This window comes from Silene latifolia, chromosome 6, assembly GCF_048544455.1.
Source record: "Silene latifolia isolate original U9 population chromosome 6, ASM4854445v1, whole genome shotgun sequence".
In the NCBI taxonomy this organism is placed as follows: domain Eukaryota; kingdom Viridiplantae; phylum Streptophyta; class Magnoliopsida; order Caryophyllales; family Caryophyllaceae; genus Silene; species Silene latifolia.
In genome coordinates, this window is record NC_133531.1 from 135,475,841 (window position 1) to 135,764,198 (window position 288,358).

Here is a 288,358-nt window from a genome sequence, read left to right on the forward strand (position 1 = left end):
ATGTGTTCGATGCTATTATTTCCATCATGTGAAGCCATTTGTGTGTTTATTCCGTATTTATGATTCAGTAAGATATACTCCGTATATGATGAGTTCACACCGTACAATTCATAAGACAATACGAGCGAAGTTTTAAGCATTTGCTCTATATGTTTATTGATTTTATTCTGTGAGATCTCCCTGTGTGTGATGTCAAAGAACTGAAAGGCCTCTATATATCTTCAGAAGGCTCCTCTAAAAAAAAAATATAAATTGATTAATGATCGTATTATTGTAGCCTTGATTTTTTATCTTCAATAGGCTCTATAGTTTCTTTTGCCATCTTGCCAATAAACATGCTTTTCCTTTCTGAAAATTTTTAGGGAGGCTTTCAGGTGTCATGGATGATAGAGGGAAATACATATACATCTCACTTGAAGAAATGCAAGCTGTTGCTGACTATATTAAGCGTGAAGGAAGGGTCAGCATCTCGCATTTGGCTAGTAAATCCAACCAGTTTATCGACTTAGAGCCCAAAGCTCAGTTTGAAGAGCTTGCTAGTATAGATGAAATAGTTGCTGCCTGAAATTAATTGCCCTTGTGCGAAACTATTTCTGATTAGTGGCATTATACAAAAGTTGACAACAAAGTTGCAGTGCGGAGAATGCTGAACAAGCGGAAGCTTTGGCAATTAGGGAAGCCTTAATGTGGGCGCTCTCGCGCAACATCCTCCATATTAACAGTTTCTCTGATTGTCTACAGGTTCTTGCCCAAGTCCTACGGTTCTCTCATCTCAAACATTGGACAAGGAACACTATTGACGATATAACCGATCTAGCGGCAAACTTTCATTGTATTTCTTTTGCTTATGTTCCTAGAGTTTGTAATAAAGCCGCTCATAGGATAGCTAAGTGTGCTATTAATATGTAGGTCTCGCTAACCCGATTGTCAAAAAAAAACAAAGTTGCAGTGCTTAGCTTACTTCATAAGCAGAGACGGCAAGAAAAAGAAATGAAAACTGGTAGCTAACTCTCTATATTGATTTTGGAGGTATGACTCATATGTTTGTTTACTTCTGTGGTTCTGCCTATACTTATATGGCCGTATTTGATATACTTAATACAACCACCATCATTTATTTGCGCATCTTCTGGTTCTGATGGCGTTACCCCTAACATAGCATCCTTAAGGCTAACTTGTACGAGATTCAGGTGAAGTCCTTTACTGTCTCGTCTCGGTGGCAGTCTTGAGATTTGTGTACCCACCAATGGTGGTAGTCGGAGACTCGTCCCACCAACTAAACCCGCACGATAAGCTGACTCAAGCAATTCTCTCTGCCGGAAGTTGGAACTCAAGAAGCGCCGTCCATGACTTGATGCTCCCTTGTTCAGTAAGCTGCATTTGGGCTTTAAAGGGCCATAAGCCCATAATTGGATGTTCAAATTCTTAGACACTGAGGGTACCTTTTTTCGGGGTCCTGCTATACGTCGTCGACAAATTACTAAATATCGTCGACAATTAATGTAAATTTCCAAGTTTGCCCTCCATAACATAACTACATATCCGTCTCACTGAAATGCAATTTCCGTCTCCGTCTCACTAAAATGCAATTTCCGTCTCACTAAAACACAAGTCACCGTCTCACTAAAATATTTCAAACAAACAAAGAAGTCGGGTTTTGTAATTAACAACATGAACGGGAACGATTTTAACAACGATTCCAACAATGAAGCTAGTAACGAGGTTAGTTTACGATTTAGTTTTGTTAAAAATTTATGTTTTATTATCGATTGAATCCGGAATTAGGATAGATGCCATGAATGTAGACGAAATTATGATAAAATTTGTGACGGATTTATTTGAAAATGCAATTGAAAAAAAAAAAAAAACACGAAATGGGCCTGGACGAAGAGATTTTTCGTCCAGACTAGGTATAGGACGAAAAATTCTTTCGTCGATATAAGGCCTTGGACGAAAGAATTTTTCGTCAATACTGCGCCTGGACGAAAAATCCTTTCGTCCAAGGCCCATATTGGACGAAAGAATTTTTCGTCCAGGCCTGGTTTTGGACGAAAAATCCTTTCGTCCAAGGCCCATATTCGTGTATTTTTTTTTTTTTTGTTTCCGACTCGTTTTGTATAAATCATTTAAAATAATTAATTTCCGTCTTTGTATTATATTTTTTTTTATTTTATATTTTTTTCGACAATTCAAATAATTAATTATATTATATTTTTATCTTTAATATTTCCGACTCGTTTTGTATAAAACAACTAAAATAATTAATTACCGTCTTTGTATTAATTTTATTTTATTTTTTATGTATTCCGACTCGTTCCGTAGCAAATAATTAATTAATAACTAATTTATCGAAATGCGTGCGCAGGTGATTAACGATGGAAATGGTATTGATTACTCAGATTATTTTACGACTACCTTGTTCTTTGCATCAAGTATTGAAGCGTTTAATTGGGCATATGAGATCGGACTCCGACTCGGGTTTGGTATAAAAAGAGCAAGCAACAAGAGAGTTGGTCGTAACACGAATTTGAGACAAGATTATTTTGTTTGTCGGATGGGTGGAAAAGGTCCCGTAAATAAGGATGCCGATTCTTTAATGAGGGGTAATACGGCTACCGCGTGGTGCAAATGCAAATTTTCAATGAAAGTTGTTGAATTAGAATAGAATAAGTGGCAGCTTGTGATGAGATCCGGGTTTCATAATCATGCTTTAACGTTGTATTGTAATTGACGATGAGATACTTTGCAAAGTTTGATGACGAGGAGTTGGCTTATATCGATGCCCAAGTTAGAGCTCACGTTAGGCCTAAGCAATTATTAGTGCGGGTTTGCATCGCGGAATCCGGAAAAGTCAAGACCTAATCGGCGACAAATCTACAATCGTTCTCGAAAGTAAGGGCCGAGGAAAGAGATGGGAGAAACCCGGCAAGACAATGAGATGTTAGCACTTGCGGTTCAAAGATAAGTACGTTCATTATTGGGTCAGCGATCGGAGACCGATGAGCTAACCCACGTGTTCATGGCTCATCCGAAGCCGTTAAGATGTTTCGATCATACTATTATGTGGTATTGATCGATTCCACGTACAAGACAAATTTATACCGTCTTCCGCTTGTTGAGATGGTTGGAGTCACACCCGTCGGGAAGAGCTTTGTCATCGCGTATGCTCTTGTGACGCATGAGTCCGAGGATGGATATTTGTGGGTCTTACTAAAACCGAAGGCCCTTCTCAATGATGCCGTTCAACCTAATGCTATTGTTCGATTGCGAGGCGGGTTTGTTGAACGCGATTCCCATTGTTTTTCGGATTCGTCTCACTTGCTATGTCTTTGACATATATATTCTAACGTGGAGACGAAAGCACTTGATATCACGAAACAGGATAGTTGGGCTAAGCACATAACTTGTAACTTGTTTGAAGCGGTTGTCGAGGCGGAGACCGAAGATAAGTTTAATGTTGCGTGGGGCAATTTGGCAAGGCAATGGGCGGGAGTGGCGGCTTATATTGAGAGGCAATGGTTCCCGCACTTGGAAAAATGGGCCAAGTATAGAACGAACAAGATAACTCATTTTGGGAATACTTCTACATCCCGGGTTGAGTCGGCTCATGCGAATTTGAAGAGATGGTTGAATAGCGCGAAACTGGCCGTTGATAGCATTTGGATTCGGTTTCATTCTTTGATGGAAACGCAACATGTTGAGATCCGACACTCGTTGGAGTTATCTAGATCGAAGCGGTTGACGGGGATTCAGCGATTATTTTCCAGACTTTCTTTAAAAATATCAAAGAATGCCATCAGTGAATTGCGTGAAGAATTCGAAAGAGGTGCCAAGATGACGGAAGATGCCTTGATTATCAATTGCGGTTGTGTAAAGGCTACTACACTTGGTTTGTTATGTGCTTGTTCACTTCATCGCATTGCTAGAAACGGATCTCGGGTCCCTGTTGATGTGTTACATGCATTTTGGAGGAAGTTGGAGTACGATGGTTTGGAGGCAATGCCGACTTGTGACGATGATCGATTGGAGGAGTTATTCGATGAAATTCGGAATGCAGATCCGAGTATGAGATCATCCATGTTCGATGCTCTTTACTCTCAAATACATCCGCAAGAGGAGGATGTTAACGAGCCTCGGGTGAACGAGAACCCTAGAGGACGTCCGAGTAGGGGAACTCGTAGAGATCCGTCCGCCGTTGAGCATGCACGGGTTCGGGTTCGAGTAGGCAGTGCTACGCCCCAAAGAAACGCGTCTTCCCAACGTACTCCGTCTAGTACCCCCCGTTCTACTCCGACGGTTCCTGTTACTCCGTCGTCTACTCCCCGTTCTACTCCGACGGTTCGTTTTACTCCGTATAGTACCCCCGATCCACTCAAACGGGCCCCGGTACACCGTCTACCACTGCTACCACGAGTACGGGGAGTTTCGGCACATCGTATTGCGCACCTCTTGAGGTAGACTACACCATTGGTCATTCGAGGTACTTTCCTTATCTTCACTTTTTGCCTTCCTGGTTTCACGAGCATTTAGAAGCGTGGTTTAATCCTTCTGGAGACGGTCATTGTGGTTTTCGAGTTATCTCACATGCTGTTCGGGGTGACCAATCTCATTTCACGATGGCTAGAACAGATTTACTTAGGGAAATCCGTAGTCCCCTTTACCGTGATCATATTTATGGCCCAGGGAGATTTGATGCGGAGGTAGCTAGAATTACATTTATGGATCAGATACCGTGTGGCTCGGGTCATTGGATGGAGAGTTTCGATCTATATGGTTATGCTACGATGTACAATTGAGTGATATGTTGTATTTCTGCATTTGACGATCAAGAAGGTCACCGACATTGGAATGGTAGTTATACTTATTTGCCTTTACGAGCCCCCCCCCGAGATCGTACCCCATATGGTGTCTTATGGGTATTACATGCGGGAAACCACTATTTGTGGCTCCGGGTACGCCCCTTGTCACCTATGCCTCCAATAGCCCCTTGTTGGGTACATGATGAAAGCGTAGCTCATTATGATGGCATGTATCGACATCAGCTATCTGTATGGCGCAGTTTCGCGAGTTGATCTGAGCTTTCATTTGTTCGATTATTGTACCTTTTATTTTATATATCCGAATATTGTACCTTATATTTTATTTATCCGATTATTGTAGTTTATTATCTTCTGCATCCGATTAAATGACTTAAAACGTAATTTAATTAAAACATTCCTTAAAACACAATTTGACATAATTAAAACATAAACCACTTAAAACATAAACCACTTAAAACATACCATACCCCAAACCCCAAACCCCAAACCCTAAACACCAAACCCTAAACCCTTAACACCAAACCCTAAACCCTAAACCCTAAACCCTAAACCCCAAACCCCAAACCCCAAACCCCAAACCCTAAACCCTAAACCTCAAACCTATACCATAAACGATTATTACTTAAAACATAACATAATTAAATAACTACCGAACTTAATATCTTCCGATGATGAAGATGACGATTCCTTATCTTCTTCATGACCTTGAATCTCAATTTCTTCAGGTTAGGTGGACATATATTGAGTCAACAAATCATTGATGTAAAGATAAAGAATTCCTTGGTTGGGCACTCTACCGGCACATAAGTCTGATAGTCTTGGGTAATCGATCACGGTGAGAATGCGCTCAAAATATGTAAAGATATCACTTTTTAACCTGCGAAACTCCCACATCTTCTCGTTTAGTACTTCATCAGAAACAACCTCATCTCTAACTGCTGGAGTTAGAACATGATCTGGGTTTCCGGCTAAAATTATACAAAGGCTACCAATTGGAGGCTCTTTAAGCATGTGCCATACAGTGTCACTGGGAACCACTGATTCAAGACGCTCAATTAGAATTGGTAAATTTTGAACAATTAGATCGATTCTTATTTGATAAACTCTGATTTTTTGAGCATTTGTGAGAACCATTTTAGGATTGGATGTTGTGAGTGAATAATTAGTATTGTAGTGAGTGAATAGGATTGGATGTTGTGATTGAAATTGACATAGAATACCCTATTTATAAGCTATTAATTGTAACGGCTATTTTTTAATTGTAACGGCTATTTTGAATTATAACGGCTATTTTTGAATTATAACGGTTACTTTGAATTATAACGGTTATTTTGAATTATAACGGCTATTTTTGAATTATAACGGTGATTTTGAATTATAACGGCTATTTTGAATTATAACGGCTATTTTTGAATTATAACGGTTATTTTGAATTATAACGGCTATTTTTGAATTGTAACGGTTATTTTGAATTATAACGGTTATTTTTGAATTGTAACGGTTATTTTGAATTACAACGGTAACATTTTCCCATATAAACATCTACATATTGAGGTATTTCTGAACTCATCTTCAACTTTTTCTATTTTCCAATCATTTTCATCTTCTTCCATTGTCTTCTTCAACTCTCTACTTATGTCAACATCATCCTCAATGTGGGGAAACCACCCAATTGAAGGCCTTGATTTTAAGAATCAAATTTGCAATCGTTGTCAAAGAAACGCTATCATCAAGATTTTCGGGTCAGTTACTAATCCGAAGAAAGCGTATTTTAAGTGTGTACCTTGCGATCATTTTGTGTCGTGGTTGACTGAAGATCATTTGACAATAACAAAAAAGTTGAATATAGCATGTGAAGATGAAGGTGATGATGCATCAAGTGGAAATGTCATGAAAGAGCAAGTGATAGGTATAAAAAAGGAGATTTCGGAAATGGCAAGGATGATGAAGTTTATTTCAAGTGTATCTTGTATTTGTTTGTTTTCATTATGTTGGCCATTGTCATAAAGTAGTGAGTATTTCCAGAAATGTATGAATTTGCAGCAGTTGCTATGTATTCAAGAAATTTCAGAAATTTCAGAATTTAAAACCGTCATGTTTTTTGAATTAAACAAGGTTCAAATAGTTAACTGACATAATCATCCAACATAAAAAATGTCTTCAAAAACGTACAACATAAATGAAATAAAAAAAAACTAGTCTCCCGACTACTGATCATCCTCTTCCTCGCTATCAGTGTACACACCATCTGATCTACGCTGAACACGATCACCGGGTGTTTGACGAGGTCCTCTATTACGTATAATCTCCCTAGCCCTCTGAACAAATGGATCTAAGTTCTTTATCATATTGCGGAAATAGGCAAGATGTTTCTTGTCATCGCCAATCTTTCCGGCTTCGGCCAACTGAAACATTACAGCACGTGCAGTCTGCAAATTGACAAAAACAACTAAAACATTATAAACATTATCGACGAACAGTAAGAAAGTTAAACAATTATTACAACAACTGTAAGTAAAATTATTACCTCAGCAGGAATATCAAAATCATCCTGTGGCGCGGGGGCATCATGGTGGTCGGGATCAATGATGAACGGGTGAGAATTCCCATTATACCAAGCCTCATAATCTCTTTCCGTCTCACCCGGGAAAGTAACTGGTCTCGATCTACGAGAAATGTGAACCACGTGATCCTGCCAGCAATCCCAAAGATGATCAGTCTCCGCAACCCCAACCCTAACCTCGTACCCTATCCCCGAAGCAGGACGATGCGCTACCAATCTCATAATGGGATTGGGTATGATCTGCACATACCCAAACTGTCGTAAACACCGATCAGGCTGGTACGGCTCGGCTATGTCCATGAAACGAACACAACCGGCAAATAGAGTACGAGGATGATACTCCTCCTGACGCGGCCCGTACGGATCCCACCTAATGGAAGCATAAGTAAGCCCATCTAACAACCTCCGATACTCCAACAATTTCTCCGCATTTTGAGCGAAGGGACCAACGGATCTCCAAGAACACGACCGAGGCTGAGTAGGGTCAATTACCAAAGGTGGACCGGGTCTGAACATAGGAAAATACTCATAGATCCACGATTGCAACAAAGTCAAGCAACCACCAATAGTCTTCACACCAGCACGTGAAGCCACACCCAACTGTCGGTACATGAAGGCTAGTACACCGGCTCCCCAAGCGTAGTCGTGTACACCATCAGTATCATACACTAAAGGAAACAACTGAGGACGTAACCTATCACCTGATTTGTCGACAAAAAGTGTCGACCCCAACACCGCAGCCAAAAACCCCTGAGCAAAAACAACATCACAACTAGCTCTCGCCATGTCACAAACTGCATCTACCAATATACCCCCACTCTTGTAAATAGGGACCTTCTTACTAGAGTTTAACGGCAACCTCAACTCGTCTGATGAAATCCCAAAGAAGCCACAAACAAACATAAGGGGATCCGCCAACGTCCCGTCATTACTCTCCACCTTACAACAGTTACCATCAACCCGAACACCTAAGATCTGCGCAACATCGTGAAGGAGTATGGACATCTCCCCAAAAGGCATGTGAAAACTGTTGGTGTCGGGTTGCCATCTCTCAATGAAAGCAGAAATAAGGGGCATATTATAATGCTCGGCCATGGAATCTAATAGGTGAGAAAGACCACTACCGTCATAAATAGTCTGAACGGCCGGAGGTAGTTCCCAACAACTTAACAACCTCGTCTTACCAAACCGGTGGTAACCCGTCAAAACTGGTCGACCGACCTCATTAGGAGTCGGCCATAAGGTGTTGGCAATGTGGCCCCAAAGCTTGGAATCACGTGGGAAAACATCGGACCACCCGGAACACGATGATCGATCAACCAAGAGACATCCTTACCCGACTTCTTCTTCTTCGGAGCCACCACACTACTAGAACTACCATCTGACATCCGCTAAAAACGCCCCTCCTCATTCCGTCTACGTGGCACCCTACGCACTCGCTCATAACCCGCCTCCTCCTTACCTATCACATCACCTGACCGAACCAGCTCCTCCTCCAACCGCTCCTCAGTCCACGACTCGGTACTACCATCTCCAACCTCAGACTCAAACTGGAGCCCCTTTCGAGCTCGAACGTGACGATCATTTCCTCCACCGGCCATCTATTCAAAAAATAATAAAAACGCATTGATTACTTAAATTAATAAAACAAAGAATTTATAAATATAAGTTTAAGTAAATTAAAAAATTAAAAAAAAAAACAAAATAACCCCGAACGGGGTTTATTAGTAATAATTAATAATTAATATTTTACGTAAACAAAACGAGACGGAAAAAAAAAAAAAAATTTACAAAGACTTCGCCACGGACGAGAATTATTATTAATAATTTATTAGTTTTTAACACTAACAAAAAAGATGGAAAAATAAGTTTTTAAAAATTTAAAAAATAAAATAAATTATTTTACAACGAGTTCAGTACGGACGAGGTTTATTATTAGTTTATAACGATAACAAAACAAGACGGAAAAATTAAATTTAAAAAAAAAAAGAAAAAAGAAACGAGAATTTCAAAAACGAAAAGAAAAAAAAAAAAAATCTTTCGACGAAGAACATTTTCGTCAGTCGAGCCCAGGCGAAAATGTTTTTCGTCTAAGACCCATATTGGACGAAGAACATTTTTAAATGCGGGCCTGGACCTGGACGAAAATGTTCTTCGTCCAGCCCAATATCTCGTTTTTTTTTTTTTTTTTCGTGTTTTCTTCTTCAAATTGTTCGATTGATTTTCAACAAAACGCAAATTAATCCGATTGAAATCAAAGCATCTATCCTAATTCCGTCTACAATAAAGGCATCTATCCTAATTCCGTCACAAATTTACAAACTAAGCAAAATACTACAACAAAATTTTAAACACATACCTTGTTGAATGTTTGATGAATTCGTGAGGGAATTGATGCGGTCGATACATTTTTTTGTTGTTATTTGAGTCGGTTTTCTTTTTTTTTTCAAAATTTGGAGTGTGGAAGGTAGTTTTTGAATAAAATGGAAAATATAAGGGGGAGTGTGAGGGAGGGGCAATTTTAGATGTTCATTAAAATTGTCGACGATATTTAGTAATTTGTCGACGACCTTTAGCAGCTAGGTTTTTTCGCGGAGGATGAAGTTTGAAACATACATCCTATCGTGCATTGGGCCGCCTTTGGGATTGTTGGAGGCTGGTACTAGTTCCTCAGCAGTTCCATTTATCATTCACCACTAGGGATGACAATGGACCCGATTTGGGTTGGGTCCGATAGGATCCAGATCCATCTACGCCACACCAACGTTAGATCCATATCCGACCCATATCCGGCGGATCCAAATTTTCCAGATCCATTTTCAAATAAGTGGATCCATATTCAACCCATATCCACGGGGTCCGAAAAATTAGGATCCACATCTTACCCATCAGGGTCCGGATCCGCGTATCTGGATAGGGTCCAGGATCCATTGCCATCTCTAACTTACAACTTGTGTACTGTGTTTGTGTAGTGTTAGTAGGGATGACAATGGACCGAATCTGGGTAGGGTCCGATAGGATCCAGATCCATATCCGTCACACCAACGTTAGATCCATATCCGACCCATATCCGGCGGATCCAAATTTTCCAGATCCATATCCAGATCCATCCCCCTTATACTAAAAGAATAAGAGAGCTCCAAAATTTTCCCGCCTAAATAAAAAATTACTCTATACTTGGGCTTCATCACGTCATATCTACAATTGGACCATACCTTTTAATTTCATGTAATAAATATACAGTATAATTCTATGTCATTTAAAGAGAGAATATTTTTTCAATTTGCTTATATAAATGAAATTGTACTAATTATAAGTATGATGTGAAATAAATATTTTACTATTATTATTTTTAAAACTAAACATGAAGGCCAAAAACACTTTAGTATAATTTTACAATTAAATTTCAACCGGAGACTAGAGTTAAATACTATTAGTATAATTATTAGTTTTTCTAATATATCTACCTACAAAACCGCGCTTTCGCGCGGGAATTATACTAGTTTTCAAATAAGTGGATCCATATCCAACCCATATCCACGGGGTCCAAAAAATTAGGATCCATATCCTACCCATCAGGGTCCGGATCCGCGGATCTGAATAGGGTTCAGGATCCATTGCCATCTCTATTCACCACCAACATAATATAGCTAGCAATGACATCATTGATGGTATTTTTTAGTTAATAGAATACGCGAGGAGAGCAAAATTATTATAGATGAAATCTTTTTTGTAAAATACGGATCACCCAGTTTACTAAGAAACTGAAAGAAACCTTAGAAATGAAAGGAAGTGAGGACGAAACAGTAGAAGAAATTTTTTTTTTAAAAAAAAAAAAAAGTCGGACACCCCAAACAGGAAGAAGGATTCATCAAAGAAGATCGTCCTCTTTTTCGGAAGAAAAAAAGGATCTTGACATAATTGATTTAACGGAAAAGATCCGAGCGAGTCATGAAACAAAAAGCAAGTTTCAATTGAATCATGACAAGCAGCATAGCGAAAACCCAAAAATAAAGACAATGGAAATAACAACCTATAGTAGAGAAATAAATATTGGGTGTTTATTTTCGCAGTACAAATTTTACTCACATAGTACATCCTAGACGATTTTACCCCTCATTTCCTCTCACCAAAATAATCAACGGTGTACTACCTCAAAAAAAAGAAAAACAGGAAACTAAACCCACTTCAACCTCACCAACCGCAACCACCCACCCGCCTCCTCTGACCACCGGGAACAACCTCCTCTCTGCGTTCACCCCATCCAGTCATCCACCACGCCGTCCCTCTCTCATGCCACCGTCGATGCCAGCCCCATACGCACCCCCTATATCTCCCCACACACGCACCCCTGCCCCTTTCCTCAGCCAAACTCGTCATTCTCGCCTAAAATTGCTTCTCTCTCTAACTTCTCTCTTCTCTTACTCTTTTTTCCATTGTTAACAAGTTACACTACGCATATCTCGTTAATACGTCGTTGATCTGAGAGATACGGTGAGGGAAATAACTTTTGTTATCAACCTTCCCAGATAAGTTTGTCTCTCTCTCTCTCTCAATTATTTACTATTTTAATAACTTAATTCAATTGATTTAACCCTAATTTAAACCTCGGCAATTCAATCCCCCAATTTGATTGCACTGCTTAATCTAGATTCGTTTTAGAATCAATATATTTTATTTGTTAATCTCAGAAATCAGATCAATTATAAATTTATAATACCGTATTTAATTTATCAATTCGTCATTATTGGAAATCAATTGTATTAAACCTAGAATTAATGTTGCCTTCTTCTCCAGGTATGATTTCAATCTAAATCTCATTCATTATTGTTGATCTGTGCAATTAATTTTTGCTTCTTGAATTATTATTCTGGATTAATTTATCGGAATTGGAGCTAATATATTAATTTTCGCTTTTTCAAAATAAGTCGACAATTAAAAGAGAACCATCAGCAAGATGCACAAGAATTGAGAAGGCCGCGTAGATTCTTGTATTGCAACTACCTTAGATGAGTACCTAATTGTGTCACTTGGTAATTCATTAGTAAGTGCTTCTAATAATACCTTTCTTTTCAAACAATGAACTTCGTGGTTTCCGCTGCATTATAAGCAAATATTTGTGAGTGAGGCGCGTAAGTTGTCATAAAGCTGTTATATAGTACAGTGTATGTCACATACACTGGGTTTAAGTTTTTTTCGGATCAAGGAACGTGACATACCTATTGAAGTTTTGGAACTTGAAAATAAAAGTGATAATTTATTCCAGGTAAAACATATTTGATGCTTCGTTGTTCTTTCTTTGAAGTAAATGGTCTTATCCCAGGTAGTTATGACTCAGTCAAATAGGACCACAGTCCACTGTCACATAGGTGAACTCTAATTTTCTATTCCGAAGATGACCTTATGTTGTTGTCATTGTTAACATAATTCCTTGTGTTGGAAGCACTTTTAGAATCATTGTTAGCTGTAATTATCGAAGAAATGCTTCCTAGTAGACTATAATATCGAAGTTAAATAAATCTCATTTTGGCTAGTCTTATATAGACCTAGCCAATGACTCCTTCATCATATTTTGACTCACTACTACAAATTTAGGCAACTACAACGCCCCTTTAACAACGATTATTCACGAAAATCACAATAGACGTTGTAGAATGTATGGCGCGAATTTTACTAAAATCAATTACAACGGGTATGGTTATAAAAACCGTTGTTATTATTTTTAACAACGGGTCACACATGCGGAACCGTTGTTAATAATTTGGCGCAAAATTGGCGCAAAGTTAGTGAAAAGTAATCACAACGGTTACTTTTGAAACCCGTTGTTAAAACATATTTGACAACGGGTGTTTTTTACAACCGTTGTTAAAACATATTTCACAACGGTTGTTGTTTAATAACCGTTGTCAATACCTTCCATACTATAAACCACACAAACAGAAGTCTGCTGCAGCCACAAAACACAACCCTTAATACACAAACACAAACACAGCAGACAAACAAACACAAAACACATACACACTCTCTTTCTCTCTTTCTCATCGTCGCTTTATCTTCTCGCCGTCACTGTGATTTCATCGTCTATTACGTTCTGTATTTATCAAGTAAATCTCGCCGTCACTGTTAGTTTCATCGTCATTATTTTCTTTTTCTATTTATTTCTTTTGCATATATGTGTTTTTATCGACCATTATGTTATTTGTTTAAGTATTGTTCGCATAATTAGTTACTAAAACAATGAAGAAGCAAGATGAAGAAGTAAGATAAACATAATTAATATATATATATATATATTTATAAATACATAAATTAAAAAAAAAAATTACATATGTAAAAATGCAATTCTTATATTTTCATGGAGGATCTTATTGTGCTCTATCGTATCCATCCTCTCCTCCTTGGCTATTTGGAGGTTCCGTTCAGCAGTTGCTATATCGTCATATAGCCGCAATCGCTTCTTCTTTGCTCCGTCAAGCCATCTTCTTTGGCGTGCTTGGTGCGGATCGAGCTTCCGCAAGGTAGCTCTGAAACTTTCCTCAATATGGAGGAACCAGGCGGATGAAGTTGTTGTTGTTCTCGATCATGGTAAGAGTCTTTAGGATGAAATCATTCATTTTGTTAGAGTTTTTTGAGTTTGATTTGAAAGATTAAGTAGAGTTTGTTTTATGAGGTTAGAGTTTGGAGATGAATATATGAGATAATGGAAATGTTAGTTGAGATATGCAATGTATTTATACTAAGCAATGTGTGGGTTGAGTTAATTGCTTTTTAATTAATATATATGTTAGGAAGTTGTGCCATAATCATCATCATATCTCTCAATAATGCTGCTTCAAATCCTATTACTAACCCTTCTCATTCCATATTATCCGTTCATATGTACAGTGATGGATGTCGGTAATAATGCATGCATCGGAATTCTAACAGCCGTAATTATGCATGCATCTAGTAATATTTAATTTAATTTTTTTTTATTTTTTAAGAACAAACAACAACGGTTATTTTATAACAACCCGTTGTCTTTAGTTATAACAACGGTTTTGTATATTAAAACCCGTTGTTATAACTTTCCCCCCAAAATTGTGTCACACTTTCCACAACGGGTTTTTATACATAAAACCGTGGTTAATAGTTTTAACAACGGTTTCCTTAAGTAAACCAACCGTTGTTAAAACCTTCTACAACGGACGCTTTAACAACGTCCGCTTTTTTATATAACAACGGTTTTTGACCGTTGTTATAGCCTGTATCTGTAGTAGTGACTAGTCTGAAATAGACTAAACCAATGACTCATTTGTGTTGGACTATTACGCATTCTTATCATTTTGGGTGTATTTGAGTTTTGTTGTTGCTGGACAGTAGAACCATTAGGCATGTAAATGAGTGTCATTATTTTCGAACGCTGTCAATAAGAGTTTGTGGGTTTGAATAGTTGGCATGTTTATTGTTACTATTTTCATTAGTATTGGTTTAGATCCACACTTTGCTTGTGATATATGATGGGTAAACTAGTTGAAAATAGTGTATTGAGATGCTTGTGCTCATGATTAATAGCTGCGGTTTGTGAATTGACATCACTTAGTAGACATTCTTTTTTTCACAAATTATTGGTTTGATACATTCATATTCACCCCCACAACGTGACTACTTCTCCATTATATATATAGCACTTGTAACTGTTAAGGGCATTAAGGTGACTACTTGTTCTTTTTTAATTAGTCATTGTATGCAAAAGGTTGTATACGAATGCCGTTTCAAAGTTTCTATGTAACGTATGTTGTGATTATTTATTATCCATTTGATGTACAGAGGACCTAATTGCGGAGAAGATGCTGAAGATTATGGACAACAGATTGAAATAAGACCACTACGATACAAGACCGTTGCAAATCATAAGAATAGAGGTAGAGGTAGAGGAAGCAATTATAATGACAACTAGATATGTTGGACAAAAAATTATAATTGGAAGTACATGGATGTAATGATGGTAGAACTTATTTCATTCGTTACTCAATCCTATTATTTCTAGTGTAGGTGAATATTGTATCTCAATTACAAAAGTAGTTATGGCTAAACATTTTTTTTTGGCTCTGAGACAATTATTGGTAAAGTGTGATATTGTTTCAAATATCATGTGATATTTTACTTTAATGGTTGTGATATTGTTTTGTATATAGTGTGATATTGTTTCACATATAGTGTGATATTATTCCTCATGACTTGTGGTATTTTTGTTTACCTGGTTGTGATATTGTTTCATAGTAGCACAAAATTGGGGATTCCTTTTGAAATACTTTTAACCGTGATATTGTTTTGTATACAGAGTGATATTGTTTATAAGTACATGTGATATTATATAACAATAACACACAAGGGGTATTGTCTACAATTAGGCGTGATGTGATGATATTGTTTCAGAAGAATGGTGATATTGTTTCAAATGAAGTGTGATATTATTTACAATAACTTGTGATATTGTAAAATACAAAAGGCAAATCTTGTTAACATTATATTATTGATTCCGAGGTTTTATGATATTTTTAACCAAAAATGGAGAAAAAATACAAAATTGATGCCATTTAGAATTACATCTAAGCATAAAAGAATTTGTATATGTGAGTAAAATGAGTAAAAAAGACGATTTTGCTAAGTTAATGATGTAATATAGACTTTCTCGGCATGCACACAAGCTCTTCATCAACATCCGCAAGTGAAGAAATCTGCAAAAAAAAAAAAACGAAGAACAAAAACATAATGTCAGTAGTAAGTTTTAACACATTAATAACAAAACTGCGATATTGTTTCTAAGGACTTGTGGTATTTTATTTTAGTGGTTCTGATATTGTTTCTCAGTATCACAAAATTGGAGAGTCATTTAAAACACTTGTGAAATAGTGATATTGTTTTGTATAAGATGTGTAATTCTTCTCATAACATCCCATTACTCTCAGTTAAACCTTACTACTGACATTAATAACAAAACTGTGATATTGTTTCTAAGGACTTGTGATATTTTATTTTAATGGTTCTGATATTGTTTTCCAGTATCACAAAATTGGAGAGTCATTTAAAGCACTTGTAAAATAGTGATATTGTTTTGTACCATCACTAGTCTCAGTTAAGCGCTTTTGTCCCAAGAAGTTTGCGTAATTCTTCTCATAAGAACCTCCTTGATCATTAATATAATTGCCTCAACAGAATACCCTAACTGAAACTGCAACTCTTTAGCCTTTGGTGTGAAATTAAGGACTATGCCTCCCTAGTTTCAGGCATACTCTATCAAAATTTCTGACGGCTTCCTTCTCCTCGAGATAAGTTTCTAGCCACACTTGTTTGGTTTTCACAACTATACGAGATCCCCATCGTCCTCCCATTGGAACAACCCCCATGTACTGAACGTCTTCATCCATCATGATCAATGATTAATTAAACTAGCAGGCGAGTAGTGAAATGGGAATTAATCTGCTCTTTTTATAGCCCTGCTGAAATTAATGGAAAGATAATGCTAATGAGGCAGAAAACCAAGGTGTTTAGCAACTTCTTTATTGCAAGATGGATTTGGGGTGGATTTGGTAGCAACAAATGAGTTACCTTCTTCTCATTTACCTGTAACTCATGAGGATCCGTCGTGCACGTGTTCAGACGATTAAGATCTAGCCAGATTATAGAGTAATGGTCGTTTGCCTCTGATCTTATACCAAGTATGAGTATATATGTTTCCACAAGATGCCAGGATATACTGCCATATATCTAATTGCTACTACGGTTACTAAAAATAACTCGAGTAAAACATTTTCCCATAGTCTTCCAGCCATGGGAAGGTCGAGTTAGATGTGTATAGCCTTACTTCGTGTTAAAAACACATATACATGTCGATCACTTTTCCTCACTGATGAGTAATATAGAGACAGTTCACTGCTTGCTCCTTTTCCTTCCTACATATCCGCCTCAAACTCTCCCTTAGACACTACAATCCAAAGACACCTTTTAAAATACAAGAACATGTCCAATGAAATATGGAGTAGGCTTTGAATGAAATCTTGCATACCCATTGTTTAGACGGGCCAAGAGGGGTCGTAGAGTCGTGCTAAACAACATTACCGCAATGCTTCAAACACTCACAAATGACAATGTAAGGAATCGTTGTAGACTTGTAGCCTGATTGCCAATGAACTCTAAGCTTTATTCACCACCACCACTAGATTTTTGAGAATATAGACTCCAACATTACATGCTCAAATATTATATCTTCATATTCATATAACTCTAATCGGTATAATATTTTCGTACACAAGCCTGATCAAAGCACGGTCCAACAATCACCGTGGACCACTGTGGTCAAACTTACAAGAAGCTACACCAGTATCACTGATGTCTAACAACATCCAACAGAAAGTAACAATAATAATCCTTCCTATTCTAATTCCTCCGTTGGATCATAAGAGCTAGTTTCAACCTACAACTACTGACTAATCATCGTAATTAATGGATCCTTAAATCTACAGTGGCATTTATACATCGATCTCATATCAACGTGGGGGTAGCTAAGCCAAGTCTAGTACAGCAATACAGTACAATATATTATACATGAATCAATCCCTTGATTAAGAAACAACGAATTAGTAGCAGTCCAATAGCCGAAACTTGTATATCTCGATGAGCTATTCTAAACCTTTGACATATTTTCAAAAACAGAAGGATATCTGAAAATCAAATGAGAAAAAGGCTGCAATTGATGATAGTAATTGGTTCAATTATATGAAAATAAATAAAATTAATAAATTTTAGCAATAATTTGTATGCCTAATTTGAGCAAAAACGAATGAAAAGCTAAAAATAATTGCACAATTTCCCATAATTATACCTAATTTTAATTATATCGCAGATTCAAAATAATAATACAACATTTATTGAATAATTACTCGACTTTAACAATTATTTCACTAAAATATAACTAAATCAAAAAATTAGAAGCATTTAGGCAAAAATTGTACCTTAATTCTGCTCAAAACGCAATTATATTGAAGAATGATCGGTATTGCTTCGTAATTTTGAATGATTCGCCAATCTAATCCGTTGTTTGCTTCGTTTTTAATTCAGTTTTAGAGAGAGAAAGTGTAGATTAAAAATATGATGTTACGCGTTATGATTTTTGATCGAAGTCTGAGGTTTTTTTTACCTTTATCAGCGAATGATATTGTTTAGAAGAACGAGTGATATTTCATTCGTTACTCAATCCTCAAATATTTAGTAGTTCTCACCGGATCCCGACTCTATATATATATATATATATATATATATATATATATATATATATATATATATATATATAGATTTGGGATCCTATGAGAACCACTAGTATAATGAGAACCATGAGAACCACTAATAATAATAATAATAATAATAATAATACAGACGACATTAGACTTTATTTTGTTTGAAACCTATGCGTAACCCAAACCCTTCAATCTCATTCATTTTCACGTTTTCACTTTCTCACTCATCTCTCCTTCTCTCTCTTCGACCATCGTCCTCTCCGGCGTCCTTTCCGATCGTCCTCTCCGATTATCGTTAACCAAATCATATTTTCGTTTATCTAATTCGATTAAACTGCCATTTTTAGTGCTTTCTGATATCTCTTTTAGATTTTGACAAGTTACTTGCGGTTGTAATTGAATCTCGTGTTTGTAAGTGCCTAGTCTAAGTAGCGATCCTTGATTTGTTAACGTAGAAGTTTATGACGTGTTACTTTTACTTGCTTCTTCTTTGAGTGGTATCTTGATTTGTTATTTGTGAGAGGCGGTGGGCTAGGTGGTTATGGAGGAGGCGATCGTCGTAGAGACAATAGAGATGGAGGTGGTCCAGATAGGCATTCTTATAGTGGAAATCGTTCTCGCCCATACTAAGAGTCCGGTCACATTGTAGTAGAAAATGTTTTCATGAGGAATTTTATTGTACTCCATGAGAGGGTTTGTTCGAGAAGGAGATAAAGAGGTAGGTTGGCCACCTTCTTGGATCAATACCCCTTTACTCCTTAGCTGTTTACTTAGGTTTAGGGTTGGGATTGATGAATTGTGTGACTCTCTTTTATAGAGGCAAGTGGATAAATCACAAAAATCTTTGGTAGGTTGAAATATTCAGGTGAGTCTTTGTTGCTCTTTTTTGATGTGTTTTAGCAAATATGCCAATGTCTTCTATCTTTGTTTAGTTTTGGTGTTTGAGATATAAGATTTTGCAGGGCTTGTTAGATGATATGCCAGGATTTAATACAAGCTTACCTAAGTCCCGAGTGTGCTTAGAAATGGATGTTAGCTTGAGCACTCGTTTAAATCTGTTTATTCGTATTAGTTTAGTAGATATGAAGTGCTAGTTGTTAGATTCATGTTTGGTTTGTGCTCGAGCCTCGATGTATGGATAGCATTGTTTCAAGTAATCTGGGGTTGGGGGAGAATAACGGAGATGAAGACTACTACTTTGGTAATGAGACTGAAGCATAAGCAACGGAATGGCTTCGTGCACTGTGGAAGGTTTTTTAATTGCGGTGAATATCTCTTGCGTTTTAGTTTGCCGTTTGCTTCTCGAAATTTGTTCTTGCGTGCACCTTGTTGATGTAGTTAGCACTGGCTCATTACTTCTTTCCACAATGCTTCTAGTTCCATTTTGATCGTGTGTATAAATTTGTATCCTCATTTCGGGAGAGGTAGAGATATTGGGCCTCTCATTCTCCCAAAAAATGCTACGTGTGCCCAAGATTCGTACTCCCTCTCGGCCTCACCCATTTGCTTACATACTTGACTATTCGTTATTTGGTCTGTCTCAGTCGTTTGGTTATGCTCCATATGCAAGTAAATTTTGTGCTAAAAAATCTGTCTATAATATTTGTCTCACTCTACGACAGCACCTTTTTAGATTGGTGTAACTATGTTGTTGATGCCCTCCGCAGTGACGCTTATCTCTTCTGAGTGATTACATCTCCATTTTTGGCTAACCGCTACCTAATTTAATCTTTGTGAGACAGGGATGGACTTAATTCGGGACTTGCAAGACCATGCAACATATGATACTACGATGTCTTTTCATCATCGATAGAGTGATATGGTTACTTGACTACATAACTTATTTATAGCGTATTGTAAAGGTTATTAGCTCAATGGTAGAGCGATGTGCTTATTTTGCACAAAGGTATGGGTTCGAATCCCATATAACCTAATAAATAAAAAATCTCGTGATTTTAGGATAGCTGTCAGGTGTACATGCATGAAATAAATGTTATATGTGCATGAAATAAGGTTCTATGTGCATGAAAAAGTTCTTATTATGATACTAATTACTGTTGGTTAAGGACATTAATTTTACATGGCCGTGAAATAAGATTATAAGTGCATGAAATAAGGTTCTATATGCATGAAATAAGGTTTTATGTGCATTAAAAAGTTTTTCAGTTGCACTAGTTGGTTATATTATGTTACTAATTATTATTGGTTAAGGACATTAATTTTCATTATATGTGCATGAAATAAGGTTCTATGTGCATGAAATAAGGTTATATGTGCATGAAAAATTTCTTATTATGATACTAATTATAATTGGTTAGGGACATTAATTTTAATGGGTATGAAATAAGATTATAAGTGTATGAAATAAGGTTCTATATGCATGAAATAAGGTTCTATGTGCATTAAAAAGTTCTTGATTGCACAGTTGGTTATATTATATTACTAATTCTTTTGTTGGGTAAGGATATTAATTTTGATTATATGTGCATGAAATAAGGTTCTATGTGCATGGAATAAGGTTCTATGTGCATGAAACAAGGAAAATGTCTGTGAAGGAGATTTAATATATTTATCGGCCTTTTCAAGGCATTTTAGGCTTATGCATAGAAACTACCAGTCCATGGCAATTACAATGTAAAAGAATGTAAAAGAAACACCGGTATTTGCTAGCCAATATGGGAGTCGAACCCATATTTTGTGCATTGCACAATGCTCTACCATTTGAGCTAATTGGCTTTCGGAGTTGGACCCAAATGATGCGCTTTTTAGGTCTGTGTTGTAGCATATCAAGTTTCAGGACAATTGAAGTTAAAGCTGATATTTTGTGCACTTTGCTCATCTTTATGCTAAAAAGTAGTACAATATACCTTAAGCTGGAACAGAGTAAGACTGGTAATTAATAGCAGTGAGTTTTATTACTAAGGGATCGAGTCTGCGCCGGAGTCTGAACTTGAGGAAGTGAACAGATTGGGGATCTTTGATTACAAGAGGATGAAGTGGCGCCTAACTGGCAAAACACATGAACCTCTTACCATGTGGCAATATAAATAAGCAGAACCCTACTAAAGAGGGTTAATTGTCTGCATCACGAGTCATCACGCATCACCGGTTCAAATCACCAACCGGCTCGCAACAACTTTTGTTCTCCCAGGACGGTACCCGTCACGCCCCCATCCCGGCTGGGAATACATACAAAACATCCTCAAGTTTCAGAGAACTCCCGGCCGGTGCCATCACCGACGGACGGTCGATCCATTTGGGCACCTTTTTGGCGTGCTTCAGATTCCATTTCTTCTTTTTGTTTTGTTTAAACCCGTTTCCCCTTTCTTATTTTGTGTATGTATGATGTGCAGTACCCTTGACAACAAATATTATTATTAATTATTATTAATATTATTATTAATTATTATTATTATTATTAGATTAGTAGTATAAATACACACTCTCTCATTATTATTAGACTACCTTATTATTAATTGTCGCAGCCAGCTACTGCTCGGCTCCAAACTGATCAATGAATATACCAGTAAGCACATACGTAAACCAGGAACTTGATATGAATGCTATAAGACCTCACTGTAAGCAATACGTAAACCAGAAACAAAGACACGCGCCTCAAACACAGAACACAGTACAGAATTGAATAAGATAATCAATTTCTTACCTTTCATTCAAAATAGAAAAAGAAATACAAAAATCAGCTTATGGCGACAACTCGACAAGGCATGAAAGAAAGACATGCGCCTCAAACACACAAAACAGTACAGAAATTAACTAAAGATAATCAAAGTTTCTTACTTTTCATTCAAAATAGAAAAGGAAAACGAATAAAAAAAAGGAGATACCCGATGCAAGCAAGCAAGCTGTTGATCCAAGCAGTAAAGGAATCATACAGAGTCATTGACAATTTGACACCCAAAAACCCTGAAAACAGCTTAGTCTACTGAGTGTTTAAAAATATAAGATTTGGACCATCGATGTTGTTTGATAAGCAGAACCCTACTAAACAGGAGATCAATAGTGCCCCTATAAAGGATGTGTCTGTCGAAAATGGCATTTATGTGGAGATTAACATATTTGCTAGGTTCAAATCATCATGTATTCACTTTTCAAGTACTAGTTGTACGCAATAACACCATTTCTACTCAAGTTTGGAATCTAACAATAATCATGGATTAACACATATGGACTGTCTTTTTTATTTATGTAATTTCTCAATTTTCCTAACCCTAATTACCCAGTTTCCCCAATTTAATTCGAGAAACCCTAATTTCACAATCATAATTCATCAATTCCGAAAGTTAATCACGAATTAACAACTCGTCAACCCTAATTTGTTGACGAATTAACAAATTCAGAAAACATAAAATGGTAATTCAAGGAAATTGATTGAGAAATCAAACAAACCTTGTCGAATTTGATGAACGGTGACGGATTGTTCGATTTTGCGTCTCCATTGATGAAGGAAGTAGCAGATATTGAAGCTTGTTCTTCAATTACAAGAAGCAGTTTGGTGATGGTGAAGGGAGAAAGAAATTAGAGACAAAAAGTAAGCCACAACGTAACTTTGTTAAATGTCTGATGGTTAGACGGAGATGTGGTATGATCTCAGCCATTCATTTATTTAACATCTAAGGGCTGTAAGAGGTTCTCACAGTTCTCATTACATCAGTGGTTCTCACCGGATCTCGACCCTATATATATATATATATATATATATATATATATATATATATATATATATATATATATATATATATATATATATAGTAAGGTTCAAATGAGTCCCTTACATCTATTGAGTTCCTAAGTCCTCTTATAGGCCTTTGGATGGGGTGGATGAAGGGCTAGGATTAGATCTAAATGGAGGGCTACAAATCACTCTCCCCTAATTATATCCTTAACTCACAATCACCTTCCCTTAATCTTCAGCCACTCCTCCCATTATCATTTATCACAACCTCATCATCTCTCTCTATTTCTCACCTATCTCTCTCATTATACTCCCACAATTCATTCACCCAGTTTCTCAAAAATTCAATTAAATCACAAATCAAAAACCAAATAAATTAAAAACCAAATCTCATATTTCATTTCCCCCACCACCACCACCACCACCCCCCACCCGACACAAACACCGACCCACCACAACCCCAACCCACCGCACCAGATCAAACACCGTAGGCCCACCTTCCTCCGGCCGCCCTCGACACACCACAACCAGACCGCCTCCGCCAAAAACCCACCCCATAAACCTAAACAAATCAAACCAAAAAAAAAAAAAATCGAAAACAAACCCACCACCCCCGACAACAATAATACCAGCCACCTCTTCTTCCAAAACCCAAAACGGTTGTTGCACGAGAGGACAGATCTGTTGTTGCACGAGAGAGAACGGTTGGTGGATAAGGAAAACGGCGAGGAACCGGCGTGGTGGTGGTTGTTGGTGTCGATGGCGTTTTCAGATTATTATTTTTTTTTTAAAAAGATCTCATTTCGTTTTTTTTTTTTTCAGATTTCGGTTGTGGTGGTAGGGTCTTTAGATTAGTATAGTTGAGTTTTTTTTCAGATTTGTGTTTTTCTTTTCTCGAGTTCTTCTGATTTCTTTTTTTTTTTTTTTAGATTTTTTTTCGGTTTTTTAATTTTATTGTAGATTTAGTATTGTTGTTTTTATTTCAGTTTTTTTTTTTTCATTTTTTTAGTTACATATTATTTTGTGGTTATAGATCTTGTTTTATTTTTAGATAAAAAGAAATTTAGATCTAAGTTTTTTTAAAAAAATTAGATCTTGGTTGGACAAAGTTACACATGTTGTCTATTAAAGTTGCTCTCACCTATATTAAAGTTACACATAGGATGTATTAAAAGCTACTATAATTCATATTTTTATATAAAATAACTTAAAATAGAAGTTACACTATCATGGACTAAAATTACACCGTTATGGACAAAAGTTACATTATTTATGACTAAAATTACACCCTTGGAACATTAAAGTTACATAAAACTTTGTAATAAAGTTACATAAATTTAAACAAAATTTACGTGAACTTTGACTAAATTAAATAAATTTGAAATATTTAAGTTAAATAAATTTGGATTAAAGTTATATAAACTTGGACTAAAGTTACAGTCGTAAAACTTTAAAGTTACATCAAATGACAGGAAATTATATAATTTTTTTGGTAACTTTGAGACAAATTTAAATCATTAATAGTATAATTTTAGTCCATGACAATATAACTTCAGTCATTTTAAGTCATTTTTATATAAAAATTTGAATTTTAATAACTTTTCAAACATCTACTTTTTATGTAACTTTAATGTTTAAAGGATGTAACTTTAGTTATTAATAATATAACTTCAGTCGTATAGTCCATTTTTTACATTGTTTTGAGTTTATGTAACTCTAGTTTTTCTGGTCATAACTTTAGTCCGTGCCGGTGTAACTTTAGTCCATAATAGTGTAACTTTAGTCCTTTTTGAGAGAAATTTATATAATTTTAGTCTTACTATAACTTTGGTCCATGACAGTGTAACTTTGGTCCATGACGGTGTAACTTTGGTCATTTTAATATAAAAATTTGAATTATAAGATCTTTTCAAACTTCTATTTTTCATTTAGTAGATTTAAGATGAAAAGCAACACATTATATGAGATCTATTTTAGTAGATCTATAATCAAAAGAAAAGGTTCTTACAAAAACAAAGATTTGAAAACCCAAAATCTGAAATAAAAAAAGTGTATGACAAGACAAGATTTGAGAAAATAAATAACAAAACGAAAAATAAATAACAAGACGAAAAAAATAACATATAGACTAAAATAAAGACCAACAAAAATAACAAATAGAAAAACCGACCCCAAACATTAAAAAAAAAAAAAAAAAAAAAAAAAAACCGGAAAAAAAACCCGGAAAAAACGAAAAAAAATTCATCGTGGTGGTTGGGTAGGCGGGCGTCGGTAGTGGTGGTGGTAGTGGTGGTGGGTGGTGGGTGGTGGGTGGTGGGGTCGGGTAGGTTGGTGGTGGGTGGTGGTGAGGAAGAGATGAGTTTGAGATTTATTTGAGTTTTTGATTTATTTGGTTTTTTGGGGTTTGAGAGAGATGAGAGGATTATTTGGGTTTTTGAGTGAGATGAGAGGAGTGAAATGTGTGAGATGAGAGAGAGTGGTTGAGAGAAAAATTATATATAATAGCAAATTAGAGAATAATTAGGGTTAGTATGGGAGAGTGTTTAATTAGCCTCTTAATGATTTTTTTTTTGTTTTAATCTCAGCCACCCATTTTTTGAGATCCAATGGGTAGGATGGGGACTTAGGGACTCAAGTCATCTAAGGGGACTTTGATGATCTTTACTCTATATATATATATATATATATATATATATATATATATATATATATATATATATATATATATATATATATATATAAAGGAAGCTTTTTTCGAGCGATTACAGAGAGTCCAAGTTTTAAGAACTACCCAGAGTCTCCAACTTTTACATTAATCCTAAAAGATAATGTAAAAAAAACTCAATTGATAGTTTTGGAGTTTGTACGGGAGTCATACAACAAGATTATTGTTATACATGTATAAAAGGAAAGAATTGATGCATTCAATTTCAACATACTATGCCTGCAATTTTTCCTGTTTTCTTTTTCATTATCAAAGTTAATGGTTGTTGATATTTTCCCTTTCTTTTTTACAGGTTTATGTTTATGCAATCCACCTCTAACAAATCTAAGGGGAAAAAAAACATACTAACGATATTAACTAGAGTTATTTCATATAAGTATATATTGCCTAAATTTATTTATACATTCTCCGTATGAATTTATGATGTATCATACCAAATTAGCAAGCATATTTTGATATATTTTCTTACGTTTCTCTTTATTTGATTGCAAATGTGTGTTTTGTTCTTTGTATGATATGATTATGATTATATGATTTAATTGTTGTCATTGTGCTTGTGTATCTAACTAATTTTATCTTTCTTTTTAATGTCAGAATCAAAGAATACCAAGCAATATCAAAACACTTTGATGTAAAATTAGAAGAGATTCTATAACAAAAAATTAAGAATGTACACTCTGAAAGTCGCCGACTCAACCGTGTTATACAGTAAGTCTATAAGAATTCAGGGCTCCTTCTGATCAAGTTTACAAAACTCCTCCTGAATATATATAGCGTGCCTATATATATTGATTTTTGCCAAAAATCGTATATGAGATTTTATTTATTTATTTTTGGTTTCCTTTAAGATTTTTTTTCTTTTTTTTGTTGTGAACACAATTTCATATGTTCTTTAGATTTTGAAGTTTTAATGTACATACTCCTTGTGATCTTTACATGCTAACTTATGATTATGTTTTTTTTTTTTTGTGCAATGCAATAACGGAGTAGTCAAATATACTTTTTAATTTGTAATTTTTTTTACTATCTATTCAGTGCGGTATCGTCAGAATCAAGGAGATGATCGATGACCTCGAAAACCTCAGCCCTGTTAAGGAAAATGGGCTGATTCATATTGAACTTTTTCGGTTTCAAGAGTTATTAGAATGAGATTTTTTATATTGAAAACTGCGAACGCAGGGTGGAAAGAGATAGTTATAGCCACCATAGGGAGGCCGAAAGCAGTAGAAACTGAGAAAGAGTTTTGTTTGATTGGCCTGATACAATGAAAGTGTAATTTTCCGTGATTTATACTCTGATCATTAGTATAAGCTATATAGTACGGAGTATAAAACAAGTAGTTAGACCATGTTCCTATTATATTGCTACAAACAAGGATGACTAACTAACTGCCTACATATATACTCCCTCCATTCAACTCCACTTTACAACTTTCTATTTTGCGCACTATTCACAAGCGGACCTTCAACTTCAATTTTCTCTCAATACATAAGTGAAAATATATTCATGTGGGATCTTATTTGATTCGTTTTTAAGAGTACATTAAAAATATTTAACTTTTATAATTTTTGCAAATACGCAGGTAATGATATTTATCGTGTAAAAGCTGCGTTGACAAACGTGATAAAAGAAAGTTGTAAAGTGGAGTTGAATGGAGGAAGTAGAAGACTAGCTAAATACAAGGAGTCGATCACATATGAGAACTTTTTTTAAATGTTTGACACATATTGCAGTGTAATAATGACCGACATATTTGATGTGTGAATACAATAGGACTCGAAAGTATCATATACGCATGATAAATTGATAAGTAAATAAAGGAAGTCAACACGCCACAATTCTATTACATGAAGCCTGCCATACGAATTTTTTTTTTTTGGGTTTAATTTGGATAAAGATTTTGTTTTAACTTAGAATTTAGAGCATGTTTGGCCTCGATTCTCAAAATTGAGTTGTTGTTTTCAAGTTAATTTTTCAAAAGTGTTTTTCAAAAGCAGAAATAACAAATAGCTGCTTCTATTTCTATGGCTAAAAATATGGATTTTTAGCTTTAGAGAATTTTTGTTTAACTTTTAGAAAATTATGTGTTTGGCCAAAAAAATGTTTTTGAGTCCAAAAACACTTTTAAAAACTAGGCCAAATACACCCTTAATATGAATATGAACATAAATTTCTGTTTTTATCTCTGCAAACGAATATAGGATTAGTTTTGATCTTGAGGAATATGTGAGACATTCTTATCAAGTTGCTTATACAACATGTATAGCATAGTTCGCAACACACATATGTCAATGGGTAGCAATGAGAAGAGTTAGGTGACATAGTAAGAATTCAAAGAGAGGGGTCGGGCATAATACTTAGTGTAAGGCTGTTAGTTTAATTCCATTCATTTCAGCTCAATTTCTTTCAGTTGAAAATATTGAGATAATACATGATAATAAATGTAATGATCAACAACTGTGTATCAAAAATGAAAGTAAAATACAATATTGCTAAATTGAATTTGTGTACACATGAAATTTTAGTATTCGCTTGAGTGTATGATTTTGGTTGGTAATGAGATTCTTTCATGAATTAGCAGAAAATTAAGAGTAAATATTATTTCCGTAATTTTAAATTTCATTGAAGCAGATGCACCACTTGAAACATCGAGATCATATGATTGTGACCATGAAAGCACTTTTTTTGTTACTACATTATACATGACAGAGCATTACGGAGAGGTCCGTGCATCGCACGGGCATTAAATCTAGTATATATATATAAGAGAGTTTTTTCGAGCGATCTGAGAGCGTCCACATCATCAAAAATTAATTTAGGAAAGTATCATAAATAATAATTTTTTTTAAAAAAAATAAAGTGGAGAATCTTTTAATTATTATAATATATATATTTCCTAAATTATATTCAAGTGATATTTTCAATTTTTATATCAAACTTTTACATTTTACTTGGCAAAAAAATATCGTTAAAAAAATTATTAAAATAATATAATTAGCTTTGTGGTAAAAAAATGCTATCATTAGAGTATAGATTTCATATTATTTGCACATATTAAAACTTCTTAGTATGTAAAATTGTGTAATTTTTAGTATGTTTTGTCCCACATTGAAAAATAACGTAGGTGTGGTGAATATACTATATATAAATAGTAGAATTATGTATCTCACATCGAAAAAATAGTATACGGTAGGATGATTCTATAAATATAAATAAGAGTCATCCTTGAAACTTAGGTATTAACCCAGAAATTTTTGATATAAAAGATATGTACTTTTTAGTATGTTATATGTCCCCCATTGAAAAATAATGTAGGTGTAGTGAATATATTATGTATAAATAATAGAATTGTCCCATATATATACATTTTCTGTATTATATTAAAGCGATGTTTATAATTTTGATATAAAAACTTTATATTTCATTTGACAAAAAAGTATCGTATGAAAATTATATAATTAGACTGTGACAAAAAAAATGCTATCATTAGAGTGTAGATTGTATTGTATTTTCTTATTATTAAACCGGGTTGATGTCAAAGTAGGTGCAAAAAAAATGGTGTACTTAGTATGTTATTTGTCCTACATTGAAAAGTAATGTAAGTGTGATGAATATACTATGTATAAATATTAGAATTGTCCCACATCGGAAGATTACCATAAGGCAGGGTGATCTTATGATTATAAATAGAAGTCATAACCCAAAATCTTTTGATTCTCTTAAGTATTGTCAGAGAGAGCTCTTAAAAGAGTTTGTATTACTGTCTCTACAACAATGATTTCTAACCTAAGTTAATCTTTGAAAAATCTTTCTTTTAATTATTATAATATATACTCTGTATTTCTTCTTTTATATTCAAGTGATATTTCTAATTTTTATATAAAAACTTTTACATTTCATTTGGCAAAATAATGTCGGTAAAAAAATTATGAAAATAATATTATTAGATTCATGGTAATAAATGCTATCATTAGAGTATATATAGATTTCATATAATTTGCACATATTAAAGATGGTGTATTTCATAGTATGTTATATGTCCCACATTGAAAAATAATATAAGTGTGACAAATATACTACATATAAAAAATAGAATTTTCCCACATCGAAATATAGCATAAGGTGGGTGATTCTATGATTATAAATAGGAGGCATCCTTGGAACTTATGCATCAACCCAAAATCTTTTGAGTCTCTTAAGTATTGTGTTGGAGAGCTCTTAAAAGTTTATATCATTAGAGATTCTACCTATAGATTTTATATGTCCCACATTGAAAAATAATGTAGGTGTGGTAAATATACTACATTTAAATAATATAATTAGAATTGTGTTAAAAAAAATTTTATCATTAGAGTATAGGTTCATATCATTTGCACATATTTTAATTATGATAAAAAAAAAATAGAAAACAAACGTATGAATATTAATAGATAATATAATATTTGCTTATTATTAAATCGGGTTGGATGTCGAATTAGGTTCAAAAAACATGGTGTACTTTTAAATATGTATGAATATTAATAGTAATGGCGTTATGACGGAAGTTGTCAAATGGTATTCTGGGAAAGAAAAGGTGAACACAGGAGTACCATTTGTAGAAACTTAAAATTAGGGGTACCATGTGTAATCTATCAAAGTTCAAGGTTACCATGAGAAATTTCCAATATTATAATTATATAGTTAATTAAATTTTCATTTAAAATAGAGAGATATCCGTACCAATAAAACAATAAAGGGGGTATTATTTTTTAATTGTTATTTTATTGCCACGCCATCAAACTCAACGTCCATTTAACAGCTTTTACATTAGGGGGTACCATGGGCAAAAAAATGGAACCTCAAGGGTACCATAGGCAGATTCTTAAAAGTAGGGGTAACATGAAAAATCTGACAAAATTAAGGGGTACCACGAGAAATTTCCGTATCTCAATTATGATAAAAATTTTTTTGAAGAAAAACAACGTACAAATATTAATGGAGAGTACTCGATCATATTATTAAATTTAAATATAACTATTAGATATAATGAGTAGCAATTGTCCGTATTCGGTATTCGGGATCTGGTTGGATGTCGAACTAAGTGAAAAAAGATGGTGTAATTCTGAGTATGTTATTTGTCCCACATTGAAAAACAATGCAGGTTTGATGAATATATACTACGTATAAATAGTAGAATTGTCCACATCAAAAAAATAATCCAAGTTTGGTGAATATATTACTTATAAATAGTATAATTGACCCACGTCGAAATATTAGTATAAGGTGGGGTGATTATATGATTATAAATAAGAGTTAACCCACGCATATATTAATCTTTTATTTTTTTTGAAAGAGATATTTTAATAATATGTAAACAAATCATTAGACATCAATACTATATATTAATTTCAGAAACCAAGGGACTTCAATGTAATTAAAGAAAGTTATACAAATTAATTATACTATATAGTTTTAAATCAATAGCACCGTGTGATGGACCCGATTAAGGGATCTCAATGCAAATATTATATAGTTTGGGTTAAAATTAAATTATATAAAAACTTGATAATTTTCCTAAACATGGTCAATTTTCTTAAAATAAAATAATTAATTAAGATGGTCAATTTTCTTAAAATAAAATAATTAATTAAGATAGTCAATTTCAAGGATAATAAAAGAAAGAAGATGCTTGGTAATTTTCCTAAATATTTATAGAAGACTAGAAGATGTCAATTTCCTTAAAATAAAATAATTAATCAGTATAAACATGCACACTTATGACTTATGATATTAATTATTATCATCATAAAATTATATATTAAATTTAAAATCTATGCAATTTTATTAAACTTTATAGTTTATTAGATGTATAGAGATGTTAATTATTTAACATACAAAAATATAATAAGTAGGTTATAAATAATTCAAGTTAGATTCCATAATATATAATATTGCATAATTCTTTCGATTTGATTTAATGTATATATAAAATATATTTATATAAATAAATATTCCTCTTAAAATTGCTTGCCTAAGTAGTAAAAGTAATTTCGTCAGTAAAGAAAAGAATTGTAGTAACATTGGATATAGTTATATGATAGTAAACACTCATTTGAATAGTAAAAGTAACAATATTATCAACGAGATTAGTGAGAATGGTAGAAACAACAACGGGAGTAGTGAAATTATCAATATTAATGCGGCAGTAGTGACAGTAACAATAATTACGACGAGAGTAGTGAAAGTAACAATGATTGTGGGCAAGTAGTGACTATTATTTCATTAATAAGAGTAAAATATTAATAGCGGGAGTAGTGAATTTGTCTCAAAATTTATTTCATCGTAATTTTAGTATATATTATAAAAAATATATTAATGATAAATTTATGGATTATGCAACTTTGAGTAATTTTATTTATTGAAAAAAAAATAATGGTAAGTAGAGGTAGCCCGGGTGAAGCCGGGCCCCAATACTAGTACTATATATTAAATCCAGAAACCAAGGGACTTCAATGTAATTAAAGAAAGTTATACAAATTAATTATACTATATAGTTTTAAATCAATAGCACCGTGTGATGGACCCGATTAAGGGATCTCAATGTAAATATTATATAGTTTGGGTTAAAATTAAATTATATATAAGCTTGATAATTTTCCTAAACATGGTCAATTTTCTTAAAATAAAATAATTAATTAAGATGGTCAATTTTCTTAAAATAAAATAATTAATTAAGATAGTCAATTTTAAGGATAATAAAAGAAAGAAGATGCTTGGTAATTTTCCTAAATATTTATAGAAGACTAGAAGATGTCAATTTCCTTAAAATAAAATAATTAATCAGTATAAACATGCACACTTATGACTTATGATATTAATTATTATCATCATAAAATTATATATTAAATTTAAAATCTATGCAATTTTATTAAACTTTATAGTTTATTAGATGTATAGAGATGTTAATTATTTAACATACAAAAATATAATAAGTAGGTTATAAATAATTCAAGTTAGATTCCATAATATATAATATTGCATAATTCTTTCGATTTGATTTAATGTATATATAAAATATATTTATATAAATAAATATTCCTCTTAAAATTGCTTGCCTAAGTAGTAAAAGTAATTTCGTCAGTAAAGAAAAGAATTGTAGTAACATTGGATATAGTTATATGATAGTAAACACTCATTTGAATAGTAAAAGTAACAATATTATCAACGAGATTAGTGAGAATGGTAGAAACAACAACGGGAGTAGTGAAATTATCAATATTAATGCGGCAGTAGTGACAGTAACAATAATTACGACGAGAGTAGTGAAAGTAACAATGATTGAGGGCAAGTAGTGACTATTATTTCATTAATAAGAGTAAAATATTAATAGCGGGAGTAGTGAATTTGTTTCAAAATTTATTTCATCGTAATTTTAGTATATATTATAAAAAATATATTAATGATAAATTTATGGATTATGCAACTTTGAGTAATTTTATTTATTGAAAAAAAATAATGGTAAGTAGAGGTAGCCCGGGTGAAGCCGGGCCCCAATACTAGTACTATATATTAAATCCAGAAACCAAGGGACTTCAATGTAATTAAAGAAAGTTATACAAACTAATTATACTATATAGTTTTAAATCAATAGCACCGTGTGATGGACCCGATTAAGGGATCTCAATGTAAATATTATATAGTTTGGGTTAAAATTAAATTATATATAAGCTTGATAATTTTCCTAAACATTTGTAAAAGACTAAAACATGGTCAATTTCCTTAAAATAAAATAATTAATTAATATGCTTGGTAATTTTCCTAAATATTTATAGAAGACTAGAAGATGGTCAATTTTATTAAAATAAAATAATTAATTAGTATAAACATGCACACTTATGATATTAATTATTATCATCATAAAATTATATATTAAATTTAAAATTTATGCAATTTTATTAAACATTATAGTTTATTAGATGTATAGAGATGTTAATTATTTAACATACAAAAATATAATTATATGATAGTAATCACTCATTTAAATAGTAATTTCGTCAGTAAAGAAAAGAATTGTAGTAACACTGGATATAGTTATATAATAGTAATCACTCATTTGAATAGTAAAAATAACAATATTATCAACGAGATTAGTGAGAGTGGTAGAACCAATAACGGGAGTAGTGAAATAATCAATATTAATGCGACAATAGTGAAAGTAACAATAATTACGGCGGGAGTAGTGAAATTATCAATATTAATGCGGCAGTAGTGACAGTAACAATAATTACGGCGGGAGTAGTGAAAGTAACAATGATTGCGGGCAAGTAGTGAAATGTTATTACTATTGTTTCATTAATAAGAGTAAAATATTAATAGCGGGAGTTGTGATTTTGTCTCAAAATTTATTTCATCATAATTTTAGGATATGTTTTAATTAAAAAATATATTAATGATAAATTTATGGGTTATGCAACTTTAAGTAATTTTATTTAATGAAAACAATAATTTAATGGTAAGTAGAGGTAGCTTGGGCGAAGCCGGGCACCAATACTAGTACTATATATTAATTCCAAAAACCAAATGACTTCAATGTAATTAAATAAATCTATATAGATTAATTATAATATATAGTATTAAATCAATAGTACTGTGCGATGGATCTGAACAAGAGACTTCAATGTAAATATTATATAGTTTTGGTTGAAATATAAATTTAGAGAACACCGGAATATGATGATTTTTCTTAAAATAAACATGTCCCACTTATGGTATTAATTAGTATAAAGATGTTAAATACTTTAACATAAACAAATATCATATAAGTATATTATATTTTGAAAACTATTAAAAAGTAAATAAATCAAGCTAGATTTCCAAAAAATATAATATTCCATAATTATTTCGACTTGATTAATTTAATGCATATATGTAATATATTTAATGCATATATGTAAATCATTCATTGGATACTTAAAGTGTAAAAGTAATTATGGTAGTAGTGAAAAGAATTGTAGAAACATTGGATATAATAATATGATAGTAATCACTCATTTGAATAATCAAAGTAACAATATTAGCAGCGAGTAAGAGTAGTGAAAGTAACAGAAGTAACAACAGGAGTAGTGAAATTATCAATATTAATGTACAAGTAGTGAAAGTAACAATGATTACGACGAGAGTAATGAAAGTAAAAGTAATAATAACAAATGTAATAAAAGTTAACAATTCTAAGAACAAAAGGAAGTATATATGAAAAATTAGCTAAGTAATCGATTTAAGTAAAAATATTAATAGCGGGAGTAGTGAATTTGTCTCATAATTTATTTCATTGTAATTTTAAGATATATACTCCGTATCATAGAAAAATATATTAATGATAGATTTATGAGTTATGCAACTTTAAAGTAGTTTTAATTAATTGAAAATATATTTTAATGCTAAATAGAGGTAGCCCGGGCGAAGCCGGGCACCCATACTGGTAGAATGTAAACATTAAACCCTTATAACGTTTTTTTTTTGGCATTATAAATAAGGTAATTACCCCGTTGCAACGCACGGGCATTCAAACCAGTTTAGTCATGAAACAAAAAGCAAGTTTCAATTGAACAACTAAATTCAAAAGAAAACATAAAAAAAAATCATTGATTTGATTAATTCAATGTAATTTACAATTTAATATGTTATTCAATCAAATTGGAGTGTATAATTGTAAACCATAAAATTTACGAACCTGCAATAATAAATAGAGAGGCACAAAAATAATACGGAAAACAAGAGTTTTATTATTGAAAGATTAAGGGTTACAATTTCCGTAACTCTCTTGATTCCATCTCTAAGGCTAGGGTTTGATAGTTTCTACGAGGGTCTTATCGACTTAATCTCATAGGGAGAAAAGATGGGGTCTTTTTGTGACTTATTCCATCCTACCTACAATTTGGTAGTAGGAAGACGGGGTCGTTTGAGACTTAATCCATTTATGCTCTCCTCTAACCCTAAACCCGAGGTCTATATTTATACTTTAGTAGCTTGGAGGGTAAGACAATAATAATATATATTCTATAGTATCTTAAGATATTATCACAATCTTTTTTGATAATTATCTCTAATACTAAAAATACTAAAAATTAAATAGATACCAAAATATATAAGATTTCAGTGTCTACAAATGCCCCCTCGAGACTGGTTGTAAAGATTTTGATATCGGCTGCAACCTTGTCTCGAAACTTGCTATTAAACTTGACCCTTGGAGAATGGAGATGAAGAGCGAAAATCGTCCCACCGGGCGTGCCAATTTGTAAACCATAAAATTTACGAACCTGCAATAATAAATAGAGAGGCACAAAAATAATACGGAAAACAAGAGTTTTATTATTGAAAGATTAAGGGTTACAATTTCCGTAACTCTCTTGATTCCATCTCTAAGGCTAGGGTTTGATAGTTTCTACGAGGGTCTTATCGACTTAATCTCATAGGGAGAAAAGATGGGGTCTTTTTGTGACTTATTCCATCCTACCTACAATTTGGTAGTAGGAAGACGGGGTCGTTTGAGACTTAATCCATTTATGCTCTCCTCTAACCCTAAACCCGAGGTCTATATTTATACTTTAGTAGCTTGGAGGGTAAGACAATAATAATATATATTCTATAGTATCTTAAGATATTATCACAATCTTTTTTGATAATTATCTCTAATACTAAAAATACTAAAAATTAAATAGATACCAAAATATATAAGATTTCAGTGTCTACAATAATCGATGAAATTTCATAGATTTGAGACTTGGAGAGTAGGTAGTGTTTACTGAGAAAACTAAGGCTATGTTTGGCAAGGCATTTCAGGTATCTGATTTGACCAAACAACCTGATTTGACTAATATTTCAGGTAGTTGTTTTACCTAGTGCTGTTTGGTAAAGTCATTTCAGGTATCTGAAATGACTTTTCAGGTACCTGAAATGAAAAGCTACTCCAGGTAGCTTTTTAAAGTTTCAGGTAGCTGGAATGTTCTACTTTACATATTTACCCTTTATTTAAATTAATTTATTATAAATATTAATGTCATTTTATGTCATTTTACAAAAAATCAGTTACCTTTTCAGTTAGTTTTACCAAACACTTTACAATTAATCAGCTACCTTATCAGTTTTCAATTTTCAGCTAGCTTTTCAGGTACCTTTTTAATCTCAGTCACCTTATTAGGTTTTAGGTACCTTTTCAGGTTTCAGGTACCTTTTCAGTCAATTTTACCAAACAGAGCCTAAGCCTATTTTTTGGTTTTTGGTCTAAGGGTAAGTAAATGGAAATATTTGTGTAAAAAGTACTGTAATAAGTAAAATACGTACTGCGAAAATAAATTGCGTAAACATTTTAATAGATGAATTTCCTAATATGTGCCGAGTGACTTATAGACAGTTAGAGAAAATGCAGACTTGTAGAATATTTCCTTGAATAGCCCATGAAGAATAAGTGAGGGAGGATCAAGATGAGGGAGGAGATAGGGTTAAATCTTTTAATTAAAAAAAGAGAGTATGAAGGTCAACTAATGGGTCTAATAAACGGAATCTGTTAGTAAAGTTACGTTTGGAATACGCCGAGAAAGTCCAAAGAAACATGCAAACAAAAAAAACAATTAAATCTTAAAAAGGACATTAATGGTAGAAATTGGAAAAGAAAAAGTCGAATGAAATCGACAAAGGTGAAATAGATATAGCAGGAGACTGCCAGCAAATTTTAATTGTAATATGCGGAAGATAACAAGGAAGAGTAGTGTACCAAGAGGTGCAACAACAAACATAGATTAGACCTGAAGGGTATTTAAGTAAGTTTGCTTGGCGGATCATTGATGATAATTTTACAGCCGGATGGCCTCGAAAGCTTCATTACCGTCTTCCGCATCACATTCTTCTGTTTATCACTTAGCCGTGGTTCGTGCAGATGGAGTTCCAAATATTTTAACCTATTGAAATACGGAAGCTTGAGATGCACTGTTGTGTTTTCCGGCAAATCATCCTCCTGCAGTGTGAGTCAATAGTTACTACTAGTTCCAAGCAAGAATGCTCACCCCTTTTCTCCCCACACAATCCTAAACATAAGTACCTAAAATAGTAATGCTGATAATCCTATAAGCCATTTCAACTACTAATGTATGCATATTTACTCACATATATTGGCCTTATAGCGACATTGAGCTTGATCACATGCCGTAGTGCTTCAAAAAGATCACCCCATGCACCTAGTTTCATACAACAATCAACCTTTGCTTCAGCCAATTGTTGCATATCACCAGTCATTATCATTTCCTTCACTGTCATTTACTTGAATAAGTTCAAAGTACTCCAAGTTTGGTACTCCAATGCTGCCCGAAATCTGTGTGGGCTGTGACCAGTGGTCCTGGGTTTGAAATACAGTTCCTTTTTAATGATTGGGACGGAGGGCGTATAAAACAGTTCCTTTTTAATTACAGGGGAGACTACCGACTACCGTAAACCCCGTAGAGAGTAATGCATCCTATTGTTCATTTTTGAATTACATTCAACATTTATCAGGACAATTTTGAATTTCTGTCATTATTTTACATAAATATAAAAGTAAACTTAATATTACAAAATATTGATCCTATGAAAATAATAATAGGCCTTTCAATAGACCAGTGTTGGAGCATACGAAATCAATTGTTGGGGTTAGCTCATACGTTTTTCCCAGCCAACAATCATCCCTGACCAGCCCATTTCTAACACAAATCGAACAACCCTCTGCTATTAGAGAATAATTAACTAAATTATTCTTTATGTATCTACTGTTTATTGTGTAGCTTAGTCAAAGATTTAGTTCCTTAATCTTAGACTTAACCTAGCTAACTAATTCTCTTATCTTAGGAGTCTCACATTAACCTAGTCCTATATATTGATGTATCTATCAGTTTTGTAACTCAACGTTTATTCAATACAAATCATAATTCTCTACATGGTATCAGGAGAAAGGTTCGATCTCCTCACCACACACTAAAATCACACAAACCCGTGTTCCTCGATCAACTCATCAATGTCGAGCAACACCATTCCTAATTCTGCCGAGCCATCCAAACCCCTTGTGCTCGTTAACATTCACGCCGTCACCAAATTCGACGGCTCCAACTATCAACAATGGCGTACTCAATTTGATGCGCTCCTGCAAGGGTATGAATTAACATCCTATATTGACGGTACTCCGCCTCCCTCACAATTTCTTGAGGAGAAGGACAAACAACCCGTCCCCAATCCCGCGTACAAGACTTGGTTCCGTCAAGACAGGCTTCTTTTCGGTGCCGTGGCTAGTACCCTCACCCCATCCGTTAGCCCTATCCTCAACCGCTTAACCACCACCAAAGAGGCTTGGGATGCCCTTGCCTCATCCTACGCCCGTCCATCTCGTGGTCACATAAAACAACTTCGTCACAAACTCAAACACACCACCAAAGGCTCTTCCTCTATCACTGACTATATGAACAAAATAAAAAATATTGTCGATGATCTCGCCCTTCTTGGTACCATCCTTTCCCAAGAAGATATCACTGATTACATCATTGATGGGTTACCCACATCCTATCAACCTGTCATCGATGCGGTCAATGCTCGAGATACACCAATCACCTTCACTAAGTTCCATGAAAAATTGATTCGGCAGGAACTCACACTCCAACAAGCTGAGTCCTCCCAAACCTCTACCTTCACTCCCATGGCTCACCCCACTTACACACGCACTTCCGCTGCCCCTCCTCACTCCTTCACTCGCACCCCTGCCGTGAACCAGACCCCATCCACCACCAACCAAAACCCCAAAAATCCTTTTCGAGGTAAGTTCCAGTGGTGTCATGTTCAAGGCCATACCTTGTTCTTCTGCCCTATTTTTAAAGCACTCTACTCCGATATCCGTGTACCCCCTTACACCCGTACTCCATCCACCCCATCTCCCACTGCTCAAGCCAACCCCACGACCCTTAATCCCCAGCCCGTGCCCTCCCCCTGGCTCCTAGACAGTGGTGCCTCACATCACGTCACCACCGACCTTGCTAATCTGGCTCTCCATCATCCTTATGATGGCACCGATGAAATTGTCATTGGTGATGGTTCCGGGCTGCCCATCTCCAACTCTGGTTCCGCCTCTCTTCCTTATTCCTCTTCCTCTTCCTTTAATTTACATAATGTCATACATGTTGCACAAATGCATAAAAACATAATTTCCGTTTCACAATTTTGTGTTGACAATAATGTATGTATTAACTTCACTTCTCATTCTTTTATTGTCAAGGCATGTGATACTGGCGCCACTCTCTTCACCGGCCCTGGCAAGGACGGTGTATACTATTGGCCTTCGACGTCGTTCCCGCAAGCACACATAGCTCATGTGTCCCAAGCTGATCTTCACCATCGTTTTGGACACCCCCATTCCCTTGGTTTTAATCAAATTTGTTCTAGTTTAAACATTAAACATTTATCTTCCGCTCATAATAATAATTGCAATGCTTGTTCGATTTACAAAAGTCCTTGCCACCGGGTAAGAAGGTCATTGGATGCAAATGGGTATATAAAATTAAGTATCATGCCGATGGGTCGATTGAGCGTTTTAAGGCTCGCCTTGTCATTTTGGGAAATCGTCAGGTTGAGGGCATTGATTATCACGAGACATTTGCTCCTACTGTTAAACTTGTCACAGTTCGTTCCTTGCTTGCGGTCGCATCCATTCAAAATTGGACGTTGCATCAAATGGACGTTCATAATGCATTTCTTCATGGCGATTTATAGGAGGAGGTCTATATGTCGTTTCCCCCTGGGTTTGAGCACTCCGTTCCGGGTAAGGTTTGTCGTCTTCGTAAATCTCTTTACGGTTTACGACAAGCTCCGCGTTGTTGGTATGCGAAATTGGCAGCTGCTTTGACCACATATGGGTTTACGCAAAATTCTTATGATCATTCTCTCTTTTCTTATCATAAAAATGGTATGATTATACATGTCTTAATTTACGTTGATGACTTAGTTATTGCGGGTAATAATGATGCTGCAATTGGTAAATTTAAGGCCTATTTGAGTGATTGTTTTCACATGAAGGATCTTGGTCCTCTTAAATATTTTTTGGGCCTTGAAGTCGCTCGTCATAAGACGGGTATTTTTGTTTCTCAGCGTAAATACGCTCTAGACATTCTTTCGGAGGTTGGTTTTTTGGGTGCAAAGCCTGTGTCTATTCCCATTGAGCTTGGTCACAAGCTTGCTCTTTCCACGAGTGCTCTTCTTGATGATCCTCTTCGTTATCGACGTCTTGTGGGTCGTCTCGTTTATTTGACCATCACTCGGCCGGAACTTTGCTATTCAGTACACACTCTAGCTCGGATCGCTCCCGAATGGAGCATTGGAATGCGGCCCTTCAAGTCGTACGCTTTCTAAAGCAAAATCCGGGTCAAGGTTTATTTATGCCCTCCTCAGGTTCTCTTGCTTTGCGGGCCTATTGTGACTCCGATTATGCTACTTGTCCGACTACTCGTCGTTCCTTGTCTGCTTATTTCGTTTTTCTTGGTGATTCTCCCATTTCATGGAAGACTAAGAAACAACATACGGTCTCTCTTTCTTCTGCTGAAGCCGAATATCGGGCAATGGCTTATGCCACTTGCGAAATTAAATGGCTTTGTGGTTTATTGTCTTCCTTGGGCGTACATGTTTCTGCCCCGGTTACTCTCTATTGTGATAGTCAGTCCGCTCTTCATCTTGCTAAAAATCCCGTTTTTCATGAACGTACTAAACATATTGAGGTGGACTGTCATTTTGTGCGCGAAGCGATTACCCGTGGTTTGATCAAGCCTTGTTATCTACATACGAAGGACCAATTAGCTGATATTCTCACTAAAGCCTTGCCTCGCTTGTCCTTTGAGGGTCTCCTTTCCAAGTTGGGCATTTCGTCCCTCCATGCTCCAACTTGAGGGGGGTGTTAAGGAAACCGAGATTTCGGGATATTTGTTCTCACTCGGTTTTGGTAAATATTGTATATTTAGTATATTTCGTGTATCGTTTGTGATCTCGTGTATTATTCTTTTATTCCTCCGCAAGGCACTGTTGTATATATTGCATCTTATTCTAATGAGAAAAGGCATTCAACTTTTCCACAAATTCATTGCTTTACATCAAGGGTGTGATGTCAGAACAACTCGCTACTGAAATTGAAGTTTCATATTTTCTTCATTTGTTTCTTCACATGACATGTTCGATGATTTGTCTAATACGAAGCTCTTTTACTTTCTTTAGTTTCATTCTAATAACTGACGACCCGTCTTTGATGTGTGATGTTAAGTTAACAAAATCTTACTGTTGGAAGTATTAGTGACACTTAATGCACTTGCAGATTAGATGTTGAGCTGGTAGTCGATTTGGAATCGGGATTGGGGATGCTCCTGTTTGCTGTTACAAAACTCAGGTACATAAAGTTACAGTTATTGCTCTTTTTCGGAGATGGATGACCAACTGGTTGACCAACTTATGCCCATTTTTGTCTGTTCTCGTGTCGAAGCATATGATAAAATGTAGAGGGATATGGAGCGGGACATTCATTTGCTTGAGGTGGTAGAACAGTACGAGGTGGACCGGTGGTGGATCATGTTAGTTATAACCAATGGTTGACTGTTAGCTGGAATTTTTACTCTTTTGTTACTGCTGTTTCTATGCCAACTAACGAGGTCAACAACAACAAAAAGTACTGCTGTGTGCTCTGGTGATGTGAGCTCACTATCATGATCTGGTTTTACAGTTAACCGTTGACATATGGATGTTTAACTATATTGCAAAATCCCAGATTCTTTTTTTTTTTTTTATCATTTTATTGAATATTTTAAGAACCAAGATGTATTGTGATTTGTGAACATCACATACTCAGAGAAATCAATCATTCTTATTCTAACCAGTATTTAGATAACTATGAAACCGTCTTGCTAATCCAGCTATAACATGCATTTTCATCATGAAAGCCACTAACTGAATTTTCAGAGTTGACCCCAGAAAGTCTATCAATAATTTAATGTACCTTGGAAGTTGAAACAACGCTTTTATTTGATCATTTGTTCTGTAATTGTCTACAAGCTATAATCAGTCTATGCACTTCAAATACTAGCAGGAAATTTTTTTTTATCAGAGATAGGATGAAGATGAATAAGGTGTTGATAATGGGGGTAATGATATTGATGATGTTGTCAACAGGTCTGGATGGGACTTCGACAAGTTGCACGTCTAGCATAAGTACTGGTTGCGACACCACAACTCATACTGATGAGGAACTCGTACAAACCTGTTGTTCAGCCTTGAAAGATGCAGCCGACTCCGACAGGGAATGCCTCTGCCTTGTGCTCCATACTGCTCAAGCTCAAAGTAACATGTCCAATTCTGACGCGTCCTTCAACCAGCTTTTCTCTCTCTGTAATATTAGCGGTACTGTTGACACTATATGCTCAGGTATTATTCTCACCTGTCTCCCCTGTTTTTTCCCTAGGAAAACTACTATATCAGCATTGCCCTTAAAAATTAAATACTCCTTCCATCCGAATTAATATTGAACATCTCATATTACACGAGTTAAGTATTATAATTCCGTGCCATATATATTTTTCTTCCTCTCTTTTCAAGTACAGGGGTAAATATGATTTCTTCACTTTACTATAATATATAGCCTGGAGTCAAATGAGAACACTATAGAAGCAAAGGAGGAATTAGTTAGAAATTTACTATCTGGGTATTAACATTCATGAGTGGGTTGATGAAAGTGTATGTTTGCCTAATCTGTTGTATGCACCGATATGAATGCATAATGTTGATACGCAGTACTAGTGTGCGCTGCTACATCCTTGTAGTATCTTGGCTGATACAACAACAACAACACAACAACAACAATACCCCAGTGCCTCAATGGCTCCCGCAAATTCCGGGGTAAAGGGGGGCCGGATGTACGCAGCCTTACCCTTGTGTTAGCAACACAAAGAGGTTGTTTCCGAATGACCCAAGATGAAAATTGCATCGAGAACTGCATCGAAGGACCGCCACTTCATAGCCTAAATAAAATCATTTATTAGGAGAAAAGATACCTTATATATGCAAATTAGTGTGTACTCTCTGGGGATTGAGCAAATTCATCAGCATAAGTTTAGGTCTGTGTTTGAGGTGATTTCAACACGTCGGAATATTGGGATAGGTGTTTATGAGTCTAATGACTAGTTGACTACTCTTATTGCCTCCATCATATTATAGTTATTGGCCTCGTAATACAGGTACCACTTCAACAGTTGGTTCAACTCCAAAGCAGAGTCATCATACAGGATCGAACATTTCTACTCCCAGTGCAACTCCAACCTCTTCTCAAGCTTCAGGTAGAAACTTTCGTATGGTGATGAACAAAACTTTTGAATTACGGTCTTGCATAACACGGCTAAAGACCGTTTCTTCAAATAATATGTCATTTTGGAAATGGAAGAAATCAAAGAAAAAAAACTTTCCCAACATTGTTAGTTGAAATTCTGTATTTTTGAAAATTAGTACTCTGCGTGTACATTGCCACACTCCCTGCCTTCAAAAGGTGCCGTATATAATACTCCCTCCTAATTGTGAAATTGCCCAAATTTCTTTTATTGGCCGATTTACTGAGATTGTCCTGGTTTCTAAATTCTGCAAAATTTTGAATCTGAAATTTATTCACTATCCTTAAAATTTGAATTAATACCAAGTGTGTTACTATTGTGCAGGAAGCAAAATTGGAATAGTTATCGGAGTAAGTGTGGCAGGAGTTGCCCTGGTGGCTTCATTGATTGTAGGGATTATCTTCTTTCGTAAAAGGACACCAAAACCAATTGTAGAAAACAATACACAGTCTGAACCAAAGGATGTTGACTATGTAACGATGGAACCAAATATTGCAAACTACTCCCAAGATGGTGATAATTCCAGCCCATATTAATCAAGTTTTCTGTGCTGCCTCGTGTCACGTAATTTGTGATTAATTTCATCTTATAACTTATGGTGCAGTAGCACAGACTCAAACTGCAAATGCAACAATTCCTCGGGAGAGTCCAGCTAGAACCAACAAGGATGGTCTCTTGAGCCCTGAGTCCCTGCAATACGGATTGGAAGATCTTCAAGCTGCTACTAACAACTTCTCTAAAGATAATAAAATCGGCCGAGGTGGATTCGGGATTGTTTACAAGGTGTGAAAATGTAGCAGCAAAACCTTTATCTTTTTGACAGTTTTTCTTTTAGACCTTACCATAACGACATTAAACCTCACTCTGTCAGGTTTTACAAAAGAAATTTTGATGAACAGTGAGGTTGCTCTATGGGGTAGTAATGTTTTAATAAGTTTTTACCACCCTCTGACAAGCGAAGTTGGTTTCAAATTCTTTCGTTTATGCAAGATCTACATAATACATTAATACATATGCAAGATGGTAGTTGAAAAGCAGTATTACCCGGTTTACCCAAAAGTTTACCTTAATTTGGCTTAATGTAAATGTTCTCTCTTATTCAGGGCGTGTTGCCAAATGGGCAAGAAATAGCTGTGAAGAGACTATCAAATGGCTCAGGTCAAGGTGATAAAGAATTCCAGACTGAGGTTATAGTCTTAGCAAAGCTTCAACACAGAAATCTAGTTAGGCTGCTAGGATATTGCCTAACTGATGATGAAGCCATATTAGTGTACGAATTTGTGGCCAACAAGAGTCTCGACTACTTCCTATTTGGTATCGTAACTTAACTGAAATTTACTACAATGTAAATTCCTATCAACACATCACACATTCGCACATGCCATTTATACCTTTCTCTTATTCGTGTTACATGCAGATAGTGAAAAACGAGCAAAATTGAACTGGTCATGTCGTTTCGATATTATCAAGGGCATTGCTCGAGGAATGATGTATATCCATGAAGACTCTCCAGTTCGAATGATGCATCGTGATCTCAAAGCTGCCAATGTTTTGTTGGATGCACAAATGTGTCCAAAAATTGCAGATTTTGGATTGGCAAGGATTTGTGATGTTGGACAAACTCATATTAATCCAACTCGAGTTGTTGGAACGCGGTAAGTCTTATAGTCTTACCATTAGTTGAAGCTCTTCAGATATAACTGGCATACTGCAACGTAATTAATCAGAAAATCAGGGTTAAGAAGTAAAACCACCATTAGAATAAGATTTAGGAAACGTGTACTTTTCCCCCCTCCTGGTAGACAAAAGAGTGCAGAAGGTTAAAGCCTAAGTAGCCAAATGGGGTTGGTGGAGATTCAGTTTAGATTAACTTTTTTAAATGCAAGTTATCTTTGAATTCATTTCAGTATTTCACCATGCTATTTTTTTTCATAAATCGCAGTGGTTATATGGCTCCCGAGTATTTATTTCAAGGACAGTTCTCATCAAAATCAGACGTCTATGCCTTGGGTGTGCTAATCTTGGAGATCGTTAGTGGTAGAAAGATTAGTGGTTCGTCCTTCAACCAATCAGATGACGATGACCTTTTGAGCAATGTGAGTATTAACCTTGTTTGAACATCTTTCCGGTTTTATCTCTCCCCTAATTGGTCATACTGGTGGTGTCCTGCAACCGCTGCGAGATGAGCACGCACTTATTGTTAAATAACGTAAGACCATTTCAAGAATGAAAGTTAAATGGTCTCTAAAATTCGTATAATTGTAAAAAGATCACATTAACAACAATAAAATGGGTAAACAACCTCATGAATTAAAATGTTACTAAATAAAAACGCCGGGTCACTAAAAATTGAGTTAAGTGATACCAAAGTATTATCAGACATTCTCGTACATGAATTTGCGATGGATAATTTATTCTATTATATACACAGGCATGGAAAAGTTGGGAAGACGAAAAACCTTTGGAAATTATGGATCCAATGTTAAGTGATTCATTTTCAAGTAAAGAAATCATAAAATGTGTGCAATTGGGGTTACTATGTGTTCAAGAGGATAGAAATCTAAGGCCTACTATGTCCACTGTAGTCCACATGCTCAACTCTCACTCTGGTGTCGCTGTGATCTCTTCACCACAGCACCCTGCCTACATTTACAATGGCAGCTTTCAGCAATCAACAACGGTGTCTACTACGGCTAGCACGTCTAGGTCGACCGCCAGGTAGTTTTGATCACAGGTGATGTGTGACAATTAGATGAAAACTTGCCAGCAGTGCTAGTGTTTGTTCAAAGAATGATACTCTTTCGATCGAGTTGCATAATTTGGGTGTGTTTTGTTAGAAATATTAGTGCTCATCTATTAGGAGAAAACAAAAAAAGGTAAGAATATACCGACTTCGAGTGGTTTGGTCCACGCTTTTATCCACGGTCTCGATCCAGTATAATCATCAATTTACAAGTATAGGTTTTAAGGACAACTTTGTGTTTCTTGCAGACCCAAGAATATGAGTAAGCATCTCTCTTTCGGTCTTTTGGTTCAAGTGGTTTGAATGGAATGAATTGGAATGATCTTTGAATTTAGAATCTTATACCTCCTCGTAAGCTTTTGGTTCACCATAAGTTTAGTTTGTAAGAAGGGTGAAATAAGTTTGAAACCTAAGCGAGAAGGTAGGTACGAGATCTAATTCTATCGCAAATTTCCCTAGCAATTAGTGCTGAACTTAAGTTCGGTGAGATGGTAGAGTAGAACGAGCTGAAGCAGTCTATGTCCAATTGTCCATCTGCTTCGTCACGAGAATATAGCGAGGGTGAAATGGTCTTCCTGAGGGAACATTTAGTATTGCTTTCAATACATATATCTTGAAATACTTCAGTTCTCTGGGCTCATCTTTGTGTACTCAGAGTTCCCCTCATTTGAAAACTAGATTTACTTCCCCATTTGTAATCTGCTTACCTAGTTTCATCCCAAATTGATTTGTACATTGACTTTCGAGAAGACTTGGTTCCTGTACAGATTACTACAGAATAGTGGAATGACATTGGTCGTTAACTACCAACAACGTTCTTAGTTATGTTCCATTTATTTGCTTACCATTGATCAAAAATACCCCTGTAAAACAGAATAGTTGTATAATTGTAATGATTGAGACAGGTTGTTGTATAACGTCCCGGCCTCTGGTCATTATCATCCTTCGGGCTGACTTGGGTTCATGTGGAGTCTCATTTTAGGTTATCAACATATATCTTATCTTGTGTTTACAAGTTTTGACCGAGAATCTCATTTTTAAGCTAGTTTTATGTGCATTTATATTGTTTTTAAGTTAAACTAGTTAAGTTAAATGTCAGTTCCATCATATTTGGATCATTATTAAGCTTATTTGTTGGTTTCAGTTTAGCTCACGTTGGGATAAAGAGGTTTGTTGTCGGTTTGGCTTATGTCAGCTTTGATGTAGTCGGTTCACCAAATTTTCGAGTTTTTTAGTCGGGTTTTAGGCGATTCAGGTTAGATTTATTGTGTCCGGCTAGGTTGCATCAAAACGGACACGGACACAGACACGGACACGGACACGTGACACGGCATCCCATGAAATTTAGGACACGGGGCACGTTATTTAAATTTAATAAAATATATATTTTGTAGTTATATATGTGTGATTTTATTTTTGAAAAAGTTTGATATTAAATTTAAATAAATGAAGGTAAAATTTGACGTTAAATATAACTTATTCTCATTTCTAAAACCAAAATCAACTTATAATCAATTTTTTTCGACATCTCATTACTTGTCTAAAGATCATTTGCCCAACAAATTCAACCATATAACAATTCGCGCCATTTACCTTAAATTCAACTTTCCGTTTGAAGGTGTGTCCAAATACCATGGACATGGCTCAAAATACCATGGACACAGCTCAAAATACCATGGACACGCGTCGGACACGAGCCTAAATAAAAGATGAAAGTTAGACACGGCTTTACAGGTGTCCGACACGTTTTGACGAGTGTCCGACGAGTGTCGTGTCCGACACGGGAACACCGATTAGGAGGAGTGTCCGTGCAACCTAGGTGTCCGGTCAGCTGTAAAAAATAACGAATGTATTTATGAAATAAAGGGAGAGATACACTGCTGCAAGTAGAGCTGGCAAATCTGACCCGACCGGAGTGACCCGACCCGACCCGACCCGACCCGAACCCGAAAATATGGTGACCCGTAACAGACCCGACCCGATGACGACCCGTAACCCGACACGACCCGATTATTAGTGACCCGAACCCGACCCAGACCCGACCCGATATTGACCCGACCCGATACTGACCCGATTAAATTGATGACCCGACAATTATTAAGCTTAATTTTGATCAAAATGAAAGTGATTTTGTATTTAGATGGATATGTTTGACTTAGTAATGAATTAATTAAACCAAATAATAGGTTAAAAATTAAATTTAATGGTAAAAAATTATAGTAATGCGATTAAGTTACCGGACCCGATAATGACCCGATTTGACCCGATAACGACCCGAACCCGGCCCGACTCGACCCGAAAGGGTATGACCCGAACCCAATATAACCCGACCCGACGTGACACGATCCGACTGACCCGATTGCCACCTCTAGCTGCAAGCTTGGTGTGGTATGTACTGATATACCGTGATCCGTTGACCGTTAAAAGAAAGAATTGCAGAACATGTTTTCAAGGTCTAGTTTCACCCTATATGTGACTATTAGCTGGCCGGTTTTTTGGACTTAAGTTTAGTTCTTATGGGTAAAGTTTAGTTCATTTCCTATAACTCTAGAAGTGACGTTTAAGTTTAAGTCATTTTTTCTCTATAATTTAGTTTAGTTTAGCTTTGCTAGTTTAATTTAGTTTTGACCGTTTTATCCCCCAATAAAAACGGATCCTTATTGTTGTTGATGATACTAGTGTATATCCCCGTGCTACAGCATGGTATTTTTTAGTTTTGTTTTACAAAGAGACATTCTCATTAAATTAATTGCATAAATTAACGGTACATTTAATGTTATAATTACTAATATAATCTTAGTAAGATAGAAAAGGAAAGTTTATTACCATTAAAAGACACTTTAAGTTCAGTTATTTTTGTCTTAAACCATTTTTACTTTACTATAAAAATTAACTCTATAATGCTATATCATTGCATGAAATTAATTTATGACATTAAATTACAATTAAGTGATGTAAAAATGTAAAATCTAATTAAAACGCGTATAAACCTTATAATAAAACAGGTAAAAAGAGTAAGTATAACACGTACTTAAAAAGACGATTTACGAAAAATTAGACTAATATTTTTTTTATTTTTAATTAAAAAAATACATAAAAATGGTTATGTCCTTTAAAATATACACCATATTTAGAGTGGAACTGATGAGGATAATATAAGAAACAGATTTACGTAATTTTAGGGTGTAAGTGATGTCAATAATTATGTTAAAGATTGCATAAGAAGCTGTAATTTTAAAGTGAAACTGATGAAGAATAATATTTATGAAAATGGAAATGATAAGAATATATAAGAATATATTAAAGTGAAATGAAAAAGTCATAAATATGAATTTTAATTAAAAAGATTAGAGTTTAATTATAAGAATATAATAATTAAAAAGATAATAATGTAATGATTTTTTTTTTACTTGTTAGTTATTTAGCTAGATGTTTTTTTGAGGGAAAACTAAGAGAATTTTTATTCTCTTAGTAGTAGAGGGATTAGTAGTAGGGGGGATTCCTACGCCAACCAATTTAGTTCACTCCGTCACCAATGCAAGCTAATATTTACGTTCATTCTGTAAATATATAATTATACATGTAGCATTTTCTTATTGAGACTAGGTTGTATTGTCAAGGACACATACAGAGATTTAATCAATCATTAATATTATAACCAGTACTTGGATATATATTAATCCCTCTTGCTAATCTAGCTAGTAGCTATAATTAGTAGAATTGGTAAAAGAAAATCATAAGAAACTCTGCTTTGGTTTGATCATTTCTTGTACGATCGTGTTTCGTGTATAGATTAAAGCCGTTCTATATACTTCAATAAATAAATATAGTCAGACCGTTTCAGTCCAAAAAAAGGAATCCTTAAATCTGTTGTTAATATTGTTTCTATGCCAACCGGCTTTGGTCCAGTTTAAAGTTAACGGTCATCACTGATGCTTGGATCTTGAATGGCTCTGCAAAATACTGTTGAGTGAATACAGTTTCTATGTCTGTGTCTTCATTGGTTACTCACCCTCGCAACATTCTTACCTTTGCCTTGACCGCTCTACCAACCGCATCTATAGCTCCCGACATGTTCGCTTCATCGACACAACCTATCCTTTCGCTTCCGCCTCTACCACCACCACCCACTCCTTGCCCTCCTCGGATGAATGGTGCCCGCTGACCATTCCTCTCCTCTCAACCCCTCCTACCACCCCAACCTCTGCCATCCCACACTCACCCTCTCCCACACCCACTGATCCGCCTATCCCTACCAACACAGCACCCACAACACCACGCCCACCCATCACCCATGTCTATTCTCGACGACCTCAACCCCACTCTCCTCAATCTGCCACCCCCTCTCCTCCACCTCCCCACTACTACAGATATAGGGCATAACATATAAAAAAGCGGACGTTGTTAAAGCGTCCGTTGTTAAAGGTTTTAACAACGGTTGGTTTTTAAGAAACCTGTTGTGAAAACTATTAACAACGGTTAAAAACCGTTGTCGTTACGAGACATTCGTTGTGGAAAGTGTGACTAATTTTTGGTGGGAAAGTTATAACAACGGTTACAATAGAAAAAACCGTTGTTATAACTAAAGACAACGGTTTTTTTTTTAAATAACCGTTGTTATTGTTTTAAAAAAAAAAAATACAAAGCATTACTGCCAAAATCCCTCCTGCATCAATTAATTATATATTACTAGATGCATGCATTATTACTGCCAAAATCCCTGCATGAAAGGACATAATATATGGAATGCGAAGGGTTATAAGATTTGAAGCAGGGATATGGCACAACTTCCTAAACAAAATTCGTATTAATTTAAGCATCAAACCCTAAACATATTAATTAAAAAACAACTCAAACGACACATTACTAATTATAAATTCATTCCACTAACTCAATAACCAATCCATTATATCACTATCTCCACCCTAAACTCCAAACCCTAAATCTTTAAAACCTAATAAACTCCAAACTTCCTTCAATAATGAATGATACCATTCGTTTAACATGCATTATGACCAAGTAAAACAAAAGTTTCATACGCCGCTTGCAGGAAATCGAGAGGAAGTACATGCTCTTCCTTGAGGATGCTCGGATCGCACTCAAGAACGCAAAAAAAAATGGCTTGTTAGAGCCGCAGATAATGCAGCTATATGAAGATATTGCATCTGCGGAACGAAACCTCCAAATAGCAAAGGAGGAGTGGATGAATATCATAGAAGAGAATGCATCCCTATATGAACATCTAAGAATTGTATTTTTAGCAATGCATTAAGTTTATGTATATATATCAATTAATTAAGTTTATGTATGTTAAATGTGGATTTGTTTTACTATCCTCTCCATCATCTTCTTTATTTTATTTTATTTAATTTGTTTTACAAATAAACGCAGAAAAACTAAGGGAATAATAATTAAAGAAAGAACAATGACGGAGAAAAACACATGCAAATAAAATAATTAAAGAAAGAACAATAATGACGGAGATGACAAAACCTAAAATCATAAAGCGATAGATATATACCTGATAATTAGAGAAAGAAAGAGACGATGACAACAACAGTGGCGGAGATGATAAAGCGACGATGAGAAAGATGTTGGAATATGTGTCCTCCGACAATAATGCGATCACAACTGTCAATCATTATGATCACATGTTTAAGTCTCATTTTAGAATACACGTGGGATGTAATTATTTTACAGTCAACTGGTCCACACATATCGGTAATGATTGGCTGACTAGAGTTTGACATTACTGTCGTGAGACGGTGGTGATCAGTTGATCCCCTTAAGTCATACCTATAGGGAAATACTCTTAATTGATTATTTAATTAATCGTATGCCGATACGAGTTAATTAAATTGCTTAAAATTGACAGATTATTTTGTGAGTATAATTAACGTGTCTTATTGTAATTCGATTATATTAGATACGGTCTAAGTAATTGAATTGTTTTATTACTTAGATAAAATTATTGTTTACGAAACAATTTGGAATTGAAATTGAATGAATAATTATTATAAATACAAGACGTTGTAATTTATAATTTGATAAACCGTTTCGGTACAAGTAATTACGAATTACTAGTTGATTTTGTAAATGACATACTTTATGAGTATGTTGATTTTTAATATGTTAAAAATACATTACAAATTCACATGTCAAATAACATGTCACATATGTCACAATTTGACAAATGACAAAATAAAATGGATTCTCCATTTTATGCATAAAACCGAAAATAAGAGTGGGAGTATATAGTTTATATTGTGTTGTTTATTTTAAATGGAGACACAATCATAACCCTAGGTTGTAGGCTTGCATGCCTAGTCTCTTGTGAAGAGCAAAAATGAAAAATATTGGGCAACCTACCCAAGCCTCTTTTTCGGCCAAAACAAAAAAGAAAAGAAGAGGAGTTTTCTCTTTGATGATTCATTCATTCATTCAAGATCATAATTTTTCTAGAGTAAGAAAATTATATACTCTCTACAATTTGTGAAAATTCTAGAGAAATAAAACCACAAAATCTCCTCCTCTTGAACCGAAATATTTTAAAAGAACAAATAAATATTTTGTGTCAAATTTTAAGTAAGACTAATTCTAATACTAGATCATATTATTTTAGTCTTTAAGAAGTATTCCTTGGGTATTCACTTTTGGGAGAGATTCTATACTTGAATCTTTGTTCATCCATTATTTGGAATGCTCAAGAACTATAAAGAAGGAGATCTTGTTGGTGCCCTTTTAATCCGAAAATCATATGGTGAGAAAACGATTTCTTCTCTATATTTACTTATGTTTGCATGCATAAGATTTGTATTTAATTTTATGACTAAATTAAAAGTAACATATATGAATATGTTAAGTAATGGGATATAGATTTCTAACAAGCGGTATCAAGAGCCTTAGGTTGTTTGCATACAAATCGGTTATAGTTTTTCCGAATTATACGATTAACATATAAAACTTATAAATTTGTGCTTATTATGATATATCACGAAATCAATTATGCATGTTAAAGTTTCTGATCCTAATGTATTTAGGATATTTTGGTTAATTTATGGATTTTTATTGTTCATTTTATATAATAATGGCATTAAAAATGTGATTTTATGATAAAAATGTCATTTTTGGACTAAAATTAGCTAAACTTCGAATTTTCCAGTGGTTTTTGGATATGTTTTCACATATATTATTTTTAGATGACCTGTAAATTTTCATAATTTTATGAGTTCTTATGCTCGAAATTGGGCATGTTCATACATATTATAATGCTGCATTTTATTTATGATTGTCATAATTTTATTTTATGTAATTTTATTTTATGTAATTTTACTTAGTATGGCCTTAGTTTTTAATTGATATTACCCGAAATGTATGGGAATATCGATTCGGTTGTAATTTATTGTGATCTCGTATCACCGTTTGTAATTTAATAGATATATTTTATTTTAATTACAAATGTATAATAGGAAATTATGTAATTTGTTATGTAATTTATTTATTCTGGAGTTCCTTAAAGACGGTGCCACACAAGAAGGCGATACATAAAGACGGTGTTATCTCGAGATGCGTGCCAAAACCGAAGTTCAAGGGACCAATGGAGTTGGTTTCCGAATATGTAATAGTTAATTAGATTTTCTATTTTAGGAAGGCCATACTAGGATTTAATTTATGTTTTGCATTTTATTCATATGTCGCATGCATCGCTAAATCGTCATAACTAAAACATGCATTATCTTTTTTATCGAGTTTATCGACCGTGTCAATTACAATTATCGTAGTTCACCGCTTTAGTTCACTTAAAACGTGATAGATAATAAATTGACATGACCTCTCGCTAAATAAACAATTGAGACTTAGCCTTACCAAAAAGTAGAAATCATGAAAACCTATTTCATGAGGGAGTGCACTCGGCCACACCGGGGTACAAACCTTGTTACGTAGGGAAAGTGGGTGATAAATGTATATCCACCGAATTTATGTTAATGAAGGATATTTCGGCACACCGTGCCCTAAGTTGATATGAGTTTGGATCATGAACACATTTATTCGAAATTTGGGTTGAACTCAACGAAAGTATTCACGACGATTTCCGGATGTGTTTCGGGTTAAAGATAAATATTAATGTAATTTTATCGACCAAGAGTTCTAAAAGTAGAATCGATTAAAGAGTTAATCCACCGAGTTATATTAATAAAGGGTATTTCGGCACACCGTGCCCCAAGTTAATATGAATTTGGATCTTGGAATCATTTATCATAGTTGGGTAGAGGTCACTATGTAAATGTTTTACTTGTTATTTACAAGTATTAATAAAACGATAAATGTTAAGTTTTCCACTATTCAGTTATCATATTGTTCTATTTCTTTACCACAATTCATATACGATATCATTTCGATTTTTGATTCAAATCTCCATTAAAACATCGTAACTAAAGACAAAATTTGAATTTTTCTTCTAAAAACCTCGTATTATCCATGGTAAGGATCTCTTGTGAAGAGTATAGATAAAAGTTATTCATGATCAAAAGGGTTTTTGATTCTTGACTAACATATCTACTTACAATGAATTGTTTCTCATATACTTAATTGAGTTAAGTACTTTGAAACGTTACATCATTTTGGTAACTAGATTTGTTTGAAATCAAAATTGACCAAAATACCGCAACCACTTCAATGAAAGTTTTAAGATTAAACAAATGAATTGAAGAGTAATCTTCACGAAATTCAATTTTGCTTCTCTAAGCAAAGACTCATTGAAATGAGTGGGAGCATTCTCTTAAACCGTTAAGAAAAGGACGAAGTTCAAAGAAGTAAAATTAGAATGGAATTGATACAAGGTAATGTTGAAAGTAAAGCTATTGAGAATAACGATACTAAACCTATCAATCCCGACCGATAAAGTTTCCATTGTCTTAGTTGTTGGACGCTAGAAAGGAAACTACCCCAAATTATTGAAGAATCAACAAGTTAGTTATGGGACATCTAATGGGACCTTCTTCTTTAAATGTTTATTTGATTGACATAAATCTTGCTAAGTACTACTTCGTCAATATTAGAAACCGGTGGTGGTTTTCATCATTGTATTTGATACATAGGATGATTAGAATATGACGACTAGCAACAATGATGTTGAGAGATAGAGTCATTGTGTACTCAATCTAGTTTTTGGGTTTAGAGTTGTACTTAATTGTGACTATTAAGTGCATAAGCTCTAAATAAGAATATAAACTTGTTAAGATACAAAAGAGGTTTCACTTTTGTGACCCTATACACCATGATTTGATGTATGGCTAGCCCATTATCAAGGTGATTATATTCTAAACCCAACTAGAATGATATATCATGAAGATGATGCAAGACTCAAATTGGTAACCCAAGATTAAACCTTAGATTTTGGAATGATGAACGCAAAGAGTTATCGAGTACTCTTGAAACCATTAGATTGTTAATCTTATGGTATATGCGTATCTTGTATTCAAAACAAGATGTCTCGTGCCTTTTTGGTTGAAAAGGAGATCGAGGTTGTAAATCATTGATCCAAATAGGTTGATCATTTTATTTTATCAACAATTTAAGTTGACGCTAATATGTTCACTTAATAAGGTAAATAGAGAAATCTTTGAAGAAGTTCAAAGAGTTCAAAGAATCACGATTTAGTCGCGATGGGATTATCAAAGTGAAGACTTTGATATAAGCCAAAGGAAATGTGATATGGTATCACAAATTAATCTCTCTTAGCACGCATTATGGGATAATGTGTGGTTGGATAAAGAATTCAAACGCTATTCGATATGGTTTGGACTTCAATCAAGTTACTTTGAGTTACTTGATCCTTTTGGGGATTTTATCATTTTGTCTAAATTATTTTTCCACTAAATCTAAAACGAATCATATGAGATATGAAATGGTAGGATACCATGTTTGTAAGTTTACAAAAGAAACAAATGCTCATTTTTCTTTACTATAATCACGAGTACAACGGGTTTGTGGCTCGTGAAACTGTCTTTCAAAAATACAAGTTTATTTCTTGAAGATAGAGTGGGAGAAATTATTCAAGAGCCACAAAGAATGTTATGTCGCGAGAAACTGGTCTTTCTTGGCTACATGAGACGTTTTGTGCAAAACGTTGTTTCTTCAAAACCTAGGAGGTTAAAGTCGTCACTTGTTGAAGATGTTGAATTCATGTTACTTTTAAGAAAGTAAAGAGCTTACAACTTACAATGAAATTGTTTGATTCAAGTTGATTACTTCTGGAAAGTAATGAACACATTGTTTGATTCAAGTTGATTACTTCTGGAAAGTAATGAACATATGACTTACATGAGAGTGTTTAAGTCACAACTCAATTCAAGGCTTAGAGCCATGAAAATCCGAAATAAAAGGCTTGATTAGTGACAAAGGGTTTTGCACTAATAAAGAGAGATTTCAAAGCTTGATTGGTTGCAAAGGGTTTTGCACTAGTTGAAATGCTTAAGTCTATTTGGATTTTCTTAGGAACTGTGTTTCATTATGAGATATATATAGCGAGTGAATCTAAAACCCACTTCTTCATAGAAGGAATGTATTCGATACATGTTATGAGTTTGTAGATTCTTACAATCCTAAGATAATGTGAAACTTAAGAGAGGGTCTTAAGTAGGACATCAATGAGTTGGAATCAATGTTTTGATCATGTTATAAAACTTTTCTCGATAAGTCGAGAAGTTGTGTTTATACATGGAGTTTAGTGGAAGTTACGGTAATTTTAATTAGTCTTATATGTGGATGACATATTGATCATTGAAAATGATTTAAGACTTTTGGAGTAATTTAATACATCTTTAATATCCGGATTTATGGAGATAAATCTACATGATATTAGCGTCAAATAAGAAGTCCTATGTTGATAAGATTCATGACTAGTTCAATCGAGTTGAACATATTTGATTGATTCCATTTGCTTCCGCTGCCGGATCAATTAAATGATTAATGATGTATAACACTTCATATACTTTGAGTATGATGAATTGTTTTAAAATCGAATTCAAGTAATAGTTACCAAGTAGCCATATTGATTATCTTTAAGCGCTTGTAGAAGCATTAAGGATGGAAAGTTAAGTGTTTTTGATGCAATTTTGTGTAAAGTGTGTTACACAAATGACAATTGACAATTGATATTGCGCATGGTTTCCGACAAAACCGTATTCAAAACACCTAAGGATGGTTAAGATACCATTGTGGCTATGTTATTTAAGAAATAGATTTTCTAGAATCGTTCTAGGCAATAAAGAACAATGAAAGATATTTACAACGGAAATTGAGTACACTTGCAATCATGAGATGTGCAAGAAGGATGAGTCTCGCACACTGTGAAAACAGTGGGAGCTATTCTAAGGCTAGAGGGCCTATGTCTAGATTGGATCTAGACACGTGCTCAGAAAGTTTTGTAATGCAAATGTATACATTACAAAGGAAAACGAGTATGTAGTAAGGTTGAGTAAGGTACGAGAACTTGATAAAACCTACTAACCAAAGCCTTCTCATAGGCTTAACATGATGAGTCATGTCATTTCAATTGAATTGAGATGAACAACTACATTCAAGATCAAACTTGATTATAGAATATGAAGTGGTAATCAAGTATTGACTACTCATATGATAATCACATTTATCGTTCGAGTTTTTAAATCTGAAAACTCCTTTATATACTTTGTTACATCCAAACGGGTTGTAGAGAGAATGTTGAACCCCGTTAAAGTGAACCCGGATTAACATGGTATTCGCCCATAGTCACTTGTATGAGGTGACGACTCAAAGTGACTAGAGTGTGATGCGATTGATGGCAAGTTCAAGTGCCATAGAGTCATGTGAGATGACTAGTCGATCACATAGGCAGACTGTTAGGAACACTTTGTCGGGCCTTATGACCGCTTATAGAGTTCTGTCAAATTTATATAGCCTGGTCGTGGCGAGAGCTACTATAGTATTCTAATGAGTCGATTCTTTTGACTAAAGACTGTTCGCCTAAGATGGCACAGTTTCAGATTAACTTTGATTTGTGTTACTACGACCTTCGTAAATGGAGTCAAATGGGCATATTTTGGGTTATGATGGTTGTGGCTAGTAGAAGGGAATAAGTGCAATAGGAATTGTCCACCCCTTGTCAGGGTTATAACAATATCTCAGGGCCACTCGAGGAGTAATGAACTGGAAATGCGTGGCCCCGCTCGGAAGGTATCTATGGTAGATATATCCGGTCAATCAGTTATTCTCCAGATTGAGGAAACCACTCTCGATATGATCACTTGCAAGTACGACCTGAAAGACACCTTGCATTGAGTAGGAGATAGTAATGGGACAAGAGAATTGGTGACGCACAATTGTCGAGGACAAGTGAGAGATTGTTGGAATATGTGTCCTCCGACAATAATGCGATCACAACTGTCGATCATTATGATCACATGTTTAAGTCTCATTTTAGAATATATGTGGGATGTAATTATTTTACAGTCAACTGGTTCACACATATCGGTAATGATTGGCTAACTAGAGTTTGACATTACTGTCGTGAGACGGTGGTGATCAGTTGATCCCCTTAGGTCATACCTATAGGGAAATACTCTTAATTGATTATTTAATTAATCGTATGCCGATACGAGTTAATTAAATTGCTTAAAATTGACGGATGATTTTGTGAGTATAATTAACGTGTCTTATTGTAATTCGATTATATTAGATACGGTCTAAGTAATTGAGTTGTTTTATTACTTAGATAAAATTATTGTTTACGAAACAATTTGGAATTGAAATTGAATGAATAATTATTATAAATACAAGACGTTGTTATTTATAATTTGATAAACCGTTTTGGTACAAGTAATTACGAATTACTAGTTGATTTTGTAAATGACATACTTTATGAGTATGTTGATTTTTAATATGTTAAAAATACATTACAAATTCACATGTCAAATAACATGTCACATATGTCACAATTTGACAAATGACAAAATAAAATGGATTCTCCATTTTATGATAAAACCGAAAATAAGGGTGGGAGTATATAGTTTATATTGTGTTGTTTATTTTAAATGGAGACACAATCATAATCCTAGGTTGTAGGCTTGCATGCCTAGTCTCTTGTGAAGAGCAAAAATGAAAAATATTGGGCAACCTACCCAAGCCTCTTTTTCGGCCAAAACAAAAAAAGAAAAGAAGAGGAGTTTTCTCTTTGATGATTCATTCATTCATTCAAGATCATATTTTTTCTAGAGTAAAAAAATTATATACTCTCTACAATTTGTGAAAATTCTAGAGAAATAAAAACCACAAAATCTCCTCCTCTTGGACCGAAATATTTTAAAAGAACAAATAATTATTTTGTGTCAAATTTTAAGTAAGACTAATCCTAATACTAGATCATATTATTTTAGTCTTTAAGAAGTATTCCTTGGGTATTCACTTTTGGGAGAGATTCTATACTTAAATCTTTGTTCATCCATTATTTGGAATGCTCAAGAACTAACAAGAAGGAGATCTTGTTGGTGCCCTTTTAATCCGAAAATCATATGGTGAGAAAACGATTTCTTCTCTATATTTACTTATGTTTGCATGCATAAGATTTGTATTTAATTTTATGACTAAATTAAAAGTAACATATATGAATATGTTAAGTAATGAGATATAGATTTCTAACAAAAGAGACGATGAGAAAGAGTGTGGTTGTGTGTTTGTGTTTGTGGTTGTAGTTGATCCGTGTTTGTGTGGTATATATTGTGGTATTTGCTTGAAAGTATTGACAACGGTTATTACACATAAACCCGTTGTCATTAGATAATATATTAAAAACGGTTCCTTTGACAACCGTTGTTAAAAAGTATTAACAACGAGTTCTAATATAACCGTTGTAATTACTTTTCACTAATTTTGCGCCAAATTATTAACAATGGTTATAATGTATTACAGAGTAAACTGTTGTTATTAGTTTTTATATTAACAACGGTTGTGCAAGTTTGCCCCGTTGTTAAAACCAATAACAACGGTTAACAACACATAACCGTTGTAATTAAGTTTAGTAAAATTTTGCGTCATCCATTCTACAACGTCTTATGGTGATTTTCGTGAATAAGCGTTGTTAAAGGGCCGTTGTGGTAGCCTAGATTTGTAGTAGTGCCCCCTCACCCCCATGCCACACGTGCTTCCCACAACATATTCAAACCAATCAACAAACTCAAACTCAACCTCAATGCTCTCCATCACCCCGAACCCAAGACAACTAAACAAGCGCTTGTCGATCCCATATGGCGAGCTGCTATGGAAACCCAGTTCTCTGTCCTCCAAACTAATGCTACCTGGGATCTTGTCCCCTCCACTGAAGCTCAAAACCTTGTTGGGTGTAAGTGGTCTTTCGAACTAAGTATAAACCCGATGACTCCATCGACAAACACAAAGCCCGATTAGTCGCCAAAGGCTTCCACCAACGTGATGGCCTTGACTATACGAAAACCTTTAGTCCCGTTGTCAAACCTGCCACGGTCCGACTTCTACTTATTCTTGCTGTCACGAATCATTGGCCCCTTCGACAACTCGACATCAATGACGCTTTTCTCCAAGGCACCCTCACCGACACAGTTTATATGGCCTAACCACCGGGGTTTGTGGATCCTGTAAAACTGACCCATGTTTGTCGACTTCGTAAGCCTATATATGGGCTCAAACAGGCCCCACGTGCGTGGTGCAACGAACTACGGTCCTATCTTCTTGACTATTGGTTCACAAACTCGGCCACTGACACTTCTTTATTTTTGAAACGTGCTACTAACTCTCGTTTTGTGCTTGTTTATGTGGATGATATAATTGTCACAGGTTCATCTTCTTCTTGTGTCGATTCCTTCATCCACTCATTGGCTACTCGGTTTTTCCTTAAGGATCTTGGCCATCTTTCATATTTTCTCGGGGTTGAAGTTCAACCATGCTCTCAAGGTTTATTCCGCAATCAACAAAAATATACACTGGATCTTCTAGCCCGAGCAAACATGACTGATGCTAAGTCCGCCACCACACCTATGGACTCCGTCACCAAGCTAAGCCTTCGGGACAGTCCAGCCCACGAGGCCCCTCAGGACTATCGTACCCTTGTTGGAGGACTCCAATACCTCTCCTTGACGCGGCCGGATATTGCATTTGCCGTCAACAAATTATCCTAGTACATGCACGCCCCAACTACGTGCCACTGGCATGCTCTAAAACGGCTTCTCAGATATCTTGCCTCTGGTACTTCTTCCCACGGTATTATTATCCACCAACGCTCTACTCCAAGCTTACATGCCTACTCCGATTCTGATTGGGGTGGCAACCAAGATGATCTTACCTCGACAGGTGCCTACATTGTTTATCTTGGGAAGACACCTATCTCGTGGAGTTCTAAAAAACAAAGAACCGTGGCTCATTCCTCCACCGAAACTGAGTACCGCTCAATTGCCAACACCGCTGCTGAACTCATCACTTGGCTAGACAACTTGCTCACAGAACTTGGTCTCACTCTGCCTTCACCTCCCGTCATCTATTGTGACAACATTGGAGCTACGAACCTTAGTGCTAATCCGGTCTTCCACTCAAGGATGAAACATGTTGCTCTTGACTATCACTTCATCCGTGAAAAGGTTCAAGCCGGGTCTCTTCGAGTTGTTCCTATTGTTAATGATGACCAACTCGCTGATGCGCTCACGCAGCCGCTGCCTCGTCCCCGGTTCCTCATGCTTACGTCCAAGATTGGACTCTTTCAAAGGTCGTCCATCTTGCGGGGGGATGTTGAGAATATTCTCTCCTCCTTTTATGTAATTAGTTACACCCTTTCACACCTTGTAGCTTAGCTATATATACCTATGTAATCCTAGTAATTAACTAATAGTATATATAAAACTACACTTCCCTACAAATACCACATTCTTTGCTTTTCCTTTTACATGGAGATCCGTTCTGCAAGCTAATATGGTCATCACTCAACAACACATACCAAGATTTCATCAATCATTAATATTCTAACCAGTACTACTTGGATGTATATTAATCCCTCTTGCTAATCCGGCTATAACATGATTCTCAACATGTAAACCACTAAATGAATTAGCAGAATTGGCCAAAGAAAATCATAGGAAACTCTGCTTTTGTTTGATCATTTCTTGTACGATCGTGTGCATGTTAAAGCCATTCTATATATACTTCAATAGTTCAATTAGTACAGCAGAAAAATATAATTAACAGAGAGAATGAAGATGAATAGAATGTCAGTAATGGTGATACTGATATTGACGGTGTTGCCAACAGTGGTGAATTGGTGATCCCGTCATCATCAAAATGCCTTCAGAGCATAAATACTGGCTGTGACTCCACAATTCATGCTATTTACGAGGAACTCGTAGATACATGTTGTAAAGCTTTGAAAGATGCAGCTGACAGTGAAAGGAAATGTTTCTGTGATGTTTTAGGCAATGCTGACGAGTCTTACAACGAGTTTCTCACTGATTGTAAAATCTCCGGTACTGTTGATAGTTTATGCCCAGGTATTATCCCCATCATCCTCTTTTCTTTTGCCTACGTCTAGGAAGTGTATTATATTAAAATTCATGAGCAAATTGATGAACATGATTGCCTAATTTGTATTATGGCCGGATATGAATACATAATGAGGATACATACAACACATTTCTACTGTGCAGTGCAGTACAGAAGTTTTAATCAAGCTAATATCAACTCCATTCATGATTTACTCTCCCTATTTCACTTATCTATATTCACAAATTCTCATTTAAGATGGGTTGTTTACGTCTTATGCTTAAGACGGGAAAGTGCCAACATTTTTTCGTAATAAAAGTGACCATTTAACGAGACAAAATGTTGGAGCCAATGTTACAGCTTAGAAAACTGTTCTTCTAACTTTTATCAAAAAATAGCATTCGTAACATTTTATTGTACATTGGTGCCATTTTCTCTGTCTCACTCTTATGACAGAAAAGACTCGTACAAAGGGAGACTTGCTGATCTATTTTATGTACAGATACGATGTAAAATTAGTCGTTTAATTTATCAAAACATATACTAGTATTTTCCTAGCTCCATATATATACACATCTTGTAGCGCATGCCTAGCTCTCACTTCCTCTTACGGAAATGAAGCGGACTTCATTTTTCCTTAAAACCGATTCTATTTTAGCCAACCTATTTAATTTACCCGGTTGCAAAACGTCGCCGACGTTTTATAACGAATCGTCGACGCATTTCATAAAAAAGACGCTCCTACCCTTATTCTCTCACATTCACTCCTCCCTTTTCTCTCTTTCACTCTCTCACATTCACTCGTCCAGTCCAGCCCACCACACCACCACCACACCACGACCTCCGCCAACAACTCCCCCACCGCAACACCTCCACCACCACCGCAGCAACACCACAGACGACATATCAGCGCGAAGAACTCCCCCACGGCAGCACCTCCTTTTTCGAATCAAGTAAGTCGTCTTTTTTTTTCAATTTGATTAAATTCATCCTTGTTTAATTTGATTAAATTCATCCTTGTTTCAACTCCCCCACGACATATAAGCTAGTAATGTTTGTCTTTGTTTGTCTTTGTTTAAATTTCTCGTTTCAATTTCAATTTTGTTGTTTTGTTCTTTTCGATTGATTGATGTAGTTGTTGTTGTTTGTCTTTGTTTGTTGTTTGTGTTTTGTTGTTTGTTGTTGCTGTTTGTTGTTGCTGTTTGTTGTTGTTGTTTCTTGTTGTTTCTTGTTTGTTGTTGTTGTCGATTTGTTGTTGTTGGCGATGATGGACGTTCAAACTTCACTCCAGGGAAGGAAAGGACGTTGAAATTCAATGTCTATGTTGGGGATGGACGTTGAATCTCAACGTGTGAATGGGGTTAGGACGTTGAATCTCAACCTCTGAATGGGGTTAGGACGTTGAAGATTAACGTTGCAAAGGATGATAGACGTTGAATATAAACGTCGTCCATGGATGGACGTTGAATATCCATGTCTGTCGTGGGCAGGGACGTTGATATTCAACGTCTTACCTGGTGATGGACTTTGAATATCAACGTCTGATCCATGGTAGGACGTTGATATTCAAAGTCCGTCTATGGTGTGGACCTTTTTTTTTAAAAAAAAAACCGTATATCTTTAATTTTAATTTGTAATTTATATTTTTTTGTTTTAGTAGTTGTTTATTTTGATTTGTAATGGTTAAATTTGTATTTTTTTTGTATTAAAAGTTGTTAATTTTATATTTTAATGTGTAATTTATATTTTTTTTAAATTAAAAGTTGTTAATTTTGTATTTAAATGTGTAATTTGTATTTATTTTGTATTTTTTTTTGTATTAAAAGTTGTTAATTTTATATTTTAATGTGTAATTTATATTTTTTAAAATTAAAAGTTGTTAATTTTGTATTTAAATGTGTAATTTGTATTTAATTTGTATTTATTTTGTATTTATTTTGTATTAAAAGTTGTTAAGTTTATATTTTAATGTGCAATTTTTATTTTTCTTGTTTTAGAAGTTGTGTATTTTACTTATAAATTTATATTTATTTTTTATTAGAAGTTGTTAATTTTATGTTATTTTTTTATGAAAACTTGTTTTTATTTTAATTAACTAACTTTTTAATCTCGTAAATGCAGATGTCGAAAGCGAAGATTACATTATGACTTCACTAGGTCGTTTAAAGATCGAAGAGTAACGAGCTCTAAGCGGCATATCCCTTTACCGTTAGCTCCTCGTCGTGGTCGGGGTAGGGGTAGGGGTAAGGGCATCGAAATACGCCCTTCTGTTGACCCTACTCCCGACGCTACTCCCGAGCCCGTTATGACCGAGATGGATTTTCCGAGTGCGTTTTTTAGGCAGCCATTAGGCGATTCTGATGTTGAGGAGGAAGAGCATTTTGACCATGTGGTTGAGCAAGATGATGATGATGAGAAGGAGGAAGAGGAGGAGGAGGAGGAGGAGGAAGAGGAGGACGATGACTCTCGTTTTCTTGACGAGGAGGCCGCCGGACTACCACCCAAGAAGGTGGTACGGGATGGTAGAGGTCGATATGTGCCGCTTGGTGACGGTTCATCTAGTAGCACGGGGAGGAAGAAGACAAAGACTCAGGATAATTCTTGGCGTCTTACGGGTCCGGTTGAGGGTGGTCCGAGTGTCCTTAGCGTCCTACGTAGCTTTGGTGGCCACGTAGCTTATGGTAGTTGGACCGGTCAGGGAATGAGATCGTGGATCACGTGTTACGAGAGACCGGGTGCTTTAGAGAAGATAAGTAAGATAAAGGTCCGTGACGGTGTTATGGAGAGAGTTAGTAGGAGTGGCCTTGGTCATTTGAGGCAGTCTTTGATGACCGGTTTGGACGAGAACCTCATTAGCGCTTTTGTAGAGAGGTGGCAGCCCGACACCAACACTTTTCATATGCCGTTTGGTGAGATTACTATCTTGTTGCATGATGTTGAGAAGATCCTTGGGATACGGGTGGATGACATGAGGGTTATGGAGGACGGTCCTACGAGGGAGGAGATCGGTATGAAGGGGAAGGTGGCCACTTTATTTGGATTGCCCTCGAAAGAGGTGAAACCACCGTTGTACAAGGGTGGTGGACCGACGGTTAAGAAGTTGATAGAGCTTGCGGAGACGGGTAACTTGCATGACTCACCGAGGGCTTACATGATGGTATTGGTAGGACAGACTTTGTTTACGGACAAGTCTAGTGATAGGGTTATTGCTCGTATGTTGCCGTTGTTTGATCAGTTGAGTGATATCGGCACGTATGCTTGGGGGGCCGCGACATTGGCCTACTTGTATCGACAGTTGGGGATGGCTTCGCGTAGGGAGGGTCAGGGTGTTAGCGGTTGTCTACCGTTACTTCAGGCTTGGATATATGAGTACTTTCCCATGTTCCGACCACACTCCGGATATTATATCGAGGGGAGACCACTTGTCGAGGCTTGGTCACGGCTTCCTAGGTTTAGGGGAGATGTTCGGTTGTTAGAGCAGCACAGGCAGAGGTTGGACGGGCTTAGGGCGGAGCACGTGGCGTGGCTCCCTTATGGTGTTAGTCCTCACAGGACTTGCAGTATTTCTCTCTACTCGGGGTTGATTAGGTTTTTGGATATAGTAGAGCCGTACCAGCCTGATAGGTGTCTCCGTCAGTACGGGTATGTTCAGGTTATCCCGAACTCTATGCGGTTCCCGACTGTTGACTATCGTCCGGCTAAGCCGGCCTTGAGCTATAAGTTGTCTTATGGTGATTCTCCTGATTTGGAGTGGGGTTTGAGTGATGTCGAGATAGTTTTGAGAGAGCGGTTTGACCGGGGATTGATGCCTTTTCAGTGTGATACGCGATACATGTCTTGGTATAGGAAGATTTCTCACCCACACTTCTACCCCCCTGCACGCCGTACTCCGTTTCGCTCTCTTCCTATGAGCGAGGAGCCCGAGGTATCCCGAGCTCTTAGTCGTCATTTCTCACAGATTTATAGACAGCCTACCAAGGAGAGGAAGTGGCAATATGCGCGGAGATTGGTGGATGAGATGGAGCCGTTCTTCAGAGCCGAGGACCATGCCGAGGATGATGCTGGGGATGCTGATGATGATGATGAGCTTACCCCGTAGTGTAGATTTTTATTTTTATGTACGGATATTTTTATTTGTGTTGCGTATGGATATTTTTATTCTCTTTCGTTATGTATGAATATTTTCATTGTGTGAACATTTTTAGTGTTTTTAATGTTATGCATTGAAATGAACGAAAGTACTTAAAACTTAATTAAAATACAACTTTAATTAAAACGCAATCCAACACTTAATTAAAACACGATACAATTTAACAGACATGATACAGACACAACACTTAATAAGATAAAACCCCAAACCCCAAACCCTAAACCCTAAATCCCAAACCCCAAACCCTAAACCCTAAACCCCAAACCCTAAACCCCAAACCCCAAACCCCAAACCCTAAACCCTAAACCCCAAACCCTAAACCCCAAACCCAAACCCTAAACCCTAACCCCAAACCCTAAACCCCAAACTCAAACTCATGCCATAAACGATTATTATTTAAAACATAACATAATTAAATAACTATCGAACTTAATTATCTTCCGATGATGAAGACGACGATTCCTTATCTTCTTCATGATCATGAACCTCAATTTCTTCAGGTTGGGTAGACATATATTCAGTCAACAAATCATTCAAGTAGAGATAAAGAATTCCTTGCCCTAAGACTCTACCAAAGACATAAGTCTGATAGTCTTGGGTAATCGATCACGGTGAGGATACGCTCAAAATATGTAAAGACATCGCTTCTTAACCTGCGAAACTCCCACATCTTCTCGGTTAATGCTTCATTAGAGACAACCTCATCTCAGAATCGCTTTGGAGTTAGCACATCTTCTCGGTTTCCTTGTAAAATTATACAAAGACTACCAATTGGAGGCTCTTCAAGCATGTGCCATACAAAGTGCACTGGGAACCACCGATTCAAGACGCTCAATTAGAATTGGTAAATTTTGAACAATTAGATCGATTCTTATTTGATAAACTCTGGTTTTTTGAGCATTTGTGAGAACCATTTTATTATTGTAGTGAGTGAATAGGATTGGATGTTGTGATTGAGGATGTTGTGATTGTAGTGGCACATAGAATGGCCTATTTATAAGCTATTAATTGTAACGGCTATTTTTTTATTGTAACGGTAATATTTGAATTATAACGGTTATTTTGAATTATAACGGTAACATTTGAATTTTAACGGTAATTTTGAATGATAACGGTTATTTTGAATTGTAACGGTAATTTTGAATTATAACGGTTATTTTGAATTATAATGGTAATTTTGAATGATAACGGTTGTACAAAGGGTCATTTCTCGATGTTTGTCTTGTACAAATCAGCATATGGTGCAACCAAAGGGTCTCTTGTCCCTAGCCAGAAAGGATCGATCGGGGGCATCGGTGCATCTGTCTCTGGTACTCGACAATGCAATCTCAAATGAATCCTGTTAAAACACAAAATTAATAATGATTACATGCTAAAATATGATAAAATTACTAAACTTACGAAAAAAAGTAAATAAAATGAAGAAAAAACAATTTCATAGTCTGAACCAGGAGCGGACTTTGAAACTCGAAGTCCCTCACCATGACAGACGTGAAGAATCAACGTCCAAGCCATGCATGGACGTGAATAGTACACGTCCAAACCATGCATGGACTTTGAGTTTCAAAGTCTGTCCATGGTGGACATTGAAATTCAAAGTCCCTGTTCATGACGGACTTTGAATGTCCACGTCCTAGTCCATGAGGGACATTGAAATTCCACGTCCATCTCCATTGAGGACGTTGAATCTACACGTCCGTCTCCATGAGGGACTTTGAATTTCAACGTCCTAATTGACGACTACAATTATTTTGGACGGGTTTGGGCGTGTTTGTTACATTCATCCTAGTTCTAAGACGACTTAACTTGTAATTGTTTGTTACATTCATTATATCAACTTAAAATCTAATTCAATTATCATACTAAATCGATTGAAATGAAAATAGATTGTGTAATTACGTATCTCAGATTCGTTGTTAGCATTTGATGTGGATTGCTCGTTGTTTGACATTGAATCGTTGTTTTGTTGATGTCGATTTTTCGTGTTGTTGTTTTGTTGAATCGTTGTTTTGAATCGTTTTTTTTTTTTTTTTTTTTTTTTTTTTTTTTTTTTTGGCTTGGGAGAGAATTGGGTAGAGAGAGGAAGAGGAAGGGTAGGAGGCGTCTTTTTTATGAAATGCGTCGACGATTTGTTATAAAACGTCGACGACGTTTTACAGCCCTCTTAATTTATGCGTGTTTATCTCTCAGGTTCAGGTTCGGGTAAAGGGGCTCCTAGTGGCGCAACTACTAAATGGGCAGGGCCCATATGTGGGTTGATGTTGCTCTTCTCAGGATTATTCCTATATTAGCTGAAAGTCACCTCTTCTAAAATTGGTTTTAACTATTATTTCCGATTCTAATTTCTAAAAGACGTACTAATTTTACTTTATGCAGTTTCTAAATCAATATGTTGTGCATCACATTTTCCATTGATATACTTATTTTCGACTACTTGCAATGTAGTCTTGTGGATACTATTTTTAAAATTTTCACAAGTTTCTGTGGAACATTATCATAGTGTGTGTGTACCTCTTATTAGTAATTCGTTTCTTTCTTTTATGATATTTTGACGCTTGGTCGGCGACGGAGTATCTAAAGGTCAAATGATTGATTTTCAGTCCCCGGTGCTATTTTCCTGCAACTTTCTCTGTATTCAAGGGCGATTTTAAGATTCGATAGAAGGAAGTGTATAAAAAAAATTAACAATGAAAAAACGAGTTATATATTATAAAATCTTATTTGAATGGGTAAAATATCACCAACCACTTATCACAAAACTCAGATTCTACAAGCTACAACTTATACAAGTGGTTGTATAGTCCATGAATTGAAAATTCAGCTCGGACTGAAAAAATGGACCGGTTTGGATCGGACCGGAATTAAAAATTCGGTCCGTGTCCGGTCCAACATTTTCTAAGATTCCGAAAGATTTCCGCTTCGGTCCGGTTCGGGACCGAAAAGACTGGAATTTTTTTTTATTATTTTTTTTAAAAAAAAATCTCCCTCCTAGTCTCTATTTTTTTCCCTTTGTCTGTGGGCACGGGTATTAAGGCGAGGAATAAAATAAGAATAAAAGTTTTCAAAATAAGAAAGGGTAAGAAAACCTGAATAATCCGTTTTAGAAAATAGGGAAGAAAATAGTGAATATGAGGGAGTATATTATAATCCAGTCCAATCGGTCAGATCCGATCCAATAGACCAGAATTTTTGGACTGGAATTTGAAAAAGTGGACATATTATGGCAAATTTCGGTCCAACTGATCCGGTTCGGTCCTGGACCGGATTTTTTGTAACCCGGTGCAGTCCAGGTCCGGAATTTTTGTCTATTCCGGTTCGGTCCGATTTTCGCACGGTGCACAATTGTACTGTACAATTACCCTGAGCGACTTTGCTACAATAAGAGAAAAAAATTGCTTAGTCTACTACGTACAATTACCCTGAGCTATTAAGGATGCCGAGATACCCAACAACTTAACCTTAAGTCGCTCTGTCGCTAGGCGACCTTAATTCAGACCATAATTAAGATAGCAAAAACCAAGTCAATATGGACCTATTTTGGATAATTTATTTCAAATCAATCCCATTTTATTAAGGAAAATGTTTGTAATTATTCAACACCATTTTAGGGAAAAAAAATTCCTCATTCAAACTGTCAAATAGAGACACTCAACTACCACAGTTCATTACTCACAAGCCAACATGCCTTAGTCATTAACATGAGCGGAACTTACTTACACCGTTCATATCCTGGCCCAATTCATGCACGCCCCAAAACTGGATCACTGGCACGCGGCTCTTAATGTCCTCCGATATCTTAAAAACAAGTTGAACAATGAATTATCCGTACACGCCTATTGTGACGCGGATTATGCAAGCTGCCCAACAAGTCAACGGTCCTTATCCGCCTATCTCTACTTCCTAGGCTTCTCCACCGTTTCCTGGAAAACGAAGAAGCAATCCACCGTGTCTCGTTCCTTCTTCGAGGCTGAATATCGCACCCTCGCTTAACGGTATGTGAACTAAAATGGCTCAATGGTTTATTGACATTTCTTGGCATTCCAAATTCAAAACCTATCGAACTATTATGTGATAGTTAGTCAACGCTCTATATTGCCGCTATTCAGTCTTTCCTGAACGTACCAAGCATATAGAAGTTGATTGCCATTTTATTCGGGACGAGATTCTCAAAGGCATTATTAAACCAAGTTACGTCCATACCAAGAACCAATTGGCAGACATCTTCACGAAAGCACTTATACGGATATTATTCGATGATTTCTTATCTCTTAACCAAGTTGGGCCTTTCAAGCCTACATGCACAAATTTTGCGCGGGGGTGGGCGTATTACAAGATCTCCAACCCAATACAACCCAACGAATCTCTTCCATAGCCAACGTCTTGAGCCATCCAAGACAATTATCGTCGTTTCCATAAATACTTTATACACTAGCCGTTGTAAATATTTTCCTTCCGTAATTACGCTTATATGGTATTATATATATACATCATATATGTAGGAGTGTAAAGAAAGTCGAATACATTGAATAAAATCATAATCATTCTCTATATTTAATATATTGCAAATTATAATAAGTTTTATTGTTTAAAACGGATATGTTTTTATTAAGTACGAATCTGTATTGTCTTACATATGCAATATAGACCGTCATACAAGGGTAAAGATCCTCTCCATTACTCTACTCTCTTCATTACCTTCCATTACTTCTCAACTGCCAAGATTTTGTTCAGGAACGATCCAACGGTCAAGTGTTTTGATGAGGTGGAGAGAGTATCCATTACTTTAGACGTAATGGAGAGGATCCATACTCGTCATACAATGGAGAGAAAATTGAGTAGGGCTTAGTGGCCCATCATATACATGAAAGGGTGGCAATGAAATTCACTACCAGCGGTGGCAATAATTCATTTTCCTATAGTTAAAAATACGATAATAATTGTAGAGTGTATGACTGTATGTAACGTAGATAAGTACTCATAGAAAGTAAAAGAACATTTCAATGAAGAATACTTCATCAATCATAAACAAAATCTAGTTGTTCTTTGATTGTTTCTTAATTATTACCGGTTCCTTATTTAGTCGTTACTACAAATATTACATGCATAATCATACAAAGAATCAAAGAGCTATACACAACACACCTAAACCGAAAAATGGAAAACGTTAAAAACAAAATGAACATGGTGATGGTGTTGGTATCGCTGCTAATATTTATGTTGATAACACCGTCATTGGCACAAAATTGTACAGATACAGCGTGGAACATCGCTGCTTATTGTACCGTATTAACAACACCAGTGGAACTTGCAATATGTTGCGATCAATGGAGTGCTGCAGCTGAGACCGATACGCCGTGTTTCTGTGAATTACTAGCTATTCTTCTTAAGGAAGATCCAGAGGAAGTAAGGTCGATCTTCCCCACATGTAGTATCGATGGTTCTTTTGACTCTGTTTGCTCTGGTATTTATTCATTTACTTTTATTTACTCCATCCGTGTCGGACTTTCGGTCATTTATTATCTATTCATTTCGGCATAAAAATCAAAGAAATAAAAAAAATAATAATAATGATTCTAAGGATTATCATTTTTAATTAGTTCATCATTTTTTTGTTTTGGAATACTCATATTTAATTTTTTGAGCAAATTGTTTAATTTTCAAGGATTATTGGCGCCCAGTCCACTTGGAGCTTAATGAAGTTCAACTCCATGTCTCCATGTAATTCCTTTTCTTTCATCTACTTTCTCTATACATGCGATTATCATTATGTTTATAACGTTGAATCCACAATTACATTTTTTGGTGTGTGTATTGATCACGTTTTAAAAATAAGTGACAAAAAACATATTTTATGGGAAAGGACTCAAAGGATCCCAACTCATTTATGTCATGATACTAATATTATTTATAACTAGTTGTTCTACACGTGCTATCACGGTTGTGTTTAAGCTTAATTGTTAAAAATTACGCATAACTGTAACCTCATTAGTATAAAACATGTTAATATTTTTATTGCTAACACTGAAACACAAAAATAGTTCACCTTAGTTATAATGCATGTAGTTTGATGAGAAACATACAACATTTTAATATCTATATTTATATAAATTAAGATATTATATGGGTAAGTAGACGTAATAGCAGATGAATGTAATGTGGAACTACTTAATTGGACATTGAAAACTCTGATATAAAATTAATCGTTTTAATTGAATAGACGAAAAGGTTCGTTTGCCAATATTTTTTACTTTTAGTTTGTTTCTCATATATTTTCGTTATCTTCATCAGTAACCGTGTCAATTTCACATGAACTCCACTTATCGTAGGCCGTGATTTTTTTTTAATTTGTATTAATATGTTTTTCTTCATTACAATATATTTTTTGTTGTTTCATAAGATAACATGGTTTTAGAAGACTATTATTGGTGATCTCTATGTTTATCCTTGTACGTTATATGAAAACACTATGTTATTTTATTTTTAAAGCTTTTTTTTATAAATAAACAATTCATTGAAACAAACGGATAATATTATACAATATTGCATAGTTAAATTAATATAATAATGTTACAATAAAATAGTAAAAGCTTATTTATATGTTCAATTGTTTTTTTTGCGAAATAACTTATTTTACAATAAAATCTTAAAATAATTAAAATATAGAATTTACTTTGATGTTTAATTTTTGTTTAAGTCGTTTAGTTTACTTTAAAGTTAAAAAGATAAATTTTAATGTTTGTGGTGTTCGAGTCTGTATTTAATGCTACAAATTATTTAAACCTTTACTTTTTTTTTCTTTTTTAAATAACAAGTACTAGTGTGTTATGCTAAAATTCTTTTAATAGAGGTAATGATGTTATTTAGTGCTTTTTTTCTCTTTTTTTAAACCACAATAATTAATGATTTCATTTTATAAACTTTCTCAAATTATTTTGGTGAATTTTTTTTACGAAGCTAATAATATCCTTTATACTTTTGTTTTATACGGATTATGTATGTGTCAAGTGATTTATCGAATTATTTTGGTGATTTTTTTTTAACGAAGCTAATAATATCCTTTATACTTTTGTTTTATACGGAGTATGTATATGTCAAGTGATTTTGTAATAAGTGATAATAGCAATAAAAAATTTAGCAATTTGTAGTTTTTAGTTTTAATCCATTTCTATTTCATTCTAATTAAAAATTATAATTTAGAGTTTAATGAAAATATTATAATTTTATTAGAGAGTATATTTTAATAGAAAGTCAATAGCCAATTTCCATATTAACTAAGGAAATTCATTTTTGGAGGGAATAACTTTAAGAACACAAAAATTCTGGAGAGACGGTCTCTCAATAGCGTTATTGAGAGACCAATCCTTATTCTCTTAGCATAAAGAGGATTAAAAAAATTAATGTATGAGCAGCGAGCGCCATAGGCACAAAATAATATAACCTTAACTAGGTAGTATCCCGCGCTTCGCACGCCTGTTCTAAAATTTTATGATTATAATTGAAGAAAAATAATATAATTTATATATGACCTTCTTTCTCTTATAAATAATTTTTTCTCAAATTTAATTTTTTTAGGTTTAACTCCAATGTTTTAAAATAAAATACATAACACTTTTAATTAAAACTAATAAGTGATAATTAATTATGCATGATCAACGTTTTATAAATAAATTCTCGACGTTTTAGAAATAAATTCTCAAATTATGTCATATTAATCAAAATAAAATTTATTTGAATAATACAACAATCAAAAATAAGTGCTCAAATTATATCATTTCACGATACTTTATGTTTCAAATCAATTAATATTTGTTCAAAATGATGTGAACATAATTTTATGTAATTTTTAATGTTTTATATATAACATGTGACATTATCTATCAAACATAGAAGGTTCAAACTCAACTTACTCAAATGTTTTGATTGTATCTTACATGTATGTGTCAAACATATCTATGTGAAATTTGCACCTTTTGTTTTTTAAACAACTACATATTATGATGTTTAAGAGTTTACCTGTAAATATAATAGGTTGAGCTTTCTCAAATATTATTTTTTGATGTTTAATTAACTTCAAAGCATTTAAAAGATAGTATATAAAATATTTAACTAAAAGTAATACGGAGTATTTGATTAGTCATAATCAATATTTAACTTATACATATTTAATTAAAAATATTAAAGAAACATATAACGTGTTTTCTATTTTTTCATGGCGTTTATAATACTATATTACATAATAATCGTTACTTTTATTTTGATTATTCAAATGCACTCGCGATTACTATGTACATACACACTCGTACACATACTCGTTATCACACTATTGAAACCTATCAAAATCTCATATGTATTCAATTTGTCCAATATAATTTTTTTCATTCTCACGCTATAAAAACTTATCTGTTAGCAGTTTTTTAAAGTTGTGTTTTTAATATATACAATGACTCTTCCAAATATATTTTTCTTAATGGATTTAATAGTCTAAGTTTTATAGCTTTCTCAAAATGTTTTTTTACGTAAATGTAAAACATTGTGAGACACTCACTTTAATCATCTCTACATATCAAAATAAATATTTCAATAAATATAATGAAAATTATACTCAATTGAAAGCATTTTTCACAATGAACGTAATTATTTACATTTTATAATTTTTATCAAAATAACTTTTTAGTAAATTTAGAATCAAATCACCGTAATTATTTAATAAAATTTTCTAATAAAATTTATTAAACTATAATCAATATTTTACTGAGATTTATACAACATTTATTATGTTTATATTTAATGTTCAGTTATAATTAATATGTGTATTTAAGGTTGGGTTGACACGTGGCGCATCCACATGCGTTTCAACTGATTATATATATATATATATATATATATATATATATATATATATATATATATATATATATATATATATATATATATATTAACCTTAATGAGGCACACAAGATTATTCAATTTAAAATGATAACAAAGATTTTATTTTTCACAAATTGTTATTTAAGACTAGTCAAGTGAAATGATAATGCACCCATTTTATTGTTAAGACAGATTTTTCCGTTTTATAACTCCGTCTTAAAATAGATTATCTGTTCATTTTTCTAGTTTCTTGAGAAAAAATCATGATGATCATTTCATGTTAGAAATATGTGGAGTCAATCAGATGAGATACCACCTTTAAATTTTGGGTAATAATAAATGGAAAATGACATGGCGACAACGGGTGTTACTCAAATTGAGCGACATCCGGGGTATTATTGTAAATTACTTGGATATTTTGCTTTCCCTCCATCGTATTTCGAATTTCAAAGTAATTAGTTTTAAAGGGTAATCTAGGAAATATTGAAATAACATTAACTATTAACTGTAACAACAATTGATAATAATAAACTAAAAAAATGATATTCAAAGATACGGCGTTTTTGGTGGAGCAAATTTGGTACATCAACGAAGCTTTGTACACCCTTTCCTCTTGGAAAAGGTGGTGTCTCCTTCTCTCACCTCCTCTTTGCCGACGACATTCTGGTGTTTGGCAGAACTTCTGAGAGGAACTTGTGTGCCCTCCAAGACACTATCCTCTCTTTCTGTTCCAGCTCTGGTCAAAAAATAAATTGCTCTAAAAGCAAAATAACCTTCTCCAAACTCACCCCCCCTACTGAGGCCACCCTCTTTGAAGACGCCCTTGGCATCAAGAAAACTAATAACCTCGGCACCTATCTTGGTTTTCCCCTCCTCAGTAGGAAACCTAAGAGATCTGACCTTCATTTCATTCTGGACAACATTAAGTCTAAGCTTGCCTCTTGGAAATCCCGTTTCCTCTCTAGAGCTGGTAGGATCTGCCTTATCAAGTCTACGATAAATGTCATCCCAAACCATGCGATGCAATGCATCCGTCTCCCCTCCTTCATCCTCCGCGACATAGACAAAACCACTTGGAATTTCCTTTGGTCTAGTCAGTCTGCTCACAAACTCCATCTTGCCAACTGGGATCTTGTCACTCTTCCCCTCTCCCTTGGCGGTCTTGGGATTAGGGCCGCCGAGCCTCTAAATGATGCTCTCTCTTCTAAACTTAGTTCTAAAATCTTTCTGAGTAACTCCTCCACTGCCGCTAAGGCCATTCACAGCAAATACTGCACACCCTCCCGTCGCTCGTTCTCCCGGGGCTCCCATATTTGGATGAATCTTGGACGAGGGTGGAACATCCTGAAAGATCATCTCCTCTGGTCCATTGGAGACGGCTCCACTATCAGCCTATGGGATGATCCTTGGCTTGACCTTGGCCTCCTAAGAACCCTCGTTCTTGGCCCTCTCAATCTTTCGTCCTCCTCTGCCAAACTTTGCTCCATTATATCCAATGGAACTTGGTCTCTTGGTTCCCTTGACTTCGTCCTCCCCGAGTACATCATCAGTAGCATTCTCACCATTCCCATCCCGACTACCCCCAGACCTGATATCCTTTCCACCTCCCTTGCTCCCAAAGGCAAATTCTCTGTCAGCGACACCTATTTCTCTATATGCCGGCCTATCCTCCCTCCTACCCCTTCCTCTTTCCCTACTGACCTCTGCTGGCTCTGGGACCTTCCAACCCAACCTCGAATAAAAATTTTCCTCTGGCTTGTGTGGTGGAACAAATTACCCCACAAAGCTTCCCTCTTCGCCAGGAGTATCTTGCCCAGTTCGTCTTGTACTCTGTGTCCTAACCCTTCTATACCTGAGACTTCCTTTCATGCTCTCCGCGACTGCAGCTTCGCCTCTCACTCTTGGTCCGCTTTAAATGTCTCTAATTCCTTCTTTGACACTGACCTCCATCAATGGATTTACGATAACTGCACTTCTCACCCCCCCTAGTTGGACTACCCTCTTTACCTTCTTCCTCTGGCGACTTTGCCTGAGACGTTGTGACTTGACCTTTTCCACCTCTAGTACCCCCTTCATCTCCCCCTCCTCATTCTGCGCCTCTGTTGTTTCCCAATCCTTTACCTGGACCCGCGCCTCTGACTGTTCCCACTCTGCCCCTGTTACGATTACCACCCACCATGATGCCTTTAGCTATCCTTTGAGCTGGGCCCCTCCGCCGCTTGGTTGGTTTAAAACCAACGTTGATGCGGCTTTCTCCCCCTCCTCTTCTTTACGCTAGCTGGGGTGTGTCATCGAGACGGTTTTGGTTCTGGGTGTTAGGTTGGTCCACCCGCTTCCTTGGTCATAACCCTTACCTTTGTGAGATCCTTGCCATTCGAGATGGGCTTTTGCGTTCTAGAGTCCTTGTGAACAATGTCTTGATTGCTTCTGATTGTCTTGATGCGGTTACCACTATTTTATGCCCCACTGCCCCCCGTGATGTACTCGTAATTGTACTTGACTTGGTTTGGTTTGTTTATTTATATCATGCTCTTTTCTTCCAAAAAAAAAAAAACGAAGCTTTGTTTAATCTTCAATGAAAAGCATATTTATATATGAATGATTCCAAATTACTGAAATTAGCAGACAATCACCTTAATTAGTTTCATGAGGATTTGTGCATTATGGGATATATTTGAAGAAAATTATCGTATGGTAATCGTCGTTTGATAATAAAATTCTCTCGTTTTTTTTTTAAATCGATAAGACGTATGAATGTATGATTTTATGAAGATAAACAAGTGTTTGTTATGAGTTGATGTTGATAAACGTATGAATGATTTGATGAAGGTAAACTAAGTGTTCAGTTTGATTTGATGAAGATAAACGCATGATTAGGCCAGGACGCCAGGTATTGTTTAGTTTTAATTAATATAGTTTTTATTTTATTTTATTAATATAATAAATTGTGAATTATGGTTTTATCCCTACGATACTGGTGCAAAAACGAAATTAATTTTTTTATTTTTTTCCATTTTTTTTATTAGGGTGTTACCGAATTCGGTAACACCTGGTGTCGCCCTAGCACTTCCCATAATAAATACATTCTAGGAACGTAAATAAGAACTAAATGCATTTTTTAAAGTAGAGTTAAAGTAGGAACCTAAATAAGAACTAAATGTCATTAATATTTAATTTCAACTTTTATTTCCTCTTTTAAAAACTTAATTACAATCCTAAGGGGTGTTTATATCATTTCCTTAAATTTTAAATACCTCTAATTCTTAAATGTGCATCCGTACGAGGTTTTGATGATCATGTAACCAAAAGGTTTTTGATGCGGGACTTGTATTAAAATGTTAAATTAGTCGAGTCTTAACATCAACTTATACTTTCGAGTGAAATGATCTTGTCGGAAATTATTACACGTATTTATTAATGATATAGTTTGCTCATTTGAACAAAAAAATATGTGTATTTTAGTACTCCCTCCTCGTCCAAATTATTTATTTACCTTTGATTAATATACTCTCCATAAAAAATAGGATTTTGATATATACAACCCATTATGTTGTATTTAAACATTTAATATCTTCCATTTTTGGTATTAAGTTGGGAATTCAAGACTAAATTATTCACAACCCAATATAATTAATAGAGTAAATTATCAATTACACCCACATCAAATACACATTTTTACATTTACTCCCACGTCAAATTTTTTTATTAAATTACACCAAGTTAATAGCTCAGTTTACAAATTGCACCCAATATCGGAATCCGGCCAAATTTCCGTCAATTTTCAAATTTTCTGGGTAAAATATAAATTTTTGGACGATTTTGCCCTCCTTCATTCCTTTAAGCTGATTCTTGTTTCCTCCTTCTTTATTGCCTCTTCATCCTTCTTGTCTCTCTTCCCTAATTTTATTTCCCTTCATTGTGTTCATCATCTCAAGGTAAGTCATTACACCCAATGAAGGGAATTTGCCTTGAATAAAGAGTGCCTTGAATAAAGAGTTTTACACCCACATAAAAATTGCCTTGAATAAAAATAAAGAAATTGCACCCCAAGCCATCTTCTCTACTCCGTCTGAAATTCCCCAACCGGCGTCAACAAACCAGGCTATGTCCCACTACTCCCACTCACAGCCCCAACCGCAGCATTTTAATCCATGAATAAAGAGTTTTATCCATATCTGCTAACTTGCGTACAACATCCAAGTGTTAGATACACAAATACAGTAGGCAAATACATAGCCGTTGATTAATTTTTCTTCAGTGATTAGTGATTAGTTGTATCTGCTAACTTCCGTTGCGTGCTTCCCGAACCATCATGATTAATTGTTCTTTAGTGAATAGTTTAATTAGGTTTTCATTTGGTTCTTCATCTTCTTCAATTGCTTGATTATTATGACGGATATTGAGGGAAATATTTGGGGAAAATTGAGGAAAAATTAGGGAGAAATTAGGTTGAGAAGAGGAAATTGGGGAAGTAACTCAAAGTCACAAAATCAGACTAATAGACTCGGGGGCAAAATTGTCATTTCATATTTTTTTTCGCCGGAAAATGGGGTTGGGTGCAATTTATAACCTGAGCTATTAATTTGGGTGTAATTTAAAAAAAAAAATTGACGTGGGAGTAAATGTAAAATAGCGGATTAAGCGTGGGTGTAATTGATAATTTACTCTAATTAATACGTACATCGGGTTTTCTATCCTATGCCCACTGGGCATAGGTTAAGAAAGCAAAAATAGAAAGATTTAAATGTTTTCCTTGGGAAAAAAGTAAAAGTAATTGTGTATTACAATTTCCCATAAAGACATCATTAAATTCTTTCTATTTTTGGCTTTCTTAACCTAGTGAGCATAGGTTAGAAAAACCCTACATATATTTAGAACATATCTTCATATTTAGTTCTTTAAATTTAACTCAATGGATTGTATATATCAAAACCCTAAAAAATAAGAAGGCTAGACAAATGATCAAGATAAAGGGAGTATTTCTTATGATACTGGACAGGAAATTACTATGCTTATTGACCTCTTTATTGATTTGGGCAGAAAATTAAGGCCTCGCTCTTGGTTTATGGAGCATTAATGCACCTAGGAGTAAGGAGTTTAAGCTAAGCTCTTGAGAAATGAGACGTTTTATATTTATGAACGACCGATAAGTGTTTGTGTGTAATGAGCTCGTGAGATGGTGGTTGTATTCGTGTTCCCTTTGTATTGTATTAATAAAGAGTTATAGTGTTATACTTGAAAACTAGACACATATTCTAGATCATTATTTCGCAATTCTTGTTTTGTGACATTTACTATCATATTAGGTTTGGTGCTCCGGTTATGCCCGAAATACTTTTATTTACCATTTAAATTTTAATTTTATGAAGGGTTTTTTTAATGTGTATCCTAAAGGTACACATCAATAACCCATATATAGTAAGATTATCAATATATTCTCATTAAATATGGTAAAAATGAGAATATACTTGAGTATCTTATGTAAATATGTTGATAATCTTACCATATATGGGTTATTAACGTGTGCCCTAAGGGCACACGTTAGAAAAACCCTTTTATGAAATATGATTCGCTAAATTTGGTTAACACATACATTTACAATTTATATCTTGTAAAATAATCAACAAATTATGAGACACGTTCACCACTCTAAAAGCAATAACAATAGTAGAACTTTATATAAAGTTCTTCACATGCCATGTCATAATACACCAACTCCAATTTTTAAGAATCTTTGTTCACCATAGAAGAACTTTATATAAAGTTCTTCGATGTAAAAAATTATAAATGAATAATGTTAAATGGTTTCGCACATTCTACAAAACTATATTTATTGGTTATACATTTTCCAATATTTATAAACTTTGTTCTTATTTTAGAACTTTGTTTTTAAAAATAAGAACCAACTTTTAAATGCAATATAAGAACTTTTAAAATAAAGTTCATGATAACAACCCCAATGGTAATTCTAGGTCTTCGAAAACTGAGTTATATACTTATATATATGGGGCTGCACACCCTTTTCGGTTAAACCTCATTTGGGCCTCAACGAGGAAGCTTAAGACGGATGATTAGTCTCGAGAGCTGAGGAAACCGCAGGCTGCGTCAAAAACCGCAGGCCTGCGTCATACAACGCAGGCTATGTTACCAAACGCAGACTGCGTTCTGGCCTGATTTCTGCTCTCCGTTCTTCTTCTTACCTTAGCTCCCACCACCACTTTACTTTCGTGCTAGTTCACCAAGGAGTGACACCCTCTATCCTAGCTAGCTTTGACACCGTCTTCAATGATTACTTGCTTGTTCCGGGGTGCGGGTAGAGACTAGAGGTGCTTGCTCGGAATTCGAACTCTTTTCTCAACACCATGCTTCTTATGGGCATTGAACATGTTAAACACAACAACCAACAGGATGGGAAGACTTATTCAATATACTAATAAAAGACCCTTAAATAAAACCAAATTAATCCTAAAAACACCTTGTTGACTCGACAAAGTTTGACTCTATCAGTCCCCCCCGAAGTATTTATGATCATATCTTAATTCGGTTTGAATTTTATTATTTATTGTAGCGTTTATTTTATCATATAAGATATAGAATATACCTTGAAATATACTCCCGCATTTAGTTTATCACAAATTATCCTTTTGTAAAGTTTATTTTATCTTGATTCTTGAAAGGTAGAGAACATTCAATATAGCAAGAATAAAATTCACCACCATCTCTACACAATTGAACTTTTCTTATATTTGTTTCTATGATATGAAAGAGAACTGTTTGGACTTGGTTAACTACCTTTTTCATACTCCTCAGTAGGGGTGTTCATTCGCGGTTCGGTTCACCGAACCTCTAATTTAATTAGGTTCGCACACGGTTCGATTTGGCAAAACTCCGAACCTAAACTGCACCGTTAGAAACGGTTATAAACGGTTCGGTTTGTTGGAATATGTGTCCTCCGACAATGATGCGATCACAACTGTCGATCATGATGATCACATGTTTAAATCTCGTTTTAAGAATACATGTGGGAAGTAATATTTTACAGTCAATTGGTCCACACATATCGGTAATGATTGGCTGACTAGAGTTTGACATTACTGTCGTGCGACGGTGGTGATCAGTTGATCCCCTTAGGTCATACCTAAAGGATAACACTCTTAATTGATTATTTAATTGATCGTATGTCGATACAGGTTAATTAAATTACTTAAAATTGACGGACGATTTTGGAAGTAATATTTACGTCTCATTGTAATTTGATTAAAATAAGATACGGTCTAAGTAATCGAATTGTTTTATTGCTTAGATGAAATTATTGTTTACGGAAACAATTGAAACTGAATGAATAATTTATTATATATACAAGATGTTGTAATTTATAATTGGTAAAGCGTTTTGGTACAAGTAATTGTGAATTACTAAGTCGATTTTGTACATGACGTATTTTATTAATACGTTGATTTTTAATACGTTAAAAATACATGACAATTTTGCATGACTTGTGACATGTGACAAATTGATAAATTGGCAAAGATAAAGTGGAATCCATTTTATCTAATATGGACCGAAATATGGAGGGAGTATGGTGTTTAAATTATGTTAAATTATTTGAGTGGAAACAAAATAATTACACCTAGCTATAGCCATGCAAGCCTATGTTTTCTTGGATATAAAAACTTGCCCATGCATTGGCTCCCCATCCCTCCTTCCCACCGGTTTTTGAAAGGGCTAATAGAGAGTTTTTCTCTCTAATTTTATTCATTCATTCTTCATAAAATATTTCTAGTGTAAGAAATAGAAAAGCTTTCTAAGAAAAACTAGAGAAATAAAACTCCAAAATCTTCCTCTCTTGGCCGAAACACAAGAGATAAAAACAATAGTTTTGGGTCAATTTTATTAAGATTAATATTGTTCTAGTATTAATAATATTAGTCTTTTAAGAGGTTATCTTGGGTATAATTCCTTGGGAGGGATTCTAAGCTTGAATCCTTTGTTCATCCAATATTAGGAAGCTCAAGACCAAGTGAGTAGGAGAACTCATTTGTGCCCATATATCCGAAATCTCAATGTAAGGAAAACGATTTCTTCTTTATCCTTATTCATGTTTGCATGCATAAGATCTAAATTAATTTTATGACTAAATTAATTATAACATATTTGAATATGTTGAGTATAATGAGATATAGATTTCAAACACGGTTAACCACTTTGAACGGTTATTAGCGGTTCGGTTACCGGTTAACCGATAGTCGTTCTATATTACTTTTTTTTTTCAGTTTTCGTTAATTTTTGGGAATGTTTTCTAATAGTTTAATTAAATTTTCATTATATATTATACCCAACAATAAAGTTAATAAGCTAAACTTTAGCATTAATCAATTTAAGAAATTTTAAATTTGGATACACTAAGAAAATTAAACGAACGAACAGTTTTTTATATAATATTTTAATTTTTTGCTTACTTTTTTGTGAAACGGTTCGGTTCGCGGTTAACCGGTTATCTAAAATTGTGAACCTTAACCGAACCTTTTCCATAATAAAGTTAACGGTTCGGTTCAAAGAACCGCTTTGTCGAAACGGTTCGGTTAATCGAACCTTAAAAATGGACGATTTTTCGGTTTTCCGGTTCGGTTATTGCGGTTCGGTTTATTCTGAACACCCCTACTCCTCAGGAAAGTTGCATACGAGTATTGGTGGGCGTAGAATTTTGGTATCCGGTGGCGGGGTCATAAATTTCTAAACCGGTGAATTTTGGAGTAAACAATAACAAGGAGGGCGGCGAGGTTTTAACTATTGATTTTGTGTGTGAATGTTTAAGACTTGAATACTTACTTATTGAGTTAAGGGGGACTGGTTGATAATTTTTCACGATAATATGAAAATCCAGTCCCGACATCACTAAGGGTGTGTTTGGATTGAGGGATTTGGAGGGAAAAGAAAGGAAGGGAGAATAGGGGATTTAAAATCCCTGGTTTGGATAGCAAATGAGGGAGGAGGAAAACGGAGGAGGAGAGATTTGGAGGGATCCAATTTCCCTCCTCCAAGCCTAATCAAAATCTCTCCACAATAGACAAGATTTGGAGGGAAATTGTATCCAAACACCTACACTCCATTCCCCCTCCTCTTCCCTTCTCTCCCTTCTCCTCCCCTCCTTCCTCTTCCCCTCCATTTCCCTCCACTTTTGTTATCCAAACACACCCTAAGGTCCTCGAGTGAACTTTTTTTTCCCTGGTTAAATTGCTTTCATCTAAATTTTTTTCGTGTTTTAGAATTTTTTCCTAAATAAATGTTGAGTAAGTCCGTTGTAAAACCGCTTGTTAGGCCTAAAATCTGGATATGGGCTAGTCTAAGAAAGCGGGTCTGGAAGCAGAGCAGGAGGCAGGATACCAGGGAGCCAGAGCAAGGGCAGCGTGCGACGCCGTGCGTCATAAGGCATGGGTCTTGTTTCGGTGGAGAATCCGTGTGGAGGTAATATAAGAAAACTCTATCATTTACCATATCCGGAAGAAGGAAAGTCCTACCCCGCGTCAAACTAGGAATACTTGGAAGAAAAGCAAGAAACCCTAGATGGAGGAGCTCTACTATATAAAGGGCATCAATGCAAGACGAAGGGATCATCAAATAAATTACAAGGAAAAGCTCTAGCATCAATTACATAGCAAAATTGTCCACATTGTATTTGCTCTCGAATTTTAGTGCAAATCTTGGTGGGATTCTGTCTCCCCCCGCGGTTGTTTTCCACATCGGGTTTTCCGTGTCACTTAAATTGCTTGCGTTCTTCGTTTTATTGCGTATACAAACCAACATACAGATACCAATACGACAATAACAAATCCATAACATTGACCTAACGCTAAGACCTCTTTAACCCTAAATTGGTAGAAATTTATCAAAACAGTTTTGTCAAATAGAGCCTTAGTGCGTTAGGATTATAAGATGCAATTATGTACTTAATTCATGATTTACTCCTCAATTCATCATCTTTGTCTGATAAGGGTATCATAGGCTCATAACTGCTTCATTGGGTACTAGAATTCGTATATGGTTTATGGGCAAGACAAGTTAAATTAAGAGAACCATTTGTTACTATTTAAAATTCCAGAATTTATACCGATTAATCGTATTGTATCTTCTCATTTGTTGGCTTGTAATGAAGAACGAACCCAGTAGATGGAAAAAAACAATACAATGATGATGAAAAATAATTACCTTTCGAATAAATTATTTTTGTGTCAAATATTGTAGATAAAATTTAATATTTAAAGTTTTGTTAATTAGATATTGAAAAGAATATACAATTACATACTTACCCTTAACTTTTGATGCAAAAATGAAAAATATTATTTTATTTTATTTTCTTATTTTTATTTTTCTTTAATTATGGTGGCACCCCACCCTATCACCATCCTTTTCTTTTAGGGTGTGTTTGGATTGAGGTATTTGGAGGGAAAAGAAAGGGAGGGAGAGTAGAGGATTTAAAATCTCTTATTTGGATAGCAAATGAGGGTGGAGGGAAATGGAGGGGAAGAGATTTGGAGGGATCCAATTTCTCTCCTCCAAGCCTAATCAAAATCTCTTCACAATAGGCAAGATTTGGAGGAAAATTGTATCCAAACAACCACACTTCATTCCCCCTCCCCCTCCCCTTCCCTCCTTCCCCCTCCCCTCTCTTTCTCTTCACTTTTGCTATCCAAACAACCACTCTTACTAATGTTTCCCTCCTACCTCCTTGATATTTGTGCCAAAGTAAAGGCAAATAATTAATTGGGACAAAGAGAATAACTTTTACTTTAATTTGCCATCCATTTTTCATATAATGAGCTTCCTTGTTAGTCATAAATGTTAGATTCTAGTTTTCATGTATTTTTTCAGCTATTATTTTAAAAATTGAAAATTCACACGGTACTCTTAAGGTTTAACATTTTGTCTGGAATACCCAACTTTTTTTATTCGGAAAACATTAAGAGGTTATAACTCGTGTTTGCTAGTTAAAAAAATGACGATTTTTTTTTCATATCAATCATCTTTCTAAGAACTACGTTTTAAAAAAAATTGTCATATTTAGATCCCTAACCAGAAATTTTTGTATGTCATAGCTTTTTCACCGAACAAACTTTGAGTGATCCTATCTCTTGGTCACGAAGTCCAAATTCGACAAACCTTCTTCTTTTTTTCAAATCGTAGTACTGGGAAAGATGATCCATTTGAAAAAAAACCGTCACTTTTGGAGCTTGTAAACACGAGTTATGACCTTCTAAAGTTTTCATTTCAAAAAATTGGGTATTTTGTGCAAAATGTCAAATCACGGGGTAGCGCGTGAATTTTCCGTTTTAATTTGGGTTGCGCTTTTCAGTTTTAACTACGTTTTTATATTTCAACTATTTTTTATGGAGTGTTACCAAACAAAAAATGTTTTCCCAGTCTGTATATGAAGAACAATTCAGTTTAGACATGGCCATACATGGTGACAAGGCCATATATGATGATGAACCCTAAAATATTATGGCTGGCCTTTGATAAAGTCCTACTTGACTGAGTATAAATAAGATGCTACATTGTCTACAAATTGCATTACTCTCCAACCCAAACATCTTCCGTAAATTGTGCGTACTAAAAAGTCACATACTTCCATAATCAATTAAAACAGAGAGAATGGAAGGAATTAACACAAAGAACACGATGTTGGTGTTGGCAGTAATGGTGCTCATTTCCTTACCAACGCTGTCATTGGCGCAAACTTGCACGATGACAGTACAGAACCTCAACGACGATTGCAATGTAGTTGAAACAGAAGCACAACTCCAACGTTGTTGCGATGAAATTAATCTGGCCATCGACAACGACCGCCTCTGCTTCTGTCTGTTATTATTCACTGTTTATGGTGACACTGCTGATTTCGAGTCCAAGGTCGTCGACTCATTCTTCACCCCTTGCGGCATCACTGGCACTTTTGACACTGTTTGCCCTGGTATCATTTCATCCTTTATTTATTTTATTTATTCCTAGAAAATTTTCACATCCTATATGATTATCGTTGTTCTAAATTTTGATTTTCTCATGAAGGTGTTGCGCCCGGTCCATCTGCAGATCCCTAAGCTAGGTTGAAGTTCATTCAACTCCATGTAATTCCTTTAATTTTATTTACTTAATTACCTTTTTTAAGCCTAACGTAGAGTTTATATTACAATTACTTGTGTAAGGCGGTTTTCCTGTCACAAGCTTATTGTAAAAAGAATTCCTTTAATAATTTTATTATCCACTAATTTAATTGTAAATCTGCCTTACATAAGAATTATCTACAATTATGGGAAGGTTTCTTAATAATTTTTGTGTTTCTTATGCTTTTTGGGCAGGAAATTGTAAGGATTGGCCTTGCTTTTTGGAGCATTAATGATTAATGAAGCAAGGAGTTTGAGATTTGAGAGTTAATGTTCGTGTTGGCAAATTGCTAAAATGCTATCCTATTGTGTGTTTGTAATGAGTTTGAGATTTGAGAGTTAATTGATGTATCATATGGTTTGTATTTGAAATCTCAATAAATTATATTTGTAATGTCGTCGTACTTTTACTTGAGCTCGCAAAGTTTGATCAGATCCAAGTGACCCGATCTTACCCGATGAAACCTATCCGAACAGAATTTGAGAATACTGCATACCCTAATCGACCCGGTCTGATGATGATCCGACCCGATTAGATTGATGACTATGCAATTAATAAGCTTATTATTGATTAAAATGAAATTGATTTCGTATATTTAGAGTTTAGACTTAATAATGTAGTGACTAAATCAAATAATGGTTAAAAAATAAATTTAATAGTAAAAAATTATAGTGATGCGATAAACTAACTGGACACGATGATGACCCGACTACGATCCAAACCCGACCCGACCCGATACATCATTTCACCCAAAATGACCCGACCCAATATCGACCTGACGTGAACCCGGCTCGACCCTAATGGGTCGGTTGACCCGATATGACCAGACCCAAACCCGACCCAACTGACCCATTTATTTTGTCAATTAGTTGTCAAAGGGTAGGATTTCGGATAGAAACGCCTCTAGGTCGCCTAATATCTCCCTCCCAGGTTCATTAAAGCACACTAGCACTATCGACTCAACTCTCTCCCGAGCTCATGACTCGATTTCCCCAACTCAATGCTCAAGGCTTACTAAAACGGGCCCATTATCGCTCACCTCTCACAAAGGCCAAGGCATAAGCCCGCACGCGATAATCCCCGGTCATCCCGACCCTTCTCCCGAAGGTTAATTTCAAACCGTCAAGTAAGACCACCCTACTAGGGTTCTCCCTCCCGGGTTCAACCTAAGTCGACAAACAAACTAAAAAGGTAGTAAAATCCCAACCTAATTAATTCTCATTGATGATCAAGGGTTAAGAATCAACTATTATCCAAATTACTGCTTAAACAATTCAAATCTATTACTTAAACCCAACAAACTCCCTCTCAACAACTAATTTAAATGAAACCAATTAGATAAATTACTCATGTTGGGTACTAATCTGTAACAACCCAAAAATTTGAGTCAGCTTAGAAATACATAGAAAATATTTCAGTAAAATAACATTTTACATGGAAAAAAAAAGAGAATATTTGTAATGAAAATTTCAATTTGAATAGTAAAGGAAATCGTATATTAATTTGAAAATCAAATAGAAAATCCATTACTAACTTGAAACGGAAGGGAAAGAAAAGAAAGGACGTACGACAACTATAGTTAAGGACACTTACTAACACGTATATAGAACGTTACTTCAAGGTGTAGTACTCGGGAGTTATGTTAAGTAACTTAACGTAAGTATCGTATTGTAACTAAAACGGACTCGAATACAATTAGAACTAAGTTATTATATACACTCCAAATCACCCACCTACGTCTACCATATTCCTTAAGTGATGAGATCAAAAGAAAAAAAATTGAAAAGAAGTGTGTAGAAAGGGTGAAAGACGTGTGGAAGAGCATAGAAAGAGGAAGAGGAAAATCAAGCATGTTCATCTTATTCCATCCCATCATCCATCATATTTTTCTATATGGATTAAGCTTGAGGGAGGATTGTACAAAGTTGTAAGACGGTCTTAACAAGGTAATTACACTTTCATTTCTTGGATTAACTTTGTTTATCTTTGAGTAGAGATTGCTTGTTGGGTATGATGAGTTCCTGATTTTCTAAGTTTAGGGACTTATGTAACATATTCAATTGAATTAAGGGGGAAGATTCGAGATGACAATCACGTTTTGATTAAGTTTAGACTATGAACATGTGAAAACCGAGCTGGTTGATTATGCCCAGAAACTGTATCAATCTTTAAACCTGTTTTTCGACCTTAAATATTCAGAACTGGAAAAATTTGCTCAACAACGATGTTTTAGCGTTTTGTATAAGCTTTCCATAAAGACCAATTAGAGCTTCTAATTCCAAGTAGTTTAGGAGTTATGATTGTTGTGCCCAGATGACTAGAAACTGATTATGCAGGGTTTTAAAACTGGAAGGATTGCAAATATTATGCAATAAGCTATTGAAAACTAATGATTTTGGGAAAACTTTATACATAAGAGTTTTAGATCTTATTCTTAGCTTTCCAAGCATATAAATTTCATATTCATACGATCTGTAAATTAAGAGTTATGATTTATTTGGTAAACTTGGGCTGGAATGATATATAACTGCTTTCCAGAAAAAGAGCTTTCCAGGAATGATTATTGTTTGGCTCACAACCCGCAGTGGCGAACCTGGCATATAAAGATGCTTTTAATTAATTATAATCTGGCTCATAACCCCCAGTGGCGAGCCGGGGACATAGCGGTGTGCACAATAAGGCTGTGGCCAGTCTTGTTAACTTCTTAGTCTTGAGGAAGTAAACTTTCTTACTATATAATTTTTGTCTCCTTGGTTTATTTATGTGCTAAGGTGAATTATACTGATTGTAATATTATTTATAAATAGAGGTAGCTAATATTATTTTGCTATAGTCAGAGATACTTTATTTATTATGATAAAAAAGTGTATGTGGGGATTCAAGGAGTACCATACTAGTGTTAGCCAAGTGAATGTGATTGCAATAGAACATGAAGTGAATTAAGTTGGTGTATATATGTTGTTAGAAGGTTGATTACTTATATTTGACAGAAGAAAGATTTTAAGAATATGTTTGACGTTGGTTTAGAGGTGGTGATATTTATGAGATTGTGGTCTTTGTATTATATTCAGTTGTCGTTTTCTTTGATCTCGACTTCTGGATGAGTGGCTTGGAGTTTTATACTCCAAAGTGTCGAGCAATGTACTATGTACCTTTTGACAGTATGGATATTGATATTGAGATTAGTTATTCGTATTAGGGCCTTTGTGCCAAGTTACAATTTGGGTCCATTGTGACCATGGTTATTACTGAGATAGTTATTTTGGATTCGATATTGAGATAGAAGTATTATTTCGCGGTACTGCCGCTGGTTCACTCACCCCCTTGTTTGAGTCATTGGGTCGATGATGAGAAATATAGTACTAGTTATAAGTTGAGATAGTGAGAGTTTATTTGAGACGAGTTGTTGTGAGACTCGAATATGAAATGAAGGAGTTAGTGAGTGTGCAGTAATCTCTGAAAGTAATCTGTGAAAGTATTGAGAAATCTTTGAGTTTATTGTGGTTTATAATAATAGTATTATTATATTATATTTTTCATTTTCACATGTGAGTGTTTCCACGCCATGACCAAAAATAGTACTACCCTATTATCGAGGCTTTACTCTGTTACCAGTTTTTGTTTTATCATCCAGCTGACGTATTTCTCCCTTTTGGGCTACCCGACATGGGGTAGATCCTTTTCTCTTTGTCAATTGTTTTCAGGAGGAAATTTTTTGTTTAGCTTGAGTCCATCTCAAAGTGAAAATTTTCAGTCAAGTTTTGTATTACATATTTTGTACTAGCTTTATCATTTATTTATTTTTAATGGTTTGTAATTTTTGTAAAGGCACTTCGAAATTTTACTATTTTGAGCAACTTTGTATATTTTCAGTGATATCCTCGACTTTTGTTGCATTTTTTTGTAAATGTTATTTTAAATTAGCCTGAAAAGCGTGGGTGTTACATAATCGTAGCCTAGTGAGAAAACTATTCATTACTCATGTTGATTAAGACAAAATAATTGATAAAGGTAGATGCTTTGACAATAAACATGGTATGAAATTCACAATTAAGCATGCAATAATTAGGTGAAAGAAGAGTATTGACTAATTAAACTAAGATTAAGATGAATTATGTAAAAGAAGAGGAAGCTTTAAGAAGACAAATCAAAGGTTCAAACTTTACTAGATAGACAACACCCTAATTCATGAACAAGTGAAATAAAAGAGAGAATAAGACTATTCTACCAACAAACAAGAGGAATCCAAACACAAACAATCAATTTAAACTAATAGGAAATAAATGTAAACAAATGAACAAAAAGGAAGAGATTATACCAACTAGAAGCAAATAAATAAGCTTTGGATTGAATAAGAAGGAAGAGAATTTTCAATCTTGTTACAACCCAAATTTCTAGATCTGAACAACTAGTATTTGAAATATTAAGGTTTTAATTAGGGGAAAACTAATAAAGGATTAGCAAAGTTGTAACTTGGAAATGAATTAATTGAGATCTAGGGTCTTATGTTGAAATACAACTTAAGAGAGGCTATTTATATTATTTCAATGCCGAGGGTTCTAAAAGAGGAGTTTAAGACAAATACGGGTAACGACAACCAGCCGGCAGGCCGACTGCCGCCCCATATCGGTGCCGAGACAATTTAATTTTGGAGCTGAAATTCTTCAATTCTCCAATAAACGACCCCCAGCCGCCGGCCGGCTCATGGGCTTCTTCAGCTTCTTCTTCCTCTTTTTCCTTGCTAGCTTATCCTTTGGTCTTGTTACTTGCTTAAATCCTCTTGCCAAGCTCAATTACCTACATTTCAAGGTGGAAAACGGTAGAAGTGGAAAAGGAACACAAAATGCAAACAATAGACTCATAATCTTGTTAAATTAAAATGCATTAAAAAGCCTAGTGGAAAGAGGAGTAATCAGTGCCTAATATTCGTTCATCACTAAACATACTGATGCGATCTAAATTTAAGACGGAAATAAAGGATAGAAATGCATCTATTCAATTACGAGAACTGATAAGCTACCCAAATAATAGAATTGTGGTGAATAATAACCTCGATTCCATCAGACAAATGAGATAAATCTCACAAGTTGATTCATAAAATTCATTGATTGATTATTACACCTTAACTAATGCTCTTATATTAGCCTCTAATAACTTGGAGAATAAGAAACAAAAGCCTAAATTACTAGACTACCCCCACTTGTATTTTGGTGTGTATCACATACCCCCATGTGTCTACATACCTTTTGTGATTCGAATTAGGGTGGTGACACCGACGATTATGCCTTTAATTAATGATAGGATTTTTTCCAATTTTTTCTTTTAATTTTTAAATAATGCATGATGATGTGGATTTTTAAAATGAACATAAAAGGGGGAATGGTGAAAGGTAATGCTTTGTTGTTACCTATTAATTATATTTATAGATGATGTTTACGTAATTACATTAACGGTAGCGTTACTAGATTGTCATTAGTGAGTGAGGATCCTCTCTATTTTTTTAAGAACAGCCCAAATGACATCGTGTAAGGATCTAATAGTTATAGTTGTTTGACTGTTTCATAAAGGTAGTGTTTAATGAATGAAGAAAAAAGTATATTAAAATATGTGTATATGAGAAAATTAAGAGAAAGAAATGGAGGTGATCCAAGTTCATCACTAGTGGAGTCTTGTGAATTGTGACATCACATGCCAATAACTTTTCCGACGAATAAAATATTTTGTGTTTATTTCCAAATTTGAAAATTTTATAATTTTAAGACCTCATAATAAATAAAAATAGGGTCCTTATAACACAGGTTATTAACCTAATTGTGTTAGGATTGGCAAAATAATGTCATTAGTTATGATAGAAATGGGTTTATGCTTAAATATCGGGAGATATAGCAAATCACCCCTATAAGTTTGTTATTATGTGAAATCAAGCTCCTTTACTTATAAATGTAGCAAATCAACCCCATAAGTTTCGCTTAAGGGAAATATAGCAAATCACCCTCATAAGTTTGATAATAGGTGCAATTAAGCCCCCTAACTTATAAATGTAGCAAATCACCCCCATAAGTTTCTCTCAATGTGTAATTAACCACAAATCTTATTTTTAAGAATAAAATTTACTAAATTAATTATTATATTATTATTGAAAGTCCAAATATTTAATCAAATATAAATTCTAAAATTCCTAGTTATCAAAAAAACATGTTTAAATATATTTTTATAATATTTATTTATTTATTTTGGTGAAAAGATGTTCACAATATGAGAAATTAAGTGAAGTTACAAAATTACATGACCAAATTTTTGTTTAAATTAAATTTGGTTTGCATTTTTCATTGAATATGTAGAAATATATTGTATTTAATTTTTAATAGATATATTTAAAATCATTTTTATAATAAAAAATACTAATTTTAGTTAAAAAAAATGGTAGAAAATTTGATTTGTGCTTAATTACACATTTTTGGAAACTTATGGGACTAATTTGCTACAAGTGAAACTTAAGGGGTTGATTTGCACATAGTATGAAAGTAATGGGGGTTATTTACTACATCCTCGGTTTCTCTTAATGTGCAATTAACCACATATCTTATTTTTAAGAATAAAATTTACTAATTAAATATTTTACTATTATTGAAAATCAAAATTATTGATTAGATTTTTATTCTTAAATTCTTGATTATTAAAAAGCATGTTCAATTTTTTTTTTTTTTTTTTTGGTGAAAAATGTTCATAATATGAGTATTGTTAATAAAGTTACAATGAAAAATTACATGGCCAAATTTTTGTATATACTAAATTTAGTCCGCATTTTTCTTGAATATGTAAATATTATATTTAATTATTTAAGAAATATATTTATAATAGTTTTTATAATAGAAAGTAATAGGTGTTAGTTAAAACATGTTTTAAAAAAACTCGATTTGTGCTTAATTGCACATTTTTTGAAAGTTTGGGGCTAATTTGCTATAAGTAAAACTTAGGGGGCTTATTTGCACATAATTCATAAGTTATGGGGGAAATTTGCTACATCCCCGAATAAATATCTTATGAGATGTTGTGAATCCTTTCATATTTAGGTTATTAATGATACAAAAATTGAAATAACAATAAACATAAAACAAAACAAGTATATAAAAATTACAAAATGTCTTGGTTGTGACCGTCACAACCTTGTGACCTCTCAAGGCCACATCCCCCTTCCACTTGCCCTATCACTTGCTCTCTCACTTTGAAATGAGAATTTTTTCTACGCCATGAATTACACAATTAATTTTTTTTTAGTACAATGTATTACACAATTATGAATTGGCACCGGCTATAGACAGTGACATGCATATATATATATATATATATATATATATATATATATATATATGATCTTGTGAGTTTGGTTTCTTATGGTGAGTTGTGAGTTTGTGGCAATTGTGCTTTGAAATCTCAGCCATTGGATTATATTAGGGATGAATGGTCAAGATCTAATCTTACCTGTCATATAAAACCACTGTCATTTACTTATTTTCTCTTTTTTCTAGTGCTACTCTTTTTTTTTTTACTTTAATTTTTTTTTATCTCATTTTTTTTACCTCGTGTCATTATGCTTTTTTTTACAACTTTGATTTTTTTTTTCTCTTATGTTTTTCTCTAATTTTCTCATTATGTTACCTTTTTTTCTTTTTCTTTTTGTACCAATTTTTTTTTTTACTTGAATTTTTTTTTTGCTCTTATTTTTTTACCTCGTGTTATTTTGCTGTTATTGTGCTTTTTTTTACTTTGATTTTTATTACGACTTTGATTTTTTTTCTCTTTTTTTTACCACATGTTATTGTTATTCCGCTGTTATTCTGCTGTTACTTTGATTTTTTTTACAACTTTGACTTTTTTTTTCTTTCTTTCTACCACGTGTTATTATGCTGTTATTCTACTGTTATTCTGCTGTTATTGTGATGTTATTCCGGTGTCACTTTGATTTTTAACTACTTTGATTTTTTTACTATTTTGATTTTTTTACTCTTTTTTTTACCGCATTTATTGTGCTGTTATTCTGGTGTTATTGTGATGTTATTCCGGTGCCACTTTGATTTTTTTACGACTTTGATTTTTTTTTTTCTTTTTTTTTTTTATCCCGTGTTATTGTGCTGTTATTCTGCTGTTATTGTGATGTTATTCCGGTGTCACTTTGATTTTTTTTTTACTACTTTGATTTTTTTACTCTTTTTTTACTTGTTTTTTACCACGTGTTATTGTGTTGTTATTCTGGTGGAATTGTTATTCTGGTGTTATTGTGATGTTATTCCGGTGTCACTATGATTTTTTTTCTACTTTTGATTTTTTTAATTTTTTTTTCTACCACATGTTATTGTGCTGTTATTCTAGTGTTATTGTATTGTTATTCTGATATTTTTAGTACCTATTTTATAGTAACGAAAATAAGCACAATTCTGTAAAGAAATCAACACCACCACCTGTATTTTCTAGCATCAAATTACAATCCTTGTTCAAATTAAGGAAAATACAAATATCAGCCCTAACTACACAATTCAACGGATTCAACTCATTATCCTTAACTCCTATAAAAGTTTATACTTGGGATAACTGTAGCTATGAATAGTGCTACCCCAAGTTTTCCCTCTGCCGTTGGATCTTTCCCTTTGTATCTCGGCCCTCCATTTTTCATTCACTCACAACCACATCTCTCCCTTTCTTTCCAAAGCCACTCATTCCTGTCTAACGCTCATTCCTCACTACTCATCCCATCCATTTTCTCCCAAATATCACAATACCATTATGATCCGACGATGCAAATTTCTTTCTTCTCCTTGCTTCAACGGTTTACCCATGCTTTCTTTTGTTCCATTCTCCTAATTTTCATCCGACTTTTGCTTCTCGGCCGCGATCCAGTTTGATAATGAAGATCTAGGTATTTAATTCTAATTTTAAATCCTATTATTTGTTGATTTTTTTCAAACTACTCTGGTTCCGTTCTCGTTTAACTTATTTTCAAATTGATTTAAGTGTTATTATTGTTAGAGTATTCAGATGCTATTGTTGGTTCTGTGTTAGTTCCGTTTTCGTACTTTGTTTAGGGTTTAGGAGTTATAAGTTATTCGCTCTTTATGAGCGGCAGTGTTGATGTTGTTATTGTTGTTGTTGTTGTTGTTGTTGTTGTTGTTGTTGTTGTTGTTGTTGCTGTTGCTGCTGCGGCGGATTTTTTCATTGTTTGCCGTTTACGGTTTAGGAGCTCGGTACAACCTTGTCTTCAAAGGTATGACTTCTAATTATCTTTTAATTTGAGCCATTTTTTTAGCATATGAGTTTAACCATTTGTAGTGTTATTATTATTGCTAATACTACTTCTGGTGTTATCATTTGTATTACTATTTTGGCCTTCTCACTATTACTACTGCTATATGGGGTCTAATTGCTTTGGTTATTGTGATACAGTCGGAGTTGTTGCTCTTCCTTTATTGATTGATTTAGTTAGTCTTTGTTTGGTCTGCAGTTGTGAAATCCTGATTTTATCTGATGGATCTTTATGAGACTGTTTTTTTAGTTTCTCTCAACTTTTTGGTATTTCAACTTTGCTCTTCGCTGATCAACATCAATGTCTTGAGTAAATAAGATTTCCTCTGATTGTTTCAATAGGGTTTAGAAAGTAATGTCTTAGTCTATGCGACTGGCATGTCGATATTTATGCATTGTATAACATAGCATTTGGCGTGTTGTAGGTGTACGTAATTGATTTTGGCCTTGCAAAAAAAATCAGGGATCTTCAGACACATAAACATATGTTGTATAGGTATGTCACTATAGCTTATTGTTGCCTTATAGTTTTCGGAATGTGATTGCTAAATTTTTTAGGGTTAGGTTGTCTATTTCATCTCGATTTTTTTTGCAGGGAGAACCAAAATCTCACTGGAACTGCCTGGTATGCCAGTGTCAACACTCACCTTGGCATAGGTAGTGAAACTCATAGGTAGTGACACGCTTCTTATATCCCCTCCCCCGGTTGTTATTTTTCTTCAGAAAGTCTTGATGATTGATGCAATTTGGCTGGCTGATTTATTCACATTACAAAGTCGAAGAGATGATCTGGAGTCTATTGGTTACATGCTCATGTATTTTCTGAGAGGAAGGTTATAATCAACTTCAAACTTGTGCTTTCTTTTCCAGTTACCTTTGAGACGTTATATGTGCTTGTAAGAATGTACTGACTTCTGGATGCGTTTTGTTTTGTTCTACTGGTTCAGTTTTCCATGGCAAGGATTGAAGGCGGGGACTAAGAAACAAAAGTACGACAAGATCATTGAGAAGAAGATGTTGACTCCTATTGAGGTCTTATTTTTTGTACCTTTGTGCAAACTGTTATATGCACCTATTTCATTGCATTTACCTAACAGTTTGTTTGTTGTCAAGCACAAATCTTGCTTTTATCTATTTTTCCTGTTTTTCGTTGTACAGCCTGTTATTTTGAACTTAATTTCAGTTTAGTCAGGTCGATTTAGTTCAGTTCAGATTAATTCAGTTTAGTTCAGTTTTTATTGCTTAGATCTCTTCTTCACTATTCTGTTTTTTTGGTTGCGTTGTGTGAATTAGGATATTGCATTTTATTACACATTAGTTCTAGCTTCTCTTATGCCTTTTTAATTTCTGTGGATCTGTTGTTGTGCGTTTACGATAATTTCTACTGTATTTGTGTTCTTATTTATGTGGTGCTATGTGAAATTGTAGGGGGTTTATTGTGAAATTCGTCTTACTTCTCTTTCCCTGGCAGCACCCTGTGTATAAGCGGTCACGGGGTGCGTGGTGTCGTTGTTGAGAGCCCTCCGGGCGAGAACTATGCGGTGCGTTCTCACACATTCTGCCTACTCAGTCCTAACTTCGTAATTTCTATACATCATTCTCCCTCTCCTTTCTTCATTTTTGTTTAATTTCTTTATTAATTATTTCTTCACCTTTCGTCTTTCAATTATGTTGCCGAATTTCAGTCATATTAGCCGCTTCAATTGTTTTTGGATTTCTGAGGTATGATCAACCTGGTCTGGTTAAATTTAAAGTGGTTCTATTCAGTTTTAGGGTTTTTACTTGAGTATTACCTCTTCATTGGTATAATTCCTATTGGTTAATTTGGCGGGTTTTGTTTGGGTTTGTTATTTCCATTGATGTCTTTCTTCTTTTCATGGTTTATTATTTTCATCTCTGTTTTCCGTTCTCTCTTAATTGGTGTTTTGATCTTTGCATTCTGAGTTTTTACTCATATATCTTCTTTATCGCTGACAATCATGTTGGAGATCTTATTTGTTTCATTATTTTCGATTTATGTACAACTACACCATTTAGACATTCAAATTCCCTTCAGTTTGTTTAGTTGTGTTCATGATCCAATTTTGAAATCGTTTTCCGTTTAGGGTTGAGGAGCTTGGTACAGCCTTGTCTTCCTAGGTATGGCGTATGATTATCTTTTGGTTTTAACCATTTTTTTAAAGCGATTATTTAAACAATTTGTAGTCTTATTATTGCTATTACTACTTTGGGTGTTATAATTTCTATTAATATTTTGGGTTTATTGCTATTACTCCTGGATGCTAATTGCTTTTGTTATTGTGATGCAGACGGATTTGTTGCCCTTCCTTTTTTGATTTAGTTATTCTTATCTGTTTCTGCAGTTGTTGTGGACTGTAGAGATTATTGTTGCAGGTTGACAATGAAACCTGATTTGTTAGTGTTGTCGTTGTGTTAGTGAGGAGCAGGGAAGAGGAATAGAAATTGTAGTAGGAGCTGACAACTCTAACACTACCTAGGTACTTAATTCTAATCTTAAATCCTATTAGTGTAACCTTTTCTTTTCATCGTCTTTCTTCTTTTCGTTGTTTTTTTTAATGGTTTTTTTTTGTTTAGTAATTTGATTTTGATCTATGTTTTCTAGGTTTTTTGTTCGTTTTCAAGGTTTATTTCCTCATATATTAGGTTGGTGACGTGTTGAATTTTACTAGTTTTTTTGATTTCAGTGTCTCACTTTTAGGCTTTTTTTTTTTTTTTGTGTTTCGGTGGTGCCCTGTTAAATTTTAGGATGTCCACCATTTTGAGTGGTTTTTTTTGTATGTATGCCAGTGCGAGTTTTGAACTTTTTTTTTGTTCTAAAGTTGCAGCTTTCAGCTCCTTATTGTTTTTTTTTTTTTATTTCCCTAGGCTGCAATTAGATTGCCTGAATTTGAATTGGTTAGGGTTATACCGTAGTAATACTCTGTTTGTATGTTTCTTTGCGAGGTTATACATTTATTTTTCGTTTTAGATTGCTTTTATTTAATAGGTAAAGACTTGTTGGTTTTTTCCGCTGCTTATAACTTAGCTTTTGGTGGGTGTTGTTGCAGTTGTTTCGGGAGTTGTTGCAGTTGTTTCTAAGGGGTACAAAAGTCGGCCTGGAGTTCAGGTTATAGATATGTACAACAATTGCTTTTACAACGAGATTTTTGGCATCAATTTCTATTAGCTCTTTCTGTTAACATAATTTAGTTGCTTTTATATATGTTGATTGCTTTTGTTGTGGGTGCAGAATTCTCGGGCTGCGGAGTGAGAGTTTGAGCTTAGCACAAGAAGTATTGATTCTAAACCTAATTAGTTTTGATTTTTTTGTGTTTCGGTGGTGCTCTGTTAAATTTTAGAATGTCCACCATTTTGAGTGGTTTTTTTTTTGTGTGTATGCCAATGCGAGTTTTGAACTTATTTTTTGTTCTAAAGTTGCAGCTTTCAGCTCCTTATTGTTTATTTTTTTTTTTGTTATTTCCTAGGCTGCAATTAGATTGCCTGAATTTGAATGGGTTAGGCTCCATATTTTGGTATTTTTTAAAAAAAGTTTTATTGTATCCTGTGGGTTTTGGTTTACTCAGGCGGGATCAACTACTGCTACTGGTATTGCTCACTATGACAATTGAAGGTGTGTCGTCTTCACAATTCTATTTAGTCCAACTCAATGTTTAGTTTGATCAATAATTTCAATTAGTTTGTTCCATCTTACATAATTGAAAGTGTTTTTCTTTAATTATTATTATATAATTTTAGTTGTCATCATGATTAATTTTGGGCCGATGTTTCTTCATCGCTGACCGCCTCTCTCCCTCTTCTTCTACTACTGATTCTCCATCAACTCTCTTCATTTCTTATTTGTTCATTTTTAATGTGCATTATCAACTATTTCAACTTCTACCATTGTTGATCGATTCTTCATTTTTAATCTGCATCATCAACTATTTCAGATTCGACCATTGCTGATCGATTGATTTGAAGGTTAGTTCACCTTCTCCTTCTTTTAGTTTAGTTATACACGAACTAATTTAATTATTGTCTATATACTGATTCCATCATCTATTTACTTTGGATCTCATCCTAATTGTTGTTTTCTTTTAGTATATTGGAAAGCTTTTGCTGAAGTTCGACCATTGTTGATGGATTGATTTCAAGGTTAGGTTAGTTCACTTCCTTCTTCTAATTTAATTATACGCAACCTAATTTAGTTATTTTCTATATACTGATTATATCCTCTGTCTACTGTGAATCTCATTCTAATCATCCTAATTGTTGTTTTCTTTTGCTATATTGGAAAGTTTGAGCTGCAATACTAAATTGGAAAGTGTTTGCTGCAATAAAATTTGGTGGTTCTTCCTGAGTGGTTCTCTTTTTCGGCAAACCCGGCGCTCTCCCAGGTATTACCCTTCCCCTGCTCAGTATACTAGGCGATCCTATTTTATTTCACTCATAGGAAATTAAACTCACTCTCTCAATCGCATACTATCTCAGGCATAGGAAATTAAACTCCCTTCTAGGGATTTGGCACCATAGAAATGAAGCTTCCGCGTCCGTTATCACATCTTTAGTACCTCTCTTTCTCTCTTATCTTCATTTACGCCTGCGTTTTTACTGGGTTTGTGATGGAGTTGAGGAGTTCAGTAATCGGAGTGAAGAGAGAATATGAGAACAAAAACCTGAAGGATCGCCTACTATTGTGTTATAGCCGAGCCCACTTGGTATGGTAGAATCCAAGTGACCTAAAGTATTCAAATCTCAAAAGCCCCGGGCATAATGCTCTTTAGTTGCGAATTTTACTATGAGCCTGGCTTCCCCCAAAGTAGAAAATTACTACTCATATACCTAAAGTTGTTTGCGGAAAATAGGACTCTGTAGCTGCTAAGTATGCAAAAATCTATATGATACCCGTACCTTTCTGCCACTTGATACCATGTGCATTGTCTGTAAATCTTGACCCATCTTTCTTACATCTAGAAAAAGGTTTAAATGGTCAATTAATAAATGCCTGAAAGGAGAAGCTCTTACGTCAAATGTTTCTGGTGAATAGGTTACTCATTTAACTATGATAGACAATTTACTAAACTAACCTATCTTTTGTGCAATGTATGCTTTTGTTTACTATGGAGAGGAACGTGACGTGGAGGATGCTTTTCGTTGTCCTCGCAACGCTCCATTTGGTTATGACAAGTGGAGTGGCCAATGTAAGTACTATTATCCTGGTTAGATGTTTAAAAGCAAATCAACAACTCATCTTTTAATAACTGCTCTGCAGCTTTTGCTTTTTACTGAAGGATTTCATAGTTCTTTATTTCCATGCATTTCTTAACACCCCGAACCACAATCTAATATATGTTTGCTTTTGGGCTGGATTTCATAGCTTTTGGTTTCCTCAACTTAGCTGAAGACTAAAGGATTTGGGAAGCAGGTGTGTGAGTTGAATTAGGTTGTGAAGGGATTGAGAGAGAGTGAGGTGTGGCGAGAGATGAATCTTCTGATAGATCTTAGGTTATTCCTAAGTTTGATTGTTAAGATTGGTAATTTGACTATTCCACTAAATTATGGGTGGGATTATAATGCAGTGGATTTTTGGTCAGCTACATTAGGATTAATTTGCTCATATTTTATTTCTGGAGCTGATTCCCATGAGTAGGGCTAGAGTGTCCCATTAATTGATGAATCCATGATGCTTAATCATTGAGGTATGATTTTGGCTCATAATAGTTTAGCTTGATGCTCATGGGTTATATGTTGGTCATGGGTTTTTCCTTTTGTTAAATTGACAATTGACAATGTTTTGTGGTGTTAGCTGTGACAAATCGCTTTTGAGGGTTTATTATCTCAAGAATCTCAGCTTTCTGCCATGGTCGGCGATTCCTTCCGCCTTAGACACAATGCTTGTTTTTTTCTTGTTCTTTTTTATCTCTATAGCCTTAATTCTATAGATTATCGTATCTCTGCAGAATTGTTTGAAAAATATAAAGAAGATGGGGGAAAAGCTAGCTGAAACCGAGTTATGCCTAGGAATAAACCTAGCAAATGGAACCGTTTCTAGGTGAGCTTAAGATTGATTTTATGTAACCCTTGCTTAAGAAAAATGTTATATTTCACTCCATATGTCTCTTTTATTCATTAAGCGCATTTAGTTTGTAAATGTATTGTTTTCTGGTTGAAAAGTATAGGGTTTGAAGGGCTTGGAATGAGAGATTAGAAGAACATAGGTATTAAGTTCACGCTGGTTCTCCTTGTCTCAAGTAGCTTATGTCTCTTCTAGCTTATGTTTCTCCTGCCTCTTTGAGAGCTACGTCTAAACAACTGCTTAACTGATGTAAGATAACGGGCGAGTTATAAATTAGATAGTTGTAGTTAGGCCTTGTAAGTTGTAAGCCATGAGCACAGGCCCAATTTTCCCTATATAATCACAGTTAAAAAGGACATAATCTGACGGTTTTGGTGTTGTTGTGGCCATGCTATGGGCCTCTGCTGTTTACGTGATTGCTAATGTTAGTATTAGTGTGTTTTTACCTAAATATATTTCTCTCCTTTTGATTAAATTGGAATCTCATGTTTCTTGTATCATGTTGATTCACATCAATACCAGTTTAGTGACAGATGCATATAAGGGAGGGGGAAAAATAGACTGTGTTTGCTTTTTAGAAGCAAGATGGTTTGGGGGAGAAGGGGAGGGAATGGGTATCCAACTAATTCCATATAAACAAGAATCACACAGGTGAAGGCAATCTGAAAAGAAAAACATAAAGCGCTCCCTCCCTTTGAGAGTTCCAGCCTCTTCCACTCTCCCTCTCCCTACCTGCCTCTCAACGCTCCCTCCCCCCTCCCCCCAAAACCATCTTTCTTCTAAGAAAACCAGGCACATAGTCTATCTTTCCCCCTCTCCTTCCCCCTCCCCTTGTATGCAACTATCACTAAACGGGATGGGTAGCAGTTTTCAATGTCCAATGTGTGAGAATTGTATTTGATTGTGGTGTTATTAGCTATTGGTGTTGTAGAGCGCATTGACGTAATTAGATATTGAATTGATTATTGGTTTCTAAGCTGTTTGTTTGTGTGGAAGTAGCTGCTAGCTATACTCTGAGTCTCTGACTTTGATCTCCATAATCTCCTTGCATTCTATTCTCACTATGAATGAGTTGATATGCACACATTTACCATTCACCAATTTATTTAGGAGTAGGATTTGTAGTTCATCTATTGGTGTAGCTAAAAAATAGGATTTAATTTTGGGAACGGAAATGTTTTAGGGTTTGGGCCTCTGAAGTTATGTACATCGAATGTGCACCATTTGCATGAGGTGCACAACTTTGCCTTGATCCTTGTGCCTAGCCACCACAGCCACTATCGCTTTGGTGCACTTTGCGCCTTTCAAAAACAAGTTATGTAATGCAAAACTGCTACAATGCTTCTTTTCATGACCAGAAATTACTTTTACATGGAGTACCTTAGTCTCTTGAATGCCATGTTTAATTTACATATGAATTTGGTAACAGAGCAAAGAAAGGGGATAGGGCACTGGACATATGCTGCGGAAGTGGAGACCTGACATGTTTGGTATCCGAAAAAGTTGGTGTCGATGGACAGGTCCAGTCTATTTCTCCATATATATAAAATGCAGCTATTCTGAGGTGAATGTGGCCATAATTTGGGCCTTCTCGCAGGTGATTGGTCTTGATTTTTCGGAGGAGCTGTTGTCAGTTGCTTCGTCCCGCCAGCAGCTGAAATTAAGCCCTTGCTACAGAAACATTGAGTGAGTACTAGCTATTCTTTGGTCAGTGATCTTTTTTGAGATTATTTTTTGCTATAACAATCACATAAGAGATACTAATTTCATGTCAAATGTATCCCAGGTGGCTGGAAGCTGATGCACTTGATTTACCTTTCCCGAATGCTTCTTTTGACACCATCACAATGGGTTATGGATTGTGGAATGTACAAGATAGGAAAAGAGCTTTAGAAGAGATTTTTCGAGTTCTCAAACCAGGTTCCTTATAACCTCTCCTACTACATAATAAGTTATTTATTAATTAAGTGTCTCTCTTACATTGTTCAGTGGTGAAATTATATTTCAGGTTGCAGGGCTTCCATCCTTGATTTCAACAAAAGCTCGGAACCTATCAGTGGTTTAGTTCAGGTATTTCTTTACTCTGTGTCTGGACTTTGGATGGAGGGATTTGGAGGGAAGGGGGAGAAATTCATTTTCCATTCTACATGCCTAATCAAATCTCGTCCTAACATAGGAATGCTAGCTATACTCTGAGTCTCTGACTTTGATCTCCATAATCTCCTTGCATTCTATTCTCACTATGAATGAGTTGATATGCACACATTTACCATTCACCAATTTATTTAGGAGTAGGATTTGTAGTTCATCTATTGGTGTAGCTAAAAAATAGGATTTAATTTTGGGAACGGAAATGTTTTAGGGTTTGGGCCTCTGAAGTTATGTACATCTAAGCTGTAAAGAGAATAAAAGTAATATCGCGATTCCATTGAGGGAGGGGAATGGGGGGGGAGGAAGGAGAAGTAGGAGGAGGACGGAAACATCTGGGAAGGGGAAGAGAAAGTAGACTGGGAGGAGGAGGACGAGGAGGAGGGTGAGGAGAAAGGGAATGCTAACGTGGAACCCATTAACCTGTTCCATGATTCAGATTAAGGAATTTCAGAACTTTTCTAAAAAATGCATGAGATTTTAACATTTTTTGGCGTAATATAGCTGACTTTTCACAAACAACTATTTCATATCAAATATTTGGTAGAGGTGGTGGCAGCGACAGCATAGGGGAAGGCGGAAGAGGAAGGGTAAGATGAAGAGGGAGGAAAGGAAGGAGGAAGAGAAGGAGGCCTAAATGACGGGGTATGGGAAGGAGGAGGAGGTGTGGGGAAGGGCAAAGGTTCAGGGAAGGAAAGGGTCGTGAAAGAGAAGGGTAAAGGGAATAAGTCAATTTCTAACCCAACGTTAGTCGTTTTGCAATAAAAAGACGTGGCACCTTCATAGCATAATTTGGGGTGAAATTACACATTGTTGTAAACTTGACCACACAATGCAACTCTAGAATTAGCAACACTTTACCATACGATGTACGAAAACGCTCTGTTGGCTCCGAATTGATTGGGCTTATCTTACATTGGATTTAGATTGTCTCACTGAGACAGTTTAGACTATTGAATTATTACTTGATTCTGATACACTACTAACTCATATATCAGATTTACTCTACCCATTTCGTTAGCTCATTGTGTTTGCATGTTCTAGGTGTTACACCCTTTAGCTAATTATGTGGAGATATGTTTCTGAATATGCTATGAATGTGTACAAATTTTTCGTCTTGGATAAAGTGAGCCTTTACTGACATGTCGTATTGGAAGCATCTGGTTCGACTGTGTCCAGCACACTCAAAATGAAGCCCTATATGCCTTGTAACCTAGAACTGCCCATAGTTACTTTCAAGTGTCATGGCACACACATTTGTCAGTACATTGTTTCGTAGGAGCTTGTAGAACGTCATGATAATGAAGTACTACCGCTTTATATTAATGGGTACATTTGGGTCAAGAGTATATTTTTTTTGTCCTCTGTTTGTTTTCTTTGCTGACATGGTTTAGTTTTTGAATTGCAGCTTGATCGGGGTTTCTCCTACACCTATAAGTCTAGCGTCCATATCCACGCCCAAGCCTGTTATTTTCCAGTTGGTAGAAATTGAAGATCATAGTGGTTTTTTTTTTTGAGAAAATAGTGGTTGTTTTTGAATTATTGTGGGTTGGATTATTAGGAATGACTAATGAGTCAATGCTTGCATACATTATGTATAATTACTCTTGAGGTGTTAAGATGGTTCTATTTATAGTGCCAAGTTGGACATTTGTAATGTGTATCTTGTTCCGGCTAGGTTCTTTGTATATGCTACCTCCAGAGATGGGATTAGGCTCAACTGCTCAAGTACCACTTACATTCAAGTAGCCCATCATATTTTGTGACCTACTTGCAGGAGTTTTTAGATATGTTAGGATTAGCTGATATTTCTACCTTTCCCCTTTTCAAATTTGTACATTTATACAGTGTATATTACCTACGTGCTTAGCCGTTAATTGTTGGTGCTTCTCTTAGCTGCTCGTGTTTAGCGAGTATTTCAAATTTTCATTTATAACTTTGTTTATCCTATGAATTGAGCTACTCTAAATATTTAGACCTATTTTGTAAGGTATTCCATTGAGATTGTCAGGAGTCGGATTATGCAATGTATTCCAATCATATTGCTTAGTGTGTTTAGGAAAGTTTTTTGTTTTGTTTTTATTTTTCAAATACATCAATTACTTTTACTTTTTAGTCAGATGGGGGAACCTTGCCTATTAGGGAGCTTATTTTAAGTAAGATCGTTAATTGTGTTAATCGTCCGTTATCTCGTTCTTTATTTCAATTCATATCGGGTAACTATTATATAAAAGAAACGGTTGCCTTAGTGGCACACGCAATTCGCTATATGCCATAAGAGTATTGTATCATGTAAGTTCTTGCTATGTTTCGTTGGTGTTTTCGGCTTGATGATGGCAAACAACCTTTTCTATTCAACTGCATCCTCTTAATGATTAGCTAACCGATTAGCCAATTTGGGGCACTGTGTTCGGGCTACCTCTATTTGACAAAGTAATTGACATTTTATTCTATATGCCAAACGATTAACCGAATTGGGGCTCCGCGCCCGGTAGGGCGCGGCGCAACAACTAGTTCATATAAAAGAATAAAAGAATCAGCCTTGCAATTGTTAACCGGTAACCCCATCACATAATCATTTTCCTAGCATTCTTGTCGAAAATCATCAAGAAACAACACAATAGAATTTTCCGACTCAAGTAACTTTTTGAGTCGATTTCAGGAATAAACTTAGTATAATCCTGAAGTAATGTCATCTACCAAAAAAAAAAAAAAAAAAATCACAGCAAAATATCGACAAATTAAGAATTTCCGAATCAACGTCAAAATAATCTTCATTTATTTCAGAACACAGTAGTATATCGACAAATTTACATTTTCTGAAACGATTATGGTGTAATTATCACTAAACGACACCATTTTCTAAAACGACACCATAATCACAGCAGTGACATTATTAAGAACTCTACGAATAGAAGACACTTGCATTTCCAATTCACCATCTTTAACCTCTTCCTTTTTACCACCACATTCAGTGTAATTATCCTTATTATTATCTTCACCATCCTGGAATTCGCCATCAATCTCACCTCCTCCAATTCACCTTCTTCTATTTCACTATCAGCTTTATCATCGTCTTTCATTTCAGTATAATTTTTATCATCTTTGGAATTATCAAGCTCGACTAAAGAATCATTACGAGGCTTGTTCTGTACAGCTTGAGGTCATGCTAAATGGTACAACGCCGACAACACCGATATCCGATCTATCGTTTCGATTCGATTCAACAAACGTAGAGCTTTAGCAAGCAGATTCCGCAATCGCAATTACAGATTAATTGGTAAATACCTGACTTTAAACTCGATATTTTCCCAAACGTCAAATTTTTGAACAAAGAAAACAAGAATAAACAGAAAATTGATTGATAAAGAACATACCAAACTCGAAGTGAAGTCGATTAGTTCCCCGTCTCTCCATTTCTCCGTCCACGTCTCTCCACCGTACTCAGGGGCGGAGCCAGGAATTACTATCACCACGGGCTAAATTTTAAAATTAACACGCGTTACATTATCTTACCCGAGGCGGCCGAGGGACCGAGTTAGGATCTAGGGGCGCCAAAAAATTCCAGCAAGGGTAAATCGGTAATGTCATATGATAAACTATAAAAAATACAAAAATTTAGCTGAATTTCCGAAATCTCCAATGTAGTGGGGGCGAGCGCTCATGCTAGATGTTACATATTAGTAAGATTTAACTCGACGGATTCTTATGTGTCCGTCTTATTGATAACTATGATAAAGCGTATCATAAGTTCTCATTTAATTTAAGACGGACATATCCGTCTTAAGTTTAAAATGAGTTAAATATCATTTGTACGACAAAAAGAAAGAACCAAGAGACTAGCAAAATAATTGTCTAATTTAGTCAAGTGAGTTAGTATTTGACTCGTTTTATTCTAAGACGGATATAATCATATCACAATTTGTGCAACATTATATGTAATGTGAATGACGATATTCGAAGATCTTTATTACCAATTTACCATTGTACAATTGAATTGGATGGTTCTAGACTTCTAGCGGTAGTAAAGCAGAGTAATGAGAAAGGAATAAAGGATACACTTTTATTTAATGGTGAAAAAGTCTTATAGTAGTTCTATATTTTACAAAAGAATTTTTTTGTGTGGTAATCAAAGTTTATGTAAAACACCACTACTCATAGAGAAGAAGAAATACCAATCGTTGGTTGGCGCAGTGGTAGCATGGGGCTGCGCTTGGTAGGGAGGTCTGCGGATCGATCCCCCACAACTGCGATTGGGAGGAGTTTAAATACCGTAATCCTTGGACACGCCTCGAAATCCGGATTAGTCGGCCCAATGTGGTTCGGATTACCGGATGGTTTAGACCAAAAACTCATAGAGAAGAAAAATGAGAGTGAAATCTAGAATTTGAGGACATTGGATAACAAGGGCCTAGGTTGATTAGTGGGCGGTTTCTCCCACTATTAACTTGTAAAATGTTTTTACAAGGAATCGAATTCATAGTCTCTAGGTTGTAAGTTGAGCCAAAAACCAAATGAGCTACATCTAAGATATGATAATTGGTTGCACTAAATTTTACTTAGCCTTTTGCTCTGGGCTATAGCCCATATAGCCCAATGGCTGCCTCCGCCCCTGACCGTACTACTCGCCGGAATCCTAGAATCTAACATTTATCACTAACAAGGAAGCTCATTATATGAAAAATGGATGGGGAAATTACGTAAAAGATATTCCCCTCATCCCAATTGAGAGACCTCCCACATGATGGGGTAAGGGAGTCATTGAATTTCTTTTTTTTTTTCTATTATGTCTCTCGCTAAATTAGTGAGAGACCGTATCTCATGAGACCTTCTGATTAACACAAAACTTGTCTTTACTTTGGCACAAATATCAAGGAGGTAGGAGGGAAACATTTGTGATTATAGTTAGTGCATAATAAGTGGACATTAGGATAATTGAATAATAAAATTACCCATTAAAAACCTTCTCAATATAGAAAGATAACAAATGTATAAGACGCTCTAAAAGGAAAGGATGGCAATAGGGCGCCACCCGGTGTCACCGAATCTCGGCGCCACCATAATTAAAGAAAAATAAAAATAAGAAAATAAAATAATATTATTCATTTTTACGCCAAAAGTTAAGGTAAGTATGTAAGTTTATATTCTTTTCAATATCTAATTAACAAAACTTTAAATATTAAATTTTATCTACAATATTTGACACAAAAATAACTTCAATTTAATTAAACTAGTATTGGTGCCCGGCTTCGCCCGGGCTACCTCTACTTACCATTATTTTTTTTCACTAAATAAAATTACGTAAAGTTACATAACCCATAAATTTATCATTAATATATTTTTTATAACATATCCTAAAATTACGATGAAGTAATTTTGAGACAAATTCACTATTCCCGCTATTAATATTTTACTCTTATTATTGAAACAATAGTAATAACATTTCACTACTTGCCCGTAACCATTGTTACTTTCACTACTCCCGCCGTAATTATTATTCTTTGTCACATCCGCATTAATATTGATAATTTCACAACTCCCGTCGTAATTATTGTTACTTTCACTATTGCGGCATTAATATTGATTATTTCACTACTCCCGTTGTTTCTACCACTCTCACTAATCTCGTTGATAATATTGTTCCTTTTACTATTCAAATGAGTGATTATTATCATATAACTATATCCAGTATTACTACAATTCTTTTCTTTACCGACGAAATTACTTTTACTACTTAGGCATGCAATTTTAAGAGGATTATATATTTATATAAATATATTACATATATGCATTAAATCAAATCGAAAGAATTATGCAATATTATATATTATGGAATCTAACTTTAATTATTTATAACCTACTTATTACATTTTTGTATGTTGAATAATTAACATCTCTATACATCTAATAAATTATAAAGTTTAATAAAATTGCATAGATTTAAATTTAATATATAATTTTATGATGATAATAATTAAAACCATAAGTGTGCATATTTATACTAATTAATTATTTTATTTTAAGGAAATTGACCATGTTTAGGAAAATTACCAAGCTTCTATATAATTTAATTTTAACCCAAACTATATAATATTTGCATTGAGATCCCTTAATCGGGTCCATCACACGGTGCTATTGATTTAAAACTATATAGTATAATTAATTTGTATAACTTTCTTTAATTACATTGAAGTCCCTTGGTTTCTGGAATTAATATATAGTATTGATTATATGATATCTAAATCCTGAAGCTATATGGGATATCGTAATTTTTTTTTAAAAAAAAATGATACTACTCCCTTTTCCGATTTTAATTATACCTTCGCTCTTTTATAAGTTCATTCATTCACGTATTAATAATCTCATTGAAATTTTGTACGGAGATATAGTATAGTTGTAGTATAACTCTTAGTTAAACCTTCGTCATAGTCATAGTTAATTTTGGCTGCCGTTCAAATTTGAATAGCTAAAGTGAAGAGCAAATGTTTTTTATTAATAAGATTAAAAAGGATAATAACAATAATAAGAAAGTTGATAATAGTGCTATATCAGGACTCAAGCTAAATCTTTGTAGCTATAAGAAAGTTATCCGGTTCAATATAAATATATACGGGTCAATTAATAGTGCTATATGTAACATTATGAAGCACAATGTACCTTTTTGTAGTTATTCTCTTAACGCTCCAATCAAACTCATTCGTATTATCATTTTTTTTCGTACATAGTCATCTTGATTAAGACGAAAATAGTATGTGGAAAGTTTGACTATGGGGGAGAAAATGGCCCTTATTTGTTGAACGTTATAAATTTTGGGAAAAAAAAATTCAAATTTACGTTTATCTCAGCTTGCCTAAAAATCTCATTTTTGTTGGGTAATTAGATTAATTTTTTTAACTATTAAACGCTCAAACATATCCCATGAATATTTGCATCCGCAACTTAACTTTACAAATTCATCAATTGTACCTTGTATTCAAAGTGTCACAAGACACAATCACATTTTCACAAAGGTCTATCCCCTGCTAACAATGCTAAGATTTTCTTATGCCAATTTCACGTAATAAAAATCGTGCTAACTAAATTTATATCATCATATAAAATTCTGCAAACAATAATAATATAACGTAGTTTAACTTTTACTCCCTTTCGCCAATAATTGAATGCGAAAAAGAAAAAAGTAGATTTGTCTTATTCACAAGTGACATGTTACTTGACATATTTTAATTTTAAGACGGATACATCAGCCGTAAGGACCATAAGCATATCCGGTGACTCGGTGAGATTGTCTTTTTAAGTATAACTTTTCTTAACTTAAGAGTAATTATGGTATAAGATGGTTTTATACTGTCTCATTCGTATAAAAGTATGAGTGGGCTTTATACAAAAGGACGGTCTTACAGCCAAAAAAACAAAATCAATGAAATTTATATAAAAACAAATATATAAATCATGATTATCGTTATACTCCCTCCATACCACACCAATGATAACATTGACTTTTTCACACTTGTCGAGACACGTTTTGCAACGTAAATATCTTTTGTTACGCATTATTAAAAATTATAAAATTTGATATTTTTATAGCATTCATGACGATAAATCAAACAAGATCTCACATGACTATATTTTGTCTTATAGATTAAGAATAATATTGAAGATTCCCTACGACCATGAATAGTGGCAAAACGGTCAATGTTACCATTGGTCTGGTATGTAGAGAGTATTATAATAAAAAAAAAGCTGATATACAATTCGTCAACATACCTGGAACATAAAAATCTCTCCGTGAATTAAACAACCAAGCTAGCCACTCACTGATATTGTACCTGAAATTTCGAATCAAATTAATGTTTTTCACTGGTTTTAACGTCAATTAGTGTTAAAGCTTGTTATTGGAGACGTCTGATAATTAGTTTTATCATTTGTTGGTGTAAAAATGTATTTTTATGTCTTGATATAATTAGAATAAGTAACATATGGTTAAACCTTTGAAATGAATAACTAGGTTTGTGACCCGTGAAATTCACGGGTTTATCTGTTTTAGTTTTGTTATTTTTATCGTATTGTTTATATTTGTCCGAGCAATTAGTTGATCCATTTAAAAAATCTAGTCTTGAAATTCATAAAATTTAGTTAGTTGATCCATTTTATGATTTTGAAATTCATGACTCCCGAACTTTGTCATTTTTCATGTGGTACCCAACTTTTTAAGTTTGTGCACGTGATATTCTTGAGATTTGATTTTAAAGCACAACGTGCCCTTTTTATCGTTCTTAAAATTTTCAATTAAGCATAAATCATAAACCAGAAATCGAAATTGACTAATTTTTTTTTCCAAATTGATGACCTCTTCGAGATCTACACATTGATAAAACGAAAATGGTCATTCGAAAATTTAAAATCGAAGATATGGTTGATTTGAGATTTTCGATAAGAAAAAACTGTAAAAAATGCCGGTCGACAATTTTTTTCCCTCAAATCGTATATTATGGCGAAATAATCATTTTAGAAAAAAGATTTTGCCGAATCTGAATTTCGGTCTAGGAGTTATACTCATTTGAATTTTTTTATAGCGACAAAAAGGGCATGTTATGCATAAAAATCAAACATGGGGGGTATTATGTACACAAACTTAAAATATTGGGTACCATGTGCAAAGTGGTAAAGTTTAGGGGTACCACGTGAATTTTCCGAAATTTCTATGTGAAAGTTTGAACGTCCCTTTGTCATTTAGGATAAATAAAGTTAGTAAGTGAAGATGAAAGAGCAAATTAATGCATAATGTTGGATTATTTTCTATTTTTTTCTTTTTCTTTTTGAGAATGATAAATCTCACTATGTAAGGAGCTTAAAACATACTCCCTCCTATTCACAATAAACTTCCCTATTTCCTTTTTCGTCTATTCACAATAACTTCCCTATTTCCTTGTTTTGGTAAGTGTTTGTGTGGTCCAAATTTAATTGTATGGTGGGGTAGTGTATTTGTGTGGTCCAAATCTAATAATATGATGGGGTAATGTGTTTCCTTAATTTTTGTGTCAAAATGAAAGAGGAAGTTTATTGTGAATAAGAAGGAGTATATGATTATAGGGTTTTTTATCATCTCAATATTATAATTCTCATTAATTATATTTTTTATAGTAACATAGTTATGAAGTTTAATAAATGCTAGTCTTAGTATATATCTATATCAATTTGTCAAAAATCATAAATTTTAAATTTTTGCATAAATGATAAAATGAGTTAACAATTTCATTGCAATCTCATTATATGTTTTGTATATATACATTAGATAGATAAAATGACATATACTCATAAATATTAGATAATAATTTACATTTAGCCAGTATCCATGTCAATGGGATTTTTTTGTCTAACTTATTAATAAGATTGAGATCCTCGCAACTCCAATTTCATTCTATGAGAGCTATTATTCAAAGGAAAAATGATGAATAAAAAAGCAACACATACCCAAATAAAACATACTTTTGAAAGTTTCTGAAATCCTAAAAAAAAAATTATGAACCTAAAAACAATTAGTCATTCATGTTCAAATTCGTGTTGTCAATCTTTTATTTAGTTTATAATATAGTATTGAGTGGAATGGAGATATAGTATTGAGTGGAATGGAGGGAGTATTTATTTATGCAAATTCTAGTATTTTCTTCTTCATATAGTCTTCTTTTTCTCAAATGAAATATCCTACAAAAAAAAAAAAAAACCGAGTGATGATTAATAAAAAAAAAATGGTGGAATTTGATTTATGTAATATTAACGTTATCGTTATTAATTTAAGTTTTCTCGTAAATAATGAAAAAAAGAGGGCATTGAATTATAAATATGTAAGTGTATTTACCTTTGAATAGCACAACTCCACAAATCTTGATAGCCCCTAAATGGAACAAAACAACATATATGTGAAGGTTAAAATGTGAAGAGTATTTCATAACCAATGGAACTTAAAAATAAATAAATAAATTATTAATTTAAAACCTTAATACATTTACCTTGATGTTGATAAAATGATAAGAATGATTATTGACACATATTTACAATTCTTTTGGCGATGAGGGCAAAAAGATATTGGCTTATTTTGGCTCACAAATGTTGTGTTCCATCAAACATTTATAGCCAAATGAGGATGCGTTTTATGACTTTTTGCGTCTTTTTTTTATTATTATCAAATTAATATATACATAAATATGTAGCAAAGTTTTATGACTTTTGAGCATTCTTTTTCATTATTAGCAAATTTAATGTAGACATAAATATAGAGTAAGGAGAAATGAAATGTAAAAGATTTTTTTTTTTTTTTTTTTTTTTTTTTTCTTACAAAATCAACATTGCATGAGAATTGTTTAGGGAGTTATCTTACGAAACTAAAAGATGGTAGATATTTTGTCTTGTTTTTTATTTATAAATCATATTACTAGGTTTATATATGTATCTAATTAATGAAATTGAGCAAGTTTATTGCAATAAGATTTAAGAGGGAATTGCACATATAAACAGTTTAAAATTAGAGTGATGTAAATTTTTATTTGTCGTTGAACCTATTCTAGTTTGAAAAATTAAAAGGTTAATGTTTAATGTTAAGTATTTTATTATCTACCCTTAATCTTTACAAATTATTTATTATTTTATAAACGGCGTAAAATTAGAATTATGTGATATTTATCTGTTGCTTAGAATATTCTAACAATAAAGTAGAAATTTAAAATTTAGTATGAATTTTATTTGATTTTTAATTGTTGTTTAATTTATCTAGAAGTTTAAAAGGGCAAATTTTAATGTTTATTATGCTATTTGCATTTAATGTTTTAGATTTTTTTTGTTTCACAAATTTTGTCATCCGTCAAAAATATATAAAAAATTGAGGATATTTTTTATGACTTCTGAACATCTTTTTTCATTATTATCAAATTTAATATAGGTATAAATATGGAGCAAAGTTCATGACTTTTGAGCATCATTTTTTTTCATTATTATGACATAAATATTATAATAAATATTTGTGTTGATTATGTTCTAAATTCTACATAAAGATAATCTTTTTTGTGAGACCATTCTTTTGTATGACCGCAATATTAGAAATAGTCAAAGTTTCGGTGTTCATGTGATATTTTTTTTATTATAGAAAATAATTTATAATTGATATACATCTCCCCAAATAGGCTTTTACTTTTTTTTTTGGTGGAGCACTAACTCAAAATCATTCAATGTGTGCTTTTTTTGTAAGAATTATCCGTCAAGACGTCAATATTGTATTGTAATTTGTCACTAAGCAAATATTATATAATCAAATACAAAATACAAATTAATTGTAAAAATGGCTCATGGAATAAATTTTATGTTTTATGTAGTCTTTTAAACTATATTGTATAGATTGATAATATGTGAATTATGATATTGCCATGTCACATTTAATTTTGCCTTGTCATATTTGCCATGTCACATTTAATTTGCCATGTCAAATTAGCCTTTTAATTATATTGTATAGATGTTAGTAGTAAAGATAATAAGGTTGGTAAAAATTATGCTTATATTGAACGGTTTTATTCAAGTTTTACTTATCCATTTTGAGAAAAGTAATACAGAGTTAGTAGTAATAGATAAAAAAGACTGTAATACAGAGTAATACGGAGTAGTTACTACTTACTAATAAGCAAACACATGCAATATTAGCATAGCAATTAACTAATTGTAATGGTAATATATATTATACACGCACATCAATCAAATAAATCAACAGTAGATCAACGTCAAAAAAATAGAAAGCAAAAAAAAAAGCAGAGAGATTAGATGAAATTGATTTCATTAAGGGGGCGTTTGGTACGGGAAAGGGTAAGAGAATGAAATCAAGAAAGGGTAAGAGAGGGAAATGAATGGGATCACCCATATTATACTTGGGTGTTTGATTGACAATTAGAGGAAAAGGGAATTAAAAGCCAACATCCACCACCTCCACCACCATTACCCACCACCTGCCACCATTATCTACATCGACACCACCACAAGTAACGGCGCCGGCGATCTTCCTCACGGTACCCCACGGCGAACCTAATCACCGCGCCTCACGCCCTCAACAAACACCACAATCCCGACCCCAAACACCTTATTCATTCTAAAAAAATCCACCACAACCCTTCGAAAACCCCTCCCCCACCCCTTAAAACACCAAATCTGGTGTGGCCGGCGTCGGGCGGTTGCAGTGGTGTGGCCGAGGAAGGTGTTGGTGGTGGTTGGTGGGGTGGGAGAGTTACTGAAGGCGTTAGTGTGGTGTTTAGTGGTTGAGGATATGGGGTAGCGTGGACAGGTGGCGTCGCTGGTGGTGGTTGTGTCGGCGTCCCTGGTGGTGGTTGTGTCGGTGTGGTGGGTGTAGGGTGTAGGTGGCAGTGGTTGACGGTGTGAGAGGGTGTGGTGGGTGTTGGTGGGAGTGGTGGAAATAGGGAGTAGGAGGAAGAAGGGATTATGGGGTTATGGGCTTACCTAGGGGGGGAGGGGTAAGGATGAGAATGGTTTTGGGGGTAAGGAGGGGGGGGGGGGGGGGTATGGGTTACCATTTCTTTGTGTCAAACAAACAACAACAAAAGGAATCAACCATTTTTATTCTCTTTCCCTTTCCTTATTCCCCCCAACCAAACGCCCCCTTAAAAGTTGTATGTATTCCCTTTTATAGGTCAAGCTAAACACAAGTTTAAACTCCTTAAAAACTCTTCTTATCTCTTCTATTAATTAATTAATATAATATAATATAAGGCTGTTATATGAATTTATGATAGATATATATAAAAGCTGAGTTTTTTTTAGAGAGTTTTCATTGGTTATTGAGTTTTAACATGTGGGTCCCCCATGTTTTCTATTCTATTTAATTAGCTTCTTCTCTCAATTCAATTTCCTTTAATAATATAGATAGATAGATAGATAGATAGATATTATACTTCTAATTCTAATCAATTACATCTACAACTTTATGATAGAATTTTATTAGCTTAGTATTATCTCCAAATATACTTCTAATTCTAATTAATTATATCAACAACTTTACGATAGAATTTTATTAGTTGTCTACAATTTTATGATAGAATTTTGTTAGTTTAGTATTATCTTCAAATATATTTTTATTTATAATTATTTTAGGTAGTTTCAAAAGGTTGGAGTCTCTCACGTCGCTCGAAAAAAGTTTCCTTTATTAATATAGATAGATAGATAGATAGATAGATTACTTGTTATTTTCTTTATCTTAACAGGAAGTAATTCGTAAAAGATAAAGTTTCTAGCTCGAAAGTGTTTCTAAAGAGTTGGAGTCTCTGTAGTCGCTTGAAAAAAGCTTCTTTTAATAATATAGATAGATAGATATTGATTAGTCCTAAAAACACCCTCTTGACCGGACAAAGTTTGACTCGATCAGTCCCCCCGAAGTATCTATGATCACATCTTTCAGTTTGAATTTTATTATTTATTGTACCATTTATTTTATCATATAAGATCCATATAAAGTAATAAAACACAAACCACCAAATATTTGTTTCCCGCCCTAACCCAACACTCCCGTTTTACACACAATTTTTCCTATTCCCTATATGTTGGCTGACTAAACAAATACAGTCCAATAGATCTACAATTCTATTAATTCCAAACCCTAAGCCGTCATACGTCCTCTAATATATATTCCATGGTATCAAACTCATATTGTTAATTATGATCATTAATCTTACTATCCACCCATTGATTTACATGTGATTAAGTCAGAGTTATTAATTATGATCGTCAATCTTTACTTCATATTGTTGCTTCTCATGATAATGTTGGTTTTCATCTTTCTTTATTTTGCGCAAATTTTCATCTTTTTGAATTATTTTTTCCATATAACAAGACTTTAATTATGGATTACTAATGTTTATGCATGTTACTTATGTACCCCGTATGTTTTTTTTTTGTTTGACTGTTAGTAGGCTTTTGAATTAATCAGTGAATATGTTTATGGAATTTTTATGGTGCAATGCATATATAGTGTAGTTCTTTGTACTATTTTCTTATCGACGATTTGAACCATCATGTTTCTACTGCATATTCTCTACGATTCATGGTTTACCTACAGTTCTTTTTTAATCATGGGGAAAATTATGACATTTTTAAGGTTATATGTTGACGAGAATGAGTTTATCTGGGCGAAAAATATAATTCATTTGCAGTTAGTGCATGATGCTTAAGTTTTGAATTGTGACATAAATTTAAGCTAAATGGAGAAATTGAGTGCATGATGCTAGAGCTTTGGTCAACTACAAATTCAATGATGAATTGATTTTGATTAAGGGGCCGACAATTTCAACTTTCATTTAGTATTCCTCTTTATATTAGTGTTACACTGCAACAACCTTAGCCAGTTTGCCCCCGAATTGATCTGGTGTCATTCTAATTTTTTAGCTTGCAAATTTTGTCGTATCGAAGTAATACCTTATCTAAATATGATGCTTGACTCACTTTTTAGCTATTGCATGAATAATTTTTGCTACCAAACGTGAGAAAGTAGTTGAATGATTGATTTGAAGTATTTTACAAAGTTTACCACATGTATAACATAAAAGAGAGTAAATTTTGGGATATTACCTTGCCATTTGTGTATCTCTTATGATTATTAACATACATATGGAATTTGGATTTGTGTTATGATATATGTCATCCTGTAAATTTTGGTAGACACAGATTTAAGAAGACGGTTGCAAACGACGTTGTTAGGATTACTAAAGAAGTAATTTGCATCCGATGTTCTTTTGATTATTAAAGAAGCAATTGAAGGGTTTAGTTTCGAACTTAAGTTCTTTTAGCTCTCTATATTAGCATATGTTCAACATATTCTTTTTCTATTTACAATAAATTTTGGGCCACATATATATTGCACGTTTATATCATCTCAAGCTAAATAAATAGGCTCTAAGAGATAGAAATGTCATTTGCATAACTTAGATATAGAGGAAGGAATTGTCTATGAAGAGTGTAACGAGGAATATTTTTACAATGTTGAAGTGGAAGTAGATATAGATTTATCATATTTGCTTATGTTCTATATACGAATCTCACATGATTAAGTTTTCATGGAATATAGAGGTCCTTGCTAGCCATTATGGTCGCACCATTACAAATTAATCGTGACATCGTTCGTTTTTAAAAAGAATCCGATCCAATTTTATGTATACATTGTTAAGAAGAATGGCCATAAAACACAAGTCAACACATTGGTTACTATTCGATTACGTCCCAGTCATTTATTTATTTATTCCATTTATGTGTGTCTCATTCATTTATTTATATTTTTATATTGAGAGTATTTTTGAAGGGTAATTTGACCGTTCAAACAACCTATTGTCCATTTGTCATTCAGGGAGTGTTTGGCTCAACGCATAAAGGTATGAGGTATGGGTTTGGAATGAGCCAAACCCATACCAAGTGTTTGTTTGGCAAAAATAGGGTTTCATACTCATACCTCAAACCCATGAGGTATGGGTTTCTTATACCCAAGGGGGAGGTGGGTATGAGATTGATACCCATGGGTATCAAGTAATAAAACTAAAAAACATGAAAAAAATTTAAATGGAACATTTTAAATGTACTTTTTTTACATTTATTTGATTAACTCTTCATTTTCGTGATTTTTTGGTATCAAAAATAATTATTTTTAATGTTGTATTTTAGATTTTTTTAACTTTGGTGAAGTTCGATCTCATTACACCCGAAATTGAAACAAACACATGGTATGAGGAATCAAGTTCCAAACCCATATCACCCGGGTATGATTTCTGATTCCAAACTCATACCCACGCGCGAACCAAACACCCCCTCAATAACAACCCCATAAATAGTCATCTCTTCTCTCATTGGTCTTTAAACCAAAGGTAAATAAATAACTGGGACGGAGGGCGTACAAAATATGGTACAAGTTCACACATTGATTAAGATAATGACTACAAGAAAAACTAACAATAGCTAAAAAATTTGAGTTGGAGTCATTTGCACCAGAATTAAGCTAATAATTGTGATTCATTTATCTAACATCTTTCAACAATGTTTATTTAAAATAAGCTATACATGCCCGGGCATTCGCACGGGTAATAAACTAGTATAGAATATACCTTAAAATATACTCCCGCATTTAGTTTATCACAAATTATCCTTTTGCAAAGTTTAAAGGTAGAGAACATTCAATATAGCAAGAATAAAACTCACCACCATCTCTACACAATTGAACTTTTCTTATATTTGTTTCTATGATATGAAAGAGAACTGTTTGGACTTGGTTAACTACCTTTTCCATACTCCTCAGAAAAGTTGCATACGAGTAATGGTGGACGTAGAATTTTGGTATCCGGTGGCGGGGTCATAAATTTCTGAACCGGCAAATTTTGGAGTAAACAATAACAGGGGAGAAGCGAGTTTTTGATAGATTTTAGAAGGGGGAGTATTTCATAAGATACGATTTATATTATTGATAAATAAACTTGTGATATGATATGAATACATAAGACCATATTTATAATACTAGCTCAAACCTTAACCCTAGATCTAGAATATTAACTTATTCTGCAAGACAGTAATATAATACTCGTATAACTTATACGGTAAGATATATGGTATATTCTAATATACCATATCTCTTACTCCTTCCTAATACCCTCCCTCAAACTTAGGGTAATTTGACCCAAATTTCCATGAGTTTGAAATTACAATACAATAATTAATAAGAAAAAAAAATTAATGTCGACTTTCTTCGTCTTCATTATCTTCTTCATCGGTGCGTATACGACCCGCCGGCCACGATAATGCGTAATCGACTCGCCAGTTAAGATAAGTGCGTAACTCGCCATTACACGAGGGGTAACAACCTACCCACTCAATTCAATACGTGCGTAACTCGCCAGTAGTTTTGTGCGTAACCGACTCGCCAGTCAATATGTGCGTAACTCACCAGTACATACGACTATACGAGGAGGTAACAACCTACCCACTCATATAAGAAAATACTCATGTCTCACGTTATAAAATAATCAATACACCCCGTCTTACAACACGGGGAGAGCCAAAACGTGCTACAAACCGGTAGCTGATACTCCTTTTGCTTATAAGATATTGGAATTACATACAATAATCCCACTTGAATTACGTACGTACTCACAATGACCGCAAGAAGTTGCAGCCATGATTTGGTATTCATCAAAGATAAAGTTTCTAGCTCGAAAGTGTTTCTAAAGAGTTGGAGTCTCTGTAGTCGCTTGAAAAAAGCTTCCTTTAATAATAAGGTTATTTCATGGGAATAATCCATGCTATGCCCTCTCTTCTTGTTAGAACACATTGGATTGATGATGCCAAGTCCCTTTGTTATTTGATTGTTTGCTCTTAGTTGAAATAATTAGTGAATGAAGCAATCAAATGGACTTTCAACAATGATTCAAGATGATCAAGGAAGTCAAGACAATGATATTTTCCAAGCCTTAGTCGACATATGTAAGAGTAAGTGTAACATTCTCATTTAAGTCAAGTAATGGCAAAACCATGCAACGGTACGCTGTACTGTGGTTTTTGGTACTATTATACGGAGGAGGAATTTCGACCAAATGTTTTTAAGTGTCAAAACTTTGCAAACTTTAAACCTTAAACATTTGAATTTTCAAAAGCTTGAAAATAATCTGAAATTTTGGAGTCACAAGCCCACTTGTCTAAGCCTCTAAATTTGTGTAAACACCTTTTACTAAAATGGCAAAAAAGACTTGTCAAACTTCTAAAGTAAGAAAAGCATTTTGCCATTTTGGTAAATTGTCACATGTTGAGTGTAGAAGCTTAAGTTTTCTGATTTCTTAAGCCCCAAGCCTATAAGTCTAACACTTACCATCACTCAAAGCTATCATTTTAATATTGGATTTAATTTTTCAAAGTGTACTTACCTAAGACTAAATCCACTATAAATAGAGTGTCTTAGTCACATTTATTTCTTAAGACTTCCAAAGCATTTATTGTAAAAACCTTGCAAATCATTTGTGCATTTAAAGCTTTGTTCTTCAAGTATTTGCAAAACGTTTTTCTGATTTTAAGTCTTCAAAATTGTTTTCGAAAAAGCTGTAAAACCTCCAAGTATCAGTTTGCTGTACTGTGACATGATGAGTTTCTTCCATGATTCTCGTGTTAGATCTTCATTGTAATCTCCATGTTCATTTAAGTGAACTCTTGAGATTCAAGATTTTGTAACACCTTGAGATAGAACCCATAAACTCTTGAAGCGGAGTAGCTTTAAGTTTGAGTGCAACCGGAGTAGGTTGGCGAGTTATTTTCATTGTAAGGGGTTTAGTAAGTTTGAGTAAATTTCTAAACAAGCAATAAAATAACGGTTGGACGTAGGCCTCGGAGTAGAGGCTGAACCAATTTTCAAAATGTCGTTTGTTTGTTCATTTACTTTTACGTTCTTCCACTTTGCTATTTCTCGCATGTACCTAATCAAGTTCTGTGTCACAGTCACCTATACTGTGACATAGAACTGCTGTACCTTCTTGTGAACTTACACTCAATTAAGTTTATCAAGTCTTGTACTTCTTTATTCTTAGCTTAAAGTAGTTAATTAACTAAGTTAAGGATAAAATTTTTAAAAGGTACACCTAATTCACCCCCTCCCCCTCTTAGGTGTTAATCGTTCTTAACTCTTCAATTGGTATCAGAGCTTCGTGCTCTTGATATTGGTTAAGTCCAAAGAGTTGATCATATAGTTATGGACGATTCAAAACACACTAAGTATCCCATTTTCAAGGGAGAAAACTATGTCTGGTGGAAACATTGCATGGAGCACTATGTCAAAAGTGCGGACTATGAATGTTGGTTAATCATTCAAAAGGGTCCCCTCAAAATCGAAGTGACTAATGCTGATGACACTAGCTCCTTGAAAAATGAGGATAAGTATGTTGAGGCCGACTATAAGAAAATCGAGAAAAACTATAAGGCCATGTCCATTCTTCAATATGGGATTGGTGACCAAGAGATTAATCGTATATCTGGATGTTCTTCGGCCAAAGAGATTTGGGACACCCTAAACCTTGCTTATGAGGGAACGTCACAAGTCAAGAAATACTGTATTGATCTTCTCATGCAACAATATGAGATGTTCAATATGGAACGAGATGAGTCAATTAATAGTTTGTCTTCACGTTTTTCTAGTATTGTCAATGACCTTAAGAGTTTAGGTAGGAGTTTTCAATCCGAGGATTTAGTCCGTAAAATCCTTCGTAGCCTAACTGAAAAGTGGCAACCGAAGGTTACGGCTATTGAGGAAGCTAAGGACCTTTCATTGCTCACCCTTGATGAACTTATGGGCTCACTTATGGCTCATGAGTTAACTCTCATGAAGCGTTCTAGTGAAAGCTCTAAAGGGAAAGGACTCGCTCTTAATGCTCTCTCAAGTGATGAGGAGGATGAAGATGATGAGTTTGCAATGTTCACTAAAAACATTGTTGGCATGATCAATGGTTGAAACTCTCAAAGGTATAGCAACAACTCTAGTAAACGCCGTTTTCCTAAGAGAAGATCTAACTCCACTATTGGTTGCTTTAAATGTGGTGACAAAGGTCACCAAATCAAGGAATGCCCAAAGTGGAACGATATCAAATCTAAGGAAAACGTGACTTTGCAAAACGTGATTACAAAAACAAAGTAATGACTGCTATTGGGGGGCATGTCGATTCTGAAGAGGACGATGTCCTTGAGGATGAATTAGACGCCAAACTTAGCATCTCGTCTAGTTCCTCAAAAAATGCTTCCAAATCATCAAAGAAAGAAGACATCAAGTGTCTTATGGCTCACTCCGCGGATTCAGACTCTGATTCAGACCATGAGGTAATTAAGCTCAAGAAAAAGGTTCGATCTTTCTCAAAAGACAAAGTTTGTCTCCTCCTAGATCAATTCATAGATAAATGTCGTGTCCAAACTAATAAGTTGGAAGCTATGCAAATCGAAATTGAGGACATAGCTGAGAAAAATGTAGTCCTAAAAGAAAGTCTAAATGAGAATGATCAACCTAGTTCCATGTTGAGTCTTGAAAAAGAAATAAAAAAGCTTCGAAAACAAAATTTGTTTTTAGCCAACAAAGTCGATGAAACCAGTGCAACAGATCCCTGCACTGTTGCATCCAGTTCTAAAGGAAATGTGTCATCACTAACACAAGAACGTGACCAACTTTTGATTGACTTAGCTACTCGTAACAACGAAAAGGATGATCTTGTTAAGATTGCTGAAATGTTAAATGATGAGTCTAGTCATGTCAAATGTGTCTTAGAACGAGCTCAAAAATTAAATGATGACCTTCTTGCTCAAATTGAGATGTTAAAAAGAGCTGAACAGACTCATGCCACAGAGGTCTCTACTGTGGCATCTGATTCAAGAAAAGAAATAGATACTCTCACGAAATTAGTGTCTTCTTTAATTAAGGAACGTGACACTCTTCTAGCTGACCTCAAATTATGGCAAAGGGATAATAAACAATTGGAACAAATTGGGATGTTACTCAGTGACGAAGCAAGACTTGCAAAACAAGCTTTCGACAATTTAGGTAAATTGAATCTCAATCATCTTGCTAAAATCGAAACATTAACTAAAGAGTTAGATGAGGCTAAGATGTTCTACTTAAAATGGGAAGGAAGTCAGAATGTTTTGGAGTTTCTCTTGAAACAATCACAAGAATACGAAAAATTTGCAAAGAATGCTGGACTTGGTTTCAAATGCAACAAAGAGCACACACTTTGTTGCACTCGAAACCAGGATCCAAGTCAAACCGACTTCGAAGAAGGAAGTATTTGGTCTTCCTGAGTACATCATTTGTAACTATTGTGGCAAAACAGGTCATGAGTTTAATGGTTGTGATAAAAGAGTCCGTGACTTAGAAAGAAACACTAAAAATGCTAAACAAGTGTGGATAAAGAAAGAGGATGTCAAAAAGGTCGTTGTCAAGAAGGAGCCCAAACTTGTTTGGGTTCCTAAACTAAATGTTTGATTTCTTATAGGCATTAGTGAGGGGCAGCAGCAATTGGTACTTAGACAGTGGATGCTCTCGTCACATGACGGGAGATGAAAACCAATTCCTCTCGCTAGAAGCCTACGATGGTGGCATGGTGACTTTTGGCGACAACAAGAAAGGTGAAATCATTGGTATTGGAAAAGTTGGTAAGTCAAAGTCATTATGCGTGGACAAAGTGTTGCTTGTCAAAGGTTTGAAACACAATCTCTTGAGCATTTCACAACTATGTGATCGAGGTAATATTGTTGAATTTCTGGCTAGTGAATGTAGAATCATCAATGGAAGAACTAGAGAACTCATTCTTGAAGGTAAACGTGTCAAAGATGTCTACATGACTAACTTGTTTTCATTGTCGGGTCAATCACTATCATGCATGAGTGTTCAAAAGAACGACCCTTGGCTTTGGCACAAACGACTTGGTCATGTAAATGCTAAGACACTTAACACCCTCAAGAGACTTGATTTAGTTGACGGCATTCCTAACATTAAGTTTGAATTTAAATCACTTTGCGATGATTGTGTTAAAGGAAAACAAGTTAAGTGCTCTTTTAAATCCAAAAAGGTTGTTAGCACTTCCTTACCTCTTGAACTCATTCATATTGACTTATGCGGACCCATGCGGGTTGTGAGTAGAGGTGGAAGTCATTTTATTTGTGTCATTGTAGATGACTTCACAAGATTTGTTTGGCTTCTCTTCTTAAGTTCTACGGATCAAACATTTGATGAGTTTTTAATTTGAGTCAAAAAGGTTCAAAACAAATTTGGTTATAAACTTGTCTCATTGAGATCCGACCATGGAACCGAGTTTGAGAACTCGTCATTTGAGTCCTATTGTAATGAGTATGGTGTTAGTCATAACTTTTCGGCCGCAAGAACCCCACAACAAAATGGGGTTGTGGAACGAATGAATCGAACTCTTGAAAATATGGTTAGGACCATGCTCATTAGCTCTAAGGTTCCTAAGAATTTTTGGGCCGAAGCTGTAAACACATCTTGTTATATTTACAACCGTGTCATGATTAGAAAAATCATTGAGAAAACTCCCTATGAACTACTACGAGGAAGAAAACCTAATCTTTCACATTTAAAATGCTTTGGTAGTAAATGCTTTGCGCACAATAATGGAAAAGACAACCTTTGCAAATTTGATGCTCGTAGTGATGAAGGAGTTTTTGTTGGTTATTCCGATCATAGTAAAGCCTATAAAGTTTATAACAAAAGGACTATGAAAATGGAAGAAAGCGTTCATGTAATATTTGACGAATCTAGTCTTTTTGTGTCAAACACACAGGTTGATGATGAGGATGATGAATATGATGATGATTTTGAGATTGGTATGATACGACATGAAATGGATCAAGTGGTAGAAGAAGCTGAGCAACAGTTGGAGACACTGTTACAATGAGGAGGATGTGCAAAATTCAGGGGGAACTAATCGTCCTTCTACACAAAATGATGCTACCTCATCCATAGGGAACAAGGATGGTGAAGAACAACCCAATCCAATCATAAACGAACCACAATCACCTTCTTCAAACAATCCTCATGCAACAGTCCCTTCTACTGTTGCAGACGAACAAACCGAATCATCTAACTCACTTATCCCCAAGAAATGGAAACACCAAAGCTCACATCCTTTATCAAACTAAACCAGTGACCTAACCTCTGGAATAAAAACCAGATCATCGCTTCAAAATTTCTGTGCACATAATGCTTTCATCTCAAAAATCGAACCAGACCATGTCACAAAGAGCCTTGGTCGATGAATCTTTGGGTGATTGCAATGCAAGAGGAATTGGAGCAATTCGAAAGGAACAAGGTATGGCATCTTGTCCCTAGGCCCACCCAACGTACTGTAATTGGTACAAAGTGGGTCTTTCGCAATAAGCTAGATGATGTTGGAGAAATCGTAAGGAACAAAGCTAGACTAGTGGTGCAAGGTTTTAACCAACAAGAAGGAAATGATTACGATGAAACCTTTGCACCGATAGCTAGGCTTGAAGCCATACGAATGCTTGTAGCTTTTGCGTCTTTTCAAGGTATAAAGCTTTTTCAAATGGATGTCAAAACCGCATTTTTAAATGGATACCTTGATGAAGAAGTTTTTGTTGAACAACCTCCGGGCTTTATAAACAACGAGTTTCCCAACCATGTTTTTAAACTAGATAAAGCACTTTATGGTTTAAAACAGGCTCCTAGGGCTTGGCATGATAGGCTTTCAAAGTTTCTATTGGAAAATGGTTTCATACGTGGGTCCGTGGATAAAACGTTGTTTATCAAGTCACAAGGAGATGAACTGTTGCTTGTGCAAGTATATGTCGATGACATTATTTTTGGACCAACTAACAATGTTCTTTATAAGTACTTTTCTGATTTGATGACTTCGCAATTTGAAATGAGTATGATGGGAGAACTTGGATTCTTTCTTGGTCTTCAAATCAAACAATGTGAAACTGGAACTATGATTCATCAACAAAAGTACTTAAAGGAAATGTTAAGTAAGTTTGGATTGACTAATTCTAATCCTATGCCTACACCAATGGTGTCTAAAGTCAAGCTTAACAAAGACGAAAACGGTAAGAGCATTAGTGAAAAGGTATATCGAGGTATGATCGGTTCCTTACTCTACTTAACCGCTAGTCGACCCGACATACAATTTAGTGTGTGTGCTTGTGCCCGTTTCCAAGCAAATCCTAAAGAATCTCATTTCAAAGCCGTCAAACGGATTTTTAGGTATTTGATTGGAACACAAGGGCTATATCTTTGGTATCCAACTCACTACGAACTTGATCTTGTAGGTTTTTCGGATGCGGACTATGCCGGTGATACATTAGATAGGAAAAGCACCTCGGGCATTGCTACTTTCCTAGTACCGTGTCTCATTTCATGGGCTTCGAAGAAGCAAAACACCGTTGCATTGTCCACGGCCGAAAGCGAATATGTGAGTGCCGCTCTATGTTGTGCACAAATTCTTTGGGTATGTCAACAATTGCATGATTATGGCCTTATTTTCGAGACTACCCCTATATTTTGTGACAACACTAGTGCAATTAATATATCAAAGAATCCTATACAACACTCACGAACTAAACACATCGACATACGACATCATTTTCTACGTGATCAAGTTGAGAAAGGTAATATTTGTCTAAGCTTTTGTAAAACGGAAAATCAAATTGCGGACATTCTTACAAAACCGTCAGAAAGAGAACAATTCGAAAGACTTCGGTCGGAAATTGGTTTATTGGGTGACATACCGCTAAATTAGATTACCTTTTCCAATGATTGATTAGGAGGAGGATTTACATGTAAATAAATTTCAGTTAATATGGTTAAAATGCATGCATATGTCGAACAAGATGGAATTAACAATTATCTATGTGCACTTGAGTTGTTTTTTTTGCATTGAGCTTCCCAAATTACTTTATGTCCCATCACTCCTAAAAACCTACACCCTAGCCTCACTCTATCAACACTCAACAGTCCCTTCACCTTGATTAATTACACCAACCCCTCATTTATATCCATGTTTCCACTAACACTCCCTATTACCCACTAAATAAACAACCAACCCTCACTTTTTTCGGATTCCCAAAACCGCCATTAACCTCTCTCTTTCCACTCTCTTAAAATGCCTCCAAGATTTTCAAAGGAAGTTCTTCAACTCAGAAATACTTTCAATCCAAAATATATTGCCAAGAAGAAGATGGCTCCCAAAACCGCTGCCAAATCAAATGAAATCATCTCTGCCACTGCCAAACCAACCGTTGCACGAAAAAAGACAACCGCCAAAAGGGGCGGTGGTCGTGGCAGAGGAGGAAGAAGTAGGAATCCTCCTATCTCTCTCCAACTAGATGCTGAAGTGGACATTGACACCGATGAAGAGGACTCCGGTTCTAAGGGAACCAAAAAGGATGAAGACATTCGAAAATCAAGTGATGTTGCCAAAACAAATGAAAAGGAAGATCAATCAAGTGAGATGAAAGAGGGGGAACTTGGAAGTGAGAAATCAAAAGAGGGAAAAGAAAGTAAAGAAAAATCAAAAGAAAGTGAGGAAAAATCAGAGGGAGAGAAAGAAAAATCAAAAGAAAGTGAGGAAAAATTAGAGGGAAACAAAGAAAAACAAAGTGAAGAAAAATCAGAGGGAGAAAAAGAAAAATCAAATGAGAATGAAGGGGATTCAAACGAAAAGGAAAGGAAGGAGGATAGTGATGTTGCAATTGAAAAGAATGATGATGATGTACTCTTAAAAGATTTGGTGAGTGAAACTTTAGAGAAGGATGAGAGGAGTGAAATTGATGCAACGGTGGCTTCCACTGTTGAAAGGGAAATCGGTTCCAATGCTGAAAAAATTGATGAAGAAGTTGTCGATGTTGAGGATCATGATGATGCCACAGTGGTGTTTGATGATGGGCTTGACCCATTATTTTCAAAACCCGCATCACGAACCCAGTCCAAGCGAAAGATGCTTGAAATATTCGGTGATGATGATGAGGATGTGACACCGGAGGCATCCCCTCCAAAACCCAAAGTCACTCAAAGAAAAAGGGGATCCGGATCAAAAACCAAAGCACCCAAAATGGCTCGTTATCATCGGGATTTGCCGAGCATAGATGAGAATGAGATCATTGAGGAAAAGGTTCCTCTCAACACATGCATGGACCTTGTTATTGCTCCTTATGCCGAATCATTCAAGAATGACATCCTCAACCATCTTAGTTCTCTCGATCTCCCGGAGGAGATCTTCAAGATATGCCACGGTATGCTGATTTGTTGCTTCCACAATGGAAGGCGTTATAAGAAATCCTGGTATGACACCTCTCTTGCTTTCAAATACCTCAAAGAGGCTATGTATGCACAGGGTTGGGTGAATTTGTTGGACAAATATAGTCCCATGTACTTGTCCGAAATCATCCAATTCTATGCAACAGTCAAAGTAGAGGTTGAATCTGGAACTCTCTCTGCCTTTATAAATCAGAAACCCTTTATCCTTACAATCAACCAACTTGCTGCCCATCTGGACATATGTGATGTCGGGCTTACCTCCTTCCCCAAACGTGATTGGGGTGAAGTTGATGAGGTTACCTCTACCCAGGTCATGAAGGTTCTTCGACCTCATGATGACGATGGCCCTACCAACATATATGCCTTTGAATTAACCGCACCCATCCGGTTCATCTTTAACCTGATTTTCGTAACCTTTTCCCTTCCAACAATAGCCATGGGAGATGTTCTCTCCTTGACATGCTCCTGATTCATCACATTGTCAAGCACAAACCCATTAACCTTCCTCGCCTTATGTTTCACCGAATTCTTGAGATGTCCACTGAGTTCCAAAGCGGCAACTTTGACAAAAATGCTGTGGTCCCTTATGGTATGTGGCTCTCGATCATCTTTATGAGGGAGGGGTTAGTGTTGAAAGGAAGCCTTGCAATTGAAAAATTGAGTGATGAAATGACACCGGGCCTTCTTTCTCGGATGAGCTTGGAGATTAAGAATGGAAAATTGGAAAGGAAGAATCAGTCGGGTTCTACAGCAGGTTCTACCGTTGAAATGGGTGTGGTGTTAGCAAAGTTAGATGAACTCCTTGGAATTGTGAATCGGTTGGTCAAAGAACAGGGCAAGTTAAGGGATGAAGTAGGTGATCTTCGCACTATGAATGAAGATCTACTTGAACGTCTTCAGAATGCCTCCTAAGCTCATGCCACTTTAACCCGTCTCCCCTTATGAACTTTGGCTCTTTGTTGTTTTTTAAAAGACACTCTCTTGCGCTTTTGGATGTTTGTTTTTATCTTGCTTGAACTATTTATGTGTGTTTAAATCGTGCTGCCTGACTTTTGGACATGTTTTATCCTCCTTTGATGATGTCAAGAGGGGGAAGTAGTTTAATTATGCTATGTGTGATCTTCTAACTCTTAGGCTAACGTCCACCTTAATTATGTCTTAGCTTCCATGATTAGATGTTTTATTTTGGCCAAGCATGTTGCACCTTTCGACTACCTTGATCATGGTTATTAATTATGTTTATGTTGAAATTGACCAAAGACCAACTAACCATGGGCTAAGAGGGAATATCACACATGTTTGGACTTGTCATCATCAAAGGGGGAATTTGTTAGAACACATTGGATTGATGATGCCAAGTCCCTTTGTTATTTGATTGTTTGCTCTTAGTTGAAATAATTAGTGAATGAAGCAATCAAATGGACTTTCAACAATGATTCAAGATGATCAAGGAAGTCAAGACAATGATATTTTCCAAGCCTTAGTCGACATATGTAAGAGTAAGTGTAACATTCTCATTTAAGTCAAGTAATGGCAAAACCATGCAACGGTACGTTGTACTGTGGTTTCTGGTACTATTATACGGAGGAGGAATTTCGACCAAATGTTTTTAAGTGTCAAAACTTTGCAAACTTTAAACCTTAAACATTTGAATTTTCAAAAGCTTGAAAATAATCTGAAATTTTGGAGTCACAAGCCCACTTGTCTAAGCCTCTAAATTTGTGTAAACACCTTTTACTAAAATGGCAAAAAAGACTTGTCAAACTTCTAAAGTAAGAAAAGCATTTTGCCATTTTGGTAAATTGTCACATGTTGAGTGTAGAAGCTTAAGTTTTCTGATTTCTTAAGCCCCAAGCCTATAAGTCTAACACTTACCATCACTCAAAGCTATCATTTTAATATTGGATTTAATTTTTCAAAGTGTACTTACCTAAGACTAAATCCACTATAAATAGAGTGTCTTAGTCACATTTATTTCTTAAGACTTCCAAAGCATTTATTGTAAAACCTTGCAAATTATTTGTGCATTTAAAGCTTTGTTCTTCAAGTATTTGCAAAACGTTTTTCTGATTTTAAGTCTTCAAAATTGTTTTCGAAAAAGCTGTAAAACCTCCAAGTATCGGTTCAGTTATCTGTCTTTGTGACATGATGAGTTTCTTCCATGATTCTCGTGTTAGATCTTCATTGTAATCTCCATGTTCATTTAAGTGAACTCTTGAGATTCAAGATTCTGTAACACCTTGAGATAGAACCCATAAACTCTTGAAGCGGAGTAGCTTTAAGTTTGAGTGCAACCGGAGTAGGTTGGTGAGTTATTTTCATTGTAAGGGGTTTAGTAAGTTTGAGTAAATTTCTAAACAAGCAATAAAATAACGGTTGGACGTAGGCCTCGGAGTAGAGGCTGAACCAATTTTTAAAATGTCGTTTGTTTGTTCATTTACTTTTACGTTCTTCCACTTTGCTATTTCTCGCATGTACCTAATCAAGTTCTGTGTCACAGTCACCTATACTGTGACATAGAACTGCTGTACCTTCTTGTGAACTTACACTCAATTAAGTTTCTCAAGTCTTGTATTTCTTTATTCTTAGCTTAAAGTAGTTAATTAACTAAGTTAAGGATAAAATTTTTAAAAGGTACACCTAATTCACCCCCTCCCCCTCTTAGGTGTTAATCGTTCTTAACTCTTCACTTCTCATATTAATCCATCCTAGCGTTTAACTGAGAAAAATCTCATCTTTGACGTCATTTAACTTATACTAAACTCAGGCCATAATTAACCTGTTAATACAGGTTTTCCAACCGGTGATTAATTTTTTTTTGGTTTTTGGTTCCTTCTTTTATCCTTTCTTTTTTTCTCTTTTATTTCTTCATTCTTAATTTCTTCTTTAATCATTCTTTATCTCTTCTTCTTAATTTCTTCTTAAGCATTCAACATCGCCATCCACTCCAGACCATTTTAATCTAGGAATTCCACCTGAATAGTAATACCACCATCAAATTGAAGTCACCAGTTTACTTGCACCAATTAAAACTCAAATACACTTCCTAAATATTTAGGTTGTTACGTCTTCTTGCATTAAGTTGTATACCTTCGCTTCATATTTCCTGCAAAATTACAAATTAGAATTCCAGCATTTTCCCCAATTTTCATAAACCCTAGCTTCATCTTCAAGCTCATACTTATCCGTGTGTCACAAAACAATCGATTTAATTTAACAACAATTGAATTATTACGATTAATCCTCTAAATCTATTTGATCGATTACGTATAAGCCCAGAAACTATCAAAAACTCAAACCCTAAAAATTCTCTGGAAATCCCCAATTATTATTAAAAGATTGTGAATCAATTAAAAATTTGATTTGGTTTGAATTTCTGGGATTGATTTGGAAGAATTTGTGGGTTCATTATTGTCGATTTTGATTAAATATTCGAAGTTGAATATCTAGGAATCTGGAATCCTAAGGCTTGTAAATGGATGTAGAAGGAAAAATAAGAAATAATGCTTGATAAAAACCTCAGAAATTTTTTAGGTTTTGTTTTTTATTTGGTTGAAGAGGTAAATGAGTTTTGTTTTTGTTTAGCCCAATTCGTAAATATCGACGACGTTTTAGTAAACATCGACGACATTTTCATTCCGAAAGACAATTTTGCCCTTCACATCTCACTAACTCTCTTCTTTTCTCTCTAAGTCCAAAAATCCCCAAAAATTCCCAACATCAAACACCATCACCACCTCCTACCACCACGCCGCCACCACACGCCACCAGTACCACGCCGCCACTGCCGTTTAAATTAGTTTTTTTTTTAAATTAGCTTTGTAATTGAAATTAAATCGTTTATTGTTGTTGTTAATAGATTATATGACTTTATTTGTTAGTTTTAATTGATTATATGTTTCGATTTGGCTAGTTAATTGAATTTTTTTTTATTATCTTAGATTTTATTAAACTTTATTGAATTAGTTTTGAAAGATAGATTGTTGTTTGTATTATTGTAATTGTATTTTTGTTTTTGTTGTCAATCTTTTGCTAATTAGTTGTAATTGCATAGTTGTTTGCGTAAAATAGGTCAATTATATGTCGAATAATGTTGTTGTTGGTGTCGAATTTGAGTCGAAAAAAATGGGGAACGGGACACGATGGATGAAACATGGGAATTGGTTGTTTCATCCATGATGAAACGTGAATTTTGGACGTTTGGCCATGGAGGAACGATGATTTTGGCCGTTTGCCCATGGACAAACGTTGGGTTTGGTTGTTTGGCCATGGTCAAACGTTGGAATCCCACGTTTGACCATGGTGATTTTTTTTTTAAAAAAATTTTTTTTTATAAAAAAAAAATAAATAAAAAAATAAATCACCGTGGTCAAACGTGGGATTCCAACGTTTTGACCACGGCCAACGTTGCTTTCCCACGTTTGGACCATGGCAAACGTTGATTTCCAACTTTAGTCCATGGCTCAACGTTAGATCTTAAAGTTTGGTCCATGGTTCAATCTTGGGTACAAATTTCAGATTTACGTAGATACGTGACGTAAATGAATTATCGATTAGATTTAACGGTGCGCAAAAAAATAAAAATTAACCAAATAATGAAGATTAAGTTGTTTAAGTACCGGTAATTCGGGATCCATCATGTTGTTAATTGCTGTTTTTTTTTAATTTAGTTGATTTTTAGTTGAATTTGAGAAGAAATTTTTTAGAGAGAGAAAGTGTTGGATGAGTGAAAGGGCAGTTATCGTCTTTTTTTTGAAAAACGTCGTCGATATTTACTAAAACGTCGTCGATATAAATCAGCCCCCTTGTTTAGAGTGAGGAGAAATGGAGTGATTTAGAATTATAAATCAAGTTTACCGGTTTTAGGTCTCCCGTCAACAAGTTCAGTGAAAGTTAAATGGTGTCAAAGATAAGATTTTTCTCGGTTAAACACTAGGATGGATTAATATGAGAAGAGGGGGCATATGATGGATTATTCCCATAAAAATTGCCTTAATAATATAGATAGATATATATTGATTAGTTCTAAAAACACCCTCTTGACCGGACAAAGTTTGACTCGATCAGTCCCCCCGAAGTATTTATGATCACATCTTTCAGTTTGAATTTTATTATTTATTGTAGCGTTTATTTTATCATATAAGATATAGAATATACCTTGAAATATACTCCCGCATTTAGTTTATCACAAATTATCCTTTTGCAAAGTTTAAAGGTAGAGAACATTCAATATAGCAAGAATAAAACTCACCACCATCTCTACACAATTGAACTTTTCTTATATTTGTTTCTATGATATGAAAGAGAACTGTTTGGACTTGGTTAACTACCGTTTCCATACTCCTCAGAAAAGTTGCATACAAGTAATGGTGGACGTAGAATTTTGGTATCCGGTGGCGGGGTCATAAATTTCTGAACCGGCGAATTTTGGAGTAAACAATAGCAGGGAGAGAAGCGAGTTTCTGATAGATTTTAGAAGGGGGAGTATTTCATAAGATACGATTTATATTATTGATAAATAAACTTGTGATATGATATGAATACATAAGACCGTATTTATAATACCAGCTCAAACCTTAACCCTAGATCTAGAATATTAACTTATTCTGCAAGGCAGTAATATAATACTCGTATAACTTATACGGTAAGATATATGGTATATTCTAATATACCATATCTCTTACTCCTTCCTAATAGTTTCAACTATTGACTTTGTGTGTGAATGTTTAAGACTTGAATACTTAATCATTGAGTCAAAGGGGACTGGTTGATAATTTTTCACGGTAATATTAAAATCCAGCGAGGGCGGATCCATCCCGACATCACTAAGGTCCTCGAGTGAACTTTTCTTTTCCCTGGTTAAATTGATTTCATCTAAATTTTTTTCGTGTTTTAGAATTTTTTCCTAAATAAATGTTGAGTAAGTCCGTTGTAAAACCGCTTTACAATTAGACACTGTAAGACAATCTACAAAATACCTTGATGCGCTTCTCACCCAAGCATGGTAAGTATTGGGGACTGCGAAAGTTTTTTTAATGTGGTTAATTTAGTAAATTAACCTATAGTTTTAAAATAACAATTCTGTAGAACTGTTTTATAAAAGTATTATTGTTTCTTATTAGATATAAGTTTTTTTTGTTACTAAATTGACCAATAAGTTATAATGTTTCAATGGTTGAAAGGTTAATATCTTATCTTGAGGTTTGACGATCCCGCCATAATTGCTACTTCCTCCATTTCAATGAATTTGTATTTTCAGGGGTTGAGCATATGGCAGATAGAGATTGTAGATATTCAGTATCTGAACATTACCCACACGTGGCCTAGACCGCATACGGATGGCACGTCCGCAATGGCTTGTCCAATTAGGGCATTAGCAATAGATGAACCTCTAAGAGGTTTTTCTCATGCCACATAAGCTAATTTACAAACTCATTTATCTACAAACCTCCTACCAAAAACAAATAAACCTCTTCAAGGTTCATATCATGACCCACTATACTTTTTCTTCTCTCACATTCTCTCTCCACAAACTTGGTTACTAATTTGTAACCCCTCTCATCCATGAACCTCAAACTCATCACCAACAATAGAAAGTTTGTTGACAAACCTCTAAAATGATGGACATGTTATCCTACAAACCTCTTGATGAACCTCTATTGTTAATGCCCTTAAAAACTCAACTACCACGTCTTTTAAGGTGTTTTTACAAAATATTTGCTACTTCCTCTCATTTATTTAGCTATTTTCTTTTGAAAAATGAGATGGCGTTACCAGATGTTACTTAAATTGGGCACCACCAAGGATATTATAGTAAATTAAATAGGTATTTTCATTTCCCTTCTTCAAATTCTGAATTTCAAATTAATCAGTGGAAAGAGTAGTTTAGGAAATTATAATAACATAACTAATTATAATTAATTGTAAATAAATGAAAAATCAATAGAATTTTAGTTGAGTTCTGCCACTTTTTGTGGAGGAAAGTTACAACCACCAAGATAGTGTTGCATCTGTATATTTAGGCTCCGTTTGACACGATAATTGAGGTAGTTTATTTGACCAAACTAGTTTATTTGACCAAAATTTCAGTTATCTAATTTTTTTGCAAGTGTTTGGCCAGTAGCTTATTTGGTCAAATAAGGTACCTGAAATGAAATGTTACCTCAGGTAGCATTTGAGAAATCAAGTACCTGAAATGAAAAATCAATAGAATTTTAGTTGAGTTCTGCCACTTTTTGTGGAGGAAAGTTACAACCACCAAGATAGGGTTGCATCTGTATATTTAGGCTCCGTTTGACACGATAATTGAGGTAGTTTATTTGACCAAACTAGTTTATTTGACCAAAATTTCAGTTATCTAATTTTTTTGCAAGTGTTTGGCCAGTAGCTTATTTGGTCAAATAAGGTACCTGAAATGAAATGTTACCTCAGGTAGCATTTGAGAAATCAAGTACCTGAAATGACTTATTTTCCATTTGTTACCCCTTTATTCTATAATATTAAATAATTTTCATATCCTTTTACGTCATTTTACCAAAATCAGCTACCTTTTTCAGCTAATTTGCCAAACACATTTTTATATAATCGATACACGATCCTTCTAATTTTCAACTACCTTATCGATTTACCTTTTCGTGTTTTGATTAGCTTTTAGGCCAAACTACCTTTTAGGTAGTTTTGTCAAACAGAGTCAGTGCGTTAGGATTATAAGATGCAATTATGTACTTAATTTATGATTTACTCCTCAAATTCGTCATCTTTGTTTGTTAAGGGTATCATAGGCTCATAGTTGCTTCATTGGATACTAGAGTTCGTATTTGGTTCATGGGCAAGACAAGTTAAATTAAGAGAACCATTTGTTACTTATCAAAATTCCAGAATTTATATCGAGGGATCGTATTGTATCTTCTCATTTGTTGGCTTGTAAATGAAGAACGAACCCAGTAGATGACAAAAAACAATACAATGATGATAAAAAATAATTACCTTTCAAAGAAATTATTTTTGTGTCAAATATTGTAGATAAAATTTAATATTTAAAGTTTTGTTAATTAGATATTGAAAAGAATATAAACTTACATACTTACCTTAACTTTTGGCGTAAAAATGAATAATATTATTTTATTTTCTTATTTTTATTTTTCTTTAATTATGGTGGCGCCGAGATTCGGTGACACCGGGTGGCGCCCTATTGCCATCCTTTCCTTTTAGAGCGTCTTATACATTTGTTATCTTTCTATATTGAGAAGGTTTTTAATGGGTAATTTTATCATTCAATTATCCTAATGTCCACTTATTATCCACCAACTATAATCACAAATGTTTCCCTCCTACCTCCTTGATATTTGTGCCAAAGTAAAGACAAGTTTTGTGTTAATCAGTGAGATACGGTCTCTCAGTAATTTAGCGAGAGAATAATAGAAAAAAGAAGAAAAGAAATTCAATGAGTCCCTTACCCCATCATGTGAGAGGTCTCTCAATTGGGATGAGGGGAATATCTTTTACTTAATTTCCCCATCCATTTTTCATATAATGAGCTTCCTTGTTAGTCATCAATGTTAGATTCTAGTTTTCATGTATTTTTTCGGCTATCATTTCAAATTTTGAAAATTCACACGGTACCCTTAAGGTTTAACATTTTGCCCGAAATACCCATTTTTTTTATCCGGAAAACATTAAAAGGTCATAACTCGTATTTACAAGTTAAGAAAATGACGATTTTTTTTCAAATCGATCATCTTTCAGAGAACTACGTTTTGAAAAAAAAAAATGTCATATTTAGATCCCCTAGCTAGAAATTTTTGTATGTCATAATTTTTTCACCGAACAAACTTTGAGTGACCATATCTCTTGGTCACGAAGTCCAAACTCGACAAACCACCTTTTTTTTCAAATCATAGTACTGAGAAAGATGATCCATTTGAAAAAAAAAAACGTCACTTTTGGAGCTGGTAACATGAGTTATGATCTCTTAAAATTTTCATTTCAAAAATTTGGGTATTTTGTGCGAAATGTCAAACCACGGGGTAGCGCGTGAATTTTCTGTTTTAGTTTGGGTTGCACTTTTAAGTTTTAACTACGTTTTTATATTTCAACTATTTTTTATGGGGTGTTACGAAACAAAAAAGTTTTCCAGTCTGTATATGAAGAACAATTCAGTTTAGACATGGCCATACATGGTGACAAGGCCATATATGATGAACCCTAAATGGCTAAAATACTACGGCTGGCCTTTGATGAAGTCTACTTGACTGAGTATAAATAAGATGCTACATTGTCTACAAATTGCATTACTCTCCAACCCAAACATCTTCCCTAAATTATTGTTCGTGCTAAAAAGTCACATACTTCCCTAAATCAATTAAAACAGAGATCGAGAATGGAAGACATTAACACAAAGAACACGATGTTGGTGTTTGCAGTAATGGTGCTCATTTCCTTACCAACGCTGTCATTGGCGCAAACTTGCACGATGACAGTACAGAACCTCAACGACGATTGCAATGTAGTTGAAACAGAAGCATAACTCCAACGTTGTTGCGATGAAATTAACCTGGCCATCGACAACGACCGCCTCTGCTTCTGTCTGTTATTATTCACTGTTTATGGTGATACTGCTGATTTCGAGTCCAAGGTCGTCGACTCATTCTTCACCCCTTGTGGCATTACTGGCACTTTTGACACTGTTTGCCCTGGTATCATTTCATCCTTTATTTATTTTATTTATTCCTAGAAAATATTCACATCCTATATGATTATCGTTGTTCTAAACTTTGATTTTCTCATGAAGGTGTTGCGCCCGGTCCATCTGCAGATCCCTAGGTTGAAGTTCATTCAACTCCATGTAATTCCTTTAATTTTATTTACTTAATTACCTTTTATAAGCCTAATGTAGAGTTTATATTACAATTACTTGTGTAAGGCGGTTCTCCCGCCACAAGCTTAGGCTCCGTTTGGCACGACACTTTAGCTACCTGATTTTTTTTGCAAGTGTTTGTCATGTAGTTTATTTGGTCAAATAAGGTACCTAAAATGAAATGTTACCTCATGTAGCATTTGAGAAATCAGGTACCTGAGGTGACTTATTTCCCATTTTGTACCCCTTTATTCAATAATATTAAATAATTTCATATTCTTTTACGTCATTTCACCAAAATCAGTTACCTTTTCAGCTAATTTGTCAAACACATTTTTTATATAATCAGTTACCTTATCAGCTCCTAATTTTCAGCTACCTTATCGATTACCTTTTCAGTTTTCAGCTACCTTTTCAGATTTCAGCTACCTTTTCAGATAGCTTTACCAAGGGCCTTAGTATAAAAAGAATTCCTTTAATAATTTTGTTATCCACTAATTTAATTGTAAATCTGCCTTACATAAGAATTATCTACAATTATGGGAAGGTTTCTTAATAATTTTTGTGTTTCTTATGCTTTTGGGCAGGAAATTGTAAGGATTGGTCTTGCTTTTTGGAGCATTAATGATTAATGAAGCAAGGAGTTTAAGATTTGAGAGTTAATGTTCGTGTTGGCAAATTGCTAAAATGCTATCCTATTGTGTGTTTGTAATGAGTTTGAGATTTGAGAGTTAATTGATGTATCATATGGTTTGTATTTGAAATCTCAATAAATTATGTTTGTAATGTCGTCGTACTTTTACTTGAGCTCGCAAAGTTTGATCAGATCCAAGTGACCCGATCTTACCCGATGAAACCTATCCGAACAGAATTTGAGAATACTGCAAACCGTAATCGACCCGATCTGATGATGATCCGACCCGATTAGATTGATGACTATGCAATTAATAAGCTTATTATTGATTAAAATGAAATTGATTTAGTATTTTGAGTTTAGACTTAATAATGTAGTGACTAAATTAAATAATGGTTAAAAAATAAATTTAATAGTAAAAAATTGTAGTAATGCGATAAACTAACTGGACACGATGATGACCCGACTATGATCCAAACCCGACTCGACCCGGTACATCATTTGACCCAAAATGACCCGACCCAATATCGACCTGATGTGAACCCGGCTCGACCCTAATGGGTCGGTTGACCCGATATGACCGGAACCAAACCCGACCCGACTGACCCATTTATTTTGTCAATTACTTAAACCCGACCCGACCGACCCAGTAGTTGTCAAAGGGTAGGATTTCAGATGGAAACGCCTCTAGGTCGCCTAATATCTCCCTCCCAAGTTCATTAAAGCACACTAGCACTATCGACTCAACTCTCTCCCGAGCTCATGACTCGATTTCCCCAACTCAATGCTCAAGGCTTACTAAAACGGGCCCATTATCGCTCACCTTTCACAAAGGCCAAGGCATAAGCCTGCGCGCGATAATCCCCGGTCATCCCGACCCTTCTCCCGAAGGTTAATTTCAAACCGTCAAGTAAGACCACCCTACTTGGGTTCTCCCTCCCGGGTTCAACCTAAGTCGACAAACAAACTAAAAGGGTAGTAAAATCCCAACCTAATTAATTCTCATTGATGGTCAAGGGTTAAGAATCAACTATTATCCCAATTACTGCTTAAACAATTCAAATCTATTACTTAAACCCAACAAACCCCCTCTCAACAACTAATTTAAATAAAACTAATTAGATAAATTACTCATGTTGGGTACTAATCTGTAACAACCCAAAAATTTGAGTCAGCTTAGAAATACATAGAAAATATTTTCAGTAAAATAACATTTTACATGGAAAAAAAAGAGAATATTTGTAATGAAAATTTCAATTTGAATAGTAAAGGAAATCGTATATTAATTTGAAAATCAAATAGAAAATCCGTTACTAACTTGAAACGGAAGGGAAAGAAAAGAAAGGACGTACGACAATTATAGTTAAGGACACTTACTAACACGTATATAAAACGTTACTTCAAGGTGTAGTACTCGGGAGTTATGTTAAGTAACTTAACGTAAGTATTGTATTATAACTAAAACGGACCCGAATACAATTACAACTAAGTTATTATATACACTCCAAATCACCCACCTACGTCTACCATATTCCTTAAGTGATAAGATCAAAAGAAAAAAATTGAAAAGAAGTGTGTAGAAAGGGTGAAAGACGTGTGGAAGAGCATAGAAAGAGGAAGAGGAAAATCAAGCCTGTTCATCTTATTCCATCCCATCATCCATCATATTTTTCTATATGGATTAAGCTTGAGGGAGAATTGTACAAAGTTGTAAGACGGTCTTAACAAGGTAATTACACTTTCATTTCTTGGATTAACTTTGTTTATCTTTGAGTAGAGATTGTTTGTTGGGTATGATGAGTTCCTGATTTTCTAAGTTTAGGGACTTATGTAACATATTCAATTGAATTAAGGGGAAGATTCGAGATGACAATCACGTTTTGATTAAGTTTGGACTATGAACATGTGAAAACCGAGCTGGTTGATTATGCCCAGAAACTGTATCAATCTTTAAACCTGTTTTTCGACCTTAAATACTCAGAACTGGAAAAATTTGCTCAACAACGATGTTTTAGCGTTTTGTCTTAGATTTCCAAAAAGACTAATTAGAGCTTCTGATTCCAAGTAGTTTAGGAGTTATGATTGTTGTGCCCAGATGACTAGAAACTGATTATGCAGGGTTTTAAAACTGGAAGGGTTGTAAAGATTATGCAATAAGCTATTGAAAACTAATGATTTTGGGAAAACTTTGTACATAAGAGTTTTAGATCTTATTCTTAGCTTTCCAAGCATATAAATTTCATATTCATACGATCTGTAAATTAAGAGTTATGATTTATTTGGTAAACTTGGGCTGGAGTGATAGATAACTGCTTTCCAGAAAAAGAGCTTGTTAGCATGTACAATTTTGGTAAGAATAAATCATTTCTGAGATTTTTCAGTCGGAATTATTTGTCACAAATTTCATCTAGTTTTCAGAAAGGTAAGCCACTTTCACAGGTGAATTGTTGTTAAGGAGACCTTCTTGTAAGAAGGTATAAAGGTCAGAATTGCATTTTTATAGAAACTCGGTGTAGTTTATCCTGAAATTCGAGTTTAAAGGCGTCAAATGCACAACAAATTCCCCTAAAGGAAGTTGTTCATATAGAGGTTATGTACATGTATATCAAAATTTTAAGATTTAAGGATTATAGTTTTGGCTCAAACCCGCACCCGTAGTGGCGGGCTGTGAAATAGTTTGGCTCATAACCCGCAGTGGCGAGCCGGGCATACAAACGTGCCTTAGAGGATTATTGTTTGACTCACAACCCGCAGTGGCGAGCTTGGCATATAAAGATGCTTTTAATTAATTATAATCTGGCACATAACCCCCAGTGGCGAGCCGGGGACATAGCGGTGTGCACAATAAGGTTGTGGCCAGTCTTGTTAACTTCTTAGTCTCGAGGAAGTAAACTTTCTTACTATATAATTTTTGTCTCCTTGGTTTATTTATGTGCTAAGGTGAATTATATTAACTGTAATATTATTTATAAATAGAGGTAGCTAATATTATTTTGCTATAGTCAGAGATACTTTATTTACGATAAAAAGTGTATGTGGGGATTCAAGGAGTACCATACTAGTATTAGACTATTAGCCAAGTGAATGTGATTGGAATAGAACACGAAGTGAATTAAGTTGGTGTACATATGTTGTTAGAAGGTTGATTACTTATATTTGACAGAAAAAAGATTTTAAGAATATGTTTGACGTTGGTTTAGAGGTGGTGATATTTATGAGATTGTGGTCTTTGTATTATATTCAGTTGTCGTTTTCTTTGATCTCGACTTCTGGATGAGTGGCTTGGAGTTTTATACTCCAAAGTGTTGAGCAAGATACTCTGTACCTTTTGACAGTATGGATATTGATATTGAGATTAGTTATTCGTATTAGGGCCTTTGTGCCAAGTTACAATTTGGGTCCATTGTGACCATGATTATTACTGAGATAGTTATTTTGGATTCGATATTGAGATAGAAGTATTATTTCGCGGTACTGCCGCTGGTTCACTAACCCCCTTGTTTGAGTCATTGGGTCGATGATGTAAATATAGTACTAGTTATAAGTTGAGATAGTGAGAGTTTATTTGAGACGAGTTGTTGTGAGACTCGGATATGAAATGAAGGAGTTAGTGAGTGTGCAGTAATCTCTGAAAGTAATCTGTGAAAGTATTGAGAAATATTTGAGTTTATTGTGGTTTATAATAATAGTATTATTATATTATATTTTTCATTTTCACATGTGAGTGTTTCCACGCCATGACCAAAAATAGTACTACCCTATTATTGAGGCTTTACTCTGTTACCAGTTTTAGTTTTATCTTCCAGCTGACGTGTTTCTCCCTTTTAGGCTACCCGTCATGGGGTAGATCCTTTTCTTTTTGTCAATTGTTTTCAGGAGGAAATCTTTTGTTTAGCTTAAGTCGATCTCAAAGTGTAGATTTTCAGTCAAGTTTTGTGTTACATATTTTGTACTAGCTTTATCATTTATTTATTTTTAATGGTTTGTAATTTTTGTAAAGACACTTCTAAATTTTACTATTATGAGCAGCTTTGTATATTTTCAGTGATATCCTCGACTTTTGTTGCAGTTTTTTTGTAAATGTTATTTTAAATTAGCCTGAAAAGCGTGGGTGTTACATAATCGTACCCTAGTGAGGAAACTATTCATTACTCATGTTGATTAAGACAAAATAATTGATAAAGGTAATTGATAAAGGTAGATGCTTTGACAATAAACATGGTATGAAATTCACAATTAAGCATGCAATAATTAGGTGAAAGAAGAGTATTGACTAATTAAACTAAGATTAAGATGGATTATGTAAAAGAACAGGAAGCTTTAACAAGACAAATCAAAGGTTCAAACTTTACTAGATAGATAACACCCAAATTCATGAACAAGTGAAATAAAAGAGAGAATAAGACTATTCTACCAACAAACAAGAGGAATCCAAACACAAACAATCAATTTAAACTAATAGGAAATAAATGTAAACAAATGAACAAAAGGAAGAGATTATACCAACTAGAAGCAAATAAATAAGCTTTGGATTGAATATGGAAGGAAGAGAATCTTCAATCTTGTTACAACCCAAATTTCTAGATCTGAACAACTAGTATTTAAAATATTAAGGTTTTAATTAGGGGAAAATTAATAAAGGATTAGCAAAGTTGTAACTTGGAAATGAATTAATTGAGATCTAGGGTCTTGTGTTCAAATACAACTTAAGAGAGGCTATTTATATTATTCCAATGCCGAGAGTTCTAAAAGAGGAGTTTAAGACAAATACAGGTAACAACGACAACCAGCCGGCAGGCCGACTGCAGCCCCATATCGGTGCCGAGACAATTTAATTTTGGAGCTGAAATTCTTCAATTCTCCAATAGACGCCCCCCAGCCGCCGGCCGACTCATGGGCTTCTTCAGCTTCTTCTTCCTCTTTTTCCTTGCTAGGTTATCCTGTGGTCTTGTTACTTGCTTAAATCCTCTTCCCAAGCTCAATTACCTACATTTCAAGGTGGGAAACGGTAGAAGTGAAAAAGGAACACAAAATGCAAACAATAGACTCATAATCTTGTTAAATTAAAATGCATTAAAAAGCCTAGTGGAAAGAGGAGTAATCAGTGCCTAATATTCGTTCATCACTAAACATACTGATGCGATCTAAATTTAAGACGGAAATAAAAGGATAGAAATGCAGTTGTTCAATTACGAGAACTGATAGGCTACCTAAATAATAGAATTGTGGTGAATAATAACCTAAATTCCATTAGACAAATGAGATAAATCTCACAAGTTGATTCATAAAATTCATTTATTGATTATTACACCTTAACTAATGCTCTTATATTAGCCTCTAATGACTTGCAAAATAAGAAACAAAAGCCTAAATTACTAGACTACCCCCACTTGTATTTTGGTGTGTATCACATACCCCCATGTGTCTACATGCCTTTTGTGATGCGAATTAGGGTGATGACACTGACGATTATGCCTTTAATTAATGATAGGATTTTTTCCAATTTTTTCCTTTAATTTTTAATAATGCATGATGATGTGGAGTTTTAAAATGAACATAAAAGGGGGAATGGTGAAAGGTAATGCTTTGTTGTTACCTATTAATTATATTTATAGATGATGTTTACGTAATTACATTAACGGTAGCGTTACCAGAATGTCACTAGTGAGTGAGGATCCTCTCTATTTTTTTATGAACGGCCCAAATGACATCGTGTAAGGATCTAATAGTTATAGTTGTTTGACTGTTTCGTAAAGTAGTGTTTAATGAATGAAGAAAAATCTAACACCCCCATATACCAAGGAGCCTTAACAAGACCTTCTCTAGCATATAGAGGCGTTACCATCTCGGTTGCCCGAGGAAAGTAATCATCAACAGTCGATAAAAGAACATTTATAATTATTTTAGAAGTGATATAACCAACTACTAATTCAAAAGGTACATCTCATCAAACTATACAAACTACTCCTGTCATGACTCGTGAAGACTCATCCAGCCAAGACTCCAGCTATCATCCAAGACATCACCTGCTAAGACTGACTGCTCACCATAAGGGATCACGGCAGACACAACAGAAGCAAACAAGAAAACAACCACACTAGGTCAGTAACCAAAGACACACACCAACCACTGGCATAGCAATACGGAAACAACAATAAACACACAAGCCACATCTCCTCCAATCAATCACCGTCACCGACCGTCCACTGGACCAGCCCTGCCAGTGGGGGACCGTAGCCGTACCCACTAAATCCCCGCTCATCATACCGAGCGATAAATCATGTCTCATTAATGTGCACATCCCCTCCCGTGGCGAGTTCCACGGAGGGCGAAACTAGGGCGTGAAGCCACTCTCGCAAGTGACTCCACTCAGCCGAGGACGCACCTCGAGAACCACAGACGATCAATCACAATAGCTGCATCACGACAACGACAACAACAACAGAGTAGGCGAACCTAGCTTTAACCAATCGCAGCAATTCCTCGATCAAACACATGACATCAACCAAGCAAGCATCCCCTATACAAACAGCATAACAGCCTATTACTACTACCACAATCCTACAAGGAATAACAAAGACATAGATGATGACGTGACATACCTACGCATCCTAGATCGGCGTTAAGACCGCTACCCGACTCAAGCAACGCATCCCCAAGGCACTAACATCCTCAAATGCTCCCATGGAAGAAGTTATGGTGAAGGGAAAGGAGAAAGGCGACATCTAGGTCTGAAGGAAAGAGGCGGAAATGATTTGCGATTTATCAAAACACGATTATAAACCCTCGCTGAAAAGACGCTACTCGATCGAGTAACCAACTTACTCGATCGAGTGGCCCCTACTCGATCGAGTACCCAAGCTACTCGATCGAGTAGCCTCTACTCTATCGTATACCACACATCCCCAAGGTTAATCAAGACACAATGCATCTCTTGCACGCATTCCTAAAGGCTATCACCTGTCCCAAAGGTCGGTCAACGTTGATCAACGGGTCCCTAAAAGGACGGGTATTACAGTCTTCCCCTCTTAAAAAGAACTTCGTCCCCGAAGTTTGACTCATCCTCTCCCGAACCACATAAAACGAAACTAAGGTCGACATTACCGTTTACCCGACGTAGGTTCACAACTCTCTAGAAACATCATCCCACTACACCATCATCATCAATTGTCTAACACACACCACATGTTCAAACCTCCAAAAACCACTATTTGAATTACCGAACACACCACATGCAGCAAACAATCCTATCACAGATTCAACAATGTTTGATTCATAGACGCGTAACGTAACTACCGATGACAACCTTGCTACTGTTCATGACCTCGTCGTCTCTTATGACCATCTTCTCATTATAACACGTAAATTATTCATTTTCACTGAACGCAACAAATTTCTTCCACAAAACAATATAAAACACATTATAAATATAGTAAACTATTCCACAAAACTATTAGAAGTAATTATAAACTCGTATTTGAAATATAGTAAGACATTATAAAACATTACAAACATATGGCAACAATTGTTATAATTTCAGCTTTTTCTTTTGCGACATTACTCTTCCCCCTCTAAAAAGAAACTTCGTCCCCGAAGTTCACCATCAAACGACTTTCCTGACACTTAACCGGACACATATTGCATTTTATCGACATTACTCACTAATCACGATTAACATTAACTTATATACACCTACTACTTTATGAGAATGATTATCAACAGTCCAGAAGGACATGCAAACCTTACCAGTATAATGGAATTATGGAAAGTCCATGAAGTAAGTAACAAGTCTTTTTGGTAATAAATAAGTGAGGCTTGCTTGTAGACATTGAGAAAGTAAAATGAATGCATTAAGAACCAATTAATATTAGATGACCATTACTTGCAAGGTAAGGATATGTATACATACAACGATATGAACTTTTATAGCATTACTCACATGTCAATTCCCGCAACAATATGTGTGATTGTCTCATCGATTCTATTTTTCACAAAACGTCATCTATAAGACAAGCACGGACCCAAGCATAACTAATAAGTCGAGCCAAACATGCTACTAACCTTCACTAACCATGATAAATGTCGAAATATGCAAAAATAAAAGCATTCAAACAATTTAATTTTCGCAAAGTTCCTGTAACAGTGCTACTCGATCGAGTGGGTTAGGCACTCGATCGAGCTGGCCCTACTCGATCGAGTATCTTAGCTACTCGATCGAGTAGCCCGAAATCAAAATACCTCTTAAGTGGACACACCTGCAGCTACTCAACCGAGTGAGGGGCACTCGATCGAGTGGCTTCAGGTCAAAACTACTCAAACTATCCCAAACATACTATATAGGATCGCATAATCACGAGTCGGGATGGCAATCCGACCATAAATCCTGCAAACAAGTCTAGAATAAACAAAGTACGGCCTTATGGCCACCAATACAAACTGAATACGACAAGTACGAATCACAATAACTAATATCCAACACAACTACAAACATGATAAAGAAACGGAGTATCACTCCTGATGCTGCTACTGCTCATCCATGACATAATCCTCATCTCCATCACCACCCGAGGTGCCTGCTCCTGGCGCACCCAAACCCACATCACCGCCGACTCCAGCATCTGGTCTCACATACCAAGGTGTCAAACCGCCGTAAGGGTATGACTGAGGTGCTCCCCATGTGTACATATCCACCCCGTATGAGTGGAAAACCCCTCTGTAATCTCCGATTCCCCTCCACCAAACCGGATGTGGTCCTGAGGTCCCAATACCCTGAGTATACGCCATCTCATGCATGTTCCGGAGCGTCAATGTAGAGGACACTCTCTCTGCCAGGTAGCTCTCACGCGTCTCTGGGGTATCAAGAAAAGGGTAACTAGGAAATGGGTACTGTGGTGGTGCTGCCGGCTGTGGCTGTGTCTCAGCCATCCTCTCCCTCACTCTGCATGGCCCTCTCCCTAATCTAGGTCGATCCTCCTCAACCCTCACATTCTCCCCCTTCCTCGGTTCAGGCATGACTTGGAGAAGCTCCGAGTCAATGAAGTACGTCTGCCTCGCAGGACGTACCTCCTCATCAGACTCTGCAGCTACTATTGTCGCGGGTAAAGGCTCTGTCGGTGGGAGATGCTTAGGATCGGGTATCTTCATCCAGCTCATGCCCCATACTCTCCACGCCAAACTGCCATCCTCCAAGGTTCTCAACCATTTCAGGTCGAGGAAATAAGCTCTGTCCATGGTAGGTACCGGGGTAGCTAGAAGGGTGTACTCCGAGGAAGCCTCAAAGGAAGTTAGCTTCTCAGCTAGACGGGTGGCAATAGCACCACAACTCAGGATCCTAGTACTAGACGAGGCCATCAAGGTAAGACTGGCACACACCATAGCGGGAGCACTGAAGACCACTCTCTCAATCCGCTCGGGGTTAAGGTACGCCATCAGAAGCATCAACTCATGCGAGTTCAACTTACTCATATCATACCTTTCGTAAAGGAGACAAGACACAGCACGGAGAAAAATCTTTAATGTGACATGTTGCACACCATTGATCAACATGTTACTAGCAGTGGGAGCTGATTTCCCGGTGATACAAGGCATAAGACTACAAACACTCTCAGACGGTATGTCACGAAGGGCTTCCTTGGGAGGCTTAGCTAAGCCAAGGTGAGAGGCAAACATGTCCATGGTCAAGGCAAAGCTAGTGTTCATGAGGCGGAACTGCACAGTTTGTTCCACCGGCTCGTATTTAAACGAGCTCATGAACTCAAGGGTCAGAAAGGCATACGAATGCTTTCGTAAGAGGTAAAGTCCGGTGAACCCCAAGGTCTCAAAAATGTGTCTGACATCAGTCTCAATGCCCAGATCCTCCAAGAGGGTCGTGTCAACACAGCGGGTCGGTCTCATCTTACGGGACTATAACGCTACAAACCTCTTCCTTTGGTTGTAATCTATGAACACCACAGACGGGTATTCGGGTACAGCTGGGACAACCGGTTCACTCCCCTCTCCAATCACGGGCTCAGAAGCCCTACCCCTCTTACTCTGTCTGGTTCCTATGTTCGGTCTCAGATCTGTTTTTCAACATACAATTTAAATACACCACTACATATGCACCAAAACATACAAAGCATATACATATGGTCATAAAAGAATCATCTAAGTACACACTATCACTAACATTTCCCAATTTATAAGATAAATTCAAATTCTTAAAGCTCAGACGGTCTCTAAAGCTGTGAAAATTTTGACATAATTAACATGAATTAACTCAACCACTACTACTTTTAGGATTCAAACCATCAAAACATATTCATATATCACCCAAATATGCAATTATATGGGACGAATTTCAGTTTGGGGCACTTTTAAGACGGAGTTTTAAGATAAATTTTGGGGTGAAAATCACAAAAATTAACTCCATACATGATATGCACAACATATATTACTCAATTTTCATTCTTTTGTATACAATAGATAATCAAAAATCAATTCAATTTCATCAAACCCTAAAATTTCGAGTCATAGAACCCCCTTCTTAATTCGATTTTTGGCACAACCAACATCAATAATCAACAAGTTGAAGCAACTAGAGCATATAACAACAATTACAAACAAGATTTGGCACATATAAATCAATTTTCCAACAATTTCTATCATCCTATGCGATTCCAATCAACCAAAAACATTGAAATAGAGGAAACACCAATACCTTGATTAATTAGGAAGTAAAAAGGAATAAATTGGAGCAAGAAAATCAATAGATTGGAGCACCACAAGTAGAAAGCAATAAGGAATTTGAGAGGAAAAGATTTAGGGTTTGCGGAAATAAGAGGAAGAATGAGAAGAATGAACAAAAGGAAGGGTTTAATCCCGCGATTATGCTGTTACTGTAGCACTTACTCGATCGAGTAAGTAAGGTACTCGATCGAGTGGCCTCTACTCGATCGAGTAGGTACTACTCGGTCGAGTTTCCGTAGGGAATTCCTACTTCCTCGACGTTATAACTACCTAACTAGATCGAATGAGGTCTAATCGGTCTAGTAGGCACTCATACTCGGTCAAGCAAGTCTAAGTACACGGTCGGAAATACAAGATTAAGAACGAGTTCAAGGTTACGGGTTTAAGTAACGGTTCCTGCAAAACAACAAGGCGTGTCGATTCCAAAATAAATTCGGGAATCGTCACAGATTATTACATTCATTCTCACGCACTATCACTACTCATATGTAACACAACGATTTCATTCGACCAAAGTACATATCACTTCATCCTATAGCGAACATCACACAAAACAATTTACCATACTATTAAATCGTTTACGCATACATTCAACGCATTGTTTCATGTCTGATCCTTCGTCTACGACTTTAATAATAAAGCTTATAGTCACTTTACTACTAGAACTCTAACTATGCCTCAACATCAACAAATTAATCTACACAATTAAACATGTCAAAAACGGAAGCTTTCAACCATTCATATATCACATTCATCCATTATTATTTTGATAATTATCATTACAATTTCACAACTCTTTAATTATTATTATTACTATTATAAGACTTATAACTCTTGTAGAAATTACCATTACCAACTATTTAAAGCAACCACGACCATCCCCATATTCTATACATTACTCCGCACTTCTACTCTTTCACACACACTTCTATCCGTGTACAAACTTCCACGTTTCTCATGATCATCACACACATACGAGCTCCATTAGGAACTTTATCATGCACGATTCTAACATAACCATTACACACATGTTAACTTCAACAGAAACTTTACCACGAATAATTCTAGTATAACCACTAGACGCATTAGGCACATAATTGCCAACTCAACATTCCCATACCCAGTGACTGGCTTAAGCACAATGGGGCCATGATTTTGAAATGAGGGCGCCTACTCACCCAAAATCTAGCATTATCTGGGGCTCCCAATACACATACACCAGGTTCATTTTATTAGACTCACTATACTCATTAGGCTTATTTGTTACAGGTTCCAAAATTGTCGCTCTGATACCACTTTGTAACACCCCCATATACCAAGGAGCCTTAACAAGACCTTCCCTAGCATATAGAGGCGTTACCATCTCGGTTGCCCGAGGAAAATAATCAACAAAAGTCAATAAAAGAACATTTATAATTATTTTACAAGTGATATAACCAACTACTAATTCAAAAGGTACATCTCATCAAACTATACAAACTACTCCTGTCATGACTCGTGAAGACTCATCCCGTCAAGACTCCAGCTATCATCCAAGACATCACCTGCTAAGACTGACTACTCACCATAAGGGATCACGGCAAACACAACAGAAGCAAACAAGAAAACAACCACACAAGGTCAGTAACTGAAGACACACACCAACCACTGGCATAGCAATACGGAAACAACAATAAACACACAAGCCACATCTCCTCCAATCAATCACCGTCACCGATCGTCCTTTGGACCGATCCCGCTAGTGGGGACCACACTGCACCCTCCAAATCCCCGCTCATCATACCGAGCGATAAACCCTGTCCCATTAATGTGCACATCCCCTCCCGTGGCGGGTTCCACGGAGGGCGAAACTAGGGCGTGAAGCCACTCCCGCAAGTGACTCCACTCAGCCAAGGACGCACCTCGAGAACCACAGACGATCAATCACAACAGCTGCATCATGCATGACAACGACCACAACAACAACAACAACAACAACAACAACAACAACAACAACAACAACAACAACAACAACAACAACAACAACAACAACAACAACAACAACAACAACAACAACAACAACAACAACAACAACAACAACAACAACAACAACAACAACAACAACAACAACAACAACAACAACAACAACAACAACAACAACAACAACAACAACAACAACAACAACAACAACAACAACAACAACAACAACAACAACAACAACAACAACAACAACAACAACAACAACAACAACAACAACAACAACAACAACAACAACAACAACAACAACAACAACAACAACAACAACAACAACAACAACAACAACAACAACAACAACAACAACAACAACAACAACAACAACAACAACAACAACAACAACAACAACAACAACAACAACAACAACAACAACAACAACAACAACAACAACAACAACAACAACAACAACAACAACAACAACAACAACAACAACAACAACAACAACAACAACAACAACAACAACAACAACAACAACAACAACAACAACAACAACAACAACAACAACAACAACAACAACAACAACAACAACAACAAACAACAACAACAACAACAACAACAACAACAACAACAACAACAACAACAACAACAACAACAACAACAACAACAACAACAACAACAACAACAACAACAACAACAACAACAACAACAACAACAACAACAACAACAACAACAACAACAACAACAACAACAACAACAACAACAACAACAACAACAACAACAACAACAACAACAACAACAACAACAACAACAACAACAACAACAACAACAACAACAACAACAACAACAACAACAACAACAACAACTGAGTAGGCGAACCTAGCTTTAACCAATCGCAGCAATTCCTCGATCAAACACATGACATCAACCAAGCAAGCATCCCCTATACAAACAGCATAATAGCCTATTACTACTACCACAATCCTACAAGGAACAACAAAGACAAAGATGTTGACGATGACATACCTACGCATCCTAGATCGGCGTTAAGACCGCTACCCGACTCAAGCAATGCATCCCCAAGAAACTAACATCCTCAAATGCTCCAATGGAAGAAGTTATGGTGAAGGGAAAGGAGAAAGGCGGCATCTAGGTCTGAAGGAAAGAGGCGGAAATGATTTGCGATTTATCAAAACACGATTATAAACCCTCGCTAAAAAGACGTTACTCGATCGAGTAACCAACTGACTCGATCGAGTGGCCCCTACTCGATCGAGTACCCAAGCTACTCGATCGAGTAGCCTCTACTCTATCGAGTACCACACATCCCCAAGGTTAATCAAGACACAAGGCATCTCTTGCACGCATTCCTAAAGGCTATCACCTGCCCCAAAGGTCGGTCAACGTTGGTCAACGGGTCCCTAAAAGGACGGGTATTACAAAAAAAGTACATTAAAATATGTGTATACGAGAAAATTAAGAGAAAGAAATGGAGGTGATCCAAGTTCATCACTAGTGGAGTCTTGTGGGTTGTGACATCATATGCCAATAACTTTTCCGACAAATAAAAATATTTTGTGTTTAATTTTCCAAATTTGAAAATTTTATAATTTTAAGACCTCATAATAAATAAAAATAGGGTCCTTATAACACAGGTTAGTAACCTAAATGTGTTAGGATTCGCAAAATAATGTCACTAGTTATGATAGAAATGAGTTTATGCTTAAATATCGGGAGAAATAGCAAATCACCCCCATAAGTTTGATATTATGTGAAATCAAGCTCCTTTACTTATAAATGTAGCAAATCAACCCCATAAGTTTCTCTTAATGTGCAATTAAACACATATCTTATTTTTAAGAATAAAATTTACTAATTAAATATTTACTATTATTGAAAATCAAAATTATTGATTAGATTTTTATTCTTAAATTCTTGAATATTAAAAAGCATGTTCAAATTTTTTTTTTTTTTTTTTGGTGAAAAATGTTCATAATATGAGTATTGTTAATAAATTTACAATGAAAAATTACATGACCAAATTTTTGTTTATACTAAATTTAGTCCGCATTTTTCTTGAATATGTAAATATTATATTTAATTATTTAAGAAATATATTTATAATAGTTTTTTTAATATGACCAATTTTTTGTTTATACTAAATTTAGTCCACATTTTTCTTGAATATGTAAATATTATATTTAGTTATTTAAGAAATATATTTATAATAGTTTTTATAATAGAAAGTAATAGGTTTTAGTTAAAACATATTTTAAAAAAACTCGATTTGTGCTTAATTGCACATTTTTTTTTGAAAGTTTGAGGCTAATTTGCTATAAGTAAAACTTAGGGGGCTTATTTGCACATAATTCATAAGTTATGGGGGTAATTTGCTACATCCCCGAATAAATATCTTATGAGTATGTTGTGAATCCTTTCATATTTAGGTTATTAATGATACAAAAACTAAAATAAAAATAAACATAAAACAAAACAAGTATATAAAAATTACAAAATGTCTGGGTTGTGACCGTCAAAAGCTTGTGACCTCTTAAGGCCACATCCCCCTTCTTGCCCTATCACTTGCTCTCCCACTTTGAATTGAGAATTTTTTCTACGCCATGAATTACACAATTAATTTTTTTTGGTACAAGGTATTACACAATTATGAATTGGCATTTGAATATGAAAAACATTTCTGTGTTGAACCGGCTATAAACAGTGATACAAAAATATATATATATATATATATATATATATATATATATATATATATATATATATATATATATATATATATATATTTGTGATCCGGTGAACTAAATCTTTTCGGTGAGAACGGTGAGAACGACCTTTATAATAAAACTTCACGCGCGCGTCCTTATTTGTCACAACCAAACTTTTTATTTCTCATTCTCTCTCAATCACAATCCTTCCTCAAAACCTAACCACCCTTCAAATCCCCCCATCACCACCTACTTCCCTGCCGTCGCCACCTACCTGTCATCATCTCCGGCAACGATCGACAACAACTCCGGCGACGAAGCAACATTTCTGAGCTTTCTCCTACCACGCGACGCTACAAACCTCGACGCCGCAGTCACCGCGCACGTGCACCTGACCGTTGCCGGCAGCAACCGACATCGCGCATCTCCGACATCTCAAATCGTCGTCACGAACTTCCTTATTGCCGGCTCAGTTCCATGGAATCCAATCAACATTTCGAACCCTCATTTTCGAGCTTCAAATCTGGGTTATATTTGGGGGTTTTTAATTTAATTTGGAAATAATTACGGTTTGTAATTTAGGGTTGTTTTTTTATGTATCTAGATATCTGGCGACATTGATGCTTGCCGGCGGTGGGAGGTGTAGGCAAGGGGTGCGAGGGGTGGTGCGATGGGAGTATAGTTTGATACTTTGATATGATTTTTTTATGTATCTAGAACTTACTGATAGACACTCCTTGAAGGTTGATGAGACATTAAAGAACAAGGAATCTTGGAGAAGTTGGATAGATCAATGCCCTGTGTCTTCTGCTGTTTACTTGAACGTGACTGAGAGGACTAGTTTGGCTTCTCTGAGGGAAGGTAAGTTCAGTCAATCTAGCTTTCTGTAAGCTTGTGCTTGTTTGTCACAAGTTACTGCTCAGATTTTCTAAGCCTTGTGTAGTTGTCTCACTTCCTATTCATAATGGTGCAATTTTTTGCAGTTTGTTTAAATGCCTTCTGTATGTCAAAGACTCAAATGTAAGATGCTAAAACTACTACTTTGTGCTCTGAGCTCTGACATCCACTTTTTGGCTGCACGCCTGCAGCACGTTAATATCTGTGGTTTTTCGTTCTCTGAACTCTCAAGTATTGGTCCTTATGCTAAGCCTCCTCATACTGCCGTCGTACAGTTCTTTCTTAAACTAATAAAACTTTCACTGTCATATTTTTGAAATTCTTGATAGGTGTAATTGTTGGTAAACCATTAATCGTCATTGCTTCAGTTAGTATTGGCAGACACAATGGACGAAAGCGACGAATGGCAACTGAATAATACTAGTGTGTTTTCTTGCAACATCTTAATTTCATCTGTCACAAATTCTTATCATTTATCTGCTGCTGTCAAAAGAGCATATCAGTAGCCCCCATAGTTTTCATATATTCATCTTTTTTGAACATCTTGTTGACTACATTTATCTTTAACAAGAGATCCTATTATTTCAATAAAAGTGCTTGTTTTCACAGTTTTTCAGGGGCTTTGTCGTGGACTCTACTCTCTGAACCAAGGGTTGGTGTGCTGGACATCTTGCAACATAGAGACTATGAGAGAAACTACATTTCATTACTATTATGTTCTTCAACCATCGGAAAATGGGCTGATGCTGCTTAGGGTAGAGAAGTTCACCATGAATCGGTTTACAGATCTATTTTACATCTTATGCACAAGTGTTCATCTCTTTTTTTCACTGATTATTTTCAAATTGCGGAGGCTTGCTGTAGCATAAGAAATCTTACCGTTACCTGATCTAAATGAAAGCAATTCTTCGGTTATTGAGGAGATTGATAACAAAATTCGACTATGTCTACAATTAGGTTTGGTTGTCTATTTGTGTATCTAGATCACATAAATATGTATCTAGATTAATATTTTGTGTAACTAATTAATCCGGTTTTTTGTATTATATTTTGGAAAAAAAAAGTACCTAGGTTGAAAAAAAGATGTATCTGCATTGTTATAAATTGTACCTAGAATTTATGTAAAAAAGTGTATCTTTATGATAGCGTAAAATAAATCTGAGATTTGGCTAAAAAAAATGTAACTATACTGTCAAAAAATGTATTTAAAATTATGAAAAAGTGTTTATACCATATATTAAAGGGTATCCGAAAAAGTGTAACTACATTATTGTAAAATGTATCTAACATTTATGTGAAAAAATGTATCTATTTCATTTTGCAAAAAAAAAAAAGCGAATATGACATTTGGTTAAAAAAATTCTATCAAAAAATTGTACCTATGCTAGCAATAAGTGTATCTACATTCTTTAAAAAAATGTACAAAGAATGAAAGTCAAAAGTGTACCTATGATAAAAAAAATTGTATATAGAATACACTTAAAAATTGTACCTAGAATAAAAAAGTGTATCTACATTCTTAAAATGTGTATATAGAATTTTGGTAAAAAGTGTATCTACTTTAGTTAAAAGTGTGTATGAGATTTGGTAACAAAAAAAAAGTGTATCTAGCTTCTTAGAATTTTGGTAAAAAGTGTACCTACTTTAGTTAAAAGTGTATATGAGATTTGGTAAAAAAAAAAAAAGTGTATCTACATTCTTAAAATGCGTATCTAGAATTTTGGTAAAAAGTGTACCTACTTTAGTTAAAAGTGTATATGAGATTTGGTAAAAAAAAAAAAAAGTGTATCTACATTCTTAAAATGCGTATATAGAATTTTGGTAAAAGTGTACCTACTTTAGTTAAAAGTGTATATGAGATTTGGTAAAAAAAAAAAAAAAAAAAGTGTATCTACATTCTTAAAATGCGTATATAGAATTTTGGTAAAAAGTGTACCTACTTTAGTTAAAAGTGTATATAAGATTTGGTAAAAAAAAAAAAAAAGTGTACCTTTTATATATATTCTAATGTATCTAGTGCGTTCTCACCGTTCTCACCGAATGGTCGTTCTCACCGGATCCCACCTCTATATATATATATATACTAGTTCAGAAGCTTGGTTCAGTTTAGTTTCTATAAGTTCAGTTCAAATTCTATAAATTTAGTTTAATTCAGATCAGATTATTCACTCCAAAAAAACAGGGTCATATTGGTATTTAACAAAATTCTTTGGCCATGATTTCGTTAAATAGTACATTTAATGAAATGATTAATATAAGTCAAAAACTCCGAACTAAGGGCAATTCAATTAATATGGTTGTAATTCTAAATACCATTTTTCCATTGACAAATAAGCACACGTAATAATATAAGAAATTTTTTATTTCTTTTTAATGCTAAAAGTTCCATACTTTATTTAAAAACCGATTTCATATAAAGAGCTTTATATTTTCTAGCTCAATAAGTAAGGAACTCCTTATATGATATAGAATTTCTTATATGATAGCATTGCCATTGCCCTAAGTAAATATAAATTAGAAGTGGCTTAAAAATAAAAATGTACAACAATAACATGCCTTATTAAGTTAAAAACTAGATGATGTTTTTGCTTGTATACTACGGAGTATGATTCAGTCTCCCGGGGTCTCGGAGCCGGTCTGTTACTTGTAAAGTGCATGATTGTTGATAATACTCCCTCCTATTCGGGGTGATGGGGCATATTCTGCACCGCTGACCAAGTCAAACATACTGAGCAAGGTCAAAGATGTCCACAGCAAGTCAACGACTTAGACAACCTAGCCGATGCCGCCCATCTACTGTCAACCGGGTCCCGTGACAACCCGCCCGGGACACATATCCGCGTACTCATATCCAAGACCCTCGGCGGTGAGTCAACAGGCCCGCCGGTCTCGCCATAGGTCCCTCGGCCGAGGGGTAGATCGATCTTTTCCACCGCTAGCCACTTGGCCACTGGCCACCACGCGACAAAAGGTGAAGTCTATAAATACTCCTCAACCTTCATTGAGGAAGGGATCCAATCCATAAATACACAACTTAACCTAAATACACTATTCATCCGGTATAATCTTCCTTATCTCTCTACCATATATTCCTAGTCCATTAGCATACAACTTATACATCTAAGTTTCCGACTTGGGCGTCGGAGTGGGTACGCTTGGCACAAAGCCAAGCCCTCGCCTGTTCATTGTTGCAGGAGAGGCCGAGAGGAACGATTAAGACCAAGGGAGAATCCAACTCAAGACGTCATTCAACAAGCCACGGGTGGTAACTATACTTGCTCTGGAATTACACCCGGAACAATTGGCGCCGTCTGTGGGGAGCGACACTAGAAGCTAGTCACATTCATTCCCAAACACAAAAAAAAAAACAACAAAAACCCACCCAAAAAGCTGAGAAGATGTCGAAACAACAAGACGCAGTCGTGACCGACGAAACCGCGTTCCACCAAGATGATACCTTCAACCATTCTGGAGTCGTGCAGCCCTCCACCGGCGGGGTAATCCAACCGGAGTTCGGGATGCCAATAATACCAGACACGCCGCCGCCCAACCAACCAGGTCACCATCATGGGGCACGTGGTTGACATAGCAAAGCCGAAAATGGTCCCGGACCTAATTAGTAATACGTCCGCTCACACATCGTCACGCCGACAAGAGCGGCGGAAATCGCCCGTAAGACCAGGGCCCAAAATGTGACTCCGAGAAATTTGAACGGAGCGCTAGGAGAAGCTGACCCAGCAAAGTCGCCGGGGGAGCCCAAAGTGGGCGTGGTAGACCTAAGTCCTTCCCGTACTCATGGGAGGACAGCGTCCCCGCAACACGAACGAGGCATACCCCAAAGGAGCCAGAGGAGTCCGACTCAGCAGAGTTGGAGAAGAAGTCCAAGTCGAAGGAGCCCCTCCCGCTACGAGGAGAGGAGCCGGGTTAGGAATGCGAGGAGCCGATCGCCACGTGCCATCCGGCATGTGATCAGACAGCCCCTCAGCGCCTACGTCCTAGAAGTCCAGGTGCCAACTAAGCTCAAGTTGCCGCCCATATCATACAAAGGGGAAGGCGATCCAACCGACCACGCTGAGGCTTTCGAGTCTCACATGTCGGTATGGGAGCAGCCCGATGAAGTGTGGTGCCGAGTTTTCCCAACAACGTTGCATGGGATGGCTCAAAGTTGGTACAAGGGGCTTCCCGACGGCTCGGTGTACTACTACGCCGACCTAAGGGACGCCTTTTAGCCCAAGACTCTTGCAACAAGAGAAGGGCCGTGGAGACATCGGACCTCCTAACTATCAAACAGAAGGGGGGCGAGTCTCTACGAAGCTACATGAAGAGGTTCGACGGAAAGGTCCAACAGATTCGAGAGATTAATCCCGAATCGGCGGCCTTCACGGCGATGAAGGGCCTCCCAAGGGGAGATTTGAAAAATGAGCTCATCAAGTGCGGAGGCACGGGCTTGGATGCCGCTAGGAAAATGGCCGACTGTGCCATCAAAGTAGAAGACTATCACAAGACGTGGTTAGGCCCCAACGAGGCCGAGCACTCGAAAGAAGAGCGCCGGGAGGGCAACCACGATGAAAGACGCCGTGACAATAATAGGTCACGGTCCGACAAACTGCTGCCAGGAGACAGGACTCGACGGGCGCGGGGAGTTCGGGAGCGTACTACAAAAACGGTGCAAAGAATCACACCCCCCCTAGTCGTGTCGGCCGCCGAGGTTTTCGCTCCGAGCAAGAGCGAAGGCCGAGTGGGAAAGGCCCCTAGGCCGAGGAGTGACGGTGACACGAGCCAATACTGTGAGTACCACGGCCACACCGGACACTTAACCAACGATCGCCGACATCCGAAGGACGCCATCGAAGAGCTGATCCGGAAGGGGAGCCTCGGCAAGTATGTCGCCAAAGGCCCGAAACCGAATGCCGGCGGGTCAAACAAAGAATCCGTCTTTGAACGGATAGGAGTAATCCATGTTGTCATCGTGAGGCAACGGAACGATGGGTCCGCTCATGGACACAAACGGAATCGGATGAGCCATGTCGTCAGCCGTCAACTTTGTGCCCAACACAGCCACCCCCGCTCCCAAAATCCCCGATATGACTATCGGACAGGCGGACTACGAGGGAGTCATTGCTCCTCACAGCGACCCACTCACAGTCCACCTGAACCTAGCCAACCATTTGGTGAAGAGATGCCTAATCGACACAGGCGCCTACACGAACATTATGTACAGAGAATGCTTTCTCAACCTCGGTCTGAGAGTCGAAGATTTGAACCCCGCACCAACCCGCTGTACATGCCTTTTTCGGGGTCGGCCTGGTACCCCTGGGGTCGGTCAGACTGCCGGTAAGGTTCGGCGAGGGAACTGCAGCCAGGAACGTTATGACTGATTTTATAGTCATCAGCGGCACATCTGCCCACGACGTCCTCATAGGCCGGGTCACTTTGAGTGAAATCCAAGCCGTAATATCTGTCCGGGCCTTGACATTAATATACGTCTCGGACCGGAGGGAGGCTCATAAACTCACCTCGAAGAACGAGAAGGATCCCGGCGTATGGGAGATACACACAGACGGCCCTTCCACGACGGATAGCTCGAAAGCCAGCGTCGTTATCACTAGCCCGAACGGAGATGTGTTTGAGCACGCCTTGGAGCTCACCTCCTCGACCTCAGACAACGAACGCAAGTACGAGGCAATGATAACCGGAGTCGCCAGCTGTAACCGCCGGGGGCGTAACACGTCGTGGTAAAAAGACTCGCTCTCATTGACCAACCGATCAAAGGAGAATACAAGGCTCGGGACTATAAGACGACGAGGTATCTAGAGAGGGTGAGAGCCGGCGCTTCAAAATTAAAATCCTTCCGGATACAAAGACACTCCCCAGCCCGAGCACGACCGAGCCATTAGCATGGTCGAAGGAGCAGAGACCGAAGAGGTTGAGATTGACCCAGGCCGCACCGTAACCATCGGTACCAACCTGGAGCCAAAATTCGAGCCAAACTCCGGACCTCGCTAAGGGAAAACAAAGACGTCTTCGCCTACTCGGCGGCCGAGATGCCAGGCGTGAGCCGGGAGGTAATTATTCACAAGTTAAACGTACTCCCCAACGCTCGCCCTATCAAGCAACGAATGAGGAACTCCTCAGCCGAGAAAGACGAGGCCATCAAAGCCGAGGTAGACAAACTACTTACGGCGGGCTTTATTATGCCTTGCGCCACCCAGAGTGGTTAGCCAATGTTGTGATGGTAAAGAAGTCATCGGGGGCATGGAGAATGTGTGTAGACTTTACCCAACTTAATAAAGCATGCCCCAAAGACTGTTACCCTCTGCCACGGATAGACAGCTTAATCGATGCCACGGCAGGCTACACCATGCTGAGCCTGCTAGACGCCTTCTCGGGATATCACCAGGTTTTCATGGCTGAGGAGGACATGCCCAAATGCGCATTCATCACCGCTAACGGCACATACATGTACAAAATGATGCCGTTCGGTTTGAAAAACGCCGGCGCAACGTATACAAGGCTAGTGGACAAAGTGTTCCAAAATCAAAAAGGGCGAAACATTGAGGCCTACGTCGACGATGCTATTGTAAAAAGCAAGTCCGACAATAACACCGCCGATTTACACGAAACATTTTGTTCACTAAGGAAGTACAAGATGAAGCTCAACCCAATGAAATGCAACTTCGGTGTCCGGGCAGGTAAATTTCTCGGTGTACTTGTCAGTGCCAGAGGCATCGATGCAAATCCAGACAAAGTCCAAGCAATCTTAGACCTACCGGAGCCAAGGAATCGAAAAGAGGTTATGATGCTGACCGGAAGAATGGCGGCTCTCGCCCGTTTCATCTCTCGGTCAGCCGACAAGAGCACCCCATTCTTCAAAGTTTTGAAAGGGAATAAAGACTTCAGCTGGGGGGAGGAGCAGAGCACGGCCTTCAAGCAGTTGAAAGCTCATCTTCAGACTCTCCCAACTCTGTCCAGGCCGATGCTGGGGGAGACGCTATACCTATACATAGCAGTTACCTCGGCCACGGTCAGTGCAGTGATCATCAGGGAAGAAGACAAACAGCAACACCCAATCTACTTTATCAGTCATACACTGTTGCCCGCCGAGAGAAATTACCCACTAATCGAAAAAGCAGCCTTCGCCGTCGTCATTGCCACGAGGAAGTTAAAACCCTACTTCGACGCGCACCCCGTGACGGTCCTAACCGATCAGCCGTTAGAGAAAGCTTTGGAAAAATTCGAGCAATCCGGCAGGCTCATCAAGTGGGCAGTGGAACTCTCTGGTTTCGGCATTCAGTACAAACCAAGACCTTCGATAAAGGGGCAAGCACTTGCAGATTTCCTGGCCGAATGCACGTATCAAGAAGAGCCAAACCCAGGCGTGTGGGAGGTCTACACCGACGGCTCCTCCACGACGAACACTCAGAGCGGCATCCTCATCATCAGCCCAAACGGGGACGAGTTCGAGTACGCCTTGAAATTCACCTTCTCGGCCTCGAACAACGAATCCGAATACGAGGCGGTGATAAGGGGGTCGAGAGCTAGCTAGGTGCCGGAGCAGAGCACATTGTGTTAAAGACAGACTCACTGTTGGTTACTAACCAAATCAGAGGGGAGTTTGAGGCTCGGGACGACGGAATGGTAAGGTACCTAGAAAGGGTAAAGGCCGACATAGCGAAGTTGAAGTCTTTCCAAATCCAATGCGTTCCCAGATCCGAGAACAACCGGGCCGACGCTCTCTCCAAACTTGCCAGCTCAACCATCAAGAACGTCAGCCGAACCGTGCTGGTAGATATCCGGAATGCGAAGAGCATCACTGAGACAGACGGCATGATGGGCATCGTAGAAGCCGAGACAACGTGGATGACTCCGATAATGGAATACAAACTTACAGGTAAATTACCGGAGGGCCGCAATCCCTCGGCCAAAATAAAACGGATCGCCGCCAGGTACTTAGTGTTCGAAGGAGAACCGTATGTAAGGTCCGTAATAAGGCCACTTTTGAAGTGTGTCGGTCCAGCCGACGCAGAGCCGAGCATCGACAGAGATTCACGAAGGCATCGTGGACACCACATGGGGGCAAGAACGCTAGCCCACAAAGCTCTGCGAGCCGGCTACTCGCCCACCATGCTTCAAGATTCCGAACAAAGACCAAGAAGTGCACGAATCGTCGATGCATGCCCCGGTAATACACGCTCCCTCCAGGGACCTACAACCGGTGCTCAGCCCTCTTCCCTTCGCACAGTGGGGGATGGACATGCTAGGACCATTCCCAACAGCCTCCGGAGGAAGGAAATTCTTGATCGTCGCTGTTGATTACTTCACCAAATGGGTCGAAGCTGTAGCAGTACCGGCGAAGACCACAGCGGCCGTCAGAAAGGTAATCTGGGAAAATGTTATAACCCGTTTCGGATTACCCCAAGTTATAGTATTTGACCACGTAGAGTTCTGGAGTGACGATAATGAATTGGTTAGAAGAGCTTGGTATCAAGTTTGCATACTCCTCCGTCTGCCACCCACAGAGCAACGGACAAAGCGGAGGCGGCCAACAAAACGATCCTCAACGGTTTGAAGAAGACAAATCGAAGACCTTAAGGGAAGGTGGGCCGATGAACTACCCGGCGCCCTATGGTCCCTTCGAACCACGGAGAAAGAAGCAACGGGGTACACCCCTTTCCACCTAGTCTACGGTTGCCCAAGCGGTCCTACCAATTGAAGCAACGGTGCCAACATTCGAACGGCTACCTTCAAACCCGGTTGAAAATGAGGATGGCCTGAAAGCTTCCTTAGACCTAGTCGAAGAAAGCCGAGATACAGCACGCCTCAACTTGGCAGTATATCAAAGCCGGATGAAAAGAGCCTACAACAGAAGGGTCCATAAGAGGGATTTAAAAGTAGGAGACCTAGTCCTAAGGAAGTCGGCTGCCACCAACAAAGGAAGTACTCATGGCAAACTGACGGCCAACTGGGAGGGTCCCTACAAGGTGATTGAAGAGATGAGACCGGGCACATACCGGGCCGATGCAGACATGGGAGGTGTGCCTTTGATGAGCCATTGGAACACCGACAACTTGAGGAAATACTTTGTGTAGCGGCGGAGGTGTCCAAACCCATTGTGGACACCCCAACGCATGATCATAGCAAACGAATGAATCACCCAACTTTTCCATCGAAGTGTTTGTCACTCAAAGAGAAGAATCGCTATCGAGCCATTAACCCGACACCTCGGCCTCATGAGAGCGACGGGGACACAATGACCGGTACACTAGAAGAATCGCTATCGAGCCATAACCCCGATTACCTCGGCCCTAGCCGAGAGCGACGGGGACACAATGACCGATAAGCGCTATCGAGCCGTAACCCCGATTACCTCGGCCAAAGCCGAGAGCGACGGGGACACAACGACCGATATGCTAGAAGAAACGTATACTCAGTGCAGTTGAGACGCGAGTCTGGCGGTCAATATGCCTACAGTTACGAATGCTATCGAGCCATAACCCCGATTACCTCGGCCCTAGCCGAGAGCGACGGGGACACAATGACCGATAAGCGCTATCGAGCCGTAACCCCGATTACCTCGGCCAAAGCCGAGAGCGACGGGGACACAACGACCGATATGCTAGAAGAAACGTATACTCGGGCGGTTGAGACGCGAGTCCGCGGTCAATATGCCCGACGCTACGGCCCTAGACGAGAGCGACGGGGACACAATGACCGCACGCTAGAGGAAATGCTAAAAACGTTAACACGGTTGTGATGCGTACTAGACCGCTCGGCCATGCCGACGGTAAAAACAAAGGCACTCTATTAAAACAACGCAAGAAGACAAGTGAAGAATAATATGATCAAAGCCCCGGCCAGAGCCGAGGACCCAAAAGATGAAACTCCATTAAAAAAAAAAAAAAATAATAATAATAACTGCAAGAGGAGTACAAGCGACGGCCGTCCCCATAAGGATAGCCTAAAACTCTACCTACCAAAGTTTTACAAGAAGCAAGGAAATAAGGAAACAAAAGGGTACAGACTTAGGATTTGAAGCGCCAAAAGATGGCAGGGAGAGAAGGCTCAATAATTGGCCCCCGAACAGCTAAAGCTATCCGAGACGCCGGGGAGTCCGTGACGACCGCCCGTCTCCCTATGCCTGTTGATTCCCTCCATCAGCAGCAGCAGCAGCCTCCTCGTTCGGCTCGGACGAGGCTCGACATTTTCAAGCACCTCGGCCACCCGAGCCACCTTCGCCGCCTCCGTCTTCTCTCGCAGCCGCCGCCTCCGCAGCCTCGGCCCATCTCGTCCAAGAGCTTCTCAAATTTATCCCACGGAAAGGAGCCATCGGGACGACCCTTTTACCGCCTCCCGGTCGCCTCCTCGGCCTGGTCCCGGAATTGGGCGCACATTTTTGGGAGAAGTTCATCTTGGAGCATGGCAATGTCCCTCTCCCTTTGAGCAATGACAGCCTGCGCGTCCTTAAGCGCCTCCGCCCGATTGTGGAACCGATTCTTCCACTTTTCCCCTCGCAACCGCGCTTTATGAGCGTCCTTGTACCTATCCCGCTCCTCCATCATCTTGGCGAGCGCCATCGCCTTCCTCAACTTTGGCCCTCTCGGCCCCCGGCAGCCTTCTCAACCTCCTCCGCGCTTCGCGTAAAAGAAATCCAGTTTAAACTTCGCGGCCTCCCCTTTGCGGCGAGAGAGGTCAAGTCTAAGCTTCGCCATCGCCGGCGCAGCCTTGGCCCATGGTTTTCTCCTGCTCCGCGATATAGGAGCCGGCTTGTTGGGCCCACTTCGCCAGCCTCTTATACATTCTCAGACCCTCCGCCACAAGCTCGGAGGCAGAGATGCTATGAGCGGAGGAGTCAACAATGACATTTCCGTCACCCGCCGTCTCGATAGCCCTCTCGGCCGCTTTCCCGATTGCCGTTCAATAAGAACGGCGCCGCCGAGGAAGGATCTGCAAAAAATTTGCACAAAGCATCCATGTCACCGTGCATTGACACATCAGAAAGCCGGTCGTCTGGGATGTCCAGCGAACCAGCGAAATCCGAACCACAAGTTAGATCCGTACCAGTTTGGGCCCTTTTTATTCGAGGGCCGGATGGATCGGTCTCCTCCCCGGCAACAACGGAAGAAGACGGTGGCTCTTTCCTCTTCTCCCTAACAACGGTAGAAGCAAGCGGCGGCTCCTCAAAGAATGGTCACCGACCCTATTAGAATATCAACGACCTCCACAGTTCCTCTCGAACCACTGGGGTCGAAGAGGGAGCAGGCACAGTAGCCGCCGCCTCCGTAGTCGCAGCCCTCTTCGTTCTCTTTGGCACGCCTCCGAGAACCCTTGCCTGAGCCGCCACCGGATCCACCCCTTTTAGCTGCTTATCCATGAGCTCGTTGGGAGACGGTCTGCGATCGCGCATTCAGCCGTAGGATGCCGCACAACTACCTTCCCGTCCTTATCAAGGCCTAACCGCTTCAAGGTACTCTCGGACAGATCCTGGCCAACCCGGTCTGCAAAAAGAAAACCAAACAAGAATTACACGACAGGAATAGAACATAGCTCTAAAAAAACAGGAGCATAACAGGCAAAAATAGGCCTCACACCGACCCCACTCACCCCGGGCCGAGGGCCGGTATGAGGCCGACGTGACCGAGCAGCTCATCTTGAAGAATAACCGAGTCGGGGCAGCCATCCCTTCTCAAAGATCGAGCACACCGTGACGCCCGCTCCTCATCCTCAGTAAGAGGAACCTTCGAAGCGTCCATTTTCACCTTACCCCGGGAGGTACATTCCTCATACTCTTCCCGGTTCTCACACCGCAAGTAAACAGGGCTCTGGAAAGACCGGGGCAATGGGTAATCCTCCGGCACTTGGACATAAACCCACCGCCGTTGCCAGTCTTTGCAGGAAGTAAGCTTGTTCACGGAAATATAGCCTGGCTCCGTCTGTACGCTGTACCACCCCACCTTACCAGCAATTGACGGTCGAAGACTGTGAAGTCGGCGGAATAAGTTGACCGTCGGGATCTCCCCCTTAAAGAGACAAAGCCACACAAAGCCAACTATCGTCCTCATGGCCAGCGGATGTAGTTGGGCCACCGCGACGTTCATGGCTCTGATAATGGCCACGACGTATCTATTCAGAGGAAACCGCAGCCCATACTCCAGATGCCTGATGTACACGCCGATGTGACCCGGTGGAGGGCAACAGACCGCCTGACCCTCTTTAGGAATAACGATCTTATACCCCTCACCGAATGAGAAATGGCCTCCGAAAAGTGTCCCGTCAGAACAACTGCCGAACTTATGGAACCAACCACGTTCAAGACCAGTCACGGACAGGCTCGCCATGATCCGGGACAGACGACCTCCCACCATCGGAGGGGGTCCCTCATCCTCATCAAAGCATCCCCACCCTCATCCTCCCGTCCCTCCAGAATTGGTGGATCGACTGCGGGAGAAGGAGACCTAGGGCCCCCAAACCTTATCGGAATGGCGTATAGTATCTCCTCCCCATCAAGACGCAACGGGGAATCCTCCGGCGCAGAAGTACTAGTCCCGGCGCCAGTAGCAGACATAATATCAACAATTATTTAACAAAATAAAAAGAAGAAGTTTGTTTGTTACCTTGAAGAAAAAACACTCGCCGGAATAACAACTCTGAATGTTAGAAGAGATTTAAGCCCTTGCAAGTTTAGAGAAGAAAATTTTGGAGAATGAAATTGGTGACCAATTTCACGGAGCAACCGCCCTATTTATAGGGAAAAGCCCATGAAGCAGGACCAATCAAAGAAACACCCATGAAGCGTCAACCAATCAGCGTGCAGACACGTGTCGGACATGCAACCACGGAATGTCAATCGTTGCAACAGTTGTGTCAATCAATGCAACAGTGACCAAACGTCTTCAACACGCCTATTCAAATCTCTCCGCCTATTCAGCTTCCTCAAACAAATTCCCATGCACCTATTCTCCGCCGGCCACATGATCAACCAAGCTAGACACCGCCGGCCGGGGGCAATCAAAAATAACCGGCAGTATCAACCTCGGTCTCGGCCAGCGTCCTTTTCTTTTCCACATCGGATGCCCAATACACATCCATGTGGAGGGGGGATACGGTACGGCTTAAGAAAGACTAGGCAGAGCAGAAGAAGCCGATGCAGGAAATTTTTCACAAATCACTTGCGCAGAATATACGCTCAGACGTACATCGAAGCCCATGCCACGGCATAGACTACGCTGGGGGCAAATTGATGGGGCATATTCTGCACCGCTGACCAAGTCAAACATACTGAGCAAGGTCAAAGATGTCCACAGCAAGTCAACGACTTAGACAACCTAGCCGATGCCGCCCATCGGCCTGTCAACCTGGGTCCCGGCGTGACAACCTGCCAGCCGGGACACATATCCGCGTACTCATATCCAAGACCCCTCGGCGGTGAGTCAACAGGGCCCGCCGGCCTGCCATAGGTCCCTCGGCCGAGGGGTAGATCAGTCTTTCCACCTGCTAGCCACTTGGCCACTTGGCCACTACGTGACTGATGAGTCGTATTTTGGTTACATTTTACCCCGCATTTATACCTAATTCCGACTCGATTTTGTGTGCTTATATGATTAAATAACTCATTTAATTTACTAATTTATAATAATTAGCCGTCTTAGTCATATTTAATGATTAATCGTATTTTTTTTATCATATTAGTATTAATAATATTTTATTGTTTATATTTTGTAGGCGAGGTGGTATAACAAAGAGGAGATTCGAGTTAGAGTAATTCGAGACGGAAATAAGACGAGTCAAAGGCGAGTTCGAGATGAATCACATAGCCGAGAATTGAAGCAGATTAGAAGATGTGAAGGTGAGCTGTGTTGACCTTGACCAATCAAGGTAACCAAAGTGCTGCGTGTTCCTCCATATGTAAAACAAAGACATTCATCATATAAAGAGCAAAAGTCAACCATTGACTTCACCATCAACACCACCATAATCCGCCATTTTCGACCTCCCTCCTTCATTCAACCGCAACTCCGCCACCATTACCATCACTCACCCGCACCTCCATTTACAACCACCATTTACATCACCTTCATTCAATCACCATCACTTCACCAAAGATCCCGTCAGTCCACCATTAGAGCATCAACTCGCACTCACCATTTCCCATCCGCCATCTCCATTTGCAAGCAGCAAGCCTCAAACACCATTCACCAAAGAAAGACCAATCCAAGAGCAAACCCGAGCTCCACCTCATCACCACGGCATCAACAAACCTCATTCCACCATTAACCACCTGCTTACCATTAATCAAGCAACAAAACCCGACATCTAAACCCGAGCCCAATTCAAATCTCCGTCACCGGCATCAATCAACCATCAACCCGAGTTCACAAATCAACAAAATCGCTATCAATTGCATCGTGCACTCCCGGACGGGCACCCGCCCGCCGCCTACCCGCTCGCAACTCATCTCGCATCAAAATGTACTCCCAGACGGTCAACCGACCGCCGCCCTCACCCTACTGGGAATACCACCTAAATTCCTCAAGTTTTCCAGAGAGTTCCCAGCCGGTGACATCACCGACGGACGGCCACCCTACCGGGCATCCCTAGTGCGTGATTCGTTTTGTTTTACACTTCGCTGATTTGGTTGTTTTGCTGTGTGTATAATTATTCCCCAAAATCCCTTTTGTCTTTTGGTTTTGGTCGTTATTTAGGATGATTATTTAGGGTCATTATTATTATTATTATGATTATTATTAATATTATTATTAGATTAGTTTAGTATAAAAGACCACACACACCCTTTTTACATGACACCCATTACAATTACTACCTTTGAAATTAGACTAGTTCATCTTATTCTCTCTCAATATTGTAAAACCCTCATATTTCCTCTCTTATTTTTATTCAATAAAAAGTTGTTATCTTTCTTTAATTATTAGTTTAATTCTTCTTTTGTTCATTCAAGTTCTTCTCTTTCATTAGTTTACAATTAGTAATTTTGGGTTGTATTTGGGGAATTGAAGAATCCTTCAATATTTCAATCCAAGTTCCTTTCTTTGCTATTGAGTTGGTATAATTTCTCTTCCTAATTTCATTTGTTTACATTTGTTTTTTTCTTTCAAGTTTAATATTAATTGTTTATGTTAGATTGTTGTTATTCTCTCTCTTGTTCATCTTTTCTCTATTCACCATTGTTGTTTACAAGATTGAATCTTTGAATTTCTCATGTTAAAGATTGAGTCTTTGAGTTTATTGAGTTAAAGTTGGTGTCTTTTTGTATTAATCTCTTTCCATCTTAGATTAATTTGTCTTTCCTCATAATTTTGTTGATTAATTGCATGATTAGTAGTAGAATTTATTCTTCCACCATGTTTATGATTAAAGTATCCATCTTTATTGTTTCTCTTGCCTTTAGAAACATGATTAGCGAGTAGTCTTCTACTAGGACTCGGTTTGACCCGACATGAGTAATTTCACTAATTGATTCTCATAAAGGTTAATTGTTTGGGGAAATTGGTAGGGGTAGTCTAGAGGAATGATTTGGCTTATGGATTGATTTTGGGTAGTGTCAATTTGTAACCCTTGTCCACCAACGAGAGTTGGTTAGGTTGTAAATTGGGTACCCGGAAGTTGGTCTTATCACTAACCTAGGTTGAGACCGAAAGGGAGAACCAAGGGAGGGTACCTCTAGGCTAGTGTTTGAAATCGACCTCCGAGAGGAGGAGTGGGATGACCCGGAATACGATGAGTGCTTAGTGACCTTGACCAATTACTTGACCACCTTGGAGATATGCATGTTTTTGGGGTTGTTGGGTGTTGAGTTAGGGATTCCGACCTTCGAACCCGAGAGGGGGGTTGGTGGGTGGTGCTAGTGTCCTACTTCGAACCCGAGAGGGGGGTCTTAGGCGAATTAGAGCCATCTCCTCCTTGCCCGTTTACCTAAACGATTAGCCTAGGGAATTAGTATGTGGAATTACGAATTGTTGTGGGAGAACCGAGTTCTAGGCCTTTTAATTATTTGATTAACTCTTAATCTATTTTAGCTTGTCTTTACTTCTCTTGTTTATTTGCATTCCATTTTGCTAGCTTAGTTGTTAGAATTTTATAATTACCTTGTTATTGTTCACGTAGCTAACTTATAATCTAAGACAAAACTAGTATTCAAACTTGATCTCCCTGTGGTTCGACCTCGACTACCCTACTACATTAGTTGAGTTATTTGTTTGATTTGGGGAGTGCGACAAACCCGCTATCAAAATGGCGCCGTTGCCGGGGAGATCAACGGATTGATATTTGTTGAGTCTTAGATTTGTTAGACTACGTATTTGTTACTTGTTACTTGTGATAAGATGGCTAGTTTTCATTTCCCACAATTTGAGCATGAGCCATTTTATTGTTATTTTGATAGGCTTGGTGAATATGTTGCTCAATTTGACTATTGTTTTGAAACATGGGAACTTTGCCTTGTTGTGTATTATGGCATGAATCATGAGACTTGGACCATAGTGAACTATATGTGTGGTGGGGAATTCATTGACACAAATTATTTGGAGAATTGGGAACTTTTTAGAAGGTTGGCTAATGACACATACCAATGGGATTTGAATACCCCGCCTCCTAAATCTAACCTTGAGATCATGATGGAACAATTCATTGAAACAACAAACCAATACATCGACACTCTTACTCATAGTTCAAGTGATTTGGAAATTTTTGAGAATTTTAAGAGTGATGTCTTGAGTGATAATGATAATGGTTTTGTAGAGTCTTGTGAATTTGTTCCTAATGATAATGTGATTGTGTCTCTTGATTCTCCCACCTTTGAACATGAATTGAATGAATCTTCAATGTCTTTGTTGGAAAATGATAACATGTTTAATGGTGATAATTTTGTGGAGTCTTATGTGATTTCTCATGATGATAATATGTCACCTCTTGATGATTTTAATGTGGTTAATGACTCTCCTTCTTTGGTCCAAGATGGTGTTGAGCAATTTGGTGTATGTGAGTTTGAGACCATGTTATTTCATGATGATTATGAGTTGGGTGAGCCGAGTGATACACTTGTTATTGATGAGCTTGATCAATTTGGCATATGTGAGTATGAGAGCATGTCATTTGAGGTAGACCATGAGATGGAGGAGTTGAGTAAAGAGTGTTTTGAGGAGAGTGGTATTTTCAATGAGTCTTGGGAAAAAGAGAGTCTAAACATGTTTGATGATAGTCTTGAGGTGAAGTGGGATGATGATATTGTGGATATTGATTCTTTTGGAGAACCCACCTTTGAGAGATTCTTCCACGAACCCTCGATGTCTATCCCTTTTATTGAAGTTGATTCTCTTATTTCCGTTGATTTTCTTCCTCTTGACCTTTTTACCCCATCTTATGAGTACATGATTGAGAAGGATGAGTGTGACCATCCTTTCAAGGAGGTTGTTTTAGCTCCTCGTTTGACTTTTGATGATTATTTGAGTGAGAATTTTGAGGATAAGAGTGAAGAGGAAGTGAAGGGCAAGGAGACTAGTGAAGTCTCCGATGTTGTTGATTGCCCAAGTGTTATAGGGTTTGATCATCCTCCTCCCACAAAGGAGGATACATTTTACACCATTGAATTTGAAAGTGAGGTGGAGAATGATCAAAATCTAGATAAAGTGAGGAAGCTCAAAGATGTGAGCTCGGTCGATAATGGGAAGGCGATGGATGGCATTGCCCATAGATTTTGGGATCCCGGATAGTTTTGGGACCAAGCTTAGGTTTGGCGGTTTCCTTAAAACCGCGCTTCTTGGGAGGCAACCCAAGCTTTTTATGCATTCTTTTTCCTTTTGATAAACTTTTCTAAAAATCCAAAAACATGTTCTTTTCTTTGAAAAAAAAAAAAATAAAAAAAAATTGAAAAACCAAAAACATGCATTTAATTTCAATTTCCTCCACACATTTGTTTCTTTTTGAAACACGGCAAATAAATAAGTGTGGGGAGGAAATCTTATATTTCAAAAATCTTCAAAAACATGTATTTCATTTCCGAATTTCCTCCACACATTTATTTCCATTGGAAATTATGTAAATAAATAAGTGTGGGGAGGAAATTCTATTATTTAAAAATACAAAAACATGTCTTTTATTTTTCCTATTTCTTCCCTACATTTCGTTCCATCGAGGACGATGTAAATTTTAAGTGTGGGGAGGAAAATATTCACCTTGTGTATATTTGTTTATATTTGTATTTACTTGTTAATTTGAGAAAATTATAAAAAATACCTAAAAATTGAAAATTTTCAAAAATTTCAAATTTTTTGCATTGTTTATATTATATATTGCATTTGTCCTAACCATTTTGATAGGCAACACATGAATCATCGGAGAAGACGCTTGGTAAAATTCTTCCAATCCTTTCTCCTTTATCCTTCCTTTTCTTTTTGTATATATAAGCATGGAGGAGGACGGGATATGTGATGTGGGTGTTCCTTTTGGGAACCGTTTTGGATATGCATGTGTTGTTGATGTGTTGTTAGGACTAGAACTTGTATGCATTTAGATTAGACATGAATATATGTGTTCACTCTTGCATTCACGTAGTTTGTTCATATGTTTAGTTGCATTTCATACACGTTGCATCTCGTATGTAAATAGTTGCATAGATGGTCTAAATGTGGAGGGTATATGTCGTCAATGATGATAATTGTTTTGCCCGTGTCATTTCCCTCTTGATAGCTCGTGCCTTTTGACGTCACATGTTAGAGTTTTTGCTTGCAAAAACCCGGAAGTTTAGCTTAACAACCAAGTTGCGACCACCTTGTGAGACCGTATTAGGCCCGAGACTTGACCTTAGACCGACATAGCTACTAAAATGTGAGGATAGAGCCTCTTTATGGCCGGTCCATCAAACCGGTCCTGTTTAGGTCATGAGAGTAGTTCTCCTTACGTGGTATGTCATGTCAAAACGCACAAGTATGGTGCTCATTCCTTACCGTAGAAGTGTAGATGTGCATATTGAGACAATTTTGTTCAATAAAGTAACCTCACAATAGCCAAATAAGCTTTTGTTATGCCCTTGAGTCAATCATTTCCTTTTGTTAACCCATTTTGAGCCTAAGCCTTATCGTTTCTATTGCCAACAAATTAACTACATCCCATAAACAACTCACCTTGGTTGAGTAGTTCGTCATTGTGGTTCTTTTGTGGAGTATATTTGGGTTGAAATTTTGACTCACCTTGAGGTGTATGATCGCAATGCCACATGAGTGAAATGCAACTTTGGCTACTTTTGGCTAATAAGAGGTGAACAAGTCGTGAAAAATGCAAGAAAGAAAATCAAAGAGAAAAGAAAAAAAATGAAGAAGAAAAACAAATAGAAAAAGAGAAAAATGAAATGAAAAAAGCAAAAAGAAAAGAATTTACATTTTTGTCTCAAATAAAGGGTTGGTAATTTGCAAATTGAGTTTGTTTTGAAGAGTATTGAATAATTTTTGAAAATGACAATCTTGTCATATTTTGTGAAGGAATTCATTTGCATTGGTTGAGTTTAGTGAATTGGTTAGATGTGGCGACTACTCGATTTTTAGCCTCACATTTCCTAAAAATGGTGCTTGCACCAACCCTTTTTCACCGAACCCAAGCCCCATTACAACCCGGTTGACTCTCGTGTATGTGCATCATTTAACATTTCTCTTGCGGATATTGGATATAGTACCATATTAGATTGCGGGCATGCTTCGCAAGTCGAGTTAGGAGAGTGATTTTGGCTACTTTTGTCACAAAAATCACCCCGTTCTTTCATTTGAGTGACTAGTGAAACCCGTGAGAGTCGGGCTTTGGTCTCCTTTTGGTCAAAGGTTTTATATGGAGTCGAATCTTGTGTGTGTCGTGTCATTCTTGGGAGTATAGCGAAGTACTTCCCCTTTCCCGCCTAGAATTTGTTTCTAAGGCAACCCGTGTTGTCAATTTTGGTTACTTGAGCTAGAATTAGGGATTTGACACCTTGGCAAGACCCGGAGACGACATCCTCCACTAATGACTCTCTTTATTCGATTTTTGAAAGAAAAACGACCGCTTAGATGAGGAAAGCAGTTTGACTTTTTGTAGATGCATCCATTGCTTATTTGTGTGCCTCATGTTGGATGTGTCAAAATTTTCCGCAAGCCCCCACTTGCCTTGCATCGGAATGCATACCTCATTGTGTTTTGGTGTGAGTTGAAGGGACGGAGAAGGCCCGTTAATTGCCTCTCATCGGATATTATTAGTTTAGCTAGTCTTTTATATTATGGGTCTCGGTTTAGTTTAAATGAGCTTACTCGAGGACGAGTAAGGTTTAAGTGTGGGGAGATTTGATGAGTCGTATTTTGGTTACATTTTACCCCGCATTTATACCTAATTCCGACTCGATTTTGTGTGCTTATATGATTAAATAACTCATTTAATTTACTAATTTATAATAATTAGCCGTCTTAGTCATATTTAATGATTAATCGTATTTTTTTTATCATATTAGTATTAATAATATTTTATTGTTTATATTTTGTAGGCGAGGTGGTATAACAAAGAGGAGATTCGAGTTAGAGTAATTCGAGACGGAAATAAGACGAGTCAAAGGCGAGTTCGAGATGAATCACATAGCCGAGAATTGAAGCAGATTAGAAGATGTGAAGGTGAGCTGTGTTGACCTTGACCAATCAAGGTAACCAAAGTGCTGCGTGTTCCTCCATATGTAAAACAAAGACATTCATCATATAAAGAGCAAAAGTCAACCATTGACTTCACCATCAACACCACCATAATCCGCCATTTTCGACCTCCCTCCTTCATTCAACTGCAACTCCGGCCACCATTACCATCACTCACCTGCACCTCCATTTACAACCACCATTTACATCACCTTCATTCAATCACCATCACTTCACCAGCATCCCGTCAGTCCACCATTAGAGCATCAACTCGCACTCACCATTTCCCATCCGCCATCTCCATTTGCAGCAGCAGCTCAAACACCATTCACCAGCAGCACCAATCCAAGAGCAAACCCGAGCTCCACCTCATCACCACGGCATCAACAAACCTCATTCCACCATTAACCACCTGCTTACCATTAATCAAGCAACAAAACCCGACATCTAAACCCGAGCCCAATTCAAATCTCCGTCACCGGCATCAATCAACCATCAACCCGAGTTCACAAATCAACAAAATCGCTATCAATTGCATCGTGCACTCCCAGACGGGCACCCGTCTGCCGCCTACCCGGCTCGCAACTCATCTCGCATCAAAATGTACTCCCAGACGGTCAACCGACCGCCGGCCCTCACCCCGGCTGGGAATACCACCTAAATTCCTCAAGTTTTCCAGAGAGTTCCCAGCCGGTGACATCACCGACGGACGGCCACCCGGCTGGGCATCCCTAGCTGCGTGATTCGTTTTGTTTTACACTTCGCTGATTTGGTTGTTTTGCTGTGTGTATAATTATTCCCCAAAATCCCTTTTGTCTTTTGGTTTTGGTCGTTATTTAGGATGATTATTTAGGGTCATTATTATTATTATTATGATTATTATTAATATTATTATTAGATTAGTTTAGTATAAAAGACCACACACACCCTTTTTACATGACACCCATTACAATTACTACCTTTGAAATTAGACTAGTTCATCTTATTCTCTCTCAATATTGTAAAACCCTCATATTTCCTCTCTTATTTTTATTCAATAAAAAGTTGTTATCTTTCTTTAATTATTAGTTTAATTCTTCTTTTGTTCATTCAAGTTCTTCTCTTTCATTAGTTTACAATTAGTAATTTTGGGTTGTATTTGGGGAATTGAAGAATCCTTCAATATTTCAATCCAAGTTCCTTTCTTTGCTATTGAGTTGGTATAATTTCTCTTCCTAATTTCATTTGTTTACATTTGTTTTTTTCTTTCAAGTTTAATATTAATTGTTTATGTTAGATTGTTGTTATTCTCTCTCTTGTTCATCTTTTCTCTATTCACCATTGTTGTTTACAAGATTGAATCTTTGAATTTCTCATGTTAAAGATTGAGTCTTTGAGTTTATTGAGTTAAAGTTGGTGTCTTTTTGTATTAATCTCTTTCCATCTTAGATTAATTTGTCTTTCCTCATAATTTTGTTGATTAATTGCATGATTAGTAGTAGAATTTATTCTTCCACCATGTTTATGATTAAAGTATCCATCTTTATTGTTTCTCTTGCCTTTAGAAACATGATTAGCGAGTAGTCTTCTACTAGGACTCGGTTTGACCCGACATGAGTAATTTCACTAATTGATTCTCATAAAGGTTAATTGTTTGGGGAAATTGGTAAGGGTAGTCTAGAGGAATGATTTGGCTTATGGATTGATTTTGGGTAGTGTCAATTTGTAACCCTTGTCCACCAACGAGAGTTGGTTAGGTTGTAAATTGGGTACCCGGAAGTTGGTCTTATCACTAACCTAGGTTGAGACCGAAAGGGAGAACCAAGGGAGGGTACCTCTAGGCTAGTGTTTGAAATCGACCTCCGAGAGGAGGAGTGGGATGACCCGGAATACGATGAGTGCTTAGTGACCTTGACCAATTACTTGACCACCTTGGAGATATGCATGTTTTTGGGGTTGTTGGGTGTTGAGTTAGGGATTCCGACCTTCGAACCCGAGAGGGGGGTTGGTGGGTGGTGCTAGTGTCCTACTTCGAACCCGAGAGGGGGGTCTTAGGCGAATTAGAGCCATCTCCTCCTTGCCCGTTTACCTAAACGATTAGCCTAGGGAATTAGTATGTGGAATTACGAATTGTTGTGGGAGAACCGAGTTCTAGGCCTTTTAATTATTTGATTAACTCTTAATCTATTTTAGCTTGTCTTTACTTCTCTTGTTTATTTGCATTCCATTTTGCTAGCTTAGTTGTTAGAATTTTATAATTACCTTGTTATTGTTCACGTAGCTAACTTATAATCTAAGACAAAACTAGTATTCAAACTTGATCTCCCTGTGGTTCGACCTCGACTACCCTACTACATTAGTTGAGTTATTTGTTTGATTTGGGGAGTGCGACAAACCCGCTATCAGTGACAAAAGGTGAAGTCTATAAATACTCCTCAACCTTCATTGAGGAAGGGATCCAATCCAGAAATACACAACTTGACCTAAATACACTATTCATCTGGTATAATCTTCCTTATCTCTCTACCATATATTCCTAGTCCATTAGCATACAACTTATACATCTAAGTTTACTGACTTGGGCGTCGGAGTGGGTACGCTTGGCACAAAGCCAAGCCCTCAGTTCGTTCATTGTTGCAGGAGAGGCCGAGAGGAACGATTAAGACCAAGGGAGAATCCAACTCAAGACGTCATTCAACAAGCCACGGGTGGTAACTATACTTGCTCTGGAATTACACCCGGAACACGGGGGTTTTCTTTCATTTTGATGTGGGCACAAGATTTTAGGAAATGATTAAAGAATTAATAAAGGAAGATCGTGGGATTTGTGGATTGGAGAGAGTAATGAATAATTAGGAATTAAATAAGGAATTGTGAATTATGTGGGGTTTGGTGATAGGAGAGAGTGATGAATAAAATAAGAGTAAAAGTTGGGTGGGGTTTGTTAATAGGAGAGAGGGATAAATAAAATAAGAGTAAAAATTTCCAAAATAAGAAAGGGGAAGAAAACATGAATAATACGTTTTAGAAAATAGGGAAGAAAATAGTGAATAAGAGGGAGTAATACATAGTATACGCAAGGCCATGTTTTATTGTACATAAATTCACTTAATTTAAGTTTTATTTCTGATCCTATAATTTAAGTTAAGTTTAGATTCTATAATTTTAGTTCAGTTCAAACCCTATAAGTTCCGTTCAGATCCTATACGTCACTTAATTTAAGTTCGGTTTAGATCATATAAGTTCAGTTCAGTTCAAATCCTATAAGTTCAGTTCAGATGCTATAAGTTTAATTCAGTTCAGTTCAGATCTAATAAATTCAGTTCAGTTCAGATCAGATCAGTTTCAGTCCAAAAGAGCAGAGCCTAAGTGTAAGTGAATTTCGCATTTATTTAAAGAAATTTTTGTATCGGAAGTGGCAAAAATGGATAGTATTAGCTGAGATAATGAAATAACTTCATTAGTAGAAGTGTCATTGATATCAGTCTTTAGGTCCATTTACATCGATTTTGGTCGATAAACATCGGGACGTTTTTCATAGCATTTATAACATTAACATTAAATTATAAAACCAATTTCAATCACTTTTTCTTCTAGTGTAAGGATTTTTATAGTGATAAAATAAATTTAATAGCAAAAAAATATTTTTTTTGGTGTTATCAGGAGTATCCCTTACCGACAGATGGGGGTAATAAAGGCAATTTAATGGGTTGATCCTCCAAGTGTGACTTTTCCATTTCGAAGAGTTAGAAATCGAACCCCTAAAGAGTCCTATTGTTAGTCATGTGACTTACTAGTGCCACTTACTGATTTAGTTAATTAAAATATTTTTTGAAAGTAGCAAAAATGATACAAATACGATTTTGCGTGAGTGGTATTAGACAAGATCCGCTGGCCATGATTCCTTCACATGATATATTTAATGAAATGATTAATGCAAGTCAGAAGCAAGTAAAAATAAAATCAAATGGAAAATTCCCGAATTAAACCGGTCTTAAACTTAAAACGGGTTAAATATTCATATGGGATTATATTTGACCTGTCTTAATATTAAGTATCGATACCTCTGTCTTAAGAAAGACTAGCCGAATTAGAAGGTGCATAAAGTAAGGCACATATATAAAACACAAAATCTCATTGAAGACGGCGATATCCGTCACAAGCTTGTGACGGATACCGTTTTCTCTCACAAAATACCCATGAGAGGTGAGTGGGGAAGCACATGGGGAGTGCCCCACCTTGTTCCCTCTCCCTTTTTGTGAAAGGTATTCAGCTTGTGACGGGATTAGCCCGTCACAAGCAAGACGCTGTATATAAAAATGTATAAGAGTCGAGTGATGTTAATCTCATAATACAAACATACAACTTGAAAAATGGCAAAGCTAGTTGGCCTCACTATTCTTACCTTCCTCACTCTTGCACTAGTTGCATACTCCGTAAGCATCAAATATTTACTTCATCTTTTTATTTTTATTTTGTTTAGGTTTGTAATAAATTTTTCGAGTTTTGTTTTAAATATTACGAGTTTTATCATATAGTATTTAAGTTCGTTCACTAAAACATTAAGCTAAAAAAAAATACAATATTGCTAAGAAACTACACAAAAAATTACGTAGTTAATTTTGAGTTAACGTCAGCATATATTAAAATACGGAGTATAACTTATAAGCTTTGAAAGCTCAGAAAAACTACATGTAAACTCAATTACTAAAGGGGTTTGATGTATAAATCAGATGCGTGTTCCTTTTACAATGCAATGTATGTATAGTAGAATTAAGTTGCTTGACTACCTGTGATAGCATCAATTAACCGTTTTAACTATGTCATGTATGCAGGAAGATTGCGTCCAAGTAATTCATTTGAAGACAGGGGATGTTGAGTATGCAGGCACAGATGCTCGGATATCACTCGAGTTATATGACGTGCACGGTTATAAGGTTTCTGAGGGTAATCTGTGGAACAGGGGATTAATGGAAAAGGGACACGACTATTTTGAGAGAAATAACCTTGATCTATTCAGCTTCAAAAGTAAATGTCTTACTTCCCCAGTTTGCAAATTAGTGTTAAGCCAGGATAATTCAGGTCCGCACCCTGGATGGTACGTTAGTTATCTTCAGGTCACCTCTAGTTCGTCTAGTGTTCCATGTACCCAAACCAAGTTCCTAGTCGAAAAATGGTTAGAAGGTCCCTCGGCCTCACGTACTGTTACTGTCGACCTATGCAAGTCATATGGCGACAATGAAATTTCCGAAGCTTAACTTTCGATATCTGATCTTCAGCATATTTACTTCATGTATCGTTTCCATGAATAATAATAAGCTACACTCTTGCTCAATGTAACCGGGTAGAGGAGGGTCAATCATGTCTAATGTTGTCTCCATGTTTAATTACCTCATTTTATGTTGCTTGGATTTTGTGGAATGAGATTTATGAGAATTTATGAGAAATTAAAGATCGCTTTCAAACGTTGTACATAGTTTCGTAATCTTCGCAATCAACATTCCTTTACAAATAAAATTAAAATTATATCAATTGAAGAAATAACTTGTTTCTTAATTGTGACTACATTTAAACATTTATTGTCGGTATGTAGCAAATTACCCCCATAATCTATATATATATATATATATATATATATATATATATATATATATATATATATATATATATATATATATAAGCGAATCCAGGTGAGTTTCACTTTTCGTAGATTACCCTCTAAATTTAGACCATGAGATATAAACAGATCGACGGTCACTGTGATACCAAAACAAACGCAAGTTTTAAGATTCCTTTAAATGTCCCGTCATTTCCATTCACTTGTTTCTCTTTAATCCTTGTTTCTCTTCTTTATATATTAAAAAAATACCAACAAACTCCTCATGGCCATGATAATTAATGCAAACTAGTTTTTAACCCGTGCAAAATTGCACGGGTATAATTTTAAGAACATTATCGTAAATAATTAACATTTAAAAAATATTAACCAAAATACATGAATATTTTATACTCTATTTCTCTTTTAGTGATAATAGGTTAAAACACGGTAAAAATGGAATGTTAAAACATGGTATATAAATGCAATGTATATAAAACAATATGTATGTCATATAGAAAAATTATATTTGACTGAATATATTCATGAGATAATAGCTTATTTTTTTATTTTTTTAAAAAGAAATTTCTAGTATGTTGTTTTTTAATTTCTTACTCCATTTACGGTTGATTTAAACTTAAATTTAGTATTTTGTATATTTTTGGTAACAATATTGATTGTTATCAGTTGATGCATTTTTTCGTACTTTATTTTAATTGTTATTGTAATTTATTATTGTAGTAAAATTTTGGGCTGAATTATTTACGTTTTAAATTATTTATTTTTCATTACTATTCACTAATATTACGTGTAGAAAATATAAACGCAAACATTTACGTCTAAAACTTAAACATAGTGGTTTTTCAGCAATTAATTCCAAATTTTTTTTTGGGTCCCACATTTACTTAAAAATAAATAAAATTAAAAACATGTATAGGATGATGTGGCTTAAGGAGAATGCTTGAAATGTTTTTGGTTTTATATAGATAAGATTTTATGCTTGTGACATCATTGCCTAATCACAAATGGATAATAGCATAATGAATCAGACATATTTTTTTGTGTGAAATAATTAGTGTCAAACATATAATTTTGTGATAAATATTATGATCTTAAAAATTGAATCAAACATGTTGTTTTGTGAAATAATTTGATTGCTACTACTATATTGAAATAACCGAGTTATTGTCCAAACTCAGTTATTGTATTATATAAATCCAGTTATTGTATTATACAATCTCAGTTATTGTATTATAGAAACTCAGTTGTTGTATTGTCCAAACCCAGTTATTGTATTAAAGGAACCCAGTTATTGTATTATACAAACTCAGTTATTGTATTATAAAAACTCAGTTATTGTATTGTCCAAACTCAGTTATTGTATTATAGAAACCCAGCTATTATATCATGCAAACCAAGTTATTGTATTATAGAAACCTAGTTATTGTATTGTCCAAACTCAGTTATTGTATTAAAGGAACCCAATTATTGTAATACTGAAACTGAGTTATTGTAATAATAAAACAACCAAGTTCTAATACTGAAATATAAAAAAACGGCGATGAAATAAAATTACTAGAAGATAATAATGCAAAAGATAATAAATAGCAGCAAAACATCAAGGTGAAATATACACCTGAAAACATTACACCATGTTTGACAAAAGATTACAAGAAAAACAATAATAAATCAAACAATCCTTCCCGTCCGCGGATGAAATTTGAGAAATTTTGCACAGATCAATTAGAATCTAACATTAATCAAATGCAAGCATTCATTTAATGAATATAATAATAAAAATCATACAAGAAGTTGAAGATCAATGCGCAAATAGAACTAAAATGATAAAGTTGAAGATTAATAAGCCTTTAGATGATTGAAGTTGACGAAGTAAAGTTTAGTTGCTTTATTTTGTGGATAGAGAGAGGTGAGAGAATTGTTAACTGAGAAAATAAGTTACTGACATAAATTTCGTTGATTATATCTGTAACACCCCGTATTTTATTAAGTTGGTATCAGAGCATATTTGCTCCCGACGCACGTTTGTGCACCCCCACTATAAATAATTTGACCTTAAAATAATAAACTTGAGAGACGGGTAAGATGGGTAGATTTAGGATCTTATGTTGTAGTCTCTTTGTGTTTGCTCTTTGTTAGGTACTAACATGTTTGTTGATTGTCATTTAATAATTGTTGCGTTCTTAGATCAATGACCGTGAACTTATTTATAGTTAATGGAGTTATTGCCCTTATTAAAAAAAATTTGAACTAAAGGTTTTGAAAATATTTTAATGTTTTTCACTGGTTTTAACGTCAATTAGTGTTAAAACTTGTTATTGGAGACGTCTGATAATTAGTTTTATCATTTGTTGGTGTAAAAATGTATTTTTATGTCTTTGAATTGGAATATTGATGTTCTTGAGTGATCGCCAAGAGTATCTCCGTTCCATTGAAAGGACACTTATATATTACGAAGATCAAGATTTAGTGCCTTTTGCTGAGGATTGAAGATTTGTTCAACCTTTGAAGAATGCTTCTACTTCCTTGAAGATATTTCTCGTTCTTTTTGTATCTCGCCTTATTCTTAATCTCTTGGTGCCTATCCTTCTTCTAAACTCTCTATTCTTCTTCCTAGGAAGTTACATTTGTATCCTCCCAACTTGTCCTTTCACCCTTGCTAATTCTCCCTTAACGCCTTTTAGATAGTTCTCTTTCTTTTGTGGGGTGTTAACCTTGGTTGGATAATTTGGCTTGTGGAGTTGTTTCTGGTTGACCTATAACCCCGGTTTTGAGAAGTTGTGATATTGGAAGGACTTAGGTTGAGTGTTGATACCTTAGGAGTAAACACGGAGTAAGGTTTATGATGTGATTTTGGAAAGAGATACCTTTAGGATGTTGATAGCCATACATAAATTGATGTTACCTTATGACATTGTTATTTGAGATTTAAGTATCTGACTTTTCCTTGTTGTCTAATTTCCCTTTCTCCTTGATCATGAGCGTTACCGTTCATACCTCCTTTCCTCGCTTCATCTTGCTCCTCCTTTAAGTTTGACACTCGTATCTTGTGAAACTCTATCTTTGACATCCTTGTAATTTTGACTTCAATTTTTACCCTATGAAAGTCATTATAGCTCTCTTGTGGCTTAAGTTTGAGCTCTCTTAACATACTTTGTTTTTTATGCTATCTAAGTTACTTTCCTTTTTGTACAACTTCTAAACTTTTAAGCTACCAGTTTCGATTCATTCTTAAAAGTTTATGTCACTTCTGCAAACCTAACCTATTTTTGAAGACTTGAAAATGAAAATTTGATTTAGTTCCCTATTCCTTCCTTGAATATAAACTCATTTATCGTAATTTTAATTACTAGACCCGAAATTTCTTTAAATTTTATCCAATTTCTATTAACCTTGATCTATTTATGACTTCTTTGTCAAAGTTTAATATTATATTTCCGTCTCGTATTTTATATTGAGTAATCCGCTAAATATCGTCCTTTCACATAATTATTTTAGGTGACTCATTTGTGGTTGAAGATGAAGAGTAATTTTGGGGTTTTAGAAGCTTTCTCAAGTTTTTACTTGTCTCTTTGCTAGCGTAAGGTAACTATTCCGAGTTACTCGACGAATTAATGTCACATTAGTAGTTAATGTGTGCCTGTTGTTTGATAAGTGTTTAGGTGAATGAATAATGTTAGGATCGTTTACAAAATGAAATTGTAATTAATAGGCTCAAATGAATTTTATGGTGATAATTGTAATGTTTTGTTGATTGTGCCAAAATCGAGCCTTAGTCCCTTTGATCGATGCGATGTCGATTAATTGAGTGATTGGTCAGCCGCAATTTGACCCGTACCTGTCGCAGGGCTGGGGTTGCGGGTAAAAATTCGGTTGAATGATTTAGATAATCGGCCTTTTTCTTGTTTTAGGCCATTTATCAAGCTTTTGTTCACATGTATAGCTTATTGAATTTAATAGTGACTTGTATTGTAGAAATGGCCCTAGTTTCCCCTGAAGCCTTTAATATGGTTACTATTGTTAGAATTAGAAATTAGTATTGAATACTTATTGAGGATTCTGTTGGGATTGTATGCTGTAAATAGACATTATAAGCCTTTCACATGATAGAATGCTAGAATTTATATTGATAAGTAGGACTTTTTGCCCTCTTAAGGTTAAGTGGGTGTCTTACTTGACTTGTGTGGTGAGTCATGTGTGGTGTGGGCTAAAATATTCAAGCTGGGACTAGCTGGGACTAGGTCCTAGGTGAGTATTTCGGCCTTCATCATAGATAGGTCTTTATAGTCTCTGACGAGTATATGTTCACTGCTTGATAGCCTTTGTGTTCCTGACTAGTGGATGTTTATCCAAGTTGGGGCATGACCTCAGGTACTTATTTTGATAGTATGGGGTCGGGTTTAAGTACTAGCCAACCCTTCGGTGGTGTCCTTAGGGTACTCACTTCACTTTGTTTTAAAAAAGTTGTGAGTCTTGGGTGCGGTGGTGTGTATCCGCATGTCTAGGTCTCTTGCAGATTTTAGGCAAGGGTTGTGTTGTCTCTTGGCCATGTTTTCTTAATAGTAACCGCTGAGCCAAGATACCGGTTCGATTACCTTCCCTACCTCGTGGTATAGACTCGAGTTACAAAGTGACTATTGACGGTACTAAGAACTTGTGCCTGTCTTTGATATATTGCCCTTTCTTGTATGGTGATTCTATGAATCATAGAAGGTGAGATGCAAGCCGGCTATGGTTGATAGAGTTTGGATTCCTGGATGTTATGTGATTCACATGATAGTGTAGTATGAGTCGGTCTAGTTTTCACATGCTAGGGCTATGTGTTGCTATATTGTTGTTCACATGATAAGCACGATTGTCTAGCATCTATATGCTAAGGCATTGTGTGATTCGTATTCATATTCTTATGTTTACATGTTATATTAATTATGACATTTCGTGGCCGGGAGAACTCGGAGTTACTCCCCCACCGACCGTGGCTTTCGTATTTGTATAAAATGCGAATGACAGGTAGGTGATGCATATATGGGGTACATGGACGAGCTAGCGAGCAAAGTAACCTTGGGACCTAGACTGGTTTTATTCCATTGTAACCCTTAAACCCTTTTTGTGTCACATACATTTTAGGGACATATGTCTCCCTCTTTTTCTTTGGTTTGTATCACTTTATTCTCGCAGCTTTAGCATAGTTATGTAAATTAGTCTGTTAGCATTTGCAGGTGTTGGCATCCTCCTTCTGGAAATGTTTGTGAATGGTTTAGAAAAGTTTTAAAAATGACAGGTTTTTAATTAGTTGAACTAATTACAAACATATCCTGTCAGTTTTTCTGTAGAATTACGTGTTTACTTTTCCGCAATAAGTGAGGGTGTCACAATATCTAGGTTTTAAGACTAAATCTCAGCCATCTATCTTAGATTAGATCAAAGGTCCAGATTTAGAGGGGTAACTCACGAAAAATGACCAACTCATATGATCCTATTTCTATATATATATATATATATATATATATATATATATATATATATATATATATATATATATATATATATATATATATATATATATATTAATAAAGGAAGCTTTTTTCGAGCGATTATAGAGAGTCCAAGGTTTACGAACTACTTTCGAGTTATTATAAAATATAAAAATTAAAAAATTATTTAAGAGTTATTATACATCTACTATACTATTTTATGAACTTGATCATAATAACAATAAGATAAGAAATAGAGTTTAACTATAACAATAAGATAAGAAATAGAGTTCAAGTACTCTTTGAAATAACTTTGTAGTATAAATACTGTATATAGACTTCACAAACAAATAATTTTTTCTGATCCAATTTATTAATTTTTCTGATCTAATCTTACTTCTATTAATACAAGAACAATTCTTGCATTTTGGTGAAGCCACCTCATTGTCCAACCATGTAATGATGTCATGGTGACATCACCCCACTATCTATTTTCTTAATTTAAACAATTAAATTTATTTTCACTCCCACTTCAACAATCAAATCTTATCTTTATTAATTCAGAAGACAATACTCAATCCAGGACGTGCCACCTCATTAATTCAGTTTTTGTTTTTTTAATTCATGTTATGATGGGACCCGTTAGTGTGCAAAGGAGTATATTTCTTCAGAATTCCGCCAATACAAATATCCTACAAATTCGGTCGTAGAACAAATACTATGAAATAATTTTATACATTACGAATAAATGAAATTAATGGCATATAAGCGGTATGAATTACAAATCGGAATAAATGAAAATAATACTATGAAATAATTTTATACATTCCGAATAATTTGATAAAACTATATTTATACACATGCAATAAATTTACTGACAACGAGTCCAAAGCGATAATAGCCCAAGCTTTACACTTTGATTTTATTTGTATACAGGTTATTAATTTAATTTTAACAATTCGAAATTTTATGATACATACGGTATCTTTGAATTTGTTAGTTAAAAATAAGAAATATTTAATCATCAAAATAAAATACGAAGTACTATTTATCGATCCATGTACTTCATTGTATATGGGCTTACTAGCACACACTACTTTCACCAATCTTATCTTTATTAATTCAGAAGATAATACTCAATCCAGGGCGTGTCACGTCATTAATTCAACCTTTTTTTTTTGAAAATACATGTTATGGTGGGACCCGTTAGTGTGCGATGTATTTATTTCTTCAGAATTCCGGCTATACAAACATGCGACAAGTTCCGTCTTAGAACAAATACTATAAAATAATACTATGAAATAATTTTATACATTCCGGATAAATGAAATTAATGGCATATAAGCGGAATGAATTAGAAATTGGAATAAATGAAACTAATTACAAATAAATGAATTACATTATTTAAATAATAATAATAATAATAATAATAATAATAATAATAATAATAATAATAATAATAATAATAATAATAATAATAAAAAAATTACATAATTACGAGAAGGAATTATATTTAACTACGGGATTGAATTACATATAATGCGAATAAATTACATGCATAATTTTTAAAAACTAGATAGTACGATATATTTTTAAAAAAAATATCCTTTGTTATTTCCTCTTAAACCATTCCATGTGAACACGTATTTGTAATAAGTTTAAACATTAATTATGTAGATTGCTGATTTAGACCAACTAGATAAGTACAATAGAAATGCCAAAAAAAAAAAATACATCCAAAAACATTAGTAGCGACCCAAATACATACCCGTGCAATTTTGCACGGGTTTAAAACTAGTTTATTTTAAATTGCACGCTAATTTTTGTTTTGTTTTCGTATGCGTGCTGATAATTTATTTGTACTAACCGTATTTTATGTAATTTATTTGTACTAATGATATTTTATGTTGAAATTTCAGGTACCAAAAGGATTAAAAAGTTTGTTGAACTCATAGATGGAAATTTATCAACTAATCTATCTTAAGGTATGGTCGATTTTTGATAATAATGTACACACAATTATCTCTAAAGCATCTTTTCAAGTTACAAAGCTTGGGATATGTACTCCCTTGCCAAAAAGCTTTAGCTACTAACTATATAACCATTTGTATATAAGATGGATTACACGGTTATCCCTTTCTCTAATGTTATATATACTTCAATGACTTTGCTTCTATGAGTACAATTAAATTTCTATCTATTATTTTCACGTAATTTTTTTTGTATATGCTCATTGATTTCTTTTTGCATCTACGAGTATCATTAAATTTCTATCTATTATTTTTACGTAATTTTTTTTGTATTATTATTTTACAATACGATCTAATTTTACAATAATTGCAACCTCAACAATCGGCCGGTGATTACATTATTATTGTACTGTAATTGTTTTATTATTTGTTATTATTTTTGTTTATGAAACTATTCTTGCTTCTTTTTTTATGAGTGTCATGATGGTTAGTTCATTCTAGATATATTTGTGATTAATAAACTTCTATTGTATATTGTTTAAGACACTTATTATACGTTTGTCTTAAAGTTGCAGGTGTTCATATAATCGTTCAAAGAGGCGATTAGTACTAGGTATTAAAAATAATGAGGTAGGTATGATTTTTAACTTTTAGCGACATACTCTGTACATTGATGTTCAATACATATTTAAGCAAGGAGTATATGATTTCCATAATTATCAATGTTTATTCATATAATGTAAATGTGTTTATGACGATTCTTTTCTTGATCAATTACTTTGCAGGAAAGGTTTTATAATTGTCGTTGTGAGTTTATTTTTCCGAGCTTTATCAGATAGATTAACTTTTTTGAATGGCTTTTGAATGAGAAAGTGTCCATTATCTTTTATGATATTAGAGTTAAGAGAAATTATTAGCTAGAGATAATGTTTTGAGAGACTGATAACAAATTACAGTTGAGATAAGAAATATTTGGAAAACATTTGACATAAAAGAAAACAATGGCAATACTGTATTAGGAGCACATAAAGAACAAGCACGACATTGGAACGAAGTATTAGTAAATAGGAGTAATATTATACCAAAAAACGGGTTTGAGAGGATCGACAATAATACAACCCTCATGGTTACTTCGTCTCAACTATTTAAAGAAGTGATTGGGAGGAAGGGAGTACTTATTAATGTACTATTATCACATATGCATCAATTTGTCGTCTATGTCCTCATCATTCTTTACTTCAATTTTGCAGGTGGGTTTGATTTTCTGTCCACATCGACATGCTTATAACGAAGTAAATTTAGATAGGCTATAATACTATTCTAACTATCTACATGTTTAAGAGTCGCAAATACAGTGGAAGTATACCTTATTGCGAATTAAAATTATATACCGTACTAATTAGTGCCATTTGAGCTTTTGTAGCCATTATTAAGGGGTATAATCAATCAAAATGATTATTAATGGGTATAATCAGTTAAAATGATTCAAGAGCTCACAGGGGCGTAGTTAAATTCAATTTCCATGGAAGGAGCGAGTTTGAATAAAGCAGAGTTGGGATTTGGAACTTACAGTAGTAATCTACAAGTATAACGTAGTAGTACTTACCAGCGGTTCATCAACAAAATATTACCAGAGGCCCGTGCATCGCACGGGTATTAAATCTAGTATATATATAAAAGAGAGTTTTTTCGAGCGATTCTAGAGCGTCCACATCATCAAAAATTAATTTAGGAAAGTTTTATAAATAACATTTTCCACATAAAAAATAAAGTGGAGAATCTTTTAATTATTATAATATCTATATTTCCTATTTTATATTCATGAGAAGTTTCTAATTTTTATATAAAAACTTTGACATTTCATTTGGCAAAAAAATGTTGTTATAAAAATTATGAAGATAATATAATTAGATTCGTGGTAAAAAATGCTTTCATTAGAGTATAGATTTCATATGATTTACACACACGAGTATTAAAGATGGTGTACTCCTTTTAATATGTTATATGTCCCACATTGAAAAACAATGTTAGTGTGTTGATTATAATATGTATAAATTATAGAATTGTCCCACATCGAAAGATTAACATAAGGTGGATGATCCTATGATTATAAATAAGAGTCATCATTGGAACCTATATAACAACCAAAAACCTTTTGAGTCTCTTCAGTATTGTTTTGGAGAGCTCTTAAGAGTTTATATCATTATCTTCACAGTATGATATATTAATATTTTTTCTATATTATGTACTATATTCAAATGATGTTTATAACTTTTTTATAAAAACTTATACATTTCATTTGCCAAAAAATTACATTTCATTTGCCAAAAAATTATTAGTAAAAAAAAAAACGTACGAATATTAATAAATAGTATTCCCTCCATTCAAGACCAAATACAACATTTTCATTTACACACTTGCCAAGACACAAATTACAACGTAAATATCTTTAAGTTTACATTATAAAAAATTTAAAAATTTGATATTCTCATTGTACTTTATAGGTGAAGCAAATAAGATCCTACATAACCATATTTTGTCTTACGTATTGCAAGGAATCATAAAGATTTTATTCGTTCATGAATAGTGTAAAAAAAAAAAAGAATGTTGTATTTGGTCTTGAATCGAGGGAGTATAGTATTTGCTCATTATTATTAACCTGAGTTAGATGTCGAATTATGTGCGAAAAAGATGGTGTATTTCTAAGTATGTTATTTGTCCCACATTGAAAAATATGTTGGTGTGGTGAATATATTATGTATAAATAATAGAATTGTCCCACATCGAAAGTTTAGCATAAGGTGGATGATCATATGATTATAAATAGAAGAAATCTTTAGAACCTAAATACCAACCCAAAACCTTTTTGAGTATCTTAAGCATTGTCTTGGAGAGCTCTTAAGAGTTTATACCATTATCTACGCGATATGATATATATATATTTTTTATATTATGTCCAAGTGATGTTTATAATTTTTGTATAAAAATTTATACATCTCATTTAACAAATTGAAGTAACATAATTTTTTTTTTGAAAAACTATATAATTAGATTCGTGGTAAATAAAAGCCAGCATTAGAATATAGTATCATATTATTTGCACATATTTAATTACGATAGGAAGTTAAAAAAAATGTACTATGCGAATATTAATAAATAATTTTCTTATTATTATTATTAAACTGGGTTAGATGTCGAATTAGGTACGAAAAAGATAGTGTATTTTTAAGTATATTGTTTATCCTACATTGAAGAATAATGTAGGTATGGTAAATATACTACATATAAATAGTTAAATTGTCCCACATTAGAAGATTATCATGAGATGACGTATCACATGATTATAAATATGAGTCATATTTGAAACTTAGGGGTATCAATCCAAAATCTTTTGAATCGCTTGAATTATCTTAGAGAGTTCTTATAGAGTTTGCATTAGCGGCAAACCTTAGTTACAACAATACTATACAGATATTAATCACGTAGATATTTATAAAAATGATTATATATTACTATATTAGTGATATTATAATATTTATTTTAAGACAATCGATAGTATAATAACTTTATTTAAGACAAAATCATAATTAAAAAATAAAATGGATGCTAAATATACATAAATTGGTTATTAACGTGTCATATAATGATAATCTCGGCAATAAAATAGAAAATTTATGAATTATAATACAACCAAGTGTTGCATAAAAAGATTTTAAATCAACAAACAAATCAACAATGAGCTTTTTTAGTTTGATAAATAGTAGAATTAAATATTTTTAACTTTCAAATATAAGTAATTATTATGACTCATTATATTTGAGTAACTAAAACACATCATAATTTTTAACCAATAATCAAAATCGCACCAGAAAAAGAAAGTATTTTGCATTTGTTTATACATTTGATTGCTCCCTCAATTACATCTTAAAAGTCGTGTTTGGAAACAAAATGTAATTTAAATCATATCATTTGTACATATTTAATTATGACAAAAAATGGAAAAAACGTACGAATATAAATAGACAGTATAATATTTTCTCATTATTAAATCGGGTTGGATATCGAAATAGGTGCAGAAAAGATGGTGTACTTTTTCGCGTGTTATTTGTCCCACATTGAAAAATAACGTAGGTGTGGTAAATATACTACATATAAATAGTTGAATTGTCCCACATCAGAAAATTATCATAAGGTTGGTGATCTTAAAAATTAATTTAGGAAAGTATCCTAAATAATATTTTTTGATGTAAAAAATAAAGTGAGAATCTTTTAATTATTATAATATTTATTTCCTATATTATATTCAAGTGATGTTTCTAATTTTTATATAAAAAAAAATTTACATTTCATTTGGCAAAAAAATATCATTAAGAAAATTATGAAAATAACATAATTTATTCTTGGTAAAAATGATATCATTAGCGTGTAGATTTCATATAATTTGTACATATATAAAATTGTGTACTTCTTAGTATGTTGTTATATGTCCCACATTGAAAAATAATGTAGGATTATAAAAAAAATAATAGAATTGTCCCATATTGAAAGATTAACATAAGATATAGTGGTTTTATGATTATAAATATGAGGCATCCTTGGAACTTAGGTATCAACCTAACATCTTTTGCGTCTCTTAAATAAGATATTTTGACTTTTGATCATATCTAAATAAATAATATATAAGATGTTTTGACTTTTGATCATCTTTTGCGTCTCTTAATTAAGACCTTATAACCATTTTTTTTGGCTAAGTTAATTACCCCGTTGCAACGCACGGGCATCCAAACTAGTTTATGTACTATGTGCAAATCAATCTTATAAGTTTCACTTGTAGCAAATAAATCTCATAAATTTCCAAAAATGTGCAATTAAGCACAAATCAAGTTTTATACCATTTTTTAACTAAAACCTACTCCCTCCTATTCTATATTTTCTTCTCTATTTCCTAAAATGGTTATTCAGGTTTTCTTCCCCTTTCTTATTTTGGAAACTTTTACTCTAATTTTATTTATCTCTCTCCTATCATCAAACCCCACCCAACTCTTTTACTCATATTTTCTTACTTTCCTTAATGTTTTGTCCCCCGCAATTCCTTACTCTTATTTTATTATTTCTCTCCTTAATTCCCGTGCCCACAAACAAGGGGAAGAAAATATGGAATTGGAGGGAGTATTATTATGTATTATAAAAATCGTTTTAAATATATATCAAAAATTAAATACAATATTTACATGCATATTCAACAAAAAAATGTGAACTAATATAAACAAAAATTTGGTCATGTAACTTTTCATTGTAACTTCATTAAAAATTCTCTGAATATTTTTCACCAAATAAATAAAAAAAATATTTGAACATGCTTTTTAATATTTAGGAATTTTAGGATTAATAGATCAACAATTTTGTCTTTCAATAATTGTAAAATATTTAATTTAGTAAACTTCATTCTTAAAATACGATATGTGCTGGTTAATTGCATTTTAAAGAAACTTATGGGGCGGATTTGTTACATTTATAACCTAAGGGACTTAATTAAACATAGTATCAAACTTATGGGGTGATTTGCTATATTTCCCAGTTTACTGGGCATTGGATGAATGTGGGTATGCCCCGTATCAGACCTAGATTTGTTTATTTTTGCTAAAAGCCTAAAACTAGTCACAATAGAAAAGAATAGGTGGTATTTAATGATGACCAGCCGGGGATGGTAATAAGATCGCCATCTCCGGCTAGCGATTTGTGTACGCAGTTGTAAGCAAGCGGAAGATTTCTAGAGAGGATCGATTTTAAGCTGATATTATGTTAATAATAGGAGGGAGAGTATAACTGAATGATGTGAATATTATTAATAAACTGATCACAATATATAGGATGCTAACTTGCGGAATAGTCCAAGAATATTCCTCGGTATAATATCCTAACTATAATATATTATCTAATGATAATATAGTTATTAGAGATATTATTATTAGGAAAATATATTATCATTAGATAATATATATATAAAAACGGATTTTCTAACATGTGCCCTAAAGGTAGACCTGGCAAAACGGGTCAACGGGTCGGGTTCGGGTCGGGTCAGTTCGGGTTTCTCATTGATTTCGGGTTAACTCGGGTCGGGACGGGTCATTTCGGGTTTCGGGTTTGTTGTCGGGTCAATTCCGGGTCAAACGGGTCGGGTTGTTTCGGGTCGGGTCATTTTCGGGTCAAGGAATAATAGAGAAATTGTCATTTCAAGTCTTTTCGGTTCAATTAGAGTTATATTTTGTCGGGTCATTTTCGGGTTTGGTGGTTTCGGATCGGGTCATTTTCGGGTCAGGCCAGTTCGGGTCAAGAAAGCTCGGGTCATGTACGGGTCGGGTCGGGTCAATTCGGGTTTTCGGGTCACATTCGGGTGATGTAGTTCGGGTCACTTCGGGTCTCGGGTCAGCTTTTTCGGGTCGGGTCAATCGGGTCGGGTTGCTTTTGCCAGATCTACCTAAAGGCACATGATAATAATCTAATTAGGGAAATATTGTTGTGAATATTTAATGATAAATTAGAGTTGAAACTCATATTTACCATAATTAGTGTAATAATCTTGAAAATCTTCCCCTATTTAGCTTATTATCATGTGCCCTAAGGGCACATGTTAGAAAAACTCATATAAAAATTACAACTATATAAAAATTACAGAACGGTCACAAACTTATGTCCTCTCATAGCCTCCTCACACTTGTTCTTCCACTTGCTCCTTGTGAGAAGTCACTAGCTTGTGATAGAATAGTGTCGTCACAAATGAGAATTTGTGTAAAAACTAATCCCACCCTCAAACTATTTTGGCTACGCCATGGATTACATAATTATGAATTGGCATTTGTATATGAAGAACATTTCTGTGTTGAATCGGCTATAGGCAGTGTCACAGTGACATGCATATACTCAAAATCAAGAATCCGTCATCACTTAATTTAATAAACAAATTCAAGTTGGCCTTTGATTGTTTCTTACATAGCAGTGTATAAATTGAACGTTACAATGCGTACAAATATACTCCAACCTCCTAAATTACATACATAACTATTAAACAAATACACGCAAAAAGAGAGATGGAATTCATTAGTAAGAAAATGAACATAGTGTTGATGATGGTGGCGGTTTTGGTGCTAATGTCGATGACACCGTCATCCGCACAAAATTGTACGACAACGGCCACAAACATTGCTACTGATTGCAGCGCGGTAGAAACACCAGTGCAACTTCAAACATGTTGCGAAGAAATCAATACCGCAGTTGCAACCGATACAGTGTGTTTCTGTGAAATACTAGCCGCTGCTCTTGTTGAAGATCCCGCCTTTGACCCCCAATCAATCTTCACCGCTTGTGCCATCGACGGGTCTTTCGACTCGTTGTGTTCTGGTATTAATTTATTTACTTCCTATTAATTTGTTTGTTAATATATTGTTACTCGTATGTTATTTTAACTAATTATTATTTACTAATCAGATGCGCCTGGTCCTGCCGCGCCCGGTCCTGTTGGAGCTTAACCTGAATGAAGTCCCTCCTCTTACTCCATGTAAATTCCTTCAACTCTAATAATCTTTGCATAGTCCGTATGTGTTTAAGTACTATTATGCTTATTGACATCTCTAAATTGATTTGGGCAGAAAACTAAGGTCTTGATCTTGCTTTATGGAGCAAAAACTACTGCTGCAAAGAGTTTAAGCTCGACTCGTGTGAAGTTGATATTTTTGTAATAAACAGTAACAGATGTTTTTTTTTTTGTTTTTTATTTTTGTAACATGCTCGTGAGTTGGTGGTTGTAATCTCTCATGTTTTCTTTGTAATATAATATGAATAATTTCCTTTGTCATGACTCATTTTCGTACTTTCAATTGAGATTAGATACGATAATCATTGGAATTACCCAAAATGAAAATCGTCTTCATTCACAAATTCATTGAATGTGTGTTCGAGTGTTCGACTTAGCTTTTAAACGTGTTTTCAGAGTTAAAAGTACTTTTTTGACCAAACACAACATTAATAAAAGTTAAAAAAAAAAAAAAATCTCAATTCAAGCTTAATTGGTACTCCCTCCTATTCTGAATAAGTGTCCCATTTGGACAATGGCACGAAAATTAAGAAATATAGTTAAAATAATGAAAATCATTGTATAGGAGTAAGAATATATGAGTTAAATAATGAAAAGTATTGAATATGATGGGTTATGGGTGGTTGGGGTGGTAAACAAAGAAAAGAGCTAAGGGTAGGAAAGTAAAAAACTATGTCCAAATATGGCAAATGGGACAGTTATGTGAATAGACGAAAATGGCAAATGCGACAGTTATTTAGAATAAGAGAGAGTACTTCTTAAATATATGTGAGCAGTATTTTAAAGAGTATGATGTTGTAACAGAAGCAAGAAAGAACAAAAATAAACAATAAAGACAAAACGCACATATTTATGTGGTTCACTAACGGTGTGTTAGCTACGTCCAGGGCAGAAGGGAGAGAGTTTTATTGATATGTGAGGAGTTTTGATTCTGATTGATCAGTATGACCGCTAGGTAGAAGCTTAGAAAGTTTATATAATACTCTCTAAGACCTAATACAGAATGACCTAATAAAGGCCCAAGACAGACCTAGCCCAATAACAGATACATATACCGTATAAGTTTCGGGGCGTTGCCCCCGAACCCCCATCGGGGACCACGTTGCGTCCCCGCACAGTCGTTCGAAGCGGCAGCTAACAGAATCAAGGCACAAACCCAACATATGAACATCATAAAGATATAGAGGGAGTACTATTTCTCTTTACGTAGTGTTTACAAATGCGAATTTTTCATTTTAATGATTTCAATTGTAGAAAACAAAATGTTTAAATTCAATTCAAATCTAATTTCAAAAATCCTTTGGAGATCACGTGCAATTAGATTCCGGATTTCAATTTTTCAATTGTGTGAAAACTCGCGAACTTGGAATTGGAATTAGGAGGGGTGGGAAGAGATCAAAATCACCAAATTAAGTTTTATATTTTTTTATTTGAAAATAATACATATTGTGATAAAATATTTGCGATTGGAGACAAATCATAAAATAAAAATATTGCGATGAAATATGCATTAAAAAAGAAGACGTAATTATTAAATAGTGAAAAAATTGAAATGACCAGTATACACTTAAGATTCCACTTTAGAAGTGGTCGGGCGCGTCTCCCAGTTTTATTGTCCTCATTTTTCCAAAAAAATTCCCACTTTTATTGTCCTGTTTACTAATTTAGTATGGTAAATTAGTAAAATACCACTAATATCACTAAGTTCTTAACTACCATTCATTCTCCTATCAAAATTGTAATGCCCCCCTTGTTCTTAATTAAAATGGTACTACTTAGATTAGTAATTTTATCCTATTTGTTAAATTCTTCCTTGAAAGAAAAGTAGAACAATAAAAATGGAATAAAGAGAGTATCATTTACAACAAATTCAATCAACTTCTAAAATTACATACCTTTAAATTCACAACTCATTACAAACAATGAAACATCTTTTTTTCATGGACATAACCATCAATCATGAACACTTTCCTGGGGACCTGACGCCCGGAGAGAGAATAATCCCCGCGGGAAAGAATTCACATGGTACAGGCGCCTAGCAGGGTGGAATCCTGTATCCGGGGAGGATCCAACCTCCTCGTCATCAAAAAAAAAAAATATACAATCGACCTAGCTTACATAGAATTATGAGAGACGATACTCATATTTAGGTTGTTTTCTAACAGCATCGTGCTTATCCTTGGGGCTCCGAATACATAAAACATATGAAACACTCATTTATATGAACATTATAGGTCTTCATCTTCAACTCCTTGCATATAGCGGGACTTCATCCTCGACCTGGACTGATGACTGCAGTACCTACATAAAAAAATCAATTTTATATTACTACAATAATCGCGTAAAGACAAAGTACGGAGTATTATTTCTAGGTGAAGAGAAAGTAGGAACTGCTAAAGTAGAAAATCATTGATTGAGACTTAGTCACCACTTTAATATTTTGGTTGAGATGGTCTTATTTTCTTCCTAATAGGAACAAATAAATTAAATTACAAATGACACGGTCCTAAACCACCCACACCCGACATAGGCTTGCCTAAAATGACCAAATCGAAATGACACGATCTAGACGATCGATAACAACTCACTTGAAATAGACTCTAAACTTCAAAATGACTCGGCTAATTGACCTGTCCTTCATATATCAACTTTTTTTAGATTTTTTGGAGTAATATTATTTTGCAATTGCTTTACTATTTCATTATCTAACTTGAGGTATTTGAACAAAGTCACTTCATAACCTTCAAGACACTACAATAGCTATAATTATTCCTATTACCTTCTCGCAACCGTAAAAGGTAATCAAATGAAAAACCAGATATCTTCAAACCTACAAAAACTATAATAATAATAATAATAATCCTTCCATTTGTCATAGTCAATTGTTATTATTTGCTTTTTGCACGTTTGTCATGCCCATTTCATTTTCGTAAATATCTTTACTTACGTAAATGTTTTTTTTGGTACATTACTTGCGTAAATGTAAAATTATAAAACTTTGATATTCTTAATGTATTGAGAATTATTTTAAAGATTATTTAAAAAGCAAATAATAACAATTGATCGAGACGGAGGGAGTACTAATCTTGAATATTCCTAATAACTTTCCATGTCGCAGAAATAAATTTTGAAAAGGAAAACAACACGGTGAAACGGGGTTAATATATCGTATAAAAGGAGAGAAAAGAAAAACCAATACCTCGGCAATGGGCGTCAAATGAAGCAGAGATGTCACAATAGAGGATCTTGGTTGCGAAATCGGGTTCTTTTGTAGAAGCAGTGACAAATATGAAACAAAAGCACATAGGATCGGTGTCCGCGGTGTGATTAAGTTCTGTGCAACAACGTTGGGCTTGCTCGTCCGATTGAGGTGATATGCAATCGGCCACAATGGTGTCCGCAGTTAACAGGCAAGTTTGCGCTGACGACCGCGAAATCATGGCAAGTATAGCCAACCCCAACATCATCTTCATAATAATGTTAATGCCTTCCATTATATTCTCTCTGTTTTCTTAATCGGTTATGGAAGTGTGTAACTTTTTAATACTAGCAATGTAAGATAGTTTGTTTTGGGGAATGACACAATTTGTAAATAAGGTAACCTCCAATTTATACACTACCAACTAGAACTAATCAATGGCTAACGCGGTTGTTTAGGACTTAAGGTTGATGAAGGGTTCTTACTTTTGGACAAAGTCTCCTCAAGCATGCAAATTCTGGTTTAAGACCGTTAACTATCTATCGGTTAAGATCACGCTCACAACCTATTTAAATAAAGTTAAAATGGTAGTGACTTTATTGTACAACGTAACGGTCTCGCTTAGGGGTAGATTCAGGAATCAAATGTAGAGTGGGTTATAAAATTTTGTCCCCGAAGGCCGAAACATAATAGGAGGCTTGAAGTTGATAATTATACGAGTAAATATTTAGAAAGTTTCAGCTAAACATAACTTCAATAATCGAATTTGAACTTAAATAAGTCGAATTGACTGAACTGAACTGAACTAGAATTTAACTAAATTAAATTTATACTTGGTCTGAAATTTAAAAGCTGCTATGTTAATGAAGAAATTTTCTCCAGCCCACTTGTTGCTAGATTATATTAATACAATAGTACCACTACTCCTAAGAAATGTATTTGACACATTCACTAACTTGAATCCTTCTAAATGTCAATAATATCTCGTCTCCTTGCTCTCCAAGTAAATAATATTCCGTAAATAATCTTGTATCTTGTATTTAGGAAATTGTAATTTCCTCTAGCTGCTTTCCTTATTTCTCGTCCTGTAATTAGGTCATTGCTTTCTGTTAGAACACATTGGATTGATGATGCCAAGTCCCTTTGTTATTTGATTGTTTGCTCTTAGTTGAAATAATTAATGAATGAAGCAATCGAATGGACCTTCAACAATGATTCAAGATGATCAAGCTAATCAAGGAAATCAAGACAATGATATTTTCCAAGCCTTAGTCGATATATGTAAGAGTAAGTGTAACATTCTCATTTAAGTCAAGTAATGGCAAAACCATGCAACGGTACGTTGTACTGTGGTTTCTGGTACTATCATACGGAGGAGGAATTTTCGACCAAATGTTTTTAAGTGTCAAAACTTTGCAAACTTTAAACCTTAAACATTTGAATTTTCAAAAGCTTGAAAATAATCTGAAATTTTGGAGTCACAAGCCCACTTGTCTAAGCCTCTAGATTTGTGCAAACACCTTTTACTAAAATGGCAAAAAAGACTTGTCAAACTTCTAAAGTAAGAAAAGCTTTTTGCCATTTTGGTAAATTGTCACATGTTGAGTGTAGAAGCTTAAGTTTTCTGATTTCTTAAGCCCCAAGCCTATAAGTCTAACACTTACCATCACTCAAAGCTATCATTTTAATATTGGATTTAATCTTTCTAAGTGTACTTACCTAAGACTAAATCCACTATAAATAGAGTGTCTTAGTCACATTTATTTCTCAAGACTTCCAAAACATTTATTGTAAAAACCTTGCAAATCATTTGTGCATTTAAAGCTTTGTTCTTCAAGTGTTTGCAAAACGTTTTTCTGATTTTAAGTCTTCAAAATTGTTTTCGAAAAAAGTCAAAACCTCCAAGTATCGGTTCAGATCTTGTGACATGATGAGTTTGTTCCATGATTCTCGTGTTAGATCTTCATTGTAATCTCCATGTTCATTTGAGTGAACTCTTGAGATTCAAGATTCTGTAACACCTTGAGATAGAACCCATAAACTCTTGAAGCGGAGTAACTTTAAGTTTGAGTGCAACCGGAGTAGGTTGGCGAGTTATTTTCATTGTAAGGGGTTTAGTAAGTTTGAGTAAATTTCTAAACAAGCAATAAAATAACGGTTGGACGTAGGCCTCGGAGTAGAGGCTGAACCAATTTTTAAAATGTCGTTTGTTTGTTCATTTACTTTTACGTTCTTCCACTTTGCTATTTCTCGCATGTACCTAATTAAGTTTCGTGTCACGTCACCTATATCGTGACATAGAATCGTTGTACCTTCTTGTGAACTTACATTCAATTAAGTTTCTCAAGTCTTGTACTTCTTTATTCTTAGCTTAAAGTAATTAATTAACTAAGTTAAGGATAAATTTTTTAAAAGGTACACCTAATTCACCCCTTCCCCCTCTTAGGTCTTAATCGTTCTTAACTCTTCACTTTCCATATCTCGTGTCTTGTATTAGTATATAAACCGATGTGTTCTTTGCAATAAAATACATACATTCAAACATAATCTTACATGGTATCAATAGAGTCTTCCTAAACATCGTCCCATCCGCTCTCTTAATTCGAAACACCATGATTTCCAATAACATCCAAATTCTTAACCCTGATGAACCGACAAAGCCAATTTCCGTCATCAATTTTCAAAATTGCATCCAACTTACTGACACCCTAACCTACAAGCAGTGGAGTTTCCAAATCCGCGCCACCATGAATGACCACTGCTTGTTCCCTTACCTCGATGGTTCTTTACCCGTACCCGCTCAAACTATCACCACAACTCCTCTCAAGGAGGGTGACAAACCCGAAACCAAACCAAACCCGGCCTATACGACTTGGTATTGCCACGACCAATTTATTTTAGGTGCTCTAACCGGCACTCTTTCCTCCACCGTGGCTCCTCTCATTGTCCATGCCACCACTTACCATGAAGCATGGACCACCCTATCCCGTACCTTTGCCAATAAGTCTCGTGGTAGAAAACTTCAACTAAAAGCCCGCCTCCAAACACTCAAGCTTGGTGACGGAACCATCACCGAATTCATGCAAGCTGTAAAATCTTGCTCGGATGACATAACCCAGCTTGATCGACCCATGGACATCGAAGATATCCTAACGGTTATCTTCGATGGCCTCAACTATGACCTCTATGGCCCTGTCATTGAATCTGTCAAAGCCCGAGACACCCCGATTTCTTTCGAAGACCTCCAAGAAAAACTAATTCAACATGAACTTACCGTCTGCAACAAAACCATCAGTCCCACCACCTTCTCTCCCTCGACTCAAGTCGCCCAAAACCGTCCCAACTACACACTCCGTCCTAATTACACACCCTGTCCCACCACATATCCACCCAAAACCACATATCCATCCCCCAATCCCGACTACAAACCGGCTCCTTATAAGGGTCGATGCCACTACTGTGACATCAAAGGGCATGTTGCCTCTAATTGTCGCAAATTAAAAGCAGATTTCCCCATGGTCACGTTTCCTACCCGCCAGTACCGCCAACCTACCCCTCATGCTCACACTGCCAACCATGCTTCTACCTCAGAACCGCACACCTGGACTGTCGACACCGGAGCTTCTCATCACATAACCCACGACCTGAATACACTCGCACTCCATAACCTGTATGAAGGTCCCGATGATTTAGTGATTGGGGATGGCTCATCTCTTCCGATAACACATCTAGGTTCTTTCACTTTTCCTCATCCTACCTCTCCTTTAATATTTAATAATGTTCTTTGCGTTCCACAAATTTCGAAAAAATCTTTTTTCCGTAAATCAGTTTTGTCGCGATAATGATGCTATAGCTATTTTCTCACAAACTTCTTTTCTTATAAAGGCATGCACAACGGGACAAATTCTACTTCAAGGCCCGCTTAACAACGGAGCATATGAGTGGAACCCGACACCCCCACGTCCAGACACAACATCCGTCTCCTCTACGACCTGGCACCATCGCTTAGGACACCCGTCATCCGCAACACTCAAGCTTTTAAATTCTCGTTTTAAGTTTAATATTTCCGACTATTCGCATTGTACTCCTTGCCTTATCAATAAAAGTCATAAGCTTCCGTTTAAAAATTCTACTCTTACCTCTCATTCTCCGCTTGATTTAATTTTTTCCGACGTTTGGACCGCTCCTATTCACTCGAACGAATTACACAAATATTATGTCTTATTCGTCGACCACTTTACACATTACATTTGGCTTTATCCGATCAAAAAGAAATCTGACACTGCAATCATCTTTAAACGCTTTAGGGCAATCGTAGAAAAAAAATTTAATCGTCCCATCAAGCAATTTTACTCCGACAATGGTGGAGAATTTGTTGCACTCACACCATCCCTTCTCGACACTGGGGTTACCCATCTTACCTCTCCTCCGCATACCCCCGAACACAATGGTTTTGCGGAAAGACGTCATCTTCACATTGTTGAAACGGGTCTTGCCCTTCTTACTCACGCTCAACTACCCACGAACTTTTGGTCCTATGCACTGACCACTGCCGCTTACATGATCAACCGGTTACCTACGCCCACCCTCAATAGTGAATCTCCGTATTTCCGCTTATTCAATCAACACCCTAATTACCAAAAGTTACACAGCTTTGGTTGTCTCTGTTTTCCCTGGTTGCGTCCCTATACCACGCACAAACTCGAACCCCGTTCCATTGCCTGCGTTTTTCTTGATTACTCTACCACCCACTCCGCATACTTTTGCCTTGATCCTATCACCTCTCGTGTGTTCACATCACGACATGTTCGCTTTGTCGACACTAACTTCCCATACCACATAATCCTCAAATCGACGCCACCTTCGCCACCCTCAGCCGCCCAGTGGACCACCTTCTAGCTCCCCGTCCTGTCCACCTCTGCTCCCACCTCATCAGTTGCACCAAATAGCTCCCCTGACTCCTCCCCACCCCTCGAATCTCCTCCCTCCACACCTCAAAACCGAACACCCGTCTATCCCCCTACACCTCCCACTCCCTCACCTTCCCCGCCTCCTCCACCTCCCCCTCCTCCATCTCGACACGATACCCGACTATCCCACAATATAATTAAACCCAATCCGAAATATGCTCAAAACCCACCTTCTTCCTCTGCCACTCCACCAGCACCACCCCTTGTGCCTACCACCTCCCGTCATAGCACTCACCTTTCCCACAACATCGTCAAACCCAACCCTCGTTATGCTCTCTCTGCTCAAACCCACAACTCGTATATAACCCCGACCACCATCAATTAGCAAGCTCTCGTGGATCCTAACTGGCGTGCAGCAATGCTTGATGAATATGTTGCCCTTACCCGCAATAAAACCTGGTCCCTTGTTCCTCCCACCGATGCTCAAAATGTTATTGGGTGTAAATGGATATTTCGAATTAAGTATAATACGGATGGTACGATAAAACATTACAAAGCTCGTTTAGTTTTGCGAAAGGTTTCAATCAACGTCCTGGCATTGATTATTGGAAACATTCAGTCCGGTTATTAAGCCTGCGACTGTTCGTCTATTCTTAGTCTTGCGGCCACCAAACAGTGGCCTCTTCGTCAAATTGATATTAATAATGCGTTCTTACAGGGTAATTTGACTGACAATAATACTAGATGGGTCAATGGTACTATGCCGAAACCACTATGCTTGGAGCTTCTCACTGATTCCCCAAATTTGAATAATTTAAAAATCAGAAATCTTATCTGTAACAATAACTGTTGGGACCATAGATTAGTGTCTATGTCTTTTGATGAATCTTCTGCGAAAGACATTCTTGCTATTCTGATTCGATGCTCTCAAGGTAGCGACAACTTCTTTTGGTCGGCTTCGTCGATCGGGAATTATTTAGTTAAGATTGGCTATCAGATTGCACTTAAAAATTCCTGGAATACTTCAGCGACCCCAAAGAACCGTTCAAGAGTTCCAGCTGAGTGTATGTGTGTCTTTCAAAAAATCCTATGGAACTTACCAGGGCCGAAAAGTTGGATCATTCTTATTTGGAAACTTCTCACTGAATCGTTGCCCACTGGGAAAAGCGGGGTTTTGATGACCCTTTCACTTGCTTACTTTGTGATTCTCACGAATTGGAAACGCCTAATCATATGTTCCGTGATTGTTCCTTTGCTAATAGAGTTTGGGCTAGAAGTCTTCTAGGGATTCGGGCACAATCAGGGGATAATTTGAACCTCCAGTCTTGGATTTGCAACTGGTTTTCTGTTCTTTCTAAGGTTAATAATAAACATGAGGCTTGTCTTTCTTTTTGTGTACTATTTGGACTATTTGGGTGGTAAGGTGTAGAAAGGTCTTTGATAATTCGGAGAGCTCCCCTATTGGTGTTATCTTATTATATCAAGATACTCTTAACTTGGCTCTTTCTGCTGAAGATAGGAAGTCAGGGTCCATAGTTGTCCAAACACCTTTGGAGGAAGACTTGACTAACCTTAAGAATGGGGTATCCATTCCATTGATTCAGGGATCTTTAAGTTGCTCTCGGTCTTATATTTATGTGGATGCTGCGTGGTCTACGAAACTTGCTGCTGGTTTTAGGGGGTGTATCATGTTAGATAATAAAGTTGTGTCTGAATTCTGTATCAAGGGAAGAGCTGAGAATGATGAGCAAGCGAAAGCCTTGGCAATTATGGAGGCTTTGAAGTGGGCAGTCTCTCGCAACATCTTTCTATTAATATTTTCTTTGATTGTCCGCAGGTTCTTGCTCAAGTCCTGAAGTACTCTCAGCTCAAACATTGGACTAGGAATACCGTTGACGACATCATTGATCTAGCAACAAACTTTCATTGTATTTCCTTTTCTTACATTCCTAGAATTTGTAATAAAGCCGCCCATAGGTTAATTAGCTATAAGAGTGCTATTAAACTGTAGAACTCGTTAACCCGATTGTCAAAAAAAAAATGTCAACGAGCAAATTAACAAATCCGACTCATTGAGCAAAATAGAGAGAGCAAGGCACAAGTCTGACACCGATTACTTAGAATAAAAAGTGGAATGGAAGGAGTCTGATGACGATGCTACAAAGAGACAAGAAAACTAAACAAAATTGTATGAAAAGTCGACTGGTAAAAATACCATACCAAGGCAAAAGTGAGAGAAGCGACTGAATCAACAATGCTACAAAGAGACAAGAAATTAGTGACATTGGATGCAAGTGACGGATCTTGTCCATCTTGATGAACAACGGTGTCAATAACGCAAAAACACTCCTTATCTTTTTGCGCGGTTTGAACCATAAGAGGGCAGCATAGAAACTCAGTCATATTGAACGACGGACTTGCTGGATCGAACTTGGGTCCGACCGATGACTGGCTTGCATGGTCCATGATGGCATGATGCAGTTGTTGATGTTATTCCAACAATGTCCATTGTTTTGAGCTTGTGAGGGTGTTATTGGGATTGAGATACACATTATTCCCAACACTATTGCCAACATAACTTGGATACTCATCTTTTCCATTTTTTTTGTGAAATTCAGTATATAGATTATGTATTTTTGATGAGTTCTAAATTTACCGCATGCAAGTGCACGGTCTAATGATAACTAGTTTACTTTAATTGTAGTACTTCACTAAATTGGTAAAAGTTGAGTTGGATTTCGCGAAAGTGATAAATAACCCCCTTAAGTTTACTTCAACGTGAGATTAAACCCCTTAAGTTTGATTTGGAGTAATCAACCCCCTTAACTTTGCTATAAAGTGAAATCAAATCCTTTCTATTTTCCGGCCAAAATCTCACCGGACTTTTCAATTTCTCACCAATTTCTCATATCGGTGTACATATTAGTTATAAATTTCACTCCTTATTACTTTGTACATGTAGATGTACCGCAATATTTATAGCGTCTTAAAAAACACATGATTATACTCTTGATATTAACAATCAAAATGCCGACTAAAATGCGCGAATTAAGAATAATTATGAATTCTAGTAATTGCGCACACTCAATAGTCGTACAACATATTTTTCCCTACCAACACCCTTGAATGATGCTAAGAATAATAGTTGCATCTTGAACAATAATTTAATTTGTAATTTTGGAGGGGAAAGACCAATTTGGCAAACCATGGATTTGATCTTAGATTACCGGGCAAAGAACTCGACAGTTTTTAAGGATCATCATCACCGCCCTTACTTGATGAGAGCGGCACACAAATGAAAAAGTAAACGTATCCGAGAAAAAAAGTATACCTAATATGTACACCGATATGAGAAATTGGTGAGAATTTGAAAAATCCGGTGAGATTTTGACCGGAAAAATAAAAAAGGCTTGATTTCACTTTATAGCAAAGTTAAGGGGGACATTTACTCCAAATCAAACCTAAGGGGCTTAATCTCACGTAGAAGTAAACTTAAGGGGGTTGTTTACCACTTTCGCGGATTTTCTAATGATAAACTAAGTTGATAATTTAAGAGCTAGGTTAAACGCAACCTAAATTAAGCTAGGGTAATAAAGGGTTTAATCTAGGATCCGATCAAGCCTTTAACAATGGATTATGTTGGCAATTAGTCAATCGTCAAGTAATAGATTTATGGGGCTAAAAAGAGACAATGTTAACAAAAACTACCACCCAACACTCCCGAGTGTAGGTGGCTTCTTGAGTCGATTTAGGATTCCACTCCCATGGATAACCCAAAATCGAACACAAGGAATCAATATCAACAATATATAGGTCCCGACTAAGTCCTTCTCCACTTTCGTGGATGGAATTTCTTAGCCAAATGGCGGGGGTTTCCTAACACGGGTCTCACTTATGTGAATAACCCACCTAGAGCTAATACCCAAATCTACCCATGTCCACTACCATAGGCCCAACTCACATTGATAGCCTAGGTAGCCCAAAATTCGGCCCGAATTCCGTTGATAGCCTCATAAGGTTGGGCATGGTAAAAAAAAAGGGGGGGGGGGTCAATACTAATTACCCAACCAGAATCAATTATTCATTATTCTGCTACTTGTCAAAGACGACTAATCACCTAAACAAACCATTTATTAGGCTTAATCGAACCCTAGAAAGGGGACTACTAACTAATCATGCCAATTAAACTAAAACAAGTGATAAAAATTGACACTTTAGCTATAAACATGGTATAAGATTGATCTCTACAATTAATCATGCAAATTTTGGCCCAAATAACCAAGAGTAAAGCAAGGATAGATAAGCGTAGGATCTTAAAAAACTATCAAATTTAGCGTTTTATAGTGGTTAGTAATTAAGTAGATTTTTAAATACTAGGACTCAAGTTCAAAACTTAATACCCACATTTATATGTCTTCTTTTTTCATTGCTTTTATAAAATATTGTTTTTTTTAAAATGTTATATAGGGCCCCGCCTTTAGATTTCGGACAGGGGCCTTGAAATCTCAAAGGCGGTCCTAGGTGAAACCTTCTTAGACGGAGGTTAGCCCACTAGTCAAATCGAATAGAATTCACTATAATAATAGTACCAGTACAACGTACCCCTCTCGACAATTCGGAACCCACTACAATAATATAAGATAACAACCTCTAAACCTTTTGTAATATTAGTAACTGTCACCAATATTACACACAGAATAACCTCCTAATTTATTTTATTAAAGCATCCATTATAGTGTCTCTCACTCTCAAATTCTTACCGTATTTTTATTTACCAGTCACCTTGCTTGATTAAATTATTTGTGAGATCATTGTTGTTGTTGTAATTTCCAAATAAAATTCATCCTTTAGATAGGGTAACCTATAAAACAAATTCTATATACTAACATCTATCTTTAATAAAGACATTAGTTACCACTGTCTATAACTAATCCTATGAATCAATCATGGATTGAACTAGTCACCCAAATTACATGTACCTTGGGTTGGATATATTGGGTGTACCCAACAAATCTCCCTTCCAAAATAAGATACCACCATCGAAGAAACCATACATTAGATAGTATCCGATACTCACCCGAAGGGGTTCTCACGGCTAATGCACTATGTATAGCCTAAACCGAGTTATTGCCGTCACTTGACTCCGGAGAGAGACCTCTTCCCCTCCACCTTTCCAATAGTAGGAAAATATTTGTTTAAAGTTTTTACAAATTTGTTATTTGTATGTATTTATGATGTACGTCATAAATAATTAAGTTAAAAACGGCTGCGTCGTTAGGTCAATAAACAAAGCACTCCAAGATCGCGGTTACATATCTGATAGGTTTTTTTAAGAAAGTTAAATAGATATCATTAATTTAACTTTTCCTCAAAATCTATACTTTTTATCAAAAAAATATACATGTAAAATAGAGAATCTTGCCGATGATGAATGGTGATGCTTTGTAACTCAACTAAAAGAGTAAAAAATATGTTTTCGTTTTTCACATTTTGATCCAAACATGTAATCTCCACTTTTTAATAGCCTCCTCACAATCAATAATTTGCAAATTGAGATAGTTAAAATTAAAATTAAAATTAAATAAGCATCATCTTAATACAAAACTAACTATACAACTTATTAAACGTTTAAAATTTAAAATTTAAAAATCTTAAAAGATAGAAATATGGAGTACTTTTAAGAAGACTATGAATGTTTGAATCATATGCACATATACACCTTATTTTTCACTTTTTTGCAAGTGTGCTAATTACAATATTTAAGATAGTTTTGAAATAAATCAAAAGTAACAATATGAGAAATTGTGAAGCTTTATAATCCAAGTTATTGGATTTTTCATTTACCACGTATAAGTCCTTTTAGCTATTATCTTTATTACTAATGAGAAATTATATGGATAAATTTTATGATTTAAATTAGACCTGGTAAACAGGTCGGGTCGTGTCGGGTTCGTGTTCGTGTCACATGTAAACGGGTCATAAACCCTCCAACCCAAACCCGACCCAATTAAATATCGTGTCGTGTTCATGTCGACCCACTTACATAAATGGGTCATCAAACCTCAACCCTAACCCGTTAATTTCGTGTCGGGTTCATGTCGTGTTTTCATGTCATGTCCATATTTGGAAAGTTTAAGTATATTTATGTGATGGAGGATCAAGAAAAATTAGAATTAATTTAGTAAACAGGCAATTTGTGTCGGGTTCACGTTTAGAGTGCTCAACCCAAACCCAACCCAATTAAATATCGTGTCGTGTTCGTGCCACTTACATAAATGGGTCATTAAGTCTCAACCCAAACCCGTTAATTTCGTGTCGGGTCCGTGTCTCAACCAATGAGGTTATGGTTTCCACTAAAAAAATATTATTAGTAGCTTTATAATCCAAATTATTAGACTTTTTATTTACTACATATAAGACATTTTAACTACTATCTCTATGGTTAATGAAGAGTTAGATGGACAAATTGTACGATTTAAATGATGTGAGTAAATTGTTAATTAATTTTTATAATTTAAATCATGATCGGTATTATGATTTCAATCAAAAAATATTAGTAAATCTTATGAAGAATTTTAATAAATAAGCCTGATGTAGCCTTAATATTAACCAATATAAAAATGACACGTGAATTAAAATTAGATGTTTTAAGTAGTCTTTTAACTACTCCCTCCGATCCAGACAGATGGTAACACTTACCTAAAATGGATAAACCACACCAATGGTAACATACCATATTTGGCATGAAAAATAACTAAATTACCCTTACATCCACTACCTATTTACAACTTTACCATCCACTTACTCACTCACCAACTACTTATTTAATCTACCTAAACTCATGTGGCCCCAATCAATATTTTCTACTTTACCCCTCACTTTTCCACCTTTTCTTAAATAACCACTTTTTACTTATGTTTACATCTGTCTGAGTCGGAGGGAGTATATTGTATTTTTTTTTTTTTTTTTTTTACAAAAACAGAGTTATAAAAAAAACAGTTTACTAAGATCCTCTAAATTCGAATTAAAAACTAAAATGTTTTGTTTTTATATCAAGTGAGACAATTACGTACCAAATAAGTTTTAATATCATTAGAACATGGTTCAAAGATCGATATCAAGTTTTTATTCAACTAAATCCTTCTGTTGCCTACACATTTTTATCTTCTTAATGTGTGCCCTTAGGGCACACGTTAGAAAAACCATATTTATATATATATACCCCATATATGCTAATAAGATGTACAGTCTCTATTATCATACACTTAGGGGTCTTTTGGTTCAATACTTAGAAATGAAGGATTGGAATAAGAAATCATAGGAGTATGGAGTTCCAAATCCGGGGAAGTGGCAAATAAGCCCCAAACGTTTGCCAATATGTGCAAATTCACCCCATCTCTTTTTTTTAGTGCAAATCCACCCCATCAGTTATGATGTATGTGCAATTAAGCCCCACACAATATTTTCAAGTCAATTTCTCGCCGGAGAAAAATGACATTGCACCGGAAATATGAGTAGGATTAGATGACTTCAAGTTAGAAAAAAAAAAAAAATGATTTTATTAATGCAAGGGGCAGTCGTTTATTCTTCTATACAGTAGTCTAGGTTTTTCATTCATTCTTGCGCCCGTTTGTCACCTCCATCAGACCTATCATTATCTTCATTCCATCTTTATCTTCATCTCAGAATAATTCTTCTCTAGCAGCCATGTCTACCCAAGTTAGGATTAAAAACAAAAAAAAATCATGGTTGTGTCAGGATGAGCATACCTTATTGCATTGCTCAGCTCTGAGTTGTCTTAATTTGAGCTTTTCCCCAAGTTAAGATTAAAACAGAAAAAATCATGTTTCCGTAAAAATAATACCAAGTTAAATTAAAAAAAAAATAGGTGAACTTAGTTTTTCCTCAATTTTATTTTGAAATCTCATTTGATACTTGGGGCAAACTTTCAATTACCACATAAGGATAGACTTGTGGGCATTGAGTTTGTAGATTTGATTAAAAATGGAGGTGTAGAGAGCTCATTAATTTGGGAGCTAATTAATTTGCAGGGAGAGGGAGATAGGAAATTGGGAGGGAGTGACTTAATTTGATAGGCATGTTATTTGATCTAATGAATGGATGACGGCAGTGGGTAAACTACAAGTAAAGTGTGTCATTTTTTTTTTAATTTTCTAACTTGATCCTAGTCATCTAATCCTAGTCATATTTCCGGTGCCATGTCATTTTTCTCTGGCGAGAAATTGACCTGAAAATATTGTGTGGGGCTTAATTGCACATACATCATAACAGATGGGGTGGATTTGCACTAAAAAAAAGAGATGGGGTGAATTTGCACATATTGGCAAACGTTTGGGGCTTATTTGCCACTTCCCCGGTTCCCAATCCATACCTTTGCAATTATGTTTGGTTCATAGAAAAATAAACACAAATGAATGAAGTTAGAATCCGGAGATGGGTATGGGATTCCAAGGGGTTGAGGTGGAACTCCATTCCAAAATACCCAATCAAACACTAAAATGAGTAGAAGTCATTCCATTCTATTCCAAACCTTCCAACCAAACACCCCCTTACTTCTTTTTACATTTCATAACACCGAGAACCATTTTTTTTGCAAGGTATTTTAGACAGGGCGGGCGGCCGGGGCGGCTAAACTTTACTTCGCGAGTTCGCGTCACTCCATTAGGCTACTTGACTACTTGTACAATGCCGTTGTACAACATGCACACAAAGCCGCACAAACTAAGCTTCGAATCTACAGTATCTCGTGTATGCGTAATTTCTCTCTCTTTTTGCTCCATTTTTGCGCTTAACAAAGATGATCAAGTTTAAAGAAGGTTTTGATCATTTTGTCAGTTTATCTCCATTTTTGAGTACCCTTTTATTTGCTCTTTTGTGGTGGGTTTTGCTTAAAATTATGCAATTGTTTTAAGTAGTGATTAAAAGACTGGGTCTTGTATGTTGGTTTGTAGGAAAAATTGATTGATGGTTTCTTAAATTTGGGTTTGTGAATTTCAATCGCTAGTTGTTGAATGCCTTCTTTTCACCTTTTGGTTTGGCACAAACACCATGGAAAAATGAGTGAACCAAATTTAGAATTAAGTGTAGAGGATCAATTTACCTATCATTGACATTCTTTTTTTGGTCAATCGGAGCGCGCACTTAGTCGCATTACAATAGAGGGGAGGGGTGATTCGAACCTGGGACCTATTATCCACAATACCTATCATTGACATTCTTAAAATCGAAAGAAAACCATTGACCAAGACACCAAAAATGGAATAGGTAAACAATTGACTGGCAGTGCCTGCTTAGGGTTGTTAAATTTGAGCACCTTTCTGCTCCTTTGTTTGCTCTTTAACGGGTTTTGCTTAGATTTTGTAATTGGTGGCATTAATGTGAAATCAACAAGTTTTGTAATGATTATATTTTATGAGTTCTTGACATTGGGGGTGGTTAATTTCAATTGCGAGTTGTTTCGAATTTGAGCTAGAACAAACTATTGCAGATTTGCATAACCCTTATGCCCTTCTTTTTGCCCTCCCTTCTTCAAAGTTCAATTTTCGTCTTCATTGAGGTGTTTAATTTTCATCTGCACAAGAAATGTTAGATGATTTGTCTACTAAGAAACTCTTTTGGCTTTCTTCTAATAACTGAGGACCAGTCTTAGATGTATGATGTTAACAAAATCTTAAGTAGTAGTGACACTTATTGAACTTGTAAATTAGATGTTGAGTTTTTCATCAATTTAGATACGGGATCGAGGATGCTTCTGTTTGCTGTGATAAAAAACTTTGGTGCTTATCATATTTCCTGGCTGTGGGCCTGTGGCTTGAATTAATGCTCTTTTTAGGAGATGCAGGATCAACTGGTTGAGCTCGACGCACTATTAATGCTCTTCTTAAGGGAAATGGTCTGTTTTAATGGCTAGCAGAAAACACTTATATGAGATGACTGTACATGTGATACAAACTCGTTGACCCTATAATTAAATTAGGAAACACACGAATTTCGGTTGGTTTTGTACAAGTCTCACCGAATAGTTAGTCTCGTGTTATCTTCAGTAGCCGGTTAAACATTAACTTATACCAATGCGTGCCTGTTCTCGTGTAGAAGAATATGATAAAATGTAGAGGGAGCTCAGCAGTTTCTTGAGATGGTAGAGCAGGACAAGCTGAAGTGGTCTAAGTTGGTGCTTCTTCTTGAGAATAAAGGAAGTGCTCGTTCAAATGATCTCCTTGACGGAATGGTAAGTGTTGCTGTGAATAACTATATCTTAGAATTCAGTTCTATGGATTCATTGCACAAAACATCAACATGAAACTGTTGATTCCTGCACAGAAGCAAGCCAACTGTCACGGGCCGACTTCTCTAGAACAAAGCAACATTTTCAGATCGGTAAGTTGCTATCCATGACATGTGGGATACTTGGAGAACTGGAGAAGTTACACGGGTCTGTTACCATTCAGTATTCTTTCCCCTTAAGTATATTGAAATTTTGTAGAATAAAATTGAGATGAGTTTAGAACCTTCTTGTGGAAAATAGTACCAAGTATTCCCTCAAGTACCTTCCATTTTTGTATTTATGAGGGAATGAAAAAGCAAGAGTTTCAATACCAATACTTGCTGCTGTATTCTATCCCAACTAATGTGGTCAACAACAAAAACTCTGGTTTCACAGTTAACCGTTGACAAATGGATCTTGAATATATTTGCAAATCCCAGATTCCTTTTTTTTTCTTCCTTTTTTTATTTAAGAATCAATATCTTATTCACCAAGATCTTGCTAATCCAGCTATAACATGCATTCTCATCATGGAAGCCACTAACTGAATTATCAGAGTTGACCCCAGAAAGTCATAGGAGACTAAGCCTATCAATAGTTTAGCTTTTCATGAACCTTAATCTAATGTACTTTGAAATTTGAAACAATGCTCTTATTTGATCATTTGCTGTATGATCATCTACAAGTTAAAATCAGTCAATGCACTTCAAACATAGAGAGAGGATGATGATGAATAGGGTGTCGATAATGGCAGTAATGATATTGATGATGTCATCAGGTCTGGATGTGACTTCTACAAGTTGCCCGTCGAGCATAAGTACTGGTTGCAACACCACAACTCATACTGACGAGGAACTCTTACAAACCTGTTGTTCAGCTTTGAAAGATGCAGCCGGCTCTGACAGGGAATGCCTCTGCCTTGTGCTACATTCTGCTCAAGCTCAAAGTAACATGTCCGAGTCTGACGCATCCTTAAACCAGCTTTTCTCTGTTTGTAATATTGCCGGTACTGTTGACACTGTATGCTCAGGTAATTATTCTCACACGTCTGCTGTCTCTCCTCTTTTCCCTAGGAAAACTCTTATTCTCACACTGTATGCTCAGGTAATTATTTTCACGTGTCAGATCGTGATAGGTGTTTAGGCGTCTTATGACTATTGACTTTCATACAGGATCGCACACTCCAACCTCTGGTAAAACCGGAATAGTTATCGGAGTAAGTGTGGCAGGAGTTGCCCTACTGGGTTCATTGATTATAGGGATTGTCTTCTTTCGTAAAAGGAAACCAAAACCAGTTGTAAAAAACAACACACAGTCTGAACCAGAGGATGCTACCTATGTAACGATGGAACAACATGTTGCAAATTACTCCCATGACGGTGATAATTCCAGCCCATATTAATCAAGTTTTCTGTGTGGCTTGGTGAAGTAAAGTGTTATTCATTTCATCTATAACTTATGGTGCAGTAGCACAGACTCAAACTGCAAATGGAACAATTCCTCTAGAAGGTCCTCATAACACGGGTCCAGATGGCTCCAACGAGGATGGTCTCTTCACTCCTGAGTCCCTGCAATACGGATTGAAAGATCTTCAAGCTGCTACTAACAACTTCTCTAAAGACAATAAAATCGGCCGAGGAGGATTCGGGATTGTTTACAAGGTAAAAATTATAAAACAGATGCAAGATGGTAGTTGAAAGTTGAAAAGCAGTATCAGTCGTTTTACCGAGAAGTTTACCTTAGTTTGGTTAACTGTAAATGTTACCTCTTATTCAGGGCGTGTTGCCAAACGGGCAAGAAATAGCTGTGAAGAGACTGTCAAATGGCTCAGGTCAAGGCGATAAAGAATTCCAGACTGAGGTTGTAGTCTTAGCAAAGCTTCGGCACAGAAATCTAGTTAGGCTGCTAGGATTTTGCCTAACTGATGATGAAGCCATATTAGTGTACGAATTTGTGGCCAACAAGAGTCTCGACTACTTCTTATTTGGTATTGTACCTTCATTGAATTTATTATGATGTAAATTCCTATAAATATATCACACATGCTATTTATACCTTTCTCTTATTCGTGTTGTATGCAGATAGGGAAAAACGTGCAAAATTAAACTGGTCATGTCGTTTTGAGATTATCAAGGGGGTTGCTCGTGGAATGATGTATATTCATGAAGACTCTCCAGTTCGAATGATGCATCGTGATCTCAAAGCTGCCAATGTTTTGTTGGATGCGGAAATGTATCCAAAAATTGCAGATTTTGGATTGGCAAGAATTTGTGATGTTGGACAAACTCATATTAATCCAACTCTAGTTGTTGGAACGCGGTTAGTCTCACCTTTTCTATAATTTAGTTGAAGCTCTTTTCTTTCTTTGCAATATGATGCAGATGTAATGGTGTACCGCTAAAGTAACTAATCGGAAAATTAGGGGTAAGGAGCAAAACCACCATTAGGAATAAGAAATAGGAGACACTTACTTTTTGTTTCCTCCTGGTTGCGCATAGGATTATGCTAGGAGTAGGCACAAGATTGCTAGGAGTAGGCACAACCCGTTTAAAATAACCAGTCAATAAACCGGACATCGGACTCATCTAAAAAGTTGGCAATTGGTTTTGGTCACATGGGGTTTGGGGAGATTCAGTATAGATTTAAAGCTCTTTTTGTACTCATTTCAGTATTTCACCATGTTATTTGTCCATAAATTGCAGTGGTTATATGGCTCCCGAGTATTTATTTCACGGACATTTCTCATCAAAATCGGACGTCTATGCCTTGGGTGTGCTAATCTTGGAGATTGTTAGTGGTAGAAGGATAAGTGGTTCATCCTTCAACCAACCAGATGACGATGATCTTTTGACCTATGTGAGTATTAACCTTGTTTGAACATCTTTCCGTTTTAATCTCTCCCCTAATTAGTTACTGACGAAAAACCTCATGAAAATGTAAAATGGTTTACTGACAAAAAACGAGCACATAAACAACAAAAGAATGGATAATTTAAGTAATTACAAAGCATTGTAAGACCTCGTACATGAATTTGTGATGGATAATTTATTCTGTTATATATACACAGGCATGGAAAAGTTGGGAAGACGAAAAACCCTTGGAAGTTATGGATCCGATGTTAATTGATTCATTTTCCAGTAAAGAAATTATAAAATGTGTGCAATTGGGGTTACTATGTGTTCAAGAGGATAGAAATCTAAGACCTACTATGTCCACTGTACTCCACATGCTCAATTCTCACTCTGGTGTCGCTGTGATCTCTGCACCACAACACCCTGCCTACGTTTACAATGGCAGCTTCCGGCAATCAATAACGGTGTCTACTACGGGTAGTACGTCTAGGTCGACCGCAAGGTAGTTTAATCATTGGTGATGTGTGACAATTAGATGAAAACTTGTTAGCAGTGCTAGTGTTAGTGTAGACATTGATGATTCTTTGAGGTTCAAAATTTGGGTGTATTTTGTTAGAATAACTAGTCCTCATCCATAGAAGATTGCGTGTATTTGTTGGAAAAATGTAAGAACACGACTTTGAGTCCGCAGTCTTGGATAAGAATTGGTAATTTTTGATAGCCACTTAAACTTATGCGCATGCGTGCTTGTTCAGTTGTTCTCATGTAGAAGCACATGATAAAATGCAGGAGGAGTTTGTGCGAACCTTAAGTTGGTTGCGATGGTAGAGAATAACGAGCTGAACCAGTCTATATCCGCTTCAACACGAGAATATAGCAAATGCTGATTAAAATGCAGGTCTGCCTGAGGAAACTGTACCTCTTGCTTTAAATACTTATAATTCAGTTTTCTGGACTCTGCTTTTGTTTACTCTTGAGTTCCCCTCATTTGAAAACTAGATTTACTTCCCCATTTGTAATCTGCTTACCTAGTTTCATCCCAAATTGATTTGTACATTGACTTTCGAGAAGACTTGGTTCCTGTACAGAATAGTTGAACATGACATTGTTCATTATCTACCAACAACATTCTTAGTTTTGTTCCGTTCATTTGCTTACCTTTGATAAAAAAATACCCCTTAGTAAAGAATAAAACAGAATAGTTGTATAGTTGTAATGATTGAGACAGGTCATTGTATAACGTGCCAGCCGCTGGTCAGTATCATCCTTCGGGCCGACTTGAGTTCTTGTAGTCATCGTTCGGTATCAGGTTGAGTCTGATTTGGTTTGTCTCATTATCGATATGCTTCCAAGTTTTGACTGATAATCTCATGATTAATCTAGTTTTATGTGCATTTATATTGTTTTTATTTAAATGTCATTTCCATCTTATTTTGATCATTAATAAGTTGATTTGTTGGTTTCGGTTTAGTTCAGGTTGGGATAAACAGGTTTGTTATCGGTTTGGCTTATGTCGGCTACAGTCTGGTGGGTACACTTAATTTTTTATTTATGTAGAGTCGGGTTTTAGACGATTCAGGTTGGAGTTATTGTGTCAGGTCAGCTCTATCAACTGTAAAAATAAGTAATGTGTGAAATAAAGGGAGCATAAGGTACTCTGCTGCAAGCTGTATGTATCAGGACAATCCGCGTAAGAACTGTCCAAAATACTAAGCGATGAAGTGGAAGATGAGGTCAGAATTTCGCTTTTACAATTCTACTCTAAATTCCCATGCCGAGTTTGGTGTGGTATGTACTGTTTATGTTGACCATTAAAAGAAGTTGGTGATTTGCAGGCCGGGACATGTTTTGACAGGTCTAGTATTACCTGGAAATCTTAGGCCAGTTCTTTTGATTAAGTTTCGGTCAGCTCACCTCAGCTAGTTCAATTAAGTTCTGACTGTTTCAGCCCAATAGAATGAATCCTTATACTATTGTTGATGATGTTTCTACGCCAACCGGTCTAGTTTAATGCTAACCGTCATCAATGATGCTTGGATCTTGAATGGCTCTGCAAAATCCCACATTCCTTGTTTTTCCTTTTACATGGAGATTGGTTCTGCAAGCTAATATATAATTATATATGTAGCAATATCTTATTGTTTAAGTTTTATTGTCAACAAAACATAAAAATATTTAATTTAATCAATTATTAATATTCTAACCAGTACTTGGATAATATATTAATCCCTCTTGCTAATCCAGCTATAACATGATTCTCAACATGTAAGCCACTAACTGAGTTAGTTAGTAGAATTGGCCAAAGAAAATCATAAGAAACTCTGCTTCTGTTTGATCATTTCTTGTACGATCGTGTACATGTTAAAGCTGTTGTATATACTTCAATTAGTACAGCAGAAAAATAAAATTAACAGGGAGAATGAAGATGAATAGAATATCTGTAATGGTGATACTGATATTGATGGTGTTGTCGACAGTGATGATCCCATCAGCAGCACAAGGTGTGGATGATCCTTCGACAGTTTGCGCTCCGAGCATAAGTACTGGTTGTGACAACACAACAACTAATGCTACATATGAGGAACTCCTCGTTACATGTTGTAAAGCTTTGAAAGATGCAGCCGGCTTTGAAAGGGAATGTTTCTGTAATGTGATGAACATTGCTCGGAATCAAAGTACCACGTCTGACGAATCTTACAACACGCTTCTCACTACTTGTGAAATCCCCGGTACTGTTGATAGTTTATGCCCAGGTATTATCCCTACCCTACCGTCTTCTTCTGAAAATGAAATCTGGTAATTTAGTAAAAATAGTAGGCCACTGCAAAATGGCAAGGGTGATCCTATATCATATTGGCTACAGTGTTACGCGTCTGATGCTTGCATTTTCTTGATACAGAAACTACCCCTTCATTGTCGGATTCATCCCCTTCCAAAGAGTCGGGTAAGTAACTTTCAGCTAACAATGAAGAATAATGTTGAATCACGGTCTTGCGTAACATGTTTGTATTAAAGGTTGTTTTTTGAAATAACTTTCAAATGTCTTGTTTGTTTGGGCGTCGTAACTGACTCCTGTGTGCTCTTGACACAGGATCCACCCCTTCAGCAGTGTCAGATACCCCTTCTCAAGCGTCAGGTTAAGTATCCTTCAAATGTCGATGTTGCGAGTATCATTTTGTTGGTAATGCTGACAGTTTTGCTATTGTGCTGCAGAAAGCAAAATCGGAATAGTTATTGGAATAGTTGTGGGAGTAGTTGTGGTGGTTTTATTGGTCATAGGTATTATCTTCTTTTGTAAAAGGACACCAAAACCAATTCCGCCAAACAACTCATCATCGGAGCCAAATGATGTAAACTACTCGCAAGGCGGTAATAATTCCTGTCCAAATAGTCTGAGTTTAACGCGTGGTAATGGGGAAATATCGTGTTATTCATTTCATTTTATAACTTGTGGTGCAGTAACGCAACCCCAAACTGGAACCAACAAGGATAGTCTCGTGACTCCCGAGTCCCTGCAATATGAATTTGAAGAGATTCAAGTCGCTACTAACAACTTCTCTAAAGATAACAAAATCGGTCAAGGAGGATTCGGGTCTGTTTACAAGGTAAAATTTATGATTTAAAAAGGAGAAATTGAAACAAACATCTATTTAAATTCTTTCCTTCATATCTCCTCTCACTTAAGAACAAAATTAAACCTCACCATGTCGGGTTTTATTACCAGTCTCTAACGTGCTATTGAGTTTAACTGCCATAGCCATTTACCACCCTCTTAACATCTATTTAAATTCTTTCCTCATCTGTGCGCGATGGTAGTTGAAATTCGATAGCAGCCGTTTCACCCAACATTTTTACTTAATTTGGCTAATTTAACAAGGTTCTCTTATTCAGGGTGCGTTGCCAAACGGGCAACTAATAGCTGTGAAAAGACTAGCAAATGGCTCAGGCCAAGGCGATAAGGAATTCCAGACGGAGATTGTACTTTTAGCAAAGCTTCAGCACAGAAATCTAGTTAGGCTACTAGGATTTTGCCTAACTGATGAAGAAGCCATATTAGTGTACGAGTTTGTGGCCAATAAGAGTCTCGACTACTTCCTATTTGGTATTCTACCTTAATTGAATTGAATTTATTACAATTTGACTTCTTATCAACACCGTCTATTTACACCCGTCTTTATTCACTTTATGCAGATAATAATAAACGAGCAGAGTTGAACTGGTCATGTCGTTTTGAGATAATCAAAGGTGTTACGCGAGGAATGATGTATATTCATGATGATTCTCCAGTTCGAATGATGCATCGTGATCTCAAAGCTGCCAATGTTTTGCTGGATGCGGAAATGTATCCAAAAATTGCAGATTTTGGATTGGCAAGAATTTGTGATGTTGGACAAACTCATATTAATGCTACTCGAGTTGTTGGAACTCAGTAAGTCTCACCTCTCCCTCTGTTTATTTTTAGTTTCTCTCTTTCTTGAAGATTTAACAGTTCTAGAAGTCACTTTTGTTTGTATGTATTCTTACCGTGCTATTTGTGTATAAATCGCAGTGGCTATATGGCTCCGGAGTATTTATTTCACGGACAGTTCTCAGTGAAATCAGATGTATATGCCTTAGGTGTGCTAATTTTGGAGATCGTTAGTGGCAGAAAGGTTAACGGTTCGTCCTTCAACCAACCAGGAGGTGAAGGCCTTTTGAGCTACGTAAGTTTCCACAGGCATACTGTTTCAGTTTCTGTAAAACGACGTATTATTAGTTTCTGTAGGAATCGGCAATAGTTACTTATTCTATTATATATCCACAGGCATGGCGATGTTGGGAAGACGAGAAGCCCTTGGAAGTTATGGATCCATTGTTGAGGGATTCGTTTTCAAATGACGAAATTATAAAATGTGTGCAATTGGGATTACTATGTGTTCAAGAGAATAGTAATCTGAGGCCTACTATGTCCACTGTAGTCCACATGCTCAGCTCTTACTCCGGTGTCGCTGCGATCGCTATGCCTCAACACCCTGCTTACATTTACACTGGTGGATCCCAACACTCGACAACAGTGTCAACAACGTGTAGCACAGCTAGGTTGATTCCATGACTGCAACGCGGTTTGATCACCGGTGATGTATAACAATTAGATGAAAATTTGCTACCAATGCAAGTGTAGAGATTGTATTAATTTTTTGGGTTTTTATTGAATGATAAAACCATTTTTTGTAATTTATCCTGTAAATGTTAATTTGATCCTTTTTTAAAAAAGTCACAAGAGTAACGCTGATGCAAAATTCTGAAGCCGAGAGCCGAGGCTTTCAGATGATGTGAAAATTTTAGTTATAACTTGTGATCACTGTGTCATTGATTTTTATTATGAATAGGTGACAAACTGACAATTATCTGTCTTAGATTAAGACCGTCTTAAAGAAGACTAACTGGCATGCGCCTTAGGAGCGAGTATCATTTTGTCGGTAATGCTGGTAATTTTTTAAGAAACCCAAAGTCCCACATTGATAAAAGAGGAGAAGAATTACCACTTGGCAAGGGGCTACTCCCTCTACTGCCAATTGGTTTTAGAGTACCACCCTCTTGGGCCTCCGTTTGGGTACGGCTCAGGCCCGTTGTTGAATTTAACAATTTTGCTATTGTGCACAAAAGAAAACAGGAATAAAATAATATCAACCAAAAAAATTTAAGCTGATGGTCGAGTTTCAAATCATTTTTTAATACCCGAATTGCTGTGAGTTGATTCTCTTTTGATTTAAGATTTATTCTACCAATTAAGGAAGGAGTAATATCCTATCATTCCATTAAAGGAGTATAAATAATTTTTAGCAATTTGCTAATTACCAAGTTGTATAGTGAACATCACATACTCAGACATGTAAGCCATTAACTAAATTTTCGGCTTTGACTATGGCATATCACAGGCAGACTAAGCCATATGCAGCATAATCTAATTACATTGAAACCGCTCTTATGTTTGATCATTTCATGTAAGATTGTGTATAAGTTAAAGGCAGTCGATGCATTTCAAAGCGGAAAAAAAAAGGAATAATAAAGTGAGCGAAAGAGGATGAAGATGAATAAGGTGTCGATGATGGTGGTAGCGATATTGATGGTGTTATCAACACAGATAATGTGGTCATCAGCACAAGTTGCGGATGGGCCTTCGTTGTTAAGTTGTGAGTCGAGCTTAAATACTAGTTGCGACAACACAACTTATACAACTACAGAGGAATTCGTAGCAGGATGTTGTGACGCTTTGAAAGAGGTAGCCGGCTTTGAGAGGGAATGCTTCTGTTCTTTGGTGCGCGATACTCAGGCTGATGGTACCACTCCAGACGCTGATATGAACGAGATTTTCCTTCTTTGTGATATCCCCGGTACTGTTGACAGTTTATGCCCAGGTACTTTCCTTACCCTTCCATGCACCCTCTTTGCCCTTACGAGGAAAATTGTCTCCCTTCATCTCAAACTCCCAATCATTTGTTACCATCAGCTTAAGATTACGGTTGAGTTGGTTCCTTGACATTGTATCAGAGGCAGTGTGACCAAAATGTCATAATGTAGGCTCAAAGCGCATGTCTAATGAAGTACTTCTCTATTAGCTACAGTCTTATGTACTTGGGCGTCATAACTGATTCGTGTTTACTCTAGATACAAGATCTACCCCTTCAGTAGCGGATTCACCCCATTATCAAAAGGCAGGTAAGTATCTTTCAAATAACGACGAAGAAAAATTGTTAAATTGCAGTCTTGAGTAACACATTATTTAAAGGTTATTCATTGAGATAACCTTCAAATGTCTTATCTATTTGGGCCTCACGACTGATTCGTGCATACGCTTTGATACAGACTATATACCTTCAGTGTCAGATTCAACCCCTTCCCAAGAGTCAGGTAAGTTAAATCGCGGCCTTGTGTAACACGTTAAGATACTCAACAATGTCGATGTAGCGAGTATCATTTTTTTTATTTTTTGTTCAGGAAGCAAAATCGGAATGATAGTTGGAATAAGCGTGGGAGCAGTTGTAGTGGTCATCGTGATCATAAGTACAATCTTCATCTTCTTTTGTAGAAAGAGACCAATAGCAATTGCGTCGAATGACCTAACATTAGAGGCAAATGCTGTAAACTACGGAAACATGGAACCAAATGGTGCAAATTACTCAAAAGATGGTAACAATTCCGGCCCATATAGTCAGTCATCGAGTTTAAGTGTTTAATGCGTGCGTGGTAATGGTTTAATAAGGTGTTGTTTATTTCGTCTAATAACTCGTGGCGCAGGAATGCAATCTCAGATTGCAAATGCAGGAATTCCTCATAAGAATGCTTTACCTGCGGTTCCAATTGGAAACAACAAGGATGCTCTTGTGACTCCCGAGTCCCTTCAATATGAATTTGGAGTTCTTCAAGTTGCGACTAACAACTTCGCCAAAGAAAACAAAATCGGACGAGGAGGATTCGGGATTGTTTACAAGGTAAAAATTTATGATCAAATTAAAGATGAGAAATGGACTTAATAAAATTTATACATTTCTTGTTGATTCAAAAAATTGTCTTCTGATGTCTATCTTGTTCAGGGAGTGTTGCCAAACGGGCGACAAATAGCCGTGAAGAGACTATCAAATGGCTCAGGTCAAGGCGATAAAGAATTCCAGACCGAGGTTGTACTCTTAGCAAAGCTTCAGCATAGAAATCTAGTTAGGCTGCTAGGATTTTGCCTAACTGATGACGAAGCCATATTAGTGTATGAGTTCGTGGCCAACAAGAGTCTCGATTACTTCCTATTTGATAGCAATAAACGAGCAGAATTGAACTGGTCATGTCGTTTTGAGATAATCAAGGGCGTTGCTCGAGGGATGATGTATATTCATGAAGACTCTCCAGTACGAATGATGCATCGTGATCTCAAAGCTGCCAATGTTTTGCTGGATGCTGAAATGTATCCAAAAATTGCGGATTTTGGATTGGCAAGAATTTGTGATGTTGGACAAACTCATATCAATGCAACTCGAGTTATTGGAACTCAGTAAGTCTCTCGCTCCTTTCTTACAGGCTGTGAAGTCGGTATTACTAGTAGATTCACGTTAGCTAGTGAACATAAATCGTTTTAGATTAAGACTCTCTTGTTGTTGTATCGCTTTTCTTTCTTATAACAAGATGACGAAGCATTGTCCATGTATTGCAGTGGCTATATGGCTCCTGAATATTTATTTCACGGACAATTCTCGGCGAAATCAGACGTCTATGCTTTGGGTGTGCTAATCTTGGAGATCGTTAGTGGGAGAAAGGTTGGCGGTTCGAACTTCAACCAACCAGGAGGTGAAGGCCTTATGAGCTATGTGAGTATTGACCTTTTTGAGCTTGTTTTTTTAGGAAAATTTTAAATTATATAGTGAATTGACTTTAACTGCAGTATAAACCGGGTAAATTGATGAAACAAAGTACAATAATTCAATTATATGACTGTTTTTTGTGCTTTTTGGCAAAAAGTGACCACTTCATAGTAAATAGCAACCAATTTGAAAAAAAAATGGTCATTTTTTTAGTCATAAAAAGAGGTCATTATTTACCAAAAAATGATCACATTTTCTGGCCGTACAGTAGAATTTTATGAAGGAGTTTGTGACAGTTGACTTAATCTATACTTGTATATACACAGGCATGGAGATGTTGGGAAGACGAAAAGCCCTTGGAAGTTATGGATCCATTGTTAAAATTAGATTCGTTTTCAAATGATGAAATTATAAAATGTGTGCAATTGGGATTGCTATGCGTTCAAGAGGATAGTAATTTAAGGCCTAGTATGTCCACTTTAGTCCACATGCTCAGCTCTTACTCTGGTGTCGCTGCGATCCCTATCCCTCAACACCCTGCATACATTTACAGTGGCGGCTTGCAACAATCGTCTACGGCGTCAACCATGGACTAGCTTAGCTAGGTTAATTCCGTGACGCAAGACAGTTTGATCCGGTTGACGTTTGACAATTATATGAAATTTTGATATCAATGCAAGTGCAGAGATTGTAATAATACCTTTGGAAGTGGAAATTTGGATTTGATTGAACCATGAATAGTTTTGCTTGTATTTGCCAAAAAAAATTCTTGTTCATCTATAAAAGAGAAAATTAGTCTCTCAAATCTACAATAATCCTCTCATTAGACATAGCCTTTAGTTATGGATGAGTTGACAAGGGATATTCAGGACGATATTCTTTGGTGTATGATGTTTGCTGATGATAGTGAGTTGATTGATGAGACGAAAGAGGGGGTGGAGAGAAAGTTGGAATTGTGGAGGCATACTTTAGAGACTCGTGGGTTTAGGCTGAGCAGGAGTAAGACCAGTATTTGAGGTGTCAGTTCACTAACGTGGCGGGGTCGAGATCGACAGAGGTGGGGAGTATTATTTTCGATGAGAATGTTGTTGAGGGGTCAGATTTCTTCAGATATCTATGATCTATTATTAAAAAAGGTGGGGAGTTAGACGGAGATGTGAGTCACAGAATTAAAGCGGGATGGTTGAAATGGAAGAGTGCTTCAGAGTTTTTATGCGATAAAGATATGCCCCAAAGTTTAAAGGGAAAAATTTTATCGCACGACAATTACGCTTGCCTTACTTTACGGTTACGATTGTAGGGCCGTGAAACATTGTTGTTGAGTTCATCAATCAGGTACTTAAGAGGAAGAGGGAGTGAATTAAGTACCCTTTTAAAAAAAATTAAACTTTAAAGCGAAAGGATAGTTCTCGTTCGATACTGAAACAGTACACAGGTGAATTGAACAGCCTCGGTGACTGTTCAAACAATACGAATTGTGCTGTACCGTTCTATGAAGAATAATCGGTTAAGATTAGTTAGTTGACTTTTTAGAGTTGGTCAATTCTGTTATAACAGAATTCTGTTACACTCTCTGTATATAAAGACATCCTCTTGTACAAATCATTTAACTTAATAAAAATCACACTTATATTTACTTTCTCTGTCTTCATACATTTCTTACTGTGTTCATCAATGGCGACCTTCAACATCATCAATGGCGTCTAGATCACTTGATCATTCTCAGTTTCACATGGTATCAGAGAACAAGTTGTTTTGATCTGTCTCTTAATGCCATTAACGATTCATCATTTCATCAAATTTGTTCTTAATTTCTTCCGCTTCGCAATTTTTTTTTACATAAAATTCCAAAAATCTTCACATATTCATCTTCGTTTGTGCTTCCTTCTTTCATTTGTGCTTCATTTGCTCTGCTTACAGCTCGAATTTCATTTCTTTTGAGTTTTCCCCAAATTTCTAAAAATTAGGGTTTGCGATTTCATTTTGTTCCGCGATTCTTCGTCTTCGATTATATCAATTCGTCTTTCATCATGCCTGAATCCGTGACTTCCGCGACGAGTGATGATTACAGCAATCCTTATGATGATCCGCTGTTTCTTTCGAATTCTGATTTTCCTTCGATGTCGCTTGTTACCACTCCTTTTACTGGCAAGAACTTTCTCAATTGGAGTCGTGAAGTTCTCATGGAAGTTGGAGCTAAGAATAAGCAGGGATTTCTTGATGGATCCACAGCTATGCCTTCCATTACTTCTTCAAAATATCAGCAATGGAGACGCTCTGATAATATGGTACGATGCTGGCTTCTCCATGCTCTTTTGCCAGAGATAAAAGCAGTGTTCATGACGACTAAGTCTGCCAGACGTTTATGGACAGATCTTCACGAGATGTACGGTCAGAGTAATGCACCATTGTTGTATCAATTGAAGAAGGAGATTAAGAATATTTCTCAGTCCACAGACGAATCAATTGTTGAATATTACAACAAATTGAAGCGTCATTGGGACGATATTGAAGATCTTGAGCCTTATCCTGATTGCACTTGTGGAGTTATGTCTAAGTGTACTTGCAATCTACTCAAAAAGGTGCTGGAAATGGCTTCTCGAGAGAAAGTCATTACTTTCTTAATGGGATTAGATGATTCTTATGATAATCTCCGGACAAATATCTTGTCTATGGAGCCTTTGTCTTCTATTAACAAGGCTTACTCTCTTGTTCAGCAAATTGAAAGTCAGAAATCCTTTTCTAAGCTTGTTCTTAACCAGGCAGAATCTAGTGCTATGGCGATTAACCGGGGTAAAGGACAAGGCCACTGGAATAAACCAAGTGATGCCAAGCACTGGAATGTTTGGACTCGAAATGGTGCTGGTGCTGTTGCTAGTACTGGGAAAGATGGTGCAGGACAGCCTAATAAAGAGAAGCGTTGGTGTGATCACTGTAATAAAAGTGGTCATACTAGGGATGCTTGTTTCATTCTTCATCCAGAGCTGAGGGAGAAATACAATGCTCGGTTTGCTAATCAAACTGGAGGTTCTGCACATAATGTGAGTAAGGAGGATAATCCTCTCATGGGTGATGATGATCATTCCGGTTTCACAGTAACTGGGATTGCAGATTCGTCAAAATTGGATATAGATCCTAAATTGTTTGCAGCAATTTATCAGCAGATGATGCATTTTAAACAGCAAGGTGGTCATGATCAGTCAGATTATTCTGTTGTCAACTTTGCAGGTAACTCTCTTGTGACCAATGCTTATACTACTCTTTTTCAGTCACCCACTAGTTCTTGGATTATTGACTCTGGTGCGACTGGTCACATGAGTTCTGATATACATTTGTTTGTTAACAAAAAGTTGTTACCTAAGCCCATCAAAGTTGGTCTCCCTGATGGAACCTGTAAGTTTGTGACTCTTACAGGAGATGTGGTCATTAATCAGCATCTGGTTCTTTATGATGTTTTCTATATAGCAGATTTTAAGCATAATCTGTTATCTGTTGGGAAGTTGTTGGTTGCCAATGGATATTCTGTCAATTTTAACATTGATGGGTGTGTGGTACAAGACCATCCACATAAGGTCACTATGGCAGTAGGCATAAAGGAAGGAGGCCTATATAAATTGGAGTCTCATAAAGATGATAAAACTTGGGAGCATAGTAGTTCACAAGTTAGTATTAGTTCTCTTTCTCAGAATAAAGTTTGTACTTCTGATTTAGCATTGTTACATGCCAGATTAGGGCACTCGTCATTGTCTAAAATGAGGCACCTAGATTTTGTCAAAAGTGAGGGAATGGATAAATTTGTATGTGAGACTTGTGCTTTGGCAAAAATGCACAAATTGCCTTATAAAAGAAGTGATTCTCTTGCTTACTCTTCTTTTGACTTGGTTCATATTGATCTTTGGGGACCTTATAAACGACCTTCTTTGACTGGGGCTACCTATTTTTTTACCATTGTGGATGATCATACCAGGGTCACTTGGACATTCCTTTTAAAGGATAAATACCAAGTTTTTCAGACCATTAAGGATTCCTTAGCTCAGATTAAGACACAATTTCATAAAGATGTTAAAATAGTTAGAAGTGATAATGGGACTGAGATAGTACAACAGGCTTGTGGGAGATTGTTTTTAGACAAAGGTATCTTGCATCAGAAAAGTGCACCAGGGTGTCCTCAACAAAATGGTCGAGTTGAGAGGAAGCATCGACATTTGATAGAGACAGCAAGAGCTTTGATTTTGTTTGCTAATCTTCCTAAGAAGTTTTGGGGTGAATGTTTTCTGGCAGCTACCCATATTATCAATAAACTGCCTAGTTCAGTCTTGTCCTGACAAGTTCCTTCTGAGTTGTTGTTCAACAAGCCAGTGACCTATGATGAATTGAGGATAATAGGTTGCTTGTGTTTTGCTTTATCTCCTGGTCATTCACGGGACAAATTTGACCCTAAAGCTAGGAGATGCATAATGTTAGGCTATCCTTTCCTAAAAAAAGCCTATAAACTCTATGACTTGGAGAGTCATAAGATTATAATAAGTAGAGATGTCCTTTTTCATGAATCTACTTTATCCTATAAAGCTGGCACACCAGCTGGTACATCTTTACCAAAGGAACCTTTGCACGTTGTGGGCCTACATTGTGCAGAGGAAGATAGTAATCCCATTGTCACAAATAGTACTCTTTCACCTACTAATAAAACTACACATACTCCAAATACTACATGTGATTTCACTCCTGACATTCCTACAAACAATTCTACTCATATTCATACTATTATACCTTCAAATATTTCTACCACTTCTCCCATACTCAATGAATATGTTTCCACTACCTCTATTGATCATATCAATGAGGTAGTCTCTCGTGTACCTAGAACTTCAGCTAGAAATGTGAATGTTCCAGCTAGGTTACAAGATTGTGTCTGTCCCATCTTGCCACGCAAAACTAGACCCAATCCAGAAAATTACTCTGCTGAATCTTCTTCTTTCACAGCACACAAAGTGTTATTATCTGCTTCCCAGACACTACTTATTCCTGAACCAGCCTCTTATCTCCAAGCTAAAGCAGATAAGGAATGGGTAAGAGCTATGGAACAGGAACTGCATGCCTTAGAGCAGAATGTGACTTGGGATATTATTGTTTTACCTCATGGTTATAAACCCATAGGCTCCAAATGGGTGTATAAAATCAAGTACAAAGCAGATGGTACTGTTGATAGGTACAAAGCTAGATTGGTGGCTAAAGGATATAATCAAGTCCAAGGAAAAGACTATAAACACACCTTTAGCCCTGTAGCAAAGTTTACTACTGTTAGAGTGTTTCTTGCTGTTGCAGCTGCTAATAGATGGCCTATTCATCAGCTTGACATAAATAATGCCTTTCTTCATGGCTTTCTTGATGAAGAATTATATATGGTGCCACCAGAAGGCTACAAGCCATTACTACCTGGACAAGTATGCAAAATCAGGAGGTCTCTTTATGGCTTAAAGCAAGCCTCTAGGCAATGGAACCTTGAGTTAACTAAGCGGCTTTTAGCACAAGGTTTCAATCAATCAAAGAATGATTATTCTTTGTTTCATAAAGACAACAATGGCAAATTCACAAGTGTGCTTGTATATGTTGATAATTTACTCATCTCAGGAAGTGACTCTGCTGAAATTACTCAACTTAAGAAAGCACTGGATGCAGCCTTTACTATAAAAGATTTGGGGCTTATCAAGTACTTCTTGGGTCTTGAAGTTAGCAGCACAGAAAAAGGTCTTTATTTGAATCAAAATAAATATGTTAATGATATCCTTCATGACACTGGAATGTATGAATGCAAGTCCAGTGCATTCCCTTTGCCTAAAGGACTACAGCTCTCCACTGATGAAGGAGTTATTTTGCCTGATCCAGAGGTGTATCGTAGGTTGGTTGGGAGATTATTATATTTAAACCTTGTTGGGTTCCTTATGTTGATGATAACATGCCCATTTGATTTGTGTTATCTTAGTTTACCTTTTCAGGATTAATGATGTAATCAAGCTTGGATTAAGAAGTGTTGAAGTTGTTATTAATCCCATTGTATTTAGTCAAGTGTCATCTAATGTACAAGCAAGAAAGTAGAGTATACTAGAGTAATAGAAACAGTCCAGACGACTGTTGCTTTCACACGCAAACAGCTGTTTGGATTATGCCACAACTCGTAAAAACTTGAAGCTCCCTTTTTATCTTTCAAAAGCATTTCACGTGACCCATATCTTTCAAAAATAAAAATCAGATTTTTATTAAAGAGGTGGTCTTCATTAAAGAGTGGTTTGAATTATTATTTTCAAAATGTTTCCTCTTTGTGCAAATTCAATCCTTTGGTCTTTAAGAAAACAAGAAATGCTTTTTGCCATATTTGTGTTAACTTGTCATCATGTGACTTGTCTCACATCCTTTGTTTTCTGATTTTGCATGAGCATTTAAGGTTATCTTTCAAACCTTCTTTCTCTATTCTTACCTTTGCAAAAGAGTCCTCTTTGGTGCAAGTTTTGGGTGGTTGCTATTGCCCTTCACATGTGAGGTCTTTGACCCTTCAAAACCCTAGCAACCCCCTTCACTCACCTCCTCTATATAAACCGTGCCTCACCTTCATAAATCCTTAAGACTTTTCTGAAATAATTCTTCCATCTTTGCAAATTATTTTTAAAGCTAAAAATCGTGTTTTATTTGCAAAAATCTTTAAAAGTCTTCAAGTGTCTTCAAGTTGTTACGATCGTAGCTCTTGTTGCTTTTCTATACTAAACTCTCTTGCTTATGAATTGTTGATCTTGTAAAAGTTGTCCATCTCTATTCTTTGTTAAGAATGTGTTAGTGGAAACTTGATCCTATAACATTCTAAGTGTGTTAGTAGAGTTTAGGACGGAGTAGTCTTTAACTCTTGACAACCGGAGTAGGTTGTGAGTTGGCAACCGGAGTAGGTTGCGAGTTAGCTTGTCATAAGAACGGAGTAGTTCTTGTACTAGCTTTACAACCGGAGTAGGTTGGTGTCTTTTATTACAAGGGTCTTTTAGTTTTCGGAGTAGATCACTAAAGGAAAGTAATAAAAAGGTAGATTGGACGTAGGCACTTGAGTTTCTTGCCGAACCAATTCAAAAATCTCGTGTTCAAGTGCTTACTTTATTTCCGCTGCTTTATACTTTGTTTGTTTGTTTTGTTTCGCTTAAACTTAGAAGCAACAGTTCATCATACTGTCGCATTTGGTCTGCAGTAACACTCCATAAACTGAGACAAATAGATACAGTCCGAACGATTGTTGCTTTCATACTTCAGCAAACATTCATAGTGATACTTGTTCAATCTTTCAATATTATTCAAAGTATCCTCTCATCTCTTTTGTTCTCGTAACTCACTTTAATTCAATAAAGTTGAAGTTATAAATTTTTAAAATAGTACCTAATTCACCCCCTCCCCCTCTTAGGTACTTGAATCCATAAACTCAACAATTGGTATCAGAGCCTCGTGCTCTTGATCGAGGCTAACCGCCTTAGAGTTTGATTAAGTGGGTAATGGATTCGAGAAACACTCCAAGATCCCGGTCTTTACCGGTTCCAATTTTGGATGGTGGAAACTCAAAATGGAACATTACATCAAAAGTATCGATTATCAATGTTGGAACATCATCCAAAATGGACCTCTTGCCATTGAGGAAACCGATATTCTTAACGGTTTCACCAAGACAAAAGAGGAAAGAAATTACAATGAGAACGACTTCAAGCTTGCCGAAAAGAATTCCAAAGCAATGTCGATTCTTCAACGTTGTGTTGGTGAGGGGGTTGTTAGTCGAATCTCCGGGTGTTCTACGGCAAAATCTATTTGGGATTCCCTTGTACTTGCATATGAAGGGACGTCCCAAGTAAGAAAACACCGTATTGACCTTCTCATGCAACAATATGAAATGTTTAGAATGTCAAAGGACGAGTCTTTAAATAGTTTCTCTTCACGTTATTCTTGTATTATTAATGAGCTTCAAAGTCTAGGAAGGAATTTCGAGTCCGAGGACATCATTCGAAAAATCCTTCGTAGTCTAACCCCTAAATGGCAACCTAAAGTCACCGCCATAGAGGAAGCTAAAGACTTGTCAACCCTATCTCTTCATGAACTAATGGGATCACTAATGGCTCACGAGTTTAACCTCGATAAGCATTCTAGTGAGTCATCAAAGGGAAAGAGTCTCACCCTCACATCTTCTCCAAGTGATGAAGAAGATGAGGAGGAAGACGAGTTTGCTATGTTCACAAGGAACTTAGCCGGGTTGGTCAATGGACAAGGTAACAAAAGGTTCACTAATAATTACTCGAAAAAACGCTTTCCTAAGAAACGACCTACCTCCACCGTGGGATGCTTTAAATGTGGTGATAAAACTCATCAAATTAAAGAATGTCCCAAGTGGGAAGAAATCAAATCTAAGGAAAGAAGAGAAAAGGTTAAAAAGGACTATAAACATAGAGTCATGAGTGCTATTTGGGGAATGTCCGACTCCGCGGAAGATGAGGAACTCATCGAGGAGGAACTTGAGGCTAAAATGTGTCTTGCAAATCATGGTAAAGAAAAAGTCTCAAAAACCTCAAAACTTGAACACTTAAGATGCCTCATGGCTAACCCCGACGATTCCGACTCCGATTCCGACAACGAGGTAAATCATCTAAAGGCCAAGGCTAGAACTTACTCCAAAGAGAAAGTATGTAAGCTTCTTGACCAACTTTTTGATAAGTGTCGGTCTCAAACTAATAAGCTTGATATAATGCAAAATGAGATTGAGGAAATTGCTCAAGAGAACTTTAATCTGAAAAATGAACTAAAAGCAACAGATCACAATTCATTGTCACTTCTGAGGCATATAATGAAGTCAAAAGAGTCAACAAGTTCAACAAACTTTTGACTAAAGAACTAGAGCGTCTTAGGTTGACCCCCACGGACGTCTCTGACCTTGAAAATGTCAACACTACTTTGGTGATGCAAGTTTCCCAACTAACCAAGGAACGTGATGACATTTTGAAGGACAAAGATGCTCTTGAAAATGAGATCTATGACCTTGTAGTTGAAGTTGTAGACTTAAGAGAAACAGTTTCTAAGACTGTTGCTTCTGACCACGATTTAGACAAGTTTAAAAGAAAGAGTGAATGGTTGGAAAATGAAAATGAGTGTCTTAAGAGTGAGGTTGTTTGTCTCAAGAATGAAATAGAAGATCTCCATGTTAGGCTTACCTTCTTTCAAAAGGGTATGCCCGAATGTAGCACTTCTAGCTCTTCTCCTCACCATAGATCCGATGAAGTAGTTGATCTAAGCAAAAGACTTGACGAGATGACATCTAAATATGAAGAGTCCAAAGAAAGAATCATATATCTCGTGTCTAAACTCAACAATCACACCCATGAATTCATTGTTGAGAAAAGATTGTCCATAGAAAGTGTTAACAATGATGAACTTAAAAGAGAAAAGGAAAAGAATTTGCATCTTCTCTCACGTGTCAATGACTTGACCAATGAACTTGTTAATGCTAAGAACATCACTGAAAAATGGGAAGGAAGTCAAACCGTGTTAAACTTCCTCACGAATCAAACCGAGAAATGTGATAAATCTGCTGGTTTGGGGTTCAAATGGAACCGTCAGACTGACTGTTGCATCCAGAAGCCTAAAAACGATTTTAGAGGAAGGAAGTATGTAGGTCTTCCCGAATACATCATTTGCAATTATTGTGGTGACAATGGTCATGTTTTTAATGGATGTACAAAACGATTTGATGACATTGATAAGAACACCAAAACATTAAAAGAAATGAACATTAAGAAAGACACCACAAGTTATGTTGATCACAAAAAGGGACCCAAATTCATTTGGGTTCCTAAACTCAAAAACTAATCTTGTGTAGGGCTTGGTGAGAGGCGGCCGCAATTGGTACTTGGATAGTGGATGCTCTCGTCACATGACGGGTGATAGAAGTCAATTTCTCTCACTTAAAGCGTATGATGGTGGCACGGTAAGGTTTGGTGACAACAAGAAAGGTGAAGTAATTGGTATTGGAAAGGTTGGTAAGTCATCCTTACTTTGTGTCGACAATGTGCGGCTTGTCAAAGGTTTGAAGCATAATCTCCTTAGCATTTCTCAACTTTGTGATAAGGGTAATTTTGTTGAATTTCGTGCCAATATGTGTCGAATTTTTGATGCCTCTACTAATGAACTAATACTCGAAGGAAGACGTGTCAAAGATGTTTACTTAACTAATTTGAACTCTCTATCCGGTCACACCATGTCTTGCATGAGTGTAATGAACAATGATCCTTGGTTATGGCATAAAAGGTTTGGTCATGTTAGTACAAAAACTCTTAATACCCTTAAAAGACTTGACTTAGTTGAAGGCATTCCTAATATAAAATTTGATTTTGATAAAGTATGTGATGAATGTGCTAGAGGTAAACATGTTAAAAGTTCCTTCAAATCCAAAAGAATTATGAGTACATCTCAACCTTTGCAACTTTTACATATCGACTTATGTGGACCAATGAGAACTAGAAGTAGAGGTGGTAGTCGTTATGTGTGTGTCATTGTTGATGATTACTCTAGGTTCGTTTGGGCACTCTTACTAAGCTCTAAGGATGAGACATTTGATGAGTTTCTAATTTGGTTAAGAAAGATTCAAAATAAACTTGGTTTGAAACTTGTTTCAATGAGAACCGATCATGGAACCGAATTCGAAAACTCATCATTTGGTGCTTATTGTGATGACAATGGTGTAGACCATAACTTCTCGGCTCCTAGAACCCCACAACAAAATGGTGTGGTAGAAAGGATGAATAGAACCCTTGAAGGAATGGCTATAACAATGTTATTATCTAGTAAGTTGCCTAAGAACTTTTGGGCCGAAGCGGTAAATACCGCTTGCTACATTCATAATCGTGTCATGATAAGGAGTATACTAAATAAAACTCCCTATGAATCGTTACGTGGAAGAAAACCCAACATTTCATATTTTAGATGTTTTGGAAGCAAATGTTTTGTTCATAACAATGGTAAAAACAATTTGGGTAAGTTCGATCCACGTAGTGATGAAGGAGTATTTATTGGGTACTCCGATCATAGCAAGGCCTATAAAGTTTACAATAAATGAACCTTGTTAATTGAAGAAAGCATCCATGTCATTTTTGATGAATCTAGTGTGCTTGGACAGGTACAAAACATGGATGATGATGATGAGGACGAGGATGATGAGTTTGAGATTGGTCTTGTTCGAAAAGACTTCGTGTTCACGGATGAAGAAGCTCCCAAAGACCGAATTGCAAAGATACCAGACTGTCACCTTCAAAGGAGAGCAAAGAACTCGGGGGAACACGTAGTACTTCTCGATTCCTCTCGGGAAGCAACGGACCCAACGACCGTTGCATCCACCTCCGTAATCAAGTAACCCAAAACAGTGAGGATGAAGAACCTTCCAGGCCAATAGAAACAGATCCATTGTGGATGATGATCTTTGTTGAGGGGGAACAAGAAACCATTGTTCCAAAGAAGTGGAAACATCAAAGCTCTCATCCACTCACTAATCTCACAAGTGATATCAACTCGGGAATTCGAACAAGATCATCCGTCAACAATCTCGCTCACCTCAATGAGTATTGTGCCCATAATGCCTTCCTATCTCAAATTGAGCCTTCAAATGTAACAGTCGCCTTGACTGATGCAGATTGGGTGCTTGCCATGCAAGATGAGCTCAATCAATTCAAAAGAAATGAGGTATGACACTTAGTCCCTAGACCGCCTAATCGTACCGTCATTGGTACTAGGTGGGTCTTTCGCAACAAGCTTGATGACTCGGGAGAAATTGTAAGGAACAAGGCTAGACTAGTGGTGCAAGGTTATAACCAACAAGAGGGTATTGATTACGATGAAACCTATGCACCGGTAGCTAGACTTGAGGCCATACGATTGCTTATAGCTTTTGCGGCTCACAAAGGCATTAAACTCTTCCAAATGGATGTCAAAACCGCTTTCTTAAATGGATATTTGGAAGAAGATGTCTTTGTAGAGCAACCACCGGGTTTTGAGAACAATGATTTGCCTAACCATGTTTTCAAATTAGACAAAGCTCTTTATGGTTTAAAACAAGCACCAAGATGTTGGTATGATAGATTTTCTAAATTTCTTATTGAAAATGGTTTTAAAAGAGGCTCCGTTGACAAAACATTGTTCTTAAAGCAACGATCCGATGAACTGTTGGTTGTACAAGTATATGTTGATGACATTATATTTGGTGCAACAAATGAACTCCTTTACTTATATTTTTCGGAACTAATGAAATCGGAGTTTGAAATGAGCATGATGGGTGAGCTAGGATTCTTCCTTGGGCTCCAAATTAAGCAATCAAAGGATGGAATCATGATCCATCAACAAAAGTATATTAAGGAAATGCTTAAGAAATTTGGGATGACTAATGGTAAGCCTCATGATACACCTATGGTAGCCGGGTCCAAATTGGACAAGGATGAACTCGGTAAGAATGTTAGTGATAAGGTGTATAGAGGTATGATAGGCTCACTTCTTTACTTGACCGCAAGTCGTCCCGACATTCTCTTTAGCGTTTGTTTATGTGCTAGGTTCCAAGCAAATCCGAAAGAATCACATTTCAAAGCCGTTAACGAATTCTTCGGTATTTGATTGGAACACAAAATCTTTACCTATGGTACCCTTTACATTGTCCTTTTGATCTTATAGGCTTTTCGGACGCGGACTATGCGGGGTGCACGGTAGATAGAAAGAGTACCTCCGGAATTGCAACGTTCTTGGGTCCTTGCTTGACCTCTTGGGCCTCAAAGAAACAAAACACGGTAGCTCTTTCTACGGCCGAAAGTGAGTACGTTAGTGCGGCACATTGTTGTTCTCAACTCCTTTGGGTAAAACAACAACTCTTGGATTTTGGTATTATTTTTGACTCCATTCCTTTAATGTGTGATAATACGAGTGCAATAAATATTTCCAAAAATCCTATTCAACACTCTAAAACCAAACATATTGATATTCGTCACCATTTTATTCGTGATCATGTGGAAAAAGGGCATATTAAACTTATCTTTTGCAAGACCGAAAATCAAATTGCCGATATTTTTACTAAGCCACTTGCAAGAGAACATTTTGAGAAATTTAGACTAGAAATTGGGTTAATTAATAACTTGTGATTTTTAGTGTGAGTTTTACAAAATTCCTTAATTGATTAAATTAAATTTGGATATATGTTATTAAGTGTTCTAAGTGCATTGACATCATGTTTAGACCAAAAATTGACACCGTATTTGTGAGTCGGTAATCACTCAACCTCATATCTAAATTTACGTTTATTATATGCTACCTTGCGTTCTTTTATTTCGAGTGATTAAATTTGTCTAGTTGGGCCAACCACCTCACTTACCTCATTAAATGGGCCATTAACTACCTTAACCCACCTTTCTCTCCTACCCGTCCAAACTCACTACCCAAAGTCCATCTCTTCATCTCCCTAAACTCACCATATCACCTACCCTAACCCACCATGGTAAAAACATCATTTAACACAACCATACCCACCAAACCCACAAAAATTATCTCACCACCTGTCATATCCAACCCACCGACATCAACAACTCCAACCATGACTCCAGTCAAAACATCCTACGCATTCCCTCCTCAAACCTCAACCTCGACTCCATCTCCATCACCTCAACCAAACCCAAACCAGCCTAACCCTCTCCCAAATCCTCCTTCCACTGATCCACCATCATCCGACGACATCCCTATCTCCACTGTGGTAGGACGGCGCACGCGAGGTGGTCGAAAGAAAAGCTCTACTATTCCAAGCTCTTCCTCTGAACCAGTGATTGTTGAGGATGTTGAAGAAGAAACCGAATTTGATTTAAATGAGAATCCGTCTAAGTCCGGCGAGTCTGACCCGACTCCGGCGAAAAAGAACAACAAAAGAAAAGAAAAAGCCTCTTCATCCCAATTACCCCCAATTTCAGAAAATATCGAGCAGAGTAATGTCGATAACCCCATTGTTGATACTCAAATTGAAAATCCTAGTGAACCTCCCTCGAAAAAGTCGAAACCTTTGAAGAAAAAGCTTGTAGGTCTATTTACCCCTCGGGTGATAGGGGAAAACTCACCATAGCCCAACAATACTTAATCTATCATATTGCTACCCATAAGAAGGTGAACCTAGTCGGGTTAATGTTTAAACGTTTTCACCTCATTTCGACCAAGCTTCGTCGACCTTCTTCTAGCATGATTCACTTACCCTATGGCATGTGGTTATCGGTTGTGCTCAAGGCACAAGGGGTGTTAGTGAATACTAGCTTGGGTTCGTTGGATATGTGTGATGTTATGAGTGATGGGCAAATGGGGAAGATGCTTATCAAGATTGAAAATGATGAACTAATTTCTGTGAAAATTAAGAAGGACCCGGAAGTTGGGTCAACAAGTCAAGTGAATACGGGTGGTATGCGGGAAGTGCTTAATGCCGTGGCTGAGTTGGGTGCGTGGCTTAAGGAAGATGCTCGTCAAAAGGACTTGGCAATCTCGGCCCTTGCCTCTACAATGGACCTCATCCGTGGAGAGGTGGATATCATTTCCACCCTTGTGTCAACAAAAGAAGTCGGTGATGATCATGTGGATGATGACCCGTTGGGCAGTGGCTCGGATGGTGAACAAGCCTCCTCTCCTTAGCCTTTCCTCTCCCTCTCGGCCTATTAACCTTTTACCCATATCCCTTCATTTTGTTCCACCTTGGTTGTGCCCCTCTAAAACAATATTTTCCTTGCTCGTTATTTTGAACATTTGGTGGTGTACTTTAAACTTTCTTTAGCTATGTTGAACTTTGATTAACTTATGCTTAATCTTTGTTTATGTTGACCTTGTTACTTTGTTACAATTACATGTGTCTTTTTGTGTTTTCTTATGAAATATCTGCACTCTAATACTTGTGACATCCCTATCCGTTTGATGATGTCAAGAGGGGGAAAAGGTAAACTCATGCTTTGAATCTCTTCGCTTATTGATTAAACTAATGGCTTGTCTAACCTTCTTAGCTTGATTCTTGTTTGGGGCAATGTAAAATTGTCATGATAGTTTGATTCTAGCTTTTGCCCTTGGTAAGGTAATATTGTCCCTTCTCTATCATTTGATCTTGCTTGCTTAAAATCTTGAATCAAGGTGTTTACATGGCTTATACATTCGTTTGGGGCTTGTCATCATCAAAGGGGGAATTTGTTGGGTTCCTTATGTTGATGATAACATGCCCATTTGATTTGTGTTATCTTAGTTTACCTTTTCAGGATTAATGATGTAATCAAGCTTGGATTAAGAAGTGTTGAAGTTGTTATTAATCCCATTGTATTTAGTCAAGTGTCATCTAATGTACAAGCAAGAAAGTAGAGTATACTAGAGTAATAGAAACAGTCCAGACGACTGTTGCTTTCACACGCAAACAGCTGTTTGGATTATGCCACAACTCGTAAAAACTTGAAGCTCCCTTTTTATCTTTCAAAAGCATTTCACGTGACCCATATCTTTCAAAAATAAAAATCAGATTTTTATTAAAGAGGTGGTCTTCATTAAAGAGTGGTTTGAATTATTATTTTCAAAATGTTTCCTCTTTGTGCAAATTCAATCCTTTGGTCTTTAAGAAAACAAGAAATGCTTTTTGCCATATTTGTGTTAACTTGTCATCATGTGACTTGTCTCACATCCTTTGTTTTCTGATTTTGCATGAGCATTTAAGGTTATCTTTCAAACCTTCTTTCTCTATTCTTACCTTTGCAAAAGAGTCCTCTTTGGTGCAAGTTTTGGGTGGTTGCTATTGCCCTTCACATGTGAGGTCTTTGACCCTTCAAAACCCTAGCAACCCCCTTCACTCACCTCCTCTATATAAACCGTGCCTCACCTTCATAAATCCTTAAGACTTTTCTGAAATAATTCTTCCATCTTTGCAAATTATTTTTAAAGCTAAAAATCGTGTTTTATTTGCAAAAATCTTTAAAAGTCTTCAAGTGTCTTCAAGTTGTTACTGATCGTGGCTCTTTTTGTTGCTTTTCTATACTAAACTCTTTTGCTTATGAATTATTGATCTTGTAAAAGTTGTCCATCTCTATTCTTTGTTAAGAATGTGTTAGTGGAAACTTGATCCTATAACATTCTAAGTGTGTTAGTAGAGTTTAGGACGGAGTAGTCTTTAACTCTTGACAACCGGAGTAGGTTGTGAGTTGGCAACCGGAGTAGGTTGCGAGTTAGCTTGTCATAAGAACGGAGTAGTTCTTGTACTAGCTTTACAACCGGAGTAGGTTGGTGTCTTTTATTACAAGGGTCTTTTAGTTTTCGGAGTAGATCACTAAAGGAAAGTAATAAAAAGGTAGATTGGACGTAGGCACTTGAGTTTCTTGCCGAACCAATTCAAAAATCTCGTGTTCAAGTGCTTACTTTATTTCCATTTGCTTTATACTTTGTTTGTTTGTTTTGTTTCGCTTAAACTTAGAAGCAACAGTTCATCATCTTTGTCGCATTTGGTCTGCAGTAACACTCCACAAACGAGACAAATAGATACGGTCGAACGATTGTTGCTTTCATACTTCAGCAAACATTCATAGTGATACTTGTTCAATCTTTCAATATTATTCAAAGTATCCTCTCATCTCTTTTGTTCTCGTAACTCACTTTAATTCAATAAAGTTGAAGTTATAAATTTTTAAAATAGTACCTAATTCACCCCCTCCCCCTCTTAGGTACTTGAATCCATAAACTCAACAAACCTCACCAGACCTGATCTTTCCTTTGCGGTTCAGCATCTCAGTCAATTCCTTGCTTGTCCAAGGCAACCTCATTGGCAAGAAGCTCTACATGTGGTGAGATATTTGAAGCATACTGTAGATGCTGCCATTTTTTATTCTGCAGATAATCATCTCATTCTCAGGGCATTCACAAATGCAGATTGGGGGACTTGTAGCTTCAGTTGCAGGTCTGTCACAGGACAATGTGTTTTTCTGGGAAATGCTTTGGTTTCCTGGAAAACAAAAAAGCAAAAGAATGTATCCAAGTCTTCAGCTGAGTCTGAATATAGGGTAATGTCCTATACTTCAGGGGAAATTGTATGGCTTCAGAGGTTATTGTTGGATTTCAATATCAAAGTGCCTACCCCAATCACCATGTATTGTGATAATAAAGCTGCAGAGCACATTGCAGCCAATCCCGTATTCCATGAAAGGACTAAGCACCTTAATATAGATTGTCATTACGTCAGGGAGAAGATACAGGAAGGACTGATTGCTACTTCCCATATACACACGGGCTCTCAAATTGCTGATATTCTTACCAAACCCTTGGGGCAGCAGCAATATGAATTTTTTTCTTCCAAGATGGGCATGTTCTTTCATGTCACACGCCCACCTTGAAGAGGGGATATGAAGAATAGTCGGTTAAGATTAGTTAGTTGACTGTTTAGAGTTGGTCAATTCTGTTATAACAGAATTCTGTTACACTCTCTGTATATAAAGACATCTTCTTGTACAAATTATTTAACTTAATAAAAATCACACTTATATTTACTTTCTCTGTCTTCATACATTTCTTACTGTGTTCATCAATGGCGACCTTCAACATGATCAATGGCGTCTAGATCACTTGATCATTCTCAGTTTCACATGTTCTGTTTGTATGCGTGAAACAAGATCTATAAGAAAGAACGAGAAATAAAACAAATAAAGAGAAAAGGCGCGAGACACAAGATTTTTAACGTGGTTCGACCTACTCTCTAAAGGTCTACGCCCAGCCTCTCTCTTATTAATATTCACTTTATAACCAAACCCGATTACAAAGCAAATCCCCACGATCAACCCCGCTCGTGCGACTCGAGTACAACCCCGTACCCCAAAAGCACTCTCTCACAAAAAGAAGATTACAACTCACTTTGTCTCCTTATATGGTTCAATAATTTAGAACAATGGAGAACAAAAATAGTCCTATGAATATGAGAACTTAAGCACACGAGAATGGTTCACAGGACACAAAAAAATTAGACACGTGAAAGATAATTTTCAAAAACCAATGTTAATGCACTATGTGAAGCTCTCTGATTTTCCGTAGGAAACAAGTGCATGATCAACTGAAAATATATAGTAAAGTGATTTGGTAACAAACTCTACAATTTTTGGCAAAGAGATAAAAAGTTATCTTTTAGAATAAAATATATCTTAAAAAATAATTTGACCTAATTTTTTAAGATAAATCTTCAACAATATTTCCAAAAGATATTTTCTGTCAAAACAACCAGAAGGTTCTTTATAAAATATCTTAGTCAAAGTTTTTATAATCAGAAGAATATTTTATTCGAAATTCTTTCTTTACCAAAAAATCAATCACGTGTTGTTCATTGTGTTTTGTAAACCATTCAAAACTGAACAGTCTTCTGAACTGTTCAGAACATAACGATTGAGCTTAAGAACTATATTCTTACAATATTGCTAGACAAAGACGGGCACAAAGAAATGGCAGCTTCCATCCACCTTGACTGATGTAGTCTAGACCTGCAACATTAGGATTCTTGCCAAAATAGTAATTGAGAAGGAACAAAGGATCGGGAACTTGTCATCATCAAGAATCATAGCTCAACAAATTCCCTCTTTGATTATGGCAAGTTCCTTAAAAAATATTTCCCCCTTAACAAAGCAATGAATGCATATGGCGTCCAAGACAAATTATAGAAATAGGAAACATTAACATGATCAGTTTTTACAAGAAACATAAACCATAAGTCTAGAAACACATGATAAGATCTGCACCATAGAACAAGGTCTAATACTAAGTAGCTAGCTAGTGCAATACGTCCCTACAATCTTTCCCTCTCTTGACATCATCAAAAGGAGAAAGAGGCGCAAAAAGAAGTGACGCAATGACCACAGTTAGAAATACTAAGAGCAGCTACCGGACATAGTCCAAAGACATCATCATAATAAGTAAAGACTATCTAAGAGAGTACCAATAAGACATATCCTAGCAAGATCAGACGACAAAATAGACAAGGCAAAAGATGAGTAAGGCATGGCTAGTTTTGTAACAAGGCTAGGATCTGGTTAAGTTTGGCATCAAGGGAGGCATGACTAGCTTCCAATTTGGTAACCCGGGTATCAAGAGCAGCAAGACCACGGTCAACCTTCTCCAAGTGACTAACCACAGCATCCGTGAGAGTATTCACACGATAATTCAGAATCTCAAGACCCCCTGTACCAGCACTGTTAATATCAACATCGGCCGGATGGCCTCCATTGGCAACCAAATGATCACCGACCTCCTCCAACTGCATTTGTCTCAACAAACCATTATTCATCTCATCTCTCATGTCAATCCCAAAACTATGTTCAGTAAGAAGACCCATCTCTTGAAAAACATAGGAGAACCACATCCCATATGGTAGCGGATGCGGTTCCGTTGAAGTTTGAACAGACTCGGCAATAAAACGAATATGATGGAATATGATAGACGGAAGATTCAGAGGCAATTGCTGAAACAAGTGATACATGATCAGCAAATCCGAGAGCATGCAACTGCCTCGGGACTCATTACGGGGAGTAATAGTGCGACGCACACAATTGGACATGAATTTTTGCTCAACAGACAAATTTCGGGGATGGATTTTGGCATTAGCATTAGAGGTGAGACTCTTATCAAAAAATTGTAAAACTTCCAGTTTGGAGACATAATCAAGTCCGGGCCAAGTATTTTTTATCAATTTTACCAAATCCCCGGTTGCCAATTTGGAACATGTTAGCAAGGTCTTTTGTGTGAAGAATTAAGGTCTGACCATTAATAGTTGCCACAACTAGGCTCGAACTTAGACTCTTCTTGACCCGTCCTACCACATGAATGGTTGGACTTTGGAAAGCGTGGCCAAAGATGGCCAGAAACGTCGCTTTTCGTGCTTGAAATGCTCGAAAATGCTTAAAAAAAACTTCTAATATTGCTTTATTTGATTTGATTGCAGAGGATATCCCCTCTACGTCGGGGAGAGACTTCATGGAGACCGACGTTGATGTTGAGCCTTCCACCATTCAGGAGATGGAGGAGGACTTAGAGGAGCAGGAGGAGGTCCCACAGAAACGTGGGATGAGGCGGCCACCAGCTCGTAGGAGCGCCTGAGTGGGCCGAGAAATGGGATGGTAGACATCTAATTTGGGCAGCGGAGAGCCACTTGTCGTACAGGACGGCAAGGAGTATGGTGAGCCTTCCACTTGTCATTTCTTTATTCGTTTCTTTATTTGTTCACTTCTCATCATTTCTTAGTTCATTCATTCCTTGTCATTTGCTATGCTTAAGAATTTTTTTTTGAATTGACGGAGGAGGCCGGGAACATGCGGTCCTTCTCGGGTTATACAACGATGATGGATGCCTTCGAGAAGCTGACGGAGGAGGAGCAGGCCATCATCGAGCAGGGAGCTTTCGGTGACGTGATGCGGGCTTGGAGAGAGATCAAGGAAAGGAAGATTCGGGCTAACCTTTGCCTGATTCGAGCCTTCCTTGATTGGTTATGGGACACGACCTAGACTTTCCATATGCCTTTTGGAGAGATCGAGGTCACTTTGGAGGACTACGATATGATCTCGGGTCTGCCATGTGGAGAGGAGCCGGTGGTGTGGTGGTCGACGGCCATAGGAGTAGACTCGGCCGAGGCGAGGATTTTGATCGGCTGGAACCTGGCTACGAGTGCGGCCCAGGTTCGTGGTTTGGTGCCGAGTTCCTACGTGAGAGACTACTTCAGCGGTAGGGTTCCGGCGAGGGTGAGGATGGATGGGCGCATGGTGCCTCCACTTCCTTGCACTACTAAGCAGCGGGCTCGCTTGTAGCTGTGGTGGTTCTTGTCTTTGATTTACCTCTGAGACAAGGGGGAGAGGCTGTCGACGAAGCTTCTTTCGTTTCTTGCTGACTTGAGTAGCCCAGGTCGTTGGGACTGGGGTACTCCTAGCTTTGCGGTCCTCACTCGCTACATGAGGGCCATGGTTCGTCCGGAGCTGATGGAGAAGGGGACTTCTCCTGCCACTGTCGGCCCTGGGCTTCTGTTGGAGGTATGATCCTTTTCTTGCAACTATGAAAGATCATTTTGTCATTATTCTTCTATATAAATATCTTTTTGAAAATATGAAAGATCATTTTGGTAGAGAATGAGCTGTAATCACTATCATTTATCTGCAGGCGTGGGTGTACTCCTACTTTCCCAGTTTTGCGCCCAAAAGGGCGGCGGATGTACCGAGGGAGTACCCCTTCATTAGGGATCGAGTGCCGTCGGAAGAGTCAGCAGTCTTCTTACGATGTTTGCCGGAGGGGCGTGAACGCCCTGAGCTTAGACAGCGTAAGTATCTTGGTTTTCATTTCATATCTTTTTATTTGCTTAGAGACGATCATAGGAATGACCCCATTCTCTTGCTTTAGTGGGTGCCTCGGCCTTGGGAAAGCTACACTGGAGCTCAGCTTTCGTGGCTAAGGTTCTCCATCCTCGGAGTTCGAGTTGGTTGCTGTTGACAACGCCCATGGGACCTGTGTGGTACTTGGGTGAGCATTTGGCTCGGCAGAGCTCCTGTAACGCTTTCACGGTTCCCATCGATCCTCCACGGACGATGTTTAGGGAGCCTTTGGAGGCTGAGAGGACGACGGACCTGGCCGGTGCGAGTGATGACGCTCTCCTTCTTCCTGGCGCGGAGTACGCTGAGTTTGTTCGCCAGAGGTTGGCTTACTGGCCGATCGTGGTAAGCATATCTACTGGTCATTTGTCTTTGATAAAATCGATAAATGATGAATGATCATAAAAATAATGAATGACTTGAGTTTTTACAGGAGATCGAGGTGACGGGCGTTGAGCCTCCAGCCTTTCCAGAGACACTGGAGTACACTAACTTGGCGGGCATGACGGCGATCTCATAGATCCGCGACTTCGGCGAGGCGGTGACCGACGATGGCTTGGACGAGTGGCAGCATATCGTGAGGAGGGTAAGCCCCCAGATTTGGCTGTCTTTTGTACTTTTCTGCTTTATTACATATGAATGCATTTGCTTGAACCTTTTCTGTATTTGAATGAAGGTGGCACCGTCCAGGCACGTGGAGCTGTGGAGGATGGCCAACCGGGTACAAGCTAAAGCCATCGAGGCCCTCGTTGGTGGCTTCGGGAGGCAGGTATGAACCTTCCATTCCCGTTTCTATTTCTTATCTTTGCCACTTCCAACCTTGTGAAGGAAAGTGAAGTAAAATGTTACTCCATTTTCTTATATGTAGAAGGAGCGTGGCTTGGAGCGTGAGCTGGCGCAGTCCCAGGAGGAGACAACCCGCTTGTTGAGGGAGCTCGAGACCAGAGACGCTGAGATTGCCGCTCTTGAGGTGACAATAGCTGAGCTGAGGGGTCGTCGGGACTAGTTTGCCGGCTGTTTATTTGTTGTACATTTTTACACTTTTTTTTATGTCACTTTGGGCAGGAGCCCGTCCTTTGATATACATTTGGTCTTTTTAGTTATATATATGATGGCATGTGTGCCTTTGCTACTGGGTGTTTGTTGTATCTGCAGGTCAGCTTAGAAAAAAGGTTTGGCATATGACGGTTTACGCCGTCATGCGACGAATTAACAGCCACAGACTGATAAAATTGAAGAAGTTCAGGAATATAGACAGGACAGGTCATACCAAAAAGGGGAAACCCAATTCTGAATTTCAAGAGCAGCAAGAAAGAACCCGATGGACGCCTTGTCAGTTAACCACGCAGTAGGGTAATACCGGCCAGACATGATCGGATAAGTTAACAGACGGTGACATATAGCCGCGTCTTCCTACTCGAGCCCGAGAGAGTCGATAACCCGCGAAATCCGGTCACGATTGATAGTGGAAAAAACAGAAACACTAAGACTCGAACTCGGCTCATCGTTCCCCATATCACTATCGACATCCGCACCTACCCGTTTCCTTTTTTAAAGTATGCTGAACACCAGCAACTTTACCATGAGAATAGAACCGTACCTTTTCCATCTCCTTATCATGAACTCCTTCCCAAGTATCCTCCGATTCCTCTTCATCTTGTTCAACAATCGGACTTGGTGATTGAACAACACTCTTTCGGCCTTTTCTAATCAGAACCCCTTTCCCTTTTCGATTTACAGGAGCAGAGACAACAACCGGTTCTTCCAATATGGGGATCTTCTCAACCGGTTCTTCCAACACTCTTGCGACAACGATTAGCTCCTCAGAGACGGTTGCATGTGATTTTGTGGACCGGGTTGGAATTGATTTGGTTGGAATAAAGGGTTTAGATTTGACATTGGGTGATTTTGAGGAGGTTTTAGGGGAAGTAGGAGTGGTGTCGGTAGCTTCCGGTGTGGATATGGGTGCGGTTTCTTTGACTCGAGTTCTGGATCGGGTAGTGGTGGTGGCTTGTACATCAGTGGTGGGATCTGTTGGTGCAGTGGCAGCCGGAAGTTTAGCTTTGGAGGTTTTTTTCAGCATGGTGATGAGTTGAGGAGGACGGGTGGGTGTTTGGTAGAAGTTAGGTTGATGATAGGTGGGGTAATAATAATTGAGAGGGTTTTTATGTGGATGGGAATGGGTTGTAATTTATGAGGAGGGGGTTTATTAAGGAGGACGGTGGGAAGGTACTAGTGGGGTAGGAGTTTTGTCTTAGGTGGGATGTTATTTTTGGGTGGGGTTTTATTTTTGCCATAAAACTTGCATAGGATACGATATGATACTTTTCAAAAATAAGCCAACTCATTACTAGTCTAGATGAAAACACCAGCTAGAGTAAGCAGACTGCACTGAGTATAATAACTTTAGGACACATTGTCAAAACAAAACGCCTGAGTCTCAATTCTAGTCAATCATTTAGAGGATCAATTCAAGGACAATAAAGACTATGAGCTACTATTCAAGAGACCCAATTATAATCGGATTTTCTCAAATTGTTCTCTAGCCAAAGGTTTAGTGAAAATATCGGACAACTGATCTTCAGTTTTACAAAATTTTAAGCATATGTTCCCTTTTTCTACATTATCGCGAAGAAAATGATGACGAATGTCAATATGTTTTGTCCTGGAGTGCTGAACGGGATTTTTAGAAATATTAATTGCGCTAGTGTTATCATATAGAAAGGGAACACAATTAATGGTCATACCGTAATCCCGCAGCTATTGTCTTACCCATAAGATTTGAGCACAACATTGTGCAGCAGCGACATATTCACTCTCGGCAGTAGATAAAGCAACCGTATTTTGCTTCTTGGGCGCCCAAGAGATAAGACACGTCCTACAAAAGTAGCAACACCAGAGGTACTCTTTCTTTCAACTGAGCAACCTGCATAATCTGCATCTGAATACCCCGTGAGAGTGAAATTGCAATCCATAGGATACGATAGATATAAATCTCGAGTTCCAATCAAATATCAAAGAATTCGTTTTACAGCTGTTATATGTGATTCTTTAGGATTTGACTGAAACTGAGCACACAAACACACACTATAAAGAATATCTGGACGACTAGCGGTAAGATATAAAAGTGACCCTATCATACCTCGATACACCTTTTCATCCACACTTTTACCTTTCTCATCCTTATCAAGCTTAAGTATAGAACACATAGGTGTAGAAAATGGATTTGCTTTAGTCATACCAAATTTCTTTAGCATCTCCTTGATATATTTTCTTTGATGGATCATGATGCCATGTGTGGTTTGCTTTATCTGAAGACCCAAAAAGAATCCTAGCTCACCCATCATGCTCATCTCGAACTCCGATTGCATAATATTGGAAAAATATGCACATAAAACATCATTAGTTGCTCCAAAAATGATATCATCTACATAAATCTGAACAACTAATAAGTCCTCTTTCACCGGTTTTAGAAATAGTGTTTTGTTAACGGAACCTCTTTGAAATCCATTTTCAATAAGGAACTTTGATAGTCTATCATACCAAGACCTAGGTGCTTTGTTTAAGACCATAAAGTGCCTTATCTAATTTATACACATGGTTAGGAAAATTACTATCTAAAAAACCGGGAGGTTGTTCAACATATACTTCCTTTTGCAAATAGCCATTAAGAAACGCGGTTTTAACATCCATTTGAAAGAGTTTGATACCCATATGAGCGGCAAAGGCAATAAGGAGACGAATGGCTTCTAGTCTTGCCACTGGTGCAAAGGTTTCATCGTAATCGATCCCTTCCTGTTGATTGTATCCTTGCACTACAAGTCTAGCCTTGTTTCTCACAATCACACCTTCGTCATCCAATTTGTTTTGAAATACCCATTTCGTTCCTATGACAGAACGATCTCTTGGATGTGGTTCCAAATGCCACACCTTGCTTCGCTCAAATTGATTAAGCTCTTCCTGCATAGCAATTACCCAATCAGGATCAGTTAAAGCATCATTAATATTGGAAGGTTCTAATTCTGATAAGAATGAATAATGAGCACAAAAATTTCTTAATGAAGATCTAGTTTTGACTCCCTCATGGATATCAGTCAGGATGTTATCCATGAGCTTTGATGCTTCCAACGTCGAGGAACAAATGTTTCTGATTCTGGTGTAGATTGAACAGTCCTTGATTCTGTTCGATTCTGCTTGATATTCGTATCTGTAAACTGAACAGTACTGGATCCTGTTCGATTCTGCTCAACATCTGTGTTAGTCTTTCTTGAAGTATCTGAGCTACTGGAAGCCTGATTTGTCTCATTAGAGGTGTAGCTGTCTGTTCAGAGTCGCCAGAACTTGGTGATTTTTCACGACTGAACAGTTTTGTGTTCTGTTCATTTCCCCCTAAATTCCTGGACCGTACTGCACTTGTTCCATCCAACGACGAAGGCTCCTCCTCTAGTTCAGGTGGATCATCTCTTACAAATCCAATCTCAAAGTCATCATCATCCTGCAATTCAGCGTTAAGCACATTAGTTTCATAAAAAATTACATGTACACTTTCCTCAAAACACATAGTTCTTTTATTGTAAACTTTATAGGCCTTGCTTTCGTTTGAATATCCAATGAAAACCGCCTCATCGCTTCTTGGATCAAATTTTCCCAAATTATTTTTGCCATTTTTATGAACATAGCATTTCGATCCAAAGCAGCGGAAATGTAAAATGTTTGGCTTTCGCCTATATAGAAGCTCATAAGGCGTTTTCTTATGGATGGATCTAATAGCAACATGGTTACGAATATAACAGGCTATGTTCACAGCTTCGACCCAAAAGTTTCTAGGTAACTCGCTACAAAGTAACATGGATCTGGTCATGTCTTCCAAAGTTCTATTCATTCTTTCTACTACACCATTTTGTTGCGGTGTCCTACGAGCAGAAAAGTTATGATCAATACCATGTTCCCTGCAAAAAGATATAAACGAATCATTCTCAAATTCTCTTCCATGGTCGGTTCTAATGGAGATCAATTTGTGACCAAGTTTGTTTTGGAGTTTCTTAATCAAAACGTGGAATTCTTCAAAAGTTTCACTTTTAGCATGTAAAAATAAAGTCCAAACAAACCGTGAATAATCGTTCACTAGAACACATATATAAAGACTTCCACCTCGGCTTTTAATCCTCATCGAACCACACAAATCCATGTGAATGAGTTCTAGAGGCTTGTTGGTGCTAACGAACCTTTTAGATTTAAAAGAACTTCGGACATGTTTGCATCGAACACAAACATCACAAACTCCGTTAATTTCAAACTTCATAGAAGGTAGGCCTTCCACTAAATCGAGTTTGTAAAGTTTGTTTAGAGATGAAAAGCCAACATGTCCAAACCTCTTATGCCATAGATAGGATCGTTTTGCATTACGGATAAACATTTAATGGTTTCCCTAGGAATGCTTCCTAAGTCAGCCACATAGATGTTATTAACTCTCTTACCTTGAAGAACAATTTCATTAGTACTTTCTTTGATAACATAACAAAGGTTTGCATGAAACTCGACTTTATTTCCTTTGTCACATAATTGAGAAATACTAATCAAATTGTGTTTGAGACCCTTTACAAGCAGCACATCATCAATGGAATGTGAAAGAGACTTACCGACTTTGCCAATACTAATTACTTCACCTTTTTTGTTGTCTCCAAATGTCACATTTCCACCATCGTAGGCCGATAATGAGAGGAATTGGTTTCTATTACCTGTCATGTGTCATGAACATCCGCTATCAAGATACCAACGGCTGCCTCCTGTCATATGGCTCTCCAAAAGAGAATTAGTTAGATGATTTAGGAACCCGAACAAGTTTGGGTCCCTTCTTATGACAAACGGTATCTAAAACATCTTTTCTAATCCACATTTTCTTAACAACTTTTATGTTTTGATCCAAGTGACCTAAGTGTTTTTTACAAGCGTTAAATACGTGGCCTGTGTGTCCACAAAATTTACAAAGAGTGTATTCAAGTAGACCCACATACTTACGCTTGCGAAAATATCTCTCAATGGGTCTAGTTCTTTTAATCTCATCAGTACTGGCGTCAATCTGAATTGAACAGTCGGGAGGAGTGTTTACTTTCTGTTCAGCAATCCAGACAGTACGATATTGAGAATCGCTTTGCCTGAAATCAGAACGTGAGTCATAGCCTAATCCAAGTTTATTGTTGTTCTTAGATTAATTGACTAGAAAATCAAGAATGGTAGTACTACCTTCCCATTTAGCAACTATATTTCTCGCATTACTTAAATCAATTTCAAGATTATTGACTACTACGAGCAACTTTTTATCATAACAAGGAGAGAATTATAGTCATTATTAAGTCTATCAAACTTAGAACAGATTTCAGAATGGGAGGTTGAACTAGTAACATGCACCCTTGTAATCTCATCTAGTTCATTTGTTAAAACGTGGATTTTTTTAACAAGAGACTCGTTTTCAGCAGTGAGTTCAGATTAAACAGTCTGGTCGACTGTTTGTTTCTGTATGTTTTTCAGATTTCGTCTTAACTCTATATTCTCATTCGCAATACTTTCAATTTCAGATTGCATAGCCTGAAGACGCTTATTTTGTTCATAACTAGTATCCAAAGTCTCATCAAGCAATCTTACAATTTTTTCTTTAGACAAAGACCTAATCTTAATTTTGAGATTTGAGAGATTTACCTCATCTTCGGATTCGCTATCCAATGCATCAGAGTGAGCCATGAGACACCTTAGAGAGTCGTCATCCCTTTTTTGTTGAGATCTAGGCTTGTAGGTAGACCGTAGGCAGAACTTCTCATCTTTCTCATTTTCAGAAGATTCCTCATCCTCTGAATCGGACTCACCCCATACAGCAGCTATCATTGCAAGTTTGTACTCCTGCTTAGACTTTTCACGTTTATCCTTAGCTTTTTTTCTTCTTCCCATTTAGGGCAATTTCGGATCTGATGATCTCGTTCACTGATATAGGACCCTTTTACGCCATTTTCCCCTCTATTTTCATGCCAACCGACTCCATTTGAGTCGGTTTTGATTGTCCTTTCTCGCATTTTGTGTCCCGATTCCCTTTACTATGACATTTTGGCCTCCTTGCAGAAATTGAGGCAGGAACGGGTGAAATGAAGCAAGGAAGACGGGTTGCCTAGACTCAACATGAAAGAAGGAAGAGAATGAAGCTGAAAGGTGTTCAGACCCGGTAAGGCCGGCTGCCGGTGACATTGCCCGGCCACGGCCATTTGGGAGTCCAAATATCTACGACCAAGGCTGAAACCAAGCAAAGAGGTGTTCCCAGCCGGTGGCCCGGCAGCCGGCCAGCCGGCTGGGAGAACATTTGAGCTGAAGGTTTAAGGAGTTACATAAACCTCCCAGCCGGTCAACTGACCGGCAGCCGGCCAGCCGGCTGGGAGTTCCCAAATGCCAAAAGTCAAGATTCAAGTCAAGAGTGTCCAAGCCGGTCGGTGACCGGCGGCCGGTTGACCGGCCGTGCCTACCTGATGACTTCCAAAATTCATTTCAACTTCTAGGGATCTCCCAGCCGGCCAAATGACCGGCGGCCGGTTGACCGGCCGGGAGTGCAAAGTCGTGTTTTAAAGCCCATTTCGAATCCTACCCTAATCTTGGTGGAACTTATATATACCCCCTCCCTTAACCATTTGTACACACATTCCCATATCTGAATTTATTTCCCTTTCAAAGCTTCAAACTTTGTTAATAATTGTCATTTAGTTAATCATTCCTTAATTAGACAAGTTCTTCAATTAATTAGTAATTGGAGTTGGGTTGTAAGAAGATTGAAGGTTCCTCTTTCTTTATTTTTCTATCCTAATTCCTTTCTTGCTATTTGATTGGTATTATTTCTCTCCCTATTTTCATTTGTTTACATTTGCTTTTCCTTCAAGTTTGTTTGATTGTTGTTGTTAAATTTGCATCTTTGTAGTTTGATTGTTGTTGTTTTCACCATTGTTCATCTTTTCATTGTTCATCTTTTCATTATTTCTCTTTCCTTTGTTCACCCTTGCTAGTTGTCCTCAAAGACTTAATCTTTGAGTTGATTGCGTTAAAGATTGTGTCTTTTAGTTTGTTCATCCTTGTTATTAGATTAAATCATATTTCTTTATAATTATTATTGGATTGTTGCATGTTTAGAATTAGAATTCATCCTCTCACCATGTTTATGCTTAAAGACTCCATCTTTATTGTTTATTTTGCCTTTAGAAACATGATTAGTGAGTAGTCTCCTTCTAGGACTCGGTTTGACCCAATATGGGTAATTTCACTAATTAATTATCATTAAGGCTAATTTGTGGGGAAAATTGGTGAAGGTAGTTTAGAGGAATTTGCATGTTTAAGGTTTGGGTTTGGGGTAGTGTCAACTTGTGACCCTTGTCCACCAACGGGAGTTGGTTAGGTTGTAAATTGGATACCCGAAATTTGACCTTGTCACCAACTAAGGTTGAGACCGGAAGGGAGAACCGAAGGAGGGTGCCTCTAGGCTAGCGTTTGAAATCGACCTCCGGAAGGAGGAGTGGGATGACCCGGAATACTATGAGTACTTAATGATCTTGACCAAATTCTTGACCTCCGTGGAAAAATGCATGTTTTCGTGGTTGTTGGGTTTTGAGTTAGGAATACCAACTTTCGAACCCGGGAGGGGGGTTAGTTGGAGTAGCTAGTGTCCTCTTGCGAACCTGGAAGGGAGGTTCTAGGCGAATTAGAGCCATCTCCCCCTTACCTTTCTACCCCTTTTGATTAGCCGAGATGATTAGTATGTGGAATTACTTATATTAGTGGGAGAACCGAGTTCTAGTCCTTCTCTTTATTTGATCTATCCCTTATCTTTTAGCTTGTTCTTATCTTGTCTAGTTTATAGTCTTTAAATTTGTTAGTTTAGTGCTAGTTTGTTACCACCATCTTTGTTATTTATCGACTTAGCTAAGCTCGTGAATTAGAACGATTAGTACTCCACCTACTCCTTGTGGGATCGACCCTTTAAAATGTACAACGATAAAATCGTGCACTTGCGAGGTTTAACTTGAGACCATCAAGTTTTTGGCGCCGTTGTCGGGGAGTACGGCTTGATATTAATCGGTTTTGTTCTAGTTTACACTAAGTCCTTTGTTACTAATCCTTTATTTCAAGTGCTTAGGTCTTTTGCATGAGTAGGCGACGAAGAAGAGGTCAACCAACATATCAACTTGACCGCAAAATTGAAGCCACGGCAAGAAGACTTAATTCATTAAGAAGAAGGGGTTTACTTGATACACCACCTATTGAAGAAGTTAATCACCAAGAAGCTACCGAAGTGTATGAAAATCCTTTTGGGGTTTTAGAAGAAGAACCTAACATCATGGGTGATCCGGTTCCGATAAGAGAGACTATGGCTCCTAAGCACATAGTCAATCCAAGCATCCAAAGGCCACAAATTCAAGCTAATAACTTTGAGATTAAAAATGCCTTGCTCAACCTTATTCAAGACAACCAATTTCGAGGAGGTCCCTTGGAGAACCCAAATGATGATCTAAATGATTTCCTTGAAAATTGTGATATGTACAAGTCAAATGGGGTCTCCGATGACGTGGTTCGCCTTAGGTTGTTCCCCCGTTCTCTTAGGGGTTCGGCCAAGGATTGGTTGAAGAATTGTGACCCGGATTCCATCAAAATATGGGATGAGTTGGCTTCGGCATTTTTGAACAAATATTTCCCACCCTCAAGAACAGCCAAAGTCAAGAGTGAACTACAAAGCTTTACTCAAGAAGAGTATGAGACCTTATATGAGGCATGGGAACGGTATAAGAAGCTCCAATGGTTATGCCCTCACCATGGCATCTCCGAGGCCGAGCTAGTGAGCAAGTTTTACAAAGGGTTGACTCAAGACCTTAGGCTTTCATTGGATGCAGGATCGGGAAAAGGTACCTTAGACATTTTGGGGCATAAAGCGGCAAAGGAACTAATTGAGGAGATGGCCTCAAGAACTATGGAATGGGGAAGTGATAGGCAAATGAGAAAGGGCAAGAGCAAGGATTCTAATTCGGTTTTGAATGTGGAGGTTAAGGGTATGCTAGATGAACTCACCCAACAAGTTGCTTTGCTAAATTCAAAACCACCAAGCTCCGATATGAGACAAGTCTTGTCTTGTGAGTTGTGTGGAGAACAAGGGCATACTCCCATTGGGTGTCCTTTGATTTCACCCCTCCAAGAGGAATGCTGTGAGCAAGCAAATGGAATTTGGGAATCCACAAGTGCAAGGCAAGGGTTCAACAATAGTAACAACAACCAATTTGTCAATGGAAAAAGAACTCACCCTTTCTTACCTTATGCTTCACAAAACATTCAAAATCCAACCACTTCCCAACCTCAACAACAACAAAGGTTCAATCAAAACTCTCAATTCCAAAGACAAATTCCATCCGGTTTCCAAGGGAAACAATTTGTCACCCAACACCAACAACCATTTGGGGGTTTCAAGGGACAAAATTTCAATCAACAACAAAACCAAAACTTCCAAACCCCTCAAAAATCATCTTGGGAACAAGCCTTTGAACAATTGGTTATTGCAAATCAAAAATCCGACTCAAAGCTTGATAACCACATTCCCTCACAAAACCGGGTTAATGATGAAATTCGAGCATCCCAAAAGGCTACGGAAACTCATTTAGCACAAATATCTCAACAATTGGGGCAATTGGCTCAAAATCCGGGGAAGTTTCCGGGTAATACGGTTAACCCAAGGGAGATGAATGCGGTATTTTTAAGGAGTGGAAAGCAATTGGAGGAGATTGAGAAATCTCCTAAGTGGAAGAGGAAGAGGGTGACTAATGAAGTAGTGAAAGAGCACCCGGTTGAAGTTGTGGAAGAAGATAAGATTAGGGTGGAGAAGTCTAAGGAGGTGGAGATGGTTGATCCTCCAAAGCAAGATGAGCCTATTGCAACTAAGGCCAAAGAATGTACTCCACCACCAAGGGAGTATGTAGCACCGGTACCCTTTCCACAAAGGCTTGCAAGGCCTAGAATTGAAAAGAAATATGAGAAGTTTGTTGAGATCTTGAAGGGAATGAATGTCACTATTCCTTTCCTTGATATGATTACCAAAATCCCATCTTATGACAAGTTTCTTAAGGAACTTGTCACCTTGAAAAAGAAGAATGGAGAGGTGCAAACCATCAACCTCTCTAAGGAATGTAGTGCTATTCTTACTCACACCAACAAGCTCCCGAACAAGTTAGAAGATCCGGGTAGCTTCTCAATTCCTTGTTCTATCCAAGGGGTGGCTATTAAAAGAGCATTGTGTGATTTGGGGGCTAGTGTGAGCCTCATGCCACTATCAATCTTCAAGAGGCTTGATTTGGGAGATTTGAAACCAACTAGAGTTTCACTTCAACTTGCCGATCGGTCGGTTAAATTTCTCATTGGTGTGATTGAAGATGTACCCTTGGTTGTTGGGAAGCTTGTCATACCATGTGATTTCTTTGTCATGGATATGCCCGAAGACTACAATGTGCCTATTATCTTGGGGCGACCTTGTCTTGCTACCGGTGGAGCTATGATCGATGTAAAGAGTGGTAAGTTGTCTTTACAAGTGGGTGAAGATAGAGTGGAATTTGAACTCCACAAGTCCATGGAAGCTCCATCTCTAGGTGACACTTGTTGCATTGTAGACATTCTAGAGAATCCCATGTAGGAGCATGACCCAAAAGCTTCCTCCATGGATCCTTTGGAGACTTGTCTTGTTAGTGGGTATGAGGTAGATGACAAAGATGTTGAGACTCTTGCATATGTGTGGATGTTGGATTCCGCTCCAATTCATGAACAAGCTCCCAAGTTTGAAGTGTTGGAAGTTGGTAAGAAGGAGGAGAGTTCCACGCCTTCTCCTACGGTTGAACTTAAACCTCTTCCCTCTTCTTTGAAATATGAATTTCTAGGTGATAATTCCACTTTTCCCGTCATCATCAATAGTGCACTTGATGACACCCAAACCTCAAAACTAATTTCTTTGCTTAAAAGGTTTAAGGGTGTCCTTGGGTACACGATTGGTGACCTCAAAGGGATTAGTCCCTCTTTGTGTACTCATAAAATTCTACTTGAAAATGAGGATGCATCCTCCATTGAGCCACAAAGAAGGCTTAACCCCATAATGAAAGAGGTTGTGAGGAAAGAGGTCCTCAAGCTACTTGATGTCGGCATTATCTATCCTATTTCGGATAGTAGGTGGGTAAGCCCGGTTCATGTAGTTCCCAAAAAAGGAGGCATGACGGTAGTGCGAAATGACAAGAATGAATTGATTCCTACAAGGACGGTAACCGGGTGGAGAATGTGTGTGGACTATAGGAAGTTGAACAAATCCACCCGGAAGGATCACTTTCCCTTACCGTTCATGGATCAAATGCTAGAAAGATTAGCTCAACACAACTATTTTTGCTTCTTGGATGGCTATTCGGGATTTTTCCAATCCCTATCCATCCAAGTGACCAAGAAAAGACCACCTTTACTTGTCCATTTGGCACCTATGCATATAGGAGGATGCCATTTGGGCTATGTAATGCTCCATCTACCTTTCAAAGAGCTATGCTGTCAATTTTCTCCGATTTCATTGAACAAGAAATGGAAGTTTTCATGGATGATTTCTCGGTTGTTGGGAAAAGTTTTGAAAGTTGTTTAATGAATTTGGAGAAAGTTTTGAGCAAGTGTCAAGAGTCTCACCTTGTACTTAATTGGGAGAAGTGCCATTTTATGGTACAAGAAGGTGTTGTGTTGGAACACATAGTGTCCAATCGTGGAATAGAAGTTGATAAGGCTAAGATCGAGGTCATAGCTAGTCTCCCACCTCCCACCAATGTCAAGGGGGTGAGAAGTTTCCTTGGACATGCGGGCTTTTATCGCCGCTTCATCAAGGACTTCTCCAAGATTGCGAGACCTTTGACCGAGTTGTTAGCCAAAGATACTCCTTTCGTGTTCTCTAACTGATGTCTTGATGCTTTTAATAGGTTGAAGGAAGCTTTGACAAGTGCTCCAATCATACAACCTCCGGATTGGAGCTTGCCGTTTGAGTTAATGTGTGATGCGAGCGATCATGTCTTGGGCGCGGTTTTAGGCCAAAGGAAGGATGGAAAGGTGCATGCAATTCATTATGCAAGCAAAACTCTTGATGACGCTTAAACAAATTACTCAACAACGGAAAAGGAGCTCTTGGCCGTGGTTTTTGCAATGGAGAAGTTCCGGACCTACTTGGTGGGAGCTAAGGTTATAGTGTTCACCGATCATGTTTCTTTGAGACACTTGCTCATCAAGAAGGAGTCCAAGCTCGGTTGATTAGGTGGATATTACTTCTCCAAGAGTTTGACATGGAGATTAGGGATAAGAAAGGAGTTGAAAATGCGGTGGCCGACCATTTATCCCGGCTAATCAACCTCAATGTTGACAATGGGCTCCCTATCAATGATAATTTGTCCGATGACCACTTGTTGTCCCTAAGCTTGGGTGAAGCACCGTGGTACGCGGATATTGTCAATTTTTTGGTCTTTGGGATAATCCCTCATGACTATGACTACCACAAGAAGAAGAAGTTCTTTCATGATGTGAAACACTATTATTGGGATGACCCATGTTTGTATAAGTCTTGTGCCGATGGGATGATAAGAAGGTGTGTTCCGAGAGAGGAAGCTACCTCCATAATGAGCCATTGCCATGCCTTACCTTGAGGTGGCCATGCAAGTTCCAAGAAAACGGCCGCTAAAGTACTTCAATGCGGTTTCTTTTGGCCCTCTCTATTCCGTGACGTTGCCTTTTATGTTAAAGGATGTGATAAATGTCAAAGGAGTGGAAATATCACAAGGAAACATGAAATGCCAATGAATTTCATGCTTGAGGTTGAGCTTTTTGATGTGTGGGGGATATATTATCAAGGTCCCTTCCCATCCTCGTTCGGAAATGAGTACATACTTGTGGCGGTCGACTATGTAAGCAAGTGGGTTGAGGCCATCCCGACCAAAACTTGTGATGCTAAGGAAGTGATCAAGCTACTTCAAAGGATCATTTTTCCAAGGTTTGGGGTCCTGAGAGTCCTCATTAGCGATCGTGGCACACATTTTGGAGAAAGAGCATTAGAAGCCTTGTTGAGAAAGTATGGTGTGCAACAAAGGAAGAGTCTTGCTTACCATCCACAAGCTAATGGGCAAGCCGAGATTTCCAACCGAGAGTTGAAGACTATACTTGAAAGAACCGTGAACAAGTCAAGAAAGGATTGGTCCTTGAAGATTGATGATGCTTTGTGGGCTTACCGGACGGCCTTCAAAACACCGATCGGTACCTCACCATTCCGATTGGTGTATGGCAAGGCTTCTCATTTGCTGGTTGAACTTGAACACAAGGCATATTGGGCCATCAAGCATCTCAACTATGACTTGAAGACGGACGGTGAGAAGAGACTTCTTGATTTGAATGAATTGGAGGAATTTAGGCTAGAAGCCTATGAGAATGCTAAGTTGTACAAAGAAAGGACGAAAATATTTCACGACAAGTGCATAATTAGGAGAGAGTTCAAGGAGGGTGAATTGGTTCTTCTATATGATACCCGCTTGAAGTTCTTTTCCGGAAAGTTGAGGTCGAAGTGGACCGGACCCTTTACCGTTGTCCGATATTTCCCTCATGGGGCGGTTGAAATAAGCCAAGGAGACCGAACTTTTAAAGTAACCGGTCAAAGATTAAAGCACTATCACGTTGGCAATCCCGTCCAAAAGGAAATGAAGATCCTTGAAACCTTTCTAGTCAATTAAGCTTTTTCGTCCTCACCATGAAAATTGTTGGCTTGTTTACTTGGTCGAGCCTACGACATAAAACAAGGGCGCTACATGGGAGGCAACCCATGCAATTTTGTAAATATCATGCATTTAGGAAGAAAGTGAGGAATTTTGGACGGATGATACTTGTCATTTTGATTGATGTCGGTTACAATTGTTGAAGAATTTGGGATTTTGTATGATGAACAAGCGTTTTACCATCTATTGGCCTCTATCCGACGTCTTGAGTCGGTTTTGACAGTTGAAAACACGGAAGTCGAGGCCAATAGGTGAAGGGATATGAGATAGGGGCATATTGGAGAAAATGTGATGGAACGTATTCCCAGCCGGGTGACCGGCGGCCGGTCTTCTGACCGGCTGGGAAGTTCCTGTAACTTCAATTAAAATGTGAACATTTTGAAGGATGAGTTGTCCGAGCCGGCAGGCCGGCAGCCGGTCCACAGGCTGGGAACGCGTTTATTTGGAAAATCCTTCAATCTGACATGGGAGAGTTGTCCCAGCCGGCCGGCCGGCAGCCGGTCCACCGGCTGGGAGCACGTTTAAAGGGGAAATGTGACAATTTGGCAAGATAAGGGTGTCCCAGCCGACAGGCCAGCAGCCGGCCCACCGGCTGGGAATGCTTATAGTGAAGGAATTGAAGCTAGGGTGCCCTCCCAGCCGGGTGACCGGCTGGGAGTCTTCTGTAAATTTCCAAAAAATTTCAATTGAACACGTTTTCCCAGCCGGGTGACCGGCGGCCGGTCTCCTGACCGGCTGGGAACCCACTGATTCCCTAATTTACACGAAAAACACCCTTTTCACTTCATTTTTTTCGACTCCTTCCTTCTCTCTTCTCTCACTCTAACCCTAACCCCTCTTCTCCATTCTCACCAACAACCTCTCCCACCACCCCCTACCACCTCCCTACCACCTCCCTACCACCACAACCTCTTTCCTAACCATTACCCTCCATCAAAATAACAAAAATGGCCCCAAAGAAAAGAGTGAGGAGAGGAGATTTGGCCCTTCAACAAGCCGAAATGGTGGCGGCGGCGGCGAGCGATATGAGCACCGATCCCGACTTTCCGGATGTCCAATTCACTTCAATCACCATGAAAGGTAAATTTTTTTTATTCAAGAAACGCCCCATTGCCCCAATCCGATTTATTGATAGACAATCCATGCGGGAGTTAGGGCTAGACCAAGTTACTCTTGAATTATTTGATGAGGTAGGAATGAAAATGATGTACGGGATTCATGAGAAAACCTATGCCCGTCTCACATTGGAGTTTTTGAGCTCCCTTCGTTTTGACAAGCATCGCCAATTTGTATTTCCGATTGATGAACAAGGACTACTCCCTGACCCTCCCGACCTTTGCTTTCCATTTCGGGCTTGACACTAGCCCTCCACATAAGGCACCTGAGACCTTTGACCATGGGGCCTTATGGAAGGCCATTACGGGTTTAGATGATGTTCTGGGGGTCAAGAGAGCCGCTAACACTGTCCATATTGCGGCTATTCGGGTTTGGCATCGGTTTATGGGGTGGACTGTATTTGGCCGTGAGGAAAATCTTAATTTCCGAACGGAGGTATTGGAAATTCTCGGCTCTTACCTTCGTTCCAACCCCACTACCTTCAAAATCGACATTGCCCACCACTTGGCCCTTACATTGCAAAGACTTAGTAACTCTCCGGCTTCTTCAACGGCAATTGTCGTGGGTGGACTCATCACCCATTTGCTAAAGAGGCTCAATAGGAGGGTCAACTTGAGTGGTATGAGATACATGATTGGTGATACGATGTTTTTCAATAATTATATCCACCACAACCTAAATTGGTTAAAGACTAACCCGAACGATGGCCTTGACTATTGGCAAATTCGGGTGGATGGCGTTGACAGAAATTCTATCCCTCTTCCCAACCCCGACAAGATGAAAGTGGTGCCTAACTCGGAGCACTATTTGCTTGAAATTGAAAACCTTGAAGACCCCTCAATTCCCCAACAACAAAACCCAAATCTTCGGTATACTCGTGGCCGGCCTATCATTCCCGCGAGGCCCACCTTGCGGTATGCTACACCGTCTACTCCTTTCGTTGTCGGGCCCTTCCAACAAGGGGAGGGGTCCTCTAGTCACCAACCCCAACAACCACCCCCTCTCCACGCCGACCTCATTTCCTTTATGGAGGATATGAAACTTAATATGGCAAACGCCGCAAGTGAGCGGCATGGGCTTCAACAAAGGCTTGACCGGATTTACTATGACCATTCCCTTGGTCAATTCCCGGTTTATGATGACATGATGAGGCACCAATACAAGCATCCCTCCAAACTTCACCCTTCTTACTATTTATTTCCGGATGGCGGACATCCGGAAGATGGGAGGATCCTTTACAGCGACATTAATTTGCGGCCCGACTACTATAGCGCCCCGGTCTTTCCCACCCCGCCTTCCACTCAAGGGGAGGGACATGACGCGAGGTGGTTCGGGAGTGCCCCTTCCATCTTCACTGAGGGAGATTCTAGTGGTGCCGGAGGGAACACTGAGGTGTTCATCGGGATGAGCTCGGGGATGGGGGAGTTTGGTTCGGATGCCCCTTTGAACACGAACGATTTCATCCGTGAGTCCGAGTTCGGAGCGACTCAAGGTGATGGTGATGATGATGATGGAGACGGTGATGGCGATGAGACCGAGTACGAGTAGAGCCTAGTAATGAGGGCTCCACTCCCTTCCTTTCAATCCAAATTGACGAGTATGCCTCTTCCCTTAATCCAAATTCTCTTATTCATATTTAAATTATCCGCATGCATTTAGTTGGTAATTCATTTAGTTGCATTCATATAGGATTGCATTAGATTTCAAATTTGTAATATATTGTTACATTTAGTAATTGCATTCACTTAGCATAACTTGCATTGTAATTTAAATATTGCATATAGAATAGAGCATGCATTGTATTCTTATTCTAAAAATCATAAAAAAATGAAAAAATGACAAAAACCACCAAAAACATGTTAATTTCTTTCCCTAAATTGCCCTCTCATGTCTATAAATAAGTGTGGGGAGAGCCTAAAAAAAAGGAGAAAAACCCAAAAACATGTATTTCATTTTCATTTCCTCCACACATTTATTTCCATTTGGAAGTAATGTAAATAAATAAGTGTGGGGAGAAAATACATATATTAAAAATCAACAAAAATATGTCTTTTTAATTTTCCAAAAACAAAAATCTCAAAAATATGTTATTTTTCTTTTGAAAATACAAAAATTCAAAAATATGTTCCTTTCTTTATCTTATTCACTCCCTATGCTTTTGTCCATTGAGGACAATGTACATTTCTAGTGTGGGGAGGGAAATATCCACTCTTGTGAATATTTGTTTATATTTGTAAATGCTTATAAATTAGATGAAATGCCTAAAAATTGAAAAATTTCTGAAAAATTCAAAAATATTGCATTGTATATATATGTTTGGCTAACCTTTGGCATAGACATCGATCATTTGAGGCAAAAAGGAGCTAGAAGTCGCTTGGTAAACTCGTTCTAATCTCTTACTCCTTTTCCGTTCTTTCTTTTTGTATCCTGTATATATGAAGGAGAATGAGATTTTGTGCCTTGGATGTTCCCTTGGGGAACTTGTGGATTGTTGGTGTTGATGTGCTGCTAGGATTAGTTCAAATTGTTGCATGTTTACCTTATGTTTATTTCCTTTTCTTGCTTGCATCCGTTTCACATGTAAATATGTGTTGTTTTCCCTTCATGTTGCATTGAGTTTGTATATAAATTTTTAAGAAAGAACATGGTCAAGGAAGGGAACCAAGTACCCCCATGATGAGCAATTGTGTCCAATTGTGCCTTTCCCCTCCTCGTGACTTGCACCCGTGGCCTCTTAGTTAGCCGAGGGAGGCGGGCTTGACCAATGAATTTAGACCGATCTTGTGAGACCAAGGGCCGTAGACTAGACCTTCGGCTTGACTTATGTGGACAAGGCCCTCGGGAACTGCGTCCGCAGGATCCACACTAGGCATAATCGACTCGAGGTTCTTTCGAATCGAATTAAGACAAATTAGAGTCGCCACCAAGTTTTTTGGGAACTTGGAACCGTTCAAGTCAACTTTACACCTTTCATCGAAAAGCATAAAGCCAAACGACTACGAGTGATTAAAGATAAAGACTTGTACCCTATATCACTCGATTTGAATAACTCTCGTAATCCAATGGTATTTAGACGGATCCACAAACCATAGATCTTGAGTAAGGGGTGAGGGTACGTGTTAGGAAGCCCATAAGGACACCTAAACCCGCCCGTCGATAACGGCCTCTACTAAGTCAAGTATCGGATTTCAAACAAGGTCATAGCTACTACGATATATGATATGCAAACATTGTTTTCAAAACCCTAACATGTGAAGTTTCTATGTCGATTTAGATGCAACTAAACTAACTTTGTCAAAGTTGTAATTTAGCATGTGGGTTGACTGGTCTAACAACATACAAACAAACAGACAAGGCTTGATAGGAATGGGGGAGCAGTTGGGATCTATCCTATTACAACCCAGGCATTTCATGCCGACGCAACGAGAAATTAAAGATACAACTCGATCTAAATACAATTGCTGCGACACCATACACGACACATGGCCATTCGGCCTAGGAAAACGTGCACAAAGGGGTGGCCCACGGCTCACATGACTCACGGCCTTGGGTCACTCCTCGTAATGCGTGCTTTCACTTAATCTTATCGAATTAGACATTGGATCACACACCAAAGCATGCATTAGCATAAATCGGGCCATGTTGCTTTAAACAACATGCGATTTACTACGCTCTTACTTGCATTGGGGCACAACCGTCTAACCAAATAAGACTAAGGTCTTTGAAAGAGGTTTTGAATCGATAAAAGAAAGCTAACTTGAAAATTACAACTCGATGAACAAACGATAAATTACAAGCGACAAAACAATAAAGAACAAACGATTAATAAAAAACGAAGCAAGAAAGACCAAAGGACACGGCCAAGCCACGGCCACTCTAGACACGGCTACCCTAGGTCCTAGGTCAGGTTCATTAGTTAGATCAATTGATTGCGAAACAAGTTCGAAAGCGGGCTAGAAAACAAGTTAGAAACGACGTTGATCGATTGAAAAGATGTCTTGCAAATGTGTATTCTACACGGCCTAAATGGGTCAAATTAGGTCAAGAAGTTACGATATTAACGCTACTCATCGAGTGTTAATAGGAAGGTGCTAATCACGCACTTCTATGCTAGCGAGAAACCGAGTGAAAAGAGAGATGCGTTCAATTAGGTTATAAAATTGTTAGTTGATTTTTAAAGCTATGTCGATGTACCCTAACGTGTCTAACTAGGTTATTAAATTGATCTAATGTCATCTAAACGAGTTATATATTAACAATCAGAGGTCATACTAACATGTGAATGGTCCTAGGGTATGTCGAATTAAACGAAATAAGAGAGGGGCCAAAAGCGAAGAGCGAAGTTAGAATTCGTTTTATTAATGCCCTACCTTGAACACGAGGATATGTAAATGAGACGGGGGGGTACGACCGACTGATGTAGCGGATTTCTTTCCCATCTCAAGTCAATGCGGGTGTTCATGGTGGTACTTTAACTCATACTCGGACTAAACTAGTTTCATAGTTAATGATAACAATCGATAAACAAAATAAAACGAAACAATAAAAAACAAACATAAAACAACGAAATAAAAGGGAGAAAGAGGAGGATTTGATGCACCCTCAACCTACATGTATCGTTGACACCGTCTTGGGTCGTAATCGATGGTAGATTTTATCTCGAGAGGCCGTCGTCGACGAAGAAACAAAGCAAACAACACGTTTTTTGCAAATCTGGACAGCAACTTTCAAACTGCGATTTCTCTCTCGTTTCACGGTGAAAATTCGATTTAAAAGATGTTTTGAAAACTAGAAAGAGAGGTTAACAGAGATATTAAAACAATCCCTGCTCGTTTTGAGTTATTGGGCACGAAAAACGAGCACAAACAGAACTGGACAGACAGGAAAAGCCGCGAAAACAGAGTGTATAACACTCTGTTTTTCGAGGGAATTCGTGTACTCTCAAGGGCAATTTGGCTCATAAATCTTTGTCTAATGTGTAGATGGATGTTGTATGGTTAATTTGGAATAAGAAACTCGAATTTTGATGGAGGTTTGAAGGGAGAACGAAGGGTTTTAAAGAGGACACACAAACTGATTCTCAGTTTGTAAGTCGGTTTGGTCTAGCGTTTTTGGGAGGCAATTAGGGTTTGTTTCTGGGGTTTAAATCTTGTAAGTGAAGGTTGTATGTATGGAGAACTTAGAGGAATGAATGTATGGTGAAGGGTGGGTATTTATAAGGAGTTAAGGTAGGGTTTTAGAGGGGAGAGGCAGACGGGCTCATTCACGCATAGCTGCTGTCCAGCAGCTTTTGTGAGGGTTTGAGAGACTTTGTGAGGGGTTTTCTTGGTGGCTAAGCTAGAGAAGTATAGGTAGGATACTATGGCATGGTTTAGGGTTAATGGGCACGGGTTTTGCAGGTGTTTGGAGCAGGTTTTGGACTCGGGTTTGAGCTGAACGAAAACAGGGGGCTGTTTGTGTCGTGTTGTTTGGGGCCTGTTTTGGAGTGTTGGAGACGGGTTTTGTGGAGGGGTTTCATGGTGGGTTTGGACTTTGGAATGGTGGGTAGTGTGGAGTACGGGTTGGTGGTGATGGGTTGCGGGTTTGGACCAAGTTTGGAGCAAAACAAACGGGCTATGTTGAACACGGGTTGGGAAGGAGTTGGGCTATGTTGGGGGGCTTGGGACGAGATTTGGGATGTGGTTAAGGGGGTTCGAACTGGGGTTGGATGGGTAGAGGCCTAGGTTGGTTAGTGTACTCGAGATTCGTGCCAACTCGTAAAGAAAACGGGCTCAAAAACCGAGCTATAATCGAGCCCCAAAACACGTGTTTAAAACGAGTTTTTTCGATTTTTAAATCGATTTTTCAAATCGATTAACACATTAAAATAAATGACTTTTCAAATCAAATATACTCATAAAATGATTTTTCAAATCAAATATTTATTTTATTTTCAATAAAATAAACTTGAGAAAAATAAATTCAAAATAAAATAAAATGAATTCACCTTAAAAAAGCTTTAATTTAAATATCATTTAAATTAATAAAATACTCCGTCGAAAACGCTCATTCTACATCGTAAAACGAACCCAAATAATGACAATGACAACTAAAGAATACATGTGTCCTATCATCATCGGGTGTTTGTCGGGTTCTCTGTAAATTCCAATATCGACGGATACGGGTATCTACAGAGCCCCCACTTTGACTGAGGCTTGGACAAGGGGAAAGTCAAAGTATACCCCAGGTCCCTTTCGACCTGAGGATTCCGCGGATCGTTTATAGTCCATTAGACTTGCGTATATAAGCTCGCCAGCCATAAGAAGAGATCATACCTGAAACTTCGTTGGGGATTGACTCTTGCTTCTGTTGTGTCAAGTTATCATCGTTGGTCGTCGACCCATAAAATCGCATATATGGTGGATTGAGCCTTATCCTTAGGCGCCTACGTATCCGTTTCTGACGGAATCAAACCCGCGTCGTAGTTCGGCAACTGCTGACACTTGCCCAAAGTTTATCATCTGCTGGCATTTGTCCGAAATTCGTCATCTGTTGACACATGCCCAAAGCTTATCATCTGCTGGCAGGTGCCCAAATTGGACGGGACTTTCCGAGGAGGTTGCCGTCGCTTTCATCATTTGCTTTCAGCTGTGGAATTCTTCCATTTCATACTCTTGTATTGAATTGAATTCTGAGTGGATGTCATCCCTTTCATCTTGATAATGGTCTCTGAAGCCAACGGCTTCAGAGCCCCCAGTTTGCAATGGCTCTAAAGTCGAAGACTTTAGAGCCCCCAGTTGAAGCATATCCTGCTATATTTGAAACATAGAAAATGTACTAGCAATAATCATCACATAAGCACATTTGGATCATCGATCTTAAAATTGGATCATTTGGAAAACTGGGTCATCGACCCGAAAATTGAATTTGAAAATTTTGAATGATTGGGTCATCGACCCGAAAATTGAATTTGAAAATGTTGATTGGGTCATCGACCCGAATTTCGAATTTGTCATCATTTAGAATATTGGGCCATCGGCCCTTCAAAAATTGAATTTTGAGTTTTTGAATTTCGAAGGATTGGATCATCGACCCACAAGGATTCCACTACTTGGATCATCTATCCACAATTCGCAAAAAGTTTTTGGAATTTTGAAATTTTGAAATTGTTTTTGAAATCGAACCTTGATGGGTGAGCATGAAATACGACTCAGACACTCTGTATGACTCGTAAACCACGTGGGCGTAGCCCGCTACCGTAAAACAAAAAAGGAAAATAAAACCGTAAGTGTGCACGGGTTTTAATTTAAATATTGACTTGATGGGGGTAGAAATGTAAATTGGTCATTCTGGCGCCAAAAGATGGCAAATGGGAATCACAAGGTCGTCGGACTTGGGACGGAGATATCGTATGGCATGGGCGTGCTCCCGAGGGCACATGGGAATCAAGATCACTTGGCATTGATAAGGTGGATTAAACTCACGGAGCACCAACGTTGGCTTCGCCCAGACACTAAACACAGGTTGATTTTATGAGAACACTTAGACATCACACATCACTTTTGTTGGGAACATTCTGTCACTCTTCTCCTCGCCTCCTTTCTTTTCAGCGAGTTTTCATCATTTCTTGCCACCGCCTTCTTTCTTTTCAGCGGGCTTTTACTATTTTTCTTCCACGCCTTCTTTCTTTTCAGCGGGTTTTTCATATTTTCTGTTCCCAACACAAACCCACATCTATGTCACTCAGCATCTTTGCCTAAACCATTAGATAAAGCTCATTCCGAGACTTGACACTACTCATCTGAACCTATATCCTTATCCTAGCCTACATCGAGTGCTAAGACCGACTCAAACAAAGGTGGCTTCATTTGGACTTGGTTAAGACCTGTAAGAAACCGACAAGATGACAACTTGGATGATGGGTGGATTGAATCCGCTATTCTGAAGGACTGCCTAAGTATTCGCGTGGAGCGAAATCAAATCCGACGTAGTTCGATCAAGGTGCATTAAATTGGCATTTTGATTGTGTGTACACACTCAAAGGTTTCACCTAAGGTATCATGTCGTATCCCATTCTAGCCTATAAGGTACCGTTGTATCCCGTGTCTAGGGTTGGTACAAAAGGTTTTGATTCTTTGGGATGTGGAGCTTGGTAAAAATAGGTTCGAAGGTAAACCATCATTCTGAAGGTTCGCTTTGTGGTGCTAAGGCCAACGGGTTATGGCTTACATCGTAGTTGGAAAAGGTGTCTCGGTTTTGATGAAATCCGAGTGCAAATGGGTTGGAAAACAATGTGGGTTCAAATCTCCATATCTGGACCCTAAAGGCTGGGTGTAACAGCACAAGCGGAATGATTCTCAAAATTCCTGACTATCCCCTTGTAACCGTCTCAGGAAGGACTTAGAGGGTAAAGAGGTCACTACTTACGCTTTTTTGCTTCGCCCATTGAACCTCAACTATGGGTACTTGACTTGAATTCTGGCTTCCGTAACTTCGACATTCAACCAAAAAGCATTCCGCAATAACTTCAACATCTTTTTTCCTTTTTTCTTTTTCTTTCATCTTTTTTTTTTCATTTTTCATTTTTTTTCATTTTTTTTTTCATTTTTCCAATTTTTCTCTTTTTCTCATTTTTCATTCTTTTTCATCTTTTTTCTCTCTTTGAAAATGATCTTCTATTCATTTCCTTAGTCATAAATGGATACACCTTGAAAACTGGGCTTCGCCAACTAATTTGGGTAGGAACTAACAATTCCTTGTTAGAACGAGTTGATATCTTCTCTCTTCGAGATGGGATGATTTTGTTGGGGAAAAGGCTTGCCTTCCATCATCGATAGGGGAAACAAGGAGCTAGTCCGGGTTTGTCATAGAATCATCTAAAAGCTTGTCACAAACATTGGTTCTGATGGAGGTATTCTACCGCCAGACATGGAATAGGTAAAGGAATCAAACACAGGATCCTAGTGTACCTTAAATTTTGAAACGAGACATATTTCCACCCCATGGATGCCTTTGAGTGTGTTGTGCGTTTTATCATATTTTGGAATGATTGAGGATTGGAAACAAGACATATTTGGAAATGAACTGCAACTTTTATTGGAAAGACAAATGCTTAAAAGACTCGAAGGAACGATTCCTAGGACACACCCTAGGTCATCGCGGGACAAACGACTCAACTTCATGAAAAGAAAGTCCTAGACTCGACTCGACTAAGAAAAGAAACAGATCCCGACTCATAATTTTTCAAATCTGGTCTTGAGCTTTCTCTTGTTAAATTTTGTCGACCTTAGATGCTCGGCTCTTGTCCTTGATCCCTTTGATGGTCGGCCTCCATCCCGAGGTAGTCCTCTGAGGATCTACGTCAGTGATGAAGGTTGGTGAATCGAATTGTCTTTTATTAACTTCGTTAATAAGAGGAGTACATTCTAGAGCGAGACTCCCGATTTGAATTTCATTCTTCGGGTTTGGCAATAATTCAAAGCAATCCACAAATATTTCCCCGATAAACACCTCTTTCAAGAGACATGGGCGGATAAGATGGGAATAATCGACATTGTCTTCGACAGAAACAAAGTTGGCGTGATCGCCAAATGGATTGGTGATGTTATTGGGTTTAACAGTTGGTATCGGGAGTGTTCCATTCTCAATCATGTATTGGATTTCGTGCTTCAGTCGATAGCACCTTTCAGTATCATGGCCTTTACCTTGATGAAAGGCACATTAGGCATTTGGTTTATACCATTTACCTTGTTGATCAGCAGGAGGGTCCGGAGTTGGACCAATAGGCTTCAGTTTTCCTTGGGCTATGAGCCTTTGGAGAGCATATGTATAAGTGCATCCGATATCGGTGAATACCCTAGGTGTTTGGCGCTGCGGCTTCTTCGATTGCCCTTCTAAGAGATTGATGGCTTCATCCAAATGGGTCGTTGCTGGGGCTTTGGTCCTAGATGATGAGGCCCCTTGGTATCCTTTTGGCTTCTCAACTTCTGCCATTCGGACGTCATCTTCTACCTTTATCCCAATTCTTATCAATTCTTTGAAAGAGCCAAAATTTTGGTATTTCAGAGCATTGCGGTAAATGGGTCGTAGATTCTTTACGAACTTATCTACCATTTCAACTTCGTCAGGCTTCTTGGCTAACTTCACGCTTTCAGCGCGCCATCTTGCAAGGAATTCAGTAAAGCCTTCCTTTTCTTTCTGCGTCATAACCTCTAGCGTTCTTATATTGGTCTGAATCTCGACATTGTCAGCATAGTGCTTACAGAACTCCACCGTAATATCTTCGAAAGTGGGGAAGTTCTTAAGGTCAAGATTATAGAACCACGCCTTCGGGTGTTCATCCAGAGATTGGGCAAAAATTTCAGAGAGCATGTCAGCAGGTACTCCCTTGAGTGCTAAGTACCCTTTATAGGCCTTAACATGGTGGACTGGATCTTCGGTGCCCTTGAACTTTGGGATGTTAGTGAGTACCATGTTCGTGGGCAACTTATCCTGAACTGGGGCATAGGCCCTAGCATTTTCATAGTGGATGTTCTTACCCTGGGAGAGTTTCAGGCGGTCTTCAATGAACTTGAACCGTTTCTCCAGATCAGTCAGAGGTGGGGTAGATGGAGGGGAATCTTCACCTAGCTTAGATTCGATTGCATCCATTCCGGTCATCATGAGGTTCACGGCCTCGGTGAGTTTGTTAACGGCATCTTCCATTGCTTGACGTCGGGTTTTTGACGGCCTTTCTACAAGAAAACCCCGAACTGAGTCAATATTCGAATGTAAGAGCCCCTGCACACTTAAGGACACGACACCAACTTGACTCAAACAAAGACCCGACTTATGACCGACTAACCAAAAGGTTCGACTCACGGTTGGATTTAGACCTCGATTCATTTTAGATTCGACAAGACGACATGACTCAAGCTGTCATAGCTCGATTCTAAACTGGACTCGGTGTGACTAAACCCGTGATTGGACTAACATAGCCCATAGGTTCAAGTGAAACGCCCTAAATGGCCTAGCTTGGACGTTTCTGTGGACTATCCTAGACCGATTGGTCGACCAACATGACTCGAATCCCAAGAGGTGAGCTTGGGTGACCCAACAGGGTCGTGTTCTAGACTCTCGGGGCAAAACACGCCTAGCCTAACATGGCCAAGACCCGGACACGACTCGATGCATTTCATGCTTGGTTAAGGTTCGAGAAACATTTTGGATTGAATTTGAAAAAGACGAAAAAATCGATTTGAAAATGAGATTTAAAATGGGCAGCATGCCGGCTATAAAAGCTCATTTTGGGCCGAAAAATCTAGTCCTATTTGGGCAGCATTCCGCGTTTTTAAAACCATGCTATTTTGAAAGTAAGTTGTTCAAAAGTTCGGTTTTGAAATCGATACGGAAAATTTGAAAATACTCGGGAAATTCATTTCGCACATTGTCATTCTCATGTTAGAAGGATGTATGCTCCTAGACATCTCTAAGTCTCGGCAAGTCTTCTACAAGAAGGTCTATGCCCTCCATCCTTTTTGGGTCTTATAGAGCAAGGGCCTTTAGGTAGAGTACCTAGAAGAGCATCCCCACCATCAAGAACCACGATGAGGCGGAGTGGAAGCAAGAAATGTGCAAGTTCCTGGCATAGTGGGACGTCGCCCCCCACGCATCACAAAGAAACGCTGGGACGGCCCGGGAAAGTCCTTAAGGGTTTATGCATGAATCGTAGCACTATGAGTAATGTTTTACTTTCCAATACTTTCTTTTCAAGTTTCACCTCGGAGGAAAAGACCCTAGAAACAAAGTGTAACTAGTCCTCTTTTCCCAGTGAGTCGCCAAATCGTGGACAAGGCCCTCGGGAACTGCGTCCGCGGGATCCACACTAGGCATAATCGACTCGAGGTTCTTTCGAATCGAATTAAGACAAATTAGAGTCGCCACCAAGTTTTTTGGGACCTTGGAACCGTTCAAGTCAACTTTACACCTTTCATCGAAAAGCATAAAGCCAAACGACTACGAGTGATTAAAGATAAAGACTTGTACCCTATATCACTCGATTTGAATGACTCTCGTAATCCAATGGTATTTAGACGGATCCACAAACCATAAATCTTGAGTAAGGGGTGAGGGTACGTGTTAGGAAGCCCATAAGGACACCTAACCCCGCCCGTCGATAACGGCCTCTACTAAGTCAAGTATCGGATTTCAAACAAGGTCATAGCTACTACGATATATGATATGCAAACATTGTTTTCAAAACCCTAACATGTGAAGTTTCTATGTCGATTTAGATGCAACTAAACTAACTTTGTCAAAGTTGTAATTTAGCATGTGGGTTGACTGATCTAACAACATACAAACAAACAGACAAGGCTTGATGGGAATGGGGGAGCCGTTGGGATCTATCCTATTACAACCCAGGCATTTCATGCCGACGCAACGAGAAATTAAAGATACAACTCGATCTAAATACAATTGCTATATAAGACACCATACACGACACATGGCCATTCGGCCTAGGAAAACGTGCACAAAGGGGTGGCCCACGGCTCACATGACTCACGGCCTTGGGTCACTCCTCGTAATGCGTGCTTTCACTTAATCTTATCGAATTAGACATTGGGTCACACACCAAAGCATGCATTAGCATAAATCGGGCCATGTTGCTTTAAACAACATGCGATTTACTACGCTCTTACTTGCATTGGGGCACAACCGTCTAACCAAACAAGACTAAGGTCTTTGAAAGAGGTTTTGACTCGATAAAAGAAAGCTAACTTGAAAATTACAACTCGATGAACAAACGATAAATTACAAGCGACAAAACAATAAAGAACAAACGATTAATAAAAAACGAAGCAAGAAAGACCAAAGGACACGGCCAAGCCACGGCCACTCTAGACACGGCTACCCTAGGTCCTAGGTCAGGTTCATTAGTTAGATCAATTGATTGCAAAACAAGTTCGAAAGCGGGCTATAAAACAAGTTAGAAACGACGTTGATCGATTGAAAAGATGTCTTGCAAATGTGTATTCTACACGGCCTAAATGGGTCAAATTAGGTCAAGAAGTTACGATATTAACGCTACTCATCGAGTGTTAATAGGAAGGTGCTAATCACGCACTCCTATGCTAGCGAGAAACCGAGTGAAAAGAGAGATGCGTTCAATTAGGTTATAAAATTGTTAGTTGATTTTTAAAGCTATGTCGATGTACCCTAACGTGTCTAACTAGGTTATTAAATTGATCTAATGTCATCTAAACGAGTTATATGTTAACAATCAGAGGTCATACGAACATGTGAATGGTCCTAGGGTATGTCGAATTAAACGAAACAAGAGAGGGGTTAAAAGCGAAGAGCGAAGTTAGAATTCGTTTTATTAATGCCCTACCTTGAACACGAGGATATGTAAATGAGATGGGGGGTACGACCGACTGACGTAGCGGATTTCTTTCCCATCTCAAGTCAACGCGGGTGTTCATGGTGGTACTTTAATTCATACTCGGACTAAACTAGTTTCATAGTTAATGATAACAATCGATAAACAAAATAAAACGAAACAATAAAAAACAAACATAAAACAACGAAATAAAAGGGAGAAAGAGGAGGATTTGATGCACCCTCAACCTACATGTATCGTTGACACCGTCTTGGGTCATAATCGATGGTAGATTTTATCTCGAGAGGCCGTCGTCGACGAAGAAACAAAGCAAACAACACGTTTTTTGCAAATCTGGACAGCAACTTTCAAACTGCGATTTCTCTCTCGTTTCACGGTGAAAATTCGATTTAAAAGATGTTTTGAAAACTAGAAAGAGATGAGAACAGATATATTAAAACAATCCCTGCTCTTTTTGAGTTATTGGGCACGAAAAACGAGCACAAACAGAACTGGACAGACAGGAAAAGCCGCGAAAACAGAGTGTATAACACTCTGTTTTTCGAGGGAATTCGTGTACTCTCAAGGGCAATTTGGCTCGTAAATCTTTGTCTAATGTGTAGATAGATGTTGTATGGTTAATTTGGAACAAGAAACTCGAATTTTGATGGAGGTTTGAAGGGAGAACGAAGGGTTTTAAAGAGGACACACAAACTGATTCTCAGTTTGTAAGTCGGTTTGGTCTAGGTTTTTGGGAGGCAATTAGGGTTTGTTTCTGGGGTTTAAAGCTTGTAAGTGAAGGTTGTATGTATGGAGAACTTAGAGGAATGAATGTATGGTGAAGGGTGGGTATTTATAAGGAGTTAAGGTAGGGTTTTAGAGGGGAGAGGCAGACGGGCTCATTCACGCATAGCTGCTGTCCAGCAGCTTTTGTGAGGGTTTGAGAGGCTTTGTGAGGGGTTTTCTTGGTGGCTAAGCTAGGTAAGTATAGGTAGGATACTAGGGCATGGTTTAGGGTTAATGGGCACGGGTTTTGCAGGTGTTTGGAGCGGGTTTTGGACTCGGGTTTGAGCTGAACGAAAACAGGGGGCTGTTTGTGTCGTGTTGTTTGGGGCCTATTTTGGAGTGTTGGAGACGGGTTTTGTGGAGGGGTTTCATGGTGGGTTTGGACGTGGGAATGGTGGGTAGTGTGGAGTACGGGTTGGTGGTGATGGGTTGCGGGTTTGGACCAAGTTTGGAGCAAAACAAACGAGCTATGTTGAACACGGGTTGGGAAGGAGTTGGGCTATGTTGGGGGGCTTGGGACGAGATTTGGGATGTGGTTAAGGGGGTTCGAACTGGGGTTGGATGGGTAGAGGCCTAGGTTGGTTAGTGTACTCGAGATTCGTGCCAACTCGTACAGAAAACGGGCTCAAAAACCGAGCTATAATCGAGCCCCAAAACACGTGTTTAAAACGAGTTTTTTCGATTTTTAAATCGATTTTTCAAATCGATTAACACATTAAAATAAATGACTTTTCAAATCAAATATACTCATAAAATAATTTTTCAAATCAAATATTTATTTTATTTTCAATAAAATAAACTTGAGAAAAATAAATTCAAAATAAAATAAAATGAATTCACCTTAAAAAAGCTTTAATTTAAATATCATTTAAATTAATAAAATACTCCGTCGACAACGCTCATTCTACATCGTAAAACGAACCCAAATAATGACAATGACAACTAAAGAATACATGTGTCCTATCATCATCGGGTGTTTGTCGGGTTCTCTGTAAATTCCAATATCGACGGATACGGGTATCTACAACTTAGCTACTCAAAGGTAAGGGTAGAGCCTCCTAGGGCGGGTACATTCATGCCCCGCCCTCATCTAGGTTCGAGAGTAGGTCTCCTCGCGAGGCGTGTCACATCATTACGCATAAGTGTGTCGCATCGTCCTTAGACCGTGAAATTGCATTACATTTTTGTGCACATGATATGAAGCAAAAATCAGTTTTTATGAACCTCACATAGCCAAATAGCCTTGTTTTCTCCCCTACATCGTTCCCTTTTTTATTCACCCCCTTTGAGCTTAGCCTTTTCATTTGGCAAACCCACGAAATAGCTACATTCCCATAACCACCCTTCCTTAATCAAGAATTGGTCGGTTTTTGTAGTTGTGTTGTAGGAGGTGATTTGGGTCGTGACAGTGGATGGCTTGCACGTCCACTTGGGTCGGATTTCGATGTGAATTTGGTTTTGTATATAAATAGGAGGTTGTAAAATTGTAATGAAAAGCAAAATAGAAAAGTGAAAATGTCATGAAAAATCAAAAAGATAATAAGTCGTGTTGTATATATGTTATAAAGAAAAGAAAAAGGCAAGCAACACCCCTCCTCATCAGTAAATGGGGTAGAAAAAGTCGTTGCTAAATAAAAAGGGCAAATTGATATTTTTCCAAAGATGAGTCGGGTTTACACATTTTTTGCATGGCTTGGGAAATCGAGTCATTGTTACGGTGTAGACGTTACCATTTGTTGAAATAAGAGGACTTTTATCAAATTTTTCCTACTTGAGTTGGGTTTATGCAATTTTTGCATAGTTTTGGTCATCAATGCTATGTTAGGGCATAGACGTGTCTCATGTGTTGCAATAAGAAATGGGATGTGTTGTGTCGATGATTCTTGATTTGAGCTCCACATATCCAAACGGTGCTTGCACCAATCCCGTTTTGACCTTCTCCTTCGCCCCGTTTTAACCCTTGCTTCATTTTGTGTGCATTCTACCTTTGTTTGCATTTCATCGGACATAGGACGGTCTTACACATTAGATTGGGGGCACGTTTTTGCTAGTTGAGTTATATTAGTAAATATTGTATATTGATTGTGTGTATCTTCTAGTTATAGTGTTTCCATAGTTAGCTATATACTTTCCTTGTAAATAGGATATCTTGTTACCTTTGTAACTATATATATGATAATATGACAATCTCCCAAATCAGGGAATTACGTTATTCTACATGGTATCAGTATCTAGGTAAAACTCTTGTGTTTTCTTGCTCACGGCATTAACACAGATCCCGGCCTTCATCTTTCCATCTAGCCTCACGCTATAATGACAGGAAACGATAAGACTGAAACCACCAAACCCTCACTCCATCCCGTCTACACGGTCACAAACATACAAAATAAAGTCCGTGTCCTCGACGGTGTTAAGGTCTCCTACTCGTTATGGGTCGACCTATTCACTCTTCATGCTCGTGGGTATAAGGTTCTGCATCACATTGACGGCACCAATCCTCCGGCAACGACGGACTCATCGTATGATGCGTGGACAGAAGTTGATGCCATTGTTTTACAATGGATCTATGGCACAATGTCAAACGACTTACTTCCCCGTGTCCTTAAACGTGACTCCACGGCTCGCCAGGCTTGGGTTAGGGTTGAGAATATCTTTCTCAACAACAAAGGTGCACGTGCTGCTAGCCTCGAGCACGAATTCATCAACCTCAAACTCGGTAAGTTTCCTAACTTTGACGCATACTGCCAACGACTAAAGGAATTATCTGTTGCTTTATCCGACGTCGGCGCCGCTGTCACTGATCAGCGATTGGTCATTCAGTTGGTCCGCGGCCTACCCAAAGATTATGATACGGTCGCGGCCTACATTAACCAAACATCGCCGAATTTTGAAACGGCACGCAGTATGATCGAGCTTGAGAATCACCGCCATGAAAGCCGTGACGAACCCGCGGCTCTGGTGACCCCGACTTCCCCTCCTGCCGACACACGGACTTGGGATGATGCACCCAAATCCAACCAGTCCCGCAACAACCGCCACACTGGTGGTAAACGCGGTAACAATTCTGGTCATAAAGGCGGGGGTCGTCAATCAAAGCAACCCACCACTCCGACAATCACCACTCCTGTGTGGGGCCCTATGCCGGGGTGGCCAACCCAGTGGACTCCACCACCATGCCCTTACCCCACCTTCCCAGGTTGGACCCCGCAATGGCCATCATGGCCCTCGCAACAACCCTCTACACCTCGTTCATTTTCTCGCAACAATGGCACTCGTGCCCCTGCTGGTTATGGTCAGGCTCATGTAGCTGCCACTGAAGACGGACCGCAACTGACTGATTTAGGGCAGGCTTTCAGCGCTCTTAATTTCCAGCCGTACAATCCGGGTCCGTTCTATATGGATACAGGGGCATCGTCTCATCTTAGCGCGGATGCAGGTATGTTTCCTTCCCCTCTCAATTCTAGTACGATTCGCTCTATTTATGTCGGGAATGGCGCAAGTATTCCAGTTCACGGTTCTGGTGACACAAAATTGACCACGCCAAATCGCTCCCTTCACCTCCATAATGTCTTGTATACCCCGCAAATAATTAAAAATCTCATATCGGTAAGACAATTCACTAAAGACAATAATGTGTCCGTTGAATTTGACCCACGTGGTTTCTCTGTGAAGGATTTAGCGAATGGGAATCTGATTCTGAGGAGCAACAGTGATGGCGATCTTTACCCCGTGTCAGCCGTGTCAGCCGTGTCAGCCGCATCCACGCCTAGCCCTGTTCTTCTCGCCACTTCACACAATCTGTGGCACTCTCGGTTAGGCCATCCGGGTGTTTCTACTTTTAATTTACTTAAGTCTAGTTCTCGTATTTCCTGTAATAGCAAGTCCAACTCTATTCTTTGTCACTCGTGTCAAATAAGCAAACACAAAAGATTGCCGTTTTCTGATTCTTTGTCTCGCACTCTTGCACCTTTTGATATAATACATAGTGATCTGTGGACTTCCCCGATAAAGAGTAAAGCAGGCTACAAATATTATTTAATTTTAATTGATAACTTTACTCAGTTTGTTTGGGTCTATCCGCTCAAATTCAAATCCGAAACCTTTTCAAAAATCCTTAAGTTCAAAAATTATGTCACTACTCAATTTAACCGTCCTATCAAAACTTTTCAATGTGACTTAGGCCGTGAATTCGGCAATAATGAATTTAAAAATTTCGCTGACCACAACGGTTTAGTCTTTCGATTCTCGTGCCCCCAAACCTCGTCCCAAAATGGTAAAGCTGAACGCATGATCCGCCGCATAAATGAAATCGTGTTAGCTTTATTACATCATGCGTCTGTCCCTCTTGACTATTGGGTCGACGCCCTTCATACAGCTGTCCATCTTCATAACATTTTGCCCACCAAAATTCTAAATTCCCTCACACCCACTTCCGCTCTTTTTCACAAAGACCCTTCATACTCTCATCTACGCGTTTTTGGATGTGTCTGCTACCCCAATTTGTCTGCCAAAACGCCTCACAAACTAGCCACCCGCTCCACAAAATGTGTCTTTCTCGGTTACCCACAAGAATTTCGTGGTTATAAGTGTCTTGAGCTATCCACTGGTAAGCTTATTGTTTCCCGCCATGTTACTTTTGACGAGTCGGTATTCCCATTTGCTTCTCCTTCACCCCCTGCCACCCGTGAGACCCCCAACGGACCATTAAGCCCAGCCCTCATCGATGCCTTCCTCACCCCACCCCAGCCCACCGTCATACCACCTATAACCCCACCAGACTCTCCTCGACACTCACCTCGACATGCCACACCCCTCGTCCAAACCCCACAAACCCCCTACCTCCAATACTTCCCCTGCCCAACCCCATACCTCTCCTACCTCTACTGCCCAACCCACACCCACCACACCAACCTCCACCGTCTCTCCCCCTGACCCAGCTGCTACCACTCCCCGTAACCACACCTCCTCCCCCATACACTCACCTGATCCCCCTCCCTCTACTGTCCGTGACCACCGCATGACCACAAGAGCCATGAATGGCATCTTTAAGCCCCGTGTTCTCGCTGTCACAAAAGACCCCATCTCCCCCATTCCAAAGAACCCCCACTGTGCCCTCCAGGACCCACATTGGAATACCGCCATGACCGACGAGTTTCGTGCTTTAATTGATAACAATACATGGGAACTCGTACCTCGTCCCGCTAGTGCCCCTGTTATTCGATGTATGTGGCTTTATCGTCACAAATTCAGGTCCGATGGCTCTCTTCAACGATACAAGGCTCGCCTTGTAGTAAATGGTAAGTGCCAACAGGTGGGAATTGATTGTAATGAGACATTCAGTCCGGTGGTTAAACCGACCACGATCCGTACTGTGCTTAGTCTAGCTGTTTCTCGTTCGTGGCCAATACACCAATTAGACGTTAAAAATGCGTTTTTACATGGGGACCTGGCTGAAACTGTGTATATGCATCAGCCTCCCGGTTTTGTCGACCCCAAATTGCCGCATCACGTTTGTCGCCTCCGTAAATCTCTTTATGGTCTTAAGCAAGCCCCTCGGGCTTGGTATCAACGGTTTGCGTCTTTTATTTTATCAAAGGGGTTTAGCAGCAGTGTGTGTGATCCTTCATTATTTATTTACAATCATGGAGCTGATATGGCCTACATGCTACTCTATGTTGACGATATTATATTGACGGCTTCTAGCACCTCCTTATTGCGCCGCATCATTACTGATTTATCAAAGGAGTTTGCTATGTCGGACCTTGGCAAGTTGCATCATTTCCTCGGGATTCAGGTAACACGAACCAAAAATGGGTTGTTTTTATCGCAAAATCAATACGCTCGTGACATTCTTAGCCGTGCCTCAATGGCTTCCTGCAATCCCGTGTCAACCCCAGTTGAAGCCGGGTCAAAATTAAGCTCCACGGCAGGTCCTCTTCTCGCCGACTCCACCCTTTACCGCAGTCTCGCTGGCGCTCTTCAATATCTCACCATTACTCGGCCCGACATCTCCTATGCGGTACAACAGGTCTGTCTCTTTATGCACTCCCCGCGAGAGCCCCATTTTCATTTTCTAAAACGTATTTTACGTTATATAAAGGGGACCCTCGACTATGGACTCACCCTCACGAAATCCGCCACTGATAAATTGACGGCTTATTCCGATGCGGATTGGGGTGGTTGTCCTGACTCACGCAGGTCAACTTCCGGCTATTGTGTCTTCCTTGGCGATAACTTGGTGTCTTGGTCCTCCAAACGTCAAGCTACCTTCTCAAAATCTAGCGCGGAAGCTGAATACAGGGGTGTTGCTAATACGGTTGCCGAAACAAGTTGGCTACGCAACTTACTTTTCGAGCTTCACGCTCCAATTTTTACGGCCAGCCTTGTTTCTTGCGATAACGTTTCTGCAGTTTATTTTTCCGGCAATCCCGTCCAACATCAGCGAACTAAACATATAGAAATTGATATCCATTTTGTTCGCGATCAAGTAAAGATTGGGAAAGTCAAGGTTCTTCATGTTCCAGCCGAATACCAATATGCCGACATTTTTACGAAAGGACTTCCCAAGCACCTGTTCACACGTTTTCGCTCCAGTCTAAGCGTCCGCTCCTCTCCCGTTTCGACTGCGGGGGTGTATTAGTAAATATTGTATATTGATTGTGTGTATCTTCTAGTTATAGTGTTTCCATAGTTAGCTATATACTTTCCTTGTAAATAGGATATCTTGTTACCTTTGTAACTATATATATGATAATATGACAATCTCCTAAATCAGGGAATTACGTTATTCTACAAGTTAGTTGAGTGATTTTGGTTACTATTGGGCACAAAAATCACCTTGTTCTTTCATTAAATGACGAGTGAACACCGTGAGGATGTCGTTGCCTTGATCCCCTTAGTCATGGGTCCTTTGGTTGACTCTCGTGTCGGTTTTGTAATTCTCGGCGGTCTTGCCC

At 37.0% G+C, this 288,358-nt stretch overlaps 8 protein-coding genes, 1 long non-coding RNA gene and 1 other non-coding gene across 21 annotated transcripts in view; 9 read left to right on the top strand and 1 right to left on the bottom strand.

Annotated features, from left to right (window-relative positions):
• The window catches only part of LOC141585779 (DDRGK domain-containing protein 1-like), a 5,912-nt gene extending 4,861 nt beyond the window's left edge, over window positions 1–1,051 (top strand). The window contains exons 9-10 of one of the 2 annotated variants that reach the window (XR_012519415.1): window positions 363–634; window positions 950–1,051. Coding sequence is in view for 1 of the 2 variants with exons in the window: in XM_074406829.1 (XP_074262930.1) it covers window positions 363–565 (203 nt within the window). In the remaining variant the exon portion in view is untranslated. Of the gene's footprint in view, window positions 1–362; window positions 695–949 lie in introns of those variants that run through there. The other variant, XM_074406829.1, reaches the window with a different exon arrangement.
• Window positions 1,052–44,947: 43,896 nt separating this feature from the next.
• On the top strand, window positions 44,948–222,663 carry LOC141587349 (cysteine-rich receptor-like protein kinase 5). 2 transcript variants are annotated; one of them, XM_074408814.1, is made up of 12 exons: window positions 217,051–217,225; window positions 218,310–218,369; window positions 218,570–218,705; window positions 218,798–218,854; window positions 219,520–219,771; window positions 219,914–220,120; window positions 220,209–220,402; window positions 220,518–220,728; window positions 220,823–221,060; window positions 221,444–221,597; window positions 221,809–222,095; window positions 222,383–222,663. In XM_074408814.1, the coding sequence occupies exons 5-12, from the start codon at window positions 219,693–219,695 to the stop codon at window positions 222,402–222,404; spliced, it is 1,392 nt and encodes a 463-aa protein (XP_074264915.1). In that variant the 5' UTR covers window positions 217,051–217,225; window positions 218,310–218,369; window positions 218,570–218,705; window positions 218,798–218,854; window positions 219,520–219,692; the 3' UTR covers window positions 222,405–222,663. The 2 variants fall into 2 exon arrangements, with proteins under 2 accessions (XP_074264916.1, XP_074264915.1); XM_074408815.1 differs by lacking the exons at window positions 217,051–217,225; window positions 218,310–218,369; window positions 218,570–218,705; ... (1 more) ...; window positions 219,520–219,771; window positions 219,914–220,120 and adding an exon at window positions 44,948–44,988.
• On the top strand, window positions 97,642–102,828 carry LOC141587344 (casein kinase 1-like). 2 transcript variants are annotated; one of them, XM_074408807.1, is made up of 17 exons: window positions 97,642–97,842; window positions 98,161–98,187; window positions 98,651–98,721; window positions 98,821–98,898; window positions 99,002–99,058; window positions 99,173–99,257; window positions 99,654–99,766; window positions 99,911–99,947; window positions 100,331–100,364; window positions 100,589–100,723; window positions 101,294–101,352; window positions 101,476–101,518; window positions 101,810–101,856; window positions 102,176–102,206; window positions 102,327–102,385; window positions 102,524–102,622; window positions 102,717–102,828. In XM_074408807.1, exons 3-7 carry the CDS (start codon window positions 98,711–98,713, stop codon window positions 99,708–99,710), a joined length of 288 nt encoding a protein of 95 aa, XP_074264908.1. In that variant the 5' UTR covers window positions 97,642–97,842; window positions 98,161–98,187; window positions 98,651–98,710; the 3' UTR covers window positions 99,711–99,766; window positions 99,911–99,947; window positions 100,331–100,364; window positions 100,589–100,723; window positions 101,294–101,352; window positions 101,476–101,518; window positions 101,810–101,856; window positions 102,176–102,206; window positions 102,327–102,385; window positions 102,524–102,622; window positions 102,717–102,828. The 2 variants fall into 2 exon arrangements, with proteins under 2 accessions (XP_074264908.1, XP_074264909.1); XM_074408808.1 differs by lacking the exons at window positions 99,911–99,947; window positions 100,331–100,364; window positions 101,294–101,352; ... (4 more) ...; window positions 102,524–102,622; window positions 102,717–102,828 and having other exon boundaries at window positions 97,754–97,842; window positions 100,589–100,681.
• LOC141587343 (2-phytyl-1,4-beta-naphthoquinone methyltransferase, chloroplastic-like) lies at window positions 103,375–108,106 on the top strand. 3 transcript variants are annotated; one of them, XM_074408806.1, is made up of 9 exons: window positions 103,603–103,654; window positions 103,859–103,924; window positions 104,032–104,088; window positions 104,186–104,277; window positions 105,731–105,821; window positions 105,899–105,987; window positions 106,088–106,221; window positions 106,310–106,371; window positions 107,858–108,106. In XM_074408806.1, the coding sequence occupies exons 3-9, from the start codon at window positions 104,086–104,088 to the stop codon at window positions 107,939–107,941; spliced, it is 555 nt and encodes a 184-aa protein (XP_074264907.1). In that variant the 5' UTR covers window positions 103,603–103,654; window positions 103,859–103,924; window positions 104,032–104,085; the 3' UTR covers window positions 107,942–108,106. The 3 variants fall into 3 exon arrangements, with proteins under 3 accessions (XP_074264905.1, XP_074264907.1, XP_074264906.1); XM_074408804.1 differs by lacking the exons at window positions 103,603–103,654; window positions 104,032–104,088 and adding an exon at window positions 103,375–103,426 and having other exon boundaries at window positions 103,856–103,924; XM_074408805.1 differs by lacking the exon at window positions 104,032–104,088.
• Window positions 130,104–130,763, top strand: LOC141586329 (secreted RxLR effector protein 161-like). The gene has a single exon (XM_074407522.1). It carries the CDS (start codon window positions 130,104–130,106, stop codon window positions 130,761–130,763), a length of 660 nt encoding a protein of 219 aa, XP_074263623.1.
• On the top strand, window positions 158,320–160,007 carry LOC141587345 (uncharacterized). 5 transcript variants are annotated; one of them, XM_074408809.1, is made up of 3 exons: window positions 158,321–159,035; window positions 159,158–159,194; window positions 159,681–160,007. In XM_074408809.1, the coding sequence occupies exons 1-3, from the start codon at window positions 158,882–158,884 to the stop codon at window positions 159,823–159,825; spliced, it is 336 nt and encodes a 111-aa protein (XP_074264910.1). In that variant the 5' UTR covers window positions 158,321–158,881; the 3' UTR covers window positions 159,826–160,007. The 5 variants fall into 5 exon arrangements, 1 of the variants encoding a protein (XP_074264910.1); XR_012519754.1 differs by having other exon boundaries at window positions 158,322–159,035; window positions 159,401–160,007; XR_012519752.1 differs by having other exon boundaries at window positions 158,320–159,494.
• LOC141585780 (uncharacterized) lies at window positions 188,812–190,524 on the top strand. The gene is made up of 2 exons (XR_012519416.1): window positions 188,812–188,897; window positions 190,323–190,524. It is a non-coding gene; the product is annotated as an uncharacterized LOC141585780 (long non-coding RNA).
• LOC141587348 (cysteine-rich receptor-like protein kinase 5) lies at window positions 222,407–226,879 on the top strand. Of its 3 annotated transcripts, none has more exons than XM_074408813.1 (10): window positions 222,407–222,491; window positions 224,071–224,346; window positions 224,493–224,537; window positions 224,685–224,729; window positions 224,807–224,962; window positions 225,053–225,198; window positions 225,485–225,695; window positions 225,785–226,022; window positions 226,143–226,296; window positions 226,398–226,879. In XM_074408813.1, exons 2-10 carry the CDS (start codon window positions 224,073–224,075, stop codon window positions 226,683–226,685), a joined length of 1,557 nt encoding a protein of 518 aa, XP_074264914.1. In that variant the 5' UTR covers window positions 222,407–222,491; window positions 224,071–224,072; the 3' UTR covers window positions 226,686–226,879. The 3 variants fall into 3 exon arrangements, with proteins under 3 accessions (XP_074264914.1, XP_074264912.1, XP_074264911.1); XM_074408811.1 differs by lacking the exon at window positions 222,407–222,491 and adding an exon at window positions 223,236–223,326; XM_074408810.1 differs by lacking the exon at window positions 222,407–222,491 and having other exon boundaries at window positions 224,013–224,346.
• Window positions 226,880–260,697: 33,818 nt separating this feature from the next.
• LOC141588756 (uncharacterized) lies at window positions 260,698–263,028 on the top strand. The gene is made up of 3 exons (XM_074410182.1): window positions 260,698–260,962; window positions 261,248–261,556; window positions 261,770–263,028. Exons 1-3 carry the CDS (start codon window positions 260,698–260,700, stop codon window positions 263,026–263,028), a joined length of 1,833 nt encoding a protein of 610 aa, XP_074266283.1.
• Window positions 261,070–261,176, bottom strand: LOC141589411 (small nucleolar RNA R71). The gene has a single exon (XR_012520350.1). It is a non-coding gene; the product is annotated as a small nucleolar RNA R71 (small nucleolar RNA).
• Window positions 263,029–288,358: the final 25,330 nt, after the last annotated feature.

What these genes read in the sequence shown, in the direction of transcription:
- LOC141587348 (XM_074408810.1), top strand. Translation starts at nt 224,013, where the DNA reads ATGAAGATGAATAGAATATCTGTAATGGTGATACTGATATTGATGGTG. An exon ending in TCTCGACTACTTCCTATTTG is followed by an intron (nt 225,696 to 225,784) that starts GTATTCTACCTT and finishes CACTTTATGCAG; the next exon opens with ATAATAATAAACGAGCAGAG. An exon ending in GTGAAGGCCTTTTGAGCTAC is followed by an intron (nt 226,297 to 226,397) that starts GTAAGTTTCCAC and finishes ATATATCCACAG; the next exon opens with GCATGGCGATGTTGGGAAGA.
- LOC141587345 (XM_074408809.1), top strand. Translation starts at nt 158,882, where the DNA reads ATGTATCTAGAACTTACTGATAGACACTCCTTGAAGGTTGATGAGACA. An exon ending in TTTGGCTTCTCTGAGGGAAG is followed by an intron (nt 159,036 to 159,157) that starts GTAAGTTCAGTC and finishes AATTTTTTGCAG; the next exon opens with TTTGTTTAAATGCCTTCTGT. An exon ending in TGTATGTCAAAGACTCAAAT is followed by an intron (nt 159,195 to 159,680) that starts GTAAGATGCTAA and finishes TTGTTTTCACAG; the next exon opens with TTTTTCAGGGGCTTTGTCGT.
- LOC141586329 (XM_074407522.1), top strand. Translation starts at nt 130,104, where the DNA reads ATGATCGGTTCCTTACTCTACTTAACCGCTAGTCGACCCGACATACAA.
- LOC141587344 (XM_074408807.1), top strand. An exon ending in ATAGGTAGTGAAACTCATAG is followed by an intron (nt 98,899 to 99,001) that starts GTAGTGACACGC and finishes CACATTACAAAG; the next exon opens with TCGAAGAGATGATCTGGAGT. An exon ending in ATGTATTTTCTGAGAGGAAG is followed by an intron (nt 99,059 to 99,172) that starts GTTATAATCAAC and finishes CTACTGGTTCAG; the next exon opens with TTTTCCATGGCAAGGATTGA.
- LOC141588756 (XM_074410182.1), top strand. Translation starts at nt 260,698, where the DNA reads ATGGGTGATCCGGTTCCGATAAGAGAGACTATGGCTCCTAAGCACATA. An exon ending in GTTCCCCCGTTCTCTTAGGG is followed by an intron (nt 260,963 to 261,247) that starts GTTCGGCCAAGG and finishes CATTGGATGCAG; the next exon opens with GATCGGGAAAAGGTACCTTA. An exon ending in ACCCCTCCAAGAGGAATGCT is followed by an intron (nt 261,557 to 261,769) that starts GTGAGCAAGCAA and finishes CCGGTTTCCAAG; the next exon opens with GGAAACAATTTGTCACCCAA.
- LOC141587349 (XM_074408814.1), top strand. Translation starts at nt 219,693, where the DNA reads ATGTCCGAGTCTGACGCATCCTTAAACCAGCTTTTCTCTGTTTGTAAT. An exon ending in TGTTGACACTGTATGCTCAG is followed by an intron (nt 219,772 to 219,913) that starts GTAATTATTCTC and finishes ACTTTCATACAG; the next exon opens with GATCGCACACTCCAACCTCT. An exon ending in ACGATGATCTTTTGACCTAT is followed by an intron (nt 221,598 to 221,808) that starts GTGAGTATTAAC and finishes ATATATACACAG; the next exon opens with GCATGGAAAAGTTGGGAAGA.
- LOC141587343 (XM_074408806.1), top strand. An exon ending in AAGTTGGTGTCGATGGACAG is followed by an intron (nt 105,822 to 105,898) that starts GTCCAGTCTATT and finishes GCCTTCTCGCAG; the next exon opens with GTGATTGGTCTTGATTTTTC. An exon ending in CTATCAGTGGTTTAGTTCAG is followed by an intron (nt 106,372 to 107,857) that starts GTATTTCTTTAC and finishes TTTGAATTGCAG; the next exon opens with CTTGATCGGGGTTTCTCCTA.